The 228,136-nt window shown below is 39.4% G+C and overlaps 2 protein-coding genes across 4 annotated transcripts; one reads left to right on the forward strand and one right to left on the reverse strand.

The window, feature by feature from the left end:
- Positions 1–26,394: 26,394 nt before the first annotated feature.
- Positions 26,395–208,306, forward strand: mcama (melanoma cell adhesion molecule a). 3 transcript variants are annotated; one of them, XM_030153911.1, is made up of 17 exons: positions 26,395–26,517; positions 123,496–123,623; positions 126,468–126,696; positions 126,828–126,898; positions 128,183–128,270; positions 128,367–128,546; positions 130,631–130,758; positions 140,261–140,399; positions 143,248–143,363; positions 143,450–143,591; positions 146,370–146,500; positions 151,557–151,698; positions 188,913–188,948; positions 191,733–191,862; positions 198,769–198,886; positions 205,543–205,642; positions 205,817–207,008. In XM_030153911.1, the coding sequence occupies exons 1-16, from the start codon at positions 26,454–26,456 to the stop codon at positions 205,621–205,623; spliced, it is 1,923 nt and encodes a 640-aa protein (XP_030009771.1). In that variant the 5' UTR covers positions 26,395–26,453; the 3' UTR covers positions 205,624–205,642; positions 205,817–207,008. The 3 variants fall into 3 exon arrangements, with proteins under 3 accessions (XP_030009771.1, XP_030009772.1, XP_030009770.1); XM_030153912.1 differs by lacking the exons at positions 205,543–205,642; positions 205,817–207,008 and adding an exon at positions 208,031–208,306; XM_030153910.1 differs by having other exon boundaries at positions 205,543–207,008.
- A 12,944-nt stretch (positions 208,307–221,250) lies between these two features.
- LOC115432916 (E3 ubiquitin-protein ligase CBL-like) lies at positions 221,251–228,130 on the reverse strand. The gene is made up of 2 exons (XM_030154018.1): positions 228,040–228,130; positions 221,251–224,735 (listed from the first exon to the last, which is right to left on the reverse strand). Exons 1-2 carry the CDS (start codon positions 228,059–228,061, stop codon positions 224,407–224,409), a joined length of 351 nt encoding a protein of 116 aa, XP_030009878.1. The 5' UTR covers positions 228,062–228,130; the 3' UTR covers positions 221,251–224,406.
- Between the last annotated feature and the right edge of the window lie 6 nt (positions 228,131–228,136).

A 228,136-nucleotide genomic window follows, 5' to 3' on the forward strand; every position in this document is an offset into this window, starting at 1 on the left:
CTTAAAATCCCACAGTGACATATCTGAGCAGGAGCAAGAGGTGCAATTGATTACCCCTCCCCCACAACAATCAGTTATACCCTCTGCCTCACAAAAACACACACAGACTTGCACTTACACACCACCACAAAAGCACAATCCTCAAACCATAATCTAATAAATGATTGTTGGTAGTCCATCCATTTTATGGCAGATACTATCACAGGTAAATGGACATGAGCATATTGTTACCTCCGCCAGGAGGTATTGTGATCGCTTTGCTTTGTGTGCATGCGTGCATGTTTGTTTGTTAGCAAGATAACTCAAAAAGTTATGGACGGATTTTTATGAAATTTTCAGGAAATGGCACAAGGAAGAAATGATTAAATTTTGGTGGTGATCGGGGGGCAGATCTGTCTTGGCAGAGGTCTGCGCTCTCCAAGTGCTTTTCTTGTTCCTTTTGTGTTACACTGGACTAGTTTTGACTGCATGTTTAATTTTTTTCTGTGTTTCAGTTGAAATTATGAAATGAAGTAAGATAAGGTAACGAAGATTAGGGCCCCAGATATAAACAACATAGAATTGACTGCAACATAATGAACAATATTTCCTTTTAACAATAACTTACCAGTAGTAAAACCCCTTTCTGAGTTATTTTCCTCGCAGTTACAGGTTGCAACCTGAAAGATAGCATGACATGCTCTTCCTATTAAAAATGCATTGAATGTTAAGCTTTGTGTTTACAGAGGCCTTTTTTTTTTTGTTACTAATACTAATCGTTGCTTGTACCAGTGATCAGAGCAAATATGAATGTTACTTCAAAGTGGACAACCTGCAGTCTCCTAACAGCTTCCACCTTTGAGCCCATACAAATGAAGAAAATGTATCCTACATCTTCAGCATTAGATGTACCATTTGGAAATGTTTCCAAAACTAAACATGGTGGACCTGAGAAGACAGATTTTCTTTTCAGTTTTTTAAATACATAAGATTTATTATTTTTTTCATTTAAATAAATAAATAAATAAAAAATGCATAAGAATTATGACAATGGAAGACATTTGCAAGTTACTTGCCCTCAAGATGCTAAAGTTAATTGCATTTTACATTGACAAGTCTTCTCAGGGTGTCACTGTAGAAACCATTGAATCTTGGACAAGTTAGAATTCTCAAACAGGAGGGAAGGAAAAGTTGCAAAGACTTTAAATCCACCTGATGGATTCACCCATGAAACACCTTAAAACCTTTGCTAGAGGGATGTTACTGGGATGAGACATAACATTGGTTTGATTGAACACATTAGTGGAAACAACTGTCTGTTCAGGAGTAAATGCAGAAGCATTCCATCAACAAAGCAAAGTGTAAATTGTGTTTTAGAGCACTGGTGTTTTGACTTCCAACACTTTCTTTTTATATAATATAATTCTTTTGTTGTTTGATTTTATTGCAATATTTGAAATAAATAAACAAATAAATGAACAAACTTGTAAAAAAATGTAATGATTGTTTTAATTTTCTTGAAGTCACAAACAACATGAACCTTTGTCCTTGGTCAGGAAAAACAACATTTTTACATGTGTATTGTATTGGGGAATGGCTGCCAAGCATCAATAATGTCCTCTCTTCACTTTGCCTCCCTTTACTCTGAGAGAGTCTGTTCAAATTACTGGTGCTTGACTTTGTCTGGCACCCCTGTGGTGAAACACTCTGTCCCCAATCTGTGAGACCACTGCACTGAGAACAAGGACTCATTTCAGGCTAAAAATACTTGAATGATGGTAATGAGCAATAACTTGATTACATTGTGTTTTAAGCCATTCACAATCACTATACTGGCTTACACTGGCATAGTATTTTCATTTCATCAGACAACTTGTAACAGTTTACTTTAACACTGTAAGTATGGTAACTTTGCATAGGAGTATTCAACAACCAGCATTAGAGGCAGGTGAGTATATAAAGTACTTAAGGCTTTTGAGGTTTTTATCATTTCATGGGTTACAGTTCTTGTGGAAATTAATAACAACGCAGGACATGATAATAATGAATGTATACTTTAGTAAAAACTGTTTTTAATGATGAACACAAACATGCCTTCAATGTCCTGAACTAAGTCAGACAGGCCTCAGACCAGACAAATGGATTTCTCTTGTTCTTTCCAATCAAAGTGGTGAGTGGGGCAGCAATGGTGGCAAACTGAAGCAAAAAAAACAATGGTATCAACTGGCCAAACCCAGGAAGGACCTCACCTCCTTCTTGGTCCGATGTCGAGGACAGTTACAGATAGTTTTTACCTTATCCACTTGCAGGTGCATGTCACCTCATCAATGTCCCAGGTACCATGTCTTTTCTTTAGCCCATTCACATTTGGAGGGGTTCAGTGAAACAAGGTCTTCAGAACATCCTGACCAGGAAGCGCCAGGACCTTCATCTTCCTCATGACCCAGGAGCTAACCCTTACTGTACAATACAAAAGACTGTGATGTGTCATGTCGGCTCCCAGACGGTGTCTGGATTTTGTCTGTCTTGTCCGTCTTTTCTGTTTTGTCTGTCATTTCCTGTTTTATTTTGTTAAGTTTTCCTCATGTGTCGTGCCTGGTGTCTTTACTTCCCCTCCTTGATTGTTTCACCTGTTCCTGATTACCTGTCTCCGCCCTGATGTGTTCCACCTGTGTCTAATTGTCTTCCCGCCCTCTTGTGTATTTAAACCCTGTGTCTTCCCCTTTTTCTTGGCCAGTTTGTTTGCTCCCTTGTGTGTTTACTTACCAGCGTTTCTTGGATCCTGTCAGTCTGTCTGCCCGTTGTGACCTGTTTTGTCTACCGACCACCAATTCTGCCTGTTCCTGTTCAGCCTGCTCATCTGTTGTGACCGGGTTCGTTTTTTCTGACTACCGATTCTGCCTAACCCCTGTGTACCTCAGCCTCCAACGTTTACCTGTGTGTTCGACCCATTGCCTGGAGTACTGATTGTGAGTTTAGCCTGTCCTTCATGTCCCGTTGCCTCTTGTATTGCCTTCCCGTGTATGACCTGGTCTGTTTTTTGACTGTCCTCTGTTTTTCCCTAGTCGGGTTGCCGTTGGGATTGTTCCGGTTCGGCCACGTTGGCCGCCCGCTGACCCCGCTCACGGACCAGACGTCTAACCCCGAACTCAGTGTCTTCACAGATTTATTAATCATTCTGTGTAGTGCTTTAACCTTTGTGATTGTATTCAATAAACACACTCGACTTAACGTCTGTCTTTTGGTCTTGCATTTGGGTTCAACCTTTGTACCAGACTCGTTACATGATGTTAAATTTTCTGACTACTAAGCAGTTAAGGTATGTTATACAGTTTTATGTTTCCTTTAACAAACACTAACAAATTCAGAATGGTCCTGATTGGTTGGCGTGTTATAATTTCTTAATACCTCCAAAATTAGTATGATTCTTAAAAAAAATTCATTGTTTGCTCATTGATATGGGTGTTGGCTTACTGTGTTTTTTAGTCTGAGTAATAGCCTAATTTATATGATGAATAGAGGATAGCTGTTTTCATTGCATTATCCTTTCTTATCAGTTTAACCTGCTAGAGTGGTTCAACTTACGTTTAATGTTAACATGAGAAGTTATCATGATTGCAGCTTGTTTTGCTTGTGAAATGTAATAGACTGGGGATCATCTAGGGATAGGCATCTGTCCATTGTAGTGTGGAAAATTAGGGGGCTCCAAACAGCATCTTGCATAGGGCCCCCTCAAAACAAGAAATGTCCCTGCTTCACTTTCCATACCATATCCAGTACTTTATTTTAAGTCTGTTTTATAACATTGTGTTTTCATTGTTAGAGTGTTCTTCTAACTCATTTTGCATTTTTACATCTAATGTCATACCAGACCTTCTCAACAGTCTTTCATTGTTTTTAAACTGAAATTTTGCACTACAGCGCCCCCTACAAGTTTTTTTTTTTTTTTTTTTTTTTAATTTTTTGTATTAAAATTGCTTCAGTTCGAACATACTAACACCAATTTGGCTCAAATTTGACTCAGACATCTATCTCTCAAGCCTACACCCATTTATCAGAAAAATTTGAAATTTGGCGCTATAGCGCCCCCTACAATTTTACCTTTACGAAAATTACTTCACTTCAGACATACGAACACCAATTTGGCTCAAATTTGAATCAGTTGTCAATCTCCCAGGCCTACACCCATTTATCAAAAGAAATTGCCATTTCGCTCAGTAGCGCCCTCTACAAATTTACCTTCACGAAAATTTCATCAATTCGGATATACGAACACCGATTTGGCTCAAATTTGAATCAGTTGTCAGTCTCCTAGGCCTACACCCATTTATCAAAAGACAATGCCATTTCACGCAATAGCGTCCCCTACTGATTTATCTTCACGAAAATTGCATCAGTTCGGACATACGAAGACCGATTTGGCTCAAATTTGACTCAGTGGTACATCTCGCAGGCCTACACCCATTCAATGAAAGAAATTGAATTTTGGCTCCATAGCACCCCCTACAGATTTACTTATACAAAAATTTGTTCAGTTCGGACATACAAACACTGATTTGCCTCAAATTTGAGTCAGTTGTCAATCTCACAGGCCCACACCCATTCATCAGAAGACATTAAAATTTGGTGCTAGAGCGCCACCTGCTGAATGATGGACATACTTGTACTGGACGTGCCCGTGGTGAGGGCCTTTAGATGCCTCTTGCGGTTTTAATTTATGTTTAAAACTACATTTAAAAGAAATTTCATGAAAATATATGAAGAATGTGGAAGTCAGTTTTTCCACTACTACTACTACTGAATTGTTTAGGGTTTTTTTTGGTTTGTTTGTTTGTTTTTTATTGTTTTCATTGTTATTAAGCAAAAGGCATTGGTAACTATTTTATTTCATTTTGTTCGGTGATATGAATAGGGTGGTTGGCAGAATAAGGTTAGGCTTCAACCTATTCCTTTTCAGACTCTTTCATTTTTCAAACATTGTAATTTGCACAATGTATAATGCTTGAAATGTCTGAATAAACACTATTAAGCTGAACTGATCTAATGATTGCAAAATCATCTAAACTCATCATTTATCTAAAATTATTGAAATTCATGATCACAAATGTTTAAATAATGAGAGTGGGTCTAGTTGAATGTGATGACATTGTGTTGTGGGCAGTGGAATAACTATTGGTTTCCACTTGTGTTGACTGCTGACTGAGATAAGGGATGAGATTAAATAGATCCTGGAATTTAGCCTGGTCTGGAGCAGGCTAGCTCCACAGAATAAATCTCCATAGTAACTTATGTCATCACATATCCTGCTTTCCATTATCCCACTTTTGTACAATCGGATCATAGATAAGTTGAGCATGGATAACCAAGATATCCCAGCTTAATCCCTTATCCTGGTTTTGTGCAACAGGCTCCAGGATGCAGAGCTGCAGTCTCCGTTTATCTGCACTTCCAGAGCAGTTACCTACTGTAAATCCCAAAGAGACTGTGTCTGTCCCCCGACCATCAAAATCTAACATATCTGAAGTAAAGAGAAAACTAGAAAAACACTCGGAGAGTGCAGACCTCTGCCAAGGCGGATCAGCCCACCCCACCCCCAACTAACTTGATCACCATGAAAATGTAATCATTTATTCCTTGTGCCAGTATCAACATTTCCAGAAAATTTCATCAAAATCCATCCATAACTTTTTGAGTTATCTTTCTAACAGACGGACAAACAAACAAAAAATCTGTCCATGCCCCCCCGTTCACCATTAAAATGTAATCATTTGTTCCTTGTGCCAGTATCAACGTTTCCTGAAAATTTCATCAAAATCCACCAATAACTTTGTGAGTTGTCTTGCTAACAGGCTAACAAACAAATTACTAGACAATTTCCACACGTGGAAATCGTGAGAGGGGCTCGGGGGGGGGGGGGGGGGGGGCACGCTGTCGGATCTACTCTGAGGCAAATTTCCAGGACCACTAGATGGCGCTATGTATCGGATTCAATATCGCTGTGTCATTTTGCTCAAGGCAGGAACAACATCAACCAGGTCAAGCTTGGTGCTGATCGGACCAAAAATTACTGAGTTACCGTGCGGGACCACTGTGGGCCAGATTCAGTATTTTCTTCAGAGCGGGAGCAACATTAACCACATCAAGTTTGCTGCTGATCAGACAAAAAATGACGAAGTTACCGTGCAGGACCACTAGGTGGCAGTGCTCAGCAAGATTCAGTATTATTTCATTCAGGGAAGTACTAACATGAACTAGGTCAAGTTTGGTGAAGATCCGACAAAAAATGACATTGTTACCATAAGGGACCACTAGGTGGAAGTATGAGCCTGATTTAGTCTCATTTCATTTAAGGCTTGACTAACATCAACCAGGTCAAGTTTGGTGAAGATCGGACCAAAAATGAAAGAGTTACCGTGCAGGACCACTAGGTGGCAGTATCAGTCAGATTCAGTATTTTGTTCAGAGTGGGAGCAACATTAACCACATCAAGTTTGGTGGAGATCAGACAAAAAAATGACTGAGTTACCGTGCAGGACCACTAGGTGGCATTGCTCAGCCAGATTCAGTACTATTTCATTCAGGGAAGTACTAACATCAACCAGGTCAAGTCTGGTGGAGATCGGACCAAAAATGGCTGAGTTACCATGCGGGACCACTAGGTGGCAGTATGAGCCTGATGTAGTCTCATTTCATTCAAGGGTGGACTAACATCAACCAAGTCAAGTTCGGTGGAGATAGGACCAAAAATGACAGAGTTACTGTGCAGGACCACTAGGTGGCACTGTGGGTCAGATTCAGTATTTTGTTCAGAGCGGGAGCAACATTAACCATGTCAAGTTTGGTGGCAATCGGACAAAAAATAACCAAGTTACCGTGCGGGACCACTAGGTGGCAGTATGAGCCTAATTCAGTATCACTTCAGTCAGTCAGTATTTACACCTTGCCCCCTCCCCCCTTCTTAAATTCTACCTATATCCCTGCACCAATGTAATTTGACATCTGCCAAGGGCCTCACCCACCAACACAATGGCTATATCACAGGGCTGACATCATGATTTAACCATATTGGGAGAGCCATACTATTGTGTAAAGTTGTCTCAATCAATCAATAAATCAATCAATCAATCAATCAATCAATCAACCAACCAACCAACCAACCAATCAATCAATCAATATCTATGCAAAATACATTTTAATATAATGTTTATGTGTATGTGTATTTGTATGTTGTAGATATTGCAAAAAAAGTGTATGATATTGATAACTGAAATTTTAAAAAGCATTTGATATATAATTTTTATTCAATATTGTTTATTTAATTTGATATTTACTTTTGTTGTCCATCTGTGACGTTGCCATTTGCTGCCATTTGCCAGTTGATGTTTGTCAAAACTCTTGCTTATTAGGTATGATAAAATATTTTTCTCCTCTAACCAGTTATTAGGTTGTAAAATAGAGGGTATAAAGGTTTAGGCTGAATACATTTTAGGATGATAATGTCGTAGAAACTTTACTTTTGAGAACTTTGTTAGTCTTGCAAAAAATAGAAATTTTTTGTCCATCCGTGATGCAGTAGTTTTTGATATTTTTTCATTTAGAAATATTTGAAACTAAATTTGGCCCTTTGAGTATGTTTAAGATGGCATTTAGACCTTTCAAATTATGTGTAATATTTGTCTTAAACTTGTCTGGTTCAGAAGTAATGAATCAAAAAATAGTGGGCTGTCCATCTGTGATGCCCTTGACCTCACCCAGTAGTAGTTTTTTCCCTTACTTTTTATGATTAGAATTTCTGTGAGCCTAAATACAATATTTTCAATCTTATGTATATATATATATATATATATATATATATATATATATATATATATATATATATACATACAGGGTGGGGAAGCAAAATTTACAATATTTTGAGGCAGGGATTGAAAGACAGTGTATGACCAATTAGTTTATTGAAAGTCATGAGAATTTATTTGCCACAAGAAAATTTACATAATAGAAAATATTTTTATTCTATGTGTCCTCCTCCTTTCTCAATAACTGCCTTCACACGCTTCCTGAAACTTGCACAAGTGTTCCTCAAATATTCAGGTGACAACTTCTCCCATTCTTCTTTAAAAATATCTTTCAGACTTTCTCATAATAGTTTTGCTCATAGTCATTCTCTTCTTTACATTATAAACAGTCTTTATGGACACTCCAACTATTTTTGAAATCTCCTTTGGTGTGACGAGTGCATTCAGCAAATCACACACTCTTTGACGTTTGCTTTCCTGATTACTCATATGGGCAAAAGTTTCTGAAAAGGTATGGATAATAGTGTTGGGTATGATTATGACATCAATATATGTTTGGTTTCAAAACAACTGACGTAGTGCCTGCTGAAAAAAAACAAGTAAATGTTCATTGTAAATTTTGCTTCCCCACCCTGTATATACATATACACACACACACACACACACACACACACACACACATATATATATATATATATATATATATATATATATATATATATATATATATATATATATATATACAGTACAGGCCAAAAGTTTGGACACACCTTCTCATTCTTTGCATTTTCTTTATTTTCATGACTATTTACATTGTAGATTCTCACTGAAGGCATCAAAACTATGAATGAACACATGTGGAATTATGTACTTAACAAAAAAGTGTGAAATAACTGAAAACATCTCTTATATTCTAGTTTCTTCAAAGTAGCCACCCTTAGCTCTGATGACTGTTTTGCACACTCTTGGCATTCTCTTGATGAGCTTCAAGAGGTAGTCACCTGAAATGGTTTCCTAACAGTCTTGAAGAAGTTCCCAGAGATGCTTAGCACTTGTTGGCCCTTTTGCCTTCACTCTGCGGTCCAGCTCACCCCAAACCATGTCGATTGGGTTCAGGTCCGGTGACTGTGGAGGCCAGGTCATCTGGCGCAGCACTCCATCACTCTCCTTCTTGGTCAAATATCTCTCACACAGCCTGGAGGTGTGTTTGGGGTCATTGTCCTGTTGAAACATAAATGATGGTCCAACTAAACGCAAACCGGATGGAATGGCATGTCACTTCAGGATGCTGTGGTAGCCATGCTGATTCAGGTTGCCTTCAATCTTGAATAAATCCCCAACAGCGTCACCAGCAAAGCACCCCCACACCATCACACCTCCCCCTCCATGCTTCACGGTGGGAACCAGGCATGTAGCATCCATCCGTTCACCTTTTCTGCATCGCACAAAGACACGGCGGTTGGATCCAAAGATCTCAAATTTGGACTCATCAGACCAAAGCACAGATTTCCACTGGTCTAATGTCCATTCCTTGGGTTTCTTGGCCCAAATAAATCTCTTGTGTTTGTTGCCTCTCCTGAGCAGTGGTTTCCTAGCAGCTATTTGACCATGAAGGCCTGATTCACGCAGTCTCCTCTTAACAGTTGTTGTAGAGATGTGTCTGCTGCTAGAGCTCTGTGTGGTATTCATCTGGTCTCTAATCTGAGCTGCTGTTAATTTGCGATTTCTGAGGCTGGTGACTCAGATGAACTTATCTTCAGCATCAGAGGTGACTCTTGGTCTTCCTTTCCTGGGGCGGTCCTCATGTGAGCCAGTTTCGCTGGAGCACTTGATGGTTTTTGCGACTGCACTTGGGGACACATTCAAAGTTTTTGAAATTTTCTAGACTGACTGACCTTCATTTCTTAAAGTAATGATGGCCACTCGTTTGTCTTTACTTAGCTGATTGGTTCTTGCCATAATATGCATTCTAACAGTTGTCCAATAGGGCTGTCAGCTGTGCATCAACCTGACTTCTGCACAACACAACTGATGGTCCCAACCCCATCAATAAGGCAAGAAATTCCACTAAGTAACCCTGACAAGGCACAGCTATGAAGTGAAAACCATTTCAGGTGACTACCTCTTGATGCTCATCAAGAGAATGCCAAGGGTGTGCAAGGCAGTCATCAGAGCTAAGGGTGGCTACTTTGAAGAAACTAGAATATAAGATATGTTTTCAGTTATTTCACACTTTTTTGTTAAGTACATAATTCCACATGTGTTCATTCATAGTTTTGATGCCTTCAGTGAGAATCTACAATGTAAATTGTCATGAAAATAAAGAAAATGCGAAGAATGAGAAGGTGTGTCCAAACTTTTGGCCTGTACTGTATATATATATATATATATATATATATATATATATACATATATATACATACGTACATGTATATACAGGGTGTCCCATAACTCTCCATACATAGGAGACATTATACATATGGTTCTAACATGTATTTCTTTATATTTCTTCTTTATAGTTCTTCAGCAGTGGAGGACAGGCATTGAAATGTGTTCCCGACAAAATGGAAAATGGCAGTCATATACAGCATATTATATAAATAAAAATGGTTTATGTCAAGAAACGTTTATTTTTCCTATGTATGGAGACTTATGGGACACCCTGTATATATATATATATATATATATATATATATATATATATATATATATATATATATATATATATATATATATATATATATTGTAGCGACTGGGGATTGTGATGTTAAAAATGGACTGTTCCACTTTAAGAGATGTCCCAGAATGCACTGATGTTTAGGGAAGTGTGCGGGAGTTTGTTTTGTTTTTGTTAGATGTTACCGACTGCGTGTGTGTGTGTTCTTATCTGCCGACCAGTCTCCTACATGTGCTTTTTCTGATTCCGCCATGAGTTTAAGTGTTATCTACAGTTGTTCTAACTAGTTAATACGGCTGTGGAATGCTGTACATTTGCAGAACCCATGCTTGTGAAGGAGTAATTAAAAAGAAACAGTAAGAACGAGAAAATCCATCCTACCTCTCTCTGTGTTGCCGGCTTCGCCACAATTGGTGTCAGAAGTGGGATCAGCTAAGCTAAGCTAACGTTCCCACTACAGAGAGATGGAACAGGAACACAGAATTATCACGGAGCTCCTCGCACATCTCGACAAGCAGTGCGGACTCAAAGAGCATATCCCCGGCAGAGCCCGCTTGCCTGTCCTGGATGGCGCCAGCACTCCGCGTCGCTCCACATCCGCACCGAGAAGCATCCTCCCCGCTCATCGCTCCGAGGACGGACCGGCTGCGCCACACACGGTGACCGTGACGGGAGGGGCCATTCCCCGCCGCAGGATGGAGAGCTCATCGGCCAGGCATGGCCCGACGTCGGAGATGAGAGGTGCTGTTCCCACACCGCTGCCACACCCCCCGCCACAGAACACCTACAAGCTGCCGCGATATGCAGGTATCACACCGCTAGAACCCTACCTCGCTCAGGTTGAGATGGCGGCGCTAATGAACAGATGGAATGCTGCTGAAACAGCCGCCCATATCGTTCTGGCCTTAAAGGGAAAAGCACTGCAGGTGTTAATGGATGTAGCACCAGGGGAGCTAAATGACTATGTAACCCTTACTATGGCTCTGAAACGGCGCTTTGGAAAACGCACCTCAACTGATCAGATGAGAGACCAGTTGGCTCATAGACACTGGGCCGAAGGTGAAGCATTGGGTGCCTATGCAGCAGATGTGTGTTTCTACACTGAACAGGGCTACCCCACTTTTGATCCATCAGCACATGATGAGCTAGCCCTGAGCGCCTTCATCCGAGGTCTCACACCTGAAAAGCTGAGAGAACACCTCTGCCTCAGTGCACCCACAACCCTTCAGGCTGCACTGGAGGAAGCAGAGCGGGTCGAGACTGTGTTATCACCCCGCCGTATGGTGAGACCCCAGGTACGAAAAGTGGAGACCAGTGATGATGATGAGGAGGTGGCTGTCTGCCAGGCTCAGCCTTCCCCAGCTCCAACAAGTCAACGACAGCTACCAAAGAGGTCACGGGCACACTGACCCCAAAGTCGCTGTCACCGGTGTGGAGAAATGGGGCACTTTGCTCGTGACTGTCCTGCACCCGCACCCTGACACCCAATTTCCCACCATTCGGAAAACTAGTGCTGGGGGGCACTGTGGGGAACCTGCCCCCCAGCCAGCCAACTGAATCCCCCACTGAGAACTAGGGCTGCACGATTTTGACAAAAAAAAAAATCCCGATTTTTTCCTCTGAAAACTCGATTTTCGATTTCTATTTCGATTTTTGGGTATAACTAGAAAAGACAACAGAAGTCAGCATGTCGTTTTCGTGAGCAGTCCACAATGCAAGCCACTGCTCCAACCTCAAAGCTGTGATGGGATCACGTGATGAACCCACAGTTTTGTTTTGTTTTTTCTCTTCATTAAATCTTTAAAATGAAGTAGAGTACACAAACAATGTATACAACAAGAAAATAACATAAGTTTGTCAGGGGGAATACACTATAATAAAATGTCCAAATCAGAGCAAATACTTATGTTTTTTATAGCCTTTTTGTTTCCACATTTATCCAACAGCTTTAAATAAAGTTCAACATCTTACAAAATATAAATAATATTTGGTTTTGTGTTAAAGAACTTACATTTGTGAATGAAAAATTAGGCAAGTAAGAGGACTAAATTAATTATTTAAAAAAAAAAGAAGAGGTTTTTTTTTTTTTTTTTTTCCCCTTTTTGGGGTACCTGGGCCCACAGCAGTGATACCAGTGTAAGTCAGTGACAGGCATCAGTCGTGCGTGCGTGGACCACGTAATATGAGTGATCCACATGCGGTTCTATTTAAACTGGGGGATCCGTGCGTGGAACAGACCGACCCAGGACACACTGGAGGGATTCTATCTGTGGAGCTGGGGGATGTGTGTGGGCACAGGGCTGTGTGGGCTCCTCTGCTGAGGCTGCTGACCCCGAGACCCAGACCCGGTTCGGAAGAAGACAGTACGGTACGGATCCGGGACAACGGAAGATGAGTGATCCCCATCTCGCTATATTTCAATTGTGGGATCCCTGCGTGAAGCCACGGCTTATATTGCTATAAGTACTGTGGGTTCATTAACAGATTTAACGTCCGTGGTCATTACACGGACTTCTGTGACAGACCGCTGTCACAGGAAGAGCCTACGGTAGCCCGCGGGCGCGCGGAGGCGCGTGGCCCGGAGGCAGAAGAAAGATGAAATCGATTTTACGATTTCCCTTTTTTAAAAATCGTCCTAATTAAAAAATCCGATTTCGATTTAAAATCGATTAATCGTGCAGCCCTACCGAGAACATTAACCAGATCGGCAGGTTGGGTCGTGCCCATGGCCTATACTTACTCTGCTACCTCAATGGACACGCCTGCAGGGCCCAGGTAGACTCGGGGTCCGTTATCTCTCTGGTGCCCCCAGGGGTGCTACCGGAGACTAGTGATGGGGAGTCGTCTGGGTGGGCACCCACCTCCAACAAGATCAGGACTGTGACGGGGGGGCTCTCAGAAATGCTTGGGAAACAAAGCCTGAGGGCACGGGCTGGGAGGACTGAAACAGAGCAAGAGTTCTGGTTGGCTGACATCCTGGACCCCTGTATTATCGGCCTTGACCTGTTGGAACGTTGGGGAGCTGTGGTGGATGTGTCAAAGAGACTCATCCACATCGGGACGGAGACCCTGTCTCTCCAACGTCGACGGGATAGGAAGAGGGTAAGACACACACACACACAAGCACCTCAGCAGCAGTGTTCCAGTGTGCATGGTGCAGCAACTATGGACCCACAACAGCAGTCTAGGGTTAACAGTGGACCAGTGACTGTGATCCAGCAGCAATATGAGGCACCAATGCGGCATGGACAACACCATCAGCCCACCCCCATTTCAACCCCTGTTCCGCTGGCGCACTCCTCGGTGGACCGGTCAACGCCCACCCCTGAGACCGTCCAAGCTGTCCAAGAACTCGCACAGCGGAGCAATGAGCAGCTGGACCCGCAGCAGAGTGCACAGTTGGGGGACCTGCTTCGAGAGTTCTTGGACATCTTTGCTGCTAGAGATGAGGAGTGCACTCGGACAGGGCTGGTGCAGCACACCATCAACACAGGTACAGCTGCGCCCATCCGTCTATGCCCTTATCGGCTTCCGCTTGCTAAGCGGGAGGCTGCTGAGCGGTTGTTCCAGGCCATGGCCGCAGCGGGGGTGATAGAGCCATCCAACAGTCCTTGGGCCTTCCCTGTTGTCTTAGTGCTGAAGAAAGACGGCACATGGAGGTTCTGTGTGGACTATTGGCGTCTGAACACAGCGACCCGTAAGGACTGTTATCGATTACCCCGCATTGACGATGCCCTGGACCACATCGTAGGGTCACAATGGTTCAGCTCCCTGGATTTGAGAAGCGGCTGCTGGCAGGTGGAGCTAGCACCAGAGGACCGTCCCAAGATGGCTTTCACCGTCGGTCAGGGACTCTGGCAGTTCAAAGTGATGCCGTTTGGTCTATGCAATGCTCCCACCACGTTTGAGAGGCTGATGGAGAGGGTGCTGGCCCACATTCCACGGAGCCAGTGTGTGGTCTATCTCGATGACCTGCTGGTTCACGCCACTGACTTCGAGCAGGCGCTGGCAAACCTGCGCCAGGTTTTCAGTGCCATTCGTGAAGCAGGCCTACTGTTGCACCCTAAAAAGTGCAACCTTCTGCAACAGGAAACCAAGTTTCTGGGACATGTAGTGGGGGCTGATGGTGTTGCCACTGACCCAGCAAAGGTGGAGGCTGTCTGGAACTGGCGGGTCCCCAGAAATGTCAGTGAGGTGCGCAGCTTCCTGGGACTTGCCTCATACTACCGGCGTTTTGTGTGTAACTTCGCATCCATCGCCAGCCCACTACACCGTCTCACTGGCAAAGGGCGGAAGTTTGAGTGGAATGAGAGTTGTGAGGCTGCCTTCATCCAACTGCGTGAAGCCTTGACCACCGCCCCCATCCTGGCACTCCCTGACCCAGGGTGCCGTTTCATCGTCGACACAGACGCCAGTGACACGGGACTGGGGGCTGTTCTTTCACAGGAGAGAGAGGGGGGAGAAACAGTGGTGGCTTACTACAGCCGCGCCCTGCATCGTGCTGAGCGCAGCTACTGCGTTACCCGGCGCGAATTGTTGGCAGTCATCACAGCGCTTCACCACTTTCGACCCTACCTCTATGGCCGGCCCTTCCTTCTGCGGACAGATCATGCCTCCCTGGCATGGCTCCTCACCTTCCGTGAACCAGAAGGACAACTGGCAAGGTGGATTGAAGCCCTGCAGAATTACGACTTTGAGGTCCAGCATCGGGCCAGTCGACTTCACTGCAATGCTGACGCTCTCTCCCGACGGCCCTGCAAGGCAATGGATTGCAGGCATTGTTGGCGGAAAGAAGAACGAGACCATTCGACTCTTCGGTGGCCGTAGCGCAACAGGTTCAGGGAGTGGAGGAGGGGCTGGTGGCAGTAGAGCGGCAGGAATGGCAGTCTGCGCAGGAAGCTGATCCCATCCTATCCAAAGTGGGGCAGTGGGTTGATGCAGGAGCACGCCCTTCCTGGCAGGCGGTCTCGGCACTGTCAGTGGAAGCCAAGGCCTACTACTCCCAGTGGGCTACACTGAACCGGCGGGATGGACTGCTCTACTGTGTCTGGCAGGCGCCAGGCCGAGGGGGGTGGTTTGGCAGCTGCTGGTGCCAAAGGACCGGCACCAGCAGGTGCTACAGGCTGTCCACAGCTCAGTGGGGGCAGGGCACTTTGGGGTGTCAAAGACTTTGAACAGACTGCGACAGGGGTTTTACTGGGCTGGTTGCAGGCAGGACACTGAACTGTTCGTGCATTGCTGTGATGCCTGCACTGCCCAGAAGGGCCCCACCCAACGTTCCCATGCTCCGTTACAGCGTTACCAAGTGGGGGCTCCCATGGAACGCGTGGGCGTGGACATCCTTGGTCCGTTTCCCCTCACTGAGGATGGGAACCGTTACGTCCTACTGGCCATGGACTATTTTACTAAGTGGCCGGAGGCGTATGCGGTTCCCGACCAGAGTGCCACAACCACAGCTGAGAGAGTGGTGTGCGAGATGTTCTGCCGATTCGGTGCGCCTGAGGAGCTGCACAGTGATCAGGGGCGGAACTTTGAAGCGCAGGTGTTCACTGAGGTCTGCAAGCGCATGGGGGTGACGAAGACCTGGACAACCCCCCTTCACCCCCAGAGTGACGGACTGGTGGAGCGCTTCAACCGGATGTTGTCCACACAATTGGACATCGTGGTTGAGCGACATTAGCGCGATTGGGACCGTCACCTGCCCCTGATCATGATGGCGTACCGATCGGCAGTACAAGAGAGCACTGGGTGTACACCAGCCGGTCTCATGTTTGGGAGGGAGCTTCGGACTCCTGTGGATTTAGCCTTTGGCCGACCCCCTAGCACCGACCTTCCTGAACAGCCTGGCATGGAGTACCTACACAGCCTTCGGCAGCGGCTGGCGGAGGCTCATGACTTTGCCCGTCGGCGCCCGGATCAGGCTGGGGGGAAACAGAAACGGGCTTACGACGTCCACTGCCGGGGCTGCCCCTTCTCGCCTGGGGAGAAGGTGTGGGTCTACAACCCTGCCTGGAAGAAAGTGGTTTCACCTAAACTGGCTAGTAAGTGGGTGGGCCCCTGTGAGGTGCTGGGACAGCTCTCCGATGTGGTATATCAGGTGAGGATGTCTGTCCGAGGTCGGGTGGTGGTGCTACACCAGGATCGTCTGGCACCCTATCGGCCCCATGTAAAATCAGGCGAAAGCGATAACGTTCCCATCTCACCCGGGACCTCTTCTTCCCCCGCAAATTCATGCTGCCCTGCAGATGGTGAGATGAACAGTGGGGGGGGGGGGGCCTGTGCGAAGAAGGACTGGGTGGCAGCAGAGGCTGCCTCCCCATCGCTATGTGGACTATGTGTTGAGCTTGTAGTCACCGGGACGGGCAACACGCTGGTGGGGGCAATGTAGCGACTGGGGATTGTGATGTTAAAAATGGACTGTTCCACTTTAAGAGATGTCCCAGAATGCACTGATGTTTAGGGGAGTGTGCGGGAGTTTGTTTTGTTTTTGTTAGATGTTACCGACTGCGTGTGTGTGAGTGTGTTCTTATCTGCCGACCAGTCTCCTACATGTGCTTTTTCTGATTCCGCCATGAGTTTAAGTGTTATCTACAGTTGTTCTAACTAGTTAATACGGCCGTAGAATGCTGTACATTTGCAGAACCCATGCTTGTGAAGGAGTAATTAAAAAGAAACAGTAAGAATGAGAAAATCCATCGTACCTCTCTCTGTGTTGCCGGCTTCGCCACAATTGGTGTCAGAAGTGGGATCAGCTAAGCTAAGCTAACGTTCCCACTACAGAGAGATGGAACAGGAACACAGAATTATCACGGAGCTCCTCGCACATCTCGACAAGCAGTGCGGACTCAAAGAGCATATCCCCGGCAGAGCCCGCTTGCCTGTCCTGGATGGCGCCAGCACTCCGCGTCGCTCCACATCCGCACCGAGAAGCATATATATATATATATATATATATATATATATATATATATATATATATATATATATATATATATATATATATAGTCACACACAGTTTCAGGAAAATCAATGCGTGTAGATTTTTCACTTAATCTACCCTTTACATATTGAACCACACTGGGAACATGAAGAATAATCAACATTAGCCTCTTAACAATTATTACCAAATGCACTAATGCCCTGTTGCTACAGTCATCCAAGTCAAAATAATTTTTCATGTTGCTTTCATGTTGAACTAGCTCACCTTGTCTCAAGTCTGCATCAGTGGCGGATGAGGGATTTGCTGCAGGATCACTTTCTCTGACAGTTTCTGGAATGTGTTTCACAAATTACGTTTTAGCAGGCAGCTAGGATGGATGATAGCCATTGTGAAGGCAAATATCATGACATCTGGGAACTATCCTCTATACTATAGATTATTATTTAACATGTAGCCAGCATAACAGCTTAGTAGGCTATTCATTTAATATTTGCTTGCTTCAAACCAGTAGCCTGCTGTTGCAATCTTAGCCTCCTGTTCACTTTATTTATCCTTTACCTTAATAACAAAAGCCTCATTTCAAAGTGTTGCTCTTGCTTTGGATTGCCTCTGTTTATGTTAGCAACGATAACGGAGGAGTTAACGGCACCTAATAATGCCATTTCATCTTGTGTTTAAAAGTTTGTGTTCACCTTTCTTTGAAAAGAAGTTGGTCAGAACTTGACTTCCTTCATTTTGCCCTCTCTCCCTTTCTTTTCTTTCCTTTCTTTTCTGAAATCCCGACTTATTTTTTTTAAAACTGTGAGATCATGATAAGATTTCTTCTATCATAGAGATGCAACGAGTCACCGTAACCTAACAAGCAAAGTGCGTTTCTCAAACTCTGTGTGGAGTGAACCATTTTGCGCTTTTCTCAATGGGTGTGTCTCAATGCAGCAGTCTTTACTTTTATGGAATACAATAATATACCAATTTATAAAATCTAATGCGTGAAGCTTGCATATAGGTCAATATTTATCATATAATTTAGTTGAACAACAGAAAAAAAAACCTTATTAAAAAAAAAAAATCTTAACTTCCCAAGGGCCCCCCTCTTCCTTGGGCCCCCCCACAGCTGTGTAGGTTAACAGCCCTGATCAAAGGCTGTTCCAATGACCCTTAATAGACCTGTCGTTTCCACAGTGACGTTCAGGCTGTTAGGGGAAAGTGTGCTCAGAAGGCAGAGAGACAGGCAGAAAGAGCTCTGGAATAGGTCCGAAACATCTGCTCATTACGGAAAAACAGTAAAAGATAGGTGAAAACTAAAATGATCATGACTGGCACGAAGAGCTCTGGAACACAAAGATGTGGTTTTCTTCCTTGTACTGTGAGAAATGAAAGAGTTACAGCCTTGGATGAATTTGTGCATAGCCTTCTGTCCAACAAATATAACAACAACAACAACCCTTCTTGACTACTCACCACTCTGCTGACAACAATAACTGACAACAGCGAGCTCTGTGTTTTGGTCTAGAGAGATGTTCCGTCATTTTCCAGTTATGCGTCCTGTGCAAGCGCAGAACATACGCTGAAGTTGGTAGTCAATTTGGTGTATTCTTCACACTTCTTTAACTGCACTGGGGAGACAGGAGCCGACTGATCAGTCGGGCTACCTTTCTGCCGATGATCGATTGTCGGGTTGGTGTGTTTTCACCTAAACACTTAAGTTGGGAGTAACACCTACACAAACCACTCCCCCTGCAGGTTTATAAGTCCAGGTTCCCCCACCAGTTATTAGAACTGTAGAAGTCTCTTGGATGAGAGGCTAAATGTTTTCAAAAGAGCTAAACCAGTGCAGTTGAACTGAGAACTACCAAGAAGGATTCCATGGAAATGGAGAAACTGAGATGTGATATAAGGCTGCATGAGGCTGAGCTAAAACAGGGAAGGGAGCATCAGCATTTGGAGGTTCAATGCTTGAATTTAATCAAAGTGGGAAATCTTTGGTGCTAAACTGCCCACCATCCAGGATGTATTCTCATCCAGAGTCAGGAAAGAGGCAGGAAACATCTCTGCAGACCCATCACACCCTGGTCACAACCTATTTTAACTTTTTCCTTCTGGCAGGCGATACACAGCACTGTACACCAAAACAGCCAGACATAAGAACAGTTTTTCCCCTATGTATGTATGTTCAGTTAATGGTATCTTTTGTGTAAAAGGTCATTTTTTTCTGATTTGATCTATTAACCTTTAAGGGTGTATTCAAACCCACTTTGTTTGGTCCGTTGAAAACAGACCAGAGTTCGTTTCCCCACAAAGTCTGAATTTTTTTTTCAGGTGTGAAAAACATACAAAGTCTGATTCAAATCAAACAAGTGGGCCAAGACCACCCACTTGCAAACGGACTCTGGGCCAGTTCACTTGTGGTGTGAATACATGTGTGTGTGTGTATGTATATATATATATATATATATATATATATATATATATATATATATATATATAGATAGATAGATAGATAGATAGATAGATAGATAGATAGATAGATAGATAGACTATATTGCCAAAAGTATTTGCTCACCTGCCTTGACTCACATATGAATTTCAGTGCCATCCCATTCCTAGTCTATGAGGTTCAATATGACGTCGGTCCACCCTTTGCAGCTATAACAGCTTCAACTCTTCTGGGAAGGCTGTCCACAAGGTTTAGGAGTGTGCTCATGGGAATTTTTGACCATTCTTCCAGAAGCGCATTTGTGAGGTCACACACTGATGTTGGACAGAAGGCCTGGCTCTCAGTCTCCGCTCTAATGCATCCCAAAGGTGTTCTATGGGGTTGAGGTCAGGACTCTGTGCAGGCCAGTCCAGTTCATCCACACCAGACTCTGTCATTCATGTCTTTATGGACCTTGCTTTGTGCACTGGTGCGCAGTCATGTTGGAAGAGGAAGGGGCCAGCTCCAAACTGTTCCCACAAAGTTGGGAGCATGGAATTGTCCAAAATGTCATGGTATGCTGAAGCATTCACAGTTCCTTTCACTGGAACTAAGGGGCCAAGCCCAGCTCCTGAAAAACAACCCCACACCATAATCCCCCCTCCACCAAACTTTACACTTGGCACAGTGCGGTCTGACAAGTATCATTCTCCTGGCGACCGCCAAACCCAGACCCGTCCATCAGATTGCCAGATGGAGAAGCACGATTCATCACCCCAGAGAAGGCGCCTCCACTGCTCTAGAGTCCAGTGGCGGTGTGCTTTACACCACTGCATCCAGCACTTTGCATTGCACTTGGTGATGTATGGCTTGGATGCAGCTGCTCAGCCATGGAAACCCATTCCATGAAGCTCTCTGTGCACTGTTCTTGAGCTAATCTGAAGGCCACATGAAGTTTGGAGGTCTGTAGCCATTGACTCTGCAGAAAGTTGGCAACCTCTTTGCATTATGCGCCTCAGCATCCGCTGACCCCACTCCGTCAGTTTACGTGGCCTACCACTTCGTAGCTGAGTTGTTGTCGTTCCCAAACACTTCCAGTTTCTTATAATACAGCTGACAGTTGACTGTGGAATATTTAGGAGCGAGGAAATTTCACAACTGGATTTGTTGCACAGGTGGCATCCTATCACAGTTCCACACTGGAATTCACTGAGCTCCTGAGAGTGACCCATTCTTTCACAAATGTTTGTAAAAGCAGTCTGCATGCCTAGGTGCTTGATTTTATACACATGTGGCCATGGAAGTGATTGGAACACCTGATTCTGAGTATTTGGATGGGTGAGCCAAAACTTTTGGCAATATAGTGTATATATATATATATATATATATATATATATATATATATATATATATATATATATATATATATATGTTCCAGTGGTGGGTGCTCGTTGTCGGCTTACATTTAAAAAAAAGTCACATTATTTAAACAGAAATTCTGCCCTCTGTTCCTTTTTAAGAAAATGGTCAGTGACCTTATTGTACCAAGTAAACAAGAAAACGTTGAAATTATGTTAAATTGAAACAAGGAAGTACAATGAGTGTGTTTTATTTACAGTGCAAGAAATGAACAAGTAATTTCGTAGTGCTTTCTCTCTCGACTTCACAAGCAGAATGCACGACAGTATTAAACTGAACTCTGTCAAGTGAAGGAGTATATCTCAAAATAGCTGTCAATCAAACGGGATTCAGCCTTTCAACTGATCCTCCAATCAGCATGTGGAAGCCTGGCGTCCAGCCCAGCCGAGCTCCGCCCACAGCTCCATTCACCCCCAAAGATGCTGGGCGTCCAGGGGCAGGACAACATTGTGGCATTCATCCACTTACTGTCCAGTTTGGAGGCAATGAAAAAAACTGTTCCATGAAGTCTCATTGAAGTCCATGGACGCCGGGCGTCTACAGGCAAATGCATTGACCATAGATCGTACGAGAAAACAGCACAACAGGAATGTATGAGAAATTAACAATATCGCGTCCACTGATTTGTGATAAAGCTGATTCTGAATGAACTCACCTTTGAGATGAACGTGTTCTAACACATTTGTAGTCAATGAAATGTCAACACAACCGTACATACTGAACCATCTAATTTTCGTAATTTTAGGGGAAGCCGGGCTTCCCTTGCAGTCTATGAGAAATCGCTACTGATATGTTCATGAAAATAGAATACATATTCTGAAAATGATAACTGCACGTAGGACCCAGAGAGTGTACTAGCCAAAGCTAACAAACTGCATCTATAGTGAGCCGCACATACAGAAATATAGTTGTATTGGTTTAGTAGCCATTTTGTCTAAACACAATGGCTGAAGGAGGAGAAGAAATGGATTTGGTTGCAGATTTATTGTCAAAACCATTTTCAAGATTGACTTTTCAAGAAAAGCTGGACATTGTTACGAGGGGTTGTAAAATTCCGAAGCTAGCAAGTTGGTCACAAGCAGCAAAAGGATTTGTCCGTCACTTTTAGTCCACGAACTACGACCAGTACCCCCAGTGCCCACACGGATAATCTGTACAACAGAGTAGTTGAACTCTTTTTGAGGAAAGACAGGAGGATGGATTTTGTGTACAAATAATCAGAATTTTTGGTGAGTAAAATGTTGCTATTTTCCTAAATAAGTTAATGAGGTTATTATTGACACTTATTTCAGCTGTAGCTGCAGTAGAAGGAGACTTGTGCACCCCGGGTTTGTTTACTCAGTAAAGGTATTTATTGTGGCTACACGAGTTATCTATCTGCGATGCAACTAGGGATGGGAATCGTTAAGAATTTAACGATTCCAACTCCATTATTAATATTGCTTATCGATCCGATTCGTTATTGATTCTCTTACCGATTCTCATTGGGTGAGGGAATAAAAGAGTACAAACGTGTGCATTAACTGTCTTTTATAGGCTATTTCCATCTCTGCACAGAAAATATAACATATACAGTATGTAGAAATAATAATAACAGATGACGCCGGCCGGGTTGGGGGGGGCCGGGGGTGCTTTGAAAGTGAAACTAAAGACGCTTTACTAATTCCTCTATTGCCGCATTTCTACTACATGGAACCAGTTCGACTCGGCCCGCCTTGTCTCCCATTATTGTGCACCTCATTTCCTTTCCCTTCTTACTTTCGGAAAGTTGTATTTGAGGAGTTACGACGTTTGTTGCCCACACCGGAACCGGCCCAGTGTTCACTCTGCTGCTACATTCACAAGCGCTGCTGAGTATCAAATACGTGACATTCCTGTAACTGATTCACATGCTGTGGGCAAATGTTTGAGGATATTGGAGGGATTCCACCCTTCTGAAGACATGGAAGCTTTGCAAGTGTTCCAAGTCAGTGGACCTGGTGTCATCTTTTTAGACCGTTTCTGCCTCAACGCCATGTTGGCTATGTTCTGACCAAAACAATGCAGCGTACGTGTGACGTCATTGTGCATGCACAATGAAGGCGGAATCGATAAGCAGAATCGTTAAGCAGGCAGGCAAACGATTCCAAGGAATCAAGCTACTGGGAACCAGTTCTCAAAAAAGAACCGGTTCTCGATTCCCATCCCTGGATGCAATGGCTCTTTATACTGCATTTCTGCATAATAAGATGGTTTTTATAACCATAAAATACTTATTGAGGGGTGGATTGATTCAGACGGAGCACTACTGAAGGCATAGGTGGGAAATGCATGGTCCGCCACTGAAAATGCACATGATAATATTATAATAAATGGTGATAACTCACTTGGGAAAGACAAAAAAAAAAAAAAAAAATCATGCGGAAGTTGTAACAAAAATAGTCATGGGTATCAAGGGTTAAACCCATAGAGCAGGGGTGTCAAACTTATTTTAGTTCAGGGGCCACATACAGTCTAATATGTTCTTAAATGGGCCAGACCAGTAAAAATTAATTATAAAAATGTTTTAATCTACAAACTATCCTTTAAAAATGTGAATAACATGAACATCCTAAATTTTCTTGAGAAAAGTAAGTAGAATTTTAACAACATTATGCCTCAGTTTATAATTTACACATGTACATTACAACTCATGAGATCACAGTGGACAACAGTGGCGGCTGCTTGTCCTTCAGAGAGGGGAAGCTCATTGTCGGCTTACATAAAAAAAAAAATTGTCAAGTTATTTAAACATAAATGTGGCCTTCGTTCCTTTCTAAGAAAATGGTCAGTGACCTTATCGTACCAAGTAGGTGTCTTTTCCAGGGACTTGAACAATGTCCTCTCAATGGCCAGCAGAACTAGGCTGCTTAGACGGCCTTGGCCCATTGTGTTGCGGGTGTAAGACTTCAGCCTTTTTAAACTAGAGACGCTCCTTTCACTCCGACTTAGCCGACAGTATGATTGATTTAACTATCTACAAAATGATATTAAACTCGAACAAGAAATGATTAAATTATGTAACTGAAAGAAGAAAACGCTGAAATTATGTTAAATTGAAACAGGGAAGTACAATGAGTGGGTTTTATTTACAGTGCAAGAAATGAACAAGTAATTTCGTAGTGATTTCTCTCTCGACTTCACAAGCAGAATGCGCGACAGTATTAAACTGAACTCTGTCAAGTGAAGGAGTATATCTCAAAATAACTGTCAATCAAACGGGATTCCGCCTTTCAACTGATCCTCCAATCAGCATGTGGAAGCCAGCCTAGCGTCCAGCCCGGCCGAGCTCTGCCTACAGCTCCATTCACCCCCAGAGACGCTGGGCGTCCGGGGACAGGACAACATTGTGGCATTTATCCAATTACCGTCCAGTTTTGAGGCAGTGAAAAAAAACTGTTTTACTCAGTCCCATTGAAGTCAATGGATGCCGAGCGTCTACGGCCAAATGCATTGACCATAGATCGTATGAGAAAACAGTGCAACGGGAATGTATGAGAAGTTAACAATATTGCGTCCATTGATTTGTGATAAAGCTGATTCTGAATGAACTCACCTTTGAGATGAACGTGTTCTAACACATTTGTAGTCAATGAAATGTCAACACAACCGTACATATTGAACCATCTAATTTTCGTAATTTTAGGGGAAGCCGGGCTTCCCTTGCAGTCTATGAGAAATCGCCTCTAAATACACAAAACATGTCATGTCGGCTCCCAGACTATGTCTGGATTTTGTCTGTCTTTTATGTTGTCTGTCATTTCCTGTTTTATTTTGTAAAGTTTCCCTCATGTGTCATGTCTGGTGTCTTTACTTCCCTTCCCTGATTGTTTCACCTGTGCTTGATCACCTGACTCCACCCTGATGTGTTCCACCTGTGTCCAATTGTCTTCCTGCCCTCTTGTGTATTTAAACTCTGTGTCTTCCCCTGTCTCATTGCCAGTTTGTTTGTTACACTCGTGTGCTTACTTACCAGCGTTTTGGATCCTGTCAGTCTGTCTGCCCGTTGTGACCCGTTTTGTCTTCTGACCACTGATTCTGCCTGGTCCTGATCTGCCTGCTCGTCTGTGACCTGGTCCGTTTACCTGACTCTGATTTTGCCTACTCCCTTTGGTACCTCAGCCTCCAACGATTACCTGTGCATCGACCCCTCGCCTGAATTACTGACCGTGAGTTTTTGCCTGTCCCTCATGTACCGTTGCTTTCTGATCTGCTCTCCCGTGTATGACCTGGCCTGTTTTTTGACATCCCTCTGTTTTGCCCTAGTCGGGTTGCTGTCGGGATTACTCCGGCTCGGCCGTGTGGACCACCCGCTGACCCTGCTCACAGCCCGGACGTCAAGTCCTGGATCACACGCCTTCACAGACGTGTTAACAATTCTGAGCTGTGTTTTTTTTCATTTGTGATTGTATTTAATAAACACCCTCAACTTGTCATCTGCGTTCTGGTCTTGCATTTGGGTTCAGCCTCTGTACTAGACCCGTTACAAAACATTTAGTAAAAGGATTAATATTTTTTAAAATTGCACTTGCTCACTAAAGACATTTCAAGTTGTTCGTATTTATTCAGGTTATTCACTTTTTTTAAAGGATGGTTTGTAAATGTAAACATTTTTGTGTAATTGGAATGTTTGTACACTAAAACAAAGAGAAACATTTGGAATTGTCATTATTTATAGGTTATTATGATGGTATTTGACTGGTCTGACCCACTTTTAAAATGAATTGGACTGTGTGTGACATCTTTGATTTTATCTTGACTGATTGTATCTTCAGTATAATTTTTGGATTACACAATTAATTTCATCTGAAGGGCCGGATTGGAACCTGGCGGTTTTGGCCCACAGACCGTATGTTTGACACTCCTGCCATAGAGGCACCCCATTAAAGGTGAATTCAGCATTCAAATCATGTTATTTACTTTAAGAGAGATTAAAAGGCACACACACACACACACACACACACACACACACACACACACACACACACACACACACACACACACACACACACACACACACACACACACACACACACACACACACACACACACAGAGTCCGAGGCCACAATAGAACCCAGACAGACTTTAATGGACCTGCCCCCTCCCCCTGTCTCCCCTCCTCCTCCTCCTCGGGACTGCGGGTAACTTAGCGTCGACACCACACTTTAGTGTAGTTCGGACTGGATAGTACAAAGCGGACAGGCATGTCTTTTCTCCACAACCCACTTTTGCTGGCGTTTCTCCACATCGTACTCGTCAGCTTTAACGGTGAGTGAACAACAAATGATGAAAGTTTGATGAAATAGGCGAGGATGAAGAGCGAGTTTGAATGAGCGCGAACATGCGGACATTTTCTGGGCTGCTGTAACCAAATAATGTCGATTTCCAAAGCTTTTCATTATTTCTGATAAACTCGAGCTCAGCAGTCTGGTGCTTTTATTACGCTCGGTCTTTTGTTGCATTTTCATTGTGGGCGTGAGCTCATTTCCATAGGATGTAGAAGAACACAAGTTAAAGTCAAATTTCATGCTACAGAGCGAAATATAAAGTCGACATTTCTTTGTCAGTATTTTTATTCTTTTCAGCCACGCACTTTAGCTGTTTAGATACTAACGCCAAGTGGTGGTGTTAATTTGTTAATGAGGCTGCAGCATAATTGATGGGGATAATTGATAAAGAACAATTAACTGCAACTCATGGTTATTTCTATAGTCAACTAGTCATCGACTACTGTAAGGTCGAGTCGACTAGTTTACATTATGAACTGCTAAAAACAAAACAAAACAAAGGGTCTCAGTTATATTTATTGCAGGAATATAACATTTAACCCCCCCCCCAATAACTAGAACATTTGTAATTTGGAGCATATCAATTAGACTGCAGTGGCAAATCCAGAAAAAGAATGAGGAGGGGGGACAGGGCCCCGGTGGGGATTCAAAGGGCAAAGTGAAGCAGAATTAACAGTATAAATGCTGCAGATCACATAAAAAAAAAAAAAAAAAAAAAAAAAAAAAAAATATATATATATATATATATATATATATATATGTGTACATGTTTGGAGAGAGAGAGAGAGTTGACTCAGTTATGGTATTGAATTCCATTGCATTCCAAATTCCCTAACATTGAACTCCATTTCATTTGATGTACTGTACATTGTACTGTGCTGTCAAATGACAATAAAGCAATTCTGATTCTAATTTAAAATTAGAAACAGGATACAGTAGAGGTATAGGCCTATGTTTGACAACTTTGTGTGATTCAATCACTGGCTGTTTTCCACGGTAACTCCAAGATATTTAATATTCAGTCTAGTTTAGATTTAACTCCCTTTACCACATAGACTCTTATCATAAATGTGGCATGCGCAGTAGACCCCCCCTCCAATACAAGAGATAGGAGAGCCTTGAGATGCATAATTTTGAGCCCTTAAATACATGTGGACTGATAGGTCAGTAAGTAACGCTGTGGTCTACAATGTGGGAGACCATAACCCTAACCCTAATTCCAGCAAGACTAGATTGTTTTCAACATTTTACATATTGAAATAGAGTGTGTGTGTGTGTGTGTGTGAATGAATGAACAAAATTAAACAAAATATTCAGTTCAATATTGAACAAATATTGGAAGCAGCAATAAAATAATAAAGTGACCTATAGCCTTAATTGTGCTTTATGCAGTACTTATAAGCAAGGGAAGTGCAAATTCAGTAAAAAATCGCCATAAATGCACCACACTGGACCTTTTTATTACATGAATTATGTGCATTGGCAGAGCCTAAGGGCTCTGCCATTGCTGACCGTAAGTGACGTACCCTCGTTGATTCTAGGTGATGAGTATGCCTAAACAAGTAGCAGTCAGTGAGCAGATTAAGTGGAAAGTACACATTTGCGCTTGTTGTTAATGCCGGCGTAAGCTTAGCAAAATAAATTGTCTCAGCATTGTCCCAGTGCTGGCCGATGATGTGTCATCTTAGCCTGGTGTCTGCTGCACACCGGTCAGTGAGCAGTTCATTTCAGCCCAGGTAATCGTAATGAGCTTTTGTCACAGTGGGTGCTAGAATAGCTCGTGGAGGAAGCAACATGTCGCTGACTATATCTGACTGACAGAGCAGTGACTTAGTACTCATGCATACTTGACAACAGGCTATAATGCAAGTTCCTGGACGGAACCTCTGGCATGATGCATGATCTTTTGAGATAGCTAGCAATTAAAATTCACTACAGGTACCCTTTAAAGAAAACAACTAAATACTCAAGAGGTGCAATCAGCAAACATGTAAACATTTTGTCCTTAATAAGCGAAAGTGCATGACGTTACTAACGACCTGTTGACTGCTAAATTAGTCACTGACTAAATTTTGCCATTGATTCATTGTCAACTAGTCGACTAGTTGTTGCAGCTTTACAATTAACTCATACACATCTTTGCTGTCCTTTTGGCCATGGGCGTGGTTTTCAATAGATACAACAGATATACCCTAATTTAAAAAGCATCTGGATAAGTTATTGAGGTTTAACGCACCTTTTATAAACATCTGAGTAACCACGGCAGGTCATGTTGGACCAGCATAGTTCCCAAGACAAAAGTCAGTGTCTCACCAATGAAACCCTAAAGAAAACAATGTGTTGTGAGTGTGTGTGTGTGCATTGGCTTTGTGCTTCAAGATCTGTTATCCAGTGTGTTTACTCATCTATATGTGGCTTAATGTTCATTACACTGTGTAATGATCAAGATGTTGTATTTGTTTTAGTTTCTGGTGTATGACATCATAAATACATTAGAAAATGTAGTAAATCAAATGTTTGTATATATAGTATACGTGACCTTTTTTAGTGAATTGCTGTAAATCTCACAGGTTCTACTACCATTATAAGGCTTGGGTACAGCACCAAAGCCATGTTACAAACTCATATATATCACAAGAAAAGCACTCGGAGAGCGCAGACCTCTGCCAAGAGAGATCTTTGGTAGATAGATCTGAACATATGATAAAGCCAGGTGCAAAATTATTATTTCATTTTGTTCACACACAAGATGGAAAAAAAATTACAGAGGGATTTCAGGATATCTGCTTTCATTACCTATGAAATCAAAATGTATTGTCCATAGCCTTTTAAAAAAATCAATTTTAGCCATATTTTTTTGATTAAAATGTCACATAAATCAGGCCAGGAATAATTAATGAATCATTCCTGGCCTGATTTATCAATCTGTAAATATCTTCAGAATACTGCTAAGTGCATAACTGGAAAAATTTGGTGTACATAGGTACTGCGTAGGCTGAGATGTTTCTACTGGAACATGGTAAAAAACTCATTTTGAGAAAGTGGCATTTAAAGATTTACATAGGAGATACATAGGAGCATTTCTATAGGAAACAATTGCTCAAATTAGAATAAATGCTCAGGCCCTCAGTAATAATAATATAGAATATTTCAAGCTCATGGAAATTGATTATTTAATAACATGGCAGGAAAATGAAGGCCTACAACTGCAGTAACTCAATGAATTAACATTGATTTGTCATGCACAAAATTGGGGACAAAACCCAGGCTAGACAGTTGGATGGACCCAGAACCAGACAAACAGTAGGGCGCAATTCCAATTCACCCTTTAGCCCTCAGTCAGAAAAAAGTCTATTTTTTCGTTGTTCCCATTGAAAATGAATGAGATTTTTGTTCACATTCTTGCATGAAAACCGTAAGTGATATCGTTACGACATGACCACACAGATAATCTCTGGGCCAAGCTGAACAGTTTTTGTGTTGACCGAATAATTTTAGGACGAATCATTTTGGAATGGTAGCCACTTGAAAATGGCCCAATTCATTTCGGATGGACAAATTTGACCAGTTTTTCGCAATTTTAACAATAATAAAAATAATAATAATAATATGGACCCAGAACCAGACCAACAGTAGATGTCACAGCTTTATAATAATGATAATAATAATAATAATAATAATAATAATAATAATAATAATAATAATAATAATGTGGACCCAGAATAAGAGCAACCGTAGATGTCACAGCTTTCTAAAGTCTTTGTAAAGGATCAGTGTTTAGAAATAGACCCGATGCAGCACAATTAGGGCACAAGAAATCATGTATCAGTTCACTGAGATGTGCAACGTGTGTAATCAGCCCCTCCTGGTTTCCCAATAGCATCTTACGGTCAGATGTGCTGCTTCGTGGTGTTTTTTCAGCTCATCCAATAAATTTACCTTTTTACATCTCGCAGTGTGCAATTGCTGCTTTTTTTCCTTTGAAGTTGCAGTGTTAGGAGCATTTTCAGAGGTCTCATGATAAGCTAAATGTGGTAGTGCCAGAGTACACCATGTGATACATCTGAGGGAATCATGCAAGCTGAAACTAGCAGTAGCTAATGAGATTTTGCCATTAGCATTAAATCCCCCTTTGGACATCCACAATTGGTTCCTGATAGAAAGGAAATGCCCTTATTTGGGTTACATAGCGTTGTGCAGGAGAATCGGAGCTTTACAATGATACCCGACATGACAGACTTCAGTAAACAGATGAAACACGGCACATCAGTTTGGAATGCAATCTTTTGGTAAATTCGGGAGAAATTTACTGCCGCAAGTAAACAAACTGTAATAAAGTAAACATCTTAATGTATATTTTCAATGTTTTTTTTTTTTTTTATAGCAGCTTGAAAGAACACATACTGAAGGCGTAAACTGGCCCAAAATCTCAAAATTGACCACTGCATGAAAAATCAATGTTTTTGCCTGCCTTGTCTTGCCTTAAATCTTGTACTGCAGTCTGAATGTTGAATACCAAATCTCATGGCCACATGACCCCCACCAGAGCACCTAAACACCTACAACCTCAGCAGAGTTGGGTTAACTTTCCGTTTTGTGCCCCAGTACAGCGGAGAAGCTTAAACCAGTTAGATTTTTTCAAACCTGCTGAATTGACATTTGCTTATCAGCTCATAGTTCACCTGCCCTTTTTACTTTGTCCTGCTATGCTAGCAGCCTGAAGCCTGTAACATAATGATTAAAAGTGATTTGTAGCCTGTTGATTGTTTTGTTAAGGGTTCCCTCATAAATTTCTCATTCAGTTATATACACTGATAGTCATTAAAAACTTTGAGGCAAGAATTGGTGGAATTATTTTTATTTTGTTATCTAAAATTTAAATTTAACAAACAATTAAACTGACATATCAACAATGAGAAAACGTCAAGAAAAGGTCGAAACAATAACTTAATCTTAACAAAAATAGCTAAACAAAATGGCAACTGCCAAAAAAATGTCTAACACCAGTCAGTACTGTGTGCGGCCTCCAATAGAGGTAATACAGGCGGTGATCCGCTGGTGCATACTGCAGACTAGTTGCCGTAAGATGTCCTGTGGTATCCAGATCCACTCCGCCTGTAGTGCTTGGACCAATTGTAGAACTGCCGTGATTAGTTGATGTAATCAACCATGATTAGATGGCAATTTTTTATTAGTCAATGCGTCATTTTACTATTGACTGCCTATTTTTGGCCGTGGCACCTGGGGAATCCATGCTGGTGTGAGATTGTAAATGGACCCCCATAGAATATGGACCCCCCCTATGGAAAATGGACCCCCCTCCAAATTTAGGGAATGGTTAATTCTTTTTATTATTTTTGGAATATATATATATATATATATATATATATATATATATATATATATATATATATATATACATATAATGGAAACAAAACAGCATTTAAAAAAAAAACATATTTATTGAGGTATATAACAAGTATTATACAAAGTTAAAAATGTAACAATATCACAGATATCACACTGAATGGCAAATTACACTGTTATGACAGGCTCAAAATGTTCAAACATGTTCTTCACAAACATGGCTTTTGGTGAAGCCTCACAAGGTGAAGGAAGGCCAGAAAGTGTCAGAAAGTGACCAGTACAGTTAAAAATAACCATTATTACCTCCGCCAAGGAGGTTATGTTTTTGCCAGGGTTTGTTTGTCTGTTTGTTTGTCTGTCCGTTAGTGTGCAACATAACTCAAAAAGTTATGGACAGATTTGGATGAAATTTTCAGGGTTTGTTGGAAATGGGATAAGGAAGAAATGATTAAATTTTGGTGGTGATCGGGGGTGGGGGGGCCCACGAGGGGCGCCACTGATCAGCCTTGGCGGAGGTCTGCGCTCTCCGAGTGCTTCTAGTTTCATACAGTACTGCATTTAATAATTTCTACATATTAGGGGCCTAAATGCTTATTTCTAAGAAAATTATCAGAGGTGGGGGTGGGGGGTGCCCCACCACAAACAAAAAAAAAAAGCTGGGCCCTGTAGTGAAGCCTTGCAGCATGAGCGTACCTCCCCGTACAGCCTGGCCTCCCATTGTGAAGTCACTGTGGCGGCGACGGTCGTTTGATACATGTTCTTGTACTCTCTCTTCCCTCAGACAGATCACACAATAACAGAACACAATAAAGAACTTTTGTTTGCAAAATGTTGTTTTGTTTCTATTTTATGTGTTTATAATTCAAAACTTAAAAAAAAAAAAATTCATTCCCTAAATTTGGAGGGGGGTCCATTTTCCATAGGGGGGATCCATATTCCGCTGTGGAATCAGGACCCCCGGGTCCATATTCCACTGTGGAATCAGGACCCCGGGTCCATATTCCAGGGCGTCCATATTCCATACTACACCGGCATTGGCGCCTGCAGCCTAACGACTGTACCTCAGAAAGTGAGAGCGAGAGAGATCCCCATCTTATAAAAGTCTAAAGTTTCATTCCCCCCTCCACTTTTATGGTTCTCACCCCCCCGTGCATACGTCATTCATTCTTACGGTTCACCCCCCATACACACACACACACACACACACACACACACACACACACACACACACACACACACACACACTCCGTGAATTCGTGCATACCTCATTCTTTCTTATGGTTAACCCCCCCTCCCTCAGTCGGCGGATACCTCATTCATTCCTCCACCTCCACCTCTTACAATCCACCCCCCCACCCCCACCCTGGTCCGCATATTCGTGTGTACCTCTGACTTCAGATCTGCAGGTGCACCTGCCTCAATATGCACCCGCTGTCTATCTAATAGTAATAGGCTATTCCAGACTCAGAGTAACATGGCATAGCGTAATGGAAATGCGGATGTTTATGCTTAGATTGTTAATAGGTTACATAATGTTTTTAAACAGTTTTCTTAATGAGCTTCCAACAAAAGCAGTCTGTGAAGGTTAAAGCTGCGTATGACTTTCGTCATCAATTTTTCATCAAATCTGTAAAACCCAAGTCATACATAAGTATCACAAATCCAATTCCGCACATGAATCCCTTCTTTTATGCTGAACAATTTCGAAGTGTACTCCACCATAAACACACTTCTGTTTACAAACGGAGCTGGTAGGTCACTCAGGCATTTTTGGAAATTTGTCGCGATGTGCACTGTGGGAAACTCTCAAAAATGCCAGAATGTCACCACTGGTGAAGAAAACTGGTAAATGTGGCTGCAGACTCATCTTCCAGTTAAAGTGTAATGAATGCCAGGACAGACTCTGTCTCATTTTTGAATCAGAATTTATTTATGTTTGTAGCTGTTGTGCAATGTTAAACTTTACATCATAGCACAGATAAAAAATAAGTTTTGTGAACATAAACTTAGTTTTGACATCTGTTAGTGTAACCTAAATACTGGCTTTTCTCCCTTTTTATGTGTATGAGTGTGTGTACAGGCTGATGCAGCAGGAAGTGTGCAGCTGTTGGCTGCAGTTGTTCTTGTGGGATCAGTGCATTTGGCTGAATGATGGCCATCCATGTCAGTCATGTAATCTAATGCACTGTTTCATTGGTTTCATTAAAGAGAGTGCACCAGTTGATCCCTGTGGTATTGGGACACTGTGTTTCAGTGGCATTATAGGTGATTGTCATGCTAGAACAAATGTAGATGTGAAAGCTAATTCAACTATCGTGTTGGTTGAAAGTAGCACAATCCTGCAAAATAAAGAAAAGAGTCTCATCCATATGTCATCCATACATCCAATGTAACTCAGAGAGGACAGAAGCTAGAGTGGGTGTTGAAGCCACTAGTCAATTGGATGAATTCTTCTTCTCAGATAATCTGTGTTTTTATATGGCAATTAATCTTTTACATACATAATCTAATGCTCTGGCTTAGAGCTGCACAATATATTGTTTAAGCGTCGTCATTGCAATGTACGTGTGCATAATAGTCACATCGCATGTCCTGCAGTGTAAGAGGCAAATGAACTCAATGTGTTTTCATCAAATTTCAAGGGTATGTGACACACTGCATGCAGCGATCCACCAATCACAATCGTTCTTAATCGGTTTGGGGTGAGTTGCTGGTAACAATATTAAAACATGAGCAACAAACAAGAGAAAATCAACAAAAATGAAGACTTGGTGCCAAAAAGAAAAGTAACATCCGTTATCTGGAATTGTTTCAGCTATAAGAAGGATGATATTGAAACACATGTTCTGTGTCGACAGTGCCTTGCACTTGTTACCACAACGAGAGGAAACACAACTAATTTGTTTGACCATTTACGTCGGCACCACACAGCTATCATATCCTCCTGAGTATTTTTTCATATCGCAATATTCATTCATTCATTCATTCGTTCATTCATTTTCTGAACCCGCTTTATCCTCACTTGGAGCCTATCCCAGCTACATAGGGGCGAAGGCGGGGTACACCTTGGATGAGTAGCCAGTTCATCGCAGGGCTGACGCAATATATATCGCAGGGTTAAAAAAAATCGCAATGTCAGTTTTTTCCAATATCGTGCAACTCTACTCTGGCTTGTATTAGTGGATATATAAATGTGAAAGTTCTGCTTTATGTGAACACCTGAACAAGTGTTTGTCATGTTCTGATACAAAAAGCAATTTGGTTTCTCCATTTGTCCCTCTGGTACAGAAGCCATTGACTGAAATCTTTTATCATATGCATTGGGCATATCGCCCAACCTGAATGTTACAGGATTCTTTGGAGATACTTGTTTCTAAGAGAGATTGATGGTATATAATCCAGCGTGCTCAACATGTCTGCTGATCAGCTTTACAAAGAATCTGGCACGTATTATTTGTTTATGTTGAGGTTTTTGTAAGTGCTCAGATTTTTGTTGTTTGTTGCTTCAGTCTTTGATTTAAAGCTTATGCATGGACAGAAGGAGTAGCTGTTTAGCTGACAGGAGTAGAGCTGACATTTACCCCTAAGCCCAACTGAACGGTTTTCACAACCCTATCCTGTATGTGAAGTGTATTTCTGCAGACTGTGAAGGGGCTGGGTGTCATGGAGGATTTTATATCCAACAGCTACCTCTGTAGTTTGATCCATAACCTACTGGGAAGGAATTTCACATATATATCGACTGCTTTTGTGATGCTTAAAAACCTCCTTGACTTCTGAATTTCAAAGCACATTATTCATCTGTCAGAGGAGGCTATATATATATAACAATCTGGCCCAGACAGGATGAAGATAGAGATAGTTGTTGAAGCTCAATCAGTTGAGATTATTGTAGTTTAAAAAAAAAAAAGAACAACTCATGAGAGGAAGGATCTTTCACAATGCAGTGTTAGTGCACACATGTAGGCTAGGGCTGACATGATTAGTCCAGGGTTCCTCAACCTTTTTTGGAGAAAGGCCCACAAGCAGCATAATGAGCTTGTGGGCTCATCCCTGAAAAAAATTGGAATGGGGGGGTTCTATGTTGAGGATGTGGTGGGTTATACAGGGGTTGGACAAAATAATGGAAACACCTAACATTGTGGCATCATAGAAGGTGTTTCCATTGTTTTGTCCAACCCCTGTATAGCTCTGTAGATAAAGCCCCCCTCACCTCATCATTTCCCACCTGCTGGCCCCTGAAAACAAATTTGTGCCTGGGGTGGTCGGAGATGCCTCTATTACACGATGGACCTCATGCTCATACCTCCCCAGTTGGAACCACTGGATTAGTCAGTTCATCAACTCTAATTGATTAAAAACAATTATTCGATCACAGTTTCGTTCCCTGATTTCCTTGGTTCCACTGTTGTGTTTCACACGGATGCTTATTGTGACACACATGAAGCCAGGATCAACACAAAGTTGTATGTTCATTCCATCTTAAGTTGTTTGTAAGTTTATAAGTTGGATACAAATGTGCTGAAGTGCACATATTGTTTGTAGATATAATTTGTTTTGTTTGTTGTTGTTTATATCTATTTATATTTTTATATATATATATATATAGGCTACTTTTTTTTTGTACTGTTTTTATTTCTACATAGATAGTTTTGGACATTAGATTTGGAGAGAACATAATTTTACTAGTGCTGTTAAACTATTAAAAGTTTTTAATCAGATTAATCTCAGGGTTGCTGTGGATTGATTTTGATTAATCAGAATTAAATATCACTCATTTTAAATCTACATTAATCACATTTCATTTTCCATGAGCAAACAGACTCAAGAAAGAATGGAATATAGATGCACTTAACATGCTTATTAAAGCTATACCGTTTGATGTGGCATTTTTACACTTTTCTTTTGTCATCTTAAAATTTTCCTAATAAGCATGTGTCAAACTGAAATGTAAAAGAAGTCCACCAGGTTGTGAAACTCAGAAATATTTAATTCTCATATATTTCTTATAAAAGTCTGACCAGTCATTTTATTTGGTCCAAATAAAATAATTGGCCAAGCCTGGCTGACTTTCCTGTCAATCATCCATTACCACCATCCCACATCTGATTATAGGTACCTCTGAATCTGACGTTTCACTCCTGCTGCTTCTCCTGTCACTGACTGCAGTCTCCTGTCTATGCTGTGAATGGACAAGACTCAAATGCACAGTGTGGAAGGAAAAAAATGATTGAATAACAGAAACAACAACTAAGAGGAACAAACAGAACAACCTGATTGCAACAGTCAGAGTCTGATGAATGATGGATGGAGATGAAGTCCGGGAGTCGGGTGTACTTGACTCCGCAGACAGGTCTGCACAAAGCAACTCCCCGTACATGAACTTGGTGTCTCCATTTGTAAATTTACACATTGTAAAGTCAACTGTGAGAGTAAATATGAACCCAGCAATGCAACACACACTTGTATGCAATGTTTTGAATAAACCTACAAGACCAAAGTCAATGTTTTAAAATTTTTTACCAACCATGACTCAACAAGGCTGGAGCAATTTATATAACCACAAACACATTGTGCTCGTTAATTGAATTAGATTACCGTAGAAAGATTTTATTGTGAGAAAATTAATTCCCATGGAAGACACGATCGGGGCCTGATCCTTGGTCCCAGGACCCCCAAGGCCTGGGCTGGGGGACCACTGCCCCCCCAGCCCCTCCTGAAGCCCCACCCCTGACAAGAGCTGCCAAGATGAAAATAACTTTGAACTTTTCAACATTACGGAGACAATGAGGGATTCATCGCACATGATTAATAATAATAATGTTCTAATTAATAATTAATAATGTTCTGCTGCTGTTAGCTGTTGATTTTGCACATTTATAGCATACATAATTTGCAAAAAAATTTACTTTAAAAAAAGGTGTTTCAGTTCACAATAAATTGCAGGTCGTGATAAATTGTGTGTTAGCCAGTTTTCATTTTGCTACGACAACAACAGCAAACATAATTTCAAATTCACAAATGACAGGGATCATCTTCCCAAAAACAAAAATCACTGCAACAAACTAAGAATTTAAGACAGTTGGAACAAAAAAGAAAACAACCCAAAAACAAAACTGCAGGTGAGTCCAAAGTTCAGTGATTAGCAGGTGAGATGGCATCTACTGTATCTGCAGAATTGGTGTTTTCTCTCTGAGGTGAGTCCATGCTACAGCTGCTTAAAATAGCCAGATGATGATGATGATCTGCAGGAGTGTGTGGAAGGTGACAAGCAATGGAGATGGAGAGAGATAAAAACTGGCCTGGATCTCAACCCAGGATCCTGACAACTATATATTCAGCGAGTTTTTTGTTCACTCACCGATAGAAGTGCAACAAATCTTTTACATATTTGGGTGGAAACATGAGTGAACTGTCACAATGTGTAGCGAATGAAGTACAGTTGGAGAAAGACACAGCATAGTTTTCAGTTCATCTGTCCTGTTTATGTTATGTACCTCTGAGCAAGACGCAAATATGAACATGAGTTAATAATTAAAAGTGACTGATATCCATTTGATTGTTGTGCTGTGAATACATTCATAAATGTATTCTGAACATCATCTGATCTGTCGTTCATGGATTTGGAGCAGGAGGATTTGGAGTTCTGAAGGCAATTGGCAAACTGCAGCACTGTCAAAATACTGATGAAGGAAAAAAAAAAAATCCTGTATCCAGTTTGATCGTTACAAAATGATGACTAGTTTTTCATCATTTATGACTAAATGATGAATGACTATTTTCTATTGCAGTAAATAATGTGTTTGTTTCACATTACTATAACAACAAAATCAGTCCATAATAGTAAGTAGTATCGATAAGAGTAGTAGTACAAAACCCCTGCAGCATTATGGATTGGTACTTGCACCCCAACACAACTTCTTTAGGGGTCATGATAAAGAGATTTTATGGTCACAGATAAATGTCTGTGGGCATCATTAAGGATGTAATACAGTTGAGTTAAATACTTCGCACTCCACTATGTGTCACTAGAAAGCACCCACAAATATTTTTGAGTTTTCACACATTTAGCCATGTGAAACTTAGCCTAATGTCTTAAAATGAGTCAGAGAATAAACAATAGGGCCTGATTTAGCTGTAAGTTAGGTCATGCCTTTATGTAGTGATGTGACTGCGTGTAAATTACAGCTGAAAATTAAGTTATTCTATTCACTGGATTTTCATAACAATATGTGAGTAGTTCTGAAGTATTAAAACATCCTGTTTTGTGGTTTAACATAATCACATTGGTGACTATCAGACTTGCCAATTTCTGTGTGAACTCTGAACAGACAGTATTGGCCATCTGTACAGAATGTCCCTTCATATATAGAAAGCCCATCTGTGGCACACATGGCACTTCTCTCTTGGGCCACATTCCATGTCTTGGCGGCCTTCCAATTGGTGCCACTGGGAAACAAAAAACTCTTCTTTTATCTGTATTGAGATGCACAGTCCCCCCCCCCCACACACACACATTTCTCCCTGTCTTTCATCTGCAAACACAGCTTAGCCAGCAGCTGCACACACCTGACGCCCAATCTATCGTACAAACCACATTCTGCTGGGGGGCAACAAGCAGGGGCTTTGCTTTACAAAGCTCAAGTTACAAAGAAATAGTGCACCACAATGGTCTGAGCCTCCCTTTACTTCTTTTCTCAAATATATCCCCCATCCTTTCTTCTCACGCACCTCCCTTGTGCCACATTTTCACCTCTTTTACTTTCTTTTAAGACATATAATTTGTTTTTCAAAAATATTTCTGTCCTGTTTGAAAGAACTCATGACAGACAGCTGTGTGGAAATGTGTTAATTACATCATTAAACCATCTCTGGTGTGTAAAAGTCTTTAGAGCAATGTTAGAGCTCTGTTTTTGTTAATCAATCAAATTTTATTTATATAGCGCCAAATCATAACAAAAGTTATCTCATGACATTTTACATATAGAGCTGGTCGAAACCAGACTCTCAAGCCAATTTACAGAAACCCAACAGAATCCTCCAGGAGCAAACACTTGTGACTGTTGACAGTGGCGAGAAAAACTTCCTTTTAACAGGCAAGAACGTTGAGCAGACCCTGACTCCTGGATGATGGTCATCTGCCTTGACCAGTTGGGGTTAAAGAGAGAGGGTAAAGGAAGAGAAAACGAGAGAGACAGAGACTGGGGGAGAAGGAGGGGAAGCACATGGATGGAATGGATGCACAGCAAACTGAACTTGAACTGCTAAAAAGTAGATCAGCTGGTGCTATTATAATTACCTGGGGAGCAATGGTCCGTACCACAGTTTTTGGGCCACGGTTTTGGTTCAGTTTTGGCAAATGTTTTGTGCATAAAGAGAAATTTTTTTTTTTCTCCCAACATTATAATTTTATTTTACTTGTCAGCAAATTTGCTTTTAGCAAAAACTGAATTTCACAGTTGGAACAAATTATATCACTGTACTGAATAAAATAACACTTTCTGTACTGAACAATAGAGCCCTTTCTTATTCCTTGATTACTTGTATACAGTAGCATAAAACAGGCACATGCATACATAGGGCCCACGGGGGGCTTGAGCCCCTGCCCTTTTTGCCTTGTTGAAAAAAGTGCCCTTTTTATTTTATTTTTTTAAATGAATAAATTCTTGTTCTGCATAGTAGCCTGTAAAAGAAAGCGATGATATAAAAACGCCACCGTTATCTACCATAGGTGTGTCCTTGTCATGTATGTGTGTTAAGTCTAAAGCCGCTTCTCTTGTGTGCAATCTGTCACAGAGGGGCAGGGCTTCCCCATGCTGTGGACTCATAAGCATGTCGAGAGAGAGAGAGAGAGAGAGAGAGAGAGAGAGAGAGAGAGAGAGAGAGAGAGAGAGAGAGAGAGAGAGAGAGAGAGAGAGAGAGAGAGGAGAGAGAGAGAGAGAGAGAGAGAGAGAGAGAGAGAGAGAGAGAGAGAGAGAGAGAGAGAGAGATGTGTAGTTACTGCACAGATGAGTGGAGCGACTTAAACATTTGTGAGTTATAAAGCCAAACCCCCCAGTCACTTGTGGAGGCACAACAGTGACTGGACATTACCTTGCAGTGTAAGCCCAGTCTAATCAAATTCAGTCCAACATGACTCTGCTTGCCTACTCCATGGTTCAACACAGAAGCAGTGTGAAATAGTACTGGGTGCCGCAGCTTTAAATCCTGTGGGTGATGAGCCTCCTAATTAGCCCAACTAGAGCTAAATATTTTTTATCCGGAATAAAGTTGAAATTACTGTAATCAAACACAAATATATTAAGTATCCTAAATTACTTAGTGGTAGTTTTATTGGATTGATGGGCTTCAAATCCTGAGTGGTTGAGGTGTGTGTGAAATGTGACCTCAGTAAATGTCATTAGTTTAGAGGTTTCACTTGTGCCTCCAGGTCTTTATCTTGTGTTAGACATGACGTGTTTTTTCATGGAACAGTGCAGATGTCTGAGCCATTTTTGTTTTTTGCTCCAGGCATTCCATTATTATAAGTCTTTGTTCCAAGGAATGTCAGTTCCTCTAATTTCTTTTGTCTGTCAAACTGCCAGTGGAAGTAATGCTCCAGTGTCACCTGGAGAAGAAGCTCCTCATTAGGATTAATTTACACAATGATGTCAGAAGTAACTAAATATGAAACATGATTGCTAATGTTTGGATTTTCTCTGACATTTAGGGAGGAAACACCACACAGTGTTATGTGGTGAGAGGACTTCATTTTGACAGTTAAAATATACAAGTAATTATTAGGGGCCGAGCCCACGGGGAGAGGCCCTCTCCCTCACACAGTGAGGGTGTTTTTCGTTTGTTTTTATATTATTATTCTCTTGCCACTTTAATCTGGAATTTGACCCCTTTAACATGCTCAAAAACTCACCAAATTTGGCGCGTATGTCAGGTCTGGTGAAAAATTTTATAAAATGTAAAAATTAACCATATAGGTGCCAAAATTAGCTCTCTAGCGCCCCCGAGATACACAAAAACGGACCTAGCGGCCGGTAGGAATGTCAAATGAAGGAATGAAACAAACACCAAAATTTTCGTCTCATCAAGCCCGACAAATAATACAGACACTCATGACCTAACTCCAACAGGAAGTTCAGAATTTGCCTTTCAAAATAAAATACTCAAATCGCTAATTTCCAGTAGGAATGTCGTAGACACATGAAACCAACGCCAAAAGTTCTGTCGCATTGAGCCTGAAAAATCATACACTGACACCTATGAGCTAACTCCAACAGGAAGTTTGCAATATGCCTTTCAAAATTAAATTTCTAAAACTAGCTCGTATCACACTGTTTATCGTATTGGTGTCTAAATAGCACCAAAAGATAGAGTGAACCCTTCTCAAAAAAGCGATCTCACACTTTTTTGATAACTGTCTTAGTTTTTTTTTTTTATAAGCCCTGAAAGTTGCGAAGTCTGAAACTGAAAATTCAGTTTGGACTTTTCCCCCACATATTATATATTGAAATGTTCACAAAACACAGCAGAGGACTCCTGTGAAAAAAATTTTGAGATACGATGTACAGTTTTGGATTGACAGCAATTTATGTGAGAAGTGGTGTCTGAGTGAATTGTACTATTAACTGTATTGACTCACATGTCTCATCTATATGTGAGATAAACGTGCGCATGCACACACATGCTGACAGCTGATTGGCTGAAATCTTCCTGCTCAAACAGAGTGGAGAGGCTGTTTTTTGTTAGAAAGTCTAGAAACAACTCATCATAACTCTCATATTTCTGGGGTTTCAGTAACAAATTATTACATCAAAATGTAGGGAAATCTCTTTTCTTTCAATGACTGTTCACATTTAATCTTAAAGTGTTTAGTTTTTGATCTATGGGCCTCCAAACACAACAACTGATGATTTTTCCCTCATTCACTCCTGTGTTACATTTGTCTAAGTCACATGTTTGACTAACTCCATCTTTGTACAGTCACTGCTTATTCAGTTCTGACTTTGTTTCATCATGTTATATATTAAAATGTTGGTACAACCTTCCAGAAGTCTGACATGCAATAATTTTTCAGATAGGAGGTACTATCATGGATTGACGTCAGTTTGTTTGACAGGTGGTTTTTCAGTTCATTTCTCTTAAACTCCTGTCTGCTCTAAAGGTCGTTAGTGATGATCAGGTGCACCTGCCATGTTTATGCTCCCATAGCAACCATGTAGAGTCCATAGCAACTGTGTGTGTGTGTGTGTGTGTGTGTGTGTGTGAGAGAGAGAGAGACTGCTACTAATATTACTGATCCAACCTGGATAATATAAAAAGTGATTAAAACTGATTCTCTCTCTCTCATTCTCTCTCACACACACAGACAAACACACACACACACACACACACACACACACACACACACACACACACTGTAGAGTCCATAGCAGCTGTGTGTGACACTATTACTACTACTGCTATTTATACTAATACTACTACTGCTATTACTAAAACTACTACTGCTGTTACTACTACTACTACTACTACTACTGCTACTATACTTCTATTGCTACTGCTATTACTACTACTAGTATTACTGATCCAACTCGCATAATTAAAAAAATGATTATAACTGATTCTCTGTCTCTCTCTGTCTCTCTCTTATACACACACACACACACACACACACACACACACACACACACACACACACACACACACACACACGCAGAAGGGTTTTTCAAAATAAAAGCCTTATTATAAATGGGAAAAAAAACTTCAATCTACCAAAAACACAAGCATGGGTGGAGGGAGGCGTGACCGATAGCGGGTGGCGGCATGGGAGGGGGAACCCAGCCAGAGCGCGAGGTCCCGCTCAATGCTGCTTGCAGCTTTAATTACTTTTATTATTACTCAACCAAGACACTGTAAATGCGTTCTATTCTTTAAATTTAGAGCCATAACTAAATGTAAGAAATCTGAAACATTCTCTGGGGAATACAGCATCACTGTGGTCTTTAACTAGGCAAAAAAATGGTCATTTGAATAATTTAATCCAAGTCATATATTTCTCACCAAAGCAATAGCTACTACATTTGATGAAAGCTGCAGGAACCCAAATCCAATAACACTAGAATTAAAAAATACACACTTAACCAGGGCACTATGGGGTAGATCTCCACAGCCCTAAAACACAGGCAAAGAGGAGATGCGGAAGTGATTATTAGATTACATTACATTACATTACATTAGATAGAATTTTGTTGATCCCTAGGGCAGGATCCCTCAGATGCAGTCGAACACCAAATGCATATATTTTTAAGTCTCATGCCTTGTTAGATCACTTTAATTGCAATATGCTATCATAGGTATCAAAGGTAATTGTGGTACTTTTGATCATTGATGTTGAAAACTTCAAACAAAACACTTAATTTTAAACTAAGACTAGAGTCATTTCCTGATGAGCAGATATGTAAATATGCATATATAGATGCAGAGTACACTGTGATGCCCTCTCAAAGCTCCCTGATGTTGGACACTTGATATTCTTCCACCCTGTGTTTCAGGATTATCTGTAAGGGCACAGTTGAGATTCAGGTGAGGTGACATGCTAAGCCACTCCTTAGAAAACCAGTAGATACTTGGAACTGATGTGGTACAGTATGGGTCGTAGCAGGAGTGTCAAACGCAATGTAGTTAAGGTTCCACATTCAGCCCAATATGGTCTCAAGTGGGTCAGACCAGTAAAATAATGACAATCTATAAATAATGTAAAATCCAAACTTTTATTTACACTTTAGAGTGAAATAAAATAGCATTATGAAAATGTTTGCATCGACAAACTATCTTTTAAAAATATGTGAATAACATTAACAAGTACGATAACCTGAAATTTATTTTTAAAAATAAGAGCAATTTTAACAATATTGTGTCTCAGCGTATTATTTACACATTAGCATTACAATTTACAGATCACAGAGGGTCTACAAATACACAACACATTTAGTAACAGACACAATATTGGTAAAATTGCACTTCTTTTTCTTAAGAAATTTCAGGTTCATAGGCTATTGGCTCAGGTTATTTACATTTTTGTGAAAATATAGTTTGTAAATATAAACAATGTTTATATTCTATGAATGTTTATTAAACATTTATGTAATTTTACTTTTTTACACTAAAACCAAAGGAAAAAATTGGAGTTGTCATTATTTTTAGGTATGATTGTAATTCACTTGAGATCATATTGTGCTGTATGTGGACTCTGAACTATAACGATTTTACACCCTTGACTATTAATATTGTCAGTGTAATTGTTGTATTTCACAAAATGATCTTATGGGCCAGATTTGACTCTTTTGTGGGCTGTATTTGGTCCATGGCCAAATAGCTTCCCCACAGTTGCAGGTCTTGTTGGGGACTCCTGGTCTGCAATATTTACAGAAGAGGTTTAAAGCAGGATTACCAAATCTCAATCCATTTGAACTGATCCAAGATAGTTTTGGAGATACACAGACCCAGTTGTTGCCATGTTGATCAGATACTTATGTCTGTCTGTTGTGGTGCTTTATCAACATCAAGGGCTCATCCTGACCACATTATTAAGGATATTTTTCTAAACAGGTATTCTCCCATTCCTTTTTTTCTGTGCTCATGACCATTGTATACACTAGAATGCAAAAACTGCACACTGCCACAAACCCTCAGAAAAAAAAGATTAGGTCTCATGCAGCAACATTCTCTTAAATTTCTTTAGTTTTTTTGTGAAGAGAAAAAAAAGAGAAATAAGGATTCAACTCCAGATGCACCAAACATTCTTACCATCCAGCTCTGCTCATATGCAGGTGTGTTGAATGTTGAATCTCGCTTGATTGTAAATGGGACTGGTATGGCAGATTGTTTGTAATTACCATGTGACCACACACACTAAACAACTGCAGCTTCTTTCATGGTGTTTAGCTCTTGAGCTAATGGGCTAATCCATGAAATGAGTATGCCATACTCCCCCTTGATACCGCAGTCTGTGTTACTTGGCTGTTCAAATTTTCATACACACTCACCACACAACCACATACACAGATGCACTGCAAGTAGCAGTATAGTCATGAGTAAGGCTGGGCAAAAAAATTGACAATCACGGACTGCTACACTCTCTCCCCCCATCTCCAACAGATTGTTTCCAGTAGAGCTGTACAATATATCATTTGAGCATAGTCATCGCGATGTACACAATAGTCACATTGCAGGTCCTGTGATGTAAGAGGCAAATGGAATCAATGTGTTCTCATCTAATTTCAGCCTGGGTACCTAACACACAGTGGGCGCAGCCATCCACCAATCACAATCATTCTTTATCAATTTTCCAAAGTAGACCCCGCCCCTTCACATGGAGTGAGTCAGTGGTAACAACATTGAAAAATGAGCAACGAACAAGAGAAAATCACCAAAAAGAAAGACTTGGTGCCAAAAAGAAAAGCAACGTCACTTATCTGGAATTATTTCTCTCCCCACATTCAAATCCAGACTCAAAACTCACCTTTTCAGAATAGCCTACCCCCCATAAGCTCTAATCTCCATTCATTTCATTCATTCACTTCATTTCTATATATAGTAATTATTTGTTTTAATCTGTTTATTTCTTTGTATTTTATGAATTGTTTGTTTTATCTTGTTGTACAGTGTCCTTGGGTGTCTTGAAAGGCGCTTATAAATAAAATGTATTATTATTATTATTATTATTATTATTATTATTATTATTATTACTATCATTATTATTATTATTATTTCAGCTGCAAGAAGGATGATACTGAAACGTGTGTTCTGTGATGACGGTGCCTTCCACCTGTTGCCACAACGAGATGTAACGCAACTAATTTGTTTGTCCATTTAGTCCATTTGTTTGTCCATTGGCACCACACAGCTGTTATATCCTCTGGAGTGTTTTTTTATATCACAATATATATATCGCAGAGTTTAAAAAAAATTGCAATGTCAGTTTTTTCCGATATCGTGTAACCCTAGTTTCCAGTGACTTTTTTGTAGCAAGGGCCAAACATGATTATGTTTCAGGGGGCCCAAAATTGGTTGTGGCACCCCAGGGTGATAGTAATGCGCCTTAATGCTAGAAGCCACCTGCCATAATACAGAATAAAGATGATGAAGTAGTCCATTCTGAGCCACTGTAGAAACATGGCAATGTTTCTGTCCCCTTCATTATTTTCCTATCTAATGTCAATATTGATGCCAATTTTGATGTGTTGCATGGCTGCAGTAGTCAGATAATCAGGTTACAGCTCAAAATTGTACTCTGGTATCATTAAATTAATCTGAATCCATCAATTAATACTGAATGGAATTGATCTCGGGTTGGATTGAATCAAATCGAATCGTGATCAATCGATTCAGAACCTTATGAATTAAAATTGACTCGATTAAGGAAATTGGCCATGATACCCAGCCCTCGTCATGAGTGGTGGGTTGTGACATGAAGAACAAAACACAAGCTGTGGAAATGCAGTACCTCAACAGGGTGTCCATGCAACTGGGTTGGGAGTTTGACGGGTGGGGGTCAGAGCACAGCTGTCAATGTCAATGTCCCTCAGAGTCAGTTGAGGTAGTTAGGATGCCTTCCGATTGCCTCACTGGTGTGGTGTTTTGGGCTTGTCCAACCAGGAGGAGGCCCTATGGCAGACCCACAACGGGCTGTTATTTCCCTTGATTGGCTAGGAATGTCTCTGTGTCCGCTTGGATCAATGTGTTTAAAGGGTGGTCTGGACATCCCTACTTAGGCTCTTTATCCCTCAACCCAGATCAAAACAGGATTCAGATGGATACATAATTGGAATGGATGGAGCCTGGTGGAGGATGAATTACCCCTATGTTTAAGTCATGGCATATCTTATATTCATCTAATATTGAGTTATATTGATATAACAAACCCCATCCGGAGTCATATTTAATAAATGATGGCACCTGAAGTGCAGCAGTCTCAGGTTAATTGGTTTGAAATAACTTGGGGAAATACCGCATGTTTTGCATGTTTTACAAGGAATAGCAAAATGCTGAAAAATGTCAGACTGTGCAAATCCTCCTGCAGAGCTGGAGGCTTCATGACACCATGGGCTTCCTTTACCTCCAGCCAGCTTGGCATCTGCTGCCCAGCAGAAAGCAGGAACACTGATATTGACATACTTAAAAATATACTGCTGGTAATTAAAGGCAACAAACACACAGCCAGTTATAGTGAACAGGAAGTTATAGTTCTGAGTTGGTACCCTTCCAATAATGAAATTTTGTTGACAATTGCCATAAAATTAACTGCATTTTCACAACTGTAGCCTAACAATAGTTCAGGTATGAACATACAGTAAAGCTAATAAGTGACATGTATCATCCTAAGGGGGAACCTGCCCAAGGGATCAATAAAGGTCTAAGTTCTATCTATCACTATAATGCAAAATTATGATGGAAAACAATTGTGTAATTATTGTGACTGGCTTAGTGTTGCTGTGTAGTTACTAAAAAATAAAGTTTCAGAATTGGTTTAATTGTCATGGCTTGAAGTGGAACGTTTTGATCTTCAGTTTAACACCTATTAGTAATCTATCAAAGGATGTGGTTGTGTTGATTTACATTTTTTATTGATATGCTTGGAGTTGAACGCCAAAGAACAATAGTAAAAAGTATGAAAGTTAAGGCACTGACAGATGATACATGTACAGTGTATGCTTTTTTGTCTTTTGTCCCTGAGATACAGTATATCTGCAACAGGAAAAATAATGAATAATATCAGCAATGTTACTAAAAAAGAAGTTACAGAAAAGAAGCGAAGTAGATTAGAAATTATCAAGTTCTTTGTCTTTATTTCTTCATTCTTAAAGACTTTTTCTAGTGCAGTGTTTTCTGCACAATGCTGCTGGATCTACAGTACAGAGCAGTGTCAGTGGGAGTGGTATCATTCACACTTTTATTTTCATAACAATTTCATAACAATTTCAATTAATTAATTTAATTAAAATGAATTGGAAGCAATGTGGTGTGGACCAGATGATGTTTGTGACCTATTTTTTGTCAACCTAAAATGCTTTCCTTTAGAGAAGACAGTCCTACACAGTCTCACCTTAAAATACACTGAGAAATGACCTGCAGCTTAAATAAACTTTATCCCACTTGAAAACTTTTCAAAACTTTATTGAATTAATTGACATTTCAGCTATGTTTAACTCTGATTCAGCACTTTTGAAGTTATATTCTTCCCGTGTCCTACTCCTCTGATTCCTCTGTGCTTTATTAAAATGGTAGGATTAATATCATTAACGACCCTTGGGCTGAGAAAAGCATTTGTTGCATGCATTTGATCAGCTCATTATCTAAATGTGAAGCGATTGCTCCAGTATGCATCTCAGTGGCGTATCCAGAAAAAATGGAAGGGGGGTGGTCAGGGGTTTCAATAATTTTCAGAGTAGACGGTTATTTGTTAAAAGTAGGTGGCTCTTCCCAGATGGCAGGGAGCGGCCCCCGGTGAGGTCCAGGGGCAAATCCCTGGTGGGGGGTATACGGGGGGCTTTGTCCCCCGTACGCTGAAGCCTTCCAATGCCACATTCAAGCAAAATGACTGTTTTACATACCTCATTTAACCTAATTTTATGACCAATTTTAAAGCTGAAAAGAGGGTTATGCCTGTATTGCAAAAGGTAAAGTGTAGACCTCATAATAGGTATTCATTCATTCATTCATTTTCTTCCACTTTATCCGGGGCCTGGTCGCGGGGATAACAGTCTAACCAGGGATGCCCAGACTTCCCTCTCCCCAGACACCTCCTCCAGCTCTTCCGGGGGGACCCCGAGGCGTTCCCAGGCCAGCCGAGAGACGTAGTCTCTCCAGCGTGTCCTGGGTCTTCCCTGAGGTCTCCTCCCGGCGGGACATGCCCGGAACACCTCCCCAGGGAGGCGTCCAGGAGGCATCCGAAACAGATGCCCGAGCCACCTCAGCTGGCCCCTCTCGACGCGGAGGAGCAGCGGCTCTAGTCCGAGCTCCTCCCTGGTGACTGAGCTCCTCACCCTTTCCCTAAGGGTGTGCCCAGCCACCCTGCGGAGGAAACTCATTTCGACCACTTGTATCCGGGATCTTGTCCTTTCGGTCATGACCCAAAGCTCATGACCATAGGTGAGGGTAGGAATGTAGATTGACCGGTAAATTGAGAGCTTTGCCTCTCGGCTCAGCTCCTTCTTCACCACAACCGACCGGTACAGTGACTGCATCACTGCAGACGCTGCACCGATCCGTCTGTCAATCTCACGCTCCATCTTTCCCTCACTCGTGAACAAGATCCCAAGATACTTGAACTCCTCCACTTGGGGCAAAGACTCCCCACCGACCCGGAGAGGACAGACCACCTTTTTCCGGTCGAGAACCATGGCCTCGGATTTGGAGGTGCTGATCCTCATCCCACTCACTTCACACTTGGCTGCAAACCGCCCCAGGGCACACTGAAGGTCCAGGTTTGATGTGGCCAACAGGACAACGTCACCTGCAAAACGCAGCGATGAAATCCTGTGATCCCCAAACTGGACCCCCTCCAGCCCCTGGCTGCGCCTAGAAATTCTGTCCATAAAAATTAAGAACAGAACCGGTGACAAAGGGTAGCCCTGCCGGAGTCCAACATGCACCTGGAACAGGTCTGACTTACTGCTGGCAATGCCAACCAGGCTCCTGCTTTGGTCATACAAGGACCGGACTGCCCTCAGCAGAGGGCTGTGGACCCCATACTCCCGAAACACCCCCCACAGGATACCACGAGGGACACAGTCGAATGCCTTCTCCAAATCCACAAAACACATGTGGACCGGTTGGATGAATTCCCATGAACCCTTGAGCACCCGATGGAGAGTATAGAGCTGGTCCAGCGTTCTACGACCGGGATGAAAACCACATTGTTCCTCCTGGATCTGAGGTTCGACTATCGGTGGGATCCTCCTCTCCAGTACCCTGGAATAGACTTTCCCCGGGAGACTGAGGAGTGTGATCCCCTGTAGTTGGAGCACATCCTCTGGTCCCCCTTCGTAAAAAGGGGGACCACCACCCCAGTCTGCCAATCCAGAGGTACTGTCCCCAACTGCCATGCGACGTTACAGAGACGTGTCTGCCAAGACAGTCCCTGCACATCCAGAGACTTAAGGTACTCAGGGTGAATCTCATCCACCCCTGGTGCCCTGCCACCGAGGACCTTGCCAACCACCTCGGTGACTTCAGCTTGGGTGATGGATGAGTCCACCTCTGGGACCTCAGCCTCTGCTTCCTCTATGGAAGATGTGACAGTGGGATTGAGGAGATCCTCAAAGTATTCCTTCCACCTTTCGACAACATCCCCAGTCGAGGTCAGCAACTCCCCACTTCCACTGTAAACAGTGTTGGTGGGGAACTGCTTTCCCCTCCTGAGGCGCCGAACGGTTTGCCAGAATTTCCTCGAGGCCGACCGATAGTCCCCCTCCATGGCCTCCCCAAACTCCACCCAGACCCGAGTTTTTGCCTACACAACTGCTTGGGCTGTGGCCCGCTTGGCCTGCTGGTACCCATCAGCTGCCTCGGGAGTCCCATGAGCCAATAAGCTTATTTATTCCTGCATCTCTATTTTACATTTCTGCACATCCTTTTTACATTTCTGTGTCCTTTTAACATTTCTGCATGTCTTTTTTACATTTCTGCGTCTTTACATTTCTTCATGTCCTTTTTCTTTTCTGTATGCATTTATGCCTCATTAGGCTTATGGGGGGGCGGACTTAAAGGCGTGTCCTGGGGTCAGCTCTTCTCCTATTGGTTAATTTGTGTTAGGGGACTGTGCTATCAGTGCAGAACAGACCAGGCATACCTGGCGCTTTTGGTCTCGGTAGAAAGTGACATGAAATTGTGTTATTTGAAAACCAGCAGAATGCTGGTTGCAGGTGCAGGTGCAGAAATAGTTGAGTTTTCTGAAGATATTGCAAAAGACTTTAGGCACATTGCAGTCTGAGCTGAAAATCACACAGTCACTCAGGACTATTTACTGTTTCATGTAGAACTGAAAGAATGTTTTGGTTTGCTTCACATACGGACCAACCTGGTGGACCACTTAACATGAATGATCTAGATGCAGTTACTGTATATTGGGATTGGGATCTGTGCATGGATCATGTAAGATGAATGATCTAGATAAGAGTGCTGCAACACGCACTGAGCCTGACGGGACCCGATTGGGTTGGGCCGGGTTCGGACAAAAAGGAGTGCTGTTGGGGTTTGGGTCTGGCCCGACCCATTGGATCCCATCGGGCTTGGTTCAGGTTGCAGCACTCTAATCTGGATCACTCAGCTAGTGTGAACAGCACAGATCCCCTGATTTCATTATACAGTAACTGTATCTGGATTAAAAAACAAACAAACAAAACAAAACAAAAATTAAGGCCGAAAGACCAACAAACTCCTCACCCTATCTCTAAGGAAGAGTCCAGCTACCCTGCAGAAGAAACCCATTTCCACCGTTGTTTCCGGGATCTTATTCTTTCAGTCATTTCCCACAGCTTGTGACCATAGGTGAGGGTAGAAACATAGATTGATTAGTAAACCAAGAGCCTCACTTTTTGGCTCATCTCCTTCGTCACCACAACAGACAGTACAGGACAGACAGACAGTACAGCTGCTGCATCAGTACCAATGCTGCCCCAATCTGCCTGTTGATTTCATGCTCCATCCTCAGTCATGAACAAGATCCTGAGATACTTAAACTCCTCCACTTGGGGGAGAAACTCTTCCCCAACCCAGAGGGGGCAATCCATCCTTTACCAACTGAGAAACATGGCCTCAGACTCAGAGGTGCTGTTCTTCATCCCAGCTGCTTCAGCTGCGAACCCTCCAGTGCAAGCTTGAGGTCACAATTTTGAGAAAGCCAACAGGACCACATCATCTGCAAGAAGCAGAGATGTGACCCTGACTAGAGCTGCACAATATATCATATGAGCATTGTCATTATGATGTACGTGTGCACAATAGTCACATCCCAGGTCCTGCAATATAGGAGGCAAATGAATTCAGTGGGCCTGATTTACTAAAGGTTTGTGCCTGTAAAAACGTGCAAACTTGACTGTGCACGCAAAAACACGTTGAAGCTTATCCACACACCGAGGGTTGCATCTCTCAAATTAGGGCTGCACGATTAATAGATTTTAAATCGAAATCGGATTTTTTAATTAGGACGATTTTTAAAAAAGGGAAATCGTAAAATCGATTTCATCTCTCTCGTGCCTCCAGGCTGCATGCTTGCGGGCTACCGTAGGCTCCTCCTCCTATCAGTGACAGCGGTCTGTCACAGAAGTCTGTAACAACCGGACTTTAAATGTGTTCATGAGCCCGCAGTACTCATAGCAATGTAAGCCGTGGCTTCACGCACAGATCCCGCAACTGAAATAGAACTGCATGCGGATCACTCATCTTCCGTTGTCCCGGATCCGTACCGAACCGGGTCCGGGTCCAGGTCCGGGTCTCGGGGTCATCAGCCTCAGCAGAGGAGCCCAGACAGCCCTCTGCCCACACACATCCACCAGCTCCACAGATAGAATCCCTCCAGCGTGTCCTGGGTCGGTCTGTTCTACGCATGGATCCCCCAGTTTAAATAGAACTGCATGGGGATCACTCATATTAACCTGGTCCACACACACACGACTGATGCCTGTCACTAACTTACACTGGTATCCCTTCTGTGGGCCCAGATACCCAGAAAAGAAAAAAAAAAAAATTTTTTTTTTAATCATTAATTTAGTCCTCTTACTTGCTAAATTTTTCATTCACAAAGGTAAGTACTGTAACACAAAACCAAATATTATTTATTTTTTGAAAGATGTTGAACTTTATTTAAAGCTGTTAGATAAATCTGGAACCAAAAAAGCTATAAAAAAACGTAAGTATTTCCTCTGATTTGGACATTGTATTGTAGTGTATTCCCCCTGGCAAACTTATGTTATTTTCTTGTTGTAGACATTGTTTGTATACTCTACTTCATTCAATAAAGATTTAATTAAGAAAAAATAAACTTCTGTGGGTTCATCACATGATACCATCACAGGTTTGAGGTCAAAGCAGTGCCTTGCATTCTGGGCTGCTCATGAAAACGACATGCTGACTTCTGTTGTCTTTTGTAGTTTTACCCAAAAATCGAATTTGAAATCGCAATATGGATGTTTCTGCCAGAATACACAAAATTATTGGGAGGAGTAATTGCAAACATTTATTAATCTGAAAGGCAGGTTTTAACTGGCACAGCTTCACGCAAAACTGGCTGCAGTTGTCATGGTGAGGATTTGACATAAGCCCAACCACAGCCAACGCAGAGAACCCATCAGTTCTGATCACATCAACATTTTTGGAATGACAGAAGAAAAAAATTAATTCAAACTGAGACATATGCCCCCCCCCCCCACACACTTTAGGCCAGGACCTTACTTCTGAGAGGTCTCTCTCTCTCTCTCTCTCTCTCTCTCTCTCTCTCTCTCTCTCTCTCTCTCTCAGTGGAGACCAAACGGGACGGGTTCTAGTGCTGCACACACACACACACACACACACACACACACACACACACACACACACACACACACACACACACACACTCAGTGTTGTGACTGGACTCCTGAACTGGCTATATCAGCACTGATGCAGGTTTTCATGCCCATGGGCTTAAAAGTTTTCATTCACCATACAGAGCGACATACACAGAGAATCTATTTATTTCACTAATAACACACTTCACCGCTGATAAATAACAACAGAGAGATACCTATCCCCCCCTTGGTGTGGAAAAAGAGGAACTTCTATTTAATGAGGTATCCCAGAGCAGTTTTTATGACAGCGTACTGTCTACATGACGACATCCAGTAGCGCATGCAAAATCCACATTTAAATAGGGCGGTCTCCAAGACTTTGCGCCTGTTGTCATTTGCACAGGCAATCTTAGTTGATCACCTGTGACAAGCAAATCAATAGCACACGCATTTTTTAGCACATTTGTGCCAGTTATTTGTGATATCAGTAAATCAGGCCCAATGTGTTCTCATTTAATTTCAAGGGCACCTGACATTACATGCAGTGATCCACCAATCACAATCGTTCTTAATCAGTTTGGAGTGAGTCGCTGGTAGCACTATTGAAAAATGAGCAATGACCAAGAGAAAATCACCGTAAATGAAGACTTGGTGTCAAAAAGAAAAGCAACGCCAGTTATCTAGAATTATTTTGGCTAAAAGAAGGATGATGTTGAAACACGTGTTCTGTGCCGACAGTGCCTTACACCTGTTGCCACAACCAGAGGTAACACAACTAATTAGTTTGACCATTTACGTCAGCACCACACAGCTATTATATACTCCTGAGTATTTTTTCATATTGCAATATATATCGCAGGGTTAAAAAAATTGCAGTGTCAGTTTTTTCCAATATCATGCAGCCCCAACCCTGAGGCTGCAAAACCATGTAAATAAACTTTTTATTTCGATAGATAGCTAGATAGCTAGATAGATACATAAATACATAGATAGATAGATAGATGTGGCATTTACAAAAGTTTTGGTATCCCCAGTGTGCCGAAGCCTCACTTTCTTTTTGCAAGTTTTCTTGAGCTCAATTCATCATCAGCTTGTCATTCACGTCATTCACATGTTCTCATTAGGAAGTGTCAATTAAAGCCGCAAGCGGCATCTAAAGGCCCTTGCCACGGGCACATCCAGTAAAAGTATGTCCATCGTTCAGCAGGTGGCGCTCTAGCACCTAATTTCAATGTCTTCTGATGAATGGGTGTAGGCCTGGGAGATTGACAACTGATTCAACTTTGAGGCAGATCTTCATTTGTATGTCCGAACTAAAGGAATATTTGTATAAGTAAATCTGTAGGGGGTGCTATGCAGCTAAAATTAAATTTCTTCTGTTGAATGGGAGATGTACCACCGAGTCAAATTTGAACCAAATCAGTGTTCGTATATCTGAATTGATGCAATTTTCGTGAAGGTAAATTTGTAGGGGACGCTACTGAGCGAAATGGCAATTTCTTTTGATAAATGGGTGTAGGCCTGGGAGATTGACAACTCATTCAAATTTGAGCCAAATTGATGTCCGTATGTCTGAAGTGAAGTAATTTTTGTAAAGGTAAAATTGTAGGGGGCGCTATAGCGCCTAATTTAAATTTTTCTGATAAATGGCTGTAGGCCTGAGAAATAGATGTCTGAGTCAAATTTGAGCCAAACTGGTGTTTGTATGTCTGAACTGAAGCAATTTTAATTAAAAAAAAAAAAAAAAAACTTGTAGGGGGCGCTGTAGTGCGACATTTAAATTTCTTTTAACAAATAGGTGTAGGCCTGGGAGACAGATGTCTGAGTCAAATTTGAGCCAAATCAGTGTTCGTATGTCTGAACTGATGTCATTTTTGTAAATGTACATTTGTAGGGGGCGCTATAGCGAAAAATTTCAATTTCTTTCAATAAATGGCTGTAGGCCTGGGAGATACAGGGGTTGGACAAAATAATGGAAACACCTTAAAAAATCAACAAAATATAATTAAATATGGTGTAGGTCCGCCTTTTGCGGCAATTACAGCCTCAATTCTCCAAGGTATTGATTCATACAACTTTTGAATTGTTTCCAAAGGAATTTTAAGCCATTCTTCAGTTAGAATGCCCTCCAACTCTTTTAGAGACGATGGCGGTGGAAATTGACGTCTTACTTGAATCTCTAAAACTGACCATAAATGCTCAATAATGTTGAGGTCTGGGGACTGTGCCGGCCATACGAGATGCTCAACTTCATTAGAATGTTCCTCATGCCATTCTTTAACAATTCTAGTTGTATGGCTTGGGGCATTATCATCTTGAGGTGAAGGTGTTTCCATTATTTTGTCCAACCCCTGTAGATGTCTGATTGAAATTTGAGCCAAATCGGTGTTCGTATGTCTGAGCTGAAGCAATTTTTGTAATGGTAAATGTCCGAAGAAACTTTGCAAAGTTTGCGACGTCGTCACACAAAAATGGTGATACCGATCCCAAAAATTCAGCTAACTTTTGATTCCCCACTTCTCTAGATACTGTACACCGATTTTCAGCTCATTTGGCCAAACATCCAAGGACGAGATAGTTCAAATACGACGTCAGCGAAAATGCTGACTCAGCATTATGGAAATTTCAATCCAATATGGCTGACTAAGGGTTGGTTTAGGGGCGTGGCCACAATAATATTTTTTGTTTGTCTCCTCATGATGAATCTGTGTACCAATTTTCATGGCTCTATGACAGACTTTATATTGGACATGCTCCCATTCACGTAATGCATTTCCACTTTTCAAGGGGGTGCTGCAGAAACATTTCTTTACCGACATCTACGAAACCTATATGTAAATTCAATTTTCCACATTTCTGAATTTTGGGCAAACTTTGGTGAGTTTTCATAAATATTCAGGGGGTCAAAATTGAGCTCAAAGTGCAGGAGAAGGAAAAAAAAGACAAAATTAAAGCCGCAAGCAGCATCTAAAGGCCCTTGCAATGGGCACGTCCAGTAGAAGTATGTCCATCGTTCAGCAGGTGGCGCTCTAGCCCCAAATTTTGTGTCTTCTGATGAATGGATGTAGACCTGGGAGATTGACAATTGACTCAAATTTGAGACAAATCAGTGTTCATGTGTCTGAACTGAGCAAATTTTTGTATAAATAAATCTGTAGGGGGTGCTATGGAGCCAAAATTCAATTTGTTCCATTGAATGGGTGTAGGCCTGTGAGATGTACCACTGAGTCAAATTTGAGCCAAATCGGTGTTCGTATGTCCGAACTGATGCAATTTTCGTGAAGGTAAATTTGTAGGGGGCGCTATTGCGCAAAATGGCATTTTCTTTTGATAAATGGGTGCAGGCCTGGGAGATTGACAACTGATTCAAATTTGAGCCAAATCGGTGTTCGTATGTCCGAATTAATGCAATTTTCTTGAAGGTACATTTGTAGGGGGCACTACTGAGCAAAATGGCAATTTCTTTTGATAAATGGGTGTAGGACTGGGAGATTGACAACTGCTTCAAATTTGAGCCAAACTGGTGTTCGTTTGTCTGAAGTAAAGTAATTTTTGTAAAGGTACAATTGTAGGGGGCGCTTTGGTGCCAAATTTGAATTTTTTCTGATAAATGGCTGTAGGCCTGAAAGATAGACGTCTGGGTCAAATTTGAGCCAATCTGGTGTTCGTATGTCCGAACTGAAGCAATTTTAATTAAAAAATTAAAAAAAAACTTGTAGGGGGCGCTGTAGCACGAAATTTCAGTTTCTTTTGACTAATAGATGTAGACCTGGGAGACAGATGTCTGAGTCAAATTTGACCCAAATCGGTGTTTGTATCTCTGAACTGATGTCATTTTGTAAATGTACATTTGTAGGGGCCGCTATAGTGCAAAATTTCAATTTCTTTTAATACATGGGTGGAGGCCTGGGAGATAGACGTCTGAGTCAAATTTGAACCAAATCGGTGTTCGTCTGTCTGAGCTGAAGTAATTTTTGTAATGGTAAATTCCCGAAGAAACTTTGCAAAGTTTGTGATGTCGTCACACAAAAACGGTGACACCAATCCAAAAAAATTCGGCTAACTTTTGATGCCCCACTCCTCTAGATACTGTACACCGATTTTGAGCTCATTTGGCCAAACGGCCAAGGAGGAGATAGTTAAAATACGTCGTCAGTGAAAACGCTGACTCAGCATTTTGGAAATTTCAATCCAATATGGCTGACTAAGGGTTGGTTTTGGGGTGTGGCCATAATAATATTTTTTGTTTTTCTCCTCATGATGAATCTGTGTATCGATTTTCGTAGCTCTACGACAAACTTTACATTGGACTGCTTCCATTGGCGTAATGTATTTCCACTTTTCAAGGGGGCGCTGCAGCAACATTTCTTTACCGACATCTACGAAACCCATATGCAAATTCAATTTCTCGCACTTCTGAATTTTGGGCAAAATTTTTGTAAAGTTTGTAAGTTTGTAAAGGTGAGTTTTTGTAAATGTTCAGGGGGTCAAATTTGAGCTCAAAGAGCAGGAGAAGAAAAAAAATTAAAGCCGCAAGTGGCATCTAAAGGCCCTTGCAATGGGCACGTCCAGTAGAAGTATTTCCATCGTTCAGCAGGTGGCGCTCTAGCACCAAATTTCCATGTCTTCTGATGAATGGGTATAAGCCTGGGAGATTGACAACTGATTCAAATTTGAGGAAAATCTTTGTCTGTCCGAACTAAAGAAAGTTTTGTATAAGTAAATCTGTAGGGGGTGCTATGCAGCTAAAAATAAATTTCTTCCATTGAATGGGTGTAGGCCTGTGAGATGTACCACTGAGTCAAATTTGAGCCAAATTGGTGTTCGTATGTCCGAATTGATGCCATTTTCGTGAAGGTAAATTTGTAGGGGGCGCTACTGAGCGAAGTGGCAATTTCTTTTGATAAATGGCTGTAGGCCTTGGAGATTGACAAGTGATTCAAATTTGAGCCAAACTGGTGTTCGCATGTCTAATGTGAAGTAATTTTCGTAAAGGTAAAATTGTAGGGGGCGCTATCGCTCCAAATTTCAAATTTTTCTAATAAATGGGTGTAGGCCAGAGAGATAGACGTTTGAGTCAAATTTGAGCCAAATTGGTGTTCGTATGTCCGAACTGAACTAATTTTAATAAAAAATTAAAAAAAAAACTTGTAGGGGGTGCTATAGTGTGAAATTTCAGTTTCTTTTAACAAATAGGTGTGGGCCTGGGAGACAGATGTCTGAGTCAAATTTGAGCCAAATTGGTGTTTGTATGTCTGAGCTGAATCAATTTTTGTAATGGTAATTTCCCGAAGAAACTTTGCAAAGTTTGCGACGTCGTCACAAAAAAAACGGAGACACTGATCCCAAGAATTTGGCTAACTTTTGATGCCCCACTTCTCTAGATACTGTACACTGATTTTGAGCTCATTTGGCCAAACGGCCAAGGAGGAGATAGTTAAAATATGATGTCAGTGAAAATGCTGACTCAGCATTTTGGAAAGTTCAATCCACTATGGCCGAGTTCCGGTTGGTTTTGGGGCATGGCCACAATGATGTTTTTTGTTTGTCGTCTCATGATGAATCTGTGTACCCATTTTCGTGGCTCTATGACAAACTTTACATTGGACATGCTCTCACTGACGTAATACATTTCCACTTTTCAAGGTGGCGCTGCAGCAACATTTCTTTACCGACATCTACAAAACCTATATGTAAATTCAATTTTGCACATTTCTGAATTTTGGGCAAAATTTGGTGAGTTTTCATAAATGTTAAGGGGGTCAAAATTGAGCTCAAAGCGCAGGAGAAAGAAAAATTAAAGCCGCAAGCGGCATCTAAAGGCCCTCGCAATGGGCACATCCAGTAGAAGTATTTCCATCGTTCAGCAGGTGGCACTCTAGCACCAAATTTCAATGTCTTCTGATGAATGGGTGTAGGCCTGGGAGATTGACAACTGATTCAAATTTGAGGCAAATCTTTGTTCGTATGTCCGAACTAAGGAAATTTTTGTATAAGTAAATCTGTAGGGGGCGCTATGAAGCTAAAATTTAATTTCTTCCATTGAATGGGTGTAGGTCTGCGAGATGTACCTTTGAGTCCAATTTGAGCCAAATCGGTGTTCGTATGTCCGAATTGATGCCATTTTCGTGAAGGTAAATTTGTAGGGGGCACTATTGAGCAAAATGGAAATTTCTTTTGATAAATGGGTGTAGGCCTGGGAGATTGACAACTCATTCAAATTTGAGTCAAATTGGTGTTCGTATGTCTGACGTGAAGTAATTTTCGTAAAGGTAAAATTGTAGGGGATGCTATAGTGCCAAATTTCAAATTTTTCTGATGAATGGGTGTAGGCCTGGGAGACAGACGTCCGAGTTAAATTTGAGCCAAATCGGTGTTCGTATGTCCAAACTGATGTCATTTTTGTAAATGTACATTTGTAGGGGGCGCTATAGTGCAAAATTTCAATTTCTTTCAATAAATGGCTGTAGGCCTGGGAGATGGACGTCTGACTCAAATTTGAGCCAAATCGGTGATTGTTTGAGCAAACTGAAGCAAGGTTTGTAAAGGCAAATTTCGGAAAAAACTTTGCAAACTTTGCGACCTCCTTGCACAAAAACGGTAAAACTGATCCCAAAAATTCGGCTAACTTTTGATGCCCCACTTCTCTAGATACTGTACACCAATTTTGAGCTCATTCGGCCAAACGCAGAAGGAGGAGATAGTTAAAATACGACATCAGCGAAAACGCTGACTCAGCATTATGGAAATTTCAATCCAATATGGCCGACTTATGGTTGGTTTAGGGGCGTGGCCACAATAATATTTTTTGTTTGTCTCCTCATGAATCTGTGTACCGATTTTTGTGACTCTATGACAAACTTTAAGTTGGACATGCTGCCATTGACGTAATGCATTTCCAGTTTTCAAGGGGGCGCTGCAGCAACATTTCTTTACCGACATCTACGAAACCTATATGTAAATTAAATTTTGCACATTTCTGAATTTTGGGCAAACTTTGGTGAGTTTTGGTGAGTTCAGGGGGTCAAAATTGAGCTCAAAGCGCAGGAGAAAGACAAAAAAAAAAAAAAAAAAAAAAAAAAGAATCTGAGCAAGAACAATATAGCCGTTTCTGTGGCAACCACGTATTTGGCCTTATTTGAAAGCTCTCGAGCTCCCCCACATGGCTGTGGGGTCAGATGTCACGTGTCGTGCACTTGCACACACGTGACTGACCCGGCTGGGCGTGTCCCATTGACTCCCATTCATTCAGAGCAGGTGTAAATATGCGATATGTGCACATGTCATATACATCTTCGGAAAGGTCTCAGTGCCGTGAATGTGAATATGTGTGAGAGTGGCGACAGTGAAGAAAGGCGACCACGTCACTGGCGATTTCGTCCCCATGCGCCCACTCCAGACTCAATAGGCCCTGCGCCATCTTTACTCGGCTCGGGCCTAATAAAAATAATAATAATCTGAGCAAGAACAATATAGCTGTTACCGTGGCAACCACATATTTGGTCTTATTTGAAAGCTCTCGAGGTCCCCCACATATCTGTGGGGTCAGATGTCACGTGTCATGCACTTACACCCACATGACTGACCCCGACTGGGCGTGGCCCAATGACTCCCATTCATTCTGAGCAGGTGTAAATATGTGATTTGTGCACATGTCATATACATCTTCGGAGAGGTCTCAGTGCTGTGAATGTGAATATGTGTGAGAGTGGCGAAAGACGACCGTGTCACTGGCGATTTCGTCCCCATGCGCCCACTGCAGACTCAATAGGCCCTGCACCGGCTTTACTCGGCTCGGGCCTAATAATAATCTGAGCAAGAACAATATAGCCATTTCAGTGGCAACCACATATTTGGCCTTACTTGAAAGCTCTCGAGGTCCCCCACATGTCTGTGGGGTCAGATGTCACGTGTTGTGCACTTACACACACGTGACTGACCCCAAGTGGGGGTGTCCCATTGACTCCCATTCATTCTGAGCAGGTGTAAATATGCGATTTGTGCACGTCATGTACATCTTCGGAAAGGTCTCAGTGCCGTGAATATGTGTGAGAGTGGCGACAGTGGCAAAAGGTGACAGCGTCACTGGTGATTTCGTCCCCATGCACCCACTGCAGACTCAACAGACCTTGCGCCGGCTTTACTCAGCTCGGGCCTAATTAGTGCCATTTTAAAAGCTTTTAAATACTCTGACTCTTCAACTCTTGTGCAAACACCCAATAACTATCGGTTCCTTTGAGCAAGTGTGTAAGACTCTCAAAATGAAAACTGTGTTGATGCTCACAATTCAGGGGAAGAGTATAAGAAGGGCCTGCAGTTTCCACAGTTCGAAACATAATTAACAGGTGGCATTTGAAGGAGATTGTGGAGATCAAAAGGAGATCTGGATTACCAAGAAAACTGTTGGAGGGAATGGTGGCTAAGCTGGCTACAACACATCCATTTGACAGCTAAAAAGTTTCAGGAGGTACAAAAAACCCCTCTGTTTCCAGTGTCCACGTCAAAAAACATATTGTTGAAGTTTGCAATATACAAAAGTACTATGGACTGATGAAAACAGAAGTCTTTGGCTACGATTGGCAAAGGTATAGTTGGAGAAAAAAAAAGAACAGTGTTTCATGAAAGAACACTTTGCCAAGATATGATTTTGGCTGTGTCTATGTATGGCAGATGACAGTTATTTTCAGGGCATTGCCAGTTAAAACAGGACATCATGCTTTGTTTGGCACTGTTTCAGTCTGGAGCATAAATCAATTGGCTGCATTTCATTCACTGACACTGGCAGTCCTCACTAAAAGTGGCCCATAAATTATTTCCACAATAGAAATCAGAACTGTTCCATATTTGTCTTGTTACACATAGTGAAAATCCCAAAAAGTGATCAGGCCTTAAACTTTGTGGAATATGTAAGTTATGTCAGAGTGACTGCTTGGGAAAGTCTCCGAATCAAATTAGTTGAACTCAATCAGGAAATTAGAAATAAACAGTGAACATTTCATTGCAGAGGAAACTGCTTGAGCGGGTCTGACTGGAACATGAGGCACAAACCTCAAAAGCCGGTTTACAGACTTTGCTTTAATGTGATCAGTGTCAACAACACTCAGTATGCATGGTTGTGTAAATTTTGCACAAAGCTGTGGTTCCTTCTGCTTGGTGATGACACTTGGGGGATTCTGGGTGAGTCTCCAGGTTGTCTTAGCTCACAGATCAAGGCGGTTGCTCTGGATCTTTGAAGTTGACATTTCAAAAGAGGGGGGATAAAAGATACTTAAATATCAAATCCTCCCCTCTACTCAACTCTGATATTGGGCACTGTTAAAAGAGCAACTACCTAAACAAAGAGAAGTGTTCTGAGCAAAGGAGTTTTCTGCAGTGGAAACTCACTTTTATGTTTCTGCTCAGTGGGTATATTGCAGTCTCCCTGTCTGCAACTGTAAATATGAAGGCCATATTGACTCAAAATTATACACAGTTTAGGTTGCTATCATATATATATATATATATATATATATATATATATATATATATATATGCACACTATAATATGCAGTATAGTATGTATAGTATATGCAGTATAGTAATAGTATGTGAGCGACTGAAATACTATATGTAACTGCCAAAGTTTCACACCATGATGATTATGACTTGGGGGTGGAAACATGCATTTCATTTCATTTTCTTTGCCAATTTTCTGTAAATTCAGTTCATGTTTTGATACATTTAGAAGGAATCTTAATGTTTTTTCTACATGCTTATGGCTTCGGTTGATATGCACAAAAACATTTTTCATAAAGGTGTATTACTGTTTCAAGCTCAGAATCCAGTCAGCACCACTTCCACCTCTGCACAAACACTCTTTTCACCTCTAAATCCCTTTTTCCTTCCAAGCAGAAAACAGAAGAACAAATGATTCTTTGTGTTCTACATTTATTAACACCTTATAATTGATTATTTTAAGGTTAAGTCATTTCTGTATTTGATTTGACTTAAAAATGTTTGTACTTCATGACATTTTGTATTTTGTTTCATCATCATCATTCCTCTAACCTCTAACTCTACACAACAAAATCCTAGAAAGTGGCTTTGGAGTATGCACATCACATTAGATGTTTAATGAACTAAGAGCCATCTAAGTGTAGGTATGTTCATGTCTAACATGGTAACAATGCTTAAAATGAGAAAATTAGTACTTAGGCCTGGATGATGTGGATGATAAGTTTTAAAATTGCATCTCAATGATCTGAATGGCTATTTTCTCACCTCTTAGGATGAGGTTCAAGGTTTGAGTTGTATTTTAGTGACATTAGGGGCAAACATTCTAGTTCTTGGTTATGGACTGAAAATATATCAGTTTAGGGTAAAATTTTCTCAGGAATCTGAATCTGAAATCATTTATGCAAAATCTTTTGTGGTTTTCAAATCACCGAGCCTTTATTGACACAAGGTTGAAACAAAAAAAAAAAAAATGAAATTTCGCTTATGCACTACTTGATTTAACCATTTAATCTCTGTCAAAAATCAAACGTAACATGTACTTCTGCTCAGTGTGATATGCTTTCTTTTCTTCATCTGTGAGCTTTGAACACTCCCCAGGGGGCCTTCCTCCACGCTTGGATGGCTTTTGTCTTGGCATCTTAGCCCTATTCAGTCAGTCTGAAAAAAATCAATTAGGCATTCTCCATAACATGTCTAAGAGTTGTTTTATTAGTTTAACTATAAATTGATATATAGAAACCTTCCTAAAGTGATTCTGGCTGGTTAAATTGGCTTCATCATTGATAGAGCAAGTCAAAATCTAACAAATTGGTGGGCAGTTTCAAAAACGAATATGAAAATTTGGTTGTAAAAAAAACTGATCTCACTTTAGGAAAGTAAATGGGCCTAAATAATATAAACTAATTGTTTCCCATGTAGGTGGGCATAATTGATTAAATTCTGGATGCTAGATATTGAAAATTGAGTGAATGCAATTTTTTTTTTTTTTTTTTTGCAGTGGTATGTATTTTTTTCCACAAACTAAAAACTGATGGGGGTAGGGTTAGTAAAAGTAATGATTTTACAATTAGACTATTGGGTAATGCTTTATTCACAAATTAAAAAGAAAGAGAATGGTGTATAATACATACTGATTTAAGATAATATCAACTCTACATAAAGAATTATAAGTCAAATTCTCACCTAGAAGCCAAAAAATCCAAACAAAATTGTCACAGGACATCTTCTGAGGAACTGGCTGATATGACGTCATTGATTAATTGAAATCACTGAAACTGATACTGATTCAAAAGGGCATACCATAAGCGCTTCTTCTAAGGTTAAAAGTAAGCAAGTTCAATGAAAATTTGCAAGCAGCAACAGGATTAATATGGGTTTTCAAATTATTTGTCACTGAAAAAGGGTAATTTTTGCCCACTTTTCAGCAAACATCATGCAAAAAGTCACACAAGGACAAGTGATACACATTTTTTGATGTTATATTCTGAAATTACACAATTTTTCCAATAAATTCAACACAAGACACTGCATGAAAGGTATACATTTATTCCACAATATTTTTTTCACAATAATGTCAATGTAATGATACTCAAGGTTTCAACCTTGTCATAAGTGATTTAAAACCCACACTCTAAGTTTGCCTCTCATTTTGTCTGGACTGTGTCAAGGTTATAATAGTTTGGATTTTAATTATAGTTTAGTTTTAATTAGTTTTGACTTTTTTTCTCTAATTCAGTTAGTTTTAATTAGTTTTTAGAGCAGGTTTGCTAGTTTTTATTAGTTGTCGTTTTTTTTCTGAATGCTTAGTTTTAGTTTAGTTTAGTTTAGTTTTAGTATTAGTTTAGTTATTTCATATATTTTATCTTCCTCACCATCCTATTCAAAGTGAGGTGCAAATCACTGGGTTACTCTGGACACTTTATTTGGGGGTCAGGTTAGAGCAGCTCATTGATTGAGCAGAGACACAAACACATGTACAGTACAATGTATAAATTCCCTATAGCAGGTTGGGGAGGGTGCGATCCATATACAACGTCACTTACGTGAAAACAGTGCGAAGATGTGCAAAGCATGAGAGGAGATGCACAAAGCAGCCAGCAGTAAACCAGATAGAAACATATATAAACCAGCTAACCAGCAGTTAAACCAGATAGAAACATAAACATAAACCAGCTAACCAGTAGTAAACCAGATAGAAACATATATAAACCAGCTAACCAGCAGTTAAACCAGATAGAAACATAAACATAAACCAGCTAACCAGTAGTAAACCGCATACAAACATATATAAACCATATAGAAACATATAAACCACTTATAAATATATATAACCCAGTTCAGCAGCAGTAAACTACACACCTTAGCAGATATCTCATATCTTAATCATCTACAGTTCCATTATTAGCCAACTTTGCTTCAGTTCAGTTCAGCTAGCTGTAGCTAGCTAGTAACATCAGACGTTTTTTAACATTATAACAGGTTCCATACCTCTGTAATTGGATTACTTTTCATCCTCCTCTTTTCTCCTCTTCTAAACTGTGCAGTTAAGGGCTTGGAAGGCCTTTTCATGGTGATAAACTCTCCAGTCTTTACCTGGATGCTAGTTCAACACTGATGCTGTCATTCAGCTCCGCTCTGTCTCTGTCACTCAGGCACACACACAGTGCGCAAAACCCCCCCCAAAAAACGACCCCACGCATCACTAAAGTAAATCCCATACAGGACTTGTGCTGCTGTGTCCCAGCTTTAGTCTGTATGTTCCAGGTAGAGTGGGGACCAGAAGACGACTGGAAACCACCAGTGACCAGACATGACAGACTGTGAAGTGCCGTATGGTGCCACCAGATCAAACTGCTGGAGCGAAATAAATCATTTTGATATCAATCCGACATTGACAAAGACGAAAACGAAGGGAATTTTATCCATAATTTTTATATGTTTTAGTTAAGTTTTTAAGCTCACAATACAGTTTCAGTTAGTTATCATTTTTTTTTCTTTTAATTACATTTTTTATTTATTTCAGTTAACGAAAATGTTTTTACAATTTTAGTTTTCATCATTTCGTTTGTTTCCGTTAACGATAATAACCTTGGACTGTGTAAGCTTGGAGCAGTGTTTTTCAACCTTGGGGTCAGGACCCCACATAGGGTTGCAGGGAATTCATATGAGGTCACCTGAAATTTCTAGTAACTGATAAAAAAAAAGTAAATAAATTACTAATAACAAATGTTTTTTTTAATGATTCACTATATATTTCATTATAATTAAAACACCACACATAAAAATCAAGTTAAAATAAAATGAAGGATGTAACATCTGAGAGGACCAAACAGAGAATGGAAAGATTTCTTCACCTGCCTGGCCCCGCTAAGACATCTCCAAGAGAAAAATGTCTCTGTTTTGAATGTCTGGGGTCGCTAGAAATTTATGTTAAAATGGGGTCATGAGCCAAAAAAGGTTGAGAACCACTGGCTTAGAGGGTCATCAAACCCTGCATTTTTGCATAATTTTGAATTGCCATTATTACAATGTTGACAATATTTAGATGATTTAAACACTAATCCTCATTTTCCTGTCCATGCACGTGTTGCCATTAATTACTTGGATTGCTGTGGCCTATTTTGTCCTGCCAGAGTTCTGTGATGAATCAAAAACATTACCTTACACAAAACTCAGCATCTGTGTAAAAGACTCACTGCACGTCAGATTTTAGGAATTGGACCTAGAGCTGACTTGCAGTAATTCTTTATCTTTATTACTTCAGTTATGGACGGATTTGGATGAAAATTTCAGTAAATGTTGATACTGGCACAAGGAACAAATGATTAAAGGGGGGGCTGGGGGGCTGATCTGCCTTGGCGGAGGTCTGCGCTCTCTGAGTGCTTTTCTAGTTTCTTCTGCAGCAGCTGCATGCTCCTCCTTGCATGAACTCTGCAAGTTAAAGCAGACTAAATTCCCTAGCCTAGCCACTGGTGCTAGTGATGTAAAGATGCATAGGTTAGTGCAACACCCATGTGCAACATTACTATAATTACACTGATTAATGGGCAATTTAAAGCAAATGATGACTTAAAAGGTAACTTTTGACTACACTGTTACAGATTTTTTAAACTACATATGTACAATGTCTCTGAAACACAGATTATATGCCAAATTAGGGTTGATTACGATCTAAGTTTGTGAGATGGCCTTCTCGACCATGGCACCACCGAAAGAGAATGTGGTGGAAGTGAGATTTTTTTGCAAATCATCTCATAAATATTAAGAGAAATGTTAAGAGCTGTTGGTGGAAGTGGCTCAGGAGGTGGAGTGGTTTGTCCAATAACCAGAGGGTTGGTGGTTCAAATCCTGTTCCATTCCAGTCATGTGCTGTTGTGTCCTTGGGTAAGATGCTCCACCCACCTTGCCTCCATTGTCATTGTCACTGGTGTATGAATGTGAATGAATGTTTAGTGGTGGTCAGAGAGATCATTGGCATGGATTGGTAACCACGTTTCCATCAGCCTGCCCCAAGGCAGCTGTCACTACAGATGTAGTTTGCCACACACCAGTGTAGTACTTACTGTTGCCTACATCTATAGCCACAGCTGTGAATGAATAATAGATTTAGTGTAAAGCATTTAGAGTGCCTAGAAAAGCACTACATATGAATGAATGAATGAATGAATGAATGAGTGAATTTTTAGGGACCAAGCCGAAAGGTAAGGCCCTCTCACATAGTGAGAGGCCTTGCCTGCAAGCAAGGCCCTATTGTTATTCGTTCGTTTTTATTAGGGACCGAGCCGAAAGGTAAGGCACTCTCACACAGTGAGAGGCCTTGCCTACAAGCAAGGCCCTATTGTTATTCGTTCGTTTTTATTAGGGACCGAGCCGAAAGGTAAGGCACTCTCACACAGTGAGAGGCCTTGCTTGCAAGCAAGGCCCTATTGTTATTCGTTCGTTTTTAGGGACCGAGCCGAAAGGTAAGGCCCTCTCACACAGTGAGAGGCCTTGCCTGCAAGCAAGGCCCTATTGTTATTCGTTCGTTTTTATATTATTAGGGGACCGAGCTGAAAGGTAAGGCCCTCTCACACAGTGAGAGGCCTTGCCTGCAAGCAAGGCCCTATTGTTATTCGTTTGTTTTTATTAGGGACCGAGCCGAAAGGTAAGGCCCTCTCACACAGTGAGAGGCCTTGCCTGCAAGCAAGGCCCTATTGTTATTCGTTCGTTTAGATATTATTAGGGACCGAGCCGAAAGGTAAGGCCCTCTCACACAGTGAGAGGCCTTGCCTGCAAGCAAGGCCCTATTGTTATTCGTTCGTTTTTATATTATTATTATTCACACACCACTTTGACCTGGATTTTGACCCCCTGAACATGCACGAAAACTCACCAAATTTGGCACACATGTCAGGCCTGGCGAAAAATTTGATAAAATGAAAAAAGTAACCCCATAGGTGCCAAAATGGCCTCTCTAGCGCCACCTATGTGATAAAAACGGCAACTGCCCTAGTGGCCAGTAGGAATGTCATACAGACATGAAACTAGTGCCAAAATTCTTGTTGGATAAAGCGCTACAAATCATGCACTGACACTTATGACCTAACTCCAACAGGAAGTTCGCAATATGCCTTTCAAAATAAAATGTTGAAAACTAACTCCAATGATACCGTTTGTCGTATTGACTTCTAAATAGCGCCAAAAGATAGAGTGAAACCTCCTCAAAAAACTGATTCCTCACTTTTTCCGGAACTGTCTTAGTTTTTTTTTTTACAAGCCCACAAAATTGCTATGTTTGGAACTCTTTTTTCACTTTGGAGTTTTTCCCCACATGTGACACATCTACATGTTCACGGGACTCAGCACAACACTTATATGCAAAAATTTTTGCGATAGGATGTACAGTTATTGATTTATAACAATTTGTTTATTTTCATACTTTTTCCATTTTAGACTGCCATTTGACCCCCTTAACATGGTCCAAAACTCACCAAATTTGCCATGTATATCATGGCTGGTGAACACTTTGATTCAATATCAAAATTAACCCCTTGGGTGCCAAAATGTACTCTCTAGCGCCACCTGTGTACTAAAAAACACACAAAATCTGCCCTAGCGGCCAGTAGGAATGTCACAGAAACATGAAACAAATGGCAAAATGTAGGTTTGATTGAGCCCGACAAATCATACACTGACACTCATGAGCTAACTCCAACAGGAAGTTGGCAATCTGCCTTTGAAAGTTACTCTTCGTTTCTGCAATTACTGCTCAGTCATTTAAGACCTTTGAATAAAAAGTTATACCTCATGAAATTCCCACAAGTCTGCAGAATCCAAAAGTGAAAGAATTTTTCAGGTACGACCTACGGTTATGGAATAATGGTGATTTTTTGAAGACTATGTTTACTTTCACTTTTAACAATGACAAAGTCCCTATAAAACTTTTCCTGGTGCACAGCTGTATGTGTCTATCCTTAGTGCAGTGGTTCATGTAGCTCCCTATGGAACAGGAGGACCTGGGTTCAAGTCCCAGACAATCCAAATTTTTTTTTTTTTTTTTTCTTTCTCCATTTTAAAACAGGTTTTACTGCATTGTATTTTGGATATTGGAAATTTTGCACACATTCAAAAGTACACTGAGTACATTTTTTCTAAATAAAACCCTAATTACCAATGATGCAAAATTTCTATTACGTAACTTCTTTTCATTTTTATGACCAAACGCTCAACTGTTTGTACGATGTTTCTTCATTCAAAAGTACTCTTTCTCACGGACACACATGTTCACACAATAGGGTTTTTCCAAAATAAAAGCCTTAAATGTGAGAAATCATCACTTTAATGCTCAATTATTCATACAATTTCAATTCATTTTTCTAACTGATTCTTTCTCTCACACACAAAACAAATGCACATACACACAGTAGGGTTTCCAAAATAAAAGTCTCATTTTAAAGGTGATGGTGGTTTCAGCAGAGGGTCGCTGGTGTTCTGTACAGATGTAAGGAGGACAGACACTAAAGGGTGGGAACTGGTATGGGGACTGAGAGGTGTGAGTGCAGCTGAGGTGTGGACGTTCCCGGGACGCGGATCGCAGGGGAGGCGGAATGCCCGGTGCGAGGTCCCGCCCAATGCTGCTTGCAGCTTTAATTATTATTATTATTTTCCCGACGCCACTTTCAACTGGATTTTGACCCCCTAAACATGCTCAAAAACTCACCAAATTTGGCACACATGTCAGGCCTGGCAAAAAATTTCATAAAATGCAAAAAATAACCCCATAGGTGCCAAAATGGCCTCTCTAGCGCCACCTATGTGATAAAAACGGCAACTGCCCTAGTGGCCAGTAGGAATGTTGTACAGACATGAAACCAGTGCCAAAATTTTTGTTGGATGAATTACTACAAATCATCCACTGACACTGATGACCTATCTCCAACAGGAAGTTCGCAATATGCCTTTCAAAATAAAATTTCTAAAACTAACTCCGATGACACCGTTTGTCGTTTTGACTTCTAAATAGCCCCAAAAGATAGTGAACCCTCCTCAAAAATCTGATCTCACACTTTTTCCAGACCTGTCTTACTTCTTCTTTTACAGGGCCGCAAAGTTGCGATGTTTGGAACTCATTTTTCACTTTGGAGTTTTTCCCCACATGTGACATATCTACGCATTCATGGTACTCACCACAATACTCACATGCAAAAATTTTTCAGATAGCATGTACGGTTATTGATTTATAACAATTTGTTTATTTTCATACTTTTTCCATTTTAGACTGCCATTTGACCCCCTTAACATGGTCCAAAACTCACCAAATTTGCCATGTATATCATGGCTGGTGAACACTTTGATTCAATATCAAAATTAACCCCTTGGGTGCCAAAATGGACTCTCTAGCGCCACCTGTGTACTAAAAAACACACAAAATCTGCCCTAGCAGCCAGTAGGAATGTCACAGAAACATGAAACAAATGCCAAAATGTTGGTCTGATTGAGCCCGACAAATCATACACTGACACTCATGAGCTAACTCCAACAGGAAGTTGGCAATCTGCCTTTGAAAGTTACTCTACGTTTCTGCAATTACTGCTTAGTCATTTAAGACCTTTGAATAAAAAGTTATACCTCATGAAATTCCCACAAGTCTGCAGAATCCAAAAGTGAAAGAATTTTTCAGATACGACCTACGGTTATGGAATAATGGTGATTTTTTGAAGACTATGTTTACTTTCACTTTTAACAATGACAAAGTCCCTATAAAACTTTTCCTGGTGCACAGCTGTATGTGTCTATCCTTAGTGCAGTGGTTCATGTAACTGCCTATGGAACAAGAGGACCTGGGTTCAAGTCCCAGACAATCCAAATTTTTTTTTTTTTTTTTTTTTTTCTTTCTCCATTTTAAAACAGGTTTTACTGCATTGTATTTTGGATACTGGAAATTTTGCACACATTCAAAAGTACACTGAGTACATTTTTTGTAAATAAAACCCTAATTACCAATGATGCAAAATTTCTATTACATAACTTCTTTTCATTTTTATGACCAAACGCTCAACTGTTTGTACAATGTTTCTTCATTCAAAAGTACTCTTTCTCACGGACACACATGCTCACACAATAGGGTTTTTCCAAAATAAAAGCCTTAAATGTGAGAAATCATCATTTTAATGCTCAATTATTCATACAATTTCAATTCATTTTTCAAACTGATTCTTTCTCTTACACACAAAACAAATGCACATACACACAGTAGGGTTTCCAAAATAAAAGTCTCATTTTAAAGGTGATGGTGGTTTCAGCAGAGGGTCGCTGGTGTTCTGTACAGATGTAAGGAGGACAGACACTAAAGGATGGGAACTCCTATGGGGATGGAGAGGTGTGAGTGGAGCTGAGGTGTGGACGTTCCCGGGACGCGGATCGCAGGGGAGGCGGAACGCCCGGTGCGAGGTCCCGCCCAATGCTGCTTGCAGCTTTAATTATTATTATTATTTTCCCGACGCCACTTTCAACTGGATTTTGACCCCCTAAACATGCTCAAAAACTCACCAAATTTGGCACACATGTCAGGCCTGGCGAAAAATTTCATAAAATGCAAAAAATAACCCCATAGGTGCCAAAATGGCCTCTCTAGCGCCACCTATGTGATAAAAACGGCAACTGCCCTAGTGGCCAGTAGGAATGTTATACAGACATGAAACCAGTGCCAAAATTTTTGTTGGATGAATTACTACAAATCATCCACTGACACTGATGACCTATCTCCAACAGGAAGTTCGCAATATGCCTTTCAAAATAAAATTTCTAAAACTAACTCCGATGACACCGTTTGTCGTATTGACTTCTAAATAGCCCCAAAAGATAGTGAACCCTCCTCAAAAATCTGATCTCACACTTTTTCCAGACCTGTCTTACTTCTTCTTTTACAGGGCCGCAAAGTTGCGATGTTTGGAACTCATTTTTCACTTTGGAGTTTTTCCCCACATGTGACATATCTACGCATTCATGGTACTCACCACAATACTCACATGCAAAAATTTTTCAGATAGCATGTACGGTTATTGATTTATAACAATTTTTTTCTTTTCATACTTTTTCCACTTTAGACTTCCATTTGACCCCCTTAACATGGTCCAAAACTCACCAAATTTGCCATGTATGTCATGGCTGGTGAACACTTTCATACCATATCAAAATTAACCCCTTGGGCGCCAAATGGACTCTGTAGCGCCACCTATTTACTAAAAAACACACAAAATCTGCCCTAGCGGCCAGTAGGAATGTCACAGAAACATGAAACAAATGCCAAAACGTTGGTCTGATTGAGCCCGACAAATCATACACTGACACTCATGAGCTAACTCCAACAGGAAGTTGGCAATCTGCCTTTGAAAGTTACTCTACGTTTCTGCAATTACTACTCAGTCATTCCAGACTTTTGAATAAAACGTTATACCTCACTCAATTCCCACAAGTCTGCAGAATCCAAAAGTGAAAGAATTTTTCAGATACGACCTACGGTTATGGAATTATGGCGATTTTTTGAAAACTATGTTTACTTTCACTTTTAACAATGACAAAGTCCCTATAAAACTCTTCCTGGTGCACAGATGTATATGTCTGTCCTTAGTGCAGTGGTTCTATGGAACAAGAGGACCTGGGTTCAACTCCCAGACAATCCAAACTTTTTTTTTTTTTTTTTCTTTCTCCATTTTAAAACAGGTTTTACTGCATTGTATTTTGGATATTGGAAATTTTGCACACATTCAAAAGTACACGGAGTACATTTTTTCAAAATAAAACCCCAAATACCAATAATACAAAATTTCTATTACATAACTTCTTTTCATTTTTATGACCAAACGCTCAACTGTTTGTACAATGTTTCTTCATTCAAAAGTACTCTTTCTCACAGACACACATGCTCACACAATAGGGTTTTTCCAAAATAAAAGCCTTAAATGTGGTAAATCATCACTTTAATGCTCAATTATTCATACAATTTCAATTCATTTTTCTAACTGATTCTTTCTCTCACATACAAAACAAATGCACATACACACAGTAGGTTTTCCAAAATAAGTCTCATTTTAAAGGTGATGGTGGTTTCAGCAGAGGGTCGCTGGTGTTCTGTACAGATGTAAGGAGGATGGACACTAAAGGGTGGGAACTGGTATGGGGACGGAGAGGTGTGAGTGGAGCTGAGGTGTGGACGGTCACGGGAGGCGGATCGTGGGGGAGGCCGATCGCCCGGTGCGAGGTCCCGCCCAATGCTGCTTGCAGCTTTAATATTATTATTTTTCTTTTTCCGCCGTCACTTTGAACTGGATTTTGACCCCCTAAACATGCTCAAAAACTCACCAAATTTGGCACACATGTCAGGCCTGGCGAAAAATTTGATAAAATGAAAAAATTAACCCCATAGGTGCCAAAATGGGCTCTCTAGCACCACCTATGTGAAAAAAAATGGAAACAGCCCTAGTGGCCAGTAGGAATGTCGTAGAGACATGGAACCAGTGCCAAAATGTTTGTTGGATGAAGCACTACAAATGTTACATGGATGCCCCTAACCTAACTCCAACAGGAAGTTCGCAATATGCCTTTAAATATAACATTTTTAAAACTAACTCCGGTGACACCGTTTGTCGTATTCACTCCTAAATAGCACCAAAAGATAGAGTGAACCCTCCTCAAAAAAGTGATCTTGTACTTTTTCCAGAACTGTCTTAGTTTTGATTTTACAAGCTTGCAAAGTTGCCATGTTTGGAACTCATTTTTCACTTTGGAGTTTTTCCCCACATGTGACATATCTACACGTCCATGGGACTCAGCACAACACTCACATTCAAAAAATTTTCTGATACGATGTATGGTTATTGATTTATGACACTTTGTTTATTTTCATAATATTTCCACTTTAGACTGCCATTTGACCCCCTTAACATGCTCCAAAACTCACCAAATTTGCCATGTTTGTCATGGCTGGGGAACACTTTGATTCAATATCAAAATTAACCCCTTGGGTGCCAAAATGGACTCTGTAGCGCCACCTATGTACTAAAACACACACAAAATCTGCCCTAGCGTCCAGTAGGAATGTCACAGAAACATGAAACAAATGCCAAAATGTTGGTCTGATTGAGCCCGACAAATCATACACTGACACTCATGAGCTAACTCCAACAGGAAGTTGGCAATCTGCCTTTGAAAGTTACTCTACGTTTCTGCAATTACTGCTTATTCATTTTAGAGTTTTGACACAAAAGTTATACCTCATTGAATTCCCACAAGTGTGCAGAATCCAAAAGTGAAAGAATTTTTCAGATACGACCTACGGTTCTGGAATAATGGCGATTTTTTGAAAAGTATGTTTAGTTTCACTTTTCACAATGGCAAAATCCCTATATAAAGCACACTACTGCCATCTTGTGGGCATCTGAATATAGACCAGTGGTTAGAGCAGTGTTCTGTTATACAGGAGTCCTGGGTTCAAACCCCAGACAGGGAAATAGCTTCTTTTTTTTTTGTTTTTTGGTTTTTATTCCCTCCATCACATTTTAAAACAGGTTTTGCTGCATTATATTGTGGATATTGGAAATTTTGCACACATTCAAAAGTACACGGAGTACATTTTTTTTCAAAATAAAACCCTTATTAAAAATAATACATACTGTCTATTACATAACTTCTTTTCATTTTTATGACCAAACGCTCAACTGTTTGCACAATGTTTCTTCATTCAAAAGTACTCTTTCTCACAGACACACATGCTCACACAATAGGGTTTTTCCAAAATAAAAGCCTTAAATGTGACAAATCATCACTTTAATGCTCAATTATTCACACAATTTCAATTCATTTTTATAACTGATTCTTTCTCTCACATACAAAACAAATGCACATACACACAGTAGGGTTTCCAAATTAAAAGTCTCATTTTAAAGGTGATGGTGGTTTCACCAGAGGCTCGCTGGTGTTCTGTACAGATGTAAGGAGGACAGACACTAAAGGTTGGGAACTGGTATGGGGACACAGAGGTGTGAGTGGAGCTGAGGTGTGGACGGTCACGGGAGGCGGATCGCGGGAGAGGCGGAACGCTCGGTGCGAGGTCCCGCCCAATGCTGCTTGCAGCTTTAATTTTAAAACTGTTTTTTCTGCATTGTATTGTGGATATTGGACATTTTGCACACATTACAAAGTACACAGAGTAATTTTTTTTCCCAAAATAAATCTCGTATTAATAATAATACAAAATTTCTATTGCATAACTTCTTTTCATTTTTATGACCAAACGCTCAACTGTTTGTACAATGTTTCTTCATTCAAAAGTACTCTTTCTCACAGACACACATGCTCATACAATAGGGTTTTTCCAAAATAAAAGCCTTAAATGTGACAAATCATCACTTTAATGCTCAATTATTCATACAATTTCAATTCATTTTTTAAACTGATTCTTTCTCTCACATACAAAACAACTGCACATACACACAGTAGGGTTTCCAAATTAAAAGTCTCATTTTAAAGGTGATGGTGGTTTCAGCAGAGGGTCGCTGGTGTTCTGTACAGATGTAAGGAGGACAGACACTAAAGGGTGGGAACTGGTATGGGGACAGAGAGGTGTGAGTGGAGCTGAGGTGTCATGGGACCGACTATGTTTACTTTCACTTTTAACAATGACAAAGTCCCTATAAAATTCTTCTTGGTGGGCAGCTGTCTATGGCTGTCCTTAGTGTAGTGGTTCATGTAGCTGCCTATGGAGCAAGAGGACGTGGGTTCAAGTCCCAGACAATCCAAACTTTTTTTTTTTTTTTTTTTTTTCTCCATCTTAAAACAGGTTTTACTGCATTGTATTTTGGATACTGGAAATTTTGCACACATTCAAAAGTACACGGAGTACATTTTTTTAAAATAAAACCCCAAATACCAATAATACAAAATTTCTATTACATAACTTCTTTTCATTTTTATGATCAAACGCTCAACTCTTTGTACAATGTTTCTTCATTCAAAAGTACTCTTTCTCACAGACACACATGCTCACACAATAGGGTTTTTCCAAAATAAAAGCATTAAATGTGAGACATCATCACTTTTATGCTCAATTATTCATACAATTTCAATTCATTTTTCAAACTGATTCTTTCTCTCACATACAAAACAAATGCACATACACACAGTAGGTTTTCCAAAATAAAAGTCTCATTTTAAAGGTGATGGTGGTTTCAGCAGAGGGTCGCTGGTGTTCTGTACAGATGTAAGGAGGACGGACACTAAAGGGTGGGAACTGGTATGGGGACGGACAGGTGTGAGTGGAGCTGAGGTGTGGACGGTCACGGGAGGCGGATCGCAGGGGAGGCGGAACGCCCGGTGCGAGGTCCCGCCCAATGCTGCTTGCAGCTTTAATATTATTATTATTATTTTTCCGTGACGCTTTAAACTGGAATTTGCCCCCCTAAACGTGCTCGAAAACTCACCAAATTTGGCACACATGTCAGGCCTGCCGAAAAATTTGATAAAATGAATAAATTAACCCCATAGGGGCCAAAATGAGCTCTCTAGCGCCACCTATGTGAGAAAAACGGCAACGGCCGTAGTGGCCAGTAGGAATGTCGTACAGACATAGAACCACTGCCAAAATGTTGGTTGGACAATGCTCTACAAATCATCCACTGACACTGATGACCTATCTCCAACAGGAAGTTCGTAATATGCCTTTCAAAATAAAATTTTCAAAACTAACTCCGATGACACCGTTTGCCGTATTGACTTCTAAATAGCGCCAAAAGATACAGTGAAACCTCCTTAATAAAACAATTTCACACCTTCTCCATAACTGCCTTAGTTTTTTTTTTAGAAACCCGCAAAGTTGCAATGTTTGGAACTCATTTTTCACTTTGGACTTTTTCCCCACATGTGACATATCTACGCGTTCATGGGACACAGCACAACTCTCACATCCAAAAATTTTTGAGATAGGATGAACGGTTATTGATTTATAACAATTTGTTTCTTTTCATACTTTTTCCACTTTAGACTGCCATTTGACCCCCTTAACATGCTCCAAAACTCACCAAATTTGCCATGTATGTCATGGCTGGTGAACACTCTCATTCAATATCAAATTTAACCCCTTGGGTGCCAAAATGGACTCTGTAGCGCCATCTTTGTACTTAAAAACCCACAAAATCTGCCCTAGCGGCCAGTAGGAATGTCACAGAAACATGAAACAAATGCCAAAATGTTGGTCTGATTGAGCCGACAAATCATACACTGACACTCATGAGCTAACTCGCAACAGGAAGTTGGCAATCTGCCTTTGAAAGTTACTCTACGTTTCTGCAATTACTGCTCATTCATTTCACACTTTTAAAAAAAATATATACCTCATGAAATTCCCACAAGTCTGCAGAATCCAAAAGTGAAAGAATTTTTCAGATACGACCTACGGTTATGGAATTATGGCGATTTTTTTGAAGACTATGTTTAGTTTCACTTTTCCAAATGGCAAAATCCCTATAAAAGTTTTGCTGGTGCACAGCTGTATGTCTGTCCTTAGTGCAGTGGTTCATGTAGCTACTTATGGAGCAGAAGGACCCTGGTTCAAGTCCCAGGCAATCCAAACTTTTTTTTAAAATTTTAAAACAGGTTTTATTGCATTGTATTGTGGATATTGGAAATTTTGCACACATTCAAAAGTACACGGAGTACATTTTTTCAAAATAAAACCAAAATTAAGAATAATACAAAATGTCTATTACATAACTTCTTTTCATTTTTATGACCAAACGCTCAACTGCTTTTACAATGTTTCGTCATTCAAAAGTACTCTTTCTCACAGACACACATCCTCACACAATAGGGTTTTTCCCAAAATAAAAGCCTTAAATGTGGTAAATCATCACTTTTATACTCACTTATTCATACAATTTCAATTCATTTTTCAAACTGATTCTTTCTCTCATATTAAAAACAAATGCACATACACACAGTAGGTTTTCCAAAATAAAAGTCTCATTTTAAAGGTGATGGTGGTTTCAGCAGAGGGTCGCTGGTGTTCTGTACAGATGTAAGGAGGACGGACACTAAAGGGTGGGAACTGGTATGGGGACGGAGAGGTGTGAGTGGAGCTGAGGCATCAACAGTCACGGGTGGCAGATCGCGGGGGAGGCGGAATGCCCAGTGCGAGGTCCCGCCCAATGCTGCTTGCAGCTTTAATTATTATTATTAATTTTCCGTGACGCTTTAAACTGGAATTTGCCCCCCTAAACATGCTCAAAAACTCACCAAATTTGGCACACATGTCAGGCCTGGCGAAAAATTTGATAAAATGAAAAAATTAACCCCATAGGTACCAAAATGAGCTCTCTAGCGCCACCTATGTTAAAAAAACGGCAACGGCCCTAGTGGCCAGTAGGAATGTCATACAGACATGGAACCACTGCCCAAATGTTGGTTGGACAATGCTCTACAAATCATCCACTGACACTGATGACCTATCTCCAACAGGAAGTTCGCAATAAGCCTTTCAAAATAAAATTTTCAAAACTAACTCCGATGACACCGTTTACCGTATTGACTTCTAAATAGCGCCAAAAGATACAGTGAAACCTCCTTAATAAAACAATTTCACACCTTCTCCATAACTGCCTTAGTTTTTTCTTTAGAAATCCGCAAAGTTGCGATGTTTGGAACTCATTTTTTACTTCGGAGTTTTTCCCCACATGTGACATATCTACGCGTTCACGGGACACAGCAAAACTCTCACATCCAAACATTTTTGAGATAGGATGAACGGTTATTGATTTATTACAATTTGTTTCTTTTCATACTTTTTCCACTTTAGACTGCCATTTGACCCCCTTAACTTGCTCCAAAACTCACCAAATTTGCCATGTATGTCATTGCTGTTGAACACTCTCATTCAATATCAAATTTAACCCCTTGGGTGCCAAAATGGACTCTGTAGCGCCATCTTTGTACTTAAAAACCCACAAAATCTGCCCTAGCGGCCAGGAGGAATGTCACAGAAACAAGAAACAAATGCCAAAATGTTGGTCTGATTGAGCCGACAAATCATACACTGACACTCATGAGCTAACTCCAACAGGAAGTTGGCAATCTGCCTTTGAAAGTTACTCTACGTTTCTGCAATTACTGCTTATACATTTTACACTTTAAAAACAAAAAAAATACCTCATGAAATTCCCACAAGTCTGCAGAATCCAAAAGTGAAAGAATTTTTCAGATACGACCTACGGTTCTGGAATTATGGTGATTTTTTCAAGACTATGTTTAGTTTCACTTTTCCAAATGGCAAAATCCCTATAAAACTCTTGCTGGTGCACATTTTCATATGTCTCTCTGTGGGGCAGTGGTTCATGTAGCTGCCTATTGATTAAGAGGACCCTGGTTCAAGTCCCAGGCAATCCAATTTTTTTTTTTTTTTTTTTTAACAGGTTTTACTGCATTGTATTGTGGATATTGGAAATTTTGCACACATTCAAAAGTACACGGAGTACATTTTTTCAAAATAAAACCAAAATTAAGAATAATACATAATGTCTATTACACCACTTCTTTTCATTTTTATGACCAAACGCTCAACTGTTTGTACAATGTTTCTTCATTCAAAAGTACTCTTTCTCACAGACACACATCCTCACACAATAGGGTTTTTCCAAAATAAAAGCCTTAAATGTGATAAATCATCACTTTAATGCTCAATTATTCATACAATTTCAATTCATTTTTCAAACTGATTCTTTCTCTCACATACAAAACAAATGCACATACACACAGTAGGGTTTCCAAAATAAAAGTCTCATTTAAAGATGATGGTGGTTTCAGCAGAGGGTCACTGGTGTTCTGTACAGATGTAAGGAGGACAGACACTAAAGGGTGGGAACTGGTATGGGGACAGAGAGGTGTGAGTGGAGCTGAGGTGTCGACAGTCACAGGTGGCGGATCGCGGGGGAGGCGGATCGCCCGGTGCGAGGTCCCGCCCAATGCTGCTTGCAGTTTTAATATTATTATTATTATTCACACACCACTTTGACCTGGATTTTGACCCCCTGAACATGCACGAAAACTCACCAAATTTGGCACACATGTCAGGCCTTGCGAAAAATTTGATAAAATGAAAAAATTAACCCCATAGGTGCCAAAATGAGCTCTCTAGCGCCACCTATATGAAAAAAACGGAAACAGCCCTAGTGGCCAGTAGGAATTTCGTAGAGACATGGAACCAGTGCCAAAATTTTTGTTGGATGAAGCACTACAAATCACATGCTGACACCTATGAGCTAGCTCCAACAGGAACTTCGCAACATGCCTTTCAAAATAAAATTTTTAAAACTAACTCCTATGACACTGTTTGTGGTATTGACTTCTTAATAGTGCCAAAAGATACAGTGAAACGTCCTTAATAAAATGATTTCACACCTTTTCCATAACTGTCTTAGTTTTTTTTTTTACAAGCCTGCAACGTTGCGATATTTGGAACTCATTTTTCACTTTGGAGTTTTTCCCCACATGTGACATATCTACGCGTTCACGGGACTCAGCACAACTCTCACATCCAAAAATTTTTGAGATAGAATGTACGGTTATTGATTTATAAGAATTTGTTTATTTTCATACTTTTTCCACTTTAGACTGCCATTTGACCCCCTTAACATGCTCCAAAACTCACCAAATTTGCCATGTATGTCATGGCTGGTGAACACTTTGATTCAATATCAAAATTAACCCCTTGTGTGCCAAAATGGACTCTGTAGCGCCACCTATGTACTAAAAAACACACAAAATCTGCCCTAGCGGCCAGTAGGAATGTCACAGAAACATGAAACAAATGCCAAAATGTTGGTCTGATTGAGCCGACAAATCATACACTGACACTCATGAGCTAACTCGCAACAGGAAGTTGGTAATCTGCCTTTGAAAGTTACTCTATGTTTCTGCAATTACTGCTTATTCATTTCAGACTTTTGAATAAAAAGTTATACCTCATTCCCACAAATTCCCACAAGTCTGCAGAATCCAAAAGTGAAAGAATTTTTCAGATCCGACCTACGGTTATGGAATTATCGCGATTTTTTGAAGACTATGTTTACTTTCACTTTTAACAGTGACAAAGTCCCTATAAAACTCTTCCTGGCGCACATTTGTATGTGTCTTTCTGTAGTGCAGTGGTTCATGTAAGCTCCCTATAGAACAAAAGGACTGGGGTTCAAGTCCCAGGCAATCCACTTTTTTTTTTTTTTTTCTTTCTCCATTTTAAAACAGGTTTTACTGCATTGTATTGTGGATATTGGAAATGTTGCACACATTCAAAAGTACACGGAGTACATTTTTTCAAAATAAAACCCCAATTACCAATAATACAAAATGTCTATTACATAACTTCTTTTCATTTTTATGACTAAACGCTCAACTGTTTGTACAATGTTTCTTTATTCAAAAGTAGTCTTTCTCACAGACACACATGCTGACACAATAGGGTTTTTCCAAAATAAAAGCCTTAAATCATAACTTTAATACTCAGTTATTCATACAATTTCAATTCATTTTTCTAACTGATTCTTTCTCTCACACACAAAACAAATGGTTTCCAAAATAAAAGTCTCATTTTAAAGGTGATGGTGGTTTCAGCAGAGGTTCGCTGGTGTTCTGTACAGATGTAAGGAGGATGGACACTAAAGGGTGGGAACTGGTATGGGGACGGACAGGTGTGAGTGGAGCTGAGGTTTCGACGGTCACAGGAGGCGGATCGCGGGGGAGGCGGAACGCCCGGTGCGAGGTCCCGCCCAATGCTGCTTGCAGCTTTAATTATTATTGTGTCTGGTATAAAAGTATGCCCAGCCTTACATGGGCTTTTAACACATCAAAAATATAAACCAAAAGCCATATATAAATCCAATACATTATTATTTTCCTCAGCTGCTTAGATCAACATAAAATCCACCCCCTCCGTCCTTCTGGCAGGACAGAGTGTCACCCATAATGCCACCCCATTACTTCAAATCCAGTCCAAATTTTCCGTAAACCACAGGCATTTTCAAGGTCTTGGCACACTACATCTGTGTGAATAAAGCAAGTGGCTGGTATTGTCTGCTGAACTGGAGTCTCCTAGTCTACTGGTCAAGATAACAGTCTAATACCAAACAATGTAACTAGTAATGAGCTCTGAGCACACATCTGTCATTGTGTTTGACAGTGTTGCTGAGCGACTGCCACTGCCTGACTCCTGTTGAGCTGAGAAGGGAAAAGTGGTCATTATTCCCTACAGGCAACAACAATGTTTTAACGTCAAATACAAGGCATGTTTGTTGTGAAAATACATAAATTTAGATCTGTAAGACATAGCTGTAACTTCTATGTGAAGGTGAACACACTCTCAACTCTGACTCTTATGGAATTTTTACATACAGACAACATTCAGTTACAGTTTAAGTCATCACATCATCACATCAACTGTAATGCATAAAACATAGTGGATGCCCACACAAAGGTCTACGCAGAAATCTACTTATTTCTGGGGAAGCACAGGTAGTGACAGAGGTTTATTATTTATCATTTTGAGTCACATGATAAGTCCTGACAGACAAAAATACCCTGACAGGTTCATAGAACTGCAGTCTGTTTCAAGCCATGAGCTCTTTGATATAAAAGCATATATATATATATATATATATATATATATATATATATGTGTGTGTGTATGTATGTATTAGGCCTGTAATGGTACATGTACCGAACCGTTTCGGTACACACCTTTTCGGTTCGGTACACAGCTGTACCGAAACGGCACAGTATGATGAGAAAAAGAAAAAGGAACGAAAGGCGTCGTTCGATGCGGAACTTTAAATCCGCGCAAGTTTCACATGGACATATGGAACTAGTGCACAACGACTCAAAATATGAAATAGCTGCTTCCATAAGGTTAAAAAAAAAAAGCAACAAATATGATGTCAACCTTGAAGGGAAGAGACTGAAGGCCCTCCACCATCATTACAGTCCTGTTTGGATCAGTTCAGGTGAAAGACAACAACGAGGAAAGAGACGTTGATAAGACGGATGTTGTTTGGCCCCTAGGAACTACGGTATTTGTAGCTGCCTAGCTGTCTCTCTCTCTGTCTCTCACACACACACACGCTGTATAATAGAGGAATAGAACCCGGGAGTTGGAAGTTGTAAAGGAGTCGAAAGGATGTAAAGTTTCACTTTCGTTTCACGCCAGCGTTAGTTACGTTAGTTATGGACCGAACCCCCACGATAAACCCCCTGCCTCAGACTAAAAAAAAAAAAAAAAAAAAAAAGAAATCCCCCCCTGTGTTTTTGACAAGTCGCACCCTGCACGCACTCGCACGCACACACACACACAGGTACACAAAGTGGCCTAAACAGTTTATCTGTCCTAAAAAAAATAATAATTAGGTTAATTTATCTGTCAGTGTTGCTCTTCAGTTTGTTTAAACAGAATATCAGTTTGCTCTCTTGTTGCACTTCATGTGGAATTTTTTTTTTGTTATTTTAAAGCAGAATGTTAACTGACAGAACTGTGATTAGATTTTTGTTGTTTGTTCAAGACTTCCTTTCAGGGAAAAGTGCAATACTAATGTTTAAAATACATTTAGTAATATTTTATTTTCCATTTGATTTATAGCAGCAGAATTATATTATTCCTGTTTTTCTATATTCTATTGTCTCCAAAAATTAGTAGAAGAATGTTCAAAAATTCATAAATGCATTAAAGACATTTTGGGGGGTTTTCTTTCTTCCCGTACCGAACCGAAAAAAACTGAACCATGGCTTTCAAAACCGAAAACGTACTGAACCGAAAATTTTGTGTACCGTTACAGGCCTAATATATATATATATATATATATATATATATATATATATATATATATATATATATATATATATATATATTAGGGATGTCCAATATTGGCTTTTTTGCCAAAAACCCATATGCTGATATTGTCCAACGCTTAATTTCCGATTCCGATATCTACCGATATCGCTGCCGATATATGTGGGATATTAAACTACTTTTAGGTAACATCACATATCTCCTGTCATGGAATTAACACATCATGCCTAATTTTATTGTGATGCCCCATTGGATGCATTCTCAAATGCAACAAGGCTTTTAAAATGTAAACACTGTCTGTGCAAAGAATACATATTTCAACTTAACTCTTTCCCCGCCAGAGCATTTTCCAGTGAGTTGGTAGCCAGTGCCAGCCTTTTTGGTCATTTTCACTAATCTTTGGAGGCTCACTGAAAATGTTGTGTTAAGAGTATGTGAACACTGAATACATCAAAAGAAAGAACAGAACTTCAACTTCAGGATTTTATTCTATCTCCCTTCGTTCATGAGATATGAACATTTGAATATTGGTCATTTTCAGGAAAAAACTGAATTTTGAGCAAAAAACTGAGAAAACTGCATTGTTTTCCAAACATATTGGTTTTCAAGATAAAATTGATTTCCTATTTACATTTTTGACTCTTTCTCATTTACCAACAGTAACACTGTATTCCAAATCACAAAATAAAATAATAATAACAACAATAATAGTAACAAACAGTTCTAAGATATCCCATCATTCCACAAAATATTAGAGGAATCTACACCAAACTTTAGACCAAACATCTTCTAAAGCACCAGGTTCCTTCTAAACTTTACACATTTACATACATCAGTTATAAGTCTTCCACATAGTAGTTTAGTTTTTTGATATAAACACTTCAATATTCCTCATTTTCAAGAAACAAAGAAACAAATGCACTAAATACTGTAGATTTCTGGCCTTCGCTTGGCTGCACCAGGTTCTCCTGTTGGACCAGCTGCTGTGTTTGATCTGTAAATAATTATATGGACATCTAGTTATTAATCTATGTATAAATATATGTATTTATTTATTTCATACTAAAGCCAAATCAAACAGTGTCTTACCTGTGTCCCCACTGACATTATACAGCTGAATCTGTTCTGTCCACAGTCTGAATCTGAACTCACTCTAACAGATTCAGACTAGCTGTCCTTTTTCTTGTCCCATGTCTGTGTGTCTGTCTTCTCCTTGAATGTCCTCTTTAAATGTCTCTTCTCTCTTCCTCCTGTCTGTCATTGTCTCTGTGTCGCTCTGTGCGCCCCCCCCCCCCGCACCTCCGTGTCGGACTTGTGCCGATCCGTGTTTCGTGTCCGTCTCCCTCACATTCTATTTCTCCGTTCCTGTCTCTAAATGGCTCTTCTGTAACTCCATCATGTATTGAATTGTCAGACTCTGTCTCCATAATCATCTTTAAGGCTTTTGAAACTGCGCGCGGTTCCTGCACAGTCTGCATTTCCTCATTCAGTGACTGCCGCTGGATGCATTGCCATGGGATACGGAGACTCCAGTGCGAAAACATAAAACCCGGTCCTTCATTTTTCCGAAAAAGCTGCTTAATTGTTTGTTTTTGGACTAAGGAAAGTAATTCACACGATCCGCAACAGCTTCAACTACAGTATAACAGTGAAAACACGGAGTGACGGAAAATCTCGTCATTGGCAGAGAAAGAGTTAAGTTGTGGAAAAAATGCCATATTTATTTATTTTCTCTCCCTCCCTCCATGAGTCTATTACAGTGTGGCAACTCTACTGTACAACTTTGAAAACTGCACATTTCTTTCAGCTACAAACAATGCTTCATTTACGCATCAGTAAATGCCGGTGAGATCAAGGCATTATTTTATCGGTTTTAATGATAGGCAAAAAAACCGATACTGATATTCACCGATATTACATTTTTATGTCAATGTCGGGCCGATAATATCGGTGGGCCGATAATATCGGTGGGTCGATAATATCGGTGGGTCGATATTATCGGACATCCCTAATATATGTGTGTGTGTGTATATATATATATATATATATATATATATATATATATATGTCACAGTAGAGATTGAAATCCAGTAGGATTCCTAATCCTACTAGGACAGATAGTAATTGTAGTACTACAATGTAGTAGTAGTACTACATTGTAGTATTACACAGTAAGATTACTAATCCTACTAGGACAGATTGAAATTTTAGTTTGTCCTAGGACAAACTGAAATCCTACAAGAAATAAGGATCTGAAGATTGGAATTCCAATCTGTCCTAGGAGAATTTACAATCCTACTAGGACAGATTGTAATTCTATTTGGAAGTGGGATCTGAAGATTGGAATTTCAAATCCTACAAGAAATTAGGATCTGAAGATTGGAATTCCAATCTGTCCTAGGAGAATTTACAATCCTACTAGGACAGATTGTAATTCTATTTGGAAGTGGGATCTGAAGATTGGAATTTTGGAATTTCAGTCTGTCCTACGATTTCGCCATCACCATTCCAGCTGAATTATTTTCATATCTTAGATACAGTATATGGCCCTTAGGTCAATACACATTGTAACCAGGATGCCAGCTGTCCTATCTGGTCCAACCTTATTCAATGGCCATTTGTAACTGTCATTGGTATGTAAATGAGACACATTTGTATTCAGAAATCGGTAGAATTTGAAAAACGTACCTGTAAACAACCCGCTGCCATGGCAACATACAATTTTATTATTATCTAATTGTTGCCAAGCCATTCAGAAAATGTACGATGTTAAAGTTGGCATTGGCATTTTGCTGCCCCCTGGTCTAGATGGTAGGGTTAAAAGTAAAAGAAACAACAATATTCTTACAAACCATGATTTTATTCAGAATTTACACAGACTTTGAATCTAATATTCTATAGCTAAGCTTCAAAGACTTTTTCTAAGACTTAAATGTGCTGCATACTACTCACAAGTTAAGTGACAATAACCTTAGTCTATAGTACTAACTTCAAAATTTCAAACAAGTAATACTATAGAGGTTTTGTCAGTTTTTTTCTAATACTTAAAGGTGCTACATACTACTCAATAGTAACAATGAACTTAGTCTATTGCTAACTTCAAAATTTCAAACAAGTAATACTACAGAGGTTTTGTCAGTTATTTTTCTAATACTTAAATGTGCTACATACTACTCAATAGTGACACTAACGTTAGTCTACAGCTAACTTCAAAATTTCAAACAAGTAATACTACAAAGGTTTTTCGTTACACTGATATAGATATGAAAGATATGAAAATAATTCAGCTGGTGTAGTAATAGTGATGGCGAAATTGTATGCTTACCTATGCTGAAATTGACTGGAATTTTGGCTGTGAAATGATTCAGTCTATTTTCCATACATTTTGATATAATCTGACATTCTCCTAATAGAATTCGAGATTGTCCTGACAGAATTCTTATATTTTTTGCTGTATTTTTCCAATCTTCAGATCCCACTTCCAAATAGAATTACAATCTGTCCTAGTAGGATTGCAAATTCTCCTAGAACAGATTGGAATTCCAATCTTCAGATCCTAATGTCTTGTAGGATTTCAGTTTGTCCTAGGACAAACTAAAATTTCAATCTGTCCTAGTAGGATTTGTAATCCTCCTTCTTTCTGCCTTCACACGCTTCCTGAAACATGCGCAAGTGTTCCTCAAATATTCGGGTGACAACTTCTCCCATTCCTCTTGAATAGTGTCTTCCAGACTTTCTCGTAATAGTTTTGCTCATAGTCATTCTCTTCTTTACATTATAAACAGTCTTTATGGAGACTCCAACTATTTTTGAAATCTCCTTTGGTGTGACGAGTGCAGTCAGCAAATCACACACTCTTTGACGTTTGCTTTCCTGATTACTCATATGGGCAAAAGTTTCTGAATGGATAATAGTGTTAGGTATGATTATGACATCAATATATGTTTGGTTTCAAAACAATTGACGTAGTGCCTGCTGAGAAAAACCAACTAAATGTTCATTGTAAATTTTGCTTCCCCACCCTGTGTGTGTGTATATATATATATATATATATATATATATATATATATATATATATATATATATATATATACATATATATATATATATATATATATATATATATATATATATATATATATATATATATATATGTATATATATATATATATATATATATATATATATGTATACATATATATATACATATATGGGCATATAAGTAAGATTTTCAGCGTTAATTGAAGGAGTTCAACATAAATAATGCATTAGCCATTTAAGGCAAGGCAAGTTTATTTGTATAGCACATTTCAGCAACAAGGCAATTCAAGGTGCTTCACACAGGACATTGAAATAAAAGAAACAAAAAGAAACACATTTAAAACATTATAAAAGAAACATATAAAAGGTGATCAAAAACAGCAAGCAAGAAAACAACACATAAAATCAAAAAAATAAATAAATAAATAAAATAGAATAAAATAAAATAAAAATAAAAACACACACATCTTAAAGTAAAAGTTGCAGTGCAGACTTTCAAAGAGAATATAAAATTTAAAAAGTCAAAAGCCTTTCAGTCAAAGGCAGCAGTGAACAGGTGAGTCTTTAACCTGGACTTAAAAGAACTCAGACTCTCAGCAGACCTGATATTTTCTGGTAGTTTGTTCCAGATATATGGAGCATAGAAACTGAACGCTGATTCTCCATGTTTAGTTCTGACTTTGGGAACACAGAGCAGACCTGCACCAGATGACCTGAGTGGTCTGGATGGTTCATACTGGACTAGAAGGTCTCTCATGTATTTTGGGCCTGAACCATTCAGTGCTTTATATGCTAGTAAGAGAATTTTGAAGTCTATTCTCTGAGAGACTGGGAGCCAGTGTAGAGACCTCAGAACTGGGCTGATGTGGTCCACTCTCTTGGTCTTAGTGAGGACTCGAGCAGCAGCATTCTGGATCAGCTGCAGTTGTCGAATAGACTTTTTAGGGAGACCACAGAAGATACTGTTACAGTAGTCAACTCGACTAAAGATAAATGCATGGACAAGTTTTTCAAGGTCCTGCTGTAACATCAGTCCTTTAATCCTAGAAATGTTCTTGAGGTGATAGTAAGCTGACTTTGTAATTGTTTGTATGTGGTTTTTAAAATTCAGGTCTGAATCCATGACAACACCCAAATTCCTGGCCTGGTCTGAGGTTTTTAACTGAAGTGACTGGAGCTGTATGCTGATTTTAAGACGCTCCTCCTTGGGTCCAAAAACGACTACCTCAGTTTTTTCTCTGTTTAACTGAAGAAAGTTATGGCCCATCCATTCAGATATTTGCTCCATGCATTTACCCAGTGCTTGTATGGTCACCTGGGGACATTGAAATGTAGAGCTGTGTGTCATCTGCATAGTTATGGTTATCTATTTTGTTTTTTTCTATGATCTGAGCCAGTGGAAGCATGTAGATGTTGAACAGAAGGGGCCCCAGGATGGAGCCTTGGGGGACTCCACATGTAATTTTGGTCTGCTCAGATTTAAAGTTACCTATTGACACAAAATAATCCCTGCCCTTTAAGTAGGATGCAAACCAATCAAGAACTGTGCCAGATAGTCCCACCCAATTTTCCAGTCAATCAAGTAATATATCATGGTTGACTGTGTCAAATGCAGCACTGAGGTCCAGTAACACTAAAACTGAAGATCTGCCATGATCTGTGTTTAAGCGAATGTCATTAAATACTTTGAGCAGAGCTGTCTCAGTGCTGTGATGTGGTCTAAAACCTGACTGAAAGACGTTAAAGCAGCTGTTGACTGTTAAGAAGTAATTTAGCTGTTGGGACACAGCCTTTTCAATGATTTTACCTAAAAAAAGAAGATTTGATATTGGCCTGTAGTTGTTCATTGAGGTCTTTTCTAGAGTGTTCTTTTTTAGGAGCAGCTTAATAACAGCTGTTTTCAGGGTCTGTGGGACCTGTGGTTATTTAACAATAACAACTATTTTAAACATAGCCCCTGTATTTATTAAAACATTTACAGATGTTTCAATGTTGTATTGTTTTACTTATTTTTCCTCCAGCATACTTTGATGGTGAACATTTCATCATTGCAGATGTGAATGTTTTATATCTTTTATCTTTATGAAAGGTTCTACTCTTTGCCAAGTGTTTGTTGTCATCTGACTGTAAAACCATAAGTAGGTGTAGCCTATTTGATCTTTTTTTTTTTTTTTTTGCTTGTTTCTAATGTAATTTATATAGTTACTTATATTGTTACATACTTTTGGATATTTTTTTCCCTTGAACTGTATGTTATGGATAATTTAAAACCACAAATAATGTGATGTGATTTCTTCAGCTTTCACCCAGGACCAAAAATAGCCTCTTAACTGTAAAAAAAAAATGATTTGACATTTATCATTTTCATATCAATATGAAAATGTCTATGATCAACATTTTTGGCTACATCACCCAGCCCTAATTCTCAACTATCAAAAGAACAACAGTACAGATGTGGGTTTAATTTATTTCATTAGCTTTTCTTCCTTTACGGCCCTCAATCCACCTATACTGGGGTTCACTTTAGTATGTCCGCAAGTTGACATGTCCAACAGTCAAGCTGCTTTGTTGACTCATAGACATACATGAGACTGCAAGTTTTGGACACTTCCAATTCAACAGCCACAGTGTGATATTTAGTGTATCTGACTGAACAATTATTCTGCATTTTGCTGAGCTGACACTGGAAAAATAGCTTGTCTGCAGTGAAATAAAGCCTAGTTCTAGGGTGCTACTGTAAGGATATGATGTGACATGACAACTTAGCACTTTTGTAGCTGCATTTATCAAACTTTTCAGACTACCCTAGCTACTTTTTTTTTTTTTTTCAAAAAACACCAAATTTAGCTACTTTTAGATAAAAACTTCAGCAGCTTTTGAAAGGTAACTCAAAAGCTAAAACACAAACATTTCACCTCTAAATCAATGGCTCTTAACCTGGGGTGTGCACCTTTCCAGGGGGTGCCAGAGATCGCAGTCGAGGCTTTGTCTGCATTGAGGTTACAAGTTGTGAAAATTCCTTTGGATGTTAAAGAAAAAATACTTATACACTAAGGCTGCACAACATATTGAAAATTTCTCATTTTCGCAATATCAATGCTTGCAATAGACATACCACAAAGATTACTTCAAGTTCAATTAATATAGCCAACAGTTTATGTTCTGTGCATTTACAGTCTGTACACATGAAAATGTGGATACATAAAGATCCTGTTAAGCAGATGCAGTGGACGCTAATTAGCTAAGATGCTAAAATTTGCAATTTCTTATTTTCCCTGATGTCCCTGAGTCCATAAACACAGCTAAATAACCTAAATAAACAAACAAATAAATAAATAACCTAAGTACAGTTACTTAAGTTACTAAAATGACCCAACAAGAGGAGTCTCCAGTGTTTCTTTTGGGCCATGTTAGCTGTTCTCCAAGCCTGGACAAGCCTCCTATATTGGCTACATTGGGGGCTAAAAAAAGCCAATATAAGTAAGTAAGTAAGTAAGTAAATTTTATTTATAGAGCACTTTTCACAGACAGAGTCACAAAGTGCTTTATCATTTCAAATCAGAATCAAATCAAGTTTACAGAGACCCAACAGAATCCTCCAGGAGCAAACACTTGTTATTGGTGACAGTGGCGAGGAAAAACTTCCCTTTAACAGGCAGAAACCTCGAGCAGACCCAGACTCCTGAAGGATTGCCGTCTGCCTTGACCAGTTGGGGTTAAAGAGAGAGAGTAAAGGAGGAGAAAAGGGAAAGCGATAAGGCGAAAGAGATATACAGAGATGAGGACACACACACACACACACACACACACACACACACACACACACACATTTTTTACACTTTTTTTTTTTCCACATTTTTTATTCATTTTTTACTTTATGATGAATACGTAAAGTGTAATCAGTTTGTGGTGGCCCTGGGTCAGGTGGGAAACTGAAAGGACTTTTTGAACAGGAGGGTTTTGAGGTGTTTTTTAAAGCTCTCTACAGAGTCTGTGGACCGTAGGTGTAGAGGCAGGTCATTCCATAGACGTGGTGCCACAGCTTTAAAAGACCTGCCACTGCGTGTGCTTAAACAGGTGCGTGGAACCATCAGCAGGTGCTGTCCTGAAGACCTCAAGCTACGAGTCGAGCTGTAGGGCTGGATCAGGGAAGCAATGTATGCAGGGGCCTGGCCTTGTAGAGCCCGGAAAGTTAGCACCAGAATTTTGAAATGAAAACGATAAAAAAACAGGGAGCCAGTGGAGAGATTTAAGAATGGGAGTGATGTGGGTTCTCCTGTTTGTGCGGGTCAGAAGCCTTGCAGCAGAGTTCTGGACAAACTGTAGACGGGCCAGCTCCTTCTTGTTTAAGTATGTGAATGGGCTGTTACAGTAGTCTAAGCGAGAAGACACAAAAGCGTGAACGATCATCTTGAGCTCATTGATGGACACCATAGACCAGAGTTTGGAGATGTTGCGGAGTTGGAAGAAACAGTTTTTCACTAGGTGTTTGGAGTAGAATTCTAAAGACATGTTCTGGTCAAAGATAACACCCAGATTTCTCAGTTTGGTCTTTACCAAAGAACTCAAGTCTCCAAGGTGTTGTGTGATCCCTGGGATTGCACTGTCCGGGGCAATAATGAGGGTCTGTGTTTTGCTGGAGTTCAGCTGGAGGCTGTTATCATTTAGCCACTGCTTCAGCTCTGACAAGCAGTTGATTAAGGAACTCAGTTTGTGGGGCTCAGAGGATTTAAAGGAGCAGTATATCTGGATGTCATCCGCCAATAGATGACAGGAGACATCACTATACTGTCGGATAATGTGGCCAAGCGGGAGGACATAGAGTAAGGATAGGACTGGTCCCAGGACAGAGCCTTGGGGCACACCACACAGTAGATCCTCTGAGTCAGATTGGAAGTTGTTTATTGACACAGTGAAGCTTCTGCCGGTCAGGTAAGAGGAGAACCAGTCTAGCACAGGACCTGACATCCCTGCCAGGTCCCTCAGTCTCTCAATCATTATGGTATGGTCCACTGTGTCAAAGGCCGAGGAGAGGTCTAGCAGGACCAAGACCATGGATTTCCTGGAGTTGGCCGCCATCAGGATGTCACTAGACACATATCTGGTATATTGGCCGATATCCAATAATGGCCGATAACTGATATATTAGCCGATGTATGAAATAAAAACATTGATCTACACAGGATGTAATGATCTTATATTAGATAATTGTGAACAGGTGGAGTAACAGTTGGATAAATCTTTATGTCACAAAGATTACTGACACAACTTTAAACCTCTGCATAATAGTCTTATATTAGACTAGTATGTGACCTGTGGGGAACTACGGGTTGTAGATTTGGTAGTTTTTATGCTGGGGAGAGCAGACTTTTGAGAAAGATCTGAGTCTATATTTAATAAGTAGTGACATAAAAATTGTTTGGTAAATCATTCTTTAAAATGGAAGTGACACCTACCTTTAATGAGTCCAACTACAAAGCAAGCTATGCAATCACAAAAATAATTAGAGCAAAAAATATTACAAAATTATTTTTTCCCTCACAAATTTTGATGTGTCTGCCTCGCAGCACTACAACTTCCCATGTGGACTAAGAACTAAACTGAGCATGTGCAGAGTGAATTATGTGAATCCTAAGTGGTTCCTGATTGGAGCAATCTGACCTGTGTTACAACTGTCCCCGGTCTTCCCTACACTGTTAATACCCAGGTATGTCTGCAGAATGAAATTGTGAGGTAGACAGGAAGCGCACAGATGTAGGTGTATGTGGGGGGGTGAAAAGCTCATAAGCCTGGGGGGATGTCCATGATTTTCGGATGGGGGAAGAGGGGGCGGGGGGCTCGGAGCAGGGGGATTAGTGTAGGAGCAGGGGGATTAGCAGTCCATCCTTGTCGATTCTGTGATTGTGTGTGTGCATGTGGGGGGTGGGGGGTGATAGCGTGATTGTCCGAGCAGAAGTGAAAGTGAAATTGACACGCTTTACTATTCCTCTAACTCTCCGGGCAGCACACGTGCACACACACACACACACACCAGAGGTTGCATTAACCAAAAATATTCCGTCATTGACAGATTTTTTTTTAAATGACGGAAAATTCTGAAGGCCATCCGTCATTTTGACAGATTAAATCTGTCATCTGTAATCTACCAAAGAAAGTTTTCAAACAACACTGTGAACAGAACCTCCTCGCAGAATCGCTGGTCTGTCTCTCTCTTAACATGTCATCAAACATTCCGTAACAGCATCCTACCTGTATAGAGCCCAACAGCGCCACTGTTCACAACTACACTGAATACAACAGTGGTACTGCAGTCAAATGACTCTTCGTTAGTTCACTTGTAGTAGACCCCCTGTCCAGTTGATGGTGAGTGTGCATATTAATCAGTCAGTGTCAAGTCTTGTATCGTTGTTTAGCTGACTTTAGCCAAAATTAGATGCTACTTTGCTAGCGCAAACTGTGAAGACAGCCAAGTCTCCTTAGCTATTTTAAACAGCCCAGTAAATGGGATGGCATTGTAAATGTGGTGAAAAAAGAGGGACTGATGCAGTAAAGGATGACGGACAAGCAGGGAATACTCCAAGTTCATATGACATTTGGTTTGCTATATGTATGCATTTTCTACCTTTCATGTGTTATTTGATGGCATGTAAATTTGTGCCAAGATCTCTGGTTTACATAACCCAAACCCTAACCCTCAGCGCATGGTATTTGACACTGCGTGTATTTGACACACACGGAAAGCTTATAATGTCTACAGATAACACACCAATTAAAAGTGGCGTATATAATTATGCGAGTCGTGATATCACGTTGGTTTATCAGCCAGCAGCAACTACAGTTGCTGCATCATTGAGGTGTTTTTGAACATTAAATACTACTAAATATATCTCATTATCATTAAAAAATAAAAATTTGAAATGACGGACAATAATACGTTATGACGGAATTTTTACGACCCTGTCCGTCATAATGACGGACAATAAAAATGTCTAACGCAACATCTGACACACACACACACACACAGAAGCAGCGAGCGACAGAATCTACTTGAGTCCTCTACCAGAGGCCTGGGAGCCTGAGGGTTCTACGCAGGATCTTAGCTGTTCCTAGGACTGCGCTCTTTTGGACAGAGATCTCTGATGTTGTTTCTGGTATCTGCTGGAGCCATTCTCTCAGCTTGGGGATCACTGCCCCTAGCGCTCCGATCACTACTGGTACCACTGTTGCCTTCACACCCCACATTTTCTTTATCTCCTCTTTCAACCCTTGATATTTCTCGAGCTTCTCATGTTCTTTCTTTCTGATGTTGCTATCACTTGGGATTGCTACATCTATCACTACTACTGTCTTTTGATGTGTATCCACCAACACTATGTCAGGCTGATTGGCCATCACCATCTTGTCGGTCTGGATCTGGAAGTCCCACAGGATCTCGACCTGTTTGTTCTCTGTCACCTTCGGGGGTGTCTCCCATCTGGACCCTGGGACCTCCAGTCCATACTTGATACAGATATTCCTGTACACTGTGCCCACTACCTGGTTATGCCGTTCCATGTATGCCTTGCCTGCCAGCATCTTACACCCTGCTGTGATATGCTGGACTGTCTCAGGGGCTTCTCTACACAGCCTGCACCTGGGGTCCTGTCTGGTGTGGTAGACCCTGGCCTCTATTGCTCTGATGTTCAGGGCCTGTTCTTGTGCAGCCATGAGTAATGCCTCTATGCTGTCTTTCAGTCCAGCTTTTTCCAGCCACTGGTATGTGTTCTCGATAGCACGTGATGTGTTTTTGCTCTTCGTCTTCTTCATCAAACCCAAAGTGATTCCATACAATTGAATTTCACTTGCCTTTTTTGTTTACCAAGCACTGTGATTCTTCTGCCGTTTTTCCAGACCGCTAGGTACAACTTTCCTCTTGGGGTGGACCTGCCGGCTAGCTGGCAGCAGTAGCTTAGAGGGGGCGGGGCAGAGCAGCTCATGGTAGCTTGCGTGCGCGTGAATTAAAACGACTCAAAATTAATCATAGTTTTTTCTCGATTACATAATTTTTGTAATTGTTGCGTGTCATAATCGAAATCGTAATTGAATTTTGATTAATTGCACAGCCCTACTGTAAGGTATGAAAATTGGTTACAATGAACCCAAAATTCTGAGTGATACATTTATTCTATACTTTTTTCATACTTTATTTAAATTTGGTATCATAAGTTATACTGCTACCACTTACGGCTGTTCTTGTCTTACAGTGGCAAGACACTGTCATGGAAGGGCAAAAGCAATTATTTTATAACATGGATATAGACAGACAGCTAATAGGCAGACTGAATGACAGACACAGACTGACACACATCCACACATAAACAGACACATACAGACACTTCCCCAGCAGTATTAGTCTTGGACTGGCTGGAGGGTTAGGGTGAGCTCAGTATCAGCTGCAGTGGAAGACATTTGGACAATGGTATATCAGTTATGAATGACAGAGTGTTTATAGAGCTATAAAGCATACAGACATTAAATAATGTTACACATCCTATACAAATTGCCCAACAAAGAGGGAAAAATTAGCCTTAGTCACTTACTTTTATTAAAACAGTGGTTAATTATATCAGTTAATATGGATGTCCAAGTTAGTAAATTCCACTTTATAGATTTAATGTAAAGAAACGTAACCCTGAGGCAGCAAAAACCACGCAAATTGACACACTGTTTAGTTTAACTGTGTCCACTTCGCAGCTAGCTAGTATGCTTCAACTTAAATTAGCTGTATGTTTGCTTACATGAGGCTAACACCCCGAAATATGAAGCAGTATTACACCGTCTGTTACACCGTGCAAATTGCATCCGGTGTGAACACAGTTTATGGAGGCAATTTAATGTTAAATGAACCCAAAATGCCACAGCATGGTGACAGTTACATTGATAAAATCATATTTACATTGATAAATAAACAACTGGAGCAGGATGTAGCGATGGCAGTGTTGGTAGAGAAGGATGAAAGCATCAGGTGGCCTCTGTTCTAGTGCTGTATGGTCCAGGGGAAAATAGTTGTTTTTTTCTGTATTTATTTTTTCCTTCTGTTTCATAAAAGAACCACTAACCTTTGATGCAGCAAGTCTATAGTTAACATTTGTTAGATTGAATCTTTTTCTAAACGAGCTGGTGTGACTTGGTCCTAGATGACTTTGTTTAGACCAGTTCTGGGTGGACAGTAGTGGAGAAACTGAAGAAAATACTGTATAATACTGTCAAATTTTGCAGTAGCTTACTGTTTTAAATTTCCTCATTAAAGACCTCATTATTTACAGCATTATACTGTATTTTTAAAGATAACAGCATGATACTGTACAAAATATACAGTTTTTTTTTTTTTTTACAGTAATTTGTTAGTGTGTGTGTGTATGTATATATATATATATATATATATATATATATAGAGAGAGAGAGAGAGAGAGAGAGAGAGATAGATAGATATAGATACATATAGATATATAGATATATGTATATTACAAGACAGTTTTTAAAGTAAATTTTGTGTGCAAAATATAAACCTCTTTCATTGGTAAGAAAAATGAAACAAAAAAAGGTCATTTATTAATAAAAAAAACTTTCATCAACAAAAAAAAATTTCTTTAAATGTTACCACAGCTTAAATAAGATGATTGACAATAACTATTACATGAATGTATTTATTGTGTTTTAGATTTCAGCATTCATTCTCATTATTTATTTTGTATTTGGTACATGATGACTTATTTCATGTATTTTTCCAAAACAGTTCAAGTACCCCCTGGGCTTCTTTCAAGTACCCCTGGGGGTATGTGTACCCCACTTTGGGAACCCCTGAACTAGACAAAACACTGATATCCAAAAACCAGATCTTAGTGTAGTATTTTATTTTTCTTTGAATCTGTATCCAGCTGTGGATGTACATACAGTCATGAGAAAATGAATGTTCAATCTTTTTGAGTTTTACACTTTAGAACACAATCAAAAATCATCTGGTCCTGTAAAATATTTCTAAAATGTCAATTTTACTATCAGTAGGGCTGGTAATAATTTTAATAATGTATTTTGCCACAAGCAGCCTACCTTATGTGTGAAAAACAGGAGTCCCGGTCTAAGTTATGGAGGACACGTGGCATGTGGCAAATTGAGAATAGCTGAGATAAGAGAAGATAAGATAAGATAAGACTTTTCTGATTCCACTGTAGGGAAATTTGCAGTGTTTATAGCAGAAAAAGTAACACAAAAAACGATGGGCAGAAAGACAGGCAGAAACATTCAAGAGTGAAACAGGAAATATAAAAGAGAATGTACTTTTTATATTATTTGTTCTGTACATATATGTATATTATTTAAATATTCACATATTATCTACATGATGTTGAAGTTCGGCTGAGATGACATGACTGTATACATTCACACCATGTTAAATACATTTCAACGGTTTGAATGTTCATTGCATTTGAAATATATAGTGAGTGTTGTGAGTGTATGTTTGGGGGGATGCGGGGTGTGTGGAACTGTTAATAGGACTGGCCTGGGCATAGAGACTACCCTCACCACCTCATTATCACAGCAGTGCACCTGTGATCACTCTGATATTCTGTTTGAGAGCATTAAGGTCTCAGTGGGGGGTTTGAGAGGGCTGGGGTTTCCGATTTTGATCCCTAAGAATTAGGTGTGGTATCCTCTCCTGACAGCTCGCCTTCTGTCTGTTTCATGGGATAAAAGGAGATCGGTGCACCAATAGGACTTTGTTGTAGGCAGTGACTTGCAGTGGGGTTCATGGCTGGGGAGGCACTGACTCTTTCAGAGCCAGATCTACAAATATATGGTGGCCTGAGAAACTGGAATAGAGAGAGTGAGCAAAAGGAATGGCCTGGGTATATGGGCTCTGCATCAAGTCAGCATAGGTAGACTGGCAGGAGCTCAACAGGAAACCTTCAAAAAGAGCCATTTCAAACTAAAAATAAAAAAAGTTTATGGTCTTACCCTTATTTGCACATGAAATCCATGCGCCGATCCTGGTGAATTAAAGTGTATAAAAAAAGAACGAAGAAGATTATAAGCGCATGAATCTGTGGACTCACAGGTGCCACCTATCATGAGGCAGGGGTACTGTTTGCCTCCCCTAGTGACTTTTTCACTGCAGTTTTATGATTAATCTGCGAGCCTAAACACATTACAGAAATACATTCCATATGTTATGCAGATTATGGAAGGATAGAGCATATAATCAGAGTGTTTGAAAGCATTTTAACTGCGATGTACAGAGGAACAGCGACACAATATTTTCATGGAGTACGAGCAGAGTTCATGAGGGGAGGAGACAGTTCCCTGGGAGGCACAGCACAGCGCTGCCTCACGGCGCATCTCCTCCCTGTATTTGACCGGAGCATGCGGAAATTCTGCTATTGTAATTGACAAAAAAAAATAACAATGATAATAATAACAATATTGGATTCAAACGGAAAATGAGTTTATAGGACATACCAGCTGACAACTATCAACATTTATTATATTTTATAGTCAAGTTTTTTTTTCTTTTCAAGATTGACAAGGGAGGCTCTGCCTCCCCTGCCTCCTCTGACTGCACGTCAGACAAGCCCTGCTATTTAAAGACACCAAACCAGTGGCGATTTCTCATAGACTGCAAGGGAAGCCTGGCTTCCCCTAAAATTACGAAAATTAAATGGTTCAATATGTACAGTTGTGTCGACATTTCATTGACTACAAATGTGGTACAACACGTTCATCTCACAGGTGAGTTCGTTCAGAATAAGCTTTATCATAAATCAACGAACTCGATGTTGTTAACTTCTCATACATTCCCATTGCGCTGTTTTCTCATACAGTCTATGGTCAATGCATTTGCCCGTAGACGCCCGGCATCCATTGACTTGAATGGGACTTCATGGAACAGTTTTTTCATTGCCTCAAAACTGGATGGTAATTGGATAAATGCCACAATGTTGTCCCGCCCCCGGACGCCGGGCGTCTCTAGGGGTGAATGGAACTGTGGGCAGAGCTCAGCCGGGCTGGAGGCCAGGCTTCCACGTGCTGATTGGAGGATCAGTCGAAAGGCTGAATCCCGTTTGATTGACAGCTATTTTGAGATATACTCCTTCACTTGACAGAGTTCAGTTTAATACCGTCGTGCATTCTGCTTGTGAAATCGAGAGAAACCACTATGAAATTACTTGTTCATTTCTTGCACTGTAAATAAAACACACTCATTGTACTTCCTTGTTTCAATTTAACATAATTTCAACGTGTTCTTGTTTACTTGGTACGATAAGGTCACTGACCATTTTCTTAAAAAGGAACAGAGGGCCGAATTTATGTTTAAATAACTTGACTTTTTTTTTTTTTTGATGTAAGCCGACAATGAGCTTCCCCTGTCTGAAAGACGAGCAGCCACCACTGCACCAAACTAACACAAATTCAGTACGTAGCCTCTAATCATTTTATTGTTTTGTGTCATCTTTTGCTTTCTTAAATGTGTATTGGAGATAATTTTATCTGAATTTCAGAAGCAGGAACACACCTCAAACACTCCCCTTCTTCCCACGTGACCATACATGCTTTCCTGCCCTTCACAACTGTTTGTTCTAGCTTCTGTGCACGGACTCACAGGATGCTTTATCGCCTCATTTGGGCTGCGCTTGTCATTTTGATTTAACTCTTTCCCTGCCAGGGTGTGTTATTGTAAGTTGCTAGCGAGCAGCTGCCTTTTTGATCATATCTATTTATCTTTGAAGGCACAGTGAAAATGTGTTAGGAATATGTGAACACCGAATACATCAAAAGAAAGCAATCTGTCTCTTTATTCCCCCAAAAAGGAAAAAAAACTAAGAAATTACAAAACAAAGTTGACAGTTAAAACCTTTTTTGCCTCTATATCCAAATTAAATTTCAATATTAGCTAAACAGCAACTACTAAGATGACAACAACTGTCAGAAATACTGTTGCTCCCTGTCCTGCATAACTGGAAATCTCTTCCCTCAGAGCATGTGGTTTACAGGTGTCCTCACATTAGTTTACTACACTTAGCTGCGCTTTACAGCAGAGGGTCATGTTGCGGCAGCAAGACAAAGTAATAGAGCACAGATTGGCTGACTATATACAAATACTACACTAAACCAATATGAGAAAAAGATTACATGCAATACTATCTTACAATCCTAATATAAAGGTAAAATCAATAAATTACTATTTAAATGAGGCAAAATATGCAAAACTATACCTAAATTATTTTATGGCTCTAACACTCTGTGTCAGGGGTGTCCTCTTTGTCGATCATGACTGACCGGTTGATTGCAAAGGAAATACAGGTAGATTGCATGCTGTTCATAAAAATATTTTAGAAGCTGATGGAGTCCTGATCCCAGGTCTCTCATCTGGACTGAAAATCACAAAATATGCATCACAGATGAACGCCTCAGTCAGAGACAGAGTTGGAGAGAAAACTTTGCCATTTCTCTTTGAGTTGTTTAACTCAACCTATATTACTTTATGCCAGGCATTTTTGAAGTCTATGAAGGCATGGTAGAGGTTGTGTTGGTGTTGCAAGTATTTTTCACACAACACTTTGAATATTTATTCTGTTGTGCTTCTACCACTTTTTTTTCTGTGATTATTTCTTCTGTTTGAGGCTTCATTTTCTCCCCTGGTTTCCCCTGCCATTAAAAAAAAGAATATAGGTTAATTCTCCTGTCAGTACCTCTGACCATTTTGCTGATGAAGACTTGGAGTTGGCCCCGAGCACCTTCAGTGGCAGCTCACTGTTTCTAATGTGTGTGCTATGTGCTGATGCTAATTACCAATACTAATCCTAGTTACTGTGTGTGTATTAGGATGGTTAAATGCAGACCAAATTAAGCTGTGGAGATAATTAAGTGAGTTCAGTTTTAACCTAAACCTTTAACTGTTAAAATGTTCAGCATACTTCAGTAATCAGACAATAACCAGGATACTGATGTGCATGCAACTTTCTGGTATCCGGGTGAGGATATTATGCACACTTTGCGCTTCATGTTGTTTAAGGTCATATTATTTTTCACAATTTGTGTCAGGTAAGAATTCAAAAGTTGTTCATTTTTGCATGATTTTTAAAATTCTGAACCAGCCACTAAAATCACCACATTATAAACAGTGGAAAATTACTACACTAGCGCCATTCTCCGAGGTGAGTAAAAAAAAAACACAATAAATTTAAAAACAAAAATCCAACAAATAATTATGCATATTAATCAGTGTTGCTATTAATCATTGACATATACCAGGCTGCAAAAATTAAAAAAATATAACTTATTCTCTCCCATTTTTCTCCCTAGTTTTTTGTATCACAAAAAATGTTTGTTTACATTACAAACACAATGTTTAAAGGGTTAAAAAAAATCTGAGTTGTTAAGTATTTGGGATTTTTGTTTATGGCTCAGGTTGAAGAAATACAAAAAAATATAAAAAGGTAAAAACAAACCATGAAAAACATTTTGACATTACTACAACACTGACACTGACTGATTTTGTGCTTTTGGTGGTTAGGAAGGGCCTCTCTGGGCAGGATACCAGAGGTTTAAACACAGTCATTTAAAATAATATGCTGAAATTAGATATACTAACATAGGGAAAACTTCCATTAAACTACAAAATACATGATGCTACTTTTAGTTAAATTCAGTTTTTCTACACTGTTACCCATAAAGTTGGAATAATATGTTTTTACCTTTTCTCATGAAATGATTGTTTCAGTATGTTATGTTATCATTGCACTTGATCAAAGGTGATAACTGATGTGAATGAAAACAAAATTGTAGTGCTGCCGCATTTAGTCGACTTACTCGACATAATCGACCAACAAGATTAGTCAGCGGCAATTTTATTAGTCGACACGTTGTTATACTATTGACAGCGTATTTATTTTTGGCCATGCACATGGGGAATCCATGCAGGCATTTGCGCCTGCAGCTGTATGGTCACACCTATGAGAGAGGGAGAGAGAGAGAGACCCCAGTCTGCGGATCCGTGCCTACATCATTCATTCTTACGTTCATTCCCACCCTCCCCTGGTCCGCATAGATTGGTGCCTTGATATGCACTTGCTGCCTCGATTTAGGTATTAGGCTAGTCCAGACTCTGACTAATATGGCATAGCCTAATGAAAATATTTAGATTGTTAATAGACTTCATAATTCTTCATAATTCTAAGACTTCACTACTTTGCCTACAACTTGTAGACAAAGTAGTCTGATTGAATCCATCGTTCCAATGAAGGACTGTATACCACAACTAGCATCAGTACTCACTGACAGTGTCCTGAAAATGATTGACAGAGATATGAGACCATATTTACACCATATATATTTGCACTGTTAAGCAAATACTCACTGGAAATTGCTTTATATTGATATAGCTAGCCATTTGCTTGAATAATGTTGTGCAATTTTTTTTTTTTTTGGAATGTGGAAAACATCCCACTTTGTAATTTTTTGTTTGGTAGTATTTAAGTAATTTATAGGGCGGGACAAGTTAACGCGTTATTACCGCATTCATTAAATAACGCTGACAATTTTTTTAAATCTCACGTTAATGCCGCTTTATTATAACTCATATTATTCTGCCCCCACTTGTGTCCGTGTAGTGATTAGCTTGGCAGATAGCAGGTTTCCCAAGAAAAGCCGGACGCCGAAAACTTCTCTCCATATCTTTTTCTTGAGACTTACTGTAAAACTGCAACATACATACAAAATATTTCTCAGTTATGTTCATTGCCTTAGCACATTTGCATGGCATTATACATTTAAATAATCAGGAAAATGATTGCTGGCTCGATGCTAACTTGAATGGGAAAAGCCATAGACACGCTAACAATTAGCATTTACAGATTAATTTAAGATTTACAACGTCTTTTTATCCAGCAACAAAGGTTCACATCAGAGATATTTTATACTATTCATTCTTACAACTGAACATTAAATACTCATGGGCAAATGTTTTTTGGGCCATACAAACAGAGTGAAAGAAATGTGTCTGTTAGTTCCTTCTTATGTCCGAACTGACTACGGTAACACCGCAAGTACAAAATATACAGTAGTGCAACTTATTCTGACCACTAGAGGGCCCCCTTTGCTTGCTTTTAACAACTGAACATCATATTATTGGGCTTATTAGTAATAGTACTTATTAGTGGGTTTAAGACTCCTGTCAGTTACTCACAACTGGAAATAAACTGGTGGGGACATAAAAATGGAGAAAAGTACCGGTCACCATGGACCATGGACACTTTCATTTTAAATGTCTTCACATGGTGGGGTTGATAAGGCCAAAGTTGTTTGTAAGCACTGCAATGTGGAATGATTTTTTTTAATCACCGGAGTACTTCAAGTCTGAAATGTCACTTAAAAGGCAATACACAGTCTTGATGCCAGCACCCCCCCCCCCCCCCATTAACTATACGATTAATCGTGATTAAATGAAGAAATCCAGGTGATTAATCGCGATTAAAAATTTTGCTGCCCAGCAGTAGTAATTTATATTGTTTACATTTACCATAGAACAGGTTATATTTTCTGTTTTGGCCCTTGTGTTGTTTTCAAAATAAAATGGACACAACAAAGAGCAAATACTTGATTTTTCACTTGTTTTTTTTCCTAAATAATCATTGAAATTAGTCGACTAATTGAAAAAGTAGTCGAAAGATTAATCCTTAGAAAATTAGTCGTTAGGGGCAGCACTACAAAATTGTTCCATCTTTATGGGCAACAATGTATTTTACAGTTGGAAAAAATGTTTACATTTATCAATCTTTTCATGTAAACTCATTATGTTATATAGTGTATCATTTTGTGGACTAAAGGGAACCCAATGGTACCCTGTTGCCTTGGGAATTCCACCCATGGAGCTCTCCTTCATATTCTTTTGCAAATCATTTATTGTATATTTGTCTCATGTATAAATACAACCAGACCAAACCAAGTAGCTTTTTTGTAAACAGTGTTAACAGGCCAAATGTGTTTTTGAGTTGAGTCAATGAGTGAACATCCAAGGAATGATGTAGTTACAGTGTTTTCCTTTTGACCTTTAATAATCCATCCTGTGGCTGTGGAGCAGCTTGCACTCCAGAGGCTTACACCTCTGGAGGGGATCTATTGATGGCCAGTGGATGCCAAGAAACAAGCTGCACTTGCTGCTTAACATCAGATACAAATGTAAATAAAACATTCATGTTATTCCTTTAATTAATTCTCATTAACTGGGAAAGATAATAAAATATTTATACAGCTGCTGAAGAAGTTCTAACCAGTCCATATGATGAGCAATTCGTGTTTCAGGACCAAATAAGACCTGCAGCATTTGGAACAAATGGTGTGTCTTTTATAAAAAAATTTTTTAGTTTCTTGTTTGAATGAATGAGATTTTTTTTTTACTCTGTTCTCTCTTTTTAGATGAGTAAAGTTGTTATAAACTTCTCCCATGAACTGAGAGAATCAAAAAACAGCAAACAAAAATAAATTACACTGAATTACCCATAACAGCAATCAGCTGCTTCAACCAGGGTTAATTGACCGAGTAAACACACCAAAAATAGGTATTGGGTGTCCAGAAAACAAGCACTGCACTGCAATAATGCAATTGTAACTAATATTTTACAATATTGTTAGTATTTTTAGCATTACAGCAGTTAGGCTAACCAGTTTGTTGAAGGTTATTCCTAAGGCATTCGTTAGGGCACCCTATGAAAGGGGATTTCCTAGCGCGTTCATCGAAAATCTTGCATGAGATAATCCACCTGGCTACGAATTTAGGTATGAGAAGGTCATCTATGAACACTCCATTCATATAAGTCCGCCTTGAGAAGGTCATACAAAATGGTCTGTAAATCGTTCACACAGTGTTTGTAGCCGTTCATACCAGCATTTGTGACTGAGGCATAAGGAGAATAGTTATTCATATACAGTGAATAACACACAGCTTTAGGATTATTCTTAAACATTAAAGGTCATATGAGTTTATATTGTAAATAGCAGGCCTGTAACGGTACACAAAATTTACGTTTTCAGTTTTGAAAGCCACAGTTTTTTTTTTTTTTTTTTTGTTCGGTACAGGAAGAAAGAAAACCCCTCAAGATGTCTTTAATACATTTATGAATTTTTGAACATTTTTCCCCCAATTTTTGGACACAATAGAATGTAGAAAAACAGGAGTAATATAATTCTGCTTCTATAAATCAAATAGAAAATAAAATAAATAAAATATTACTAAATGTATTTCAAACATTAGTATTGCACTTTTCCCTGACAGGTAGTTTTGAACAAACAACAAAAATCTAATCACATTTCTGTCAGTTCACATTCTGCATAAAAAAAAATTCCACATGAAATGCAACATTAACAAGAGGGCAAACTCGTATTCTCTTTTAACAAACTGAAGAGCAACATTGACAACAAAATTAACCAAATTATTTATTTTAGAACAGAGAACAAACTGTTTAGGACACTGTGTGTGTGTGTGTGTGTGTGTGTGTGTGTGTGTGTGTGTGTGCAGGGTGTGATTTGTCAAAAACACAGCGGGGGGGATGGTTGGGTTTTTTTTGTTTTTTTTTGTCAGAGCGCAGTTACATACCTGGGGGTGCGGTCCATAACTAACGTAACTAATGCTGGCATGAAATGAAAGCGAAACTTTATATACTTTCAACGTCCAGCTCCGGGTTCTGTTCCTCTATTATACAGCGTGCGTGAGAGAAACAGACAGACAGACAGACAGACAGAGCTAGGGTAAGTGTTTTAGAACTACCGTAGTTCGTCATTGTTGTCTTTCACTGGGACCTGAAGTGATCCCAAACAGGACTGTTTGGGATGGTGGAGGGTCTTCAATCTCTTCCTTCCAGGTTGACGTCATATTTGTTGTTTTTTTTAAACTTATATCAGCTGCTATTTCGTATTTCAGGTCAATGTGCACTCCTTCAATATGTCTGTGTGGAACTTGTGCTGATCCATGCTGTTCCACATTGAACAACGTCTTTCATTCCTTTTTCTTTTTCTCAACATACTGTGCCGTTTTGGTACAGCTGTGTACCGAACCGAACAGGTGCGTACCCAAACAGTGCGATTCAGTACATGTACCGTTACAGGCCTACTAAACAGTGATGTACACTTACTCAATAAAGTCTACTAAATGGACATATTCTCAGTTAAATTACCATGAACTAAATGTTTAAGTTGCTTCTTATCGTGCCCTGACATTATTGCAAGAAAGTCAACATTATTATTAGAGATCACTTTAGTAGGAGGATACAAGACAAACAACACAAGGCTACTGAATGTAGGGAGTAAACACCTAGCATTAGCATTAGTTCTTATAACCTTATTCTGCAGCCCCACATGGTATTTACTCTCAGTTAAGGGAAATAGTGTTAAAACACTTATAGCTTTCCATGTCCAATGAAAATCACAGGAACAGCTACAAGAATTTCAACAGCTAATTTGTAGTTATTTGCATTTAAATTTGAATTTGTAAATTTCAGAATTTGCAGTTAAAACACTTGTAGTTGGGCTTTGGGGCTAGGCTGAGGTGTTTCCCTGCTGCAGAGCGACCAGCTGCCCACGCTCCCTGGCCCCCTGCCTCTTGCCACCCCCGCCCCCTCCGCCCCACTGCGCCCAAAGCATTTACTTTGAAAAAATTAGAGTGTTCAAAGTGGCCTCAGTTGCCTGAATACTATAGCTAGGAATAATGGAATAGGACCCCTGTTCTGTTCTGTGGGTTCCCTGAACCGGGGTCATGATTGAGAGGGACACTCAGGGGCATTTGTACTGCGTTGCTAGAGGTGAAATTCTTGGACCATTCTTTTTGGAACGTCTTGAACCTTCTTGGAAATGACTAAAATTAGCAGTGGTCTCAATGTATACATTGTAACTAGATGCAACTTTGAGTCATGGAGTATGCATGCAATTCTCTAACTAACTAGCTTTGTCCATCCCTATGTGACAGGAGGAGCCTCGTTACACTGAGCTGAGTTTCTAACAATTGTTTCCACTGCAAAAAGCATTTATTTGGGACAGTAAAAATGCTTATCTTGGAGACCTGTGAAGGTCCTGACCTGGAACTGTGATATGCTCTTCAGGAAGAGCTCACTAATGCACAAAGGGGGCCCTCTAAGGAGATTTGCAGCACTTCCTTATTTTTGTGGGAGAACAAAGGCTGTACCCGTCACTACTGCTGACTGTCACCTGGGGAACCAGACACTCGGAGATTTGTGCCAGAAGCTGCCTCTGAAAGCCACACTCATCTCCACTCAAGGAGTGTATGTGTGAGTGTGTGTCCTCTTTGATGTCATCTATTCACTTTGTCCTCCAGGTGTTCACCACTGCAACAGAGCTGAATATTGACTAATCCCTCTGTAATGCCGCGTTTCCACTATGTGGAACCAACTCGGCTCGACTCGACTCGCGTACCAGATACTATTCCTGGAGACCGTTTCCATTACAGGATACTACCGACTTTAGAGTGCCTGAATGTCATAGCGATGTGGTGCGTTACTTCCGTGTCGTCTGCTCAGAGAGTTGCTGATAAACTCGCTCATTGTGTGTTGTCTTGTCAAACTCATGCTGAATTTTTACTTTGGCCACCAAAGACCGAATCTCCTGACTTGAATGGTGTAGTTTTGCAGGCTGTCACCATGTGGATTAACCTACCGCAATATTTACTGTAAACTTCCGCATCTGTTTTTTGTAAAACAGCAGGTCACAGAGACAACCCTGACAACCCTAATGGAAACGGAAAAAGGCCAAGTCGAGTCGAGTTGAACCGAGCCTGCACCACACAGTGGAAACACAGCATAAGTCATCCACACCTACATACTAGCTTTTTACATCAACCACCCTCTTAGGGATCCTCAGTTTCGACTCAGGTCATCTATACTTGAAGACTTACAGTCTTGTAAAAAGTGTGAAATTCTCATTTAGCGCTGCAGCTATCAGTTATTTCATAATGAATTATTATTATTATGTATTGATTATAATTGATTGATTATAAAATGATTATTTGAAGAGGCCAAAAAAAATAGTAAAAATGTTGAACAGACTTGTCAAACAACTAGTCCTTTATTCCAGAACTAGCTGAAACAACAACCACAAAAAGAAAAGTAAAACTATGTGTAAAAATATTTATAGATATAAACAACACATTCAAATGACATCTACAAACAATATGTGTACTGCAGTCCTCAACACATTTGTATCCAACTTGCTAACAACTTAAGATCAAACTAACAAACCTTCAATTCAGGAAAATTGTAATTGAATATTTTTAAAATCAGTCTGAGGAGATTAATCAATTAATTGTTTCTGTTTTAATTATGCTTGATAAAATGCAGTTTGGGTGACACGGTGGTGCAGTGGATGGCACTCGTGCCACACAGCAGGAAGGTCCTTGGTTGATTCCAACACCAGTTGATGGGTGGGACCTTTCTGTGTGGAGTTTGCATGTTCTCCCTGTGTCTGGGTGGGTTCTCTCCAGTTACTCTGACTTCCTCCCACCATCCTAAGACATGCACTGATAGGTTAATTGGTTAATCTAAATTGTCCATAGGTGTGAATGTGAGAGTGATTGGTTGTTTGTCTCTGTGTCAGCCCTGCAATGACCTACGACTTTTCCAGGGTACCCCGCCTTTGTCCATAAGAATGAATGAATGAAAATGCAGTCTTTTTAATTAAATATGTTTATTGATTTTCTGGCGTGAAAGAAAAGGTAAGGTACATGTTCAACTAAAGATACAATTTTTCAATATGGAAGACAAACATAAAACTACTGCCTTTGGAGCACCACATGGTACAATAATGAGCTGGGTGTTGGTTGGTGCTGGGTGTTTGAGCCCTACTGTTATGGGGTTTTTGGGACAGATGCCGATACCGATATAGGGGACAAAAAAAAAAGCTGATATCCAATACATCGGCCAATATCCAATAGCCTGGTTGATAACCAATATATCAGCTGATATATGAAATAAGAACATTGATATACACAGGATATAATAGTCTTATATTAGAAAATAATGGAAATGTGAATTAACAGTTGCATCTTTGTTTATCTCACAAAGATAATTTACACAACTTTAAAACGCTGTTTAATAGTCTTATATTAGACTAGTATGTGACCCATGGGGAACCACAGGTTGTAGATGTGGTAGTTTTTTTTGCTGGGGAGAGCAGACTATTGGGAAAAGATTTGAGTGTATTAGGGTTGGGAATCTTAGTTGTAAGGCCAATACAATACGCATCTCGATACAATTTAACCCTGACCATATTTTCAGGGGAAAAATGCCTAAAAAGACATACCCAAAGTTAGGGCTGTGAAATTAATTGAAATTCAATTACGATTTCGATTATTACACGCAACGATTACAAAAATTATGTAATCAAGAAAAAACGATTATTAATTTTGAGTTGTTTTAATTCACACGCACGCAAGCTACCATGAGCTGCTCTGCCCCGCCCCCCTCTAAACTACAGCTGCCAGCTAGCCGGCAGGTCCACCCCAAGAGGAAAGTTGTACCTAGCGGTAACGGCAGAAGAATCACAGCAGAAGTGCTTGGTAAACAAAAAAGGCAAGTGAAATTCAATTGTATGGAATCACTTTGGGTTTGATGAAGAAGACGAAGAGCAAAAACACATCTCGTGCAAAAAGTGTTTCGTATTTGTGTCCGCACCGACCGCTAACACAACAAACCTTTTTAACCATCTAAAGTTGAACCACTGCGACCTTTATCATAATCTTATGAAAAACTAAAACACTTAAAAACAACTTCGTCCGCAATGCAATCTTCAGTCTCCGAATCTCTTTACGCTGCAACTCCTGTATTAATCTAACCCGAACCTGTATAACCCTAACGTGCGTATTTTCTAGATGGTTGATGTATACAGAGGGCCTGAACTGAAACCTCACAGCACGCCACTGAATTTACTGTTTCATACTACATTGAACATACTTGGATTTATAATTTGCACTTTACGTGAGGTTTTTTTTTTTTTTTTTGCCACAGTTCTATGGCAAGTCTATAGCAGTTTAATTCCAGTGCACTATTTGTTTACAAAAGGAAACATCCTTGAATTTACAGTACACTTATTTACATTCAAAGATTTTTTTGTCTCGTACAAAAGTGAACATACTTTGTTTTAGTGGTTAAAAGCTTTATTTATGTTGAAAGAGTATATTTTACATTGTTTTGCAAGAAAAAAATAAATGACTTTAAGGTTAACAAATAATCGTTTTTAATAATCGTGATTTCAATTATTGCTCAAATAATCGTGATTTTTTTTTTTTTTTCTATAATCGAGCAGCCCTACCCAAAGTAAATGAAGAATTACTCCACAATAATAAGGTTCATATGGATGTTCTTAGTGTCTTTGGACATTTAGAGACCTCACAGAATCTATTCCCATTGTCTAAAATGTTGTATCTATTACTATGCCTGAGTAAACTGTAACAAACTTAAAGAGAAATTAGAATTTTTTTTATCCTCACCTGTTTTTTTCCGTATTTGACAGAGGATAACACCCTGCAAACAATGACTCCATGAAGAGAGATGCCATTGATCACTTTCAGCAACTCCTTGGCAGCAAATGTACAAAAGTTGATATAATTAGAGCAAAGGGCAAAGCCTCCAGAAAGGTTTTAGTAAGGATAAAACCAGGTGGACATTCTATTTGGCACAGTTTGGCACACGTTGGTGCCAAACTGTGCCAAATGGGATATTTTCCACTTCCAATAAAAACTGGCAGTTTTACATAAGTTATATCCATTACAGAAGTCTACTACCATCCATTGGAGCTTTTAGGTGTGACATTTACCTTTTGCTTCATCAACTTCTAACTTTGTGCACTTTGTGCACAATCAATAAAACCATAACAAAATGTATCATTTAGTCTCCAAATTGAGTAGTTTGATTAACAACTTTCTCAAAACTGGTCAGGGGAAGATGATGACGATTCTGAGTCCACTAGCCTGCGCGTTGGTGCTGGGGGAATGTAGTCTTCATCCTAATGAGAGCTGTCTGAAAACAGAAAATAGATGTTAGAAAAATATCAAAGGAGTGATAATTACATCAATCTGTAAGAGCAGAAAAGCATCTGAATACAAAGATGAAGCAGTACTGCATACACTACCGTTCAAGTCTGGAATCACCCCTCTCTTTCCTTATGTTCATATCATATTCAGACAAAGGTATGCTTGACAGAACAATTCTAACAATGAAACTATTATATATTTTTGCTTTAGACTTCTGGTTTAGTGTTTTGTGATTGTTCTGGCCATAAAAAAATACAAATGGAACATGCTGGGTGAATGAGGGTTGTTAAATATTCATGCCATTGGTTGAACATGGCAGGGATATTTGGCTGCACTCTTTGGCTCAGCATTATCAATTTGTATTTTTTTATGTCCAAACATTTATATTAGGGCTGTGCAATTAATCGAAATTCAATTACGATTTCGATTATTAGACGCAACGATTACAAAAATTATGTAATCGAGAAAAAACGATTATTAATTTTGAGTTGTTTTAATTCACGCGCACGCAAGCTACCATGAGCTGCTCTGCCCCGCCCCCCTCTAAGCTACTGCTGCCAGCTAGCCAGCAGGTCCACCCCAAGAGGAAAGTTGTACCTAGTGGTCTGGACAAATGGCAGGAGAATCACAGCAGAAGTGCTTGGTAAACAAAAAAGGCAAGTGAAATTCAATTGTATGGAATCACTTTGGGTTTGATGAAGAATACGAAGAGCAAAAACACATCTCGTGCAAAAAGTGTTTCGTAGTTGTGTTCGCACCGACCGCTAACACAACAAATCTTTTTAAACATTTAAAGTTTAACCACCGCCACCGTTATCATAATCTTATGAAAAACTAAAACACATATGCAATCTTCAGTTTCTGAATCTCTTTACGCTGCAACTCCCGTATTAACCTAATCCTAACCCGTATAACCCTAACGTACGTATTGTAGATGGCTGATGCATACGAAGGCCTTAACTGAAACCTCACGGCACGCCACTGAATTTACTATGTTTCATACTACATAGAACATAGTTGAATTTATAATTTGCACTTTACGTGAGTTTTTTTTTTTTTTTTTTTTTTTAATTGGTACAGTTCTATGGCAAGTCTATAGCAGTTTAATTACAGTGCGCTATTTATTTACAAAAGGAAACATACTTGAATTTACAGTGCACTTATTTGCATTCAAAGATTTTTTTGTTTCGTACAAAAGTGAACATACTTTGCTTTAGTGGTTAAAAGCTTTATTTATGTTTAAAGAGTATATTTTACATTGTTTTGCAAGAAAAAAATAAACAACTTTAAGGTTAACAGATAATTGTTTTTAATAATCGTGATTTCAATTATTGCTAAAATAATTGTGATTTTTTTTTTTTTCTATAATCGAGCAGCCCTAATTTATATCACAATAAACCATAAGTAATTCTGAAGCAAAATATATAATTGTTTCATGGGTAGAATTTTTTGTGTCATACAGACCTTTATCTGGATACGATATGTCAACATAGGGAGAAATAGGGGTGATTCCAAACTTTTGAACTTTTATATGATGTCAACTTGACTATACAATTACACAAATAATCACATTTGACACATATGTCCCAGATGGGCCGGTGACCTCACTTTCCTCTTGCTGGGTATGAGAAATGAAGACAATAATTATTTGGGACTAAATACATAATAAAATATGTACATTTAGCCAAAATAAATAGATAAATGTAGTTCAAATATGTAAAAATACTTTTCAATAGTATTGAGGAGTATTATTATTACTATTGCCCACAAAGTTGGAATAACATTTTTTTCTTTACAACTTCTCATGAAATAACTGTTACAATGTGATTTATTTTTGACCGACAAAGTGAATAAATCCTCAAAACTTCATTGATCCATTGTTTGTAAACTTATCTACTGATGTGTAGGAATAACAATAAAATGAGAAATGAAGCTGAAAAAATTACAACTTTACAGTCAACAATGTGTAATGTGTGTTTGCATGTATATATTGTAAAATGACGTGCATGTTTTGTTTTTTTATTTTTGATAAACAGAAATCATCAAGTAATAGTTAACAATTTCAAAGAAACAAACAGTTACTCATATACTGCGTCGATGTCCATTTGAAATAATGCCTCCTCCACTGACCCGGCACCCCCGCTGCTGTCGGGGTCAGATGAGTCAGAGAGTTCCACATCTGACCGTCTCTGAATTTCTGCTAATAGAGCTGCCATGTCTTTGTCTGTCTGGTACGCCTTCTTCGCCATTGTTTTCACAACAGGTCCACACGCTAATCTTGATCAAACAATTCTTGTTTACAAGAAAACAAAACCTACCTAACACTCAATGACGTTCAATAAAATACACTGCCACTCACTAAAACTCAATAAAACTACCTAAAACTAAAAACAAACTGACTAAATATTGCTAAAACAAACAAATCTCAAACAATACATCCACTCCATACACGGCTACCTGTAACTCTGTGCGCCCTGCATAAAAGGTCCTCGCAGGTCGCTTGCCTGAGGCATTTTACGCAGGGGTTTCACCCCTCATGGCTATTGTAGTTCATTGAATGCTTGGTGTCAATCGATTCAGTAAGATCTCCTCTTTAAAAGGACTACAAACATGGCTGCATCACGGCTGGATTGACGATGATATGCATAAATTAATTGTTCATGTCGGAGATTTTTAATAGTGTGTATTTCACCCCACAAAGATTAAAAATCATGTTTGAACATTAAAGTTTGCACTAAAATACACTTTTGATGTACTTTTTATTAACATTAGGGTCTAAACTTTGAGCAGAAGTTGAAAAAAACATCCATTGTCCTTATTTATTATATTTTTATTGTAGATGAATATTAATAGAATTGTTCGGCCCACAGGCGGGCCGACCAGGCTAAAGGGGTTATTAATTGGTGATACGCTACAATTGGGCCGATTAATCGGTCGGGCTCTAGTACAGTTACTGGACAGTAGCTCAGTAGCTCAATTCCTTGGAATTATTTGCCTGCCTGCTTAACAATTCTGCTTATCGATTCCGCCTTCATTGAGCATGCGTGATGTTGTCACACGTACGCTGCATTATTTTGGTTTAGAATGTAGCCAACATGGCACAGAGGCAGAAACACACCAGCGGGCCTGGTTTGGGGGAGGCAACAAACATCCTGCGCCTTCAAATAAAAGTTTCCAAAGGTAGGTGAAAGGAAAATGAGGTGCACAACAGTGGGAGACATAGAGGAATTAGTAAAGCGTCTTAAGTTTCACTTTCACTTTCACTTTGTACGGGCGTATGATGTTATACCATCCCACCCCCCACCTCTCCCTGAACCGGGCCCGACATCATCTGTTGTTATTATTTGTGCATACTGTATATGTTATATTTTCTGTGCAGAGATAGAAATATAAAAGACAGATAAATGCAAACAAATTTGTTTGTACTCTTTATTTCCTCACCCAATGACAATCTATAAGAGAGCCCGCTAAGTTTGAAACACATCTTTCCAGTATCTTTGAAGAGCAGGGCATGACCAAAACATGTGAATAAGGGAGCCATCACCTGATAAGCATTTGTCGCTGCGGGGGTTCACATCTCGATAAATATATCACAGTCTGACCTTGGACCAGTGTGCTATGTGAACAACCTTAAACTGCAAAAGACAGTGACTGGCATAAAATTATGTTGTATTAATTAATTTGAAAATAGTGTCCCGAGCATTGTCAGTCAGTGAAACATTTAAATTAGAGCCCGACTGATATGGGATTTTTGGGGCCAATGCGGATATTGGGGGCTAAAAAAAGCTGATATCCAGGCTGATATCTGATATTGGCCAATGACCGATATATTGGTCGATATATGAAATATGAACATTGATCTACACAGGATATAATAATCTTATATTAGATAATTGTGAACAGGTGGATCAAGTGTTTATCTCACAAAGATAATTTGCACAACTTTCAAACACTGTATAATAGTCTGATATTAGACTGGTATGTGACCTGTGGGGAACCACAGGTTGTAGATGTGGTAGTTTTTATGCTGGGGAGAGCAGACTTTTGAAAAAGATCTAAGTTTATATTTTATAGTAGTGACATAAAAATTGTTTGGTAAATCATTCTTTAAAATGTAAGGGACACCTACCTTTAATGAGTCCAACTACAAAGCAAGCTATGCAGTCACAAAAATAATTAGAGCAAAAAATATGACTTACCACAAAATTATGTTTTCCCTCACAAATTTTGACGTGTCTGCCTCACAGCATTACAACTTCCCATGTGGCCTAAGGACTAAACTGAGCATGTGCAGAGTGCAGACTTAAATTTCCATATTTTAATTTAGTAGTCTTCTGCTTCTTTGTGTTGAATCGTATTTTGTGTATTATAAGAATTTATGTTCATGTACAGTATATATCCTGTGTATATCAATAGGGATGCACCGATACCACTTTTTTCCAGACCGAGTACGAGTACTTACATTTTAGTACTTGCCGATACCGAGTACCAATACGAGTACTTAATAATCCCGTTCCAGTTCTTAGTTCCTTTTGTAAATGTGCTTTATTGTCGTTGTCATTAGTCTGACCAGAACAAGGTGCTACCACTAATATTTAATGTGTTGGAATGAGCGTTTCTCAATTAATCCACCAGGGGGCGCTGCTCTTAATTAACCATACTGGACAAATACCACAAAGAAGAGTAAAGTTTTTTGAGAAGAAGAAGAAGAAAGTCAGTAACAACAAACATGGAGACGACAGAGGCAACACTAATGTGATACTAATATTGCAGCGTTTTCGCTGGTAAGGTTTAAAGGTGAAGCTGGTGGTATGGTCTGCACCACTCCGTACCCATCTCTGTCTGGGTACGCATCCGCCAGCACCTGGAAAACGGATGGAATGTACACAGGGGATGGACAGAACGCTCCGTCCGTATCTGTCTGTGTCTTTAACGTTACTTGCAGTCAGTGTTACTTTTATCACCGGCATTTATTTTGAAAAATCTCCACACTCTTCACACTCCCCGCACATTATTCCACTGCCGCGTACCTGCTGCACTGAACTGTGAATGTCACACGGCCGTAAGTGATATCAATGCATTTGTATTGGATTACTTTTATGAGTACAAATACGAGTACACACACTGAGTATTAGAGCCAATACCCGATACTTGTATTGGAATCGGTGCATCCCTATATCGGTGCATATAACGGACAATATATCAGTTATCAGCCGACATATCGGATATCGGCTGATATATCGGATATCGGCTGATATATCGGATATCGGCTTTTTTTTGCCCCCAATATCAGTATCGGTATCGGCCCCAAAAATCCCATGTTGGTCGGGCTCTAGCATATAGTACCACTTTATGCTCAGTCCCATTTCTTAGCATCCCTGGAATCCTCCTGTAGCTTTTTGCAAGGCAATTGCCTGAGGTTCTATGGCCAGATCAAAAAGTAGTGGGCTTAAGGGGCAGCCTTGACAGGTACCCCAATGCAGTTTGAAGGGCTGGGATCGTTTCAAGTTGATGCAAATTGATGCCTCAGGGCATCTATATAATAATTTAATTAAAAGAAATACAGTTAGGCCCAAAGTTGCATTTTACTAAAGCACCAAATAGGTAGCCCCACTCTACACGACTTTTTCTGTATCTAGGGCAGGGATTAAAGTTCTCCGTCACCACGACGGCTTTCCGTCAAATGGAAAAATTGAGGGGGGAAAAAAGTCATATTGAAGTAACTTCCCCACGTGTTTCGCGGAGTCCAGTCGGCACCGCGATCCTGTCCTGAATCTGCAGGTGTTTAACACAGACACGCCACACACAGGGGGCTGATAGGTTTAACAGTGATGATAATAAGATGACTTCTTTATTTTTATGTCGGGAGGACAGATTGATGACTATTTCTCTTTGGAAGGAAACACTGCTCATTCTGTGCCTCAGAAACACATGGACAAGTTCAGCTTTCCTGTAGTTCAGCCTCCAGATGCTAACTTTAGTTTAGTGCTAACAAGTAGCTTTCATTATGAAAGAACCACAGTGAAAAGGGAAGAAGACAGAACTGATCTACATGTACCTTCATGTTTGGGTTCATAGCTTATCTCCTCTTGCCGGTATATGACTAGTGTGTGTGTTTGTGTTTGTGTGTATGTGCCCTTCCCGTGCGTGCGGCTGTGCATGCCGCGGCCTTACGTGGTTACGCGCCCAACTGCATAAGTGCTTTATTTTGACCCGTTTAGCATCTTATTTCTATCTGTGTGGTACAGTACGAAGATAAAACTGAATGAATGAGTTACACCCTTGGTATCTGCAAAGCCACTGTATTTTAAATACCCTCAAAGAGTATCTGGAACGGAATATAATTTCTGTTTCAGTTGATGTAATTTTAGTTGATGTAATTTCTTCCAATCAAAAGAGAACATGATATTGGTGGGAGGGGGTTGTGGACGCAGGTTTGACAACGTACAGATTATTTTGGCTAGCATATACAGGGGTTGGACAAAATCCAAAACACCTTCACCTCAAGATGATAATGCCCCAATCCATACAGCTAGAATTGTTAAAGAATTGCATGAGGAACATTCTAATGAAGTTGAGCATCTCGTATGGCCGGCACAGTCCCCAGACCTCAACATTATTGAGCATTTATGGTCAGTTTTAGAGATTCAAGTAAGACGTCGATTTCTACCGCCATCGTCTCTAAAAGAGTTGGAGGGTATTCTAACTGAAGAATGGCTTAAAATTCCTTTGGAAACAATTCACAAGTTGTATGAATCAATACCTCGGAGAATTGAGGCTGTAATTGCCACAAAAGGTGGACCTACACCATATTAAATTATATTTTGTTGATTTTTTAAGGTGTTTCCATTATTTTGTCCAACCCCATCATGGACACGTTTGTAGAGGAAGGTGCTGAGGTGGGAACTACTGGAAAAAAACAGAAGCGTACATCCGGAATGACCAAGCTTGAAACTTTTGGTTTCAGTGCCAAAAAGCAGAAAAAAATAAAAGATTAGTCAGTTAGGGTTACATTTACACAGACATTTTCCCCAAAATTCATGTGCTGTTGGAGTTGGAGTTATGTTTTAGGAGTTTCTAAATTGTTAAATAAAAAGTTTTTCACTCATTTTTTGCAGTACGGTTTTCTTCTAGTTATTATTGTCACTTGCTTCAAAGGTTTTCATACCCTTTAAAATTAACCAGAGAACACCAAAATTGACCTGAAGCTTTAAAAATTTTCTGGGGGAGGACCCCCAGACCCCCCACCAATACCATTCATGACATTTTTTCTATTCATGTTACTAATTTTCTACACCTGTATAGTCTCCCATTCAGTGTGTTTTACAGTATTGCCAAATTTGACTATGTAAACTTTTACGCTATAGTAGTATTGTATTGCATCATTTTTAATAGTGGCCAATGATTTTGACCAGAAGAAAATTTTCAGTCAGATGAAAAATTTTTGCTTTAATCCCTGATCTAGGGAAAGACTACATTCAGGAACTGAGTGATGAGATGTATACAGAGTATTAAGCAAACGGCCAGTGGTGAATAAGGATTTTTAGAGGGTTATCCATTATCTATGACTTCTGTTGTAGAATTGTATAGACAGGCAGTAACCAGACTCCAAATGGCAACCAGAAAATGAAAATATGACTCGAGAACCTACCAGTTTCCTCCCACTATCTGTATAAGTCTATGTTGAGCTGCTGACAACATTCGTGACTCTCACAAGGAACAAGCAGCTTGGAAAGTGAATGAATGAATGACTGGAGAAACATGTTTAGAATCAATATATCAAACAAAGAAAACTTGAGCAAGAAAAAAGAGTAAGGGTGAGTTTTTAATTTGTTAATTTTAAATATCTTTCTTGAAACATGTATTGAAGGGCGTGTTTTAAATCTTAGAGGCTCTTGGTCTCATTTCATGGCTGAGCAGACATGAAGGATTAGGCTGAATAAGAATGGCTGGCTTATTATGTCAGATGTGATTTATTCTGTTATCAGCAGTAGAGCTGCAGATCAACTGCAGCCATAAACTTAAATCAAATGGGGGAAATCCTGCACTTGAATGCAGATGCAGTCTCTAAGTCAGTTTTCATTATGTATGCTTTTTGGAACATTTGGTTACGGACTGAGTCTGTCTCTATTTGTGGTCTGAAGAAGAGAAAATGCTTTTTTGTCTCTTGAGCCTCATTGAGACATGTAAAGCAGCATATAATGGTCTGGAGTCTGGAACAAGAATGTCAAAGATAAGACCCACGGGCCAAAACCAGCCCTCCAAAGGTTCCAATCTGACCCGTGGGATCAATTTTCAGCGTGCAAAATTTTTTTCTTATTTTACTTTTCTTCTTTTTATTTTATTTTATTTTATTTTTTACGCTTTTTGTTATGTCTTGTATATACTAGAGACAAAATCTACCAGCAAAGAATTACACTTACATATTTGGTATTCACCAAATAGATGACTCTGATCTGATTCATGATTCATGATGATTCATGATATGATTCAAATAGATGACTGATTCTGATTAACAGTCAATGGTGTCAAACTAGTTTTAGGCTGGTTTGATCTCAAGTAGGTCACACCTGTAAAATAGTACAGGAATAACCTATAAATGATCTAAATTTCCAGTATGATGTAGGCCTTTGTTTTAAGTAATAAAATAAGACTTCTTTATGTTTTAAATAATGTTTAATTTCTGAATCTACAGAGTACGTGGATACAACATTTTGTCCCTTACTTCTTTTGCATTTTGCTGTTTACATTAAAGGAGATTTTAGAGCATAGGTGGCGAACCTAATGTTTGCTTCTGTTCTGTTAAGTCTATGCATACCATGTTTTGCGTATAAGGGTCCACAGATCATGTGTCGTGTGTTTGTTTTTCAGTCCATACAACGTTAAGTCACAACAGGAGCAAACAAGAAAAGCACTTGGAGACCGCAGACCTCTGCCAAGACAGTTCTGCCCCCCCCCCCCCCCCCCCCCCAAAATTTACAATTTTGAAAAAAAATCATCTTTGAGAAGATGAGAAACAGAAGAAAGGAAACAGAAGACATTGTGAAGATAGACTGATCTGTACTTAATTCATTGCTTACTTGTCTTGATTGAATGTTTAGATTTTTTTGTGATCACTTTGCTCTGTGTGTTTGCGTGTTTGTTTGTTGTTTAGTTGTTTGTTAGCAAGATAACTCAAAAAGTTATGGATGGATTTTCATGAAATTTTCAGGAAATGTTGATACTGGCACAAGGCACAGATGATTAAATTTTGGTGGTGATCGAGGGTGGGGGGGCAGATCTGTCTTGGCAGAGGTCTGTGCTCTCTGAGTGCTTTTCTTGTTCTTATCTTTTTTTTCTTCATAACTGTGTGACCCTGTAGAACAGCAGCCAAGTGAACATGGCTGCAAAAAGGCTTTGGCTCTATAAATCAGCAACTCACTGTCAAACTGCTTTGCCCTCCCATGCATTCCTCTGAGGATGCCAAGGGAACTAGTGTTTCTGTCTACAATAGCTCAGGGTCACAATGACAATTAGATTGAACTGTGTTCAAGCATATGTAGAAAGCCTGCAGTGTTGTTGAATATGCCTGTGTTTCTATTTGTGTTGTAGCATGGGCTAAGGTGGAGCTGACTATGCATGATAGCGTGGAGGTGTACCTGGGTGACTCGGCTCAGATTCCGTGTCGGTACAGCTTCACTGATACTAACCAGAAGCCCAGCTTTATCCAGTGGTTTGTGGTGAGTACTGTCAGACCCTAGAACAGGGCTGAAAAAGAATATTTTAACATTCATAACCCATAAAGACCTATACATCCACCCCCAATCAAAAACATCTAGTGAACTAAAATGTTTAATACCAGTTGATCCACTGATCTTACTGAATAAGATCAGTGGATCTAATTGGTGTAAATAATTGGTGTTAAATATAATTTGTCATCTTTGGATTTGGGTTTGAGTTAGGAAACACTGTCATTATTCCATCACACCACATTTCATTACAACATTATTTCATCAGTAAAACCCGTGGAGTTTGATAAATGACAGTGGATGGAAAGATGTGTTTTTATGTTATCAATATATTTTGTAGAAACAGTCACTTTTTCTAAAGTTTTCTGTGTTCTGAGTAGGAATGTAACAATTACCGGTATAATGATAAACTAAAATTCCCGACGGTTAGTATTACCGTTTCAAATTCTAATTATCGTTAAAAACATGTTACCGCAATTACCGCACTGTGAAAAACTCATGGTGATACTGCTCTTCACCTGGAGAGGCAGCAGCACTTTGAGCGCACATGCGCAGTTTGCAATGTTTGGCCACTGAAAACATGGCAGAAGGGAGATTTTTTCCCCCCACTAAAAGGTTTATTGTGGATAATGTTTCTGCCACATTACTTTGTTTAAAATGGTAGTGTTGCTTTTATATATGCACATTTGATTTCTAGATAAGGTACATGAAAGTGTTCTTTCTGTACCAGTTCTTAAAACTGTAAGACTAGTCTTGAGCGCTGAATGTAAAGAAAAGTTTTCTTGGTTCTTATCTACAATTTGCACAAAGTGCAGTTACCTTTTATGGCCATAATGTGCAATCTGTAATGCACATTTGTGTGTTTGATGTTTACATGTTGATATTTTAATGTTTCTGCCGTCAGAAAGTAAATTGTGCATGTTATTTTATTTGTTTTTTTTTGTTTGTTTTTTCAAATTAAAACTTGGTTAAATTGTTTCAGTGTGTGTATAAGTACTTTTTGAACATTTTGAGCACATTTCAACAATACCGTGATGATAATGATAACCATGATAATTTTGGTCACAATAACCGTGATATGAAATTTTCATATTGTTACATCCCTACAGTGGTGTGCAAAAATATTAGAACACTTGTCAAATCTTAAGAAACTGATGGTTTATTAGTTCCCAGAGCCTGAATTTCACTTTTTTGCCATTGCAAAAGGTAAAGGCAAAGGTACTGAGAATATTTTACCTACAAATTTATCAGTCCAGTCCATTTTTAACATTTTACTCTAATATTTAGTTCAGCCCCCCTTGACAACAATCACAGCAGCACATCTTTCTGGCATTGTGTCGATGTATTTTCTGAGAGTTTCAACCCCAATGTCATTCCACGCTCTCAGAAGCTCATTCCAGAGAGTTTCCTTAGAGTTTCCTTAGATTGTTGCCAAGGGGGGCAACACTAAATGTAGAGTAAAATGTAAAAAAAGGACTGGACTGATAAATTTGTAGGTGAAATACTCTCAGTACCTTTGCTTTTACCTTTTGCAATGGCAAAAAATTGAACTTCAGGCTCTGGGAAAAAAATAAACCACCAGTTTCTTAAGATTTGACAAGTGTTCTAATATTTTTGCACACCACTGTAGTTCAAACCTTTGAATTTCCTGAACATTTACACGATCAGTAAATTACACAAGAAAATACTTGATTTTCACTGAAAATGCAGAGGATAATATTATTGTAAATGATGATAAATCACTTGGCAAAGACAAGATAGTAATAATAATAATAATAACAATAATAATAATAATTTGGGAGATGTGGGTCTTTGAGGGTTAAGAGAAATAGCCACATGATGTGATCTAATGACACTGAGCATTAGATTAGATTAGATTAGATTAGATTAGATTAGATACTTGATTCATCCCAGTGGAAAATTCACAATTTACCTATGAATGTAGAGTTGTATGCAAAATGTATCCACCCCTTGAAAAATAGCATAGTTTTGTGTGTTTTTTTTTATTTGATTAAGTGCAAAAAGAAGATATGTAGGATATGGAAAAAGGAAAAAATTGCCCATAAAGACCCAGTGCTACTTTTGTTGCAGTTCCAAAAATATTTTCTTCTCTTTATTTAACCTTTCTTATGCAATTTATCGACATTTATTATAATAATATCCTCTATATTTTATATATTTTTTTGCAGTGAAAGGTATTTTCTTCTATTTTATTCATATATTATTAAATCAGAAACAGAAAAAACTGACAAAACAGTGACGGTTTCAGCAAAAATATCAATAACTGAACATAAAAATAAGTGTTCCCATCCAGTGTCATTTGTCAGATTCCATGAGTTTTACTGGTGAATCAATGTTGTAGAAAATGACAGTTTTTCCACGTTCACTACAGAGCCTCTGAACATCCAAATGGGTCATATCTGATGACCATGAAAAGATGACAAACTCCATTTTACACCAATTATTTAAATATATTGAGAGAATAAGTGGATCAACAGTTATTAAACATTTTACATCAGTAGATGATTTTGGTTGCCAGTGGCTTTGTGGATCTTTGAAGGTTAATGGTTACTTCGTATTTCGTACCTGAATAAAAGAAATAAATACACAATCATGGTTTGTGTGAAACTCTAATAGCAATCCCATTGAAAATCTTTGGGAGAACGCTTTATGCAATGGTCTGGCTTTCTGTTCATCAATACAACTAACATTTTACACTAACCTATAATAAACAGCCCCCCTCTCTCACTGTGCTTGGTGAGGAATCTTTTTCATAAGTGTGAGCTTCAGTGACCAACAACCTGATACAATACGTGTGATATATGTGTCCTGCAGAGGTCTACCGGTAACAGCTCACGGACGCGGATCTTTTATGGTGATGGAGAGCAGGACATGGCAGATGTCAACACAGACTATAGCGGCCGGATCCAGATGATGTCTGATCAGCAGGGAAGTCAACTCACCATTCAGAATGTTCAGCTGTCTGACGAGAGGGAGTTTTTCTGCCAGGTGAACGGGCTGGCTGCTGGGAGTGCAGAGGGAAAAACCCACCTTAGAGTGTTTGGTAAGTGAATGCTGTGTCAGTCAAAACAATGTGGCTCAGTCTTTAAAGGGATGCATGTCTTTTAAAGTTGATCTTTGTTTCAATGATGCAGTTGCTTAATGTGTAAATGATGGCACTGATCTCGGTTCCAGCTACCCCAGATGCTCCGGTGATTGAGGGGGTTCTTACTGGAATCTCAGTAACTAGCGAATTTCTTTCTAAGGTAGGCCCACCTCTTGAGTGGGTAAGGGTGGGAAATGTCCTGGTGGTGGTGGGGTCGTCATCTACTTTTTTTGTTTAACTGAGTGGTATGTTTTATTTACGATCATCTAATTGTGTTGGCATTTGGGCAATCTGCCTACGTTAAATCTGGATACACAGCTGAGGAACAACAGGCAGCCTTGCTTCCTTTTAGATTACTTGAATGTCAAAAGGTAATTATGAATGTTTTTTGAGTTTTTGTCCAGCAATGGTAAAAAACTAATCCATACTTAAGCTTAAAACAACCCAATCGACCAAATTGTTTTATCTGACAACATAGAGGAAATACATACAAAACACAAAAGAAACATTTATAGTATAATGTGTTTATGTAATTATATGAAATTATTTCAGAAAAATTGTCATGATCTTATTACACTGTATTAATGTTCACATTAATGTATTCTAACATAGGAAGTAGCATGTATTATACATTATATGTATGCAGTGGAGCTGCAACTATTGATTATTTTTGTTATATTATTGTTATTATATTTTGATTAATCTATCGATACTTTTCTTTCATTCCATTAAACAATTATTTGAATAAGTGAAAAAAAGGGTAAAAATGTGAAACAGACATGTCTAAAAATGATGAACAACTTGTCTTTTTTTCCAGAACCAGCTGAAACAACAACCACAAAAAGTAAAATAAAATAAAATAAAAGGATATACAAAAAAATCTATGTAGAAATAACAACAACAACAGTATTAGTATAACTTAAGATGTGACTAAAATACAACTTATAAAAAATAGTCACATTTTTTTTATCAAGGTTTATTTGTTGATATTTTTGCAAGTTATAACAAACAAGAAATAGAAATAACAGTATAAAAGTATATATTAAAATATCTGTAGATACAAACAACAACAAACAAGTCAAATGACAACGACAAACAATGTGCACTTCAGTCTCCAACACATTTGTATCCACCTTACTAACTCTCTAACAACTTAAGATGGAACTAACATGCAACTTTGTGTTGATCCTGGTGTTGTGTACATTACAATAAACACAACACTGGAACCGATGTTTAGCAGCACCAAAATTAAGGAAACAAAGCTTTAATTAAGGAAAATTGCGATTGAATAATTTAAAAAATTGATTTGAGTCCATTATGTGATTGTTTTAACTCTAGTATGCAGTATGTAGGGTGTATCTGTTTTGTGTGTGTGTGTGTGTGTGTGTGTGTGTGGGGGGGGGGTATATTGCCGCAATTCTTATCTACATCACTGTCTATCCAGGTGGCATCATGTGAGGTTCGGAATGGCTTCCCCAAACCCAACATCACCTGGTACCGGAACAGCATGGAACTCATATCTGCACCTAGATGTAGGCACCTGACATCTGACCTGACTTTCAGTTCAGCCTAACAATGTAGTATTTCTCTGTTGTTCCTTAAGTGTAACTGTCATGTCCATGTTCCAGATGTGAATCCATTGATCCTGGTGACTCGGGAATCCAGTGGCTTCTACTCAGTGCACAGTACACTGGAGTACAAGGTGGTTAAAGAGGACAAGGATGCACACTTCTTCTGTGAAGTCAGCTTCTTAGTCCCTGGAGCCATTAGGAGAGTTGAGTCCAACAGTATTAACATCACTGTTCATTGTGAGTGTTTTTTCCTACTACTCTCATAATGTCAAATATCTCCCCTTCAACTTACTATACATTATTGTTTGTTTTATCATAACAATGTGTTATATTTACACCTGTAAATAAAAAACAACAGTTGAAGGATTTTAAACTTTGTTGTAAGATGCCAAAGGTTTCTAAAGGTTCATTAAACTCATTTGTTTTAAACTTTCAACAAATATTTCTGTCTGTCTCAACTGTAAGGTACAGTTGACCAGATAATTAGTAAATCTGCAAACTGTTTCACTTACTGTTTAGCTTGCTTGTTATCAAACACTTATGTCTTGATAAAGTTAAAGTCAGTCACCATTCTGTATTGATGTGATACTTTTCACTTAAAAGTTTTTTGTCATATTACTTGAAATCATAAAATATGTTGTTTGAATCAGCTGAAGGTGCACTACACATTACACATAATGAGGACAGTACCTCCAGGAAAAACACCCTTTACCAGCCACACCTTTTTATACTCTAGAACAGGGGGAGGTCACATATAAAGCCTGCAGGATGAATTTGCAAAGTACAAAAATTACACTCACAGTATCAACAGTCAAGAGTGTCCAGGGGCCACAGACAGCTCAATGTGATATCAAGTAAAATAATAACATAATAAGAACTCCAAAACTTCTCCTTGGTTTAATGTGAAAAAAGTAAATTCACATTATGAGATTGTTTTACAGGACATTTACAAACTGTCCTGTCACAATAAAATGTGAATAACCTGAACAAATATGAACAACATGAAATGTCTTGAGAATATGTGCAAGTTTAACAATATACAATTTTTCAATATTATATTATGTAATGTAATATAACTCTGCATTTGTAGATACACTGTGACCTGTAAACTGTGTTAATAATATGCTGAGATATAGATATAGATAAGATGTTTCAGGGTGTACATGGTTGTTCAGGTTTTTCACGTTTTCCTAATGTAATTTAACTTTCATACTAAAACAAAATGAAAAATTTGGATTATTATTTTTTATAGGTTAATAATTTTATTGGTCCAGCCCACTTGAGATCACATTGGGCTGTATGTGGCCCCTGAACACCTGTGTGACACCTGTGGTTTATACCTTTGTCACAATCCTGTACCAGTTTTGACTGTTTATTATTAATTTGATTAATCAGCTGTTTAACTACTAATGAGGTTAAATTAAAAACCTGCACCAAAGCGGTCTGTGTAGCAAACTGAGGTTATCAATTGGGGCTAAGAATGAGGCAGCTTTGTGAAACATGAAAATGTGTTATAGCCCAAGAGGAATGCAGAAAATTCTGCAAGAAACACCTGAAGTGGAATAGCAGAATGTCTGCACATATTTGCACATATTAAGTAACACAGGGTTGCGGTAAAGATGTTAATTTTAAGCACATGACATATAGAGGCTGAATATATCCATGTTTGAAATATTTTTCTGGCCTAGGATAAACATAATTTTATAGGAAAGAATTATGTGAGTCAGGAAGCAAAATATATTTTATTTGAAAACAGTACACTCTTAACCTGCCAAATGTTGATGTTGTTAATTGATAACATTTCACTGTAGCTTCTTGAATCGACTAACTAAAACAAACCTCAACAACTCAAACCAAAGGCATATTGACTGTGTTTTCTATGTTGAAAAGTCTTCCTTGCCTCCTTCCTGCAGTTCTACTAGATACTATTAGACTAAGGTAAACACTGAAATGTTAAAAAGAAGCCTTGGCTTATTGATTTACAAATGGAATTTACAAATTTGAATCAAAGTTTGCATGTTTGTATTCACATGTTAAAAAAAAAAAAAAAAAAAAAAAGTCTGTACTCTGGTCTGTTTTAAAAGTACCAAACAAAGTAGGTCTGAATACACCCTTAAACACCTTAGTAATGGCATTTAGTCAGAACTACAACATATACTGTATGTCGCTAACAATAGACAAGGCTTAAGGGACATTTTAAGATAGATGGTGTGACAGCAGAGACCACACAATGCCACAGCAGATGGAAATCCTCAAAGTAACTTTCTGATGCTGAATAAACTTCAAATATTTGATTTGGTTGTGTGTTTGCATGTGTCCAGACCCCACCACCATGGTGGAGCTGTGGAAGGAGTCACCCCAGGGCTTGGTCAAAGAGGGGGATACTGTGAAGCTTCGTTGCCAGGGTGACGGCAACCCCCCACCATCCTTCATTTTCAACAGAGAACAAGTAAGAATTGGCAGCCTTTTCTCACCCTGAAAGTCTTCCAGAGAGGATGGATGACATGAAGTTGACATGTTAAGAATGTTTTTGAAATGCTGAGCTGACAGGGCCTCATGTCTAAGGTCTAAGGCCCCTTCAGCGCTGACCCTGCACATCTATAAAGGCCTCTGAGGCTGGGGGCCACTTGGACAGGGCTATATGGTAGGACTAGATAATTATTAAAAACCTAAATCTCTATGAATGTCTGATTGGTTTCTGACAATGTCCAGTGGATTATAGCATTACTCCCAGAAAAGTGTAAAATGTCGCCATAAAGATTCACTGTTGAGGATCTCTAAATTAGATTACCTTACTGTGCCCACCAAACTTTTAAAGAAAAATGAAAAACAGTCTCCTCTTGGGAAATCTTTAAAAATGCATTTGTTTGTACATTTATCAAACAAATCTCCGGTAGAAAATTTGGCGTATGGTCATTGTAAATGCAAAGTTCAGTATTAATCTGATCGTGAGTGGTGGCAACACTCAAGTTTCATGACACAAGACTATAGTGTGGACATGCAGCGCTGCAGAATAAAACTGATTTATTCTGATTGGTATGGGAACATATGTCATCACATTTCTATCACCTAAAAATAAATAAAAATCACCCATGGTAAATTATTATGACAAAGCTTACACTGACTTTGTGCCAGTTTTCACATATGTTTACACTTACTAGTATACCCAGTGGTTCCGGTGTAGGGATTAATTTTTCCTAGATTGTAAGACTTTCTCGAAAGGCATGTAACACAGTTGTATTCTGTAGGGGTAAATTACACAGTAAAAACAAGCTACTATCAATCCAGTGTCAGATCAGCTTCTTTGCATAAGTCAGTGTCCGTCACTGCCAGTCATACTTATATATACTTATATAATATTACATGATAACAAAAGTTGTCTCATGACACTTTACATTTAGAGACTCTTAAGTTTTTACCATTATATTTCTGAAAAAAAGTGTTGTGTACTGACAGTCAATGAAAACGTCCAAGTGGCATTTATAAAAATGATTTTATTCTGAAGCTATGAAATTATATAGAATTTGTACAGATCAACAATTTTAAAATAAAAGCACATGGAAACAAACATCAAATGACAATTGCTGCAAGCAGTGACAATGTACAGTCCAAACAAAATGGCTAGTGGAAGGGCCTGCCACTCCTCTTGGATCAGTAGACCTCTGTTGAAAGAATGAGGTTCTGAATCTGTACACTAAGTTGATCCCACAGGTGTTCTATGGGATTAAGATCTGGGGCCTCATGTACAAAGCTTGAGCATGCCCAAAAACGTGGCGTATGGTCTTTTCCATGCTCACATGCAGATGTACAGAGTGGAATGACCGTAGAAATGTGCATTGCTGCACGCCAACTCCATGGCTGGCGTATGCATGGTTCTAGTGCTTTTGAACCTTTGGCAACACTTAGAGGTGATACTGAGGAACTGTTAATGTCAAAAAGGTCATTCCTCAGAGTGATGTGCATATCAGAGATACACTGATGAACAGTTAACACACTGGCATGCCATCCTACTGCCAGAGCAGCACATCCCCCACCAGAACCAGATGAACCCTGGACCCATTAATGCCTGGCAACAACCATATAAAGAGACAAGGACACAAAATTCACGGGTTGATAAATGCATTTAATGTAGTGTAGTGTAGTGTAGTCTGGGAGAACATTTATAGCCTAGACCGACTGGTCTAGGCGCTCATTGATGCCGTTGATTGCTCTCATGTCCTCTTGTGACTCGGGTGAGCACAGGTGAGGACACGGACGGTTGGACAGGCATCAGCAGTTGGCTGTTGGTGGACTGTATGACCGGCTGACACCAGGAGGCTGGAGGAAGCCTCACCGGTCTGTGACATGAGGCTGGGAGGGACAGTCTAAAACACTTAATATAAAAAGCTTAACATAGCTTAATGTGCAATCAATCATCACCAGTCTGATGGTTTTGATTTTTGTAGAGGTGAAAGTGGACATGATTATAGATGTCCATGCATAATTTGGTGATGACTGATCACTGTTTTCATAGATATGTTTATCGTTTTACATTCAGCGTTTTAGACTGTCCTGCTAGGACTGTACCTCACCATCATCTCCTGCCTCATTGTCTGTTAAAAGTAATAATCTGAGTAATTAAACAAGAGTCAAAGTCTTTGATTTCCTCTTTGATTTCCTGACATGATTACGCATGAACCTTGATCTTGTTTGGCTGTGAACAGACTGTTGTATGACCCATACAATGAACAAATGTGTGCGTTACACAAATACAAAATATATATTTACCTTGGAGTGGAGGGGGGGGCTTATTTCAGGAAAATTCTCAGATTCAACTTTAGCCCTGATTTTCTGATGCAACAAGATGTTCTAAGTGCTCCTGTGTAATTTATTTTTTATTTTTTTGATTGTCATCCAAAACCCCCCCACCCCGAAAATTACTTTTTCAACCCTGAAAACATGGGGTTTTTGGCAACTTTCAAACCTTCTTCACTTTTGATAAAGTACAATGTAACAACATGCTCATGCTGGGCCCTTAAATGTTTTTTTTTTTGTGAGACATATCATGTCTTCAGAGTGCTTTGCGCAACAAAAGGTGTAGTGTCAAGGTCAAATTATAGGTTAAAGGTCACCCAAATGGTCAAAAATGCATATTTCATGGAATTAAGCTGTTAATGTCAGAGACATCCCGAGGACTTTAATGACTACAGGCCTGTTGCCCTCACCTCACACATAATGAAGACACTTGAAAGCCTGGTCCTCTCCCATCTAAGTCCCAGTGTGAGGATGTACATGGATCCTCTACAGTTTGCATACCAGCCTAACATCGGTGTGGATGATACTCTCATCCACATGTTACAGAGGGCCCATGCACACCTGGACACCTCTGATGCAGCAGTGAGGATCATGTTTTTTGGCTTTTCAAGTGCCTTCAACAAAATCCAGCTGGGGTTGCTTGGTGTGAAGCTGAGAGAGATGCAGGTGGAGTCATGGATGGTCTCCTGGATCATGGACTACCTGACCTGCAGACGACAGTATGTGCGACTGCAGAACTGTGTCTCAGGAAAGGTACTGTGCAACACTGGAGTGCCACAAGGAACTGTTCTGTCCCCCTTCCTCTTCACACTGTTCACATCTGACTTCCAATACAACTCAGACAGCTGTTTTCTTCAGAAATTTTCTGATGACTCAGCAGTTGTCGGTTGTATCAGAGGCTGGCACGTGCAAAGCAGGGGGCCGGGGGGGCTTGAGCCCCTGCCGCTTTGATCCTCTGCCTGCAAGTGCCCTTTTTACTCGTTTTTTTTTTTTGCGCAAAAAACTGCATGACTAAAATTTTCGTGACTAAAATTTTGATCAATGATAATAAATGTTAAGAGTGGTTTAATTTGGCTGTCACTGGACCTGGTCATGGTGCCCTTTCATCTCTGTCACGCCCCACCACTTCCTCCTGCGCAACCTTGCTTGCAACACACACGCGCGCGCACACACACACACACATGCACGTCATGCGGTCTGAATGAACGAGGAGGATGGAAGCACCGCGATTCAAGGTACATGAGAGTCCACACCGCTATCTGCCCAAAACATTCACTGGTCGCTTTTGGTCCTGGTCCTATTCTTCAACAACTATAGTTTTGGGGCCAAAAACCGATCATAAGTGAGTAAATAATTCAATATCATCATCAGGTCATGGAATGAGCTCACAGACTAGCACACTCTAATAGCTGGGTGCCCACCTGAGTCTGAGTCCTGCTGAAGCAGTCATACATATTTGCTTCTGTTTTATTTCCATAAACTGTTGAGTTTTAGCCGCAAAATTGTAACACATGGTAATAATACTCACTTGCTGAAGCAGTCACTTTTTCTTCAGTTTTCTCTGGTTTTGCATAATACCTTTAAGTTTACTCTGAGCTTTAATGAACGTCTACATGATCAGTAAATTAAATATAGGGTAAAGGAAGTGATTTACACTGAAAAATACAACACACAGAGGTTTTTATTATAATAAATGGTGATAAATCACATAGGAAACTTTAAAAAGAGAGAAAAAAAAATCATTTAGAAGCTGCCATAAAAGTACCACTGGGTCTTAATGGGTTAAAATGTGCTGAAGTAATTAAATTCTGCTAAACCGATATAAAATTGCATAAAAAGAAAACACATCAAAGTCTTCCTCTCATCCAATACCTAAATCTGGCCCTTTTGGTGTACAAGAGTCATAAAACTTATGTAAAATCCCCCAACTCTTTCATCAGTGCCAACACTTTGACATTTCTGGTTTTGTTTCAGAAACAGCTGGATCGATTATCATAATATCCGTGTTCGCCTCAAACATCTTGAGTGAATCTTATTTGAAATAACCACAAACCTTCACAAATATTCCCCTCAACCTGGTCAATATTAAATGATACAGCTATAAATACTACAATATAAACTTTCACACACAACTTTCACAACCCGGCTCTGAGGTGGTGACCAGAATGGAGATGGAGGTGGTGAAAAAGTAACAAAGATTTATTAAGTAAATTAATAATAACAAAAACACAGAATGCTGCTGAAATGCCAGCCAGGAGGAGCAGAGCAGGGCAGAGCAGAGCAGGGCAGAGCAGGACCAGACCAGACAGCCAGCAGCACCGAGACCAGACCAGAGCAGACCGAGAGCGAGTTGACCGGGCCAGACCAGAGAGAGTGAGAGCCGAGCCGGACCAGACAGAGAGCCAACCAGAGAGCCAATGATCATCATGGGCGAGCTGCTTAAATAGTCAGGCCTTGGCTGCCACAGGTGTCATCAATTATGCCATCGCCATCTGCAACAGAAAACTGACAGTGCCCCTAGTGCCCGAAAGGTGCGGGGCCGTCACAATTATTATCATGTAAGGTTTGGCTTGGGTTAACACTTCCTCTACATGGTTATTTCTTAACTGTGGACCTAAATATCATCATAAATATGTCCTATAATGAAAAGAAACTAAATATTCAATGTTTCCCTGTAAAAGTAGGTGTAAAACCAGATGTAAAATGAAGGTATTTCTAGTTATTAACATTCACTGTCATGCTTTTATACATAATTTAACATCTGTTTTTAAGAATTTGTCTTGGACTTACACTGCAAAAATCAAAATCTTACCAAGTGTATTATTCTCATTTACTTGTCAAAATAGCTCATCACACTTAAAATAAGACATAATCACCTACAGAGTAACTTGTAAGGGAGATAAAAGAACTTATTTTCAGACAATAGAGCTAGAAAATCTTATTTCAAGAAATCTTACAGAGATAATTTTCACTTGTTCCATTGGCAGATTTTTTTGGTGAATTGAGCAAAAAAAATCTTGAATTAAGCAAAAAAAAAAAAAAAGTGCCAATGGAACAAGTGAAAATGATCTTACTAAGATTTCTTGAAATAAGATTTTCAAGATCTATTGTCTAAAACGAAGTTCTTATATCTCACTGAAAAGTTACTCTTCAGGTGATTTTGTCTTATTTTAAGTGTGATGAGATATTTTGACTAGAAATGAGAAAAATACACCTGGTAAGATTTAGATTTTTGCAGGGTATTAACACACAAAAACTTTTGCACTTTACATCTTTATTTCCACTTATATAGAAACTGAACATCAAAAGAAACTTAGCACATATTCTATGTGATGCCATTTCACACCATTTTATTAAATATGAAAACAAATTCTTTCTTGTTCTTAAAAAAACATTTAATTAACAAACAAAATAAAACAAACAACAAAACAGTGGATGAGTATCCAGAGGATAATGTCAAATATGACAAAGAGTAGTTCAATAAAGTTCACATTTAGCAACAAGCAACATTATTAATCCACAGCACGTCAAAGATCTCAATCCCATTGAACATCTGTGGGATATTCTTGGTAGATCCGTGTATGCTCGGCGTCCAGCACCTGGCAACCGCCAGATGCTCATACAGGCCCTTCAGGAAGAGTGGGACAACATCCCCCAAGATAGGATCAGGAGGTGAATCCAGAGTGTGCGCAGAAGGTGCACAGCCTGTGTTAGGGCTCAGGGAGGACACACCCAGTATTGAGGACATTGATCTGGACCATTTGGTCAATCTTTCACTTGCTGTGGATTGATAATGTTGCTTGTTGCTAAATGTGAGACTTTGTAATTGGTGGTTATTCGTTTTCATGTGCCCTTTTGGAAGTTTGAGCCCCTGCCCCTTTATAGCTCTCTGCACGGCCCTGATCAGAGGAGAGGAGGAGGGGGAGTACAGGGGCCTGGTTAAGGATTTTGTGGACTGGTGTGACCTCAACCACCTCCAACTGAACATTTCCAAAACCAAGGAAATGGTTTTGGACTTTAGGAGGAAGAGGTCCAAACTGGTGCCAGTCACCATCCATGACACAGAGGTCGAAGCTGTCTCCAGTTACAGGTACCTGGGAGTCCAACTGGACAACAAGTTGGACTGGTCCTGTCATATGGACACTCTGCACAAGAAGGGCAAAGTACAGTAGACTTTATTTCCTATGGAGATTAAAGTCTTTCAAGATCTCCAAGCCTCTTCTGTGCAACTTCTACCAGACTGTGGTGGCTGGTGCCCTGTTTTTTGGTGTGGTGTGTTGGGGGGAGGGAGCTCGCATTTCTGACAGAAACAGACTGAACAAACTCATTAAGAAAGCGAGCTCCATCATTGGGACTGGACTGGACACAGTTCAGCAGGTAGCTGGGGTGAGAATGCTCAGGAAACTGGACTCTACTGTATTTTGAAGAACGCATCTCACCCACTGCACCATCTTGAGGTGCAGTGGGTGAGATGCATCTATCTATCTATCTATCTATCTATCTATCTATCTATCTATCTATCTATCTATCTATCTATCTATCTATCTATCTATCTATCTATCTATCTATCTATCTATCCATCTATCCATCCATCCATCCATCCATCCATCCATCCATCCATCCATCTAATGTGGGTTCTTCCAAATGTTGGGCTCAGCTTCTGTCCTCATAAACACATCTATTGACCACAAACAACTTCCATTCAATAAGACATATTAAACAGAACTATTTACTCAATGTATTATCCATATAGACATGTCAAAAATAACAAATGTTAGTTTCGCATGACTTTGACATTTACATGTATATGTCCTGTTGTGGGTGGCACAGTGGTGCAGTGGATAGCATTGGTGCCTTACAGACAGAAGGTCCTGGGTTCAATTCCAACACCAGTCGATGAGGGTAGGACCTTTCTGTGTGGAGTTTGCATGTTCTCCCCGTGTCTGTTTGGGTTCTCTCCGGGTACTCCGGCTTCCTCCCACCATCCAAACACATGCTCTGATAGGTTAATGGGTTAATCTAAATTGCCCATAGGTGTGAATGTGAGAGTGATTGGTTGTCTCTATATGTCAGCCCTGCGATGAAGTGGCGAAATGTCCAGGGTGAACACTGCCTTCGCCCATAAGTGGCTGGGATAGGCTCCAAGCGACCCCTGTGACCCGAGTGAGGATAAAGCGGGTTCATAAATTAAATGAATGTCCCATTGCAATACTTGTAGCTCCAAGACAATGGGTAGTAATGTAGTTTTAGTGATAGCTGGGATAGGCTCCAAGCGACCTAGTGAGGATAAAGCAGGTTCAGAAAATGAATGAACGAATGAATGAATTGTTAGTGATTCCCGCCAAAATGTGTGCTAGTGTTTCCCGCCACACTAATGGTGGCAAATTCAAATGGAATGTACACGTTACAATATTTTATCTCTAATGTGGCTTTGAAAGGGCCAAAAGCCTTAGGGGATCCCACCAGGAAACCAGAGGGAAGAGAACTTAGGACATATTTGATAAAATGTCAGAATGGTATGAATTTTTGAAAAAACTATGCTTCTTGGTGACCTTTAACCTACAACATGACCTTGACATCAGACTTTTCTGATCAGTATGAAGTACTCTTACGATACAATATGACACTTACAAGATCATTAAATGGCCCATCATGAACATATGTATACATTGCACTGGACAAAAGAGTGGAGAGGCTGTGAAAGTTGTGATTTTCAGAGTTAAAAAAATAATTTTCGGGGTAGTGGGGGCATTTTGGATGAAAACTTAAAAAAAAAAAATTACACAGGAGTGCTTAGAACATCTTGTTGCATCAGAAAATCAGGGCTACTGTGGTATTTGATATTAAGCCCCCCCCCACTTGGTGGTGATTTGTCACCCCCACCCCCACCCCTGTGAGAGCAGGGTCATCCACAGTAGCAGCAACTCTCTGCTCAAACGGGCTGAGTTCATTCTCTTCTCTCCTTCCACCTGTTTTGGCCTCTGCTTCACATCCACCTTGACACCTCCTCTGATCATGCAGAGAGAGGAATCTCAGAGGGAATCCCACCTGCAGACCCTGTTTATACTAATTGGCATTTTTATTAGCTTACCGGCCAACAGGCCATAAACTATTGTCATCATGCGGCGTCCGTCGTCGTTGTCTGTCGTCCGTTACAAAAATTTCATACGTCTTCTTCTTCAAAACTACAATTCCAATTGACTTCAAACTTGGTACACAGCTTCTTTATAATGATGTCAACAAAAGTTAGTGAAATTATTTGGATCCGGATCTGATTTTGGATTTGGTGTGACTTTGAAAAATGTCCCCATTATAAGACATAGGAAGTGGATTGATGCAATAACTCAGTAAATATAAATGATATCAAGTTGAAATTTCTACAGTACAGCCCTGATGAGGAGATGACCAAAACATAATGTCCACATGCTGATCAGGATCTTCTTCTCAATCTGGGAACAAACAGAAAATTTAACATGGGCTCCTATGGGGAAAAAAATTCTGTCGTCTTTTTCTCCCAAACTACAGTTCTGATTGACTTCAAACTTGGTATACAGCTTCCTTATGATGATGTCAACACAAGGTATTGAAATTATTTCGATCTGGATCTGATTCTGGATTTGGTGCGACTTTGAAAAATTTTCCCATTATAACAGATAGGAAGTGGATTGATACAATAAATCAGTAAGTATCAATGATATCAAGTTGCAATTTGAATTTTTTACAGATCTGATTTGAATATGACCAAAACATGGGCTATTTCTGTAATATAATAAATACACATAGCTGGGTGATAATAAATGGCATCTGGATATATTTCCCAAAGCTTTTAATTTGGGCGGTAAGCTACGGGGTCATTGGTCCTATTTTTAAATGTGGGTGTGGAGGGGGAGGATTTTTTGAGCGTACTGAGTTTTCTGGATTTGAGCATACACCAGGTTTCAGTATGAAATCTATGCAAGTCTTTGTATATGAGGCCCCAGGTACATGCAGGCCATGGCAGGGTTTCGCTGTTTTGACCTCCCAGGAACTCTCTGCTGTGATACTGCTGCAGAAAGGGCAGTTTTTTGTTTTTTTGTTTTTTTTTTTTTGGGGGGGGGGGGGGGGGTAAATGCGGGTTACAATATGTGTATTTTTTTACTGTATATTGTTTGTCCCAGGAGCCTGATATAGATTTGGAGAGCATTGGTGACATGTTGATCCTGTCAAGAGTGTCACGCAAAGACAATGGCATCTACCAGTGTCGCCCTCTGGACAGCAACAATGATGTCAAAGGAGAAGTACAACTCACCGTGCATTGTAAGAATACACCCATCTCACATATTTGTGTGATCACACAAATACACAGACACAGTTGAATGGAAACTTTATTCACAGCATGCATGCATTTCATGCTTAACCCATAAAGACCCAAACATCCACCATTGAACAAAATCATCTACTGATCTAAAATGTTTAATACCGTAAATTCCGGACTATAAGTCGCTACTTTTTTCCCACGCTTTAAACACTGCGGCTTATACTCCGACGCGGCTTATACGACGATTTTACCTTATTGCCTGCCACACCCCAGGGAAGAATCTGTCTATTGTTACCAGGTATGCAGGAATGGATAACATTAACAACCTAACCTTTATAAAGATAATATTAACACACACAAAAGGGGAACTTTTAAGGAAAAATAGTAAACCCTCAAATGTTAATATTGTTTCACAAATATACAAAACTCTGAATGAAAACACCCAATGAAGCTCTCCAGAGACCGTCATGCATTTAAAGCATCTCAGAATTAATTCACACGTCGTGCGTAATGTTAAATGAAAGTGATATTACAACAGACGTAATTACTTGTTTTTAATCTTTATATTTTAAAAATAAATTAAAAGTCCTACTCTAACGAAAAACAAAAATTTGTTCACTTTCAAGTGTCTTTCAAGTCATTTTAAGTCCGTGAATCCACAGCCGGCGCAAAAGCAAGTCAATCCCGTATCGGCACGAATCCAAAGGAGACCCCGATAAGTCCACCGACAAAAAAAAAAAGAAAGAGAAAATGTGCTTTTATTACTATCCTTTTATTGCCTTGTTTTTTGTCTTTTGTTGTTTAATCATCATATTAACAACAAATCAACCTATAGATATGACAGCAAGCTCACACATATCATACCCATTTACATACAGGGAATAATTTCATTTGAACTCAAAGAAAACCTTTATCCAATTACCGGCTCGAGGTGCACCTCGTGGTGCCACGGTTACCATGGCTCGGTGCCGCGGCACCACCGACACCTGGAGCCGAGGTGCCGTGGCACCGTGCCGTGGTGCCGGAAGTGAGCCACCAGCGGTGCCTCAGTATGCACTCGCTGTCTCTTTACAGTTTTGAGGCAATGAAAAAAAAAGGTTCCACTCGGTCCCATAGACTCCCATAGAAGCCAGGCTTCAACGGGGAAATGCATTGACCATAGATTGTATGAGGAAACAGCGCAACGGGAATGTACGAGAAGTGAACAACATCGAGTCTGATGATTTTTGATATAGCTGATTCTGAACGAACTCGTCTGTGAGATGAACATGTTTAGTCAATGAAATGTCAACACAACCAAACATATTTAACCGTTTAATTTTCGTAATGATAGGGGAAGCCGGGCTTCTCTTGCAGTCTATGAGAAATTGCCACTGGTGGACACCCGCGGCTTATAAACCGGCGATGCTTATACGTGTACAAAATTGATTTTCTTTCTAAAATTAGGGTCTGCGGCTTATATTCAGGTGTGGTCTATAGTCCGGAATTTACGGTACCTGTTGATCCACTAATTCTATCAGTACATGTGAAGTCTTGGTGTAAAATACAGTTTGTAATCTTTTCATGGTCATCAGATATGATCTATTTGAAAGTTCAGAGTCTCCATAGTGAACGTGAAAACACCGTCATCTTCTACAACATTGATTCACCAGTAAAACCAAGGGAGTTGTACAAATGACAGTGGATGGATACACTTGGTTTATGTTCAGTTATTGATATCTTTGCTGAAAAAGTAACTTTTTATTGAGTTTTCTCTGTTTCTGATATAACAACAACCCTTAATTTTAATCTGAGCTTTTATATACAGCTACTTGATCAGTGAATTAAATATATGAAAATACCTGTCACGGAAAAAAATCTAAATACAGAGAATAATATTATAATAAATGGTGATGAATCACTTAAGAAAGGTTAAATACAGAGAAAAATTAATTTGGAAACTGTCATAAAAGTAGCACTTGGTCTTTATGGGTTAACATGCGTACTGGAAAAAAAAAAACATCTTTGTAATAAACAATGTCCCCACACTTTTTCATGGTTCAAACTACTAACTTGTGGGTGAAGTAGTAAACTTCATGCAATATATGTGAGTCCTTGGTCTTCCCACTGCAATTTCTGGATCTGTCTGTCAGAGGGGGAAAAAAATCAACAAACCAAAGCTCTTAAAGTCTAAAAGTGCAGACAGTGAGCTTGAACATACCTGTTATTCATTGTGTAACATGAGGGGTCATTGGTGGTTAATAATTCATTCTTTATAAAATGAGACTACAGGATGGAGATGGATTTCTTCTTACAACAGTGCTTTACTTTACACATACCGTTACAGCTACAACAACACTTCCTGAAAACATCATCTCACATGACCAAACCAGCCAATCAGGAACTAACAGTACCTAGCTTGGTAAATGTTAAGTGATTTAGAAAGGCACATTCAACAAGTTATTTTAGCTGCTTATAGACAACAAATGAAATAATTAAATGTGTATATGTGTGTAAATAATTATTCTACAACATAAATGTAAATAGTTATTTGTGTAAACACTGTCAATATATTTTTTTTAAACAAATACCTGAATCAACTTATTCCCTGTAATTTACTCCATTGTTAAACCTTACATTCCTTCAACATAATTTTAACTTCTGAGCCTTACAATATCTTATGTCCTTCTAGAAGCCATTTTGTGATGTGCATATTACACTTGTCTGTGTAATATGATCTATCAGTCAGCAAACTTCCAAAAACTGCCTGATACAGGTAACAAGGAAGGAAGTGTCCTTTATTTTCCATTCAAAGCTTTGCAGTACTGAGTCTCCTCTGTCCTGTATTTTCTGCCTTTATGTGTTCAGACCTCAACCCTGCTGTGGTCACTCCTCAAGATTCTGAGGTCATGTTTAAAGGAGAAGATCTTACTGCAACCTGCAACACTCTGTCCTCTCTTAAAACAATGACTGTCTGGTACAAGGTATGTTTGCTCTAAAATCTATTCATATCAGTTAGGTTAGTTTACATCATTTCTACCTTGTCATTTTTCTGTTTCTGTGTGTGTAGGATGGTAAAGTGGTAGGTGAGGGCAACACACTGCATCTTCAGGATGCCACATATGAGACATCAGGAGAGTACATATGTGAGGTGAGTGTGCCCTCCCTTCCTGCCCTTCACACCAGTGGCTCTGTTCACATAATCGTCCAGGGTGAGTCATCTTCTGCACCATTTGACACACTTCCTTTTCACACATAATAATTTCGTATACACCATTAGTTTGAATCACAAAATGACATTAGGTATGATTTTGTCAAGGTTTTAGACCAGTATCTATTTCTTATCTATCATACTGAATAGTTCCACTACATTTAGAAGGAAACATGTATGTTATAATTCAGTTCCTTGACTCTTATCCTGCCTTCATGTGCTATGGGAATTATGGTAAAAACAAGTTAGAAACTCGAAAAAACATGTACATGTATGTTAATTCTCCTATCAGTACCCCTTTAACTAATGAAGATCTGGAGTTGGTCCCCGAGTGTCTCTGATGGCAGCTTGTGTGTGTTACATACTAATGGAAATTGGTAACGCTAATGCTAGGTACTGTGTATATTATGATAGATAGAATGCAGAGATCAAATCTCCTTACAGGCCCCAACACCCTTGCGACCCTCTCATGGACCAGGTAGTTCAGAAAATTACATGTGCATCAGCTGTAAGAACTGACTCCACAACACATACTCTGTAACCTCTGAATCCATCATGCAAGGGCCCAGGGTGCACAGAATGCAACCCTCTAGGGAAGAGCTGGTAGCAGTTTTTTGCACATGGATGAACTTTACTGACAGCAATCTGTCTGTAAAATTTAGATTCAGTACAGCCACTATAAGGCAAATAGTATACATGTTTCCATATATATTAGGTCAAGCTCAGTTTGCTTTATGTTGGACAGTGCTGTGTCTAGACAGCAGTCTGTCATCTTTCCATCCCTGTATGTCTTGTAATGTAAGAATTTGTGATCATGACCATGAATATACTAAATTTGGGTTCGGCAGGCATTTAAAGAACAAAATTTACAATGGTCATTTCATCAGTGAAGTAACACTTTGCAGCCCAGCTTCTTCTCCTGTTTTTTGTTGTTGTTTTTTTACGTGGGCTTAAAATGTAACAGAAGGTTGCAGATATGTTAAACTGTTGATCATAGCCCTCTTCCAGGATGATGTGTGTCTTGATTGCCTTGGGGCTAAAAAGTTTAAAGGTGGGGTGCGAGATGTTTTCCTGGAGCATTTTTTACTATAGTGCTTAAAATACCCTTCACACCCTGATTACAACCAATTAATCAAATGCTCTAATACAAAAATTTAAAAAATTAGTCACCCGTGGAATGGACAGGACTGAAAAAACACCATCCAGTCATTTTGAGCACCCAATCAAATGATTGGACGGTGCTATGTCTATCAAACTCAACTGCCATTTGTCCCTCCCGCTCCTCCCTCTGCGCGTATTGGCAAACTGTTTTGTCACCAACATAAATCACTAGGAAATGTAACGTTAGACAGATAGGTATGAATTGGGGCTGTTCTGTAAGAGCGGAAGTGTTGGAGGAGACTGATTGAAGTATGCATGGATCGGGGCCACCGGAGCCGGGGCAGGGCAGCCAGGGCAGCCGGAACCGGGGCAACCAGAGCTGGGGCAGCCAGAGCTGGGAGCCCGGGCAGCCGGAGCTGGGCGCATTGTTGCTGAGCAGTGCTCGTGAACCTTCGAGAACAAGCATTGCACGTGCCAGTACTCTGGAGGCGTGGCTTTGTGAAGAAAGGGGTTTGGACTTTTGAATTGAGTATTTTCAAAATGTAGCTTGCTCTAACTGTTTTTCTAAGATCTAATAACCCACCTCTAACTTGAACTAAGGTGCTCGACATTGATGTCAACTTAGCACTTTTGTATTTTTGCATTTTTGCTAGATTTAGCAACTTTTCAGACTACCCTAGCAACTATTTGTCAAAAGCACCTGGCAACAAATATAGGTACTTTTAACATTTGTTTGGAAACTTTTAGCAACTATTGAAATGTGACTCAAACGCTAAAACACACATTTTAGTGTTTGAGTCACATATTCCCTCTAAATGACATGAAATAATTTTTTGCCACATAATCAGAAAAACACATGGTCCGTCTGCCTAGCTGTAAAAGTCAGTGTTTCCCACTTAGCTACTTTGTTGGTATATTTAGGAATTTTTCTGACCCCTCTAGAGACTCTTTATCAAAAAAAGGACTAGCAACAAATCTATCAACTTTATCTGGTGTTACTGGAGACTGCTGGAGACTCGTTTCGTTTCGTATCATTTTTTGTCTAAAACAAATCATTGCACTGATTATAAATCAATCCCATTGCCATTGACAGTTTTCTCAATTGTCTATTTTTGGTCCATTTAGTTTGTTAATGTGGACTAGGTTCTCGTTAAAAATGTTGATGTTTTATTGTGATATGTTGTAGGCTCCTAAGTGGACTGTAAGGTTAAAAACCAAATCAAACTGAAGAAGATGAAGCTAAAAACTTAACAAACAAAAAAATATATAAACAAATAAATACATAAATAAATAACCTCACTCCTCCAGAGTGTCTCTTTTGTGTCACTTTATCTGGTCCCCAAGTCCAGATAAAGGAGAAGGGTTGGAATTAGGACATTAAAAAAAGCAAGAATTGACAGATTATAGTTTATTTGTATTTCTAAACATGTTAAGGGTGTTTTTATACTCACTTTGTGTCTCCCCCCACAATGTTATTCCTCTCTCCTACATGGTTCATTACAATTACGTGCACTTTTACAATTATGCAAATTAGGTGATGATGTCATTTAGCAACTTCTAGCAACTTTTAGGACAGACAATAGATAGGAGTTGGAAACATTGCTGCTGGAACCTGATAGCATTTGCTTTTAAATTGAATTCTTATGAGACTGGGGCACTTACAAGTATGTGTTCATAGGTGGTCCACAGATGATGGGCGTGACACAGGAAGTGCAACTGGAGGAAGCAGCAGGCAGGATGGTGAACCTGAGCTGTGAGGCTCAAGGTTTTCCTCTGCCCAGCATCTCTTGGAACATCATTGGCAGCCAGGTACACAGTGTGACTCACAACGCATTCATATCACAAGAGCCAATACCCCCTTTTACACAGTACTTCTTTTTATATTTCGCCGTTATTCCAGAACATCTGTGTAAATGAAATGGTGGGATCATTTGGTCCCACCTTTATTGCGACTTTGTAACACCTCTGGAGGTAGTAACAGAACTGTGATAAAGGTGGAATCATGATTCCGAAACACTATGTAAAAGGAACTCCTCTTGTTCCGCAATCAAGGTGTGACGTTTTGATGACAGCAACCCCAGTGCCGGAGAGACAGTGGGCTCTTATGGAGGTACTGGCATGGATTTGGGTGCTGCGGCTACATGCCATTTTCACCCATGGCATGAAGCTGCAGCACCCATGGCATGTAGCCATGGCACCAATGGCACGTAGCCGTGGCACCCGTAGCACGAAGCCATGGCACCCTTGCCAGCTACCCCAGAATCCATGCCAGTGCCTCCATTTAGATAGATAGATGTAGTGGGTCATTCCATCCCAAATCAACCAGATTTCACAAAGTGCCCTGCATGACCCCCTCAGAAAATTCTGAAAAAATTCACACTTGTTCACCTACCAGATAAACGAACACATCCAAAATTTTAATGTCATACCTGTAATAGTTTAGGAGATACAGCCCTTTAAAAAATTAAGTTTTTTTATTTTGCAAATTTGCTTTCCAGCCAACTTTGAGGAGCTATATCTCCTTAGGTATTCAAAGCCACACTGCTGAAACTTACTGTCTGTGGTGAAATCCCCCTGAAAAGACCATATTTTGCATCAAAATAATTGTAGGTGCCTTCATGTTTGGTCCATGAGGCCTTGAAATCAGGCGAAAAAGCTAATTCTTTGAAATGTCCTCTCTCTTCAGGCTTGCACTGTGCCATAATGGATGAATGTAGAGACCTAATTTTTTTTTTTTTGCATGGATTCTTATGGTCAAGATGCAACAATATACTGCACAAAGACTACATTTCAATGAAAAGTGTTGCTGTGAGGCAATGAATAAAATGGGTTGATTTCAATTTTTCACAAAAATACTCTTTATTTGAGCCCCCAAATTACCCTGTGGCCAGTTAATGAAAATTTTGAAATTTTTACCATGTCTGTTGATATGCTGATATGTTGCACAAAATTTTAGCTTTGGGATAGAACTGGTTCTATTTTTAATATTTTTTTTACTGCATGATTATATTTTCTTCAAACTGTATACAAATGTAGGTGTAAATGACATTTTTAGCTTACTGGCTGACAGGCCGTAAGCTATTGTTGTCATGCAGCGTCCGGTGTCGTCGTCTGTTGTCGTCTGTCGTTGTCTGTCGTCCGGCATCCGTTACAAAATTTTCAATCGTCTTATTCTCCGAAACTACAATTCCAATTGACTTCAAACTTGGTATACAGCTTCTTTATGATGATGTCAACAAAAGTTAGTGAAATTATTTGGATCCGGATCTGATTCTGGATTTGGTGTGACTTTAAAAAATTTCCCCATTATAAGAGATAGGAAGTGGATCGATGCAATAACTCAGTAAATATAAATGATATCAAGTTGAAATTTCTACAGTACAGCCCTGATGGGGAGATGACCAAAACATAATGGCCACATGCTGATCAGGATCTTCTTCTGGATCCGGGAACTTGCGGAAAATTTAACATGGGCTCTTATGGGGAAAAAATTTCAGTCGTCTTCTTCTCCAAAACTACAGTTCTGATTGACTTCAAACTTGGTATACAGCTTCTTTATGATGATGTCAACACTAGGTATTGAAATTATTTCGATCCGGATCTGATTCTGGATTTGGTGCGACTTTGAAAAATTTTGCCATTATAACAAATAGGAATGTGGATTTAGGGCTGTGCAATTAATTGATATTCAATTACGATTTCGATTATTACATGCAACAATTACAAAAATTATGTAATCGAGAAAAAACGATTATTAATTTTGAGTTGTTTTAATTCACACGCACGCAAGCTACCATGAGCTGCTCTGCCCTGCCCCCCTCTAAGCTACAGCTGCCAGCTAGCCGGCAGGTCCACCCCAAGAGGAAAGTTGTACCTAGCGGTCTGGAAAAACGGCAGGAGAATCACAGCAGAAGTGCTTGGTAAACAAAAAAGGCAAGTCAAATTCAATTGTATGGAATCACTTTGGGTTTGATGAAGAAGACGAAGAGCAAAAACACATCACGTGCAAAAAGTGTTTCGTAGTTGTGTCCGCACCGACCGGTAACACAACAAACCTTTGAACCATCTAAAGTTTAACCACCGCCACCTTTATCGTAATCTTATGAAAAACTAAAATGCATAAAAACAACTTCATCCGCAATGCAATCTTCAGTCTCCGAATCTCTTTATGCTGTAACTCCCGTATTAACCTAACCCTAACGTACGTATTCTAGATGGCTGATGCATACAGAAGGCCTGAACTGAAACCTCACGGCACATCACTGAATTTACTGTTTCATACTACATTGAACATACTTGAATTTATAATTTGCACTTTACGTGAGTTTTTTTTTTTATTGCTACAGTTCTATGGCAAGTCTATCGCAGTTTAATTACAGTGCACTATTTATTTACAAAAGGAAACATACTTGAATTTACAGTACACTTATTTGCATTCAAAGATTTTTTTGTTTCATACAAAAGTGAACATACTTTGTTTTAGTGGTTAAAAGCTTCATTTATGTTTAAAGAGTATATTTTACATTGCTTTGCAAGAAAAAAATAAACAACTTTAAGGTTAACAAATAATCGTTTTTAATAATCGTGATTTCAATTATTGCTAAAATAATCGCGATTATTTTTTTTTTCTATAATCGAGCAGCCCTATGTGGATTGATACAATAAATCAGTAAGTATCAATGATATCAAGTTGCAATTTGAATTTTTTACAGATCTGATTGGAATATCACCAAAACATGGGCTATTTCTGTAATATAATAAATACACATAACTGGGTGATAATAAATGACATCTGGATACATTTCCCAAAACTTTTAATTTGGCCGGTAGGCTACAGGGCCATTGGTCCTATTTTTAACAGTATAATGATATTAATTATTGCACAAGTTATGATAATACTTGAGATATTTGAACTAGGGTGTGGAACTGCATGATGGTTTAGTTAGAATAATTATAGATTTCCCAGAACTGGCTCAGGTTGATGCCTGTAGTAGAGACTTCTCGGAAATTGGATGAAGCTGGTCAGTTGACCCAATTTGACCAGGGTCAATGACATAAATGTAGCTAAGATTTCCCAGAATCACCAATTTTCAGAGAGCCTGTTTGTCTTGATAATGTCTTTCTGTGACATTCATCCTTTAAGATCAATCCAACAACACATTTTTCCTCCATGATGAATAAGTTTGTTCAGGATTATGAATAGAATTCCCAGAATTAGGCTGGCCAGCATCATAAAAATTCTGGGAAATCTTAGCTACATTTAATTTGCAAAATTAAAAAAAAAACAGTAATTTTCAAAGGGCTGTATCTCTTAACTATTACAGATATGACATTAAAATTTTGGATGTCTGCGTTTATCTGGTTGGTGAACAAGTGTGAATTTTTTCAGAATTTTCTGAGGGGGTCATGTGGGGCCCATTGGTTGAATTGCCATGGAATGACCCTAGTTTATTTATCCCAAACTGGCAAGTTACAGAATATACGCCCGCTGTCTCGCCCACGTTGGGGGGATTTAAAAAATGTGTGCGGGCTGTGTACAATAAAGCATATCAACACGACCAGAAAGATGCCAAACTGGGGAGACGCAGAGATCCGTGAGCTGTCACTTCAGATGGAGGACTCTGTCTAGGTCCAGCCTGTCTCACCTCTGTTACTTCTTTTGCTTGGCTGTGTAAATCAGTCAATGGTGAAACAAAGGTGGGATCACCATCTCGCCTTTTTTCTGGTATCTCTGTGTAAAAGTGGCTAATATGTCACACAGTGGGGTCAATATCGCTATAAGGTGCCTTTCAGACTTTGAAATGTCCAAAAAAGACCCTCAACATTTTCTACTTAACTTTATGTTCAATGTGTTAAGTAAACTGTAGGCTGTTAGAAATGTATGATGGTCAAGCTCCAACATTTAGAAAAAAAAATTTTTGCAAGTAGATAAAGTACAAGCAGACCACAAAATATGAAAAAAATATGTCCACCCTGTCATCGACAAATATATGTTAGCATTTAATGACCACATGTTGGACCTTGAGTTGGCAAAGTGGGTCATCTTAGTAGGACTATGCAATGTTCAAGAAATACATTTTGAATTTCTGAAATGTTTTATATTAAACAATGTTTTGTGGTGTCAGGGTGGACAGGGTAAGCTTGACTACATCTAAGTTCAAACACAAAATGCTGAAAATTTTTAAATGTGAATAGTAAATGCTCTTGCAGACTATGTTTCCACATCCAATGAAGAAACTCAAAATGATGATGATGACATAACCAGATTATTACAGATAACATTACCAGACTGAACCAGATTATTAAAGGGGCGATTCCCCCAAAGTGACAGGGTGGACAGCAATTTTAAGAACCCGTGTAGAATGTTAAATATTGCAATGAAAATAAAATAGAAATTATCAAAATGATTTCTTTCATCAAAATACTTTTTGAGTGTAATGACATCTAAAAAGTATTTACATTTTTTTCATTCAAACACTTATAAGTCTCACTGAATTTAGAAGGGCAGTGCACAAATCATGTACATTCCCTCAAAAAAAAAAAAAAAGGAATCACATTTCAAGAGGTTTAAAATTGTACTGATATATGTGTAAGTTTTTGCACATTCATAATAAAACCCAGAATTTAATTATTTTCCAATGTGGTCATAGTGACAGATGCTGCTGGGGGACACCAAAGGCATCTTATAGTGATATTGACCCAGTGACATGCACACTAGTGTAGATATCAACACAGAACCAGGGGTAAATTACCTGAAGACAAAGTTATAAGAATAGTGTATTAATTAGACTTGTTTGGCCCCCCCTACAACCTTACAAATGTGTAGTTGATACATTATGAGCATGTGTGTCTGTTGTGTCCGCAGAACTGGCACGAGGTGATGAGCAAGGCCAGTGCACACATGACTCATAGTGTGGTGTCTGTCAAAGTCACCTCACACATCAGAGCTGTGTGTAACGCTTCCAGTGATATGGGCACTGAAGTGAAGACTTTCAGCATCACACCCAGTAAGAGCCTCTTTCTCACCTGCACTGAAATACAGAACTGAGCTGATTATGATGTTAAACTGTCAGGATATAGCAACTGCTGACACTCACAGTTGCACTTTCATATTATAAGTCAGAAAGTATTGTGGAAGGAAAAGGAGAACGATGTGTAGGAAAATCTTAACTTCATTCAAAGTTGTCTGCAGTAATTAAAAGCTATGTAAGACTTGTATCGATTTTAGAGCTGCAGCCTTAGATTATTTTTGTAATCAATTAAATTATTATTTTCTTAGATTTGATTAAGCAATTATTTGCATAGGTGAAGAAAATGTATACAAATGTGAAAAAGACATGTCTGAAAATGACCAACACTTGGCCTTTATTCCAGAACCAACTGAAACAACAACCTCGAAAAGTATAAAAGTAAAAGGATATATAAAAAATATCTGTAAAGGAATAACAAAAGCAATAACAATAGTACTAGTGTAACTTAAGATGTAACTAAGACACAATCTTAAAAAAAAAAAAAGTCAAATAGGGTTAGGGAAATATATATATACATATATGTGTGTGTGTGTGTTTATTTTTGTATTTATATTTAGCAAGGTTTATTTATTAGTATTTTAGCAACAACATAACCACAAACTAGTCCCCACCCCAGTACAGCTCCAACAGAGAACAAACATTCTTGCATATAAAAAAAGCAAAGAAATGTATACATTAAACATATCCACATTCAACTGTTAGACATGAAGAATAAAAACAACGGGAAAGGGATCATAATAATAAAAAAGCAAATTGATGGGTATGATCAAATTAAAATAACAAAGAGAAAACAAACAATAGATAATTAAGTCAGTCATATGGGTCACGAAAGGTTATGTGAGGTCATGGTAGCCCATCTTGTAGCCCATTTTCTATATAGTTAACAAACAGCTGTCAGACAGTGAAAAATCTGTGTACAGCCCCTTGTAGACTATGGTGTTTTTTGGTTTTTTTTTTCAAGTTTAACGTGATATATAATAGGGGTGTAACAGTGCACTTGTTTGTACTGAAGCGTTTCGGTTCGGGGCCTTCGATATAATACAGAAGTGTACCGAATGAATACATGTAGCCTATGTGAAGAACAGAAGCACTTGAAACACGTTAATTTTCACTTTTGATTTTTGGTAGTTACGGAGCGCACCCCCCCACCCACCCACCCTTCAGTGGTCTCCTTCGCTGTACTGAAAACGTATTGAAAATGTATTGAACCGAAGACTCCTGTACTGAAAACATACAGAACCAAAATTTTTCTGTGCCGTTACATCCCTAATATATAATATCAGTAAATGGTGTCAATATCAGTGATGGTCAACAATTTAGAGAGCTTCACCTTTGACCAGTGGAGGTGATGTAGGATCTTAATTGGATCACTATGTGTCATAAGCATATGGAAGAAGAATGAATCCTATCCAAAGCATCTTCCAAAACTTCATCAGAATTCCTGAATCTTCTTCCCAGCAGCACTTTATTAAGGTTGAGGGTTTCAGATTATATGAGTTTATTTAAAAATGCACCACTCCAGTTGACCCTTTAGAGCAGGGGTTCCCAAAGCGGGGGTTGTGGGACACTAGCAAGAGGTTGTGAGATGATTTTCAGAAACCTCTTGATGTGATCCCTGAGATGGTTATGACTGATTAAGGGCAGTATTGTTATGCCTGTACTTTGAAGGAAGGATACTGATATTGTGAATTTCAAGTTGCACAAGGATTGCTTTTATTTTGAAAGAGCATAGGTTTCATTAATACGGCATGAACAATTGCTTGACAAACAGGTAAGGCATTATTCAGCCTACAGGTTTGACTAATGTTGTCACATTAATAAAAATAAACATAAAAAGGCTAACAAACGTTGTAAAACAGGCACATTAACATACATAATCATAACCCCCCTTCGAAGCCCCAAATATGCCACAGTATCCAGCCTTTTCGCTGATAAGGTTCCTTGCTGCCACACCATACATTTGATTAAAAAAATCATCACCTTTGCATTAGAGTTATTATACATATGTATAATATATAATAAGTCTACTATTTTCAATAAGATGCTGTGCACTCTGTACCGCTGTACAATTTTTACCCCCATATACATATACATATTTATATATATATATATATATATATATATATATATATATATATATATATATATGTGTGTGTGTGTGTGTGTGTGTGTGTGTGTGTGTATATATATATTTTATAATTAGCTTTTTATTGAACATTATAAAATACATTCCACATTGAGCTGGTAAATAATGGCTGAATTTTTTTTTTCTCTTTCCACTCTCCTCCAAATGTAGTATCTTTAAATTAAACATGACAATCAAAAAATAGAAAATATATTAAAAAAAAAAAAAAGAAAGAAAGAAAGAAAGGTAAAGACATCCTAATTCTTTTACTTTAAATCAAATTAGGGAATGACCATTCCTTTCCAAGTAAATAAATAAAATTATGCCCAGGACTTCGTGGTTCTATATATAGGTTCATATAGGTTTCGTAGATGTCGGTAAAGAAATGTTGCTGCAGCGCCCCCTTGAAAAGTGGAAATGCATTACGCCAATGGGAGCACGTCCAACGTAAAGTTTGTTGTAGAGCCACGAAAATCGGTACACAGATTCATCAGGAGGAGACAGACAAAAAATATTATTGTGGCCACACCCCTAAACCAACCTTTAGTCGGCCATATTGGATTGAAATTTCCAAAATGCTTAGTCAGCGTTTTCGCTGACGTTGTATTTTAACTATCTCCTCCTTGGCCGTTTGGCCAAATGAGCTCAAAATCTGTGTACAGTATCTAGAGAAGTGGGGAATCAAAAGTTAGCCGAATTTTTTGAATCGGTGTCACCGTTTTTTTGCGACGAGGTTGCAAACTTTGCAAAGTTTTTTCAAAAATTTACCATCACAAAAATTACTTCAGCTCAGACATACAAACACCGATTTGGCTTAAATTTCCATCAGACGTCTATCTCCCAGGCCTACACCCATTTATTAAGAGAAATTGAAATTTCGCACTATAGCACCCCCTACAAATGTACATTTACAAAAATGACATCAGTTCGGACATACGAACACTGATTTGGCTCAAATTTGACTCAGACATCTGTCTCGCAGGCCTACACGTATTTGTCAAAAGAAACTGAAATTTCACACTACAGTGCCCCCTACAAGTTTTTAAAATTTTTTTATTAAAATTGCTTCAGTTCAGACATACGAACACCAATTTGTCTCAAATTTGACTCAGACATCTATCTCTAAGGCCTACACCCATATATAAGAAAAAATTGAAATTTGGCGCTATAGCGCCCCCTAAAATTTTACCTTTACGAAAATTACTTCAGACATACAAACACCAATTTGGCTCAAATTTGAAGCACTTGTCAATCTCCCAGGCCTACACCATTCATCAAAAGAAATTGCCATTTCGCTCAATAGCGCCCCCTACAAATTTACCTTCACAAAAATTGCATTAGTTAAGACATACGTACACTGAATTGGCTCAAATTTGACTCAGTGGTACATCTTGCAGGCCTACACCCATTCAAAAGAAGAAATTTAATTTTAGCTGCATAGTGCCCCCTACAGATTTACTTATACAAAAAATTCTTTAGTTTGGACATACGAGCAAACATTAGCCTCAAATTTGAATCAGTTGTCAATCTCCCAGGCCTACACCCATTCATAAGAAGACATTGAAATTTGGTGCTAGAGCGCCACCTGCTGAACGATGGACATACTTCTACTGGACGTGCCCGCGGCGAGGGCCTTTAGATGCCGCTTGCGGCTTTAATTTTTCTTTATTTTTTTAATTTTTATTTATTTTTCTTCTCCTGCTCTTAGAGCTCAATTTTGACCCCCTGAACATTTATGAAAACTCACCAAATTTTGCCGAAAATTCAGGAGAGCGAGAAGTTGAATTTACATATAGGTTTCGTAGATGTCGGTAAAGAAATGTTGCGGCAGCGCCCCCTTGAAAAGTGGAAATCCATTACGCTAATAAGAGCGCGTCCAACATAAAGTTTGTCATAGAGCCACGAAAATTGGTACACAGATTCATCATGAGAAGACAAACAAAAAATATTATTATGGCCACGCCCCAAAACAAACCCTTAGTCGGCCATATTGGATTGAAATTTCCAAAATGCTGAGTCAGTGTTTTCGCTGACGTCGTATTTTAACTATCTCCTCCTTGGGCGTTTGGCCGAATGAGCTCAAAATTGGTGTACAGTTTCTAGAGAAGTGGGGCATCAAAAGTTAGCTGAATTTTTTGAATTGGTGTCACCGTTTTTGTGCAACGAGGTTGCAAACTTTGCGAAGTTTTTTCGGGAATTTACCATCACAAAAATTGCTTCAGCTCAGACATACGACCACCGATTTGGCTTACATTTCAATCAGACATCCATCTCCCAGGCCTACACCCATTTATTAAAAGAAATTGAAATTTCGCACTATAGCGCCCCCTACAAATGTAGATTGACAAAAATGACATCAGTTCGGACATATGAACACCGATTTGGCTCAAATTTGACTCAGACATCTGTCTTCCAGGCCTACACCTACTTGTCAAAAGAAACTGAAATTTTGAACTACACCGCCCCCTACAAATTTTTCATAAAAATTTTTAATTAAAATTGCTTCAGTTCGGACATACAAACACTGATTTGGCTCAAATTTGACTCAGACGTCTATCGCTCAGACCTACACCCATTTATCAGAAAAAAATCTACATTTGGTGCTATAGCGCCCCCCACAACTTTACCTTTACGATAATTGCTTTAGTTTGGACATACGAACACCAATTTGGCTCAAATTTGAATCAGTTTTCAATCTTCCAGGCCTACACCCATTTATCAAAAGAAATTGCCATTTCGCTCAATCGCGCCCCCTACAAATTTACCTTCATGAAAATTGCATTAATTCGGACATACGAACACCGATTTGGCTCAAATTTGACTCAGTGGTACATCTCGCAGGCCTACACACATTCAATGGAAGAAATTCAATTTTAGCTGCATAGCGCCCCATACAGATTTATTTATACAAAAATTTCTTTAGTTTGGACATAAAAACAAAGATCTGTCTCAAATTTGAGTCAATTGTCAATCTCCCAAGCCTACACCCATTCATCAGAAGACACAAAATTTGGTGCTAGAGCGCCACCTGCTGAACGATGAGCATACTTCCACTGGACGTGCCCTTGGCGAGGGCCTTTAGATGCCGCTTGCGGCTTTAATTTTTTTTTTCTTTCTCCTGCGCTTTGAGCTCAATTTTGACCCCCTGAACATTTACGAAAACTCACCAAAGTTTGCCCAAAATTCAGAAATGTGCAAAATTGAATTTACATATAGGTTTCGTAGATGTCGGTAAAGAAATGTTGCGGCAGCGCCCCCTTGAAAAGTGGAAATGCATTACGTCAATGGGAGCATGTCCAACGTAAAGTCTGTTGTAGAGCCACGAAAATCGGTACACAGATTCATCATGAGGAGACAAACAAAAAATATTATTATGGCCACGCTCCTAAACAAACCCTTAGTCGGCCATATTGGATTGAAATTTCCAAAATGCTGAGTCAGCGTTTTCGCTGATGTCATATTTTAACTATCTCCTACTAAGCCGTTTGGCCAAATGAGCTCAAAATCGGTGTACAGTCTCTAGAGAAGTGGGGCATCAGAAGTTAGCCGAATTTTTTGAATCGGCGTGACCGTTTTTGTGCGACGAGGTTGCAAACTTTGCGAAGTTTTTTCGAAAATTTACCATTACAAAAATTGCTTCAGCTCAGACATACAAACACCGATTTGGCTGAAATTTGACTCAGACATCCATCTCCCTGGCCTACACTCATTTACTAAAAGAAATTGAAATTTCGCACTATAGCGCCCCCTACAAATGTACATTTACAAAAACTACATCAGTTCGGACATACAAACACCGATTTGGATCAAATTTGACTCAGACATCTGTCTCCCAGGCCTACACCTATTTGTAAAAAAAAACTGAAACTTCGCACTACAGCGCCCCCTTCAAGTTTTTTTATTTATTTTTTTATTAAAATTGCTTCAGTTCGGACATACGAACACCGATTTGGCTCAAATTTGACTCAGACGTCTATCTCTCAGGCCTACGCCAATTTGTCAGAAGAATTTGAAATTTGGAGCTATAGTGCCCCCTACAATTTGACCTTCACGAAAACTACTTCACTTCAGACATACGAACACCAATTTGGCTCAAATTTGAATCATTTGTTAATCTCCCAGGCCTACACCCATTTATCAAAAGAAATTTCCATTTCGCTCATTAGCGCCCCCTACAAATTTACCTTCACAAAAATTGCATTACTTCGGACATACGACCACCGATTTGGCTCAAATTTGACTCAGTGGTACATCTTGCAGGCCTACACCCATTCAATTGAAGAAATTTAATGTTAGCTGCATAGCGCCCCCTACAGATTTACTTATACAAAAATTTCCTTACTTCGGACATAGGAGCAATGATTTCCCTCAAATTTGAATCAGTTGTCAATCTCCCAGGCCTACACCCATTCATCAGAAGAAACTGAAATTTGGTGCTAGAGCGCCACCTGCTGAACGATGGGCATGCTTCCACTGGACGTGCCCTTGGCGAGGGCCTTTAGATGCCGCTTGCGGCTTTAATTTTTTTTTTTTTTTTTTGTCTTATTTTTCTTTCTCCTGCGCTTTGAGCTCAATTTTGACCCTCTGAACATTTACGAAAACTCACCAAATTTTGCCTAAAATTCAGAAGTGCAAGAAATTGAATTTACATATAGGTTTCGTAGATGTCGGTAAAGAAATGTTGCGGCAGCGCCCCCTTGAAAAGTGGAAATGCATTGCGCCAATGGGAGCGCGTCCAAAATAGTTTGTCGTAGAGCCACGAAAATCAGTACACAGATTCATCATGAGGAGACAAACGAAAATACTATTATGGCCACGCCCCTAAACCAACCCTTAGTCGGCCATATTGGATTGAAATTTCCAAAATGCTGAGTCAGCGTTTTCGCTGACGTTGTATTTTAACTATCTCCTACTAAGCCGTTTGGCCAAATGAGCTCAAAATCAGTGTACAGTATCTAGAGAAGTGGGGCATCAAAAGTTAGCCGAATTTTTTGAATCGGCATCACCGTTTTTGTGTGATGAGGTTGAAAACTTTGCGAAGTTTTTTCGAAAATTTACCATGACAAAAATTGCTTCAGCTCAGACATACGAACACCGATTTGTCTGAAATTTGACTCAGACATCTATCTCCCAGGCCTACACACATTTATTAAAAGAAATTGAAATTTTGCACTATAGCGCCCCCTACAAATGTACATTTTAAAAAATGACATTAGTTCGGACATACGAACACCGATTTGGCTCAAATTTGACTCAGACATCTGTCTCCAAGGCCTACACCTATTTATCAAAAGAAACCTAAATTTTGCAATACAGCGCCCCCTACAAATTTTTTAAAAATATTTTTTATTAAAATTGCTTCAGTTCGGACATACGAACACCAATTTGGCTCAAATTTGACTCAGACATCTATATCCCAGGCCTACACCCATTTATCAGAAAAAATTTAAATTCGGCGCCATAGCGCCCTCTACAATGTTACCTTTATGAAAATTACTTCATGTTAGACATGCGAACACCAATTTGGCTCAAATTTGAATCAGTAGTCAATCTCCCAGGCCTACACCCATTTATCAAAAGAAATTGCCACTTCGCTCAGTAGCGCCCCCTACAAATTTACCTTCACGAAAATTGCATCAGTTCAGACATACGAACACCCATTTGGCTCAAATTTGACTCAGTGGTACATCTCACAGGCCTACACCCATTCAATGGAACAAATTGAATTTTGGCTCATAGCGCCACCTACAGATTTGTTTATACAAAATTTTGTTCAGTTCGGACATACGAACACTGATTTGTTTCAAATTTGAGTCAATTTGACTCAAATCTGAATCAGTTGTCAATCTCCCAGGCCTACACCCATTTATAAAAAGGAAATTTCTATTTTGCGTAATAGCGCCCCCTACAAATTTACCTTCACGAAAATTGCATCAGTTCGGACATACAAACACCAATTTTGCTCAAATTTTACTCAGTGGTACATCTCGCAGGCCTACACCCATTCAATGGAACAAATTGAATTTTGGCTCCATAGCGCCCCCTACAGATTTATTTATACAAAAATTTGTTCAGTTCGGACATACGAACACTGATTTGTTTCGAATTTGAGTCAATTGTCAATCTCCCAGGCCTACACCCATTCATCAGAAGACACAAAATTTAGGGCTAGAGTGCCACCTGCTGAACGATGGACATACTTCTACTGGGCGTGCCTGTGGCGAGGGCCTTTAGATGCCGCTTGCGGCTTTAATTTTATTTATTTTTTTTGTCTTATTTTTCTTTCTCCTGCGCTTTGAGCTCAATTTTGACCCTCTGAACATTTACGAAAACTCACCAAATTTTGCCTAAAATTCAGAAGTGTGAGAAATTGAATTTACATATAGGTTTCGTAGATGTCGGTAAAGAAATGTTGCGGCAGCGCCCCCTTGAAAAGTGGAAATGCATTGCGCCAATGGGAGCGCGTCCAACATAAAGTTTGTCGTAGAGCCACGAAAATCGGTAGACAGATTCATCATGAGGAGACAAACAAAAAATATTATGGCCACGCCCCTAAACCAACCCTTAGTTGGCCATATTGGATTGAAATTTCCAAAATGCTGAGTCAGCGTTTTCGCTGAAGTTGTATTTTAACTATCTCCTACTAAGGCGTTTGGCCGAATGAGCTCAAAATCGGTGTACAGTATTTAGAGAAGTGGGGCATCAAAAGTTAGCCGAATTTTTCTAATCGGCATCACCGTTTTTGTGTGACAAGGTTGCAAACTTTGCGAAGTTTTTTCGAAAATTTACCATCATAAAAATTGCTTCAGCTCAGACATACGAACAGCGATTTGGCTGAAATTTGACTCAGACATCCATCTCCCAGGCCTACACCCATTTATTAAAAGAAATTGAAATTTCGCACTATAGCGCCCCCTACAAATGTACATTTACAAAAATGAAATCAGTTCGGACATACGAGCACCAATTTGGCTCAAATTTGACTCAGACATCTGTCTCCCAGGCCTACACCTATTTGTCAAAAGAAAGTGAAATTTTGCATTACAGCGCCCCCTACAAAAATTTTAAATATTTTTTTATTAAAATTTCTTCAGTGCGGACATACGAACACCGATTTGGCTCAAATTTGACTCAGATGTCTATCTCCCAGGCCTACACCCATTTATCAGAAATATTTGAAATTCGGTGCCATAGCGCCCCCTACAATTTTACCTTTACGAAAATTACTTCACGTTAGACATACGAATACCAATTTGGCTCAAATTTGAATCAGTGTTCAGTCTCCCAGGCCTACACCCATTTATCAAAAGAAATTGCCACTTCGTTCATTAGCGCCCCCTAATAATTTACCTTCATGAAAATTGCATTAATTCGGACATACGAACACTGATTTAACTCAAATTTGACTCAGTGTTACATCTCGCAAACCTACACCCATTCAATGGTAGAAATTTATTTTTAGCTGCATAGCGCCCCATACAGATTTACTTATACAAAATTTTCTTTAGTTCGGACATACAAACAAAGATTTTCCTCAAATTTGAATCAGTTGTCGATCTCCCAGGCCTACACCCATTCATTAGAAGACATTGAAATTTGGTGCTAGAGTGCCACCTGCTGAACGATGGACATACTTCTACTGGACGTGCCCGTGGCAAGGGCCTTTAGATGCCGCTTGCGGCTTTAATTTTTTTAAATTTATTTTTCTTCTCCTGCTCTTTGAGCTTAAATTTGACCCCCTGAACATTTACAAAAACTCACCAAATTTTGCCCAAAATTCAGAAGTGCAAGAAATTTAATTTACATATAGGTTTCGTAGATGTCGGTTAAGAAATGGTGCCACAGCGCCCCCTTAAAAAGTGGAAATGCATTACGCCAATGGGAGCACAACCAACATAAAGTTTGTTGTAGAGCCACAAAAATCGGTACATAGATTCATAATGAGAAGACAAACAAAAAATATTATTATGGCCACGCCCCAAAACCAACCCTTAGTCGGCCATATTGGATTGAAATTTCCAAAATGCTGAGTCAGCGTTTTCGCTGACGTCGTATTTTAACTATCTCCTCCTTGGCCGTTTGGCCAAATGAGCTCAAAATCGGTGTACAGTATCTAGAGAAGTGGGGCATCAAAGGTTAGCTGAATTTTTTGAATAGATGTCACCGTTTTTGTGTGACGACGTCGCAAACTTTGCAAAGTTTCTTTGTGAATTTACCATCACAAAAATTGCTTCAGCTCAGACATACGAACACCGATTTGGCTGAAATTTGACTCAGACGTCTATCTCCCAGGCCTACACCCATTTATTAAAAGAAATTGAAATTTCGCACTATAGCGCCCCCTACAAATGTACATTTACAAAAATGAAATCAGTACGGACAAACGAGCACCAATTTGGCTCAAATGTGACACAGACATCTTTCTCCCCGGCCTACACCTATTTGTCAAAAGAAACTGAAATTTTGCACTACAGCGCCCCCTACAAAAATTTTTAATATTTTTTTATTAAAATTTCTTCAGTTCGGACATACGAACACCGATTTGGCTCAAATTTTACTCAGACGTCTGTCTCCCAGGCCTACACCCATTTATCAGAAATATTTGAAATTCGGTGCCATAGCGCCCCCTACAATTTTACCTTTACGAAAACTACTTCACGTTAGACATACGAATACCAATTTGGCTCAAATTTGAATCAATTTTCAATCTCCCAGGCCTACACGCATTTATCAAAAGAAATTGCCACTTCGCTCAGTAGCGTCCCCTACAAATTTACCTTCACGAAAATTGCATCAATTAATACATACAAACACTGATTTAGCTCAAATTTGACTCGGTGGTACATCTCGCAAACCTACACCCATTCAATGGTAGAAATTTATTTTTAGCTTCATAGCGCCCCCTACAGATTTACTTATGCAAAACTTTCTTTAGTTCGAACATACAAACAAAGATTTGCCTCAAATTTGAATTAGTTGTCAATCTCCCAGGCCTACACCCATTCATCAGAAGACATTGAAATTCGGTGCTAGAGTGCCACCTGCTGAACGATGGACATACTTCTACTGGACGTGCCCGTGGCGAGGGCCTTTAGATGCCGCTTGCGGCTTTAATTTATTTTTCTTCTCCTGCTCTTTGAGTTCAAATTTGACCCCCTGAACATTTACGAAAACTCACCAAATTTTGTCCAAAATTCAGAAGTGCGAGAAATTGAATTTACATATAGGTTTCGTAGATGTTGGTAGAGAAATGTTGCCGCAGTGCCCTTTTGAAAAGTGGAAATGCATTACGCCAATGGGAGCACAACCAACATAAAGTTTGTTGTAGAGCCACAAAAATCGGTACATAGATTCATAATGAGAAGACAAACAAAAAATATTATTATGGCCATGCCCCAAAACCAACCCTTAGTCGGCCATATTGAATTGAAATTTCCAAAATGATGAGTCAGCGTTTTCGCTGATGTTGTATTTTAACAATCTCCTACTAAGCTGTTTGGCCAAATGAGCTCAAAATCGGTGTACAGTATCTAGAGAAGTGGGGCATCAAAAGTTAGCCGAATTTTTTGAATCGGTGTCACCGTTTTTGTGCGATGAGGTTGCAAACTTTGCGAAGTTTTTTCAAAAAATTTACCATCACAAAAATAGCTTCAGCTCAGACATACAAACACCGATTTGGCTGAAATTTGACTCAGACGTCTATCTCCCAGGCCTACACCCATTTATTGAAAGAAATTGAAATTTCGCACTATAGTGCCCCCTACAAATGTACATTTACAAAAATGACATCAGTTCGGACATACGAACACCAATTTGGCTCACATTTGACTCAGACATCTGTCTCCCAGGCCTACACCTATTTATCAAAAGAAACTGAAATTTTGCACTACAGCGCCCCTTACAAAATTTTTTAATATTTTTTATTAAAATTGCTTCAGTTCGGACATACGAACACCAATTTGGCTCAAATTTGACTCAGACGTCTATCTCCCAGGCCTACACCTATTTATCAGAAAAATTTTAAATTCGGCGCCATAGCGCCCCCTACAATGTTACCTTTACGAAAATTACTTCACGTTAAACATGCGAACACCAATTTGGCTCAAATTTGAATCAGTTGTCAATCTCCCAGGCCTACACCCATTTATCAAAAGAAATTGCCACTTCGCTCAGTAGCGCCCCCTACAAATTTACCTTCATGAAAATTGCATCAGTTCAGACATACGAACACCGATTTTGCTCAAATTTCACTCAGTGGTACATCTCACAGGCCGACACCCATTCAATGGAACAAATTGAATTTTTGCTCATAGCGCCCCCTACAGATTTATATATACAAAATTTTGTTCAGTTCGGACATACGAACACTAATTTGTCTCAAATCAATTGTCAATGTCCCAGGCCTAAACCCATTCATTAGAAGACACAAAATTTGGGGCTACAGCGCCACCTGCTGAACGATGAGCATACTTCCACTGGACGTGCCCTTGGCGAGGGCCTTTAGATGCCGCTTGCGGCTTTAATTAGGGACCGAGCCGAAAGGTAAGGCCCTCTCACACAGTGAGAGGCCTTGCCTGCAAGCAAGGCCCTATTGTTATTCGTTTGTTTTTTTGGGACCGAGCCGAAAGGTAAGGCCCTCTCACACAGTGAGAGGCCTTGCCTGCAAGCAAGGCCCTATTATTTTTCGTTCGTTTTTATATTATTATTAGGGACCGAGCCGAAAGGTAAGGCCCTCTCACACAGTGAGAGGCCTTGCCTGCAAGGAAGGCCCTATTGTTATTCGTTCGTTTTTTATTATTATTATTATTATTATACTATCGTCACTTTAAACTGGATTTTGACCCCCTAAACATGCTCCAAAACTCACCAAATTTGGCACACGTCAGGCCTGGTGAAAAATTTGATAAAATGAATAAAGAAACCCCATAGGTGCCAAAATGGGCTGTCTAGCGCCACCTATGTGGAAAAAAACAGTAACTGTCCTATTGGCCAGTAGGAATGTCATAGAGACATGGAACCAATGCCAAAATATTTGTTGGATGAAGCACTAAAAATGATACCCTGACAGTGATGACCTAACTCCAACAGGAAGTTCGCAATATGCCTTTCAAAATAACATTTTCAAAACTAACTCTGATGACACCGTTTTTCCTATTGACTTCTAAAAAGCACCAAAAGATAGAGTGAACCCTCCACACAAAAGTGATCTCATAGCTTAGTCTTAGCTGTCTTAGTTTTTTTTTTTAGAAGCCTACAAAGTTGCGATGTTTGGAAGTCATTTTTCACTTTGCAGTTTTTCCCCACTTGTGACATATCTACGCGTTCACGGGACTCCCCACAATGTTCACATGCAAAAATTTTTGAGATAGGATGTACGGTTATTGATTTATAACAACTTTTTTTATTTTCATACTTTTTCCTCTTTAGACTGCCATTTGACCCCCTTAACATGCTCCAAAACTCACCAAATTTGCCATGTATGTCATGGCTGGTGAACCCTTTCATTCAATATCAAAATTAACCCCTTGGGTACCAAAATGGACTCTGTAGCGCCACCTATGTACTAAAAAACACAATAAATCTGCCCAGTAGCCAGTAGGAATGTCACAGAAACATGAAACAAATGCCAAAATGTTGGTCTGATTGAGCCCGACAAATCATACACTGACACTCATGAGCTAACTCCAACAGGAAGTTGGCAATCTGCCTTTGAAAGTTACTCTACGTTTCTGCAATTACTGCTTATTCATTTCAGACTTTTGACAGAAAAGTTAGACTCATTAAATTCCCACAAGTCTGCAGAATCCAAAAGTGAAAGAATTTTTCAGATACGACCTACGGTTATGGAATTATGGCGATTTTTTTGAAGACTATGTTTACTTTCACTTTTCACAATGGCAAACTCCCTATAAAATTCTTCCTGGTGCACACTTACATGTGTCTTTCTGTAGTGCAGTGGTTCATGTAGCTGCCTAAGGAACAAGAGGATCCTGGTTCAAGTCCCAGGCAATCCAAGAATTTTTTTTTTTTTTTTTTCATTTTCATTTTAAAACTGTTTTTTCTGCATTGTATTGTGGATATTGGACATTTTGCACACATTACAAAGTACACAGAGTAAATTTTTTTTCAAAATAAAACGACTATTTAAAAATAATACAAAATTTCTATTACATAACTTCTTTTCATTTTTATGACCAAACGCTCAACTGTTTGTACAATGTTTCTTCATTCAAAAGTACTCTTTCTCACAGACACACATACTCACACAATAGGGTTTTTCCAAAATAAAAGCCTTAAATGTGACAAATCATCACTTTAATGATCAATTATTCATACAATTTCAATTCATTTTTATAACTGATTCTTTCTCTCACATACAAAACAAATGCACATACACACAGTAGGGTTTCCAAATTAAAAGTCTCATTTTAAGGGTGATGGTGGTTTCAGCAGAGGGTCGCTGGTGTTCTGTACAGATGTAAGGAGGACGGACACTAAAGGGTGGGAACTGGTATGGGGATGGAGAGGTGTGAGTGGAGCTGAGGTGTGGACGGTCATGGGAGGCGGATCGCGGGGGAGGCGGAGCGCCCGGTGCGAGGTCCCGCCCAAAGCTGTTTGCAGCTTTAATTATTATTATTATTATTTTTCCGTGACGCTTTAAACTGGAATTTGCCCCCCTAAACATGCTCAAAAACTCACCAAATTTGGCACACATGTCAGGCCTGGCGAAAATTTGGTAAAATGTAAAAATTAACCCCATAGGTGCCAAAATGGCCTCTCTAGCGCCACCTATGTGAAAAAAATGGGAAAAACACTAGTGGCCACTAGGAATGTCGTACAGACATGAAACCAGTGCCAAAATTCTTGTTGGATAAAGCACTACAAATCATCCACTGACACTTATGACCTAACTCCAACAGGAAGTTCGCAATATGCCTTTCAAAATAAAATTCCTAAAACTAACTCCGATGACACCGTTTGTCATATTGACTTCTAAATAGCAGCAAAAGATAGAGTGAAACCTCCTCAAAAAAGCTATCTCTCACTTTTTCCCGAACTGTCTTAGTTTTTTTTTTACAAGCCCGCAAATTTGTGATGTTTGGAACTCATTTTTCACTTTGCAATTTTTCCTGACATGTGACATATCTACACGTTCATGGGACTCAGCACAATGCTCACATGCAAAAAATTTTGAGATAGGATGTATGGTTGTTGATTTATAACAATTCTTTTATTTTCATACTTTTTCCACTTTAGACTGCCATTTGACCCCCTTAACATGCTCCAAAACTCACCAAATTTGCCATGTATGTCATGGCTGGTGAACACTTTCATACAATATCAAAAATTAACCCCTTGGGTGCCAAAATGAACTCTGTAGCGCCACCTATGTACTAAAAAACACACAAAATCTTCCCTAGCAGCCAGTAGGAATGTCACAGAAACATGAAACAAATGCCAGACTGACACTCATGAGCTAACTCCAACAGGAAGTTGGCAATCTGCCTTTGAAAGTTACTCTACGTTTCTGCAATTACTGCTTATTCATTTCAGAGTTTTGACATAAAAGTTCAAATACCTCATTGAATTCCCACGAGTCTGCAGAATCCAAAAGTGAAAGAATTTTTCAGATACGACCTACGGTTATGGAATTATTGCGATTTTTTGAAGACTATGTTTAGTTTCACTTTTCCAAATGGCATAATCCCTATAAAAGTCTTGCTGGTGCACATTTTCACATGTCTGTCTGTAGTACAGTGGTTCATGTAGCTACCTATGGAGCTGAAGGACCCCGGTTCAAGTCCCAGATAATCTAAAAATTGTTTTTTTTTTTTTAATTTTATTTTAAAACAGGTTTTACTGCATTGTATTGTGGATATTGGAAATTTTGCACACATTCAAAAGTACACGGAGTACATTATTTCAAAATAAAACCAAAATTAAGAATAATACAAAATGTCTATTACATAACTTCTTTTCATTTTTATGACCAAACACTCAACTGTTTGTACAATGTTTCTTCATTCAAAAGTACTCTTTCTCACAGACACACATCCTCACACAATAGGGTTTTTCCAAAATAAAAGCCTTAAATGTGGTAAATTATCACTTTTATACTCACTTATTCATACAATTTCAATTCATTTTTCAAACTGATTCTTTCTCTCACATTAAAAACAAATGCACATACACACAGTAGGGTTTCCAAAATAAAAGTCTCATTTTAAAGGTGATGGTGGTTTCAGCAGAGGGTCTCTGGTGTTCTGTACAGATGTAAGGAGGACAGACACTAAAGGGTGGGAACTGGTATGGGGACGGAGAGGTGTGAGTGGAGCTGAGGCGTCGACAGTCACGGGTGGCGGATCGCGGGGGAGGCGGAACGCTCGGTGCGAGGTCCCGCCCAATGCTGCTTGCAGTTTTAATTATTATTATTATTATTATACTATCGTCACTTTAAACTGGATTTTGACCCCCTAAACATGCTCAAAAACTCACATAATTTGGCACACATGTCAGGCCTGGCGAAAAATTTGATAAAATGAAAAAATTAACCCCGTAGGTGCCAAAATGGGCTCTTATGACCTAACTCCAACAGGAAGTACACAATATGCCTTTCAAAATAAAATTTCTAAAACTTACTCCGATGACACCATTTGTCATATTGACTTCTAAATAGCACCAAAAGATAGAGTGAACCATCCTCACAGAAGTGATCTCGTAGCTTAGTCTTAACTGTCTTAGTTTTTTTTTTACAAGCCCGCAAAGTTGCGATGTTTGGAACTCATTTTTCACTTTGGAGTTTTTCCCCACATGTGACATATCTACGCGTTCATGGGACTCACCACAACGTTCACATGCAAAAATTTTTGAGATAGGATTTACGGTTATTGATTTATAACAATTTGTTTATTTTTATACTTTTTCCTCTTTAGACTGCCATTTGACCCCCTTAACATGCTCCAAAACTCACCAAATTTGCCATGTATGTCATGGCTGGTGAACACTTTCCTACAATATCAAAATTAACCCCTTGTGTGCCAAAATGCACTCTGTAGCGCCACCTATGTACTAAAAAACACACAAAATCTGCCCTAGCGGCCAGTAGGAATGTCACAGAAACATGAAACAAATGCCAAAATGTTGGTCTGATTGAGCCCGAAAAATCATACACTGACACTCATGAGCTAACTCCAACAGGAAGTTGGCAATCTGCCTTTGAAAGTTACTCTACGTTTCTGCAATTACTGCTTAGTCATTTCAGACTTTTGAATAAAAAGTTATACCTCATGAAATTCCCACGAGTCTGCAGAATCCAAAAGTGAAAGAATTTTTCAGATCCGACCTACGGTTATGGAATTATCGCGATTTTTTGAAGACTATGTTTACTTTCACTTTTAACAATGACAAAATCCCTATATAAAGCACACTACTGCCATCTTGTGGGCATCTGAATATAGACCAGTGGTTAGAGCAGTGTTCTGTTATACAGGAGTCCTGGGTTCAAACCCCAGACAGGGAAATAGCTTCTTTTTTTTTGTTTTTTGTTTTTTATTCCCTCCATCACATTTTAAAACAGGTTTTGCTGCATTATATTGTGGATATTGGAAATTTTGCACACATTCAAAAGTACACGGAGTACTTTTTTTTTTCAAAATAAAACCCTTATTAAAAATAATACATACTGTCTATTACATAACTTCTTTTCATTTTTATGACCAAACACTCAACTGTTTGTACAATGTTTCTTCATTCAAAAGTACTCTTTCTCACAGACACACACGCTCACACAATAGGGTTTTTCCAAAATAAAAGCCTTAAATATGAGAATTCATCACTTTATTACTCAATTATTCAAACAATTTCAATTCATTTTTCAAACTGATACTTTCTCTCACATACAACACAAATGCACATACACACAGTAGGATTTCCAAAATAAAAGTCTCATTTTAAAGGTGATGGTGGTTTCAGCAGAGGGTCGCTGGTGTTCTGTACAGATGTAAGGAGGACAGACACTAAAGGGTGGGAACTGGTATGGGGACACAGAGGTGTCAGTGGAGCTGAGGTGTGGACGGTCACGGGAGGCGGATCGCGGGGGAGGCGGAACGCTCGGTGCGAGGTCCCGCCCAATGCTGCTTGCAGCTTTAATTATTATTATTATTATACTTCCGTTTCTTTGAACTGGATTTTGACCCCCTGAACATGCTCAAAAACTCACCAAATTTGGCACACATGTCAGGCCTGGCGAAAAATTTGATAAAATGTAAAAATTAACCCCATCGGTGCTAAAATGGCCTCTCTAGCGCCCCCTATGTGAAAAAAATAGCAAAAGCCCTCGTGACCAGGAGGAATGTCGTAGAGACATGGAACAAATGCCAAAATGTTGGTTGGACGATGCTCTACAAATCATCCACTGACACTCATGACCTATCTGCAACCGGAACTTCGCAATATGCCTTTCAAAATAAAATTTTTAAAATTAACTCCGATGACACCGTTTTTCGTATTGACTTGTAAGTAGCACCAACAGATAGAGGGAACCCTCCTCAACAAAGTAGTCTTGCACTTTTTCTATAACTGTCTTTTTTTTTTTTTACGAGCCCGCAAAGTTGCGATGTTTGGAAGTCATTTTTCACTTTGGAGGTTTTCCCCACATGTGACATATCTAAACGTTCATGGGACTCAGCTGAACACTCACATCCAAAAAATTTTCACATACGATTTACGGTTATTGATTTATGTCAATTTGTTTATTTTTATACTTTTTCCTCTTTAGACTGCCATTTGACCCCCTTAAAATCCTCCAAAACTCACCAAATTTGCCATGTATGTCATGGCTGGTGAACACTTTCATACAATATCAAATTTAACCCCTTGGGTGCCAAAATGGACTCTGTAGCGCCACCTATGTACTAAAAAACACACAAAATCTGCCCTAGCGGCCAGTAGGAATGTCACAGAAACATGAAACAAATGCCAAAATGTTGGTCTGATTGAGCCGACAAATCATACACTGACACTCATGAGCTAACTCCAACAGGAAGTTGGCAATCTGCCTTTGAAAGTTACTCTACGTTTCTGCAATTACTGCTTATTCATTTCAGACTTTGGAATAAAAACTTATACCTCATTAAATTCCCACAAGTCTGCAGAATCCAAAAGTGAAAGAATTTTTCAGATACGACCTACGGTTATGGAATTATGGCGATTTTTGGAAGACTATGTTTACTTTCACTTTTCACAATGACAAAGTCCCTATAAAATTCTTCCTGGTGCATAGGTGGAAGTGTCTGTCTGTAGTGCAGTAGTTGATGTAGCTGCCTATGGAACAAGTGGACCTGGGTTCAAATGCCATGCAATCCAAGAATTTTTTTTTTTTTTTCCCTTTTCATTTTAAAACTGTTTTTTCTGCATTGTATTGTGGATATTGGACATTTTGCACACATTACAAAGCACACAGACTACATGTTTTTCAAAATAAAACCCCTATTAAAAATAATACATAATGTCTATGACATAACTTCTTTTCATTTTTATGACCAAATGCTCAACTGTTTGTACAATGTTTCTTCATTCAAAAGTACTCTTTCTCACAGACACACATGCTCACACAATAGGGTTTTTCCAAAATAAAAGCCTTAAATATGGTAAATCATCACTTTTATACTCACTTATTCATACAATTTCACTTCATTTTTCAAACTGATTCTTTCTCTCACATACAAACCAAATGCACATACACACAGTAAGGTTTCCAAAATAAGTCTCATTTAAAGGTGATGGTGGTTTCAGCAGAGGGTCGCTGGTGTTCTGTACAGGAGGACAGACACTAAAGGGTGGGAACTGGTATGGGGACGGAGAGGTGTGAGTGGAGCTGAGGTGTGGACAGTCACGGGAGGCGAATCGCGGGCTAGGTGGATCACACGGGAGGCGGATCGCGGGGGAGGCGGATCGCTTGGTGCGAGGTCCCGCCCAATGCTGCTTGCAGCTTTAATTTATTATTATTTTTCCTACGCCACTTTGACCTGGATTTTGACCCCCTAAACATGCTTGAAAACTCCCCAAATTTGGCACACATGTCAGGCCTGGCGAGAAATTTGATAAAATGAAAAAATTAACCCCATAGGTGCCAAAATGGGCTCTCTAGCGCCACCTATGTGGAAAAAAACGGCAACAGCCCTAGTGGCCAGTAGGAAAATCGTACAGACATGAAACTAGTGCCAAAGTTTTTGTTGGATGAAGCACTACAAATCATCCACTGATACTGATGACCTATCTCCAACAGGAAGTTCGCAATATGCCGTTCAAAATAAAATTTCTAAAACTAACTCCGATGACACCGTTTGTCATATTGATTTCAAAATGGCACCAAAAGATAGAGTGGACTCTCCTCAAAAAAGTGGTCTCGTAACTTAGTCTTAACTGTCTTAGTTTTTTTTTAGAAGCTCGCAAAGTTGCGATGTTTGGAACTCATGTTTCACTTTTCAGTTTTTCCCCACGTGACATATCTACACATTCACGGGACTCAGCACAACGCTCACATGCAAAAATGTTTGACATACGATGTACGGTTATTGATTTATGACAATTTGTTTATTTTTATACTTTTTCTACTTTAGACTGCCATTTGACCCCCTTAACATGCTCCAAAACTCACCAAATTTGCCATGTATGTCATGGCTGGTGAACACTTTCATACAATATCAAAAATTAACCCCTTGGGTGCCAAAATGGACTCTGTAGCGCCACCTATGTACTAAAAAACACACAAAATCTGCCCTAGCGGCCAGTAGGAATGTCACAGAAACATGAAACAAATGCCAAAATGTTTTTCTGATTGAGCCGACAAATCATACACTGACACTCATGAGCTAACTCCAACAGGAAGTTGGCAATCTGCCTTTGAAAGTTACTCTACGTTTCTGCAATTACTGCTTAGTCATTTCAGACCTTTGAATAAAAAGTTATAGCTCATTAAATTCCCACAAGTCTGCAGAATCCAAAAGTGAAAGAATTTTTCAGATACAACCTACGGTTATGGAATTATGGTGATTTTTTGAAGACTATGTTTACTTTCACTTTTCACAATGACAAAGTCCCTATGAAAATCTTCCTGGTGCACAGCTGTATGTGTCTGTCCTTAGTGCAGTGGTTCATGTAGCTGTTTATGGAACAAAAGGCCCAGGCAAACCAATTTTTTTTTTTTTTTTTTTTCTTTCTCCATTTTAAAACAGGTTTTACTGCATTGTATTTTGGATATTGGAAATTTTGCACACATTCAAAAGTACACAGAGTACATTTTTTCAAAATAAAACCCCAATTACCAATAATACAAAATTTCTATTACATAACTTCTTTTCATTTTTATGACCAAACGCTCAACTGTTTGTACAATGTTTCTTCATTCAAAAGTACTCTTTCTCACAGACACACATGCTCACACAATAGGGTTTTTCCAAAATAAAAGCCTTAAATGTGGTAAATCATCACTTTAATGCTCAATTATTCATACAATTTCAATTCATGTTTCTAACTGATTCTTTCTCTCACATACAAAACAAATGCACATACACACAGTAGGGTTTCCAAAATAAAAGTCTCATTTTAAAGGTGATGGTGGTTTCAGCAGAGGGTCGCTGGTGTTCTGTACAGATGTAAGGAGGACAGACACTAAAGGGTGGGAACTGGTATGGGGACGGAGAGGTGTGAGTGGAGCTGAGGTGTCGACGGTCACAGGAGGCGGATCACGGGGGAGGCGGAATGCCCGGTGCGAGGTCCCGCCCAGTGCTGCTTGCAGCTTTAATTAGGGACCGAGCCGAAAGGTAAGGCCCTCTCACACAGTGAGAGGCCTTGCCTGCAAGCAAGGCCCTATTGCAGGCATGTCCAAAGTCCGGCCCGGGGGCCAATCACGGCCCGCGGTCAGATTTTATACGGCCCACAGCTTCAGTTTTAGAATGTGTTATTTATGGCCCGCTGGACTGTTGAACCGAGTACATGAATCATAAAAGGTTCAAAATGCAGTTCCTCCTTTCACCTCATGGTGGCAGCACCACTCTAACTCTATCTGGCTCTGTGACCTTACCGTGAACCCTTTTCGCTAATTTCTAACCACGGCGGCTGTAAATAAAAAAACGGAAGTTGACAGTGAGGGCCGCCGCTTCCAGGAGAGATGGGAAGTACAATTTTTTTCACTGAAAATCGAGGCAATTATGTTTGCCTAATTTGTCAACAGACTGTTGCCTTGTTTAAGGAATTCAATGTAAAGAGACACTAGCAGATAAAACATGCTAACGCATATGACAAGCTAGCAGGGAGTTTGCGCTCCAAAAAAGTGAAGCAAATTCAAGCTGCTTTAAACTCACAACAGTGACTCTTCATGTGAACCTGAGTTCAGTGAATTCACCACCAGGACAGGCTACCAAGTTGCCAGGTTAGTTTCCTCTAACTGCTGGTGTTGTGTACTTGTAGATGTGACACAAATATTACTTTCTGAATAATTTTGTGAAAGACAAGAGAAAGAGTTATATGTTTTCATCTGAAATGTTAACAGACTTTGCATTACTGAGTAATATATGAGTATCGATTACTCACATAAGTCATGTTTTAAATGAATGTGGGGTTAAGATTTTTATCAACTTCTTGGATGTTTAAGATACTCCACACAGTTTGTTCTATGTTATCTGACTCCAGATGTAGGCAGGAAGGCAGAATTGTTTTTTTTTTTATTTGTTCACATCTGAGTGGCTCAGATTTGGTTACACTGCCATTTAAAAAAATGATATTGTGACAATGAAAATAAACTTGCTGTAGAACAGCGCGTTTATATGTAATTTTTACTGTTTAAAAAACGTCCGAAGGGACCACTGGCCCCTGGCAATCTCCACATTATCAGATCTGGCCCTCTTTAAAAAAAGTTTGGACACCCCTGCCCTATTGTTTTTCATTCATTTTTATTAGGGACCGAGCCGAAAGGTAAGGCCCTCTCACGCACTGAGAGGCCTTGCCTGCAAGCAAGGCCCTATTGTTTTTCGTTCGTTTTTATATTATTAGGGACCGAGCCGAAAGGTAAGGCCCTCTCACGCAGTGAGAGGCCTTGCCTGCAAGCAAGGCCCTATTGTTTTTCGTTCGTTTTTATTAGGGACCGAGCCGAAAAGTAAGGCCCTCTCACACAGTGAGAGGCCTTGCCTGCAAGCAAGGCCCTATTGTTTTTCGTTCGTTTTTATATTATTATTATTATTATTATTCACACACCACTTTGACCTGGATTTTGACTCCCTAAACATGCTCGAAAACTCATCAAATTTGGCACACATGTCAGGCCTGGCGAAAAATTTGATAAAATGAAAAAATTAACCCAATAGGTGCCAAAATGGGCTCTCTGGCGCCACCTATGTGAAAAAAAACGGAAATAGGCCTAGTGGCCAGGAGGAATGTCATAGAGACATGGAACCACTGCCAAAATATTTGTTGGATCAAGCACTAAAAGTGATACACAGATGACCCTACCCTAACTCCAACAGGAAGTTCGCAATTTGCCTTTCAAAATAAAATTTCTAAAACTAACTCCGATGACACCGTTTGTTGTATTGACTTCTAAATAGCGCCAAAAGATAGAGTGAACCCTCCTTAATACAACGATTTCACACCTTTTCCATAACTGTCTTAGTTTCTTTTTTACAAGCCAGCAAAGTTGCGATGTTTTGAACTCATTTTTCATTTTGCAGTTTTTCCCAACATGTGACATATCTACACGTTCACGGGACTCACCACAACGCTCACATGCAAAAAAATTTGAGATATGATGTACGGTTATTGATTTATAACAATTTGTTTATTTTCATACTTTTTCGGCTTTAGACTGCCATTTGACCCCCTTAACATGCTCCAAAACTCACCAAATTTGCCATGTATGTCATGGCTGGTGAACACTTTGATTCAATATCAAATTTAACCCCTTGGGTGCCAAAATGAACTCTTTAGCGCCACCTATGTACTAAAAAACACACAAAATCTGCCCTAGCAGCCAGTAGGAATGTTGTAGAAACATGAAACAAATGCCAAAATGTTGGTCTGATTGAGCCCGAAAAATCATACACTGACACTCATGAGCTAACTCCAACAGGAAGTTGGCAATCTGCCTTTGAAAGTTACTCTACGTTTCTGCAATTACTGCTTATTCATTTCAGATTTTTGAATAAAAAGTTATACCTCATTAAGTTCCCAAAAGTCTGCAGAATCCAAAAGTGAAAGAATTTTTCAGATACGACCTGCGGTTATGGAATTATGGCGATTTTTTGAAGACTAAGTTTAGTTTCACTTTTCACAATGACAAAGATCCCGATTTAAAGCACACTACTGCCATCTGGTGGGTGTCTGACAATATACCAGTGGTTACAGAAGTGTTCTGTTATACAGGAGTCCTGGGTTCAAACCCCAGGCAGGGAAATAGCTTTTTTTTTGTTTTGTTTTATTATTCTTCCCTCCATCACATTTTAAAACAGGTTTTGCTGCATAATATTGTGGATATTGAACATTTTGCACACATTACAAAGTACACACAGTACATTTTTTTCTAAATAAAACCCTTATTAAACATAATACATACTGTCTGTTACATAACTTCTTTTCATTTTTCTGACCAAATGCTCAACTGTTTGTACAATGTTTCTTCATTCAAAAGTACTCTTTCTCACAGACACACATGCTCACACAATAGGATTTTTCCAAAATAAAAGCCTTAAATGTGATAAATCATCACTTTTATGCTCAATTATTCATACAATTTCAATTCATTTTTCTAACTGATTCTTTCTCTCACATACAAAACAAATGCACATACACACAGTAGGGTTTCCAAAATAAAAGTCTCATTTAAAGGTGATGGTGGTTTCAGCAGAGGGTCGCTGGTGTTCTGTACAGATGTAAGGAGGACAGACACTAAAGGGTGGGAACTGGTATGGGGACGGAGAGGTGTGAGTGGAGCTGAAGTGTGGACGGTCACGGGAGGCGGATCACGGGGGAGGCAGATCGCCCGGTGCGAGGTCCCGCCCAATGCTGCTTGCAGCTTTAATTATTATTATTATTATTCTCCCTCCGTCACTTTAAACTGGAATTTGACCCCCTAAACATGCTCGAAAACTCACCAAATTTGGCACACATGTCAGGTCTGGCGAAAAATTTGATAAAATGTAAAAATTAACCCCCTAGGTGCCAAAATGAGCTCTCTAGCGCCCCCTAGAAAAACAAAAAAATCACAAAAACGGCCCTAGCGGCCAGTAGGAATGTCGTAGAAACATGAAACAAACGCCAAAATTTCCGTCTCATTGAGCCCGACAAATCACGCACTTAAACTCATGACCTATCTCCAACAGGAAGTTCGCAATATGCCTTTCAAAATAAATCGCTAAAATACAAACTACTAGTAGGAATGTCATAGACACACAAAACCAACACCAAAACTTGCGTTTAATATAGCCCAAAAAATCACCTGCTGACACCTATGAGCTAGCTCCAACAGGAAGTTCGCAATTTGCATATCAAGATAAAATTTCTGAAACTAACTCCGATCACACCGTTTGTCGTATCGTCTTCTAAATTGCGCCAGAATATAGAGTGAACCTGTCTCAAAAACGTGGTCTCGCACTTTTTTTATAACTATCTTAGTTTTTTTTTTAGAAGCCCTGAAAATTGCGAAGTCTGAAACTGAAAATTCAATTTGGACATTTCCCACACATATTATATATTGAAGCGATCACAAAACACAGCAGAACACTCCTGTGAAAAAATTTTTGAGATACGATGTATGGTTTTCAAATTACAGCAATTTATCCGAGAAATGGTAGCTGAGGGAACTGCAGCCTGAACTCTATTAACTCACATGTCTGATCTATAGGAGCCATGTGAGATGAACGTGCGCATGCACACACATGCTGACAGCTGATTGGCTGAAATCTTGCTGCTCAAACAGACTGGAGAGCCTATTTTGGTTTGAAAGTCTAGAAACAACTCATCATAACTCTCATATTTCTGGGGTTACAGGAACAAATTCTACATCCAAATGTAGGAAAATGTCTTTTCTTTCCCAGACTGTTGACATTTGAATGTTAAAGTGTTTAGTTTTTGATCTGTGGGCCTCCAAACACAACAACTGCTGCTTTTTCCCTCCTTCCCTCCTGTGTTCCATTTGTCTCACTCACATGTTTGACTAACTCCACCTTCGTACACTCACTGCTGATTCACTTCTGACTTTGTTTCATCACATTAGAGATTCAAATGTTGGTCCAACCTTCCAGAAGTCTGACATGACAGAATTTTTCAGATAAGAGCTACTGTTCTGGACTGACGTCAGTTTGTCTGACAGGTGGTTTTTAGTTCATTTCTCTGAAACTCCAGTGTCTCATCTAAGTCATTAGTGTTGATCAGGTGCACCTGCCATGTTTATGCTCCCATAGCAACCATGGAGAGTCCATAGCAACTGACTGAGTGTGTATGTGAGTGAGTGAGAGAGAGAGAGAGAGAGAGAGAGAGAGAGCGAGAGACTACTGCTACTACTATTACTGATCCAACCTGAATAATATAAGAAACTGATTAGAACTGATTCTCTCTCATTCTCATGAACACACACACACACACACACACACACACACACACACACACTGTAGAGTCCATAGTAACCATGTGTCTGACATTACTACTACTACTGCTACTCATACTAATACTACTGCTGCTATTACTAAAACTACTACTTCTGTTACTACTAATACTACTACTACTACTACAACTACTGCTATTGTACTTCTATTACTACTGCTATTACTACTACTAGTATTACTGATCCAACTTGCAAAAATAAAAAAAAAGATTAATACTGCTTCTCTCTCTCTCTCTCTCTCTCTCTCTCTCTCTCTCTCTCTCTCTTACACACACACACACACACACACACACACATACACACAGCAAGGTCTTTCAAAATAAAAGCCTTGTTATAAATGGGGAAAAGAAAAAAAACATAAATCTGCCAAAAAAAACAAGAATGAGGTGTGACCGGTAACGGGTGGTGGCATGGGAGGGGGAACACGGCCAGAGCGCGAGGTCCCGACCAATGCTGCTTGCAGCTTTAATTAGGGACCGAGCCGAAAGGTAAGGCCCTCTCACGCAGTGAGAGGCCTTGCCTGCAAGCAAGGCCCTATTGTTTTTTGTTCGTTTTTATTAGGGATATTGTGTGTTTTTTAGAACATAGGTGGCGCTACAGAGTCCATTTTGGCACCCAAGGGGTTAATTTTTGATATTGTATGAAAGTGTTCACCAGCCATGACATACATGGCAAATTTGGTGAGTTTTGGAGCATGTTAAGGGGGTCAAATGGCAGTCTAAAGTGGAAAAAGTATGAAAATAAAAGAATTGTTATAAATCAACAACCGTACATCCTATCTCAAAAATTTTTGCATGTGAGCATTGTGCTGAGTCCCATGAATGTGTAGATATGTCACATGTCAGGAAAAACTGCAAAGTGAAAAATGAGTTCCAAACATCACAACTTTGCGGGCTTGTAAAAAAAAAAACTAAGACAGTTCCGGAAAAAGTGAGAGATCACTTTTTTGAGGAGGTTTCACTCTATCTTTTGATGCTATTTAGAAGTCAATATGACAAACGGTGTCATCGGAGTTAGTTTTAGAAATTTTATTTTGAAAGGCATATTGCGAACTTCCTGTTGGAGTTAGGTCATAAGTGTCAGTGGATGATTTGTAGTGCTTCATCCAACAAGAATTTTGGCACTGGTTTCATGTCTGTACGACATTCCTAGTGGCAACTAGGGCTTTTCCCATTTTTTTCACATAGGTGGCGCTAGAGAGGCCATTTTGGCACCTATGGGGTTAATTTTTACATTTTATCAAATTTTTCGCCAGGCCTGACGTGTGCCAAATTTGGTGAGTTTTTGAGCATGTTTAGGGGGGCAAATTCCAGTTTAAAGCGTCACGGAAAAATAATAATAATAATAATATAAAAACGAACGAAAAACAATAGGGCCTTTCTTGCAGGCAAGGCCTCTCACTGTGTGAGAGGGCCTTACCTTTCAGCTCGGTCCCTAATAAAAAACGAACAAATAACAATAGGGCCTTGCTTGCAAGTTACTCTACGTTTCTGCAATTACTGCTTAGTCATTTCAGACTTTTGAATAAAAAGTTATACCTCATGAAATTCCCACAAGTCTGCAGAATCCAAAAGTGAAAGAATTTTTCAGATACGACCTACGGTTATGGAATTATGGCGATTTTTTGAAGACTATGTTTACTTTCACTTTTAACAATGACAAAGTCCCTATAAAACTCTTCCTGGTGCATAGCTGTATATATCTGTCCTTAGTGCAGTGGTTCATGTAGCTGCCTATGGAACAAGAGGACCTGGGTTCGAGTCCCAGACAATCCAAATTTCTTTTTTTTTTTTTTTCTTTCTCCATTTTAAAACAGGTTTTACTGCATTGTATTTTGGATATTGGAAATTTTGCACACATTCAAAAGTACATGGAGTACATTTTTTCAAAATAAAACTCCAATTACCAATAATACAAAATTTCTATTACATAACTTCTTTTCATTTGTATGATCAAACGCTCAACTGTTTGTACAATGTTTCTTCATTCAAAAGTACTCTTTCTCACAGACACACATGCTCACACAATAGGGTTTTTCCAAAATAAAAGCCTTAAATTTGAGAAATCATCACTTTTATACTCACTTATTCATACAATTTCAATTCATTTTTCTAACTGATTCTTTCTCTCACATACAAAACAAATGCACATACACACAGTAGGGTTTCCAAAATAAAAGTCTCATTTTAAAGGTGATGGTGGTTTCAGCAGAGGGTCGCTGGTGTTCTGTACAGATGTAAGGAGGACATACACTAAAGGGTGGGAACTGGTATGGGGATGGAGAGGTGTGAGTGGAGCTGAGGTGTGGACGGTCACGGGAGGCGGATCGCGGGGGAGGCGGAACGCCCGGTGCGAGGTCCCGCCCAATGCTGCTTGCAGCTTTAATTATTATTCAGACACCACTTTGACCTGGATTTTGACCCCCTAAACATGCTCGAAAACTCACCAAATTTGGCACACATGTCAGGCCTGGCAAAAAATTTGATAAAATGTAAAAATTAACCCCATAGGTGCCAAAATGAGCTCTCTAGCGCCACCTATATACACAAAAACGGCCCTAGCGGCCAGTAGGAATGTCATAGAAACATGAAACCAATGCCAAAATTTTTGTCTCATCGAGCCCGACAAATCACGTGCTGACACTCATGACCTAACTCCAACAGGAAGTTCAGAATTTGCCTTTCAAAGTAAAATGCACAAATTGCAAACTTCCAGTAGGAATGTTGTACACACACGAAACCAACACCAAAACCTTCGTTTAATCGAGCCCAACAAATCACACACTGACACCTATCAGCTATCTCCAACAGGAAGTTTGCAAAATGCCTTTCAAAATAAAATTTTTAAAACTAACTCCGATTACGCCGTTTGTTATATTGACTTATAAATAGCACCAAAAGATAGAGTGAACCCTCTTCAAAAAAGTTGCTTCGCACTTTTTCCATAACTGTCTTAGTTTTTTTGTTACAACCCCGCAAAGTTGCGATGTTTGGAACTCATTTTTCACTTTGGAGTTTTTCCCCACATGTGACATATCTACACATTCACAGGACTCAGCACAACGCTCACATGCAAAAAAAATTGAGATTGGATGTACGGTTATTGATTTATAGCAATTTGTTTATTTTCATACTTTTTCCACTTTACACTGCCATTTGACCCCCTTAACATGCTCCAAAACCCACCAAATTTACCATGTATGTCATGGCTCGTGGAGACTTTGATTCAATATCAAAATTAACCCCTTGGGTGCCAAAATGGACTCTGTAGCGCCACCTATGTACTAAAAAACACACAAAATCTTCCCTAGCGGCCAGTAGGAATGTCACAGAAACATGAAACAAATGCCAAAATGTTGGTCTGATTGAGCCCGAAAAATCATACACTGACACTCATGAGCTAACTCCAACAGGAAGTTGGCAATCTGCCTTTGAAAGTTACTCTACATTTCTGCAATTACTGCTTAGTCATTTCAGACCTTTGAATAAAAAGTTATACCTCAGTAAATTCCCACAAGTCTGCAGAATCCAAAAGTGAAAGAAGTTTTCAGATACGACCTACGGTTATGGAATAATGGCGAGTTTTTGAAAACTATGTTTAGTTTCACTTTTAACAATGACAAAGTCCCTTTAAAACTCTTCCTGGTGCACACCTGTAAGTGTCTGTCTATAGTGCAGTGGTTCATGTCACTGCCTATGGAACAATAGGACTGGGGTTCAAGTCCCAGGCAATCCCAATTTTTTTTTTTTTTTTTTCTTTCTCCATTTTAAAACAGGTTTTACTGCATTGTATTGTGGATATTGGAAATTTTGCACACATTCAAAAGTACACGGAGTACATTTTTTCAACATAAAACCCCAATTAAGAATAATACAAAATGTCTATTGCATAACTTCTTTTCATTTTTATGACCAAACGCTCAACTGTTTGTACAATGTTTCTTCATTCAAAAGTACTCTTTCTCACAGACACACATGCTCACACAATAGGGTTTTTCCAAAATAAAAGCCTTAAATGTGGTAAATCATCACTTTTATACTCACTTATTCACACAACTTCATTTCATTTTTCAAACTGATTCTTTCTCTCACATACAACACAAATGCACATACACACAGTAGGGTTTCCAAAATAAAAGTCTCATTTTAAAGGTGATGGTGGTTTCAGCAGAGGGTCGCTGGTGTTCTGTACAGATGTAAGGAGGACGGACACTAAAGGGTGGGAACTGGTATGGGGACGGAGAGGTGTGAGTGGAGCTGTGGTGTGGACGGTCACGGGAGGCGGATCGCGGGGGAGGCGGAACGCCCGGTGCGAGGTCCCGCCCAATGCTGCTTGCAGCTTTATTTATTTATTTATTATTTTTTTTCTTCTCCTGCTCTTTGAGCTCAAATTTGACCCCCTGAACACTTACGAAAACTCACCAAATTTTGCCTAAAATTCAGAAGTGCGAGAAATTTAATTTACATATAGGTTTTGTAGATGTCAGTGAAGAAATGTTACTGCAGCGCCCCCTCGAAAAGTGGAAATGCATTACGCCAATGGGAGCATGTCCAACGTAAAGTTTGTTGTAGAGCCACGAAAATCGGTACACAGATTCATCATGAGGAGACAAACAAAAAATATTATTATGGCCACGCCCCTAAACCAACCCTTAGTCGGCCATATTGGATTGAAATTTCCAAAATGCTGAGTCAGCGTTTTCGCTGACGTTGTATTTTAACTATCTCCTCCTTGGCCGTTTGGCCAAATGAGCTCAAAATCGGTGTACACTATCTAGAGAAGTAGGGCATCAAAAGTTAGCCGAATTTTTTGGATAGGTGTCACCGTTTTTGTGTGACGATGTCGCAAACTTCGTAAAGTTTCTTTGTGAATTTACCATTACAAAAATTGCTTCAGCTAAGACATACAAACACCGATTTTGCTGAAATTTGACTCAGACATCCATCTCCCAGGCCTACACCCATTTACTAAAAGAAATTGAAATTTCGCACTATAGCGCCCCCTACAAATGTACATTTACAAAAATTACATCAGTTCGGACATACAAACACCGATTTGGCTCAAATTTGACTCAGAGATCTGTCTCCCAGGCCTACGCCTATTTGTCAAAAGAAACTGAAATTTCGCACTACAGCGCTCCCTTCAAGTTTTTTTTTTTTTTTTTTTTAATTAAAATTGCTTCAGTTCGGACATACTAACACCAATTTGGCTCAAATTTGACTCAGACGTCTATCTCTCAGGCCTACACCAATTTGTCAGAAAAATTTGAAATTTGGAGCTATAGTGCCCCCTACAATTTGACCTTCATGAAAATTACTTCACTTCAGACATACGAACACCAATTTGGCTCAAATTTGAATCATTTGTTAATCTCCCAGGCCTACACCCATTTATCAAAAGAAATTTCCATTTCGCTCATTAGCGCCCCCTACAAATTTACCTTCACGAAAATTGCATTACTTCGGACATACGACCACCGATTTGGCTCAAATTTGACTCAGTGGTACATCTTGCAGGCCTACACCCATTCAATTGAAGAAATTTAATTTTAGCTGCATAGCGCCCCCTACAGATTTACTTATACAAAAATTTCCTTACTTCGGACATACGAGCAATGATTTCCCTCAAATTTGAATCAGTTGTCAATCTCCCAGGCCTACACCCATTCATCAGAAGAAACTGAAATTTGGTGCTAGAGCGCCACCTGCTGAACGATGGGCATACTTCCACTGGACTTGTCCTTGGCGAGGGCCTTTAGATGCCGCTTGCTGCTTTAATTTGTCTTATTTTTCTTTCTCCTGCGCTTTGAGCTCAATTTTGACCCCCTGAACATTTACGAAAACTCACCAAATTTTGCACAAAATTCATAAATGTGCAAAATTGAATTTACATATAGATTTCGTAGATGTCGGTAAAGAAATGTTTCTGCAGCGCCCCCTTGAAAAGTGGAAATGCATTACGTCAATGGGAGCATGTCCAACATAAAGTTTGTCATAGAGCCACGAAAATCAGTACACAGATTCATCATGAGGAGAAAAACAAAAAATATTATTGTGGCCATGCCCCTAAACCAACCGGAAGTCGGCCATATTGGATTGAAATTTCAAAAATGCTGAGTCAGCGTTTTCGCTGAAGTCGTATTTTAACTATCTCCTCCTTGGCCGTTTTGCCAAATGAGCTCAACATCAGTGTACAGTATCTAGAGAAGTGGGGCATCAAAAGTTAGCCCAATTCTTGGGATCGGTGTCACCGTTTTTGTGTGACGACATCGCAAACTTTGCAAAGTTTCTTCGGGAATTTACCATTACAAAAATTGCTTCAGCTCAGACATACGAACACCGATTTGGCTCAAATTTGACTCAGACGTCTATCTCCCAGGCCTATTGTCCAAAATCTCAAGAGATTTTGGACAATTCCATGCTCCCAACTTTGTGGGAACAGTTTCGGGATTGCCCCTTTCTGTTCCAACATGACTGTGCATCAGTGCACAAAGCAAGGTCCATAAAGACATGGATGACAGAGTTTGGTGTGGATGAACTTGACTGGCCTACACAGAGTCCTGACCTCAACCCAACAGAACACCTTTGGGATGAATTAGAGTGGAGACTGAGAACCAGGCCTTCTTACCCAACATCAGTGTGTGATCTCACAAATGCGCTTCTGGAGGAATGGTCAAAAATTCCCATAAACACACTCCTTAACCTTGTGGAAAGCCTTCCCAGAAGAGTTGAACCTGTTATATCTGTAAAGGGTGGATCAATGTCATTTTAAACCCTATTGATTAAGAATGGGATGTCATTTAAGTTCATATGTGAGTCAAGGCAGGTGAGTGAATACTTTTGGCAATATACTGTACATTTTGTACATTATCCAGACTAGTCAGAGCATATAATCAAAGTGTTTGAAACCATTTTGACAATATACAGGGAGACAACAACACACCTGCAATACACAATTGCATGGGATGCCAGCACAGTTTGTGAAGGATTACGCAATCCAAGGTGAGGCAGAGCTCGCTGCTACTGCACCACACGTCTCTTCCCTGTATTTGAATGGGAAATGTAGAAATTCCACAGTTTCGAATTGAAGAATAATCAGAATTATTAGAATTGCATGGAAGGTACGTTAACAGAACTAGTCAGCTGACAAAAATTTTTTGTTTTATCATTATTATTATTTGGTTTTCTTTTCATGATCACAGGTGAGGCTCTGCCTCCCCTGACTGCACATCACTGCTGTAGATAGACTATTCCAACATTAATATTTTGTAGATGAAATGAGACCTTTTTATGTTTTACTGGGTGGTTTAAAGAAATAACATTCCAAATTGCAAATGTCCCATCGCAACCAGCTGGTGCCCTTGGAATTGTCAATGTAGTCATTGTCTTATTGGAAGAGGGAGAATGTTTAGTATTGTGTGATATTTCATAAGGTTGCACATTGAAAATTCCTTTTAGGCCATGTTCAGACTGCAGGCAGATGTGCCCCAAATCAGTTTTTTTGCCCATATGTGACGTGTATCCGATCTGTTAAAGACAGTTTGAACAGCACACCGATTTTTTTCAAATCTGATCCAGGCCACTTTCAAATGTGGTCTTAAATCTGATATGTATCTGATATTTTGTAATGCGCCTTCAGTCTGAACAGCCAGGTTGCATTTATCATTGAAATGCGACAAATGTCACAATTCTGCGTCCCAGGAGGAAGACTGGCAGGAAAAACAACACACTGAGATGAGATCCCTCCATATTTACGTCCATAAACACAGTGCATGCCTGTGTGGTCACGTATTACGTCAGGACCTCTTTTGAGCATGTAGGTCATATGTGAGTCGCATTCAGTTCATACTCAAAACTGATAGAAGTCACATTTAATGTTTAATATGAACAAGCACACACAAAAAATCGGATTTCATAAAAAATTCAGAATTGCGCTTTTAGACCTGCTGTATGAACAGAGCGTAAGAGTACAAACATAATTCCATAATAGAAATAATATAAAACACAGACTAGTAAAATACAGAAAAACAATCAACGGATAATGTCAAAGTAAATGGAAAAAAAAAAGAATACAACTGTTAAAGCAAGTGCAAGAATTCCCAAACCCCAATTACTCATCTAAACAGAGTGAATGTCAAACTCCTCACAAAGGTGTCAAAACATTGGCGCACCGTCTAGCGCTCCCCAGATCCAGAGGTTCCCACATCCCGATGTTGTATGGTGGGCGTTCCTTCTTTTGGGAGCCTCTCCAATCATATTCACCTGTTCCACACTGTACAGCTGCAGTGCCTCATTTAGGGCTGTATTAAAAGCTCATCTCTGCAGCCATGCAGCGCTGGATCATTGTCATATTTCACCTCTCCATAACCCGGACTCCATTCTACGGACTGCCACCATCCCCAGGTTTTATGTTTGTCCCTCGCCGTTGTATTGTTTGTTTAATAAATTTGTTCCTCCCTTCAGCACCGTGCTTATGAGTCCTATCATTCACATCAACGATGACAAAAAAAGTAGTAACTAAGAGCTCCAAGAAAACATTAAAACAGAGATCGCAATAACAGGAGTAAAACTGCAAACGACTATATCCAATTTGGATAATATACATTTGTAGGTAATTATTACTCACCAGAGATTGTAACCTTGATGCAACAGTAGTCTAAGGCTCAGTCACTATCAGTTTCTGTTTAGTCAATCATTGCTGCAGGAATGATTTTGGTTTTGCCATGACTGGGCATCCTCTGGACATCGAAAAAGTTTATCACACCTGTTGTGTGTCACACAAAGTTGGGCTGGATACAGTAGTCCCTAACAGATGCGATCTCAACCGTAAAGTAGTTGTTTGAATGCAACCTTCGCTTGTACCACACTCGGAGGATAGTATGGGGAGATGAGGATGCCGGCTCTGTTGTATTGAAGAGGATCAGACTCTCTGGCATGACAGAGAACTTCCACACAGTCCTGGTAATAAAGTAGGTTAGCCACAATGGCGTGCAGTGTGTCCATTTTGCTTGTCTGGGCCCCCCGATGAGATCTACTGATAAGAATGTCTTTTTCCATATTCTGAACTTTCCTCAGTAAACTGGAAACAGCAGATAGTGTACATGAACTGGGACCCTCTGGGACTTTCAGTATCTTGATATTGGCGTGTCTCATTCTTCCTTCCATATTGAGGCATTTCTCTCTTAATTTGGTTAATTCAGCCTCAAGTTTGCCAGCTGTATTTTGTAGCAAAGGCATGCTCCATTTCAGAAATGGTCGTCTTCATCATCTCTAGGTCGGAACAGATTGTTGCGGTGTTATTAGCCACCTCGCTTTTCATGGCTTGCAGATTGCAACGAACAGCCTCTAGTTCCTCAGTCAGTACAGATTTGAGCTCGAACTGAAGTAGACTGGCAGTGTCATTTTTCAGGGAAGATAAAATTTCAGCCTTCATGTCTGTTGTGTCCCTCTTTTCAGCAGGTTGAGGAGTGGCTTGCTCATGTGGTGTAGGTGAAGTGCACAAGGCTGTAGCCTTAGCTCCTGAGCTGGCAGCTCCTCCAGTAAATTCATATTTTCGAAGACTACTCACCATGAGTTCAAGAATGCTGGATTTCAAGTTGTCAAAAATAAAAACAATGTTCTTAGAGCAATGAATACACTCTTTAACCATAATAAAGTGCCTAAATATCGTTTTGAAATAAAAGATTCAGCAGAGTTTGCCAAAACATGTCCTGCTCCATTGCCTGCTCACTAGCACCCCCAAAGTCAAATATTTTTCATGTTTGTGTGAAAGCTTAAATGTTTAATGAAATAAGTGATGGTTCCAATGAAGAAAAGTGAGTATGTATACATTTCTGCATCTTTGTCCTCATCTCTTCTGAGCTACGTTCCATGTTGTTTGTGTTGATCCTGGCATCATGTGCATCACAAAAAGCATCTGTGTGAAACACAACAGCGGAACCAATGTTTAGCAGCAGCAAAATTCAGGAAATGAAGCTTTGATTCAGCAAAGTTCTAATTGAATATTTTATTTTAATTAATTTGAGTCGATTAACTAATTAATCAATTTTTACAGCTCTAATTGAGTTTGTTAAATAAAATATTGTTTTTCATATCAAATATTGATTATTAGATTACAGGCCTGTAGTTTTACAGTAGTATGTACTATGAATATTGTCTTGTATCTTCTAATTTAAAAATAAGTGTAGTGTCAGCATAATTTTAACAAAAACAGAGCAAAAACAGTCTGGCTGCATTATTTTTTAGAAATGACACAAAGGACAGTAATGCAAGAGAATATCCCTCAATCATCTGGAAGAATATGTGTAAGCTTTACAGCAGCTGGCAACAAATGAAACAAAAAATCATTTGTGTGGTTTTGCTAATGTTAATGGACATGGACAGCTGCTTACTGGTATGTTTTTCTTGTTCACAGTTCCCATGGTCACCTCACCTGCTACTTTTTCTCCTGGTAAGACTGATGCAGATGTCTCAAACACTCTTCCTGTCCAAGTATCCTGGCTAATATTTTGAGAGTGTGTGTGCCAAAATGAAGACGTTCTTTGTTCATTGGGAAGGTATTTCAGATGGCCTGTGGGCATATTGGATATTATGTTTCATTCAGGGGAAAAATCAAGCTCACAGCTTAACAATCCTATCTGTTTCAGTGGATTTGCTAAAATAGGTTACAAAAAGCAAACTTTGCTTCTTGTATTTACTTTTAAAGACAGGTTTAGGGTTTATTTTGGGTTTTAAAAGGGAAGTATGGAGGTTAGCATTATTACAGGCCAGTTTATTGCATCTGAATAGTCTGTACAATACCAGCAACCATTAAAATCTTCACCAGTCTGTAAGGGGAAACAACAATAAATAAAGCCCTCTTGTACAGTTAAAACCTCTAAATATTAAAGAGCACTGTGTGTTCATCATGGTGTTGCTGTTGTATCTTTCTTTGTTGAAGCAAGTCTACACTGTCCTTCAGTGAACATTATTGAAATTACTCACTCAGAACCATAAAATAATGGCAGTCTTTCATTCTCTCAGTATAACTGCATACATGTTTCAAAGGTGGATCTGTATGACAAATTATATCAAACCCAAAAAGCAGTCACTTGTAGTTGGTTACTCAACTATTGAGATGAAAACAGCATTTTGGTCCAAATTTATTTGGTAACTAATAAACAAAGACTCATCTATCCATTGTAGGAACATTAGCATCAGTAGTTTTGAATCAATGGCCACCTAAACTGCAACCAAGTCATGGCACAAAAAAGTAAAAAATAAACATAATACTTATATTGAGGCAGAGAATAATCAAGACTTTGAGGGATCAGGACCAAGACCCATCAAAGCCATCAAGGCCTGTCTCTGTGGTTACTGTTTACCAGACACAAAAAAATCCAAATGTTCACAATCACGTTTAGCAATTACAGTCATTTTCAATGAAGTCCCTCCATTTTGAGATGAGAGATAACAAAAACTTTAGGAGTGTCAACATCAACAATATGCTACATTCTTAACTAGAAAAGCCTTTTGATGTTGTTGGTGAGCACAACATTACGAACAGGTCTTTGAAAGATCATGGAAGACAACTTAAGTGTTTGATGATAGAATTATTTTTTTGAAGAAAACCCCTTTTACAATATCCAGGCAAGTGAATAACACACTGGAGATAGATGTGAATGAATGTAAACACAGGAGAATCACCAACAAGGTGTGTGTTGCCACTTGGCCAGTTAATACAGAGTAATAACATATCCCATGACAACTATGCAGACGACACTCACATTTACATCCCGCTGACAGCAGGTGAACATGGGCCCATGGACTCACTCTGTCACTGCCTCCAAGAGATCACTGTGTGGATGCAGAACAACTTTCTCCAGCTAAACTCAGACAAGACTGTCTTTGGCCCATAAAAACCAAGAGAAAGTGTCAGCAGTCAACTTGAATCTCTTACTTTAAAAGCTAAAAATCAGGTTAGAAATCTTGGGGTAACAATGGACGCAGACCTAAACTTAAACAACCACACTGAATCGATAACATCATTATCCTTTTATCATCTCAAAAACATTGCTAGAGTTAAAGGTTTTCTGTGTAAGCCAGACTTATCCATGCATTTATCTCAACCAGGTCACGTTACTGTAATGGCCTTCTTACTGGACTCTCTACATGAGCTGAAAGACAGCTGTTGTACATCCAGAATGCTGCTGCTCTGGTCCTGACTAGAACCAGGAAGTATGACCATATTAGTCCTGTGCTCAGGTCTCTGCCCTGGTTTCCTATCGCTCAGAGAACAGACTTTAAAACACCTCCGCTGGTGTATAAGTCTCTCCATGGTCTACCACCAAAGTACATCTCTGGCATGTTGGTCCCCGATGAACCATCTCGGACCCTGAGAACCTCAGGGATAGGTCTTTTGCTGGTGCCCAGAGTCAGGACTAAACATGCTGAAGCTACATTTCAGTTACATGCAGCTAAACTGTGGAACAGTCTTCCTCATGACATGAGACAGGCCTCTGCTCTGACAATGTCCAGGCTGAAAACGGCTCTGTTCAGCTATGCATATAACAACTGAAAGGGTTCTATCTGCACTCTTCTCTTTTACTTTAACTGATTATTATTAATGTTTTGTTGATTATGTTTTAAATGTAATTGTGTTTTTAACTTGTCTCCTTTCCATTTATGTAAAGCACTGTGAATTTCCCTGTGTATGAATTGTGCTATACAAATAAATCTGCCTTGCCTTGCCTTGCATATTACCATTAACACTCAAGAAAAGGAAGGCCAGTTTTAGAATTTGTCAGAAAATATCTGGGGGAAAAAAGCCTGCTCATTCCTGGAAAACAAGATTCTCATTGGCAGATGAATCCAAGATTAACTTGTACTTAATTTACTTGTACTAACTTGATGGTAAGAAAAACATAACTTCTGATCCAAAGCAGACCATGTCATCTGTCAAACATGGTGGAGTGTAATAAAATAATAGACTTGCTGTTTAAAAGGAGAAAGAGCAGACTTTTTCTTATTGTTAGAAAATATTAAATCCAGCATTTCACCACAGATTATGTGTCATTGACAGTCATCACAGATTATGTGTCAAGACATTGCATAGAGGAAGTCCATATGGTTTGGTTTGACAGTGTTCTGAGGTATGTCATTAGCTGATGCTGCATAGTGTCCATACTGCCACTGACAGACAGTAACATGTCTAAGGTCTCTTTCTCTCTCTGTCTTTGTATTTGTGTGGTTGCAGCTGAGGGCAGTGGGATCATCATAGTGGTGATCATTCTATCTCTACTGCTGCTTGCCATCCTGGGCAGTGTTCTGTACTTCCTACATAAGAAGGGAAAGATCGCCTGTGGACGCTCAGGAAAGCAGGAGATGTGAGTATTCTCATTATTTTTACACAACAGTGTGTTTTACTGACCTCAGAGGCAAGTCTCAGTCTATTGTATCCCAAGTCTGGTGCGACCTCCAGGGTTGATAAAGTATTTCACTTTATCAACCCTGGATGTGCTGAATCAGCAGTTCTTTGAACAACCACCAAAGGCAGGGTTCGAAGGCCAGCCCTAAGTGAGCATAGATCCCTGTTAGGCTGTTAGGTTGATTTCATTACTCTAGAATTAATTCATATTGGACTGTATGGTCCATCAGCTAGCCTGCCATATAGTAATATTATTAACATTAATTATTCTGTTCAAACATTACATAAAGTTGTCTTTTGGTTAATACCCTCAACTGTGTCCTAAAGTTGTATCAGAGATGGATCGTGGACAGTGTGTTCATTAAATTATCTTTCCAATATGGGCATGTGTGCCGGACGTGAGGCTTCAACAAGGCAGTCCACAAACCATATCTAGTCTGTTGTCTGAACTTTTTTTTTTTTTGAGCAAATTACTTAAAAAAAAAAAAAAAGTAATGAGTTATAGTTACATTCCCAAATAAGTAATTGAATTAGAAACTAATTACTCCTTCATAAATGTAATTAATTACCAGGGAAAGGAATAATTGTATTACTTTTTTGAAAAACCTTCAAATATGTAAAATAATTCAGTTGCATAAAATAGAATGTGTGTATATATATATATATATATATATATATATATATATCAGGGATTAAAGTTCTCCATCACCACGACGGATTTCCGTCAAATGGAAAAACTGAGGGGGGAAAAAGTCATATTGAAGTAACTTCCCCACGTGTTTCACGGAGTCCAGTCGGCACCGCGATCCTGTCCTGGGTCTGCAGGTGTTTAACACAGGCACAGGGGGCTGACAGGTTTAACAGTGATGATAATAAGATGACTTCTTTATTTTTATGTCGGGAGGAGAGATTGATGACTATCTTTGGAAGGAAACACTGCTCATTCTGTGCCTCAGAAACACATGGACAAGTTCAGCTTTACCGAAGTTCAGCCTCCAGACGCTAACTTTAGTTTAGTGCTAACAAGTAGCTTTCATTATGAAAGAACCACAGTGAAAAGGTAAGAAGACGGAACTGATCTACATGTACCTTCATGTCTGGGTTCATAGCTTATCTCCTCTTGCCGGTATATGACTAGTGTGTGTGTTTGTGTTTGTGTGTATGTGCCCTTCCCATGCGTGCCGCGGCCTTGCGCGGTTACGCGCCTGACTGCATAAGTGCTTTATTTTGACCCGTTTAGCATCTTATTTCTATCTGTATGGTACAGTACGAAGATAAAATTGAATGAATGAGTAACACCCTTGGTATTTGCAAAGCCACTGCTCCAAGCCTCCTCTGCTCCAAGCTCCACTGTCCCTGGAACAACCTCCACCTCTACTGCTAAAGTGAAAAGTTCTGCTAATGTGCCATATGTCTCTGGAAAAAAACAGAAGCGTACATCCGGAATGACCAAGCTTGAAACTTTTGGTTTCAGTGCCAAAAAGCAGAAAAAAAATAAAAGATTAGTTGGTTAGGGTTACATTTACACAGACATTTTCCCCAAAATTCATGTGCTGTTGGAGTTGGAGTTATGTTTTAGGAGTTCCTAAATTGTTAAATAAAAAGTTTTTCACTCATTTTTTGCAGTAAGGTTTTCTTCTAGTTATTATTTTCACTTGCTTCAAAGGTTTTCATACCCTTTAAAATTAACCAGAGAGCACCAAAAATTGACCTGAAGCTTTAAAAATTTTCTGGGGGAAGACCCCCAGACCCCCCACCAATACCACTCATGACATTTTTTCTATCCATGTTACTAATCTTCTACACCTGTACACTCTCCCATTCAGTGTGTTTTACAGTATTGCCAAATTTCACTATATAAACTTGTACGCTATAGTAGTATTGTATTGCATCATTTTTAATAGTGGCCAATGATTTTGACCAGAAGAAAATTTTCAGTCAGATGAAAAATTTTTGCTTTAATCTGTGATATATATATATATATATATATATATATATATATATATATATGTATATATATATATATGTATACATTCTATTTTGTGGGCATAGTGTACAGGAATATCTGTACAGAGTATGGACTGGAGGTCCCAGGGTCCAGATAGGAGACACCCCCGAAGGTGACAGAACAAACAGGAAAGGTTCCTGTGGGACTTCCAGATCCAGACCGACAAGATGGTGATGGCCAATCAGCCTGACATAGTGGTGGTGGATAAACATTGAAAGACAGCGGTAATGATAGATGTAGCAATCCCAAGTGATAGCAACATCCGAAAGAAAGAGCATGAGAAGCTCAAGAAATACCAAGGGCTGAAGGAGGAGATAAAGAAAATGTGGCGTGTGAAGGCAACAGTGGTACCAGTAGTGATCGGGGCACTAGCGGCAGTGACGCCCAAGCTGAGAGGATGGCTCCAGTAGATACCAGGAACAACATCTGAGATCTCTGTCCAAAAGGGTGCAGTCCTAGGAACAGCTAAGATCCTGCACAGAACCCTCAGGCTCCCAGGCCTGTGGTAGAGGAACCGAGTCTGAAGGAGACACCGCCCAGGTGGGCGAGAAGAAGATTTTTATACATACATATATATATATATATATATATATATATATATATATATATATATATATATATATACATACACACACACACTACTGGTCAAAAGTTTTAGAATACCCCAATCTTTCCAGTTTTGCCAGAGGTAAAAAAAAAAAAAAGAAGGTAAGGTTATTAAACAAAACTGAAAAATAATGTACATTTCAGAATTATACAAAAAGGCGAACAAGAAATGGGTTAACAACTTAAAGCAGTTCTGCAGCAATGGAGGTTGATCAAGCCTCGAAAGTTGGTGCTACCAATTCCTACAGGTGTCCCAATGTTTCTGAATTACTTACAACCCCCTCTGTCTGCATTAAAGTTGTATTGGAACACACTTTGGTACCATACTGCTGTGAGCATTATTTGAACAGTATTGTACTGCAGAAAACTGTGTTACTATAAAAATGGCGAGGAAAAGGCAATTAACGATAGAAGAGAGAGAACATCATAACACTTAAAAATGTAGGTCTTTCCTACAGAGAAATTGCCAAGAAAGTCAAGGTGTCAGTAAGTCCAGTTTCCTTCACCATCAAAAGGCACTCAGAAACTGGGGGAAATGCTGATAGGAAGAGGTCTGGCAGACCCAAAGCCACAAAAGAATCAGAAGACAAGTTTCTGAGAGTCAACAGCTTGCGTGATAGGCAACTCACAAGACAACAGCTTCAAGCACAGCTCAATAGTGGTCGTAGTAAGCAAGTCTCAGTTTCAACTGTGAAGAGAAGACTTCCAGTTGCAGGTTTGATGGGTCAAGTTGCAGCACGAAAGCCATTGCTGAGACTTCAGTATAAGAGAAAGAGGCTTGCCTGGGCCATGAAACACCACCAGTGGACTACTGAAGACTGGAAGAAGGTGTTATGGACTGATGCTTGAATTCCAAAACAAAAGTGGAAAAACTGGGGTCTTCTAAAACTTTTGACCGGAAGTGTGTGTGTGTGTGTGTGTGTGTGTGTGTATATATATATATATATATATCGATAGATAGATAGATAGATAGATAGATAGATAGATAGATAGATAGATAGATAGATAGATAGATAGATAGATAGATATAGATACAGGGTGGGAAAGCAAAATTTACAATATTTTGAGGCAGGGATTGAAAGAGTGTATGACCAGTTAGTTTACTGAAAGTCATGAGAATTTATTTGCCACAAGAAAGTTTACATAATAGAAAATGTTTTTATTCTATGTGTTGTCCTTCTTTCTCAATAACTGCCTTCACACACTTCCTGAAACTTGCGCAAGTGTTCCTCAAATATTCGGGTGACAACTTCTCCCATTCTTCTTCAATAGTATCTTCCAGACTTTCTCATAATAGTTTTGCTCATAGTCATTCTCTTCTTTACATTATAAACAGTCTTTAAGGACACTCCAACTATTTTTGAAATCTCCTTTGGTGTGACGAGTGCATTCAGCAAATCACACACTCTTTGACGTTTGCTTTCCTGATAACTCATATGGCCAAAAGTTTCTGAAAAGGTATGGATAATAGTGTTAGGTATGATTATGACATCAATATATGTTTGGTTTCAAAACAATTGACGTAGTGCCTGCTGAGAAAAAACAACTAAATGTTCATTGTAAATTTTGCTTCCCCACCCTGTATATGTATATATATGTATATATATATATATATATATATATATATATATATATATATATATATATGTATATATATATATATATATATATATATATATATATAGAGAGAGAGAGAGAGAGAGAGAGAGAGAGAGAGAGAGAGAGAGAGGGAGAGAGAGAGAGAGAGAGAGAATTAAAAAAAAAAAATTAAGACGTGATAAAAATGTGAATGCAAAATCCTGGAGTTCATACACCTGAACTCCTTTACAAACAGGAGCTCAGCTCCTTGACTTGAATCCACATCAGAACACTGTAAATAGCAAAGTGTAAACAATAAGTTTGAACAAAATTAAAAACATCCATGAAATAATAAAGCAGTTGCATCCTTTGTGGGTTTTACTTCCTCTCCTTCTTATCCTTTGGCAAATTTGAGTTAAGGAAGACAAATGATCTAACTTTTGCCGTCTTGAGGCAACTTCTCTGATAATTTTAGTCCTTGTCTTAAAGAATGCTCTTTCCAGTGGAACTGATTTGGCCACTAAACAGAGCTTCTTAACCATGACTGTGGTAAGGCCGGGGTACACAAGAAGAAGATGCTCTTCTAGATAACTGCGCATCTCGTCGTTAATATCTCCTCCTCCTCTGTCCAACATGTGGCATGATCAGCTTGTGCACAGCTGATCTATATATATATAGTATAAGCTACATATAGTATATATAGCTTTTTTGATTTGTCTTAATTTTTTATTTTGAACTTGCTTTTGCTCTTGTGCGCTTTCGTGCTTTGCTACTGTCAATTTTGGAATTTCCCCTTGTTCGACTAATAAAGGCATATCTTATCTTATCTTCTGACCAGTCAGTCAGACGCACAAGGAGCTCACTGATAACTCCTCCCCTAAGTTAGCTGTGCATATCGCTGCCTTCAAGTGAATGAGGTTTGCTGCGGACAACTCAAACTCGGAGATGTCATTGGTCATTCACGTGAAGGCAGCCTGGACAACTCAGGCTCATGGGGCACACAGGTGAAACATGAAGGCAATTTGAATACAAGAAAAGCACTCGGAGAGCAGAGACCTCTGCCAAGACAGATGCCCCCCCCAATCACCACCAAAATTTAATAATTTCTTCCTTGTGCCAGTACCAACATTTCCTGAAAAATTAATGAAAATCTGTCCATAACTTTTTTTTTTGTTTGAAATTCAAGTTTTTATTGAACTTTGCATAGGCTTGGTACATGGCAAACTTAATATGTTTCTCCATACAAAAACAGGTAGTATATAATTAACAATTAACTCTGGCGACAGACTCAACATACTCTTTATCTCATAAACATCAAAGTTCAAAAATAAAATAAATAAATAAAAGACAGGCAGCAGATACAAAAGAAGGTGGGTACATAATATCAACCAGTAAATATCTGTATAGATACACACACCTGCACATGCACTCATACAGACCTATCTACTTTTATGTAATCCCAAAACGTGTCCCAAAGGGTCACCCTCTTCCCTCTGTCATCACTTAATCCACTAAGCATAGATTCATAGGATGCCGTTTCAGTCATTGCACAGACCCATTCTTTCATCTGTGGAGTTTCTGATGTTTTCCAGTGTCTTAGAATGACTCGACAAGCTGTTGTACCCACTGAAATTACCGAAAAGTTACTTTTGGTTATATTGGGTAACTGAGATTTATCCTCCAGTAAGCAGAGCTCTGGGTTTGAGGAGATTTCTGCTTCAAGCCAGTTACTTAAAATATTTAGAATTTGAGTCCAGAAGGGTCTGACTAAAACACATTCCCACATGCAATGAAGGAAAGTTCCAGTTTTCTCTCAGCATTTCCAACATAAATCATCACCCAATAGTTTCATCCTATACAATCTAAGTCTTTAACTTTTTTAGTTATCTTGCTAAGAAACAAACACGCACACACGCAAACACTCAAAGCAAAGTGATCACAATACCTCCTGGCGGAGGTAATAATAATGGCTGACAAACGGACAGATCGCAACTACAAATCGGTTCTTATCTTTGTCGTAAAAGAGCCATTCAAAAGACTCAACTTGTTTGCGAAGATCACATCTCTAGTGCCTGGCTGTCTGAGCGAGCCAGGTTGGATAACAGCTGTTAGATATCAGTGCATAATACCGTGCCACAATTAACTGTCGGTAATGGTAACGGCGTTGTAACATTTCAAATAGTAATCAATTAGATTACTCATTACTGGAAAACAACAACGGTATTAGTAATGCTGTTATTTTTAACACTGTTATTCCCAACTCAGACTGTGTGCATTTTTTTTTTTTTTTTACCTTTTTCCAGATGGCTCCTGTATCCTGCTGATTCTCATCTTTGTTTTTCTAGACCATTTCAGCTTGATATGTTAAATGTCGATGAGGACAACTTTAATGCTTTGTTTCTGAAGTACAGCTAATAAATGTTGACATGAGAAACGTTTTTAATGATAATTGTTTAAGTGTTGTTTGTAATAACTGCCTAATGACAATAGTGGTGCAGTACTGATTAACTAAAATGACACTGTGACAACATACATGTTCAGTAGTGAAACATAGATATTTTAAGTGATTTACTATTGTTGATAAAGACTAAAGCAATTGGCAAGTGCTCCATGTTCCATGTGTATGTGACCATTTGTCTGAATAGAATATTGAAGTGGTTGTGTTTGTTGTAGCACCAAAGAGAAGACCACCAAAGATGACATTGTTGTGGAGGTGAAGAACAACACCAAGAATGAAGAAGCTGTTCTGCTAAAGGCTGTGAGTGGAGACCAGAGGGGCTCAAATGAACAGGTGAATAAACACACAGAATGCCTCCATTGTCCTCTAGAGGCTGTATTTTCTATTACAGTGCAACCTAATAACCACCTTTGGAATAACAACATAGTCAGCAGTCGACTCATTGTAACCTGACACCAAACGTTTGCAGTTAGAATGTACAGTGTGTTCTGAGTAAGAGCCACTTGGCAGCTCACATTGTATGTTACATTAATTGGAAGCAAAACTAAACATATACTTGCATATTCAAGTACATATACTAGAAAACTGAAGTGAAAAAGTACAGATTCTATAATGTACTCAATGTGTAAAACTAAAAAGTATGCCTTTGAAGGACATTTCTACCAGCTGTTTTTTTGTACAGAGCTACTAACTTCTAACTCAGGGGTCACCAACCTTTTCTCTTCTGTGGGCTACTTTTACCTAATGAAGTTGCCGGAGGGCTACTCTAATTTAGCAACATTTATTTACATAGCTATTTTTCATACATACACATATTTTGTATCATACGTTTGTAACATTGTGCTCTTCATTTATTTTATTGATTTATATATCTTTGTTTTAACATTTACAATACTTAAAAAGTGTTAATATGAAACTATTATTTTACTTTAATTAAGAAAATCAAAAGTAGAAAAAAACAAATACAAGCATTTGCATGCTGTATTCCTAAATATTTTAACACTATGTCAAAAATTATGAAATGGAACAATCCTGCATATTTTTATAGAATTACTAAAAACAAATAATACACACCTGTATGTGCATTTTTAATACTTTGAAATTGTGAAAAGGAACGCTGTCACTCACACAATAAAACTTCACTAGCATCTGCTGCTGTATTTCTTTAGGATTTGACCTTTGAATTCACATATGCTGTCAAAACATATTAATTAAAACCAGAACTTTGTGCACATAAATCCACCATTCCCATCACTTCTACAGTCATCACACTGGAGTCAAACGCAGAGGCACCTGTTCAGGTCCGACTCCAGCTGTCTGAGCGCATGCGCAGATAGTGTACATATGTTTGCGCTGGTCCAGGATGTGAACCACTTTACTGATGCCTCTGTTAAAGCACTGGCCTTGGTCAGTTTAGTGAACATGGACTGATGTTTTTGGACTTTTAGTTTTCAGCTCTTTTACCTTCTCTTCACGGAGGCTGATTCCCACTGGAGAATCTCCAGAACAGTCGCTGTGACCTTTGGTGAAATTCCGCTCCACGTTGCATCTTTTACTGATTTCCAGAATGCGCCACAGATCAGACACACACACACACACACACTCGTCTTTCACATTTGTTAAACAGAAGTCCGTGCCTCATCGTTGGTGAAAATAACTCCCTGACTATATTCAGCCGACATCGTTGCGGGGCTAAACCCACTACCTGCCTGGCATCTGGCTCATCCTGGGCTCCGCCCCTCTCCAATGACAGGCAGCAAACCAGCGTTAAAGTTTGATTGACAGCTAGTTGACCGTTTCATCTCGGGAGGGGGACACTTGTAATTTTGATTGGGTGGAAATTTAGACCTGTTCTACCAAATGACGAATCAACTTTGTGTTCTTATATTAGTGACCCTTGGCGAACCAAGATCACGAGCAACATGTTGGAGAACTCTGAACTAGTTCTATTTTTAGAACAGGCCTGCGGGCAACTCGCGTGGTCCCTGCGGGCGACCTGGTGCCTGCGGGCACCGTGTTGGTGACCCCTGTTCTAACTTCTTCTGATGTTAGCCTCATGGCATGGTAGGTCCCTGGCCATGAAGGGCTTTGTAAGTGAGGAGGAGTATTTTAAAGTCTATCCTAGCTTTTACTGAGAGCCAGTGCAGAGAAGCCAACACAGTATAAATATGGTCTCTGATACTGGTTCTAGTCAGTACACGAGCAGCAACATTCTGAATTAGCTGAGGTCTTTAAAGATTTTTTGGGACAGTCTGAGAAAAGTGAGTTACAATAATGTAGTCTGGAGGTAACAAAGCATGAAATAATTTTTCTGCATCATTCTGTTAAAATATGATTTTAGCAATATTACACAGATGAAAAAAGGCAGTTCTGGAAATCAGTATAATGTGAGTTAAATGATAAATCCTGATCAAAAATAACGCCTGGATTCCTCACGGTGGTTTTGGGCTCCAGGGTAAAACCATCCATGGTGACTGCTTTGCTGGACACTGCATCCCTAAGATTTTTGAGGCCAAGCACAATGACTTCAGTTTTGTCTGAGCTTAACAGCAGAAAGTTGTTGGTCATCCAATCTTTAATATCTTTAATGCACTCCTGTAGTTTAGTTCGCTGACTGGTTTTATCAGGTTTAATAAATAAATATAGTTAGGTATCATCAGCATAACAATGAAAGTTGATTGAGTGTTTCCTTTTAAGTTACGGAAAGGAAGCATGTATAAGAGTATTGGTTAAAGTAGCGAGCCTTGAGGAATTCCATGACTAACAGTGGTGCACTGAGAAAACTCATTATGAACATTAGCAAACTGAAGACGATCTGTTAGATAGGATTTGAACCACATTAATGCTGATCCTTTAATGCCAATTGATTGTTCCAGTCTGGCTACAGTACTGAAAAAAACATGTGATTGTTCTTATTTTACTCCATTAATGATGAATAGCAAGCTGTTCTGGCAGAATGAAGTGCCTTCCTGTATTTATTTAGACTGTCCTGCCAGGCTGAATGGTGTTCTTCCAGTTAAGTAGAACGTCATTTTCTCGGGTATGCTGCTTTAATTTGCAAGTATGACAATCAAGCCAGGGAGCCCTTGTTTTATTATAATCTTTTCCACTGGAGCGATTAGATGTAATGTTTTTTCGCATTAAAGATGCTTTACCTTTATGTAGTAGCCACCTCTTGATCTAAAACTGACTGAGTTGGGGAAAGAATCTGCTGTGTAATTCCGATACGGGATTAAATTAAATGTCTGGTATGAATATTTTTGGCAGGAAGGGATTAACTGAATTACAAAAATTCAAGTTATTTGGCAGTGGTCAGAAAGGAGAGGATTTTGTGGAAAGAAAAATCTTCAAGTTCCACACCATAAGTCAGGACTAAGTCAAGGGTGTGACTAAAACATTGAGTGGGCTTGTGAACACAATGACTAAAGTCTATTGAGTGTAGTAATGACATCAATGCATTTCTGAGGCTATCGTTATCATTGTCTACGTGAATATTGTAGTCTCCAACAATAATTACTGGACAGGACTAGACCGCCAAGGAACTCCACAAACTCTGATAAAAATTCAGTGTATGGACCAGGAGGACGATACATTATAATTAACAGCACTGGCTGGAGTGTTTTATAGGTTGGATAGATTCAGACTAAGACTTTCAAATTAGTTAAAACTTGGCTTTGGTTTAGGATTCAATTGTAGACATGAATTAAAAATTGCTGTGACTCCTCCTCAGCCTGAGTCTCAAGGAATCTGATTATTAAGGTGACTAGGAGTAGCTTCATTTAAGGACACATACTTAAATGTAGGCTGTGTAGACCTCCTTCTTCAGCCTGACAGCTCCCCTCACCTCTGGTATCCACCAACGGGTTCAGGGATTACCACCACGACTGGCCCCAGCTACCTTACGGCCGCAGCTCGCCGCAGCTCACCACAGCCGCCTCAGCAATGGCAGAGCGGAACAGAGCCCATTCAGACTCAATGTTCCCCTCCGCCCTTAGGATGCAGTTGAAGCTCTGCTGGAGGTGTGAGTTGAAGATCTGCCTGACAGGCTCTTGCACCAGGTGTTCCCAGCAGACCCGCACTACCCGTTTGGGCCTACCGGGTCTGCGCAGCGTCTTTCCCCACCACCTGATCCAACTCACAACCAGGTAGTGGTCGGTTGACAACTCCGCTCCTTTCTTCACCTGAGTGTCCAGAACATGTGGTTGCAGGTCTGGTGACACGACTACAAAGTCGATTGACTGGCGACCTAGGATGTCCTGGTGCCAAGTGGGCATCCTTATGTTCAAACATGGTGTTAGTTATGGCCAAACTGCTACTCACATATAAGTCCAATAACTGCACACTTCAAGTTGCAGGTTTGATCAGTCCATAACACCTTCTTCCGGTCTTCGATAGTCCACTGGCGGTGTTTCATGGCCCAGGCAAGCCTCTTTTTCTTATACTGAAGTCTCAGCAATGGCTCTCTTGCTGCAACTCGACCCATCAAACCTGCAACTCGAAGTCTTCTCTTCACAGTTGAAACTGAGACTTGCTTACTACAACCACTATTGACTCTGTTGACTCTCAGAAACTTGTCTTCTGATTCTTTTGTGGCTTTGGGTCTGCCAGACCTCTTCCTGTCAGCATTTCCCCCAGTTTCTGAGTGCCTTTGGATGGTGAAGGAAACTGGACTTACTGACACCTTGACTTTCTTGGCAGTTTCTCTGTAGGAAAGACCTACAATTTTAAGTGTTATGATGGTCTGTCTCTTCTATCATTAATTGCCTTTTCCTCACCATTTAGTAACCATATAGTAACACACTACTTTCTGCAGTACAATACTGTTCAAATAATGCTCACAACGGTATGGTACCAAAGTGTGTTCCAACACAACTTTTGTGCAGACAGAGGGGGTTGTAAGTAATTCAGAAATGTTGGGGCACCTGTAGAAAAGTAGTAGCACCAACTTTCGAGGCTTGATCAACCTCCATTGCTTCAGAACTGCCTCAAGTTGTTAACCCATTTCTTGTTCGCCTTTTTGTATAATTCTGAAATGTACATTATTTTTCAGTTTTGTTTAACCTTACCCTTACCTTTAACCTTTTTTTTTTTTTACCTCCGGTAGTTCACCGCTTACCTTTGTACCATTTCAAGCTGTTCGTTGGACTTGAACTGCTTGAATTTCAAAACAAAACTGGAAAAATTGGGGTGTTGTAAAACTTTTGACCGGTAGAGTGTGTGTATATATATATATATATATATATATATATATATTTGTATTAGGGATGAGACAATTATCTGATATGTATCAATACGCCGACATGCGTGTGCACGATCTGAGTGCACTGGTAGAGAGGCTGAGAGTGAATGAACATTTTGGGACGATATTGCGATGCATCGGTTATTGAAGGCGCAAATCGGTAAAATTCGATTCATTCAATAGAATATGTTTTACTTGCAATTAGAAGTGTTACTATTTATTTAGGTAACTGTTTTTCTTTTCAGAAGACCCACGTTAACGTGTGCCATGGATTCGCAGATGTGTACAGTTATGTACAGTACACAGTATGAGCCTGGTGATGTACTGTGGCACATGCGCTAAATACTATATTGATTCGGCTAGGAAGCAAGAGCGTGGGAAACATATCTGAAGAATGACTTTATCCCCCTCTTATTTTTAAATCTCAAGTTTGGCAGCATTTCTGATTTTACAGGAGAGACGGCAAACTTGACAAAAGCAATACTATTTGCAAAATTTGCCATGTCCCAATCAAGTACAGGTAGTACAACAAACCTGATCAGCCACTTGAACTGGTGTCATGGGATAGTTGTAGAAGGGTCTGCCAGTCCCAGTGCCCCCACCTCCAGCAGCCCAGATTCGCCTACCAGCTCTAACACTAGTGAGCAAACTATTGCTAGTTTTTTCCATGCCCCACTGGATAACTACTCCACAACACTGTTCCCTCTAAGCTGCGCGCATGCACAATTGCGCACTGCTAACACGGTCCCCGCACACAGAAGATCTGCACTGCGCACAAAATAAAAATCCAAGCTGAATTGAGAAAAAATAAACACATTCCAATTTATTCTGTACCATTTTGTAGTGTGACTTAGAGTGACAGGTGACAGGTCAGCCAATGATATGATGCAGTTTACTCACGTATTCACACAGCTAATCAACGTCATTGATAGTGTCCTTATGCGCCGCCAACTGGTGTGTTTGCGTGCAAAGCAGTGTAGCTGCGGTGGAGTTGAGAGCTACAAATGTCCTGCTAGTGTTAACCCCTTACAATAATGGCGAAACGAACAGGCAGTGGCACATCCAATCACCAAGCCAAAGTAAAAGAGAAATGTGCTTCTTTTAGGATAGAATGGCTGTCGGAGAATGTGCAAACGGAAGGAAAAACGGTGAAACTGGGTGAGATTTTTTTCTTTTTGTGAGAAAGGTCTACTCTGCAAAACATGTAGCGAAGCCAAAGTAGCCAGCAAGTTTTCGGAGGGAAAAGTGTGGACAGAATGGGAGCTGGACTACCTCAAGCGTCACATTTAGCCCAAAAGTCATTTGAATGCGGTTGGAATTATATGAAGATGCAAGATGGGAATGAGGATTGGTACAGTATTGGGGGAGGGTGGCACATTTGGACCAGCTGATGCTCATAAAGTCAAAGCTAGAAGCAGATGGGGCCATCAACCTGGACAAAGTGTTCAACCATTGGAGATGTAAGAAGGACAGACGGAAAAAATAAGGTGACATTTAATTTCTCAATTAGTTTTTTGCTTATTTTGTCATTTACTGAGAATTTTCATTTATTATGGTTAATCATTAAATGCTACTACTACAAGTAGTAGAAATGCTAATAAAAACTGTAATTATGTATTTTACAGAGTTGATGGAATTTTCACCATATCATATGCTTGTTCTACAGCACGCATGCCATTGTGCAAAATGTGAATGTTTCAATGTGAACAAAATGTTATCTCAAAAGGTGTTCATGTCTCAATTCTTCCAGAGTAAGAGCCCCACCCTAACCACAGAAGGAGGACTTGCTCACCCTGTGAAAGAAGCAGATGGGGTCATCAAGCTGGACTAATTGTACAACGATTGGAGAAGTGAGCAGGACACACAGGAAAAACAGGGCGAAATTTAAGTCCTCAATCAGATTTGTGCTTATCTAGTGTCATTTATTAAGAATTGTCATTTATGGATAATGATCAGTAAATTCTGTTATTAGTTTATGAGTAGTAGAAATGCTAATAAAAATTGTGTAATTATATATTTTACAGACAAAGAGTTACAGGAGCAGGACTCTCTCCCAGACCACAGCAGGAGTTTCACACACTGACATACAAACTCATACTCATAATACAAGTCAGAGCTTTATAATAAAAATGTAAAGTGTGTTTTCAAATTGGAGTTTATAGTTGGCTCGATTCGATTGGCAGTTCATGTTAAGGCATACTTAAAATAAATATTTATACTTCCAATGGTGTTAACATACTACACAGGTCATGAACATAATTTTTGACTTTTTCATTGTAAGTGAACTAAATCACTTAATTAAAAGCAATCTAATGGAAATTACTGCTGTAATTTGATTCTTTTAATGAACCATCTAACTTGGACGGATGTGATACTGGTGTGACCACAGTGCGCACGTCTGATGTTGCTCACGGTGGTCCAAGGGACCGCTGAGGGAGTTTGTGCGTTTGCTCAGACACATGAAAAATTAGAGGGAACATTGCTCCACACAGTCAAAGGCAATCACCGATGCAATATCTTTTTTATATGTAAAGATATTCAGCCCTGTAGTGTAACAGAAAACAAAGGTTTCAAACACCAAGTAGATCTTCCACTGCTTTCAGCTGTAGCAAAGTCCATCCCAGCAACAAGTGTACCAGCTGAAAGAGTTTTTAGCACTGCTGGGGGACATTGTTACAGTGCAGCATAGTTTGCTTCACCCTGATCATGTTGATCAGTTGATATTTCTGAAGAAAAACCTTTAAGTGGGCCATTTGTATTTGATTCAGTGTGAAATGGACTGAAGGTGATTGGCCAATGTGCACAATTTTCAAAGGCCAAAAGGTGTCCTCCTGACTAAGTTCTTTGTTTTAAAATATTATTTCTTTGGACTTAAGGTGACTGACCATTGTGTACTATTTTGAAAGGCTACAAAGCATCCTCCTTGCCAAGTTCTGTGTTTTGAAATATTTTTTTCTGTTTATTGCAAATAAATGTTCCTGTGAGACTTGAGCATCACTATTTGTGTGTGAAGTCATGGTTTCATTTGATAAATAAATAATCAAGTTAATTGAATTGCACTGCATATTCTTTTACAGAATGAATGTGCTGAATTAGAATGTGCTTAATTGCTCTGTATCGGGATTTGAGTGTGAATCGTATCGTATTGCATTGCAAGATGCCACACATGTATCTTTAATATATCGGATCGGAGATGCTGTATCGAGTTGTGTATCGTATCAGCTTTACAACTAAGATTCCCAACCCTAATATATAAATATAAATATATATATACACACACACACACACACACACACACACAAACACACACATATATAGATATAGCTATATAGATAGAGAGAAGAGAGGTTTGAATATATAGCGCTTTATATAGATGTATATATATTTTATATTTTTTTCTATTTTTCTTTTTGTTGTGTTGATGATTTCTTTCCTGCCACTTTTCATTATACTTGAATGGAACAACTGTAAACGACAATAACTTCCCTCTGGGATTAACAAAGTATTCTAATTCTGAGTAAGTATTCTAAGTCATATTTTTGGACAAATTGTGATATCTGCATACAATGAAGCAGGAGTGTTAGGAGAGTTGCTAAGCTAATTTAAGACAATTTTGCTATGAGCTCAACAATATGTTAAGTACAAAGACTGGGATCCACAGGAAAATGAGATCTGTTTTTGTCCACTGCTCTATTTTGGCTCATTACTACTCTATTGACCTCTCCTTGTAAAGAATATTTGGGTACTAAAATGGGTCATGAAAAGTTGTTGTTTTTTTTGTTTAAATCCTGAGGCTAACGTGTGCTGTCTGTCTCACTCTGACACTACAAAATTTTTTAGAATTAGTTGCAAAATCATAATAAATAATACATCTAGATGAAAATCTTATTGTTCTGTTAACTTTAAATTCCACAATATTTATATACAACAGGGCAATATGTACCTCTGTGAGTTTATAATGAAATGCTAAAATCATACCTTACCTTATATGTTTGGCTACATTTTAACGCTACACACTATTAAAACTCAAATTAGATGTATGCTGTTTCCACAGTTTCACTGTTGGTAAGAATTTGTTGAGAACCTGTGCTGGAGATAGAAATCTGCTACATTCTGTTTAAACTAATAAGCCACTTTTGAAAATATAATGAGTAGAAAGTAAAGGTATTTGTTTAGAAATGTAAACAGTAAAAAAAATGTAAAGTAATGATACATTTTCTTGTGTGCTCTTTTTGCAGTAAAGTGTGACATGGTGCTGTGAAGCTGTCAGAGAGGCTGCAGGATAACTTCACTTCCCACATTACCCAATCACACCTTTTACTCAGCATTTCTAGCTAAAGAAACCCTCCACTGTCACACACCATCCACACAGCTATGTAAACCCATGTATGTATATACACTTTGGGCTGGATCTACTAAAGGTTTGCATGCATAAAAGCGTGCGCAAACTCATTGCACACGCAAAAAAATGTACAAACTGATTTGCTAACAGTGTGCACTAAGGGTTGTGTATTTCAAAGGTGCAAAATAGCATGCCTGCATCCAGTTAGTATGTTTTCCCCAGTGAATATGCAATATGGCAGGGGTCCCCAACCCCCAGTCCCCGGACTGGTACTGGTACTTGTCCGTGGATCATTTGGTCGCAAAGAAAAAAAAATTGTGGTTAATATTAAAGCTATTTTTTCCGTTAGTCTTGTGGAGGTTTATTTTGAAAAGCGACCGTTTCCGCCCTCGCCTCACAACCACTCTTGACTGGTGCGCCATTTCATGAATCAGTAGTAACACAAGCTAAAGAAATGAGAACACTGGAGAACTTTTTCAGGAAGAAACAATGAAACAATGAAGCTGCAGAAGGGTCACAGACTGCCTGCAAGCTCAAAGCTGTATTTATAAGGAAATATCCCAATTCCTGCCTAAGTTGCAGGTTCATCACAACAGGTGACACACAAGTGCCACAACTATGATGCGTAATTTGCTGTGAGTTACTGAACATGAAACCCTCAAAACTGCTTTGGCATATCGATCCATGTTTGAGACAACTTCAAACCTCTTTGCATTCTGGATTAAAGTCAAAGCAGAATATGTGGATCTCGCCACAAAAGCCCTGAAAATCCTTCTGTTTCCATCCTCATATCTTTGTGAGGCTGGGTTTTCTGCGATGACATGGATCGATGGATATACAGAATACAATTGGATTGTGTGTCTCCCATCACCCCCAGATGGGACCGTCTAGTTGCAGGGAAACAAGTCCAGGGTTCCCACTGATTCTGCTTATGGTGATATTATACTGTAGAATCATTGTAATTGCCCGACAGTGTAATTTTTTCAGATCACATGCTCTGAACTGACAAAGGTTTTTGTTATTGGACACCTCTACCCAGTCTGTGGAAAATTTTCATGCATGAAACCGGTCTGTAGTACAAAAAAGGTTGGGGACCACTGTGATATGGGGCATTTACGCGCAATTCTGTGTGTGCTAGGAGGAGAAAATATAAATATATTAATTTAGCACATGCAAAGTGACTTATCAAACCCAAAAGCAATTTAGCTCATAGAAACTGCGTCTATATTTAGCACGTCTCAAAGGGAGGTGCAGATGGTTTGTATGCGTAATTGCGCACACATGGCTATGGTTGAAACGATGAAACAAGATGCAGAGAATGCATTTTTCACCCTCGTGTGAACATTTTTGGAATGATGGAAGAAAAAATAATTGAGATGTATGCCCCACGCAAATTAGTACACACCAATTGGGGCCTTAGTAGATCCGGCCCTTTGTTTGGAATGACTGTCTTTGTCTGTTTGTTTGTTGCACTTCTTAAAGGTGGGGCAGGAGATGTTTTCCTGGAGCATTTTTTACTATATTACTTAAAATCCCTGTCACACCCCAATTCCAACCAATTAATTAAATGCTCTAACACAAAAATAAAAAGTTTTAGTCACCTGTGGAACAGGCAGGACTGAAAAAACACCATCCAATCATTTTAACTGGCCCATTGAAATGATTGAATGGTGATATAATCTATTAGACTCAGCTTCCATTTCTCCCTCCTCCCTCTGCAAGTACAATCCAGTACTCTGGAGGCGTGGCTTCAGGGGGAAGTCTGAAGAAAGGGGTTTGGATTTTTGAATTATGTATTTTCAAAATGTAGCTTGCTCGAACCATTTTTCCAGGCTCTCCTACCCTACCTTTAACTGTCACTCAGGCATGGCTGCAACATCATTGTGTTTTGTTTATTAAAGTGTATATATTCAATATATTTTGTAATTACCTCCGCCAAGGAGGTTATGTTTTTGCCAGGGTTTGTTTGTCTGTCTGTCTGTCTGTCTGTTTGTCTGTCTGTTAGTGTGCAACATAACTCAAAAAGTTATGGACAGATTTGGATGAAATTTTCAGGGTTTGTTGGAAATGGGATAAGGAAGAATTGATTAAATTTTGATGGTGATCGGGGGTGGAGGGGCCCACGGGGGGGGTGTAGACCAGAAAATTTCATCAAAATCTGTCCATAACTTTTTGAGTTATGTTGCACACTAACGGACAGACCAACAGACAGACAGACAAACCCTGGCAAAAACATAACCTCCTTGGTGTGGGGGGGCCCACGGGGGGGGGCCACTGATCAGCCTTGGCGGAGGTCTGCACTCTCCGAGTGCTTCTAGTTTAAAATCTTTTGGCATTCAGATATTCAGTTGTTTGGATTGCTTGCAGACCAAACCCTTCTTTGTTACTGATGCTGCAGTACAAGAGTTCACTTATATTGATTTTTCAACATGTTGATGTGCAGCTGTGTGTGTTCTGTGCAAGTTGTCAATCCCATACACTGGTGGTGTGTTGTACCTGTTGAAATGCATCATACACTGAAGTCAGTTTTTTTGTATCTTTGGTTTGCTCTGTTCTTTTCTTTGCATACTCAGTAAAAGCTTCCAGATTGAAGTAGAGTGAGTGTTTGAGCATGTTTGGACCGTTTACTGATGCTGGACATCTATGCACCTGCCGGACAGACGTTGAACTCTTATGCAGACCCTGTCTACACTAATGCACAATACACTAACAGACAGGAGGGAGGATTTTATTAAGTTTTTGTTTTTGTTGTTCTGACATTGCCATATTTTAAAACCTCAAAAATCATTGGAAACATCCATTTTCCAGCATAACTACCTTAACAGCATTATTAGCTGAAGTTTTCTGGTCATAGCTGTAGTCCCTTACATGCTCATGACAACATTGTTGGAACTTCAAATCTTCCATTACTCAAAGAACTTGTTTCTATTTCTTTAAGCAACAGATGCTTTGAATTCAATTGTACTAGATATGGCTAATATATAGGTTACCAGTTTCTTTGTGTGGTTTGCCATAGTGGTCACATTACCAGTTAAAGGAGCTGTATGTAAGTATTATGTTCCAAGTAATCATAAAATGTCACCAGACATTAAGGAATCATGTTCATTTCAGTAGTCCAGCCAGAATATTCACATTTGAAAAGCTAAGTTTATGTTGTCATTTTGTGTTTTGCTCTGATGCTCCATTCATCACCTATCTCCCAATCACCAAGTTGGTAGCATTTCGGCATCCAAGTTGCCAGTTCCCACTGAGCTGCATCTTGGAACATTTCTGATCACAAATGTCTGATGTTACTTAACCTAAAAGGCCTCTTGTTATTCCCAAATACGTCGTGACAAAGTGAGAAACAAAACAAGGATATATAGAGGAGATACTTTTGAAACATGGAGACGGCTGAAAGCAGAGAACCGACGCTGGCTCTCCCATGGTCTCCAGGGGCCAGGCTGCAGTCTCTTCTCCTGGTCCCGGGCCATGGTCTCTTCACCTGGGAGAAGAGACCACGGCCAGGAGACGAGACCGGGCCCGTTATAAATACCAGTGTAGGACTCATCGCTTGCCATGGTAGCTCCTTGTAGTAGACGCTCATACTGGATCTGGCAACCCCTAGTCTGGGGGGAGGCAAAGGGGATACCATGCTTTACAGTATTTTGAATGTGATTGCAGTATCAGTTTTGTCCACAATCCTACTTACATCTCCTTTAAACAATTTAAATATAAATGGTTCACCATGTCTGCTGTGTTGATATGCCCTGATCCACAGTGTCTGCAGTGTAAAGATACAGAATAAAAAGTCACATTTTACTACAGCTTTGGGAATCACTAACTGGGCAACATTATACAAAATAGGAAATATACACACAGTTCTTGAAATCTCTGTAACAAACAAATTAAGGCCTGCCTCTGATAAATGTCTGTCATAGTTGTGGTGAATGTAATGTTATAATAATAATAATAATAATAAAAGAGCAGTGTAACTGGACTCAAAGTCCCATCAGGCCTTTGAGTAGGTGGAAGATTTTTTAGGTTACGCAGGGTTCTGTAAAACTAATGAGGTGGGTTGATCTAAACTCGCTAAAACACTGGAGAGCTCATTTAAAGCCTGTGTTGTACATATCATGTATCAATACTCATTGTGTAGTTTATTGTGAACATGTTACTAATTTGCCCAGGTACTCATAATATTAACACAGCAGTGAAATGTTTTTGATTTTGTTGTTTTGCCCCGTTGAGTTGAACACACCCACCTAGAGTGCATATGAAGTGCCTCTGTGGGTGTGTCATGTTGATCTACAGCCCTCTTAAGTTTCACATGAGTATAAATACATATTTTCTGTTTCTTGTTGTAAATTTGTCACTTGTAGGTAAGTATCAGGGACATGCATAGAGGAAAAAATAGATATTTCAAGAATAGCATCATTGTGAGACTAAAAGTGATTGTATCAGAAAAAAATAACAAAAAAATGACTATATCAAATACAAACAGCAGCCACTTGACTTAGACATGTTTGTTTTGGTATGAGAAGGCAACTTAAGCTATAATAGGCTTTTTCCCTCCCAATATTATACAACTTCTTTCCATCATATATTTCTAGCTTTTTTCACTGTAATGTCATTGTTTTTGGGAAAGCTGTATGACTTAAATCATATCTATATTGACATTTTTCAACTTGAATATTCTGACTACATTTTTTTCTTCTCAGTGTAGCCCTGATAATTTTTCAAGCTTGAAAGTGAACATTATTTTGTGTGTGTACATTAAAAAGTGAACATGTGATCTTTTAAGTGTTGCTTTTTATATATGTGTATATATTTTGCAAAAAAATAAATAAAAATGTTTGATTCAAAGATATCTCATTTGCTTGTGATGACAGTATTTAGCATTGGACTGAGGCAGAGGTGGGCAATCCCAGGTTCATCAAGTCAAAGTCCTGCCATGTATTGGTTCCAACCTGTTCACTAATCACAGGTGACTCCAGAGGTTGCACTAGACATTTTTATTGTCCATCATTTTGATGGACAGGGTTGTAAAAATTCTGTCATAACATAGTATTATCCGTCATTTCAAATTTTTATTTTTTAATGATAATGAGATATATTTAGTAGTATTTAATGTTCAAAAACATCTCAATGATGCAGCAACTGTAGTTGCTGCTGGCTGATAAACCAATATCACGACTCGCATAATTATATACGCCACTTTTAATTGGTGTGTTAACTGTAGACATTCTAAGCTTTCCTTGTGTATGTTCACGCAATGTCAAATACCATGCACTGAGGGTTAGGGTTTGGGTTATGTGAACCAGAGATCTTGGCACAAATTGACATGCCATCAAATAACATATGAAAGGTAGAAAATGCATACATATAGCACACCAAATGCCATCAGAACTGGCATATTCCTTGCTTGTCTGTCATCCCCCACCACATCAGTCCCTTTCGCCGCATTTATCAATGCCATCACATTTACTGGGCTTTTTAAAATAACTAAGGAGACTCGGCTGTCTTCACATTTTGCGCTAGCAAAGTAGCTAAAGTCAGCTAAACAACGACACAAGATTTGACACTGACTGATTAATATGCACACTCACCATCAACTGGACAGGGGGTGTACTACAGGTGAACTTATTGTGAGTCATTTGACTGAAGTACCGCTGTTGTATTCAGCGTAGTTGTGAACAGTGGCGCTGTTGAATTATATACAGGTAGGATACTGTTATGGGTTGTTGGATGCCTTGTTAAGAGACAGATAGACCAGCGATCTTGCTAGCAAGTTCTGTTCACAGTGTTGTGTGAAAACGTTCTTTGGTAGATTACCCTCAGTATTTTAATCTGTCAAAATGACGGACGGCCTTCAGAATTTTCAATGACGGAATATTTTCGCTTAACGCGACCTCTGGGTTACTCCACTAATTATCCTATCTACCTGGATGAGGAGTTGTGCTCATCAAAATGGGCCAGTTCAGTGCATAGGTTGGAACCAATACATGGCAAGACATGGACCTAATGAACCTGAAATTACTCACCTCTGGACTGAGGTCTGGTGGGCAATCTGTGATACAGTTTTATTTCCCTTGGCTCATCCTCAGACTGAGCAGGAAGCATCTATGACTTCAAACCACTGTCACCAGATGAGCTGGAAATTACTTGGATGGTAGCTCAGATTTCCACTTCATCTCAGCAGGAGGGACAGAAAACACAGTACACGTCTGAATTTAGGCCTCAACAGTTCCAAACCAGGGCAGGTGTCAACGCAATTACTCTTCACCAAACCAATGTCGCAAACCAAACCATGTTGCAGTTGCAACTTGGGACCATCATTTCCAAGGTCAAATCCAAGGGCAAATGACTTTGACCACTATTAATAATGCTGCCTTCACATGCTATTGGGAAGATTATCTTTTCCACTTGTGAATTTGAAATTACGATTGCAATGTGTTCAAGTGTTTTTGTTGAACACAACTTGGGTGAAAGTAGCAGGTCAGGTTTTGGACCTGTTAATTCATCTGCTACAGCATTTTTCATTTAATTTTTGTTTGTTTTTTGCAAAGGTTATTTTCATCCCCGCAGCTTGTGTATCAAAATTTTTTCCCAGTTTGTAAATCCCATTTACCATAATTCCCATAGCACATGAAGCCAGGTTAAGAATCTAGTCAAGCCGAAAGCTCTGACGTTTATCTGGTCAGGCTTTGAGTTGACTGGTTTGTGTAACAGTCCACTTTCCACCCAAGTGAGCTGTGGTGTTTATGTGGGTGATGTTATTAGAAAATCTTAATTTGTCCTTCTGTAGCTTGACAATTTGCATTGCACTGTAATGCAGGATGTCATGGTTTTTAAAGTTTACCCTCCTACTGCCTGAGGAGAAGCAAAAATCTGCACTGATGTGTTTGAATGAGTTCTGTTGCTGACAATGTAAAATTAATTTTAGATGTATTAGATTTATTTAGATTTTGTTAAAGATGACAGGGTTTTTTTTTTTGTCAGACTTCAGTTACATTTTTATGGTTGCAGATTTTTATGATGATTGCTCCAGACAATTTTTGCTCCATTAAATATCTCTGCAAAATAGTCATAATATAGTATGGAAAACAGCTCTAATCAGCACACTCCCAAGATTGTCCTGAAAACATGAGCTTTGTCCACTATCAATCTCTTTTTTTACTGAGCAAGGAACAGTTTTTGCTGTATCCAAGTTTCTAATTATATCTTACTCTGACCCATGTACCAAATTACAATGGAAGCAAGATATTGATTGGACCCTCACTGACCAATCAATCAATCAAATTTTATTTATATAGTGCCAAATCATAACAAAAGTTATCTCATGACACTTTACATATCGAGCTGGTCGAAACCAGACTCTAAGCTAATTTACAGACCCCAACAGAATCCTCCAGGAGCGAACACAAGACAGAGGGTAAAGGAGGAGAAAAAGAGAGAGGGATAGAGATAGAGAGAGACTAGGGGAGAGGGGGAGAAGGGGGGAAGATGATGCACAGATAACTGAACTAGAACTCTCAAAAGTAGATCGGCTGGTGTTAGTATAATTACTAAAAACCAGGTCCATGACTGTTAATACTGCTACTACAAATACAAGTACTAACAGTGGATATACTACTATTACAACAGTTAGTACAAATAATAGAAACCTCTACCATCTAAGGAACTATATAATAAACACTATCATAACTATATGGAAAAGTGAGTGATGACAATGAAGGCAGGAGAGAGGCAGGTCCACAGCAGCAGGTCCAGAGATGATCCAGGGAAAACCTGTGATGATCCTGGGAAAACCTGTGAAGCAATAAAGCACAGAGACTCCAGGGAAGAAGTCAAGTCAGTAACATGTATTCACTGGGGCATAAACAGAAGAGAAAATTAGGAGAGACAAGGTCAGGGAGAAGATGGAGCAGAGGGGAGCAGAAAAGAGCTCAGTGTATCAAGATGAGTCTCCAAGCGGTCTAAGTCTATAGCAGGATAACTAAGACCAGCCTGAGCCACCTTAACTATAGGATTCATCAAAAATGAATGTTTTTAACCTACTCTTAAACATAGAGAGGGTGTCTTTTTTTCCTGTCCGAGGCAGGGAGGTGGTTCCACAATCGTGGAGCTTGATAGCTGAAGGCTCTGGCCCCCGTCCTACTTTTGGAGATTCTAGGGACCACCAGTAAGTCTGCACGTTGAGAGCGTAGTGCTCTAGATAGACTGTATGGAACTAAAAGCTCTTTCAGATAAGTAGGTGCCTGGCCATGAAGGGCTTTGTAAGTGAGGAGGAGTATTTTAAAGTCTATCTTAGCTTTTACAGGGAGCCAGTGCAGAGAAGCCAACACAGAAGAAATATGGTCTCTGATACTGGTTCTGGTCAGTACACAGGCAGCAGCATTTTGGAGTAGCTGAAGGGTCTTTAAGGACTTTTTGGGACCTGAGAGAAGTGAGTTACAATAATCTAGTCTGGATGTAATAAAAGCATGGCCTAATTTTTCTGCATCGTTCTGTATTAAAATATGCCTAATCTTAGTAATATTACGCAGATGAAAGAAAGCAGTTCTAGAAATCTGTTTTATGTGAGAGTTAAACGATAGATCCTGATTGAAAATAACACCACAGTGGCTTCGGGACCCAGGGTAACATCATCCATGGTGACTACTTCGCTGGACACTGCATCCCTAACAGTATTTGGGCCAAACACAATGACTTCAGTTTTGTTTGAGTTTAACAGTAGAAAGTTGTTGGTCATCCAGTCTTTAACATCTTTAATGCACTCCTGTAGTTTGGCTAGCTGATTAGCATAATCAGGTTTAATGGATAAATATAATTGGGTATCATCAGCGTAGCAATGAAAGTTGATGGAATGTTTTCTTTTTAAGTTACCTAAAGGAAGCATGTATAGGATAAACAGTATTGGTCCAAGAACCAAGCCTTGAGGCACTCCATAACTAACTGTAGTGCACTGAGAGGATTCATTATTAATGTTAACAAAGAGAGAACGATCCATTAGATAGGATTTGAACCACATTAATGCTGATCCTTTGATACCAATTGATTGTTCCAGTCGTTGCAGAAGGACGTGATGGTCAACAGTGTTGAAAGCCGCACTAAGGTTTAATAAAACCAGAATAGAAACCAGACCCTTATCTGTAGCAGTTAGAAGGTCATTGGTAACTTTGACCAGTGCTGTTTCTGTTCTATGATGTTCCCTAAAACCTGACTGGAAGTTCTCAAATAAACTGTTGGCTTGAAGGAAATCACATAACTGATCGGCTACTATTTTCTCCAGAATCTTAGATATGAATGGAAGGTTTGATATGGGTATATAGTTAGCTGCAGGGTCAACGCTGGTTTTTTTAAGAAGAGGTTTGATTACAGCTACTTTAAAGGACCATGGTACACAGCCTGTTAATAATGGCAGGTTAATCATATCAAGGAGGTGGCTGCTCAGTAAAGGAAAAGCATCTTTGATGAGCTTTGTTGGAACTGGGTCTAAGAGACAGGTAGTCAGTTTAGATGAAGAGACTATCGAAATTAGCCGACTGATCTCTATGGGAGAAAAGCAATCCATAAAACCAGATGGTTCAATAGTCAACTCTGGTTTCTGGGTCTGAAGAATTTAAGGGTGGACAAGAATTTGTCCTGTGAGACACAGAATTATCCAACTGAAAATTCTTTACAGGGCTTATATATGACACCACATAAATTTAACAAAAAACAAAAACATTGTTATGTGTTTTAAAGAACAACATCCTGATATTCTTGGAAATGTTGTGGAAAGTGTACAGTCAGGAATTACACAATGTAATACTGGTTTAGCTCTTTTATTTATTATGAAGACAACCCTCATTTATCAGAAAACCCCAAAACTGCACTGCTTCTTTGATAATGGACTATGTGCTTGCTGGACAGCTATTAGTGCCAAATTTAAAAATGTGATATTTTTAAGTATTTAGGTGTATGCCACGTCTGTACCGGTTAAAAATGCATTAATGTCAGGCAGTTTATTTGAACTTCTGCTTTTGGTGGAGTATACAACGCATACCATGCAAAAGAGCAATTTATCATGCTTTTTCTCTGCAGTTGCTTGTTGTATGTTGCTGCTGTTAAGTGTGAAATTTCCCCATGGTGGAATAAATAAAATCATATCTTATCTTAAATTATCTTATGCGTTAATAAATGGAACATCTAAAGGAAAATACAATTTTTGATAAGAAACCACAGAGTAGGGCAAATTATGAGAGTAATGTTGTTAGTGTGATTAAAATTACTACAATAAGTTAAAGTACCCAAGAATTAAATATCAGTAAATCACATAATCAAATCATAATGAATTAAGAGTTCAATCACAGACACATGAAAAGATAAATGTTTTGATGCAAAAATGTTTGTGGTAAAGTTAAGTCAATTTAATTTTGCAACAGAACTGATGAACACTGCTTTACCTTTATTATTGCTTTTATTAATGTAGTACCACGTTGACCTGTAGGAATCCATGGGTTCTAGAAGCAGTCGAGTTGATAAAATAGGGAGGTGAACAAACTAACCTTACTGTTGTAAGACACAGATTAGAAAAAAAATATAATGGGCCTGATTTTGTTTTGTATTGAAATCAAAAGTAACAGAAAAGAATGCCTTCATAGTTACCTTATATATTTCTTTGAAAGGGCTTTACATCATTACTGTATGACTTAATCACATTCACATTACTTGAGGACTTGACTAAGCTCACAGCTTTAGCTACCCCCCCTACTGCAAAGGAAATTCCATTGAAAAAAACAAAAACCTTTCTGAAAAGACCGCTACATCATACTGTTTCCAATCAATGCCATTATTTAATGTAAAAAAACAAAAGACAAAAAAAAAAAAAAAAGACAACTACTTTCTTTCCTGAGCCAAGTGATCAAGGAAAGTTCCTGGAGTTTGAGATAAAGCCATTCTATTGTATTGTTTTGTGTAATAGAAAATACTCTCCGAAGACTAAATATTAAGTAATTAGTTATGGAACACAGATCCACTGTTTAAAAAAATACAGTTTAATTATCAATCAAAATGGCGTAAGCATAAGAATATGGCAATGCACCAGATACCTACAGTACTACAGTGGCCCTGAAACCACTGAATGCTTTTCATGGCCAGTCAGACCAATGAGACATTGTGGGTTACATTGAGGGTTAAGCCACTGGTTGGTTCTACGTCAGCTCCAAGTGAAACCCAGGTCTAGAGAACAGCTGGAGCCAGTCTGGCAGACTGTTGTTCTCTAGAGTCTGGCAGACTGTTGTTCTCCAGACCTGGAGCTGATGTGGAACTGACTAATGGCTTAACCCTCAATGTAACCTGCAATGTCTGATTGGTGAGACCAGCCGTGAAAAACATTCACCAGCTTGGCAAACCAAGGTACCTAGCATGCTCAAGATCTGGTTGCTGATTGGATTGCCTTTTTGACATGGAGAGGGGTCGCGGCAGGTACCTTTTCTGGGAGGACCTTTTTTTGTTCGCATGATTTTTTGTTTTTTTCCTTGTTTGCATGATTTTTTTTCTTCTGTGCTTTTCTTTTTGGTGTGTGCTTTATGATTTGTTGTGCTTTTATTGTGTGCTCTGTAATTTGTTGTGGGGTGTTTTTCCAGTGTATGCGCTTTTCTATTTCTTTTGTGCTTTGCCATTTGTTGTTGTGCTTTTCTTTTTCTTGTGTGCTTTGTGATTTGTTATTGTGGTTTGCCCTTCAGGGCCACCGTAGATGCCGGATATTAAAAATACAATAAATACACTCATATTCATACAGGCAATACCACAGTAATGAAAAAGATGATTTAGTTGATGAGCACTCACTGAAAACAGCAAGTTGACAAGGCTGTGTCAAATAAATCCCTTTGCACTTCACCTGTTCGTATCTGTCCTCACTGCAGTAGAGGCTCCAAATTTGACACCATACTGAAGGCTTCAAACAGGAGCCCAGAGGGTTGGCAGTTCAAACTCCACTCCATCCCAGTTCTGTTGTGTCTTTGGGCAGCACATCTCACCCACCTTGCCTCCTGCGTCACTCACATTGATTTATGAATGTTTGGTGGCCAAAGAGACCAACATTCATTTTTAATATCAGAACAGAGTTGTAATTATACAACAAAGTCATAATATCACAGAGAAAATGTATTTTTCAGTAAGAAAAACATGAAACAGCATTCAAAACATCTGACAGGTGATATCTGTCAAAACTTAAGAGCATCTACTTGTTTTACAGGCTCAATTTTATCACATCTAAATTATCTCCAAACTGTGATACAGTAAATAGCCATTGCTATTTGAAAATATGGTGAGCCATTATTTTACCATCTGAGTCTTAAGAATGTAGCCAGTATGTGTGTGTGTGTGTGTGTGTGTGTATATATATATATATATATATATATATATATATACACATACATATAGGATGGGGAAGCAAAATTTACAATGAACATTTGGTTGTTTTTTCTCAGCAGGAACTACGTCAATTGTTTTGAAACCAAACACATATATTGATGTCATAATCATACCTAACACTATTATCCATACCTTTTCAGAAACTTTTGCCCATATGAGTAATCAGGAAAGCAAACGTCAAAGAGTCTATGATTTGCTGAATGCACTCGTCACACCAAAGGAGATTTCAAAAATAGTTGGAGTGTCCATAAAGACTGTTTATAATGTAATGAAGAGAATGACTATGAGCAAAACTATTACGAGAAAGTCTGGAAGATACTATTAAAGAAGAATGGGAGAAGTTGTCACCCGCATATTTGAGGAACACTTGCGCAAGTTTCAGGAAGTGTGTGAAGGCAGTTATTGAGGAAGGAGGAGGACACAGAATAAAACCATTTTCTATTATGTAAATTTTCTTGTGGCAAATAAATTCTCATGACTTTCAATAAACTAATTGGTCATACACTGTCTTTCAATCCCTGCCTCAAAATATTGTAAATTTTGCTTCCCCACCCTGTATATATATGGTACAGTGCATCGGGAAAGTATTCACAATACTATTTGTTTTTTTTGTTTTTTTTTACATTTTCTTATGTTAGTCGTCTTCCAAAATAGATTAATTTTTACCTCGAAATTCTACACACACAATACCTCATAATGAAAGTGAAAAACGTTTGTTTGAAACTTTTGCTAATTTATTTAAAAATAAAAACTAAATTATAACATATGCATAAGTATTCCAACAGAGTTTGCTCAATGTTTTGACGATACACCCATGGTGGTAAATACAGCCTGAGTATGATGTTACAACCTTAGCACTCTTACTTTGGGTTGTTTCTCCTGTTCGTTGCAGAACCTCTCAGAATTGGTGCCTCATTATGAAGTATTGTGTGTAGAATTTTGAAGTAAAATAATTTATTTAATCTATTTTGGAATAAGGCTGTAACACAAAAAAATGTCAAATAAAAACTAAAAAGTATAGCTATGAAAACTTTCCAGATGCAATGTAAATAAGCAGGGAAACACTACAGCTGAAATAATGGGAAAAAGGCCTGCATAAACTACATCTTGGACAACTGTAACCTATAGTGATACCATAACAGAGGCGTTCATAGAAGTTAGTCACCTGCTTTCCGAGAAAGTGTGTAATTATGAGTTACCTACTTAAAACTGAATAAAGTACATTGCAGTTGTAACCAGTTTAACTCCATATGGCTGGTCAACACTATTTTCCTGTTTTAATTCACCAGGTAAATACTTCGTAGTTAGGGAACTGTGAAAGGAAGCATTAGTGAGAAGTATGCAAGTTTAGTAAATGGATAATGGCTAAAATAGGCAAAAACTACACTGACAGAAAAGTCTGAAAGTCTATTTGGATTTTTAGCAGCTCTTTATTGAGCAGCCATGGCTTCTCAATGCTGTCAGTGCAGCTTATAGGATTTCAAAAACTAAACAACATGGCATCATATCAGCTCCTCTTTGGTGCAGTGAGCAATTCATGGCCTATTAATTGGACACCTTTCATGTTATGAGATTAGTTCGTTAACATTTTTACATTATACAAACAGCACTGACTCCAGGGCTTAAGAAGAATAAACATGGAAATTCAGCACACAATGAGCTGCTACATTCTGATGGACACACTCGTATGTGAAAAAGTGAAGTCAACTACTGAAGTGAGTACTGTGTATTAAGTAGTGTGGCAAACAGTCAACTGTCAGTGTCATGAGGTGAAACTGCAACTGTGCAGTTTGACAGAACCAACACAGAGGCTCAATTTTCAGCTCATGTTCACCTACTGTGAGTGAAAAATGGCACTGTCAGATAACAGACATGAGTATACACACCAGAGGTTACCAACAATGTAGCACTGCTGTGAATGAATGAAAAGGGGATTTCAGCCACCTACAAATAACAAGCACCTACCATTACAGTTCTTTGTACTCTTCAAAAGCATCACACACAAACAGCAATTTTACTTTGCACAGGACTTGCCTACAACTGCCTTGATTGTTGTTGCTCTGTCAACTGAAATACTACTGAACTAATAACATAATTTACTGTGTGATTAACCCCTTAATCTATACACAAGTATATTAAAAATTAAATTTTTTGTGCATTTGCTTTCAAGCAATTTAAGTGGAGATCATTAATTTGACACACAAACTTGGTAGAAATTTGGATATGACGCAAACAGGCATAATGGTCAATATTAATGAAAAAGTAATAAAACAGATTTTTCTGTCTCAGATGGAAATGGTTTCATTAATGCCACCAAATTATTTTCAATGTCCTGACTAGGCACATATCAAATGTGTCTGAACCAGTGTTGGGAAATTACGCGGTATCTCAGCCAACTCTATAATGGAAACTGAACCAAATTTGTAACAATCGATGTTATAAGGATAATTAAATTTTGTCTTAAGAATTGTAATAACTGATATTAAAATGTAATTGAAAACACTCCTTCACATAAGTGTGCCAGTAACACTGCTCAAAACTGGTCACAGGTGATTTGGCAAAGAGAGTAAACAAAATTGGGTTCATTTTGTTATCTTTTACTTTTCAGTTTTGAAATGAATGCATTAACTTTGACAACACTATTTTGACTGTGTTATTTTATGCAAATACAGTGTTTTAACTGGTTAGTAACACATTCACCATGGGGTCACTTGCTAGTTTGGGTTCAAACAAACCAGAAACTTCTACATTCTGTGTTGTAGGATTACTCTTTTTGTCAAAGAAAAAGAGTACACGCATTAGTGTTATTTTCATCGTAAAGGGCTGTCTGACAGCTAGCACTGATGTGAAGCAATGTCAATGCAGTGAACTCTTAACTTGAATTTTTTTTTTGCTTTTTTTTTTTTTAGATGGCTAAAATACCTCCACAGCAGTATGTTACATTAAATAACCTCCAAACTATTATTCCCATCTCCTGAAGTACAAGCCACAAATATATTAGAGCAGAGAATTATGAAACAGAATTTTATATACTTGGCAGCTTTTTTTCCTGTTGTGTGAAAAAACACATTTATTACAGTTTACATGTCTGTTTATAGTGGTTTTTTGAGTTTGTCAGTATTTCAAGTGTTAGTCCACTTAAACCTACAGGAGTTTGGAACATATCATGTCATTTTGAGCATCTCGTATGACTTTGGCTTAGAATTGAAAATTTAACCCCCATCAGAAAAAAATTCAAGACGTGAATTGTACATCACTATTCAGGCATAATATATGGAAATGGGATTTTGTGTCCATATTGCCCAGCCCTATTGTAAAGCTGTACCCAGTAGCCAGTTGGATCAACATTATATCAAGACTGAAAAACTGGTAGTACTTTTCTCTGGTGCTGCCAGATGACCAGTAGAGGCCCAGAAAGTCTCTTATCCCAGTCAAGAAACAGTGTAGCACACGACTACGGAAAAAACAAAGTACTGTTTTGCTACAGCTTAGACAAATGAGGAAACTTATGGAAATACAGTTAGCAGTGAGTGAATGGTGATGGCAGGTGCATTTGTTACCTTTGGAGAGCCAAACTAGCTATCTGGGCCTGTTTCCAATCTTCATGCTAAGGTTACCGTCACAGACATGGCAATGGTATTAATCTTCTACTCTAAGTTTTAGCAAATCAAACACATACTGCAGCAGTCTTTAAGGAAGAGCTGCACCCTCCACTACAATGGATGATGAGAAGTCATGTTGTTGCCGTTATTCTTCTGAAATGACATAAGCCCAGAGTTGCTCCTCAAAATGAAGCCTTTTGGAGCCCTTCTGTGAGGACAGAGCTTGGTAAATGTAAATGGCACGGAGTGAACACAAAGCACAGAGCAGTTATGTAGCAATGTGTGCTGCAGAGGGGATGGAGACAAACTCCCGCAGGATATTCTTGGCTGTCTCCATGTTGTTCTGGGCGATCACCAGGGCCTTCTGGATGTCCTGGATGGAGTAGCCCTGAGACATTAGACACTCGATTTCCCCATTCAGGGTCAGGGACGCAGGGGCCACAGGAGGAGGAGGCGGAGAAGGAGGAGGAGAGGATGAAGGACCAGGGAGACTTGGCAGATCAGCAGGGGAGTTCTGGTTTAAAGGGTGAGTTTGTCGGTCTGAGTCGGCCCGCCGTGGTAGAGGTTTGGGAGGGCGTTCAACACTTGTAAACGATGCTGAAACACATACAGAAACTGCTCAGAAGAACATGATATTTCTATGAATTTATCTATGAATATTAATTTGCTGTTGCTACATGAAAGTTGTGTTGTACACAGTTCTCTCAATGTTTCAGAGTAAGACAATCTATAATGCATTTTCATTGTTCTCAGTCCAGAAGCAAGATATCACTACACACTGCAGTCACCTGCAGCAAACACACACACAGAAATCCTTTAAGTCACACTGACAAGAAAACTACATGGTATTCACTTCACGTGTTGAAAAAAGTGTCTCTTGCATATTCAAGCACCAGCAGTCTAGACATATCTAGATTAAGTCTACCACATACCAACAGCAATATGTGCAGGTTTTGACTGCTTAGCTCATAGTTCAGTCACTGACCTATGTCATACACACCATGCTAGAAGCCTACAACTCCAGAGGGAGCATGTGGGTCTCATTGCAACTCTGCTGCCCGGCATAGTCATATCCACAAACTGTCATATTTCACTGTGTTTTTCAGCTGAAGAGCTCTGGCTAACACTCCACAGCCAGGAAATGGAGGTGAGAAGTCAGGAGTTAAAGGTGGAGGCCATGAAGGTAAAAGACTTAAGGCTGGAATGCCAGTTCAGAGTCACTTCCCAGCCATTTGTCATGCAAGCAACCCTGCATTCTCCTCTTAAATATGACTCAGCATATTACACTTCTGCCATGGTCCAGGGAGTATGAGGTGGATTCATATTTCAATGCATTTGAGTGCAAGACAGTCACTTTAAACTGGTCAAAAGGGGCTTCATCTTTGTTACTTATAGTAGTTACAAATAGTGATTTGTGCACATGGCAACTTTATGGCTGTTTCATCAGACCCGTGACCTTATGTTTGGAACACTCAGGTGAAGACAGAGCAGAGATGTCAACTAATCACCAACTGGTGGTGATTTGAAGCCAGTGTTGGGGGGAATTCGCTAGACTTGGAAGCCCAAAAGTGTGTTGAGGGTTTGCTGGGAACGTCTGTCAGATACCCCTGTGTCTTCAATGGAATTGAGTGGGATTGGACCATGTTCAGCAGCTTTGTTACTGAAGCAGCTGTTTGCAGTCATGGTTATAAAGTTGTTGGAGCCTATCATGGCAGCAACCCTCAAAACCACAGATGAACACCTATGGTGAAGGCTACCGTCAACATGAAGAAGGAGTCCTATCAGGCCTAGCTGGTTTCTGGGATGTCAGAGGCCGCTGACAGGTACCGACAGACCAAGCAGACTGTGGCTGCGGCAGTGGGAAAGACTCATGGGAAATGCATGGGAGGAATTTGGTGAGACCATGGAGCATGGCTATCGGATGACCTTTAAGAGATTCTAGCAAACCATTCAAAACTCAAGCAGGGGAAGCAGTGTTTGATCTACTGGGATTACAGTGCAGATGGAGCTCTGTGGACCTCAACTGTGGATGTTGTAAGATGGTGGAAGCAGTACTTCAAAGATTTCCTCAATCCGGCTGACATGCCTTCTGTACAGGAGGCAGAGCCTGGGGACCCAGTGGAGGGCTCATTCATCACTGTGGTAGAGGTCTCCAAGATTGTTAAACAACTTCTCAGTGGCTGGGTGCCAGGGGTGCATGAGATCTGACCCGAGTTCCTTAAAGCTTAGGACTTTGTGGGGCTGTCCTGGTTGACATGCCTCTTTAACATAACATGGAGGTCAGGGACAATACAACTGGATTGGCAGACCCCTGGTGGTTCCCCCTTTTAAAGATGGGGGACCAGATGGTGTGTTCCAACTATGGGGGATCGAAACTCCTCAGCATCCCTTGGAAGGTCTATACCAGGGTACTGGAAAGGAGAAACTATCATTACAGATTTGATAAATGAACCTCAGATTCAAGATCAAAGTTTTAATCCCAGTCGTGGAACACTGGACCAGCATTTTACATTCTACAGGTTTCTGGGAGATGCACGGGCTATTCCGTCCCATTCCTCTATGACCAGAGTCAGAGTTTGGTTTGTATTGCCGGTACAAAGTAAGATTCATTCCCAGAGAGAGTTGCCCTTTGTCATTGATTCTGTTTATAATTTTTATGGACAGAGTTTTTAGGTGCAGCCAGGGGGCAGAGCATATCCAGTTTGGTGGCCTCATGACTACATTTCTGCTTTCTGTAGATAATGTGGCCTGGTGGCTTCATCAAACTGTGACCGGGATGGTTCGCAGCCAAGTGTGAAGCAGTTAGGATGAAGATCAGCACCTCTAAGTCTGAGGCCATGGTTAAAAGACTTCATTTTATCTTGTTATAGACTGGTTTTTTAAACCCATATTGCTTACTAACTTACCCATGCTGTCTTACAACGCTGCATAACGTTAAGTATGTAATGTAATTTAACTTAATAATACGTAGAAACAAAAACCTCTGCATCAACACACAGACAAAAGGAGAGGATTGTGGACTACAGGACCAAGACTAGCCCACTCCCCTTTTCAACGTGGGTGTGGCTCCCAGGTATTTTTTGAAATCAGATACCTGAGTCTACATCACTCCACCTCCAGCTCTTCCGGGGGGACCCCGAGGCGTTCCCAGGCCAGCCGAGAGACATAGTCTCTCCGATGTGTCCTAGGTCTTCCCTGAGGCCTCCTCCAGGCGGGACATGCCTGGAACACCTCCCCAGGGAGGCGTCCAGGAGGCATCTGAAACAGATGCCTAAGCCACCTCAGCTGGCCCCTCTTGATGTGGAGGAGCAGCGGCTCTACTCCAAGCTCCTCCCTGGTGGCTGAGCTCCTCACCCTATCCCTAAGGGTGCGCCCAGCCACCCTACGGAGGAAACTCATTTCGACCACTTGTATCCGGGATCTTCTTTCGGTCATGACCCAAAGCTCATGACCGAAATCATAACAAAAGTTATCTCGTGACACTTATATATAGAACTGGTCGAAACCCAGACCCTTAGGCCAATTTACAGATACCCAACAGAATCCTCCAGGAGCAAAGACTTGGCGACAGTGGCAAGGAAAAACTTCCTTTTAACAGGCAGAAACCTCGAGCAGACCCTGGCTCTTGGAGGATGGTCATCTGCCTTGACCAATTGGGGTCAAGACAACAAATGTGGTTGAATGTTGTTTTTTTTTTTAAATGACAGCTTGTTTTTGTTTTTTTTTAAATATCTGCTTCACTGCTGATCCCATGGATCATAATTTCATTCTTCATGGAACATGCTGAATGACAATAAAGGATCTTGAATCTATAGTTCCATTGTTGGTCTGGTGTTGTGTCTCAATACACTCAAATCTCATTTTAAGTAGTTTTGACTACAATACTAGTTGTCAGACATACAGGCCTCTACTGCTCCATCCATGCTGAGGGTGCTGAAGGCCACCGAAGAGCCGGTAACGTCTGACAGAGTTCTCTTTGCAGGGGCTGGAGGGACCAG

This window comes from Sphaeramia orbicularis, chromosome 14 (genome assembly GCF_902148855.1).
Source record: "Sphaeramia orbicularis chromosome 14, fSphaOr1.1, whole genome shotgun sequence".
Taxonomy (NCBI): domain Eukaryota; kingdom Metazoa; phylum Chordata; class Actinopteri; order Kurtiformes; family Apogonidae; genus Sphaeramia; species Sphaeramia orbicularis.

Coding starts and splice junctions, on each gene's coding strand:
- mcama (XM_030153910.1), top strand. CDS start 26,454: ATGTCTTTTCTCCACAACCCACTTTTGCTGGCGTTTCTCCACATCGTA. Junction 128,271..128,366: donor ACTCATATCTGCACCTAGAT/GTAGGCACCTGA, acceptor TCCATGTTCCAG/ATGTGAATCCATTGATCCTG. Junction 143,592..146,369: donor TGTTCACATAATCGTCCAGG/GTGAGTCATCTT, acceptor ATGTGTTCATAG/GTGGTCCACAGATGATGGGC.
- LOC115432916 (XM_030154018.1), bottom strand. CDS start 228,061: ATGGATGGAGCAGTAGAGGCCT. Junction 224,736..228,039: donor GGATGGAGCAGTAGAGGCCT/GTATGTCTGACA, acceptor TATGTGTTTCAG/CATCGTTTACAAGTGTTGAA.